This window comes from Strix uralensis, chromosome 34 (assembly GCF_047716275.1).
Source record: "Strix uralensis isolate ZFMK-TIS-50842 chromosome 34, bStrUra1, whole genome shotgun sequence".
NCBI classification, from domain to species: domain Eukaryota; kingdom Metazoa; phylum Chordata; class Aves; order Strigiformes; family Strigidae; genus Strix; species Strix uralensis.
This window is the reverse complement of record NC_134005.1, coordinates 1,500,213-1,788,570: the sequence shown is the minus strand read 5'-3', so window position 1 is coordinate 1,788,570 and position 288,358 is coordinate 1,500,213. Positions and strand designations below refer to the sequence as shown.

The following is a 288,358-nucleotide window of genomic DNA, read 5'->3' as shown; positions in this document are numbered from 1 at the left end:
GCCGCAACAACAACCATCGCAACAACGACCACTGCAACAACTACCATCGCACAACAACCACCGCACAACAACCACCGGAAAAACAACCACCGCACAACAACCACCGCAACAACCACCGCAACAACAACCACCGCAACAACAACCACCTCAACAACAACCACCGCAACAACAACCGCACAACAACCACCGCATTAACAACCACCGCACAACAACCACCGCAACAACAACCACTGCAACAACAACCACCGCACAACAACTGCCGCAACAACAACCACCGCAACAACAACCACCACACAACAACCACCGCAACAAGAACCACCACACAACAACCACCGCAACAAGAACCACCGCACAACAACCACCGCAACAACAACCACCGCAACAACAACCAAAGCACAACAACCACCGCAACAATAACCACTGCAACAACCACCGCAACAACCACCTCACAACAACCACCGCAACAACAACCACCGCAACAACAACCACCGCACAACAACCACCGCAACAACAACCACCGCAACAAAAACCACCGCAACAACAACCACCGTACAACAACCACCGCAACAACAACCACTGCAACAACAACCACTGCAACAACCGCTGCACAACAACCACCGCACAATAACCACTGCAGCAGCAACCACCACACAACCACAGCAACAACAACCACCGCAACAACAACCGAACAACAACCACCGCAACAACAACAACCACCGCAACAACCACCACAACAACCACCGCACAACCACCGCAACAACAACCACCGCACAACCACCACCACAACAACCACCGCAACAACAACCACCGCACAACAACTACCGCAACAACAACCACTGCAACAACAACCACTGCAACAACTACCACCGCACAACAACCACCGCACAACCACCGAACAATAACCACTGCAGCAACAACCACCACACAACCACCGCAACAACAACCACCGCAACAACAACCGAACAACAACCACCGCAACAACAAGAACCACCGCAACAAGAACCACCGCAACAACCACCGCACAACAACCACCGCAACAACAACCACCGCAACAACAACCACCGCACAACAACTACCGCAACAACAACCACCGCAACAACAACCACTGCAACAACTACCACCGCACAACAACCACCGCAAAAACAACCACCGCACAACAACCACCGCAGAACAACCACCGCAAGAAAACCACCGCGCAACTACCGCAACAACAACCACCGCACAACAACCACCGCACAACAACCACCGCAACAACCACCGCAAAAACAACCATCGCGCAACAACCACCGCACAACACCCACTGCAACAACAACCACTGCAACAACAGTCACCGCAAAAACAACCACCGCACAACAACTACCGCAACAACAACCACTGCAACAACAACCACCGCACAACAACCACCGGAACAACAAGCACCGCACAACACCCACCGCAACAACAACCACCACACAACAACCACCGCAACAACAACCACCTCAACAACAACCACCGCAACACAACCACCGCACAAAACCCACCGCACAACAACCACCGCAACAACAACCACCGCAACAAGAACCACCGCACAACAACCACCGCAACAACCACCGCAACAATAACCACCGCAACAACAACCACCGCAACAACAACCACCGCAACAACAACCGCCGTACAAGAACCAACGCAGAACAACCACCGCAACAACAACTACCGCAACAACAACCACCGCAACAACAACCACCTCAACAACAACCACCGCAACAACAACAACCGCACAACAACCACCGCAATAACAACCACCGCACAACAACCACCGCAATAACAACCACAACAACGACCACCGAACAACAACCACCGCAACAACAACCACCGCACAACAACTACCGCAACAACAACCACTGCAACAACAACCACTGCAACAACTACCACCGCACAACAACCACCGCACAACAACCACCGCAACAACAACCACCGGAACAACCACTGCAACAACAACCACCGCACGAAAACCACCGCACAACTACCGCAACAACAACCACCGCACAACAACCACCGGAACAACCACCGCAACAACAACCACCGCAACAACAACCACCGTACAATAACCACCGCAACAACAACCACCGCAACAACAACCACCGCACAACAACTGCCGCAACAACAACCATCGCAACAACGACCACTGCAACAACTACCATCGCACAACAACCACCGCACAACAACCACCGGAAAAACAACCACCGCACAACAACCACCGCAACAACCACCGCAACAACAACCACCGCAACAACAACCACCTCAACAACAACCACCGCAACAACAACCGCACAACAACCACCGCATTAACAACCACCGCACAACAACCACCGCAACAACAACCACTGCAACAACAACCACCGCACAACAACTGCCGCAACAACAACCACCGCAACAACAACCACCACACAACAACCACCGCAACAAGAACCACCACACAACAACCACCGCAACAAGAACCACCGCACAACAACCACCGCAACAACAACCACCGCAACAACAACCAAAGCACAACAACCACCGCAACAATAACCACTGCAACAACCACCGCAACAACCACCTCACAACAACCACCGCAACAACAACCACCGCAACAACAACCACCGCACAACAACCACCGCAACAACAACCACCGCAACAAAAACCACCGCAACAACAACCACCGTACAACAACCACCGCAACAACAACCACTGCAACAACAACCACTGCAACAACCGCTGCACAACAACCACCGCACAATAACCACTGCAGCAGCAACCACCACACAACCACAGCAACAACAACCACCGCAACAACAACCGAACAACAACCACCGCAACAACAACAACCACCGCAACAACCACCACAACAACCACCGCACAACCACCGCAACAACAACCACCGCACAACCACCACCACAACAACCACCGCAACAACAACCACCGCACAACAACTACCGCAACAACAACCACTGCAACAACAACCACTGCAACAACTACCACCGCACAACAACCACCGCACAACCACCGAACAATAACCACTGCAGCAACAACCACCACACAACCACCGCAACAACAACCACCGCAACAACAACCGAACAACAACCACCGCAACAACAAGAACCACCGCAACAAGAACCACCGCAACAACCACCGCACAACAACCACCGCAACAACAACCACCGCAACAACAACCACCGCACAACAACTACCGCAACAACAACCACCGCAACAACAACCACTGCAACAACTACCACCGCACAACAACCACCGCAAAAACAACCACCGCACAACAACCACCGCAGAACAACCACCGCAAGAAAACCACCGCGCAACTACCGCAACAACAACCACCGCACAACAACCACCGCACAACAACCACCGCAACAACCACCGCAAAAACAACCATCGCGCAACAACCACCGCACAACACCCACTGCAACAACAACCACTGCAACAACAGTCACCGCAAAAACAACCACCGCACAACAACTACCGCAACAACAACCACTGCAACAACAACCACCGCACAACAACCACCGGAACAACAAGCACCGCACAACACCCACCGCAACAACAACCACCACACAACAACCACCGCAACAACAACCACCTCAACAACAACCACCGCAACACAACCACCGCACAAAACCCACCGCACAACAACCACCGCAACAACAACCACCGCAACAAGAACCACCGCACAACAACCACCGCAACAACCACCGCAACAATAACCACCGCAACAACAACCACCGCAACAACAACCACCGCAACAACAACCGCCGTACAAGAACCAACGCAGAACAACCACCGCAACAACAACTACCGCAACAACAACCACCGCAACAACAACCACCTCAACAACAACCACCGCAACAACAACAACCGCACAACAACCACCGCAATAACAACCACCGCACAACAACCACCGCAATAACAACCACAACAACGACCACCGAACAACAACCACCGCAACAACAACCACCGCACAACAACTACCGCAACAACAACCACTGCAACAACAACCACTGCAACAACTACCACCGCACAACAACCACCGCACAACAACTACCGCAACAACAACCACCGCACAACAACCACCGCACAACAACCACCGCAACAACCACCGCAAAAACAACCATCGCGCAACAACCACCGCACAACACCCACTGCAACAACAACCACTGCAACAACAGTCACCGCAACAACAACCACCGCACAACAACTACCGCAACAACAACCACTGCAACAACAACCACCGCACAACAACCACCGGAACAACAAGCACCGCACAACAACCACCGCAACAACAACCACCACACAACAACCACCGCAACAACAACCACCGCAACAACAACCACCGCAACACAACCACCGCACAAAACCCACCGCACAACAACCACCGCAACAACAACCACCGCAACAAGAACCACCGCACAACAACCACCGCAACAACCACCGCAACAATAACCACCGCAACAACAACCACCGCAACAACAACCACCTCAACAACAACCACCGCAACAACAACCGCACAACAACCACCGCATTAACAACCACCGCACAACAACCACCGCAACAACAACCACTGCAACAACAACCACCGCACAACAACTGCCGCAACAACAACCACCGGAACAACAACCACCACACAACAACCACCGCAACAAGAACCACCACACAACAACCACCGCAACAAGAACCACCGCACAACAACCACCGCAACAACAACCACCGCAACAACAACCAAAGCACAACAACCACCGCAACAATAACCACCGCAACAACCACCGCAACAACCACCTCACAACAACCACCGCAAGAACAACCACTGCAACAACAACCACCGCAACAACAACCACCGCACAACAACCACCGCAACAACAACCACCGCACAACAACCACCGCAACAAAAACCACCGCAACAACCACCGTACAACACCCAGCGCAACAACAACCACCGCAACAACAACCACCGCAACAAGAACCACCGCACAACAACCACCGCAAGAATAACCACCGCAAAAACAACCAACGCACAACAACTACCGCAACAACAACCACCGCAACAACCACCGCAACAACAACCACCTCACAACAACCACCGCACAACAACCACCGCACAACGACCACCGTACAACAACCACCGCAACAACAACCACCGCAACAACAAGCACTGCAACAACCACCGCACAACAACCACCGCACAACAACCACCGCAACAACAACCACCGCACAACAACCAACGCAACACAACCACCTCAACAACAACCACCGCAACAAAAACCACCTCACAACAACCACCGCAACAACAACTACCGCAACAACAACCACCGTACAACAACCACCGCAACAACAACCACCGCAACAACAACCACTGCAACAACCACCGCACAACAACCACCGCACAACAACCACCGCAACAACAACCACCGCACAACAACCAACGCATCACAACCACCTCAACAACAACCACCGCAACAACAACGACCTCAACAACAACCACCCCAACAACTACCACCGCAACAACAACCACCGCAACAACCACTGCAACAACAACCACTGCAACAACCACCGCAACAACAACTACCGCAACAAAAACCACCGTAAAACAACCACCGCAACAACAACCACCACACAACAACCACCGCAACAACAACCACCACACAACAACCACCTCAACAACAACCACCGCAACACAACCACCGCACAAAACCCACCGCACAACAACCACCGCAACAACAACCACCGCAACAATAACCACCGCAACACCAACCACCGCAACAACAACCACCGCAACAACAACCGCCGTACAAGAACCAACGCAGAACAACCACCGCAACAACAACTACCGCAACAACAACCACCGCAACAACAACCACCTCAACAACAACCACCGCAACAACAACAACCGCACAACAACCACCGCAATAACAACCACCGCACAACAACCACCGCAACAACAACCACTGCAACAACAGTCACCGCAACAACAACCACCGCACAACAACTACCGCAACAACAACCACTGCAAGAACAACCACCGCACAACAACCACCAGAACAACAAGCACCGCACAACAACCACCGCAACAACAACCACTGCAACAACCACCGGAACAACCACCACAACAACAACCACCGCAACAACAACCACCACAAAACAACCACCACAACAACCACCGCAACAACAACCACCGCACAACAACTGCCGCAACAACAACCATCGCAACAACGACCACTGCAACAACTACCATCGCACAACAACCACCGCACAACAACCACCGGAAAAACAACCACCGCACAACAACCACCGCAACAACCACCGCAACAACAACCACCGCAAGAAAACCACCGCACAACTACTGCAACAACAACCACCGCACAACAACCACCGCGCAACAACCACCACAACAACAACCACCGCAACAACAACCACCGCGCAACAACCACCACAACAACAACCACCGCACAACAACCACCGCAACAACAACCACAACAACAACCACCGCAACAACAACCACCGCACAACTACCACCGTAACAACCACTGCAACAACAACCACCGCAAGAACAACCACCGCACAACTACCGCAACAACAACCACCGCACAACAACCACCGCACAACAACCACCGCAACAACCACCGCAAAGCAACCACTGCAACAACAACCACCGCAACAACAACCACTGCAACAACAACCACCGCAACAACAACCACTGCAACAACAACCACTGCAACAACCACCGCACAACAACCACCGCAACAACAAACGAACAACAACCACCGCAACAACAACAAGCACCGCAACAACCACCACAACAACCACCGCACAACAACCACCGCACAACAACCACTGCACAACAACCACAGCAACAACAACCACCGCAAAGCAACCACCGCAACAACAACCACCGCAACAACAACCACCGCACAACAACCACCGCAACAACAACCACCGCACAACAACCACCGCAACAAAAACCACCGCAACAACCACCGTACAACACCCAGCGCAACAACAACCACCGCAACAACAACCACCGCAACAAGAACCACCGCACAACAACCACCGCAAGAATAACCACCGCAAAAACAACCAACGCACAACAACTACCGCAACAACAACCACCGCAACAACCACCGCAACAACAACCACCTCACAACAACCACCGCACAACAACCACCGCACAACGACCACCGTACAACAACCACCGCAACAACAACCACCGCAACAACAAGCACTGCAACAACCACCGCACAACAACCACCGCACAACAACCACCGCAACAACAACCACCGCACAACAACCAACGCATCACAACCACCTCAACAACAACCACCGCAACAACAACGACCTCAACAACAACCACCCCAACAACTACCACCGCAACAACAACCACCGCAACAACCACTGCAACAACAACCACTGCAACAACCACCGCAACAACAACTACCGCAACAAAAACCACCGTAAAACAACCACCGCAACAACAACCACCACACAACAACCACCGCAACAACAACCACCACACAACAACCACCGCAACAACAACCACCTCAACAACAACCACCGCAACACAACCACCGCACAAAACCCACCGCACAACAACCATCGCGCAACAACCACCGCACAACAACCACCGCAACAACAACCACTGCAACAACAACCATCGCGCAACAACCACCGCACAACAACTACCGCAACAACAACCACCGCAACAACAACTACCGCAACAACAACCACCGCAACAACAACCACCTCAACAACAACCACCGCAACAACAACAACCGCACAACAACCACCGCAATAACAACCACCGCACAACAACCACCGCAACAACAACCACTGCAACAACAACCACCGCAACAACAACCACTGCAACAACAACCACCGCAACAACAACCACCGCAACAAAACCACCGCACAAAAACCACCGCACAACAACCACCGCAACAACCACCACAACAACCACCGCACCAACAACCACCGCAACAACAACCACCTCAACAATCACCGCAACACAAACACCGCACAAAACCCACCGCACAACAACCACTGCAACAACAACCACCACACAACAACCACCGCAACAACAACCACCTCAACAACAACCACCGCACAAAACCCACCGCACAACAACCACCGCAAGAACAACCACCACACAACAACCACCGCAACAAGAACCACCGCGCAACAACCACCGCAACAAGAAACACCGCACAACAACCACCGCAACAACAACCACCGCAACAACAACCAAAGCACAACAACCACCGCAACAACCACCGCACAACAACCACCGCAACAACAACCACCGCACAACAACCAACGCAACAACAACCACCGCACAACAACCACCGCACAACAACCACCGCAACAACCACCGCAACAACAACCACTGCAACCACCGCACAACAACCACCGCACAACAACCACCGCAACAACAACCACCGCACAACAACCAACGCATCACAACCACCTCAACAACAACCACCGCAACAACAACGACCTCAACAACAACCACCCCAACAACTACCACCGCAACAACCACTGCAACAACAACCACTGCAACAACCACCGCAACAACAACTACCGCAACAAAAACCACCGTAAAACAACCACCGCAACAACAACCACCACACAACAACCACCGCAACAACAACCACCACACAACAACCACCGCAACAACAACCACCTCAACAACAACCACCGCAACACAACCACCGCACAAAACCCACCGCACAACAACCACCGCAACAACAACCACCGCAACAATAACCACCGCAACACCAACCACCGCAACAACAACCACCGCAACAACAACCGCCGTACAAGAACCAACGCAGAACAACCACCGCAACAACAACTACCGCAACAACAACCACCGCAACAACAACCACCTCAACAACAACCACCGCACAACAACCACCGCAACAACAACCACTGCAACAACAACCACCGCAACAACAACCACTGCAACAACAACCACCGCAACAACAACCACCGCAACAAAACCACCGCACAAAAACCACCGCACAACAACCACCGCAACAACCACCACAACAACCACCGCACCAACAACCACGGCAACAACAACAACCGAACAACAACCACCGCAACAACAACCACCGGAACAACAACCACGGCAACAACAACCACTGCACAACAACCACCGCAACAACCACCACCGCAACAACAACCACCTCAACAATCACCGCAACACAAACACCGCACAAAACCCACCGCACAACAACCACTGCAACAACAACCACCACACAACAACCACCGCAACAACAACCACCTCAACAACAACCACCGCACAAAACCCACCGCACAACAACCACCGCAAGAACAACCACCACACAACAACCACCGCAACAAGAACCACCGCGCAACAACCACCGCAACAAGAAACACCGCACAACAACCACCGCAACAACAACCACCGCAACAACAACCAAAGCACAACAACCACCGCAACAACCACCGCACAACAACCACCGCACAACAACCACCGCAACAACAACCACCGCACAACAACCAACGCAACAACAACCACCGCAAGAACCACCGCAACAACAACCACCGCAACAACAACCACCGTAACAACAACCACCGCAAAACAACCACCGCACAAAAAACACCGCAACAACAACCACCGCAAAACAACCAACGCAACAACAACCACTGCAACAACCACCGCACAACAACCACCGCACAACAACCACCGCAACAACAACCACCGCACAACCACCGCACAATAACCACTGCAGCAACAACCACCACACAACCACCGCAACAACAACCACAGCAACAACAACCGAACAACAACCACCGCAACAACAACCACCGCAACAACAACCACCACAACAACCACCGCACAACAACCACCGCAACAACAACCACCGCACAACCACCACCACAACAACCACCGCAACAACAACCACCGCACAACTGCCGCAACAACAACCACCGCAACAACAACCACTGCAACAACTACCACCGCACAACAACCACCGGAACAACAACTACCACACAACAACCACCACACAACCACCGCAAAACAACCACTGCAACAACAACCACCGCAAAACAACCACTGCAACAACAACCACCGCAACAACAGTCACCGCACAACAACCACCGGAACAACAACCACTGCAACAACTACCACCGCACAACAACCACCGCAACAACAACCACCGCACAACAACCACCGCAACAACAACCACCGCAACAACCACTGCAACAACAACCACCGCACGAAAACCACCGCACAACTACCGCAACAACAACCACCGCACAACAACCACCGGAACAACCACCGCAACAACAACCACCGCAACAACAACCACCGTACAATAACCACCGCAACAACAACCACCGCAACAACAACCACCGCACAACAACTGCCGCAACAACAACCATCGCAACAACGACCACTGCAACAACTACCATCGCACAACAACCACCGCAACAACAACCACCTCAACAACAACCACCGCAACAACAACCGCACAACAACCACCGCATTAACAACCACCGCACAACAACCACCGCAACAACAACCACTGCAACAACAACCACCGCACAACAACCGCCGCAACAACAACCACCGCAACAACAACCACCACACAACAACCACCGCAACAAGAACCACCACACAACAACCACCGCAACAAGAACCACCGCACAACAACCACCGCAACAACAACCACCGCAACAACAACCAAAGCACAACAACCACCGCAACAATAACCACTGCAACAACCACCGCAACAACCACCTCACAACAACCACCGCAACAACAACCACCGCAACAACAAGCACCGCACAACAACCACCGCAACAACAACCACCGTAACAACAACCACCATACAACAACCACCGCAACAACAACCACCGCAACAACAACCACCGCACAACAACCACCGCAACAAAAACCACCGCAACAACAACCACCGTACAACAACCACCGCAACAACAACCACTGCAACAACAACCACTGCAACAACCGCTGCACAACAACCACCGCACAATAACCACTGCAGCAGCAACCACCACACAACCACAGCAACAACAACCACCGCAACAACAACCGAACAACAACCACCGCAACAACAACAACCACCGCAACAACCACCACAACAACCACCGCACAACAACCACCGCAACAACAACCACCGCACAACCACCACCACAACAACCACCGCAACAACAACCACCGCACAACAACTACCGCAACAACAACCACTGCAACAACAACCACTGCAACAAATACCACCGCACAACAACCACCGCACAACCACCGAACAATAACCACTGCAGCAACAACCACCACACAACCACCGCAACAACAACCAACGCAACAACAACCGAACAACAACCACCGCAACAACAAGAACCACCGCAACAAGAACCACCGCAACAACCACCGCACAACAACCACCGCAACAACAACCACCGCAACAACAACCACCGCACAACAACTACCGCAACAACAACCACCGCAACAACAACCACTGCAACAACTACCACCGCACAACAACCACCGCAAAAACAACCACCGCACAACAACCACCGCAGAACAACCACCGCAAGAAAACCACCGCGCAACTACCGCAACAACAACCACCGCACAACAACCACCGCACAACAACCACCGCAACAACCACCGCAAAAACAACCATCGCGCAACAACCACCGCACAACACCCACTGCAACAACAACCACTGCAACAACAGTCACCGCAACAACAACCACCGCACAACAACTAACGCAACAACAACCACCGCAACAACAACCACCACACAACAACCACCGCAACAACAACCACCTCAACAACAACCACCGCAACACAACCACCGCACAAAACCCACCGCACAACAACCACCGCAACAACAACCACCGCAACAACTACCGCCGCACAACAACCACCGCAACAACAACCACCGCACAACAACCACCGCAACAACAACCACCGGAACAACCACTGCAACAACAACCACCGCACGAAAACCACCGCACAACTACCGCAACAACAACCACCGCACAACAACCACCGGAACAACCACCGCAACAACAACCACCGCAACAACAACCACCGTACAATAACCACCGCAACAACAACCACCGCAACAACAACCACCGCACAACAACTGCCGCAACAACAACCATCGCAACAACGACCACTGCAACAACTACCATCGCACAACAACCACCGCACAACAACCACCGGAAAAACAACCACCGCACAACAACCACCGCAACAACCACCGCAACAACAACCACCGCAACAACAACCACCTCAACAACAACCACCGCAACAACAACCGCACAACAACCACCGCATTAACAACCACCGCACAACAACCACCGCAACAACAACCACTGCAACAACAACCACCGCACAACAACTGCCGCAACAACAACCACCGCAACAACAACCACCACACAACAACCACCGCAACAAGAACCACCACACAACAACCACCGCAACAAGAACCACCGCACAACAACCACCGCAACAACAACCACCGCAACAACAACCAAAGCACAACAACCACCGCAACAATAACCACTGCAACAACCACCGCAACAACCACCTCACAACAACCACCGCAACAACAACCACCGCAACAACAACCACCGCACAACAACCACCGCAACAACAACCACCGCAACAAAAACCACCGCAACAACAACCACCGTACAACAACCACCGCAACAACAACCACTGCAACAACAACCACTGCAACAACCGCTGCACAACAACCACCGCACAATAACCACTGCAGCAGCAACCACCACACAACCACAGCAACAACAACCACCGCAACAACAACCGAACAACAACCACCGCAACAACAACAACCACCGCAACAACCACCACAACAACCACCGCACAACCACCGCAACAACAACCACCGCACAACCACCACCACAACAACCACCGCAACAACAACCACCGCACAACAACTACCGCAACAACAACCACTGCAACAACAACCACTGCAACAACTACCACCGCACAACAACCACCGCACAACCACCGAACAATAACCACTGCAGCAACAACCACCACACAACCACCGCAACAACAACCACCGCAACAACAACCGAACAACAACCACCGCAACAACAAGAACCACCGCAACAAGAACCACCGCAACAACCACCGCACAACAACCACCGCAACAACAACCACCGCAACAACAACCACCGCACAACAACTACCGCAACAACAACCACCGCAACAACAACCACTGCAACAACTACCACCGCACAACAACCACCGCAAAAACAACCACCGCACAACAACCACCGCAGAACAACCACCGCAAGAAAACCACCGCGCAACTACCGCAACAACAACCACCGCACAACAACCACCGCACAACAACCACCGCAACAACCACCGCAAAAACAACCATCGCGCAACAACCACCGCACAACACCCACTGCAACAACAACCACTGCAACAACAGTCACCGCAAAAACAACCACCGCACAACAACTACCGCAACAACAACCACTGCAACAACAACCACCGCACAACAACCACCGGAACAACAAGCACCGCACAACACCCACCGCAACAACAACCACCACACAACAACCACCGCAACAACAACCACCTCAACAACAACCACCGCAACACAACCACCGCACAAAACCCACCGCACAACAACCACCGCAACAACAACCACCGCAACAAGAACCACCGCACAACAACCACCGCAACAACCACCGCAACAATAACCACCGCAACAACAACCACCGCAACAACAACCACCGCAACAACAACCGCCGTACAAGAACCAACGCAGAACAACCACCGCAACAACAACTACCGCAACAACAACCACCGCAACAACAACCACCTCAACAACAACCACCGCAACAACAACAACCGCACAACAACCACCGCAATAACAACCACCGCACAACAACCACCGCAATAACAACCACAACAACGACCACCGAACAACAACCACCGCAACAACAACCACCGCACAACAACTACCGCAACAACAACCACTGCAACAACAACCACTGCAACAACTACCACCGCACAACAACCACCGCACAACAACTACCGCAACAACAACCACCGCACAACAACCACCGCACAACAACCACCGCAACAACCACCGCAAAAACAACCATCGCGCAACAACCACCGCACAACACCCACTGCAACAACAACCACTGCAACAACAGTCACCGCAACAACAACCACCGCACAACAACTACCGCAACAACAACCACTGCAACAACAACCACCGCACAACAACCACCGGAACAACAAGCACCGCACAACAACCACCGCAACAACAACCACCACACAACAACCACCGCAACAACAACCACCTCAACAACAACCACCGCAACACAACCACCGCACAAAACCCACCGCACAACAACCACCGCAACAACAACCACCGCAACAAGAACCACCGCACAACAACCACCGCAACAACCACCGCAACAATAACCACCGCAACAACAACCACCGCAACAACAACCACCTCAACAACAACCACCGCAACAACAACCGCACAACAACCACCGCATTAACAACCACCGCACAACAACCACCGCAACAACAACCACTGCAACAACAACCACCGCACAACAACTGCCGCAACAACAACCACCGGAACAACAACCACCACACAACAACCACCGCAACAAGAACCACCACACAACAACCACCGCAACAAGAACCACCGCACAACAACCACCGCAACAACAACCACCGCAACAACAACCAAAGCACAACAACCACCGCAACAATAACCACCGCAACAACCACCGCAACAACCACCTCACAACAACCACCGCAAGAACAACCACTGCAACAACAACCACCGCAACAACAACCACCGCACAACAACCACCGCAACAACAACCACCGCACAACAACCACCGCAACAAAAACCACCGCAACAACCACCGTACAACACCCAGCGCAACAACAACCACCGCAACAACAACCACCGCAACAAGAACCACCGCACAACAACCACCGCAAGAATAACCACCGCAAAAACAACCAACGCACAACAACTACCGCAACAACAACCACCGCAACAACCACCGCAACAACAACCACCTCACAACAACCACCGCACAACAACCACCGCACAACGACCACCGTACAACAACCACCGCAACAACAACCACCGCAACAACAAGCACTGCAACAACCACCGCACAACAACCACCGCACAACAACCACCGCAACAACAACCACCGCACAACAACCAACGCAACACAACCACCTCAACAACAACCACCGCAACAAAAACCACCTCACAACAACCACCGCAACAACAACTACCGCAACAACAACCACCGTACAACAACCACCGCAACAACAACCACCGCAACAACAACCACTGCAACAACCACCGCACAACAACCACCGCACAACAACCACCGCAACAACAACCACCGCACAACAACCAACGCATCACAACCACCTCAACAACAACCACCGCAACAACAACGACCTCAACAACAACCACCCCAACAACTACCACCGCAACAACAACCACCGCAACAACCACTGCAACAACAACCACTGCAACAACCACCGCAACAACAACTACCGCAACAAAAACCACCGTAAAACAACCACCGCAACAACAACCACCACACAACAACCACCGCAACAACAACCACCACACAACAACCACCGCAACAACAACCACCGCAACACAACCACCGCACAAAACCCACCGCACAACAACCACCGCAACAACAACCACCGCAACAATAACCACCGCAACACCAACCACCGCAACAACAACCACCGCAACAACAACCGCCGTACAAGAACCAACGCAGAACAACCACCGCAACAACAACTACCGCAACAACAACCACCGCAACAACAACCACCTCAACAACAACCACCGCAACAACAACAACCGCACAACAACCACCGCAATAACAACCACCGCACAACAACCACCGCAACAACAACCACTGCAACAACAGTCACCGCAACAACAACCACCGCACAACAACTACCGCAACAACAACCACTGCAAGAACAACCACCGCACAACAACCACCAGAACAACAAGCACCGCACAACAACCACCGCAACAACAACCACTGCAACAACCACCGGAACAACCACCACAACAACAACCACCGCAACAACAACCACCACAAAACAACCACCACAACAACCACCGCAACAACAACCACCGCACAACAACTGCCGCAACAACAACCATCGCAACAACGACCACTGCAACAACTACCATCGCACAACAACCACCGCACAACAACCACCGGAAAAACAACCACCGCACAACAACCACCGCAACAACCACCGCAACAACAACCACCGCAAGAAAACCACCGCACAACTACTGCAACAACAACCACCGCACAACAACCACCGCGCAACAACCACCACAACAACAACCACCGCAACAACAACCACCGCGCAACAACCACCACAACAACAACCACCGCACAACAACCACCGCAACAACAACCACAACAACAACCACCGCAACAACAACCACCGCACAACTACCACCGTAACAACCACTGCAACAACAACCACCGCAAGAACAACCACCGCACAACTACCGCAACAACAACCACCGCACAACAACCACCGCACAACAACCACCGCAACAACCACCGCAAAGCAACCACTGCAACAACAACCACCGCAACAACAACCACTGCAACAACAACCACCGCAACAACAACCACTGCAACAACAACCACTGCAACAACCACCGCACAACAACCACCGCAACAACAAACGAACAACAACCACCGCAACAACAACAAGCACCGCAACAACCACCACAACAACCACCGCACAACAACCACCGCACAACAACCACTGCACAACAACCACAGCAACAACAACCACCGCAAAGCAACCACCGCAACAACAACCACCGCAACAACAACCACCGCACAACAACCACCGCAACAACAACCACCGCACAACAACCACCGCAACAAAAACCACCGCAACAACCACCGTACAACACCCAGCGCAACAACAACCACCGCAACAACAACCACCGCAACAAGAACCACCGCACAACAACCACCGCAAGAATAACCACCGCAAAAACAACCAACGCACAACAACTACCGCAACAACAACCACCGCAACAACCACCGCAACAACAACCACCTCACAACAACCACCGCACAACAACCACCGCACAACGACCACCGTACAACAACCACCGCAACAACAACCACCGCAACAACAAGCACTGCAACAACCACCGCACAACAACCACCGCACAACAACCACCGCAACAACAACCACCGCACAACAACCAACGCATCACAACCACCTCAACAACAACCACCGCAACAACAACGACCTCAACAACAACCACCCCAACAACTACCACCGCAACAACAACCACCGCAACAACCACTGCAACAACAACCACTGCAACAACCACCGCAACAACAACTACCGCAACAAAAACCACCGTAAAACAACCACCGCAACAACAACCACCACACAACAACCACCGCAACAACAACCACCACACAACAACCACCGCAACAACAACCACCTCAACAACAACCACCGCAACACAACCACCGCACAAAACCCACCGCACAACAACCATCGCGCAACAACCACCGCACAACAACCACCGCAACAACAACCACTGCAACAACAACCATCGCGCAACAACCACCGCACAACAACTACCGCAACAACAACCACCGCAACAACAACTACCGCAACAACAACCACCGCAACAACAACCACCTCAACAACAACCACCGCAACAACAACAACCGCACAACAACCACCGCAATAACAACCACCGCACAACAACCACCGCAACAACAACCACTGCAACAACAACCACCGCAACAACAACCACTGCAACAACAACCACCGCAACAACAACCACCGCAACAAAACCACCGCACAAAAACCACCGCACAACAACCACCGCAACAACCACCACAACAACCACCGCACCAACAACCACCGCAACAACAACCACCTCAACAATCACCGCAACACAAACACCGCACAAAACCCACCGCACAACAACCACTGCAACAACAACCACCACACAACAACCACCGCAACAACAACCACCTCAACAACAACCACCGCACAAAACCCACCGCACAACAACCACCGCAAGAACAACCACCACACAACAACCACCGCAACAAGAACCACCGCGCAACAACCACCGCAACAAGAAACACCGCACAACAACCACCGCAACAACAACCACCGCAACAACAACCAAAGCACAACAACCACCGCAACAACCACCGCACAACAACCACCGCAACAACAACCACCGCACAACAACCAACGCAACAACAACCACCGCAAGAACCACCGCAACAACAACCACCGCAACAACAAACACCGTAACAACAACCACCGCAAAACAACCACCGCACAAAAAACACCGCAACAACAACCACCGCAAAACAACCAACGCAACAACAACCACTGCAACAACCACCGCACAACAACCACCGCACAACAACCACCGCAACAACAACCACCGCACAACCACCGCACAATAACCACTGCAGCAACAACCACCACACAACCACCGCAACAACAACCACAGCAACAACAACCGAACAACAACCACCGCAACAACAACCACCGCAACAACAACCACCACAACAACCACCGCACAACAACCACCGCAACAACAACCACCGCACAACCACCACCACAACAACCACCGCAACAACAACCACCGCACAACTGCCGCAACAACAACCACCGCAACAACAACCACTGCAACAACTACCACCGCACAACAACCACCGGAACAACAACTACCACACAACAACCACCACACAACCACCGCAAAACAACCACTGCAACAACAACCACCGCAAAACAACCACTGCAACAACAACCACCGCAACAACAACCACCGCACAACAACCACCGCAACAACAACCACCGCACAACAACCACCGCAACAAAAACCACCGCAACAACCACCGTACAACACCCAGCGCAACAACAACCACCGCAACAACAACCACCGCAACAAGAACCACCGCACAACAACCACCGCAAGAATAACCACCGCAAAAACAACCAACGCACAACAACTACCGCAACAACAACCACCGCAACAACCACCGCAACAACAACCACCTCACAACAACCACCGCACAACAACCACCGCACAACGACCACCGTACAACAACCACCGCACCAACAACCACCGCAACAACAACCACCTCAACAATCACCGCAACACAAACACCGCACAAAACCCACCGCACAACAACCACTGCAACAACAACCACCACACAACAACCACCGCAACAACAACCACCTCAACAACAACCACCGCACAAAACCCACCGCAACAACAACCACCGCACAACAACCACCGCAACAACAACCACCGTAACAACAACCACCGCAAAACAACCACCGCACAAAAAACACCGCAACAACAACCACCGCACAACCACCACTGCAACAACCACCGCAACAACAACCACCGCACAACTGCCGCAACAACAACCACCGCAACAACAACCACTGCAACAACTACCACCGCACAACAACCACCGGAACAACAACTACCACACAACAACCACCACACAACCACCGCAAAACAACCACTGCAACAACAACCACCGCAAAACAACCACTGCAACAACAACCACCGCAACAACAGTCACCGCACAACAACCACCGGAACAACAACCACTGCAACAACTACCACCGCACAACAACCACCGCACAACAACCACCGCAACAACCACCGCACAACTCCTTCTGCAACAACAACCACGGCAACAACAACCACCGCAACAACAACCACCGCACAACAACCACCGGAACAACAACTACCACACAACAACCACCGCACAACCACCGCAAAACAACCACCGCAACAACAACCACCGCAACAACCACCGCACAACAACCAAGGCACAACAACCACCGCAACAACAACCACCGCACAACCACCGCAACAACAACCACCGCAACAACAACCACCGCACAACAACCACCGCACAACAACCACTGCAACAACCACCGCAACAACAACCATCGCGCAACAACCACCGCACAACACCCACTGCAACAACAACCACTGCAACAACAGTCACTGCAACAACAACCACCGCACAACAACTACCGCAACAACAACCACTGCAAGAACAACCACCGCACAACAACCACCAGAACAACAAGCACCGCACAACAACCACCGCAACAACAACCACTGCAACAACCACCGGAACAACCACCGCAACAACAACCACCGCAACAACAACCACCGTACAATAACCACCGCAACAACAACCACCGCAACAACAACCACCGCACAACAACTGCCGCAACAACAACCATCGCAACAACGACCACTGCAACAACTACCATCGCACAACAACCACCGCACAACAACCACCGGAAAAACAACCACCGCACAACAACCACCGCAACAACCACCGCAACAACAACCACCGCACAACAACCACCGCAACAACAACCACAACAACAACCACCGAACAACAACCACCGCACAACAACCACCGCACAACTACCGCAACAACAACCACCGCAACAACAACCACCGCAACAACAACCACCGCAACAACAACCGCACAACAACCACCGCATTAACAACCACCGCACAACAACCACCGCAACAACAACCACTGCAACAACAACCACCGCACAACAACTGCCGCAACAACAACCACCGCAACAACAACCACCACACAACAACCACCGCAACAAGAACCACCACACAACAACCACCGCAACAAGAACCACCGCACAACAACCACCGCAACAACAACCACCGCAACAACAACCAAAGCACAACAACCACCACAACAATAACCACCGCAACAACCACCGCAACAACCACCTCACAACAACCACCGCAACAACAACCACCGCAACAACAACCACCGCACAACAACCACCGCAACAACAACCACCATAACAACAACCACCATACAACAACCACCGCAACAACAACCACCGCAACAACAACCACCGCACAACAACCACCGCAACAAAAACCACCGCAACAACAACCACCGTACAACAACCACCGCAACAACAACCACTGCAACAACAACCACTGCAACAACCGCTGCACAACAACCACCGCACAATAACCACTGCAGCAGCAACCACCACACAACCACCGCAACAACAACCACCGCAACAACAACCGAACAACAACCACCGCAACAACAACAACCACCGCAACAACCACCACAACAACCACCGCACAACAACCACCGCACAACAACCACTGCACAACAACCACAGCAACAACAACCACCGGACAACAACCACCGCAACAACAACCACCGCACAACAACCACCGCAACAAAAACCACCGCAACAACCACCGAACAACACCCAGCGCAACAACAACCACCGCAACAACAACCACCGCAACAAGAACCACCGCACAACAACCACCGCAAGAATAACCACCGCAAAAACAACCAACGCACAACAACTACCGCAACAACAACCACCGCAACAACCACCGCAACAACAACCACCTCACAACAACCACCGCAACAACAACTACCGCAACAACAACCACCGTACAACAACCACCGCAACAACAACCACCGCAACAACCACTGCAACAACCACCGCACAACAACCACCGCACAACGACCACCGTACAACAACCACCGCAACAACAACCACCGCAACAACAAGCACTGCAACAACCACCGCACAACAACCACCGCACAACAACCACCGCAACAACAACCACCGCACAACAACCAACGCAACACAACCACCTCAACAACAACCACCGCAACAAAAACCACCTCACAACAACCACCGCAACAACAACTACCGCAACAACAACCACCGTACAACAACCACCGCAACAACAACCACCGCAACAACAACCACTGCAACAACCACCGCACAACAACCACCGCACAACAACCACCGCAACAACAACCACCGCACAACAACCAACGCATCACAACCACCTCAACAACAACCACCGCAACAACAACGACCTCAACAACCATCCCAACAACTACCACCGCAACAACAACCACCGCAACAACCACTGCAACAACAACCACTGCAACAACCACCGCAACAACAACTACCGCAACAAAAACCACCGTAAAACAACCACCGCAACAACAACCACCACACAACAACCACCGCAACAACAACCACCACACAACAACCACCGCAACAACAACCACCTCAACAACAACCACCGCAACACAACCACCGCACAAAACCCACCGCACAACAACCACCGCAACAACAAACACCGCAACAAGAACCACCGCACAACAACCACCGCAACAACCACCGCAACAATAACCACCGCAACAACAACCACCGCAACAACAACCACCGCAACAACAACCGCCGTACAAGAACCAACGCAGAACAACCACCGCAACAACAACTACCGCAACAACAACCACCGCAACAACAACCACCTCAACAACAACCACCGCAACAACAACAACCGCACAACAACCACCGCAATAACAACCACCGCACAACAACCACCGCAATAACAACCACAACAACAACCACCGAACAACAACCACCGCACAACAACCACCGCACAACTACCGCAACAACAACCACCGCAACAACAACCACCTCAACAACAACCACCGCAACAACAACCGCACAACAACCACCGCATTAACAACCACCGCACAACAACCACCGCAACAACAACCACTGCAACAACAACCACCGCACAACAACTGCCGCAACAACAACCACCGCAACAACAACCACCACACAACAACCACCGCAACAAGAACCACCGCACAACAACCACCGCAACAACAACCACCGCAACAACAACCAAAGCACAACAACCACCGCAACAATAACCACCGCAACAACCACCGCAACAACCACCTCACAACAACCACCGCAAGAACAACCACTGCAACAACAACCACCGCACAACAACCACCGCAACAACAACCACCGTAACAACAACCACCACACAACAACCACCGCAACAAGAACCACCGCGCAACAACCACCGCAACAAGAAACACCGCACAACAACCACCGCAACAACAACCACCGCAACAACAACCAAAGCACAACAACCACCGCAACAACCACCGCAACAACAACCACCTCACAACAACCACCGCAACAACAACAACCGCAACAACCACCGCACAACAACCACCGCACAACAACCACCGCAACAACAACCACCGCACAACAACCAACGCAACAACAACCACCGCAAGAACCACCGCAACAACAACCACCGCACAACAACCACCGCAACAACAACCACCGTAACAACAACCACCGCAAAACAACCACCGCACAAAAAACACCGCAACAACAACCACCGCAAAACAACCAACGCAACAACAACCACCGCAACAACAACCACCGCACAACAACCACTGCAACAACCACCGCACAACAACCACCGCACAACAACCACCGCAACAACAACCACCGCACAACCACCGCACAACCACCGCACAATAACCACTGCAGCAACAACCACCACACAACCACCGCAACAACAACCACAGCAACAACAACCGAACAACAACCACCGCAACAACAACCACCGCAACAACAACCACCACAACAACCACCGCACAACAACCACCGCAACAACAACCACCGCACAACCACCACCACAACAACCACCGCAACAACAACCACCGCACAACTGCCGCAACAACAACCACCGCAACAACAACCACTGCAACAACTACCACCGCACAACAACCACCGGAACAACAACTACCACACAACAACCACCACACAACCACCGCAAAACAACCACTGCAACAACAACCACCGCAAAACAACCACTGCAACAACAACCACCGCAACAACAGTCACCGCACAACAACCACCGGAACAACAACCACTGCAACAACTACCACCGCACAACAACCACCGCACAACAACCACCGCAACAACCACCGCACAACTCCTTCTGCAACAACAACCACGGCAACAACAACCACCGCAACAACAACCACCGCACAACAACCACCGGAACAACAACTACCACACAACAACCACCGCACAACCACCGCAAAACAACCACCGCAACAACAACCACCGCAACAACCACCGCACAACAACCAAGGCACAACAACCACCGCAACAACAACCACCGCACAACCACCGCAACAACAACCACCGCAACAACAACCACCGCAACAACAACCACCGCACAACAACCACTGCAACAACCACCGCAACAACAACCATCGCGCAACAACCACCGCACAACACCCACTGCAACAACAACCACTGCAACAACAACCATCGCGCAACAACCACCGCACAACAACTACCGCAACAACAACCACCGCAACAACAACTACCGCAACAACAACCACCGCAACAACAACCACCTCAACAACAACCACCGCAACAACAACAACCGCACAACAACCACCGCAATAACAACCACCGCACAACAACCACCGCAACAACAACCACTGCAACAACAACCACCGCAACAACAACCACTGCAACAACAACCACCGCAACAACAACCACCGCAACAAAACCACCGCACAAAAACCACCGCACAACAACCACCGCAACAACCACCACAACAACCACCGCACCAACAACCACCGCAACAACAACCACCTCAACAATCACCGCAACACAAACACCGCACAAAACCCACCGCACAACAACCACTGCAACAAAAACCACCACACAACAACCACCGCAACAACAACCACCTCAACAACAACCACCGCACAAAACCCACCGCACAACAACCACCGCAAGAACAACCACCACACAACAACCACCGCAACAAGAACCACCGCGCAACAACCACCGCAACAAGAAACACCGCACAACAACCACCGCAACAACAACCACCGCAACAACAACCAAAGCACAACAACCACCGCAACAACCACCGCACAACAACCACCGCAACAACAACCACCGCACAACAACCAACGCAACAACAACCACCGCAAGAACCACCGCAACAACAACCACCGCAACAACAAACACCGTAACAACAACCACCGCAAAACAACCACCGCACAAAAAACACCGCAACAACAACCACCGCAAAACAACCAACGCAACAACAACCACTGCAACAACCACCGCACAACAACCACCGCACAACAACCACCGCAACAACAACCACCGCACAACCACCGCACAATAACCACTGCAGCAACAACCACCACACAACCACCGCAACAACAACCACAGCAACAACAACCGAACAACAACCACCGCAACAACAACCACCGCAACAACAACCACCACAACAACCACCGCACAACAACCACCGCAACAACAACCACCGCACAACCACCACCACAACAACCACCGCAACAACAACCACCGCACAACTGCCGCAACAACAACCACCGCAACAACAACCACTGCAACAACTACCACCGCACAACAACCACCGGAACAACAACTACCACACAACAACCACCACACAACCACCGCAAAACAACCACTGCAACAACAACCACCGCAAAACAACCACTGCAACAACAACCACCGCAACAACAACCACCGCACAACAACCACCGCAACAACAACCACCGCACAACAACCACCGCAACAAAAACCACCGCAACAACCACCGTACAACACCCAGCGCAACAACAACCACCGCAACAACAACCACCGCAACAAGAACCACCGCACAACAACCACCGCAAGAATAACCACCGCAAAAACAACCAACGCACAACAACTACCGAAACAACAACCACCGCAACAACCACCGCAACAACAACCACCTCACAACAACCACCGCACAACAACCACCGCACAACGACCACCGTACAACAACCACCGCAACAACAACCACCGCAACAACAAGCACTGCAACAACCACCGCACAACAACCACCGCACAACAACCACCGCAACAACAACCACCGCACAACAACCAACGCAACACAACCACCTCAACAACAACCACCGCAACAAAAACCACCTCACAACAACCACCGCAACAACAACTACCGCAACAACAACCACCGTACAACAACCACCGCAACAACAATCACCGCAACAACAACCACTGCAACAACCACCGCACAACAACCACCGCACAACAACCACCGCAACAACAACCACCGCACAACAACCAACGCATCACAACCACCTCAACAACAACCACCGCAACAACAACGACCTCAACAACAACCACCCCAACAACTACCACCGCAACAACAACCACCGCAACAACCACTGCAACAACAACCACTGCAACAACCACCGCAACAACAACTACCGCAACAAAAACCACCGTAAAACAACCACCGCAACAACAACCACCACACAACAACCACCGCAACAACAACCACCACACAACAACCACCGAAACAACAACCACCGCAACACAACCACCGCACAAAACCCACCGCACAACAACCACCGCAACAACAACCACCGCAACAATAACCACCGCAACACCAACCACCGCAACAACAACCACCGCAACAACAACCGCCGTACAAGAACCAACGCAGAACAACCACCGCAACAACAACTACCGCAACAACAACCACCGCAACAACAACCACCTCAACAACAACCACCGCAACAACAACAACCGCACAACAACCACCGCAATAACAACCACCGCACAACAACCACCGCAACAACAACCACTGCAACAACAACCACCGCAACAACAACCACCGCAACAAAACCACCGCACAAAAACCACCGCACAACAACCACCGCAACAACCACCACAACAAACACCGCACCAACAACCACCGCAACAACAACAACCGAACAACAACCACCGCAACAACAACCACCGGAACAACAACCACGGCAACAACAACCACTGCACAACAACCACCGCAACAACCACCACCGCAACAACAACCACCTCAACAATCACCGCAACACAAACACCGCACAAAACCCACCGCACAACAACCACTGCAACAACAACCACCACACAACAACCACCGCAACAACAACCACCTCAACAACAACCACCGCACAAAACCCACCGCACAACAACCACCGCAAGAACAACCACCACACAACAACCACCGCAACAAGAACCACCGCGCAACAACCACCGCAACAAGAAACACCGCACAACAACCACCGCAACAACAACCACCGCAACAACAACCAAAGCACAACAACCACCGCAACAACCACCGCAACAACAACCACCTCACAACAACCACCGCAACAACCACCGCACAACAACCACCGCACAACAACCACCGCAACAACAACCACCGCACAACAACCAACGCAACAACAACCACCGCAAGAACCACCGCAACAACAACCACCGCACAACAACCACCGCAACAACAACCACCGTAACAACAACCACCGCAAAACAACCACCGCACAAAAAACACCGCAACAACAACCACCGCACAACCACCACTGCAACAACCACCGCAACAACAACCACCGCACAACTGCCGCAACAACAACCACCGCAACAACAACCACTGCAACAACTACCACCGCACAACAACCACCGGAACAACAACTACCACACAACAACCACCACACAACCACCGCAAAACAACCACTGCAACAACAACCACCGCAAAACAACCACTGCAACAACAACCACCGCAACAACAGTCACCGCACAACAACCACCGGAACAACAACCACTGCAACAACTACCACCGCACAACAACCACCGCACAACAACCACCGCAACAACCACCGCACAACTCCTTCTGCAACAACAACCACGGCAACAACAACCACGGCAACAACAACCACCGCACAACAACCACCGGAACAACAACTACCACACAACAACCACCGCACAACCACCGCAAAACAACCACCGCAACAACAACCACCGCAACAACCACCGCACAACAACCAAGGCACAACAACCACCGCAACAACAACCACCGCACAACCACCGCAACAACAACCACCGCAACAACAACCACCGCACAACAACCACCGCACAACAACCACTGCAACAACCACCGCAACAACAACCATCGCGCAACAACCACCGCACAACACCCACTGCAACAACAACCACTGCAACAACAGTCACTGCAACAACAACCACCGCACAACAACTACCGCAACAACAACCACTGCAAGAACAACCACCGCACAACAACCACCAGAACAACAAGCACCGCACAACAACCACCGCAACAACAACCACTGCAACAACCACCGGAACAACCACCGCAACAACAACCACCGCAACAACAACCACCGTACAATAACCACCGCAACAACAACCACCGCAACAACAACCACCGCACAACAACTGCCGCAACAACAACCATCGCAACAACGACCACTGCAACAACTACCATCGCACAACAACCACCGCACAACAACCACCGGAAAAACAACCACCGCACAACAACCACCGCAACAACCACCGCAACAACAACCACCGCACAACAACCACCGCAACAACAACCACAACAACAACCACCGAACAACAACCACCGCACAACAACCACCGCACAACTACCGCAACAACAACCACCGCAACAACAACCACCGCAACAACAACCACCGCAACAACAACCGCACAACAACCACCGCATTAACAACCACCGCACAACAACCACCGCAACAACAACCACTGCAACAACAACCACCGCACAACAACTGCCGCAACAACAACCACCGCAACAACAACCACCACACAACAACCACCGCAACAAGAACCACCACACAACAACCACCGCAACAAGAACCACCGCACAACAACCACCGCAACAACAACCACCGCAACAACAACCAAAGCACAACAACCACCACAACAATAACCACCGCAACAACCACCGCAACAACCACCTCACAACAACCACCGCAACAACAACCACCGCAACAACAACCACCGCACAACAACCACCGCAACAACAACCACCATAACAACAACCACCATACAACAACCACCGCAACAACAACCACCGCAACAACAACCACCGCACAACAACCACCGCAACAAAAACCACCGCAACAACAACCACCGTACAACAACCACCGCAACAACAACCACTGCAACAACAACCACTGCAACAACCGCTGCACAACAACCACCGCACAATAACCACTGCAGCAGCAACCACCACACAACCACCGCAACAACAACCACCGCAACAACAACCGAACAACAACCACCGCAACAACAACAACCACCGCAACAACCACCACAACAACCACCGCACAACAACCACCGCACAACAACCACTGCACAACAACCACAGCAACAACAACCACCGGACAACAACCACCGCAACAACAACCACCGCACAACAACCACCGCAACAAAAACCACCGCAACAACCACCGAACAACACCCAGCGCAACAACAACCACCGCAACAACAACCACCGCAACAAGAACCACCGCACAACAACCACCGCAAGAATAACCACCGCAAAAACAACCAACGCACAACAACTACCGCAACAACAACCACCGCAACAACCACCGCAACAACAACCACCTCACAACAACCACCGCAACAACAACTACCGCAACAACAACCACCGTACAACAACCACCGCAACAACAACCACCGCAACAACCACTGCAACAACCACCGCACAACAACCACCGCACAACGACCACCGTACAACAACCACCGCAACAACAACCACCGCAACAACAACCACCGCACAACAACCAACGCAACACAACCACCTCAACAACAACCACCGCAACAAAAACCACCTCACAACAACCACCGCAACAACAACTACCGCAACAACAACCACCGTACAACAACCACCGCAACAACAACCACCGCAACAACAACCACTGCAACAACCACCGCACAACAACCACCGCACAACAACCACCGCAACAACAACCACCGCACAACAACCAACGCATCACAACCACCTCAACAACAACCACCGCAACAACAACGACCTCAACAACCATCCCAACAACTACCACCGCAACAACAACCACCGCAACAACCACTGCAACAACAACCACTGCAACAACCACCGCAACAACAACTACCGCAACAAAAACCACCGTAAAACAACCACCGCAACAACAACCACCACACAACAACCACCGCAACAACAACCACCACACAACAACCACCGCAACAACAACCACCTCAACAACAACCACCGCAACACAACCACCGCACAAAACCCACCGCACAACAACCACCGCAACAACAAACACCGCAACAAGAACCACCGCACAACAACCACCGCAACAACCACCGCAACAATAACCACCGCAACAACAACCACCGCAACAACAACCACCGCAACAACAACCGCCGTACAAGAACCAACGCAGAACAACCACCGCAACAACAACTACCGCAACAACAACCACCGCAACAACAACCACCTCAACAACAACCACCGCAACAACAACAACCGCACAACAACCACCGCAATAACAACCACCGCACAACAACCACCGCAATAACAACCACAACAACAACCACCGAACAACAACCACCGCACAACAACCACCGCACAACTACCGCAACAACAACCACCGCAACAACAACCACCTCAACAACAACCACCGCAACAACAACCGCACAACCACCGCATTAACAACCACCGCACAACAACCACCGCAACAACAACCACTGCAACAACAACCACCGCACAACAACTGCCGCAACAACAACCACCGCAACAACAACCACCACACAACAACCACCGCAACAAGAACCACCGCACAACAACCACCGCAACAACAACCACCGCAACAACAACCAAAGCACAACAACCACCGCAACAATAACCACCGCAACAACCACCGCAACAACCACCTCACAACAACCACCGCAAGAACAACCACTGCAACAACAACCACCGCACAACAACCACCGCAACAACAACCACCGTAACAACAACCACCACACAACAACCACCGCAACAAGAACCACCGCGCAACAACCACCGCAACAAGAAACACCGCACAACAACCACCGCAACAACAACCACCGCAACAACAACCAAAGCACAACAACCACCGCAACAACCACCGCAACAACAACCACCTCACAACAACCACCGCAACAACAACAACCGCAACAACCACCGCACAACAACCACCGCACAACAACCACCGCAACAACAACCACCGCACAACAACCAACGCAACAACAACCACCGCAAGAACCACCGCAACAACAACCACCGCACAACAACCACCGCAACAACAACCACCGTAACAACAACCACCGCAAAACAACCACCGCACAAAAAACACCGCAACAACAACCACCGCAAAACAACCAACGCAACAACAACCACCGCAACAACAACCACCGCACAACAACCACTGCAACAACCACCGCACAACAACCACCGCACAACAACCACCGCAACAACAACCACCGCACAACCACCGCACAACCACCGCACAATAACCACTGCAGCAACAACCACCACACAACCACCGCAACAACAACCACAGCAACAACAACCGAACAACAACCACCGCAACAACAACCACCGCAACAACAACCACCACAACAACCACCGCACAACAACCACCGCAACAACAACCACCGCACAACCACCACCACAACAACCACCGCAACAACAACCACCGCACAACTGCCGCAACAACAACCACCGCAACAACAACCACTGCAACAACTACCACCGCACAACAACCACCGGAACAACAACTACCACACAACAACCACCACACAACCACCGCAAAACAACCACTGCAACAACAACCACCGCAAAACAACCACTGCAACAACAACCACCGCAACAACAGTCACCGCACAACAACCACCGGAACAACAACCACTGCAACAACTACCACCGCACAACAACCACCGCACAACAACCACCGCAACAACCACCGCACAACTCCTTCTGCAACAACAACCACGGCAACAACAACCACCGCAACAACAACCACCGCACAACAACCACCGGAACAACAACTACCACACAACAACCACCGCACAACCACCGCAAAACAACCACCGCAACAACAACCACCGCAACAACCACCGCACAACAACCAAGGCACAACAACCACCGCAACAACAACCACCGCACAACCACCGCAACAACAACCACCGCAACAACAACCACCGCAACAACAACCACCGCACAACAACCACTGCAACAACCACCGCAACAACAACCATCGCGCAACAACCACCGCACAACACCCACTGCAACAACAACCACTGCAACAACAGTCACCGCAACAACAACCACCGCACAACAACTACCGCAACAACAACCACTGCAAGAACAACCACCGCACAACAACCACCAGAACAACAAGCACCGCACAACAACCACCGCAACAACAACCACTGCAACAACCACCGGAACAACCACCGCAACAACAACCACCGCAACAACAACCACCGTACAATAACCACCGCAACAACAACCACCGCAACAACAACCACCGCACAACAACTGCCGCAACAACAACCATCGCAACAACGACCACTGCAACAACTACCATCGCACAACAACCACCGCACAACAACCACCGGAAAAACAACCACCGCACAACAACCACCGCAACAACCACCGCAACAACAACCACCGCACAACAACCACCGCAACAACAACCACAACAACAACCACCGAACAACAACCACCGCACAACAACCACCGCACAACTACCGCAACAACAACCACCGCAACAACAACCACCGCAACAACAACCGCACAACAACCACCGCATTAACAGCCACCGCACAACAACCACCGCAACAACAACCACTGCAACAACAACCACCGCACAACAACTGCCGCAACAACAACCACCGCAACAACAACCACCACACAACAACCACCGCAACAAGAACCACCACACAACAACCACCGCAACAAGAACCACCGCACAACAACCACCGCAACAACAACCACCGCAACAACAACCAAAGCACAACAACCACCGCAACAATAACCACCGCAACAACCACCGCAACAACCACCTCACAACAACCACCGCAACAACAACCACCGCAACAACAACCACCGCACAACAACCACCGCAACAACAACCACCATAACAACAACCACCATACAACAACCACCGCAACAACAACCACCGCAACAACAACCACCGCACAACAACCACCGCAACAAAAACCACCGCAACAACAACCACCGTACAACAACCACCGCAACAACAACCACTGCAACAACAACCACTGCAACAACCGCTGCACAACAACCACCGCACAATAACCACTGCAGCAGCAACCACCACACAACCACCGCAACAACAACAACCACCGCAACAACCACCACAACAACCACCGCACAACAACCACCGCACAACAACCACTGCACAACAACCACAGCAACAACAACCACCACAAAGCAACCACCGCAACAACAACCACCGCAACAACAACCACCGGACAACAACCACCGCAACAACAACCACCGCACAACAACCACCGCAACAAAAACCACCGCAACAACCACCGTACAACACCCAGCGCAACAACAACCACCGCAACAACAACCACCGCAACAAGAACCACCGCACAACAACCACCGCAAGAATAACCACCGCAAAAACAACCAACGCACAACAACTACCGCAACAACAACCACCGCAACAACCACCGCAACAACAACCACCTCACAACAACCACCGCAACAACAACTACCGCAACAACAACCACCGTACAACAACCACCGCAACAACAACCACCGCAACAACAACCACTGCAACAACCACCGCACAACAACCACCGCACAACGACCACCGTACAACAACCACCGCAACAACAACCACCGCAACAACAAGCACTGCAACAACCACCGCACAACAACCACCGCACAAAAACCAACGCAACACAACCACCTCAACAACAACCACCGCAACAAAAACCACCTCACAACAACCACCGCAACAACAACTACCGCAACAACAACCACCGTACAACAACCACCGCAACAACAACCACCGCAACAACAACCACTGCAACAACCACCGCACAACAACCACCGCACAACAACCACCGCAACAACAACCACCGCACAACAACCAACGCATCACAACCACCTCAACAACAACCACCGCAACAACAACGACCTCAACAACAACCACCCCAACAACTACCACCGCAACAACAACCACCGCAACAACCACTGCAACAACAACCACTGCAACAACCACCGCAACAACAACTACCGCAACAAAAACCACCGTAAAACAACCACCGCAACAACAACCACCACACAACAACCACCGCAACAACAACCACCACACAACAACCACCGCAACAACAACCACCTCAACAACAACCACCGCAACACAACCACCGCACAAAACCCACCGCACAACAACCACCGCAACAACAAACACCGCAACAAGAACCACCGCACAACAACCACCGCAACAACCACCGCAACAATAACCACCGCAACAACAACCACCGCAACAACAACCACCGCAACAACAACCGCCGTACAAGAACCACCGCACAACAACCACCGCACAACTACCGCAACAACAACCACCGCAACAACAACCACCTCAACAACAACCACCGCAACAACAACCGCACAACAACCACCGCATTAACAACCACCGCACAACAACCACCGCAACAACAACCACTGCAACAACAACCACCGCACAACAACTGCCGCAACAACAACCACCGCAACAACAACCACCACACAACAACCACCGCAACAAGAACCACCGCACAACAACCACCGCAACAACAACCACCGCAACAACAACCAAAGCACAACAACCACCGCAACAATAACCACCGCAACAACCACCGCAACAACCACCTCACAACAACCACCGCAAGAACAACCACTGCAACAACAACCACCGCACAACAACCACCGCAACAAAAACCACCGTAACAACAACCACCATACAACAACCACCGCAACAACAACCACCGCAACAACAACCACCGCACAACAACCACCGCAACAAAAACCACCGCAACAACAACCACCGTACAACAACCACCGCAACAACAACCACTGCAACAACAACCACTGCAACAACCGCTGCACAACAACCACCGCACAATAACCACTGCAGCAGCAACCACCACACAACCACCGCAACAACAAGCACCGCAACAACAAACGAACAACAACCACCGCAACAACAACAAGCACCGCAACAACCACCACAACAACCACCGCACAACAACCACCGCACAACAACCACTGCACAACAACCACAGCAACAACAACCACCGCAAAGCAACCACCGCAACAACAACCACCGCAACAACAACCACCGCACAACAACCACCGCAACAACAACCACCGCACAACAACCACCGCAACAAAAACCACCGCAACAACCACCGTACAACACCCAGCGCAACAACAACCACCGCAACAACAACCACCGCAACAAGAACCACCGCACAACAACCACCGCAAGAATAACCACCGCAAAAACAACCAACGCACAACAACTACCGCAACAACAACCACCGCAACAACCACCGCAACAACAACCACCTCACAACAACCACCGCACAACAACCACCGCACAACGACCACCGTACAACAACCACCGCAACAACAACCACCGCAACAACAACCACTGCAACAACCACCGCACAACAACCACCGCACAACAACCACCGCAACAACAACCACCGCACAACAACCAACGCATCACAACCACCTCAACAACAACCACCGCAACAACAACGACCTCAACAACAACCACCCCAACAACTACCACCGCAACAACCACTGCAACAACAACCACTGCAACAACCACCGCAACAACAACTACCGCAACAAAAACCACCGTAAAACAACCACCGCAACAACAACCACCACACAACAACCACCGCAACAACAACCACCACACAACAACCACCGCAACAACAACCACCTCAACAACAACCACCGCAACACAACCACCGCACAAAACCCACCGCACAACAACCACCGCAACAACAACCACCGCAACAATAACCACCGCAACACCAACCACCGCAACAACAACCACCGCAACAACAACCGCCGTACAAGAACCAACGCAGAACAACCACCGCAACAACAACTACCGCAACAACAACCACCGCAACAACAACCACCTCAACAACAACCACCGCACAACAACCACCGCAACAACAACCACTGCAACAACAACCACCGCAACAACAACCACTGCAACAACAACCACCGCAACAACAACCACCGCAACAAAACCACCGCACAAAAACCACCGCACAACAACCACCGCAACAACCACCACAACAACCACCGCACCAACAACCACGGCAACAACAACAACCGAACAACAACCACCGCAACAACAACCACCGGAACAACAACCACGGCAACAACAACCACTGCACAACAACCACCGCAACAACCACCACCGCAACAACAACCACCTCAACAATCACCGCAACACAAACACCGCACAAAACCCACCGCACAACAACCACTGCAACAACAACCACCACACAACAACCACCGCAACAACAACCACCTCAACAACAACCACCGCACAAAACCCACCGCACAACAACCACCGCAAGAACAACCACCACACAACAACCACCGCAACAAGAACCACCGCGCAACAACCACCGCAACAAGAAACACCGCACAACAACCACCGCAACAACAACCACCGCAACAACAACCAAAGCACAACAACCACCGCAACAACCACCGCACAACAACCACCGCACAACAACCACCGCAACAACAACCACCGCACAACAACCACCGCAACAACAACCACCGCAAGAACCACCGCAACAACAACCACCGCAACAACAACCACCGTAACAACAACCACCGCAAAACAACCACCGCACAAAAAACACCGCAACAACAACCACCGCAAAACAACCAACGCAACAACAACCACTGCAACAACCACCGCACAACAACCACCGCACAACAACCACCGCAACAACAACCACCGCACAACCACCGCACAATAACCACTGCAGCAACAACCACCACACAACCACCGCAACAACAACCACAGCAACAACAACCGAACAACAACCACCGCAACAACAACCACCGCAACAACAACCACCACAACAACCACCGCACAACAACCACCGCAACAACAACCACCGCACAACCACCACCACAACAACCACCGCAACAACAACCACCGCACAACTGCCGCAACAACAACCACCGCAACAACAACCACTGCAACAACTACCACCGCACAACAACCACCGGAACAACAACTACCACACAACAACCACCACACAACCACCGCAAAACAACCACTGCAACAACAACCACCGCAAAACAACCACTGCAACAACAACCACCGCAACAACAGTCACCGCACAACAACCACCGGAACAACAACCACTGCAACAACTACCACCGCACAACAACCACCGCAACAACAACCACCGCACAACAACCACCGCAACAACAACCACCGCAACAACCACTGCAACAACAACCACCGCACGAAAACCACCGCACAACTACCGCAACAACAACCACCGCACAACAACCACCGGAACAACCACCGCAACAACAACCACCGCAACAACAACCACCGTACAATAACCACCGCAACAACAACCACCGCAACAACAACCACCGCACAACAACTGCCGCAACAACAACCATCGCAACAACGACCACTGCAACAACTACCATCGCACAACAACCACCGCAACAACAACCACCTCAACAACAACCACCGCAACAACAACCGCACAACAACCACCGCATTAACAACCACCGCACAACAACCACCGCAACAACAACCACTGCAACAACAACCACCGCACAACAACCGCCGCAACAACAACCACCGCAACAACAACCACCACACAACAACCACCGCAACAAGAACCACCACACAACAACCACCGCAACAAGAACCACCGCACAACAACCACCGCAACAACAACCACCGCAACAACAACCAAAGCACAACAACCACCGCAACAATAACCACTGCAACAACCACCGCAACAACCACCTCACAACAACCACCGCAACAACAACCACCGCAACAACAACCACCGCACAACAACCACCGCAACAACAACCACCGTAACAACAACCACCATACAACAACCACCGCAACAACAACCACCGCAACAACAACCACCGCACAACAACCACCGCAACAAAAACCACCGCAACAACAACCACCGTACAACAACCACCGCAACAACAACCACTGCAACAACAACCACTGCAACAACCGCTGCACAACAACCACCGCACAATAACCACTGCAGCAGCAACCACCACACAACCACAGCAACAACAACCACCGCAACAACAACCGAACAACAACCACCGCAACAACAACAACCACCGCAACAACCACCACAACAACCACCGCACAACAACCACCGCAACAACAACCACCGCACAACCACCACCACAACAACCACCGCAACAACAACCACCGCACAACAACTACCGCAACAACAACCACTGCAACAACAACCACTGCAACAAATACCACCGCACAACAACCACCGCACAACCACCGAACAATAACCACTGCAGCAACAACCACCACACAACCACCGCAACAACAACCACCGCAACAACAACCGAACAACAACCACCGCAACAACAAGAACCACCGCAACAAGAACCACCGCAACAACCACCGCACAACAACCACCGCAACAACAACCACCGCAACAACAACCACCGCACAACAACTACCGCAACAACAACCACCGCAACAATAACCACTGCAACAACTACCACCGCACAACAACCACCGCAAAAACAACCACCGCACAACAACCACCGCAGAACAACCACCGCAAGAAAACCACCGCGCAACTACCGCAACAACAACCACCGCACAACAACCACCGCACAACAACCACCGCAACAACCACCGCAAAAACAACCATCGCGCAACAACCACCGCACAACACCCACTGCAACAACAACCACTGCAACAACAGTCACCGCAACAACAACCACCGCACAACAACTAACGCAACAACAACCACTGCAACAACAACCACCGCACAACAACCACCGGAACAACAAGCACCGCACAACAACCACCGCAACAACAACCACCACACAACAACCACCGCAACAACAACCACCTCAACAACAACCACCGCAACACAACCACCGCACAAAACCCACCGCACAACAACCACCGCAACAACAACCACCGCAACAACTACCGCCGCACAACAACCACCGCAACAACAACCACCGCACAACAACCACCAGAACAACAACCACCGCAACAACCACTGCAACAACAACCACCGCACGAAAACCACCGCACAACTACCGCAACAACAACCACCGCACAACAACCACCGGAACAACCACCGCAACAACAACCACCGCAACAACAACCACCGTACAATAACCACCGCAACAACAACCACCGCAACAACAACCACCGCACAACAACTGCCGCAACAACAACCATCGCAACAACGACCACTGCAACAACTACCATCGCACAACAACCACCGCACAACAACCACCGGAAAAACAACCACCGCACAACAACCACCGCAACAACCACCGCAACAACAACCACCGCAACAACAACCACCTCAACAACAACCACCGCAACAACAACCGCACAACAACCACCGCATTAACAACCACCGCACAACAACCACCGCAACAACAACCACTGCAACAACAACCACCGCACAACAACCGCCGCAACAACAACCACCGCAACAACAACCACCACACAACAACCACCGCAACAAGAACCACCACACAACAACCACCGCAACAAGAACCACCGCACAACAACCACCGCAACAACAACCACCGCAACAACAACCAAAGCACAACAACCACCGCAACAATAACCACTGCAACAACCACCGCAACAACCACCTCACAACAACCACCGCAACAACAACCACCGCAACAACAACCACCGCACAACAACCACCGCAACAACAACCACCGTAACAACAACCACCATACAACAACCACCGCAACAACAACCACCGCAACAACAACCACCGCACAACAACCACCGCAACAAAAACCACCGCAACAACAACCACCGTACAACAACCACCGCAACAACAACCACTGCAACAACAACCACTGCAACAACCGCTGCACAACAACCACCGCACAATAACCACTGCAGCAGCAACCACCACACAACCACAGCAACAACAACCACCGCAACAACAACCGAACAACAACCACCGCAACAACAACAACCACCGCAACAACCACCACAACAACCACCGCACAACCACCGCAACAACAACCACCGCACAACCACCACCACAACAACCACCGCAACAACAACCACCGCACAACAACTACCGCAACAACAACCACTGCAACAACAACCACTGCAACAACTACCACCGCACAACAACCACCGCACAACCACCGAACAATAACCACTGCAGCAACAACCACCACACAACCACCGCAACAACAACCACCGCAACAACAACCGAACAACAACCACCGCAACAACAAGAACCACCGCAACAAGAACCACCGCAACAACCACCGCACAACAACCACCGCAACAACAACCACCGCAACAACAACCACCGCACAACAACTACCGCAACAACAACCACCGCAACAACAACCACTGCAACAACTACCACCGCACAACAACCACCGCAAAAACAACCACCGCACAACAACCACCGCAGAACAACCACCGCAAGAAAACCACCGCGCAACTACCGCAACAACAACCACCGCACAACAACCACCGCACAACAACCACCGCAACAACCACCGCAAAAACAACCATCGCGCAACAACCACCGCACAACACCCACTGCAACAACAACCACTGCAACAACAGTCACCGCAACAACAACCACCGCACAACAACTACCGCAACAACAACCACTGCAACAACAACCACCGCACAACAACCACCGGAACAACAAGCACCGCACAACACCCACCGCAACAACAACCACCACACAACAACCACCGCAACAACAACCACCTCAACAACAACCACCGCAACACAACCACCGCACAAAACCCACCGCACAACAACCACCGCAACAACAACCACCGCAACAAGAACCACCGCACAACAACCACCGCAACAACCACCGCAACAATAACCACCGCAACAACAACCACCGCAACAACAACCACCGCAACAACAACCGCCGTACAAGAACCAACGCAGAACAACCACCGCAACAACAACTACCGCAACAACAACCACCGCAACAACAACCACCTCAACAACAACCACCGCAACAACAACAACCGCACAACAACCACCGCAATAACAACCACCGCACAACAACCACCGCAATAACAACCACAACAACGACCACCGAACAACAACCACCGCAACAACAACCACCGCACAACAACTACCGCAACAACAACCACTGCAACAACAACCACTGCAACAACTACCACCGCACAACAACCACCGCACAACAACCACCGCAACAACAACCACCGCACAACAACCACCGCACAACAACCACCGCAACAACCACCGCAAAAACAACCATCGCGCAACAACCACCGCACAACACCCACTGCAACAACAACCACTGCAACAACAGTCACCGCAACAACAACCACCGCACAACAACTACCGCAACAACAACCACTGCAACAACAACCACCGCACAACAACCACCGGAACAACAAGCACCGCACAACAACCACCGCAACAACAACCACCACACAACAACCACCGCAACAACAACCACCTCAACAACAACCACCGCAACACAACCACCGCACAAAACCCACCGCACAACAACCACCGCAACAACAACCACCGCAACAAGAACCACCGCACAACAACCACCGCAACAACCACCGCAACAATAACCACCGCAACAACAACCACCGCAACAACAACCACCTCAACAACAACCACCGCAACAACAACCGCACAACAACCACCGCATTAACAACCACCGCACAACAACCACCGCAACAACAACCACTGCAACAACAACCACCGCACAACAACTGCCGCAACAACAACCACCGGAACAACAACCACCACACAACAACCACCGCAACAAGAACCACCACACAACAACCACCGCAACAAGAACCACCGCACAACAACCACCGCAACAACAACCACCGCAACAACAACCAAAGCACAACAACCACCGCAACAATAACCACCGCAACAACCACCGCAACAACCACCTCACAACAACCACCGCAAGAACAACCACTGCAACAACAACCACCGCAACAACAACCACCGCACAACAACCACCGCAACAACAACCACCGCACAACAACCACCGCAACAAAAACCACCGCAACAACCACCGTACAACACCCAGCGCAACAACAACCACCGCAACAACAACCACCGCAACAAGAACCACCGCACAACAACCACCGCAAGAATAACCACCGCAAAAACAACCAACGCACAACAACTACCGCAACAACAACCACCGCAACAACCACCGCAACAACAACCACCTCACAACAACCACCGCACAACAACCACCGCACAACGACCACCGTACAACAACCACCGCAACAACAACCACCGCAACAACAAGCACTGCAACAACCACCGCACAACAACCACCGCACAACAACCACCGCAACAACAACCACCGCACAACAACCAACGCAACACAACCACCTCAACAACAACCACCGCAACAAAAACCACCTCACAACAACCACCGCAACAACAACTACCGCAACAACAACCACCGTACAACAACCACCGCAACAACAACCACCGCAACAACAACCACTGCAACAACCACCGCACAACAACCACCGCACAACAACCACCGCAACAACAACCACCGCACAACAACCAACGCATCACAACCACCTCAACAACAACCACCGCAACAACAACGACCTCAACAACAACCACCCCAACAACTACCACCGCAACAACAACCACCGCAACAACCACTGCAACAACAACCACTGCAACAACCACCGCAACAACAACTACCGCAACAAAAACCACCGTAAAACAACCACCGCAACAACAACCACCACACAACAACCACCGCAACAACAACCACCACACAACAACCACCTCAACAACAACCACCGCAACACAACCACCGCACAAAACCCACCGCACAACAACCACCGCAACAACAACCACCGCAACAATAACCACCGCAACACCAACCACCGCAACAACAACCACCGCAACAACAACCGCCGTACAAGAACCAACGCAGAACAACCACCGCAACAACAACTACCGCAACAACAACCACCGCAACAACAACCACCTCAACAACAACCACCGCAACAACAACAACCGCACAACAACCACCGCAATAACAACCACCGCACAACAACCACCGCAACAACAACCACTGCAACAACAGTCACCGCAACAACAACCACCGCACAACAACTACCGCAACAACAACCACTGCAAGAACAACCACCGCACAACAACCACCAGAACAACAAGCACCGCACAACAACCACCGCAACAACAACCACTGCAACAACCACCGGAACAACCACCACAACAACAACCACCGCAACAACAACCACCACAAAACAACCACCACAACAACCACCGCAACAACAACCACCGCACAACAACTGCCGCAACAACAACCATCGCAACAACGACCACTGCAACAACTACCATCGCACAACAACCACCGCACAACAACCACCGGAAAAACAACCACCGCACAACAACCACCGCAACAACCACCGCAACAACAACCACCGCAAGAAAACCACCGCACAACTACTGCAACAACAACCACCGCACAACAACCACCGCGCAACAACCACCACAACAACAACCACCGCAACAACAACCACCGCGCAACAACCACCACAACAACAACCACCGCACAACAACCACCGCAACAACAACCACAACAACAACCACCGCAACAACAACCACCGCACAACTACCACCGTAACAACCACTGCAACAACAACCACCGCAAGAACAACCACCGCACAACTACCGCAACAACAACCACCGCACAACAACCACCGCACAACAACCACCGCAACAACCACCGCAAAGCAACCACTGCAACAACAACCACCGCAACAACAACCACTGCAACAACAACCACCGCAACAACAACCACTGCAACAACAACCACTGCAACAACCACCGCACAACAACCACCGCACAACAACCACCGCAACAACAACCACCACACAACCACCGCAACAACAACCACCGCAACAACAACCACCGCACAACAACCACTGCAACAACCACCGCAACAACAACCATCGCGCAACAACCACCGCACAACACCCACTGCAAAAACAACCACTGCAACAACAGTCACCGCAACAACAACCACCGCACAACAACTACCGCAACAACAACCACTGCAAGAACAACCACCGCACAACAACCACCAGAACAACAAGCACCGCACAACAACCACCGCAACAACAACCACTGCAACAACCACCGGAACAACCACCACAACAACAACCACCGCAACAACAACCACCACAAAACAACCACCACAACAACCACCGCAACAACAACCACCGCACAACAACTGCCGCAACAACAACCATCGCAACAACGACCACTGCAACAACTACCATCGCACAACAACCACCGCACAACAACCACCGGAAAAACAACCACCGCACAACAACCACCGCAACAACCACCGCAACAACAACCACCGCAAGAAAACCACCGCACAACTACTGCAACAACAACCACCGCACAACAACCACCGCACAACAACCACCGCGCAACAACCACCACAACAACAACCACCGCAACAACAACCACCGCGCAACAACCACCACAACAACAACCACCGCACAACAACCACCGCAACAACAACCACCGCACAACTACCACCGTAACAACCACTGCAACAACAACCACCGCAAGAACAACCACCGCACAACTACCGCAACAACAACCACCTCACAACAACCACCGCACAACAACCACCGCAACAACCACCGCAAAACAACCACTGCAACAACAACCACCGCAACAACAACCACTGCAACAACAACCACCGCAACAACAACCACTGCAACAACTACCACCGCACAACAACCACCGCAACAACAAACACCGCAGGAACAACCACCGGAACAACCACCGGAAAAACCAACGCAACAACAACCACCGCACAAAACCCACCGCACAACAACCACCGAAACAACAACCACCACACAACAACCACCGCAACAACAACCACCACAACCACCGCACAACAACGACCGCAACAACAACCAACGCAACAACAACCACCGCAACAACCACCACAACCACCGCACAACAAACTCCGCAACAACAACCACCGCACAACAACCACCGCAACAACAACCACCGAAACAACAACCACTGCAACAACAACCACCGCAACAACAACCACCGCAACAACAACCACCGCACAACAGCCACCGGAACAACAACCACGGCAACAACAACCACTGCAACAACCACCGCACAACAACCACCGCACAACAACCACCGCACCAACCACCGCAAAACAACCACCGCACAAAAACCACCGCAACAACAACCACCGCAAAACAGCCAACGCAACAACAACCACCGCAACAACCACCGCAACAACAACCACCGCACAACAACCACCGCAACAACAACCATCGCGCAACAACCACCGCACAACACCCACTGCAACAACAACCACCGCAACAACAGTCACCGCACAACAACCACCGGAACAACAACCACCGCAAGAAAACCACCGCACAACAACCACCGCACAACAACCACCGCACAACAACCACCGCAACAACAACCACCGCACAACTACCGCAACAACAACCATCGCGCAACAACCATCGCGCAACAACCACCGCACAACACCCACTGCAACAACAACCACCGCAACAACAGTCACCGCAACAACAACCACCGCACAACAACCACTGCAACAACAACCACCGCACAACAACCACCGCAACAACAACTACCACACAACAACCACCGCACAACCACCGCAAAACAACCACTGCAACAACAACCACCGCTACAACAACCACCGCACAACAACCACCGCAACAACAACCACCACAACAACAACTACCGCAACAACAACCGCCGCGCAACAACCACAACAACAACCACCGCAACAACAACCCCCGCACAACAACTGCCGCAACAACAACCACCGCAACAACAACCACTGCAACAACTACCACCACACAACAACCACCGCACAACAACCACCGGAAAAACAACCACCACACAACAACCACCGGAAAAACAACCACCGCACAACAACCACCGCAACAACAACCACCTCAACAACAACCACCGGAAGAAGAACCACTGCAACAACAACCACCGCACAACAACCACCGCAACAACAACCACCGCACAACAACCACCGCAACAACAACCATCGCGCAACAACCACCGCACAACACCCACTGCAACAACAACCACCGGAACAACAACCACCGGAACAACAACCACCGCACAACAACCACCGCACAACAACCACCGCACAACAACCACCGCAACAACAACCACCGCACAACTACCGCAACAACAACCACCGCACAACAACCATCGCGCAACAACCACCGCACAACACCCACTGCAACAACAACCACCGCAACAACAGTCACCGCAACAACAACCACCGCACAACAACCACTGCAACAACAACCACCGCACAACAACCACCGGAACAACAACTACCACACAACAACCACCGCACAACCACCGCAAAACAACCACTGCAACAACAACCACCGCAACAACAACCACTGCAACAACAACCACCGCACAACAAACACCGCAACAACAACCACCGCACAACAACCACCGCAACAACAACCACCACAACAACAACTACCGCAACAACAACCGCCGCGCAACAACCACAACAACAACCACCGCAACAACAACCCCCGCACAACAACTGCCGCAACAACAACCACCGCAACAACAACCACTGCAACAACTACCACCGCACAACAACCACCGCACAACAACCACCGGAAAAACAACCACCACACAACAACCACCGGAAAAACAACCACCACACAACAACCACCGCAACAACAACCACCTCAACAACAACCACCGGAAGAAGAACCACTGCAACAACAACCACCGCACAACAACCACCGGAACAACAACCACCGCACAACAACCACCGCACAACAACCACCGCACAACAACCACCGCAACAACAACGACCTCAACAACAACCACCCCAACAACTACCACCGCAACAACAACCACCGCAACAACCACTGCAACAACAACCACTGCAACAACCACCGCAACAACAACTACCGCAACAAAAACCACCGTAAAACAACCACCGCAACAACAACCACCACACAACAACCACCGCAACAACAACCACCACACAACAACCACCGCAACAACAACCACCTCAACAACAACCACCGCAACACAACCACCGCACAAAACCCACCGCACAACAACCACCGCAACAACAACCACCACACAACAACCACCGCAACAAGAACCACCGCGCAACACCCACCGCAACAACAACCACCGCACAACAAACACTGCAACAACAACCACCGCAACAACCACCGCAACAATAACCACCGCAACAACAACCACCGCAACAACAACCACCGCAACAACAACCGCCGTACAAGAACCAACGCAGAACAACCACCACAACAACAACCACCGCAACAACAACCACCACACAACAACCACCGCAACAAGAACCACCGCACAACAACCACCGCAACAACAACAACCGCAGAACAACCACCGCGCAACACCCACCGCAACAACAACCACCGCACAACAAACACTGCAACAACAACCACCGCAACAACCACCGCAACAATAAACACCGCAACAACAACCACCGCACAACAACCACCGCAACAACAACCGCCGTACAAGAACCAACGTAGAACAACCACCGCAACAACAACCACCGCAACAACAACCACCGCAACAACAACCACCGCAACAACAACCACCGCAACAACAACCACCGCACAACCACCACCACAACAACCGCCGCAACAACAACCACCGCACAACAACTGACGCAACAAAAACAACCGCAACAACAACCACTGCAACAACTACCACCGCACAACAACCACCGGAAAAACATCCACCGCACAACAACCACCGCACAACAACCACCGCAACAACCACTGCAACAACAACCACCGCAAGAAAACCACCGCGCAACTACCGCAACAACAACCACCGCACAACAACCACCGCACAACAACCACCGCAACAACCACCACAACAACAACCATCGCGCAACAACCACCGCACAACACCCACTGCAACAACAACCACTGCAACAACAGTCACCGCAACAACAACCACCGCACAACAACTACCGCAACAACAACCACTGCAACAACTACCACCACACAACAACCATCGCGCAACAACCACCGCACAACAACTACCGCAACAACAACCACTGCAACAACTACCACCGCACAACAACCACCGGAACAACAACTACCACACAACAACCACCACACAACCACCGCAAAACAACCACTGCAACAACAACCACCGCAAAACAACCACTGCAACAACAACCACCGCAACAACAGTCACCGCACAACAACCACCGGAACAACAACCACTGCAATAACTACCACCGCACAACAACCACCGCAACAACTACCACCGCACAACAACCACCGCACAACAACCACCGCAACAACCACTGCAACAACAACCACCGCACGAAAACCACCGCACAACTACCGCAACAACAACCACCGCACAACAACCACCGCAACAACCACCGCACAACAAACATCGCGCAACAAAGACCGCACAACTACTACTGCAACAACAACCACCGCAACAACAGTCACCGCAACAACAACCACCGCACAACAACCACCGGAACAACAACTACCACACAACAACCACCGCACAACCACCGCAAAACAACCACCGCAACAACAACCACTGCAACAACCACCGCACAACAACCACCGCACAACAACCACCGCAACAACAACCACCACACAACCACCGCAACAACAACCACCGCAACAACAACCACCGCACAACAACCACTGCAACAACCACCGCAACAACAACCATCGCGCAACAACCACCGCACAACACCCACTGCAAAAACAACCACTGCAACAACAGTCACCGCAACAACAACCACCGCACAACAACTACCGCAACAACAACCACTGCAAGAACAACCACCGCACAACAACCACCAGAACAACAAGCACCGCACAACAACCACCGCAACAACAACCACTGCAACAACCACCGGAACAACCACCACAACAACAACCACCGCAACAACAACCACCACAAAACAACCACCACAACAACCACCGCAACAACAACCACCGCACAACAACTGCCGCAACAACAACCATCGCAACAACGACCACTGCAACAACTACCATCGCACAACAACCACCGCACAACAACCACCGGAAAAACAACCACCGCACAACAACCACCGCAACAACCACCGCAACAACAACCACCGCAAGAAAACCACCGCACAACTACTGCAACAACAACCACCGCACAACAACCACCGCACAACAACCACCGCGCAACAACCACCACAACAACAACCACCGCAACAACAACCACCGCGCAACAACCACCACAACAACAACCACCGCACAACAACCACCGCAACAACAACCACAACAACAACCACCGCAACAACAACCACCGCACAACTACCACCGTAACAACCACTGCAACAACAACCACCGCAAGAACAACCACCGCACAACTACCGCAACAACAACCACCGCACAACAACCACCGCACAACAACCACCGCAACAACCACCGCAAAACAACCACTGCAACAACAACCACCGCAACAACAACCACTGCAACAACAACCACCGCAACAACAACCACTGCAACAACAACCACTGCAACAACCACCGCAACAACAACCACCACACAACCACCGCAACAACAACCACCGCAACAACAACCACCGCACAACAACCACTGCAACAACCACCGCAACAACAACCATCGCGCAACAACCACCGCACAACACCCACTGCAAAAACAACCACTGCAACAACAGTCACCGCAACAACAACCACCGCACAACAACTACCGCAACAACAACCACTGCAAGAACAACCACCGCACAACAACCACCAGAACAACAAGCACCGCACAACAACCACCGCAACAACAACCACTGCAACAACCACCGGAACAACCACCACAACAACAACCACCGCAACAACAACCACCACAAAACAACCACCACAACAACCACCGCAACAACAACCACCGCACAACAACTGCCGCAACAACAACCATCGCAACAACGACCACTGCAACAACTACCATCGCACAACAACCACCGCACAACAACCACCGGAAAAACAACCACCGCACAACAACCACCGCAACAACCACCGCAACAACAACCACCGCAAGAAAACCACCGCACAACTACTGCAACAACAACCACCGCACAACAACCACCGCACAACAACCACCGCGCAACAACCACCACAACAACAACCACCGCAACAACAACCACCGCGCAACAACCACCACAACAACAACCACCGCACAACAACCACCGCAACAACAACCACAACAACAACCACCGCAACAACAACCACCGCACAACTACCACCGTAACAACCACTGCAACAACAACCACCGCAAGAACAACCACCGCACAACTACCGCAACAACAACCACCGCACAACAACCACCGCACAACAACCACCGCAACAACCACCGCAAAACAACCACTGCAACAACAACCACCGCAACAACAACCACTGCAACAACAACCACCGCAACAACAACCACTGCAACAACTACCACCGCACAACAACCACCGCAACAACAAACACCGCAGGAACAACCACCGGAACAACCACCGGAAAAACCAACGCAACAACAACCACCGCACAAAACCCACCGCACAACAACCACCGAAACAACAACCACCACACAACAACCACCGCAACAACAACCACCACAACCACCGCACAACAACGACCGCAACAACAACCAACGCAACAACAACCACCGCAACAACCACCACAACCACCGCACAACAAACTCCGCAACAACAACCACCGCACAACAACCACCGCAACAACAACCACCGAAACAACAACCACTGCAACAACAACCACCGCAACAACAACCACCGCAACAACAACCACCGCACAACAGCCACCGGAACAACAACCACGGCAACAACAACCACTGCAACAACCACCGCACAACAACCACCGCACAACAACCACCGCACCAACCACCGCAAAACAACCACCGCACAAAAACCACCGCAACAACAACCACCGCAAAACAGCCAACGCAACAACAACCACCGCAACAACCACCGCAACAACAACCACCGCACAACAACCACCGCAACAACAACCATCGCGCAACAACCACCGCACAACACCCACTGCAACAACAACCACCGCAACAACAGTCACCGCACAACAACCACCGGAACAACAACCACCGCAAGAAAACCACCGCACAACAACCACCGCACAACAACCACCGCACAACAACCACCGCACAACAACCACCGCAACAACAACCACCGCACAACAACTGCCGCAACAACAACCATCGCAACAACGACCACTGCAACAACTACCATCGCACAACAACCACCGCACAACAACCACCGGAAAAACAACCACCGCACAACAACCACCGCAACAACCACCGCAACAACAACCACCGCAAGAAAACCACCGCACAACTACTGCAACAACAACCACCGCACAACAACCACCGCACAACAACCACCGCGCAACAACCACCACAACAACAACCACCGCAACAACAACCACCGCGCAACAACCACCACAACAACAACCACCGCACAACAACCACCGCAACAACCACAACAACAACCACCGCAACAACAACCACCGCACAACTACCACCGTAACAACCACTGCAACAACAACCACCGCAAGAACAACCACCGCACAACTACCGCAACAACAACCACCGCACAACAACCACCGCACAACAACCACCGCAACAACCACCGCAAAACAACCACTGCAACAACAACCACCGCAACAACAACCACTGCAACAACAACCACCGCAACAACAACCACTGCAACAACTACCACCGCACAACAACCACCGCAACAACAAACACCGCAGGAACAACCACCGGAACAACCACCGGAAAAACCAACGCAACAACAACCACCGCACAAAACCCACCGCACAACAACCACCGAAACAACAACCACCACACAACAACCACCGCAACAACAACCACCACAACCACCGCACAACAACGACCGCAACAACAACCAACGCAACAACAACCACCGCAACAACCACCACAACCACCGCACAACAAACTCCGCAACAACAACCACCGCACAACAACCACCGCAACAACAACCACCGAAACAACAACCACTGCAACAACAACCACCGCAACAACAACCACCGCAACAACAACCACCGCACAACAGCCACCGGAACAACAACCACGGCAACAACAACCACTGCAACAACCACCGCACAACAACCACCGCACAACAACCACCGCACCAACCACCGCAAAACAACCACCGCACAAAAACCACCGCAACAACAACCACCGCAAAACAGCCAACGCAACAACAACCACCGCAACAACCACCGCAACAACAACCACCGCACAACAACCACCGCAACAACAACCATCGCGCAACAACCACCGCACAACACCCACTGCAACAACAACCACCGCAACAACAGTCACCGCACAACAACCACCGGAACAACAACCACCGCAAGAAAACCACCGCACAACAACCACCGCACAACAACCACCGCACAACAACCACCGCACAACAACCACCGCAACAACAACCACCGCACAACTACCGCAACAACAACCACCGCACAACAACCATCGCGCAACAACCACCGCACAACACCCACTGCAACAACAACCACCGCAACAACAGTCACCGCAACAACAACCACCGCACAACAACCACTGCAACAACAACCACCGCACAACAACCACTGGAACAACAACTACCACACAACAACCACCGCACAACCACCGCAAAACAACCACTGCAACAACAACCACCGCAACAACAACCACTGCAACAACAACCACCGCACAACAAACACCGCAACAACAACCACCGCACAACAACCACCGCAACAACAACCACCACAACAACTACCGCAACAACAACCGCCGCGCAACAACCACAACAACAACCACCGCAACAACAACCCCCGCACAACAACTGCCGCAACAACAACCACCGCAACAACAACCACTGCAACAACTACCACCGCACAACAACCACCGCACAACAACCACCGGAAAAACAACCACCACACAACAACCACCGGAAAAACAACCACCACACAACAACCACCGCAACAACAACCACCTCAACAACAACCACCGGAAGAAGAACCACTGCAACAACAACCACCGCACAACAACCACCGGAACAACAACCACCGCACAACAACCACCGCACAACAACCACCGCACAACAACCACCGCAACAACAACCACCGCAACAACAACCACCGCAACAACAACCACCGCAACAACCACCGCAACAACCACCACCGCAACACCACTGCAACACAACCACCGCACAACAACCACCACAACAACTACCGCAACAACAACCGCCGCGCAACAACCACAACAACAACCACCGCAACAACAACCCCCGCACAACAACTGCCGCAACAACAACCACCGCAACAACAACCACTGCAACAACTACCACCGCACAACAACCACCGCAACAACAAACACCGCAGGAACAACCACCGGAACAACCACCGGAAAAACCAACGCAACAACAACCACCGCACAAAACCCACCGCACAACAACCACCGAAACAACAACCACCACACAACAACCACCGCAACAACAACCACCACAACCACCGCACAACAACGACCGCAACAACAACCAACGCAACAACAACCACCGCAACAACCACCACAACCACCGCACAACAAACTCCGCAACAACAACCACCGCACAACAACCACCGCAACAACAACCACCGAAACAACAACCACTGCAACAACAACCACCGCAACAACAACCACCGCAACAACAACCACCGCACAACAGCCACCGGAACAACAACCACGGCAACAACAACCACTGCAACAACCACCGCACAACAACCACCGCACAACAACCACCGCACCAACCACCGCAAAACAACCACCGCACAAAAACCACCGCAACAACAACCACCGCAAAACAGCCAACGCAACAACAACCACCGCAACAACCACCGCAACAACAACCACCGCACAACAACCACCGCAACAACAACCATCGCGCAACAACCACCGCACAACACCCACTGCAACAACAACCACCGCAACAACAGTCACCGCACAACAACCACCGGAACAACAACCACCGCAAGAAAACCACCGCACAACAACCACCGCACAACAACCACCGCACAACAACCACCGCACAACAACCACCGCAACAACAACCACCGCACAACTACCGCAACAACAACCACCGCACAACAACCATCGCGCAACAACCACCGCACAACACCCACTGCAACAACAACCACCGCAACAACAGTCACCGCAACAACAACCACCGCACAACAACCACTGCAACAACAACCACCGCACAACAACCACTGGAACAACAACTACCACACAACAACCACCGCACAACCACCGCAAAACAACCACTGCAACAACAACCACCGCAACAACAACCACTGCAACAACAACCACCGCACAACAAACACCGCAACAACAACCACCGCACAACAACCACCGCAACAACAACCACCACAACAACAACTACCGCAACAACAACCGCCGCGCAACAACCACAACAACAACCACCGCAACAACAACCCCCGCACAACAACTGCCGCAACAACAACCACCGCAACAACAACCACTGCAACAACTACCACCGCACAACAACCACCGCACAACAACCACCGGAAAAACAACCACCACACAACAACCACCGGAAAAACAACCACCACACAACAACCACCGCAACAACAACCACCTCAACAACAACCACCGGAAGAAGAACCACTGCAACAACAACCACCGCACAACAACCACCGGAACAACAACCACCGCACAACAACCACCGCACAACAACCACCGCACAACAACCACCGCAACAACAACCACCGCAACAACAACCACCGCAACAACAACCACCGCAACAACCACCGCAACAACCACCACCGCAACACCACCGCAACACAACCACCGCACAACAACCACCACAACAACTACCGCAACAACAACCGCCGCGCAACAACCACAACAACAACCACCGCAACAACAACCCCCGCACAACAACTGCCGCAACAACAACCACCGCAACAACAACCACTGCAACAACTACCACCGCACAACAACCACCGCACAACAACCACCGGCAAAACAACCACCACACAACAACCACCGGAAAAACAACCACCACACAACAACCACCGCAACAACAACCACCTCAACAACAACCACCGGAAGAAGAACCACTGCAACAACAACCACCGCACAACAACCACCGGAACAACAACCACCGCACAACAACCACCGCACAACAACCACCGCAACAACAACCACCGCAACAACAACCACCGCAACAACAACCACCGCAACAACCACCGCAACAACCACCACCGCAACACCACCGCAACACAACCACCGCACAACAACCACCGCAACAACAACCACCGCAACAACAACCACCGCAACAACAACCACCGCACAACAACCACCGCAACAACAACCACCGCAACAACCACCGCACAACAACCACCGCAACGCATGTGAATCGTGGCCATTTCACTGTGGGGTCCATGTCACAGTGGCCAGTGGGTCAGTGGTGGCCATGTCACTGTGGGTGCTACTTTACAGTGGGCAGCAGGTCAGTGGTGGCCATGTCAGTGTGGAGGCCATGTCACAGTGGGCAGCAGGTCAGTGGTGGCCATGTGTCACGGTCCACTTGGTGGACTCGTGATGGTTCGTTTGCCACGATCTTGAAAGTGCAAAATTATGGTGACCAACACCAAAGGGGATAGCAGTAATCAAACAGTGAAACTCTATTGGTTTGCCTGTGAATAGGCACGTGATAGTTAGAGATGGGTGAAGGAAAGGAGAAAAGTAAAGTTAAGTTTAGAGAGAAGAGGGAGAGAGGTTATAGCTCCCACCGCTGATCTCACGACGTCCTAATTGTCCCGGGTCCAGCTGATGCTGCGTTGTCGATCGTCATGGTCCTTGCTGGGGAAGCTTCCAATTTTTGTTGTCCAGAAGTCATCTTTTATGCTTAGTAACACACCTTGCTCCTCCTCTGCCTCAGGGGTCTCCGCCCTTCTCAGAATTCAATTATCATATCTCCACCCCTCTCGAGCAAGGCCATCGCGCGTGCGCGGATGGGGAGTGTCCGAGGTGTGGTCAGTCTCGGAGGCGGGTAACCTTCAACCAGGAGGTGTGTTTTGGTATTATAATGAAGCAAAGTTCATCTGAGGTTCATGATTTCTTCATTGGTGTTATGGCAACAGTCGCGATCCATCTTTTTGACAATGGCTATGCAATTATCACTAACCGCTCTGGCTAGGCCCAGGTACCGAACAATAGCACAACACTCTTTGGTGTATGTTCAATGGTGGATGTTGGGAAGTTGGATGGTGGATGCTGGATTTTGGGATGGTGGATGGTGGATGGTGTAAAGGTGGTTGGAGGATGGTGGATGGTTGATTGTGGGAAGGTGGATAGTCTGAAGGTTGTTGGTGGGTGGTGGATGGTGGATTGTGGTATGCTGGATGGTGGATGTTGGAAGCTGGATGTTCGATTGTGGATTGTGTGATGGCAGATGGTGGATTGTGGGAAGGTGGATGGTGGGAGGTTGGGTGGTGGATGGTGGATTGTGGGATGGTTGAGGGTGGGAAGGTGGATGGTGGATGTTGGACTGTGGTATGGTTGATTGCGGGAAGATGAATGGTGGATGTTGGATTGTAGGATGGTTGATGGTGGATTGTGGATGGTGAATGGTGGAAGGTGGGATGTTGCATGGTGGATTGTGGATTTTGGGATGGTGGATGGTGTGAAAGTTGTTGGTGGATGGTGGGTTGTGCGAATGTGGATGGTGGATGTTCGATTCAGGGAAAAAGGATGGTGGATTGTGTATGGTCTATTGTGGGATGGGGGATGGTAGAAGGTGTGAAGGTGGTTGGATGATGGTGGATGGTGAATTGTGGGAAGGTGGATGATAAATTGTGGATTGTGGGATGGTGGATGGTTGGATGGTGGGTGGTGGATGGAAGAATGTGGGATGGTGGATTGTGAATAATGAGCAGGTTGATGACTGATTGTGGATGGTGGGCAGTGGGATGGTGGATGGTGTGAAGGTGTTTGGAGGATGGGGGGTGGTGGATGTTGGAAGGAGGATGGTTGATGGTGGATGGTGGGAACGTGGATGGTTGCCGATGCGGAAGTCTCGGACACAACTTAGATGACCAATTTGATCAAGTTGATGTCACTTTATTAAAGGCTACACAGCAATTTATACTCTATCACAAGCTTCACGCGCCGCTATCTTATTGCTAATAGGCTAAAGCTACTTGTTCACGTGCCCTTCTGCCCTCTATGATTGGTCCCAGTGTGGTGTCCACGCGCTGCTCTCCCCCCAGGTAGACCCCCTGTTTTCGACATTCCAACATCTTTATCTCTTGGGCAGGAATGTGGTTTCTCAGGCTGTCTCGGCCTTGTTTATGTCCTCAAACACAGCTGCAGCTTGCTGTTACAGTGAGGCCCCTTGGTCTGGATCGCTCACAACATGTCCGTTGTTCTCCAGCGATGCCACAAATCCCCCTTTTTGTTTTTGAGCAATCCAGACCCCCCTGTGGTCCTGTGCTAAAAACATTGCACCGACAGTCCTCTGCAGGGCCCTTTGCAGAAGGCCTATAAGGCAAGGGAGCATTAAGAGCACAGTCACTACAATCAAAAGGACTACTCCGACAGTTTTGACTCATGTTATCAACCAACCAGATAATCCCCAACCTTTAAACATCCTTGTCAGCCAGTCCAAGCCATCATCTTCTGTTAAGCGTTTGACTCCATCCTTCAATTGCTGAATGCTTTTAAAAATAGATTCTGAATGATCGGATAGATTCATACAGCACATTCCTTCAAATTCAGCACAACCATGTCCTTGTGCTAGAAGCAAAAGTCAATCGCAGCTCTATTTTATAACGTAGCATGTCTGACACTATCAGCATCAGTTAAAAGACCACTTAAAGCCAAAGAAGTAGCATTAGTTTGTTTGCTAAGCCAAAACTGCAGTGGATTTGGCCATGTATCCACAGGTATTTCTACCAAGCACGTAGAGAACGGATTTTCAGGGCTTGCGGTGGCGTTTGGTTGTGAGACCACCCATCCTTCACTTTGAGGCAGGTTCCAATACAGGCCGAACACCGAGCAAGAACCCAGCGAGAGCCGGCATCTGTGCAAACACAAACATAACCCTTGCTCCAAGTTAATATCTCATTCGGTTTCTGTTTCATCTTTCTTAACTTCCTTTTTCCAGGGTCTCACCCATCGACTCGGAACCCATCTAGTGCCGGTATCGGTAATAACGCAGGCATAGCCTCGACCTGTCATTTTTAGTTCCACAGGTCCTTTCCACTCTCCTATAGCAACATCTTTGTACTGAGCAAAAGCACCATCTCCACACCGGCTTATATCGGATTTCAGATCCATACTATGTATTACTACTGGTGGTTCCTCCCTATCACCTGTGAGCCGTAAGTACTTTAACACATACACCGCTTTTGCAAATGGTTCTGCAGCAGCCAAGACCTCTCCCCCTTTTTGTTTTTGCAAAAGCACTTTTAAAGTTTGATGCGCTCTCTCCACTATAGCTTGCCCCGTGGGGGAATGTGGTATACCTGTGATGTGACGTATACCCCAGAGTTGACAAAAAAGAGCAAATTTTTGAGAGGTATAGGTTGGTCCGTTATCAGTTTCACGGGTCAATTGAACTAATTTCCCATATTCCCTGGCGCATTCTGCCCTACCGCGATGGTAACTTCTCACAGCTTAGTACTTTTTCACAGCTCAGTGTTGCAGCTGTCCGCTGGTTTTGCCCGCTACCTTGGCACAACTGAGCAGTTTCTTATCTATCTTCCAAGGCCTGTTCTTCATCAACCCTAGCTATTGCTTAGAGGCTGTGTAAGGCTGACAGGCCAATGCCTCCCACAACTCCCCTTTCTTTGTTTTGCAGCAGCACCTGCAAGACTTATTTCAAGACTTTATCAATTAAGGGTTAGGCAAACTTCAAAAAACCACAGCATACTTAAAACAGTTTCACAGAATGCTAGAAAAAATACAGTAGTCACAGTTATTAGGTAAAAAAGAGTAGGCTAATTTCAGTACCCATAACTAAGGGATATGACTAAATACTACAAAAATAAACAGTAAGGAAAATACGAAATAGCACGCTTGCTTAATGGGGTGCTAACATTCAGATCCGCAATTCCTAGGGAACCCTGGATGCATCGAGAATTTAGAGTGCCCTTCCTCACAAACCAGAAATCCTACGCGATGCGTCCATCCGTAGGTGAGGCATCCAAAGTCACCGCAAGCAGGTCCAGCCTCATATATCCAAATCAACAGGCCAAAATAACTGGCACTTTTCTTTGAGCGGAAACATCTGATCTCATCCTCCTGTTGGGTTCCACCCAGAGCCTGGCCACCACTCAAGGGGGAAAACCAAGGGAGTTTCTAATAAGGTTAAACACTTAAGTTCCTAATTCTTAATATTGCTAAAGAAAGAAAGTTGAAAACGCACATTCTTACAGCATTTCATCCTTATTAATAGCTACATTCTGTCTAAGCTACATCTTTCACTGGTGACTAGTAAGCCCATATATTTCATTAAGGAGTTGCAATTACTGTCAGCATTTTCTCTTAAAAGAGTTGGCAACTGCAGTGTGATTAAGGACAGAGATAGTGTATTTTGTCCTATTGCAGCAGCAAGCATTACCCATACATTCTGCTTAAATGATCAGTTGAAGAGACCACAAACTGTCGACACAGGGGCATCCACAGCACCCACAGCTGGCTCCTGAGTGTCCACCAAAAGCTGCCTCTCACGCCTCAGGTGTAGTTGCACACAGCTTGCTGGTAACCACCAGGACTGTAACCTGTGAAAACACAAACATAACCTCTTCCCCAGGTTATTAAAGGATATGGTCCTTCCCAGTTAACACTTTCCAGGACTTGAGCCTTGCCCTGGATTTCTTGTTGATCTGGTATCTGTGATGAGAAGTGCTGCAATATTGACGGCACCTATTTTAACAATCCAAATGCAGCAAAGGGAGTGACGTCAGAGTGACGTCAGATTGCCATAATTCTGAGGAGTGAGTCCCCGAGGGTTGACACCACTGGCTGTTGAAGAGAGGGAGTCCTTCTGGCACTCAGGGCAAGTCACAATGATGTCTTCAGCCTGAGGCCTTGATAAAGAAAACTCATTTTGTATTGCCCTGGCGTTTTGGTGGAAAAATGCATGTGAAAGCCGTGCTTGCTGTGCTTCTGAGATGGCATTAGCTGCACGGTGGAGGTCTTGTTTTTGCTTTCTCTGTAAGTACTCTGGGTGATGTCAGTGAAGGATCTCCTCGCAAAATATAAAGCAAGCTATGCACATCATCATTAGTTGGGCCCAACAACAGCTGTATCCAATTTATGGCTCCCAACAGTTTCTGCAAATGATTTAAAGTCTTAACATCAGTTTTAAGTTTAACCTGTTGTGGGACAATGGTCTGTTCACAAGTTCTCTACCCCAGGTACTGCCACGGTGATGATCGCTGTACCTTTTCAGGTGCTATTTGCAACCCCACTTGAGATACTGAGTCTTTGGTTAAAGCAAGAGCCTTTCCCATGATCTCCTGTGTTTCTGCTGCTATAAGGATGTCACCCATATAATGATATATAACAGCCTGGGGGACCTGCATTGTGGCAGTATTCTTTATGCCTTATGGTAAAACAACCCAGTGGTACCGTGTTGCAGGTTCACTAACATTAATACTGGGAACAAAAAAGGGAAATTTAGATGCATCATCCGGATGCAAGGGAATGGATAAAAAAATCGATCTTTCAGATCATTTATTACAAGATGCCAGTTTAGGGGAATCAATGTGTCGGAGATCATGTAAAAGTCACCATTTACCACTTTTATTTAAAATAACAAACACCAGGGGGTTCCAAGGACTGGTGGTAGGTACGGTATGTCCTGCACTTAACTGTTCATGAATTAAATCATTCAGGTGGAACAACTTTTCCATTGGCAAGGGCCACTGACTCACCCACACAGGTGATTCTGTTTTCCAGGTTAGTTTCAGGGTGGGTTTAGGGGTGGGTTGTGCTGCAGTGGCAATTAAGACAAATTTGATCCAATTTGAGTTCCCCATCGAGCCATACAGTCACGACCCCATGATGTAATAGGGGATTCCAATATAAATGGATGAATATTTGCTACCCAGTTTTCTGGGCCCCTTACATGGATGAGATCTTTGCTTTGAAACGTTACAGCATGACCACCAACCCCGAAAAGCGCTTGAGTTACCCGAGCTAACGGCCAATCTGCTCGCAGATATTACAGTCACATCCGCACCAGAATATAAAATGCCTGTCAGTGCAACAGATTCTTCTGCTTTAGTGAGGTTACATTTTATCAGAGGTCGACTTTGTCTTCCTGCCTGAGCTGAAAATACTTGGGGAGTACTTGCTGATCCAAATCCTGAGTCACCCCAGCCTCTCGGCATACTATTAGGAGGAGCTGTAGTAAAATAACAAGCTGAGTAATTTTTGACCCTTTTGTTACTGAACATGCGTCTATGACCTCTGGTAAAACGAACAACCCCTGTAAGGTTGTTGATGATTTTTATGACAATACCCTTCTCAGATAGATGGTACAAAGGTGCACTCTCCCCACAGAGTATGCACCTGAATTCAAGACAACAATTAATACAGAATTACTGCCTCCTGCTAGAGGAGTTATTTCAGCTATGACACTTCAAACACTGAGCCCAAACAAACAGGCAGCACCGATGACCCAGCGGGTACTATGGCACTCTGTCAAAGAAGTCTGCAGTCCGCAGCTGCCGCTGGGCTGCATCTCGCACACGCAAAACAATCACACAAAGAGGCCTCTTACACTTATTACTCACACAACATAAAATGATAAACGCTGCAAACATCAAAACACTGTTAAGAATATATAAAGCCATTGCTTATTGATTATGTGGGGCGCTGCATGCCAGTGTCAGCAGCTTCTGTAAAAACTGCTGCTTTTGGCGGGGGGGGGGGGGGCGAGAGCACAGTGCCGGTCTCAGCCGCAGGCGGTTAAGACTGTGGTTAAGACTCTTTCAGCCCTCCCATCAGCACCATCATAAGTAATGCTTGTGATAAAACTAAGAAAGTCCCAAGCCCCCCAAGCGTCATCATGTAACTCAGGATTAACATCAATAGCGGCATGTAGTCAGGCAATAAATTTTGGATAGGGCTCCGTGGGCCCCTGTCTTATTCCTGTAAATGCTGGTGCTGCTTTTTCATCATTTTTAAGGCCAATTCTTGGGTTAACGGTAATGCTTCTGGTTGAAATCCGACTTCCCAGTTGGAGCTAGCAAAAGGGCCTGCACCCATCAGCGTTTGAGCTTGCACCCCATATAGAGGATCTCCTTGCTGATGGGGTGTGGCTGCGGCAGCGTCACAGGCCACTTGCCAACGTTGGAAAAATTGCAATTGTTGGGAAGCTGTTAGTAAGGTTTGTACAATCATGCGCACATCATACGGAGTTAATAAATGTGCTGTAAAGATATGCGGAATTACTGAATTTGTATATGGTGATTTTCAACCCATATTGTGTTACGGCTAATTTTGCCTCCTTAATCACTTTCCAATCTAAGGCTTCCCACTCCTTGCCTTGTGGGGTTACTGTTACCGGAAACGTCATTGGCCCAAGATCGTTAAACTGCCCCTCTATTACACAATCCCGAATAACTCCCAGCCATCAGCTTGCTGGATTATCATTACCACTCACGCATTCCAGTGCCCCTCCTCCCATTTGAGCCAGTGGCCCCCCTCCCATGTGGGCCGACAATGACAGTGACCCGATAGCCACCGTTTCCCTCTGACCACCCCCCCCGCCCGCCCCCGTGTCACGGAGGAAGGGGTTAATAGGAAGAGGGGGAGGTGGCGGTGCTGTAGGGGTGGGCTGAGCCGCTTGCTGCATTCGGATTTCAAGTTGCTGTAATTTTCTCGTTAGTTCTTGCAAGTGCTGATCTTGTAAATCATAACAAGATTGTTCCTGCACCGACTGGGGTGTCGGGGGCGAGGATGGGGGCAGGGCTGGGTTGGCGCCGTCCTCTGGCGAGGCAGCGGCGGGGGGGTCAGGCGGGGGGGCGGTGGGAGCGGGGCGGGGCCGTGCACTCCGGTGGTTGATCTTTTGGGCTTGAGGGGGGGAGTCGATCTGGAGTAAATCTGTTGATTTTTGCTCTTGATTTTTCTGCCGCACGGGTGCTGCGTGTGAAGCGTCCCCGTCCCTCCTTTTAGGAGCCGCCTTAGGGAACAGGGATCCCACGAACGTCCCAGCAGTGACGGAATCCTGAGCGTCAGCGCGTTCTGCCTCTGCTGACCAGGCAGCGAAAGCGGAGGCGGGGGTCTGCAGTTCCGCTTTCAGTTCTTTCAGAGTGTCTAGGACCAATCTCCACACAGTGGAGAGTTTCCTACTGTCTTTAGAGCCTGAGCTAATGTCATCCCACAGTGCCGCTACGATCTTTTTCCAAGTAGCAGGTTCAAAGGCTGCGGTCACTGAGGGGATTAGTCCGTGCTGCCGAGCCCACAACAGCACCCTCCTCAGGTTCCCCTGATAAGATAATCCTCTCTTAGAAAGTATATGTTGGAGGAGCTTAACCACTGCCGCTTCTTCTTTACCCAGCGTGGACCCCATCTCCTCCCCAGCCGCTCACCGGATCAGGGCGAGATTCCGGACGATTGCGCGCGCGTCTTCCCAGGCGCCGGGGCAGCGCCTGCTACGGCTGCTTCCGCCCCCTCCGGACCGTCTTCTCTTGCTCAGGCGAGCACCGATGGGAGGGTCCCGATTCCCCAGGGCTTGAGTCCCACGTATCTTCAATGAGGCTCCCTCGGGTCCCTGTTCAGGCGCCAGTTGCTGACACGGAAGTCTCGGACACAACTTAGACGACCAATTTGATCAAGTTGATGTCACTTTATTAAAGGCTACACAGCAATTTATACTCTATCACAAGCTTCACGTGCCGCTATCTTATTGCTAATAGGCTAAAGCTACTTGTTCACGCGCCCTTCTGCCCTCTATGATTGGTCCCAGTGTGGTGTCCACGCGCTGCTCTCCCCCCAGGTAGACCCCCTGTTTTCGACATTCCAACATCTTTATCTCTTGGGCAGGAATGTAGTTTCTCAGGCTGTCTCGGCCTTGTTTATGTCCTTGAACACAGCTGCAGCTTGCTGTTACAGTGAGGGCCCTTGGTCTGGATCGCTCACAACATGTCCGTTGTTCTCCAGCGATGCCACAGTCCCCCAGGCTGTTACACATCATTATATGGATGACATCCTTATAGCAGCAGAAACACAGGAGATCATGGAAAAGGCTCTTGCTTTAACCAAAGACTCAGTATCTCAAGTGGGGTTGCAAATAGCACCTGAAAAGGTACAGCGATCATCACCGTGGCTGTACCTGGGGTGGAGAATTTGTGAACAGACCATTGTCCTGCAACAGGTTAAACTTAAAACTGATGTTAAGACTTTAAATGATTTACAGAAACTGTTGGGAGCCATAAATTGGATATGGCCATTGTTGGGCCCAACTAATGATGATGTGCATAGCTTGCTTTATATTTTGCGAGGAGATCCTTCACCGACATCACCCAGAGTACTTACAGAATCACAGAATCATCTAGGTTGGAAAGGACCTTGAAGATCATCCAGTCCAACTGTTAACCTAGCACTGACAGATCCCAACTACACCATATCCTTCAGCGCTATGTCAGCCTGACTCTTGAACACCTCCAGGGATGGGGACTGCACCACCTCCCTGGGCAGCCCATTCCAATGCCCAACAACCCCTTCTGCAAAGAAAAGCTTCCTAATATCTAGTCTAAACCTTCCCTGGTGCAACTTGAGGCCATTACCTCTTGTCCTATCACTTATTACTTGGTTAAAGAGGCTCATCCCCAGCTCTCTGTAACCTCCTTGCAGGTAGTTGTAGAGGGCGATGAGGTCTCCCCTCAGCCTCCTCTTCTCCAAACTAAATTCCCCCAGTTCCCTCAGCTGCTCCCCATTAGACCTGTGCTCCAGACCCTTCACCAGCTTCGTTGCCCTTCTCTGGACATACTCGAGTAATTCAATGTCCTTTTTGTAGTGAGGGGCCCAAAACTGAACACAGTAATCGAGGTGCGGCCTCACCAGTGCCGAGTACAAGGGCAAGATCACTTCCCTGTCCCTGCTGGCCACGCTATTTCTGATACAAGCCAGGATACCATTGGCCTTCTTGGCCACCTGGGCACACTGCTGGTTCATGTTTATCTGGCTGTCAATCAACACCCCCAGGTCCCTCTCTGACTGGCAGCTCTCCAGCCACTCCTCCCCAAGCCCGTAGCGCTGCTGGGGGTTGTCGTGGCTCAAGGGCAGCACCCGGCATTTGGCCTTATTGAAACTCCCCCAGTTGGCCTCAGCCCATTGCTCCAGCCTGGCCAGATCTCTCTGCAGAGCCTCCCTACCCTTGAGCAGATCAACACTCCCACCCAACTTGGTGTCAGCTGAAATCTTATTGCGGGTGCACTCGATCCCCTCGTCTAGATCATCAATAAAGATCTTAAGCAGGAGTGGCCCCAAAACCGAGCCCTGGGGGACACCACTCGTGACCGGCCACCAACTGGATTTAACTCCATTCACCACAACTCTTTGGGCCCGGCCATCCAGCCAGTTTTTTACCCAGCAAAGCGTGCGATCATCCAAGCCTCGATCAGCAAGTTTTGCCAAGAGAATGCTTTGGGAAATGGTGTCAAAGGCCTTACTGAAGTTGAGGTAAACTACACCCACAGCCTTTCCCTCATCCAATAAGCAGGTCACCCTGTCATAGAAGGAGATCGGGTTTTTTAAGCAGGACCTGCCTTTCATAAACCCATGCTGACTGGGCCTGATCATCTGGTTGTCCCGCATGTGCTGTGTGATGGTACTCTGGATGAGCTGCTCCATCAGCTTTCCAGGCACCGACGTCAAGCTGACAGGCCTGTAATTTCCTGGATCATCCTTCCGACCCTTCTTATAGATAGGCGTCACAGTGGCCAGTTTCCAATCTGTCGGGACCTCCCCGGTCAGCCAGGACTGCTGGTAAATGATGGAAAGCGGCTTGGCGAGCACCCCAGCCATCTCCTTCAGCACCCTCGGGTGTATCCCATCAGGTCCCATAGACTTGTGTGTGCCTATGTGATGCAGTAGGTCACTGACTGTCTCCTGGATTGGGGGGGGGGTCATTCTCCCAGTCCAGCTGAGGAGGCTGGATTCCCTCAATACAACTAGTCTTGTTATTAAAGACTGAGGCAAAGAAGGCATTAAGGACCTCAGCCTTCTCCTCATCACCTGTTACCATGTTTCCTCCTGCATCCAGCAGGGGATGGATACTCTCCCTGGTCTTTCTTTTGCTACTGACGTACTTATAGAAACATTTCTTGTTATCCTTGATTGGTGAAGCCAAGGTAATTTCCAGCTGGGCTTTAGACCTCCTGATTTCTCCCCTGCATAGCTTCACCATGTCTTTGTAATCACTGTGAGTGGCTAGTCCCTTCTTCCAAAGGCTGTAAACTTTTTTTTCTCCCTGAGTTCCAGCCAAAGCTCCCTGTTCAGCCAGGGTGGTCTTCTCTGTCGCTGGCTTCTCTTACAGCACCTGGGGACAGCCTGTTCCTGAGCCATTAACACTTCCTTCTTAAAGAGTGCCCAGCCTTCCTGGACCCCTATACCTTTCAGGATCATCTCCCAAGGGATCCTTTCAAGCAGGTGCCTAAACAAGACAAAGTCAGCCCTTTTGAAGTCTGGGATGTCAGTTCTGCTTAGCCTTCTCCTGGCCTCCCTAAGAATAGAGAACTCTATTATTTCATGATCGCTGTGCCCTAGTCGTCCTCCGCCCGCCACATCATTCACCAGTCCTTCTCTGTTCACAAAGAGGAGATCCAGCAGGGCACTTTCTCTGGTTGGTTCTCTCACCAGTTGTGTCAGGAAGTTGTCCCCTACACATTCCAGGAATCTCCGGGACCGGTCCCACTCTGCTGTGTTGTATTTCCAGCAGATGTCTGGGAAGTTAAAGTCTCCCACAAGAACAAGAGCAAGCGATCATGAGATTTCTCCTAAATACTTATAGAATATTTCATCCACCTCTCTGTCCTGGGTGGGTGGCCTATAGTAGACTCCTACTACAACATCTGCCCTGTTGGCCTTCCCCCTGATTCTAACGCAAAGACACTCTACCCTGTCTTCGCTACACTTGTGCTCAAGGCAATCATAACAGTCCCTAACATACAGTGCCACCCCACCACCTCTCCTTCCTTGTCTGTCCCTTCTAAATAGCTTGTAGCCCTCAACAGGCACACTCCAGTCATGGGAGACATCCCACCATGTTTCTGTAATAGCCACAACATCATAATTTTCCTGTTTCATCATGGCTTCAAGCTCCTCCTGTTTGTTACCCATACTGTGTGCATTGGTATACATGCACTTCAGATGGGCTGATGTTTTCCCCCCTTCCCCCTTCAAATCTAGTTTAAAGCTCTGTCAATGAGCCCAGCTAACTCCTGCCCCAAGATCCTCTTCCCCCTCTGGGATAGGTGCATTCCATCTAATGCCAAAAGGTCTGGCACCCTGTATACCAACCCATGATTGAAAAATCCAAAGCCCTGACTGTAACACCAGTCTTGGAGCCACAAGTTCATCTGTTGAGTTCTCCGGTATTCTTCTTCATCCATCCCCCCAACTGAAGGGATGGAGGAGAACACAATTTGTGCCCCTGACCCCTTAATCACTTTCCCCAAGGACCTGAAATCTCTCTTCATTGCTTTAGGACCTCTGGTAATGTCGTCACTACCTACCTGAAAAACCAGGAGAGGGTAGTAGTCCTTCGGTCTCACTAGAGCGGGGAGTTTTGCCTTGAGGTCCTTGACGGAGGCCCCAGGGAGGCAGCAGACTTCCCTATGAAGCGGGTCCAGTCTGCATATGGGGCCTTCGGTACCCCTCAGAATGGAGTCACCCACTACAATGACTCTTCTGGGGTTCTTTTTAGAACTGGTTTTAATACCTGGTCTAGAATGACCCAGCCTTGGTGGACCTTGGTCTTCCTCCTTGTTTATCTCATTTTCTTCCTCCTTCTCTTCTTCACTCAAAAGTTCCAGGGCCCCGAATCTATTGTGAAGGGAAACCATGGAGGGTGAGGGAGGTCGGGAGAGGATTTTCTTGCCTCCCTGAGTGGGGACCTGTTTCCAGCCTCCCCCATGTCTTAGGTCCCCTCCTTCTGTCTGGTAGCAAGAGGATGAGGGATTATCTACCTCATTTGGAGCCTCCATTTGCTCCTGTTGCTTTAGGGGTGCTAGGGTGTTACTCCACCAATCAATTTCCCTTTCACATTCCCTAATACTTCTTAATCTCTCGACCTCTTCTTTGAGTTCTGCAACCAGGCTGAGCAGGTCATCCAGTTGATCGCAGCGCACACAGGTGTTATCACTGGTGCCTTCCGACAGGACTGACAGGCTCAGACACTCCCTGCAGCCCGGGACCTGGACCGCTGCATGTTTGCGTGGCAGCTCCGACTGGGTCGCCACATTCTTTCTGGTGGTGGTTTTGACCCGAGTGGAGACCATGGTTCAGTCTACTCATGGAGGATGATAAGATGAAACTAGCTCAGATAAGTTCTAGACCCCGGAGATAGACTGCGACCTGTCCGCTCGCCCTGCCTGCGCGAACTGCCGCACAAACTGACGTGCCTCACCCTTCTGACGCGCCATGCCCTGTTTGCCCTCCCTGGTCGCTCGCGCTCCCTGGGGGCTGCTCTTGTACGTGAGGGGTGTGGGGTGTTGTCACTCCAGTCTCCGCCCACTCTGACTCACCGTCGTCCTCGTTAGCAGCAGCTCACTCTTCCTGCTCGGGTGGGGGGGGGTGTGTGTGGTGTGACTTGAGGCTCTCCCTCTTCCCTGGGCTTCTGCCTTCGTGTTTTGCGGTTTTGCCGTGGGTCTTTGATGCTTTCAGGAGGGTCCCCCACCGCTGTCCTCCTCTTCTGACCCCCTCTCCTCAGCAACATTCTCTTACAGAGAAAACGAAACAAGATCTCCATCGTGTGGCTAACACCGTCTCAGAAAGACAAGCATCGTGATCTGTGCCCGGCCATCCATATCAACTGGTATTAGTTAACCCTCCAGGGCAGCCATGTGCTCTGCTGTTTCAGTGGGATGAAACACTTAGTGACCCTCTTGTTATTATTGAATGGATTTTTTTGTCACAGCAAATGCACAAGACGGTCACTACTCGTCCAGAAATGTTTACCAAACTGATCATGAAAGGTAGGCAGTGCCTACTATTACTTGCTGGTCAGGAACCTGTGTGTATCATTGTTCCGGTTACTATGCACATGTTACATGGCTAATACAAATGTCTTCGAGCAAGTACGACTTTCACATGCATTTTTCCACCAAAATGCCAGGGCTATACAAAACGAGTTTTCTTTATCAAGGCGTCAGGCTAAAGACATCATTGTGACTTGCCCTGAATGCCAGAAGGACTCCCTCTCTTCAACAGCCAGTGGTGTCAACCCTCGGGGACTCACCTCCTTAGAATTATGGCAATCTGACGTCACTCTCTTTGCTGCATTTGGAACGTTAAAATATGTACCTGTGTCTGTTGATACCTTTTCTGGAGCAGTGTCTGCGTCCTGCCATACAGTGGGGAGTCAAGCATCTGCCCAGCATTCCCCACTCACTGACCGGTCAGGCCATTGTGGAGCGTACGCATGGCACGCTAAGGCGTCTATTGCAACAACAAAAAGGGGAGATGGAGGGTATCAATCTACACCTCACGAAAGGCTAAATAAGGCATTATATGTCATGAACTTTTTAAACATTTCCCCTGTCTCACAGGTGCCACCAATATTGCATCACTTCTCGTCGCAGATACCAGATCAACAAGAAGTCCAGGACAAGGCTCAAGGGTTAGCAAAAAACCTGGAGAGTGGTAACTGGGAAGGACCAGATCCTTTAATAACCTGGGGAAGAGGTTATGCTTGTGTCTCCACAGGTCACGGTTCCCGATGGTTACCAGCAAGGTGTGTGTGACCACACCCGAGGCGTGAGAGGCAACTTTTGGTGGACACTCAGGAGCCAGCTGTGGGTGCTGTGGATGCCCCTGTGCTGACAGTTTGCGGTCTCTTTGACTGACCATTTGCTGAGAGTTTGGGACGTGTTGGAGGAAGAGAGAGTATACAACTTTTGAAGGAACACATTTCCAAGTTACAGGTTCAAGATAGCTGGCTTGATGAGTTTTTAGGGGCATGGGGAAAAAGTGGCTGGCTTAAGTCTAACTTAAAATCAACTTTGATAGCTGTAAGAATATTCTTATGTATTATTATATGTATACCACGTATTTTACAATGTGTGCAATGCCTGATTGATAGAGCAATATGGACTGTGTTGTTAGTAGAAAAAAAGGGGGAGACGTGGGCCTTAACAATGCTGGATCGATATCTGGCCTGTCTTTGGAACATAACAGCACTAGTGACCTTGTTGAATTAGCTGGTGGTAAGCCTTGGGAGCAGTAAACAGTGAAGAAGAATTTGGAATGAACATTGATAAAGAAACTGTGCTAACCGAAAGTGCAAAACGGGAACCGTATTGCTGAGCAGCAGCCCGCAGTGGATCCCAGCGAGATGGATGCGACCTGCCTTATCACTGCCAGCACCATCCTAACAGCTGGACTGACTAACCCCTGGATTCCAAAACAGCCAAAGCGGAATGTATGGGTAATGCTTGCTGCTGCAATAGGACAAAATACACTATCTCTGTCCTTAATCACACTGCAGTTGCCAACTCTTTTAAGAGAAAATGCTGACAGTAATTGCAACTCCTTAATGAAATATATAGGCTTACCAGTCACTAGTGAAAGATGTAGCTTAGACGAAATGTAGTTATTAATAAGGATGAAATGCTGTAAGAATGTGTGTATTGAACTTCCTTTGCTTAGCAGTATTAAGAATTAAGGACTCAAGAGTTTAACCATATTAGAAACTCCCTTGGTTCTCCCCCCTGAGTGGTGGCCAGGCTCTGGGTGGAACCCAACAGGAGGATGAGATCAGATGTTTCCGCTCAAAGAAAAGTGCCAGTTATTTTGGCCTGTTGATTTAGATATATGAGGCTGGACCCGCTTGCGGTGACTTTGGATGCCTCACCTACAGATGGACACATCGCGTAGGATTTCCAATTTGCAAGGAAAGGGACTCCAAATCCTCGCTGCAACCAGGGTTCCCCAGCAATTGCAGATCTCAATATTAATACCCTATTAAGTAAGTGTGCTATTCTGTATTTTCCTTACTGTTTATTTTGTAGTATTTAGTCATATCCTTTAATTATTGGCAGTGAAAACAGCCTACTCTTTTCAACTAGTAACTGTAACTGCTGTATTATTTTTAGCCTTCTGTGGAATTATTTTATGTATACTGTGTTTTTTGAAGTTTGTCTAAACCTCAATTGATAAAGCTTTGAAACAAGTCTTGCAGGTGCAGCTGCAAAACAAAGAAGGAGGAGATGTGGGAGAGAGGCAAGTCGACATCGGCCTGTCAGCTCTGCGCAGCCCCTGAGAAGCAGCAAGGCTTTGATGAGAAACAGGCCTTGGGAGTAAGATAAGAAACTGCCAAGTTGTGCCAAGATGGCAGGGAAAAACAACGGACAGCTGCAACACTGAACTGTGAGAAGTTACCACCATGTGAACAGCGCGTGAACAAGAAGTTGATTGGTCTGCACAGCGCGTGTTAGAGTGGTCTTATGCTGACAGGAGAAAAGGTAGATAGCTGTCTAATTGCTGATTTGCTAATTATGAAGTAAGAGCTTTGGCAAGAGCTTTAGTGTGTACTATTGTAATAATAAAGAGTCTTTCTTTTTGCACTTCATGGAGAGTCCATGCCTCAATTGCCACAGTCCCCGGCCTCCTGAGGACATCTGTAGTCTGCTCAAATCCCCTCCAGACTTCCTCCTCATGTCCTTGAGCCTTCTCTGGTGTCTTTGGCCCAGTTGGGACCCTCTAATGGTGTCGTGATGCTTATCAATATCTTTGAAGTTGCCCTTAGCAGACTTTTAGCTTTGTAGCGGCCCTCAGACCCTTCTCGTTCCCTCAGAGGAATTCCCAAGTCCATATCTGTGACCCAGCCCAGTCATTCTGTCCTCTTTTCCCTCTAGCCGTGCCTCTATTCATTCCCTGGCCCTCTAATGACACATTTACTTGGTTCGGATCAACTCAAGATTTAATTGTTATTTAATTCTGACTCCCTGGCTGCCTTGGGACAGATTTTCTCCCAGTCACGATGACTCCCAAGACCTTCCTTGTGGTCCAGTTGCATCTTGTAGCACTTTAGGTGGGGCCATCTTTGTGCCACAGAACACTCCTTTGTTCCTCTATGCTATCTGGGATTCCAGCGTTCAGTTCCTGGCCACCCAAGATCATCGGCACTGTGCTCAGATGATCACCCGAATTCCTCCTTGTCATCTCTAAGACTTCTTTTATCCATCAGCCCCCCTCAACACCCCTCCTCACAGTGACAATGTCAGCCCTGACCTTCCTCGATCTCCACAGCACCTTTTAGCACTCCATCTCCTTTTCTATCTCTCTTGTTCTGTTAAAGCCTCCCTTCTTTCTTTGCTACACAGCGCTCCTTTATCGTTCTCCCTGCCGTCAAGTGTGTCTCTGTTTGGTTGTTGTAGTTGGCTGAGATGCCCTCGCTGTGTCTCCAAGCGTTCTTTTCTTACCCTACCCCTTCCTAATTACTCTCTATAACAGTGTCTTCCTCATCCTTTCACATACTCCACCGCACTCTTGTAGCACTTTAGCTCCCTTTCAATTTTATTCTTTTGTGCTCTTCAGAGCTCTTCTCTCTTACTTTTAACCGTTGAGCATGCCTTCATTCATCCCCTGATGACATCTGTACTTTGTTGAAATCCCCTTTGCAGTTCCCCTTTGTTATCTCCAAGGTTTCTTTGGTCTCCAAGGCCCGCTCAGGACTCCTCTGCTCCCATTGCCAAGCTCTCGTGAGGGCTCTTCGAGCTCCTTTTTTCCATTTGGAACCCTTCCTGCATCCACATCTGTTACCCCAGTCGGTCTTTCTGTCCTCCCATCCATTTGGTGCACCTCCATTCAGTTCCCCAGCCCCCTGAGGACATCTCTACTTTGTTCGATTCCCTTTTGAATTCGTTGCACCCCCGAGACTTCTTTGGTCTCTCTAATCCCCGTGACAATGCCTCTCGTTTTGCCAGAACCTTTTCTGAAACCATCTTTGTGCTCCAGAGCCATCTATTTGTTTTCCATCTTATCACATGTCTTTATTTGATATCTGGTATCCCAAAGACGTGTGTCGTCAGCGTAGATCTCTTCCTGAGTTTTTCAGAGAAGAGGATCACCTTCATATGTTATCGATAAATCTCCTGTGGGGGTGTTTGTCATGTTTTGCAATTTATTTTTGTTCTAGCAACTTAGGTGTTAGTTAGGCTGGTTCATACAGTTTCTGATACATGTCATGCAATTCCGTGGTTTTTTGTCTATTCTGTCCTTTGGGACTCTTAGGGGAGTTAGTCAGAATGTCAAGGTCACTCTGAATTGTTGGCAATGTACAGTAAATAATTTATGTTGCAGCCCGTGGTATTTTTGAGAAGGAAATCTTATAGGATCTAATTCTGCTTTGTTCTTTATTCCTATCTAGAACATGGTTTTGTTAGAAGTTAGGTAGCGTGCGTGGTCTTGCTAGAAAAGAAGCGAACCCAGTAGCATTTTGTTTTTTTCACAGGAAACTAAAGCACATCATTTAGGATAATGATATCGCTATTGCATGTAGCCAACTACTTCCCTATGTAGCTTAGTACAATATCTGTCTTTTTGTATCTATACCCCAGAAAAACTAGGTTTAATTCCCTACCCGGTCACGTCGCTGATGCAATAGATGTAGCGAAAGAGCAGATAGTGTTGTTTCCAGTAAGGGTTGCTTTCTTCAATCAGCATTTTGCATGCTGTAAACTTAAGGCAGGTGAGAGAACTTGCTGCTGCTCCCCTGGCTGCCTTTATGCCTTCTGGTGGTTCCCCCTCCACTTTCCCAGGTGATTGTGGTCAGGGTGGTGGGTGGGGCCTGGGGTAGATAAGCCACAGCCTCTGCTCAGGGAGGTCATTCTGCTCTTGGACCTCTCTGAGGTCAGTGCTCTAGTGTTCCTGGAGTTGATGGCAGTTTTTGAGCTGTTGAACCTCTTTGGGCAGGTGAGTTTTGATAATCACAGAAACAGAGGTACCTGAGGTAAGAGTTTCAGGATTGGTCAAGGTTCAGCAGTGTCTGTAATGTGAAGTACACTGGTATGTAGTGGTCTATTTTCAGGTAAGTACTTTTGTATTGACTGGGTGGGGTGGGTAAAATGGTTTAATAGTGTACACTTACAGTTTTTCTTTCCATTCTAGATGCATTGCATTTTCCTGGCTTTTCTGGCTTTATTGAAGATGGGGCCATAGTTTTTTCCTAGTATTGCTGTATACATTGTAAGTTGTTGATATCATCTGTCTAAATAGGACTAATGGTCAGATGATGGAGCAAGGGTTAGAGTGAGCACCTTGTATGTATCTGTATATGGAGTGTTAGCATTTCTCAAGAAAGTAGCAGAGCTGTAAAGCACAGTGTTTTGCAGGAGACAGGATGGCTCATAGCATTTTCCCAATTGCCTGCAGAGCACTGTATTGTTTTGCAGGTGCTGTGTAGGCAGCCTTTGGAATAGGATGAGCATTTGAGGTGAGCTGGGGTAGTAGAGAGCAGGAGCACAGGCCTGGTGTTTTCACACCAGCACAACTATAATGTTCTGTCTTTTGATGTCATAGGTGCCACAAGCGATGATGGCTGCAGTGTCCAACACTGAAACTGGTACAGAGCAGGTGAGCAGAAAGTCCAATGCTTTTGAGGAGGAGCATGTTGCAGAAGAGGGCCGGGTCATCCAACACAATGCTGACTTCCTGGTCCTGTTTTTGTATGGCTGATAAAGAGGAACCTGGCATCTGTAGGAATATCCGGATTAGCTGATGTGGTTGCTGTTGAAGATAGCTTCAGACCCCCAGCCCCCAGATAAGTTGAGGGACTGGTGTTTTGGAGAGGGCTCTGGGGGGAGCTCAAGGTTGGGAATTGCAGGGAGGGGTTTTCAAGTTTGTGTAGGGGAGAGGACTGTCCAGGAATAGTGCCTTTTGGGCAGGGAAAGGGAGCAGGTTAACTTTCTGCCCAGGACTGCCATGTACTGGGCAGGGCAGTTCCAGCCTGTGGCTGTGTTGTTGTGTAGCTTGTGTTTTCTGTTTTATGTGTCCTAGAGCTTCCTCGGGTCATGACATCCTCGTTGCTCTTTGTGCCGAAGTAGCACAACGTGTGCCTCAGGCACCATCCCTTGGGTCTGGAATGCCAGTAGTCATTGGCACAGTGCCAGTTGGGTGCTTTTTTATTGTGTTACAAGCCTAAAGTGTGGATAGGTCTTGGAAGTTTCAGGTTGGTCTCCTTTTGCAGCGTTATTCCAGGCTGTGTAAACATCTATGGTCTTAGGTGGTCCACCTTTGCAAAGACCTTTTCTGGGAGTTCTTCCCTGCATCCTTACATGCTTAGGTCTTGAAGTAAGGTGTCTTGCATATGACTCATCCCAGTTGCTCCCATCTCTTTTTGTCTTGGGCCACAGCGTTTGGCTCTTCTCAGCCTGCCACAGATTCTTCCTCTTGGCTGCCTTGGTCTTCTCATCTGGCACTGTCTCTGGCCAAGGGGTCATTCTTAGGGTTAGGGGTAAGTGTTTAGGGATTAGGGTTAGGGGTTGTTAGGGATTAGGAATTAGGGTTAGAGGTAAAGGCTAGGACTGGGGGCTAGGGTTTGGGGGGTTATGGGTGGGGGTTGGGGCTGGGGCGTACGGGGCGGAAGCAGAATCATCTAGGTTGGAAGGGACGTTGAAGATCATCTAGTCCAACCATTAACCCAACACTGACAGTTTCCAACTACACCATATCCTTCAGCGCTATGTCAACCTGACTCTTGAACACCTCCAGGGATGGGGACTGCACCACCTCCCTGGGCAGCCCATTCCAATGCCCAACAACCCCTTCTGCAAAGAAAAGCTTCCTAATATCTAGTCTAAACCTTCCCTGGTGCAACTTGAGGCCATTACCTCTTGTCCTATCACTTCTTACTTAAAGAGGTTCATCCCCCCCTCTCTGCACCCTCCTTTCAGGGAGTTGGAGAGGGCAATGAGGTCTCCCCTAAGCCTCCTCCAAAATAAACAACCCCAGTTCCCTCAGCCGATCCTCGTACGACATGTGCTCCAGACCCTGCACCAGCTCCGTTGCCCTTTTCTGGACACGCTCGAGTCATTCAATGGCCTTTTTGGAGTGAGGGGCCCAAAACTGAACACAGTAATTGAGGTGTGGCCTCACCAGTGCCGAGTACAGGGGCAAGATCCCTTCCCTGTCCCTGCTGGCCATGCTATTTCTGATACAAGCCAGGATGCCATTGGCCTTCTTGGCCACCTGGGCACACTGCTGGCTCCTGTTCAGCTGGCTGTCAATCAACACCCCCAGGTCCCTCTCTGACTGGCAGCTCTCCAGCCACTCCTCTCCAAGCCTGTAGCGCTGCTGGGGGTTGTTGTGGCCCAAGGGCAGCACCCGGCATTTGGCCTTAGTGAAACTCCCCCAGTTGGCCTCAGCCCATCGCTCCAGCCTGGCCAGATCTCTCTGCAGAGCCTCCCTACCCTTGAGCAGATCAACACTCCCACCCAACTTGGTGTCAGCTGAAATCTTATTGAGGGTGCACTTGATCCCCTCGTCTAGATCATCAATAAAGATCTTAAGCAGGAGTGGCCCCAAAACCGAGCCCTGGGGGACACCACTTGTGACCGGCCACCAACTGGATTTAACTCCATTCACCACAACTCTTTGGGCCCGGCCATCCAGCCAGTTTTTTACCCAGCAAAGCGTGTGCCCATCCAAGCCATGAGCATCCAGTTTTGCCAGGAGAATGCTTTGGGAAATGGTGTCAAAGGCCTTATTGAAGTCAGGTAGACAACATCCACAGCCTTTCCCTCATCCAATAAGCAGGTTGCCCTGTCATAGAAGGAGATCAGTTTTGTCAAGCAGGACCTGCCTTTCATAAACCCGTGCTGACTGGGCCTGATCCCCTGGTTGTCCCACATGTGCTGTGTGATGGTACTCTGGATGAGGTGCTCCATCAGCTTCCCAGGCACTGAAGTCAAGCTGACAGGCCTGTAATTTCCCGGATCATCCTTCCAACCCTTCTTATATATGGGTGTCCCATGGGAATGGTGTATGGTAGGAAGTTGGATGGTGGGGAGATGGATGGTGGATTGTGTGATGGTGATTGTTGGATGGTGGATGTAAGAATGTGGGATGGTGTGTGGTGGAAGAGTGATGGTTGATGGTGGGATGGTGGATGTTGGGAATGTGGATGGTGGAAAGTGGGATCGTGGACGGTGTATGGTGGATGTTGTATTGTGGGATGGTGCATGGTGGATGGTGGGTTGTGGGAAGTTCATTGTCGATGGTGGATGGGGGATTCTGGATGGTGGGAAGGTGGTGGGAGGGTGGATGGTTGGAAAGAAGAACTTGAATGTGGGATGGTTGACGGTGGGAAAATGGATGGTTGATGCTGGATTGTGGGATGGTTGGTGGATTGTGGATAGAGGATGGTTGATGGTGAGATGTTGGATGGTAGATTGTGGGATAGTGGATGGTGTATACTTGATGATTGATGGTAGATGGTGGATGTTGTATGGAGAATTGCAGGATGGTGGATTGTGGATGTTGGTAGGTTGATGATGGATGATGGATGGTGGACTGGGCGATGGTGTATGGTGGAGGGTGGGAAAAAGATGGTGCATGGCCATGGTTGGATTGTGGTATTGTAGATGGTGGATTGTGGGATGGTGAAAGTTGGATGGTTGGAAGGTGGATGGTGCATTTTGGGATAGTGGATGGTGCACGGTGGGAAGGTGGATGATGGATGGTGGACTGTGGGATGGTGGACGATGTATGGTGGGAAGATGGATGGTGCATGGTGTATGTTGTATTGTGTTTTGGGTGGAAGGAGGACGGTGTATGGTGAATTGTGGGATGGTGGATGGTGGAATGTGAATGTTAGACTGTGGAATGGTGGGTGGTGGGTGGGTGACAGTGGATGGTGGGAAGGTGGCTGGTGGATCTTGTATTGTGTGATGGTGGATGGTGTATTGTGGGATGTTGGGTGGTGGGTTGTGGATGGTCAGAAGGTAAATGGTGGATGGTGGGATGGTGTAAGATGTATGGTGGAAGCTGTATTGTGTGATGGTGCACGGTGGATGGTGGGTGGTGGGAAGTTGCATTGTCGATAGTGGATGATGTAATGTGGGAAGGTGGGTGGTGGACAGTATTGTGGGATGGTTGATGGTGGGAAGTTGGATGGTGGATGTTGGATTCTAGTATGGTTGTTGGTGGGAAGATGGATGGTGGGTGTTGGATGGTGGGATGGTAGATTGTGGGATGGAGGATCGTGCATGGTGTATAGTGGATGGTGTATGGTTTATGGTGCATGGTGGATATTGGATGGTTGATGGTGGAGGGTGGGAAGGTGGATGGTGGGTTGTGGATGGTGGATGGCTGATGGTGTGTCGCTGTTGAGACGGACACGACAAACACAGAATTGTGCAAAATGGCTACTTTATTGTTCTAACAAGCTTTTTTATAACTTTATGAAGAGTATGTGTCCATATATGATTGGTTTAATTAGAGACTAACCGTTCATGATTGGATGAGCTCTTCTCTGCTGCAACCTCAATAACCTTCCTTTCCTTGCGGTCAGGCAGTTCCGGTCTGGTAGTTCCTTACTCTTATTTACTCAGCTCTTCTTGGGACTTTCAAGCCTCTTAAGGGTACACGGTTATCTGCTCAAGGTCAATATCAAACTTACATTCTGATCCCTCGGACCAGCCGAGGTCTCCCAAAGGTATTTTTTTTAAAAAGTGCTTCTGTGATGTAATAGCATATTATAAAATATTTGGTACAGGTGAAAGCTCTGTTAACGTCTCTTGTTCCAAGTTGTTCACTCTCACCCCTGCTGTGACTTTGCCTCTAATGTCACATGATCAGTAACTTGAAGATTCCTTGAATGGAAATATTTGCTCAAGTAATTTGCAGATTGCAGTTAATCAGAGTCAGCTTCAATGGGCTCACCGACCATTTCAAGCTATAGTGTTTCATCTTGCAATCTGACCCCGAGGCATTCTGCTGTCTACTGGAAGCATTTGCCCAGGTCTCATTAATACTAGAAGGAGATAACAGTTTTTATTTGATTGGATTCCTTTTTTCTAGGTAGTTTTGCCTCCCGTGTTAATATTTTTTTTGTCCTTTCCAATGCTATCCTAAAACCCAAACCAAAATAAGTAATACGGGATAGAAGTAATGTACACATTTCCCTGTGGAGTAAGACATTGCGTGCATCTCCTTAGAGTAAGTCAAATAATACTTTTAAAACTAGTTTCTGCTAAACTTCAAACAATGTTATCTTGTAAATGTTATGTGTGGAACAGGTTAACAAATTGTAAGAACAATCATTTCAAATGCATCTACTTCTATAACTTCCTTGTTTAGGTACTTGTGTAGTAGCTGTCTTGCCTGGGAGTCACGAATGCTGCGTTCCTCTTGAGACTGGCACTAACCTCCTCGTTGTTATCCACATGCAGATGCATCTGGCTAACACCAAGAAGTTAAACTTCCACAGCTGAAGTTTTTAATAAGGTAATTAATTATAAATACATATTTTATGTGGGTTTTTTCACCAATCATTTTCTCCAGAACACAAACCTGGATATCACAAGTCTACAAGCAAGGAAAAAGCTTATTTGTGCAGCAACAAATACTGTAATTCTGTCGTCTTCAGAAAATGTAACCGTTCATTCTATTGCCAGCTGCTTTTAAGGCAATTCACTCCTGTCAAACACTCTCAAGTACTCACTCATGTCAGCTTCCTCCCATGCCTCTATCCTTTGAGCAACTGAATCCATAGGAGATTGCATGGGGACATATTGCCAGCCAAGAACCTTTCAGCTGGCTCATCTGACTATACCCGAAGTTTGAAAGGTCACTCAGGGGAAGATTAGTCTTTGGGGTTTTGCACAGAGCCTGTGCAATCATTTTTGGTGCTGCTTTGAGGCAATAACACATGTCAGAGCAGAAGTACTATTTAAGGGTTATTGACCACAGATGACAAGGAAAGAACATCTAAATCTACCCTGGTCCGTCATGCACACAGGAGCAGAGGTGGATAGCTTTCTCCATATGCAGTCAGAATTATCCACTTGACATGGGGTCTCCAAGATGAAGTATACCTGCTCGTAAGGTATGATACATTCAGGAGATCTAAAATAGACATGCTGCTTAAGGTACTGAGTTATTTCATCTACACATGCTGCCTCTCCTTTATCCACTTCATTTATTTAGCCAGAATTTTCTATTCTTTCTAATCTGACATGAAACAGCACTGATGTATCACATTAGCAATTCGTCTATGATTCAAAGGGACTCCTTGTTAAAAGCAAATCACACTTTAAACAGCTGAAAACAAACTGAAAGAGGTGCAAGCTCATTTTACCCAAATCTAATTATTTAATGAATTGAAAAAGCTGATCTTTCAGTTAAACTCCCAAAACTGTCTTTGTCCCCAGACAAGAGTTTCAGAACTCATTTTTCAGCAGCAATCTGTGAGCACATGGAGGCTTCAAGTGCCCAGCAGGGAAGGTACAATTTGGCATTACGTTCTGAAATAAGCCAAAGCTTGCTTCTCAGAATAATCCTTATTCTCATAGATAATTCAAGAATAAAACAATGTTATAGCACCTACATGAAATGCACCCCTATAGCAGAATACTGCTTTTGTTTAGTGTCAACATCTCTAGGAGAAAAAAAAAAGAAAAGAGTCCAACTTTATCCATCAATACAAAGACCTATAAATATTGAATCCAGGAACTCTGGAAACAAACTCTCCCTTAATGAATCTGATCTCATCCTTTTTCTCAAGCCTAGGAGGACCTCTAGTTCTGCCCAATGAATTTTACAACGGAAGTACCTTTTGTCTTTGTTAAAAGAGAGTATATAAACTCCTGTGAAACGTTCATGTGCAGCAATGGATGAACAGGTTACAGTAGGCATCAGTGTATATAAACCAACACTTCGTCTCAGAATCCTGACCCAAGAAACAAAACCCTGTCCCAGGGCTAGATATTCTAATTGCTTGTGTGCACGGGTAGTGTCAAGTGAATTTAGCCCAGCAGGGTCCCGTTCTGCACTTTTTATGCAGCTTGGCTAAACAGGCTGCAAAGTGGGTTAATTTAAAACAAAGCAAAACGTTTCCACCCCCCCTGCATCTCCCAGATAAAATTCCCAGTGTGGAGACCGGCTATCTCAAGCAGTGCCTTGGCGCCATGTCCTGGGGATTTTGCTGTCGTACGTGAGACGTGGTAACCGACTGCAGAGACCCAAGTAAGCATGTTTTACTAAAAATATTTTCTTTTTCCTCTCACAGCCCTAATCAAGTTTCATTAATGTTCAAGTACTTACATTATCTATGGAAAGCTATTACTGAAAAATCACCCCAAAAATATTCCGCTCCCTTGTCTCACTCTCAACTCCAGAAACAGTTCCCCTCACTTTATGAGCTGTCTGATCAAATGGTGCCACTGTTCCTCCTTGTTTTCTCAAAGAGAAAAGTTTGACCTATATGAAGTAGTGTCCTCATATTTTCCTTCCAGAAAACTTCATTATGTCTGTAACTGGAGTGCCATGAGCATGGCAAAAGAGAAAGTGTTCACCCCAAACAAGCTGAAGTTGAGTAAGGAATAGTCTTTTCAAAATGAGGCTTAACCACTGGAAAAGTTAGAGCAGCTTGACACTAGTGTAGGCTATTTTCTAGGAATTATCCCCAGCGTGACTTGCTCAAAAGGAACTCTTCAAAGACAGCGGTGTTGCTGTACGAGGCACTTTGCAGGATTCAGGTGTTACATACTACAGAAGACTTTCCTTCCTTGTGTGGCAAAACAAAACACCAAAGAAGTGAGGCCAAGTCTTAAGACACTGTTATTAAAGTTATAAGGTTATAAGCTTATTCTGTTGGGAAACAGAAACTTTAAGTATCAAAAGTTTTCAGTGCATAGAAGAGATTGATACTGAACGAGGTTGTCCTATTGCAGATAGTTTCAGAAACTAGATTTACCCAAATGGGGCGGGGTGGGGGGGGGGTGGTGGTGGTGTCACTGTTGGTACCCCAGGAGACTTTCCTTTGTGGGATTTGAGTTTTCTCAGCATCCCAGCAGTGCATGACCCCACTCCATACGCAGGAGCTTGTATTCCCCTCGTCAGCCAACGCTGCAGCGGTACACACATCACACAACACTGCTGGAGTACAACCTTCCTGCAGCCAAGGAAGTTCTGAAGAGAACAAGAAAAGTTTCAGTATTACCATGTGAAAACATAGACCAAATTTCCATGACATGATGCTTGCCTTTGGTCTTTGCTAGGTAAAGAATTGAGCTCTCCTCCATTAATAGACTAACACTAATTCTCTGTGCTCTGCAAGCTGATTGATGAACCTTACACTAAGGTAAGACTAAAATAAAGAGTAGGCCTATTCATGCTCAGCTTTTAATCAGTTACAGCACTTATCAGAAAAAGTCAGAAGGCCAAAGGGAAATGATGTCCTAAAACACCTTTTTGCTTAGCTGTCCAGAGGAGCTGAAAGAATGACAATACCAAGCCAGTCTCAGTATTGACCAGGAAAAAAATTATTTCCCATTACTTCCAAAGAACTGAAAGTGACACCTTTATATGTGACAGTACCAAAAAAACCTGCTTGCTTGAATTCTTTTTTTTTCCTTCCTATCACACCTGTGCTCTTCCTGCTCAGGAAATAATTGATAATCCTGACATAGACAAAGGTGGTACACAAAGTCTGACCCATTTTCTAGGCTTCCAACGCACAGGCTCAAACTCCAAGAGCTGTAGGAAGCACAGAAATCACCATCCCTTGACCAAAGCAAAGGGAGCATGCTTTATTTCTGTATATATTCAAAATCAGTAACCATGGAGTTTGATAACCAGGTCTCCACTGATGAGGGAAGTTAATTCAGTGCAATTCTTGCAAAGGCTACCTTAGGGACAGAAAAACAGGGTAAGGGAAACAGACAACATTTTTGTACATGTGTATATAGCTACTCTAATGCCCAGATTATATTGAAAACACCCATTCAAATGACTTCCAGAAAAAACAGGTTGTCATACAGCCTCCAGATAGCTCAGCAACACTGATAGAATTTTAGTAAATACAAGAACTTAGAAAAACTGGCAACACAGGTGGAAATACAGGGGCATTCCCGAGCATCACAGTGGCTTGACTAATTTGAGAGATTCTTCTTCCTAGTTAGTTGCAGATAACTAAACTAAAATTTACCAGAGTCATTGAAATAAACTGTTAAATGTTTTGACACTTGTTATTTACCAACAAAATCAGAAAGAAGCACAAGTTATTTGAAACTATGAAATATTGTATTTGATACGGGGAGCTATCAATCAGTAATTTCAGAGATGTTGAATGGCTGAAGATATTTCTATTACTTCCACACATTTGAATCAATAAAGAAATCCTACACGCAACAATCAAGTAATTCAGCATTCTTCCAATCCTGCATTTACCCTGCAAATGCTTTTTGGTGAAATAAGAGCTATAAGGCCATTTGATGATTTAATAAGCAATCAAACTGCCATTCAAGGCAACACGATGACATATGAATGTCACTGCAGGCAAGTGCTAGGTTATACACAATGGAAGGAACAATCCAGCTAAACAGGCACATGCTGATGGGTTCTAAAATTAACTGAAACTGTTCAGAGAAAGCAACAAGGGCCAAGATGAACAGCTGACTGAGAACATCTGCTAAAAATGGAGAAAACCAGACAAAATGTTAAGAGAAAGACAAAGAATAACTATTCCAAGTAGTGTCCTATTGTTTAAGACTGTTATATGACTTCACCTTGTATATTTACTGTCTCCAGCTACGAGACTTCTGTGAAATGAGCAACTAGCACCTACATGAGGCAAGAATCTTCACTGCTGTGCTCTTCTATAGCCCTGAAAGATCAATCCAGGTATCTGGACACGGATAGCAGAAAATGGAAGATCTCGGGAAGGACAGAGGGGCTCAAAGTATAAAATCCTGCCTGTAAAGAGATACTGCATTTATTTTTATTTAGAATTATCTGATCATCACCTGAATTTTACATCTTTCTTTTACAGAACGAAAAGAGGGAAGAAAGAAGATGTCAATACCAAGGATGACGAGGAAATCTAAGTTCTCATTCACACAGACAGATGAAGACAAAAAGTTGAAGCAATGGAAGAACTGAATGATTGGTGGATCAGGCTCACTTTGCTACTTTCAAGTTAGAAAGAATAAAATATCAATCTTTCTTTGTATAGGTGTACAACTCCATTTTACAGCCATGAAACTAGAGAAAAGACAGTATGAGAATCTGATCTTACACGTCAGGATCTACAGAACTGAACTATGCATTATCCTTATGAAAAGACATTTCATGCTCAGACAATCTGCTGGATAACAGCAGAGAAAACCATGTCAGAGTTTGTTGCCACTGAACTGACTCACAGCACTGTTGTCACATTTAAGTTACTGTCACATAAAGATCAAAGGAAAACTACTTCTACTAAAGACATACTAATGACCATTTTTACATTGATTTGCATTTTTAAAGGTAACACATTTGTTAAAACAAAACTGCAACAGGTATCCGAAGTCCTTTTTTTCCTCTCAAGAAAAACAACTTTAATCTCATGTTCAAGTCAATCCGATTCTTTTTTTCTTCAATCAAACAAAAGACAACAGAGAGCAGCAGTCCAAGAAAACAAACAGACAGAAAACCCCACTTATAACTTAAATCATGGAATCATTTCAAAAGGACAGTAAAGTTGCAGCTGTACTATCAAAACTAAGCAGCACTTATCTGGCTGTATGAGCAAACTATCACTGCCTCTACAGACCAACTGGTTGTTGCTGATGAACCAGTATGGCTTGGAGGAAGGGAACAAAAAAAAATAAAAAAATCTCAGACTCGATGTTGACAGAGAACTGAAAAATTTCTGTGGTCAAGACAATACCAAACTGTCGGAGTCACCATTAGCCGGGGTCCTTATTTCTCCGTGCGGGAACAGAAACGATGCAACACCAATGTGATGATCAGGTCGTCCATCTTTTTTATTACATATTCTATTCCTTTTCTGGTTACATTTATACTCTACTAAGTTCCGTACACGCACTCATCTATCTTCTAATAGGCTACAGGTCATCTACACGCGCTGTTCACGCGCCTCTACAAGCATTTGCATTGGTTAATTGCAATTAGCACGTAAAGCCCCAAACTTGCCAAAAGTCCCTTATCTCATACCCTGTTTTGCTCAGACTTGTGTGCTTTTGCTGACCACAGGTGTTTCTCACTTACCTGCTATCTTGTGTGGTTTTGCCAGCCTTATTTTGCTGGCCTTGTCTTCGTCCTTGCATTCTTCTGCCTGCACTAACTTTCTCCCAGCGCGGCCCAGACTCCTACACCAAACCTCAAAATGCAATCCTGTAGAGAAGATATTCTTCCTGTGGTGCTATACACTATACATGTGCAAAACAGACTGATAAGGAGTTCTTTAAACAAAGGCATCACAGAATCATATAGATGATGGGTGACAGACCAAAATGCAGTAATAATCAAAATAATCCAATAGTCCACGTAAAAACAGTGTTGTATGGTTGGCATTAATTCAAGAAAATAAAAATAAGAAAGCTGCATGAGCACCAAGTTAGAGTACCTGATCACTTACTGGGATTGTCTTGTTCCATCCATGCCAACAGCAGGTCCTTGTCAATGTAATTTCAGCTCTTTCTGAAAGGTGATCAGGACTGTGAAGTGCTAAGGCTTGGACAATAGGCCCAAGCCAGAGTTGACCTATAGATGAATCCTGTACATTTTATAACTGATAACCATTGTGCCAATAGGTATTATACTAAGTTATAGCAAACCAACTATTCTGATGTAAAAGGTGGGAATACTGAAGCCTGAGCCACAGGCCCTGAACTGAAACTGCTAACTCAGTATTTAGTCATTAGTGAAATATGTATAGAAGATATAGCTTAAACATCATAAAACATGTCTATCTTGAATGTATCCTTATATTTCTTTATGTGTGAGCAAGATAACAAGGCCACAGAAACAGTTGTCTGGCCTTGTGACCTTGCTCATAAATTAACTAGATAAGCAGGGAAACTCCCTTAGCTTCTCCCTTAAGCCCTGGCCAGGCTCTGGGGGGAACCTAACGTGAGATGAAAACCACAGATTTCCGCTTAAAACAAAGGTGCCAGCTATTCTGGCTTACTGATTTCAGGTATATAAGGCTGGGCCCGCTCACAGCGACTTTGGAAGCCTCACCTACGGGTGGACGCACCGCGTAGGATTTCCCACTTGCCAGGAAAGGTTCTCCAAATCCTCGCTGTAACCGGGGCTCCCCAGCGACTGCGGATCTGGATGATGGGAACGGGTGCAAGTGGTGATGGATCTTTCTTAATCACTATTCTCTCTCTCAGGTAGTAATGATTTGATGCATTACCCTGTATTTACCTATCTAAGTGCACTATTCTGGCTTTTCTTACTGTATGTTTTCTGTATTATTCTGTTATATTATTTAGTTATTTCTAGTAAAATACGCCTGCTCTTTTCACTCTGGTGTCTGAGTTTAATTGATATCCCTGATCAGCAAAACAGACTGTTCTTCAAACAATGCAAAATCCTATGAAATACACTGCCTGTGACTTAGGTAAATGCTACATTGGTGAAATCAAAAGTGTTTTAAATGTTTACTCAGTCACTGATTATAAGCTGAAACCTTACTACATATAGCTGTTCTAGTTGAGCAGAAGTGGATGGTTGGAATAAAACGTCAAATGTCTGAGAGTGGGTCACTTTAATAGCAGATTATAATTATTTATGGATATTATAATCCCCAAAGAAAGAATATTGTGCTTATAAATTCCTTTAGAAGAGTAAATAAAAGACAGTTAAACCACACAAGTGATAAAAAACATCGTATTTCTCCACATAGTGCCAATTCCTTTTTTTGTCACTTCACAGAATTTATTGCATACTCATTTTTTTTTTCATTAAAAGTTATGGTAGGTATATTGGCCGGCTGAAAAAAACAACTTAAACCATTCCACACAGGCATAGTTCTTACTGCACAATGGATAAATTATGAACACTTCCAAAGACACCATTCCTAAAAAAAAAAAGATTCAGAACAAACTTCTTGAACAGTATTTCAACTTTAATGGAATCAGAACAGTAACCCATCAGAACAATTCTGTACATCTCTATAAACACTTTGGAGCATGACTAAGTACCTATTACTTCCTATATACAATCACCTGAAATAATACACTGTAAATATGCCTTAACTAGAAAATACAAACATGCTTTTGCAAGATTATTTAGCTCTTTTTGAGCGTAGCTGTCGCTTGATGATTAGCTGATCGCTTTCCTTCTCTTTTTGTTCTATAAAGACCTGAAAAAGATGATATTTCAAGAGTTACTCAGCATTTCTTCAGGGACAAATGACATGCACTTCTAGACCCACGTAACCAATAACATGTTTTTTCCCAGAAGCTGTTTTCAGAATTCATTTTGCCTATTATCTTTTAGTCAGAGGTCTCCAGAATAGAGACACCATTTTAGTGCATCATAATAAGCAAAAAATACTGGGAACATATGAAATCCCATTTTTTGCTGAAACAAATATCAAAGTCCAAAGAGAACAGTGATCTGAAAGCAGCTCTCACTTCTTATCTCTAATACTCATTTTGTGAAACAGGAAGTGTTCAGAAAACATATTTTTAGCTTAAATTTCTTTAGCTTTCTGACTTTCCCGGGATTCAGTCTTTAACTTTTCCTTCCACTTCCAAGCTCCTTAGCTTCTTTTGCCCTGCCTTCCTGTCATTTCTTTCAGCCTCCTGTGGACAGCATTTTGGTTACTGCTGCATCTATTCATACAATTTACAGAAAAGTCAACAGAATAACTCGGTATGGGCAAATGCTCACCAGAGCGAATGAAGGAGGACTGAACAGAATGAAGAGATGTACTTCTAACAGCCAGAGCACGCTCAGCACTTTAGTTACTGACAAAACCATAAAGCTGGATTTCAGAAACCGTCCATCAAGCCCTGGCCTATAAGACTCTCTATAGGCTGGCTTAGACAGGGCAACGCAATTTAAGCACACACAGAAGGCTACTGAAACTGTGCTTTGAAAAGCATGGCTGTATCCAAATCCTAAAGTAACCATAATAGCAGCTGGGCAGAAAAGGAATCGGAAATTACCTCAGGTGCTCACTTGCCCTGCAAAGTTCACTGTACACACAGACCTTTCTCTTCAGTGTTTCAGTCAGGCTATTCCAAATCTATGGATTCCTTCATGGTCTCTATTTCTATTATCCCTTCATGCTACTCTTAAATGAACACCAACTACTGGAAAAACAGATTAAGACTCAACTGCTGTACTAGAGGAAAAAGTAACACTCCACATACCACAGCTAAGGTATCTAAGACTCCAAATGTGAAGTGACTACTGTCGGGGTGATACAGCAAGTCAGCAGTCACCCGCAGAGAAGAGAGGTGAGAAAACAGAGACAATTAAAGTAATGCATCGGGAAGAAAAGACCAAAAGGAATGGTCAGGTAGAATCAAGACATAAGTCAGTACTTTCAAACCTCTTCTGCAGTTTGACTCGATCAGGTTTGTTCTGTCCCCCCAATAGCTTATTTTAAGCCCAGATTACAGAAATAGATTACAGCGGACAGAACACTAACCCGTAATCACTTACCGAAGAATCAGGGACATCTAGAGAGCAAAAACTGTCAGTTGAATACAGCTTTCTCTTAGCTCGTTCTGGCTCGAGCTCCTTTCCTTCGACACTTTCTGGTTCTGCAGACTTGGGAGAGCTTATTGTTGCCATCAGCTGCTTTGCTACAAGAAAAATTTTATCGTAAATCTTATTGGTTTATGAGCCTCAAAATTAATGAATAAAGGTTTAATGAATAAAGGTTTATTAAAACCAGTTTAAAAAATGAAACAGGTGTAGTCTGAAATTTAAACATAAAAATTCAGAAGTGGTATGTATTTGACTACCACAGTCTTCTATATCCAGAAACAGTTTTCTATAGCTTCAAACGCAAAAGCTTAAAGGACACATTTAAATAGCACCAAAAAAATCAATTGGGATTCAGATTTCACTGGATGTTAAATACAACAGGAATTGAAAACCAGGCTTAACTTCTTTGTACTGACAGAAGCACAAGGCTGAGTCAATTTTCTCTATGTACTTGTATAGTTTTATCAAACTAGCACCCGCTCTATGAAGAGATGAGTGTGTGCATCTTATGAGCTAGAAAGAAAGAAGAGATCCCAATCAATACTAAGTTATGCAAAAGAGGGAAAAAACACAGGACATGGTAATAAAGGTTACAAATTAGACCTCATTTGCTCAAATTAAGTATTTCCAGGGTGAAATTTTGAGTAGTCTGAATTTGGCTTCCATTGATAATGACATGTTGTCCTCATGGAACCACTCTGACAAATGTGAAAAATGTTAGAAATCCCACTATCTTAATTTTAACTGTGCATCTTAAATAGCGACTGACCTTGTTTTAACCCTTACAGATGGTAAGGGTTTAAAATGAAGTTGACTTTAATGAAATGGGTAACATAAGTAGTGGTGTCCTTTTAAAGTTCCAGCCTTATGATTGAAGGTCTTCAACTGTAGCTGGTTTATTCACCTCATTCTAAAAAGACTGGTAAGCTCACAGATAAAGCAAGGAAAGTAAAAAGATTGGAAGTGCAAACGTGAGAGCTGCACAAAAATATGTATCTGTGGACTTAAAATAGTTTTACTTGCATTCAAGTGAAAAGCTTTTCTCCTTTGCCAGCACTGTCACCTTGCCCAAAGCTGGTGAGTTCACAGCAGCATACAGCATGAAACACCGAGTTTCACAGTCTGTGCTGTAGGACTGAACAATCAGTAACTCACTGACACCATTGACGCTTGCGTAGGCAATTTTAAAAAACTTGAGCAGGGGATGCTACTTTCCCAGAAGTCCAGCAACAGGAAGTTTAGTACAAAAACAACTGTCAAGAAATTAAGAACTACAGCCAAGTCTGCAAGTACATTAACAGATGAGAAAAAGCAGCAGAAAGGAGAGTCTAAAAACTAACTTTTATTTTAAGCATTTAGGAGTGAGCAGTGTAGGACCTTCTGCAAAAGATGATATTTACATACCAGTTACTTTGATTTACAGTTTAACAGAGTAGATTTTCTCCTCACAACATAATGTTTACACTTCACAACTTTTCACTTCTGTTCTGGAATAGCAATCAAGTTTGGAAGGCCCCCTCTTGAGTGATGGTAGAAATTTTACCTTTCTTTGCAGGTGGCTCTTTTTCCACAATAGGCTTACTTTCAGAGCAACGTTTTCTTCCCACTTCCAATACAGTCTCCTCACAATCCTTGAACTGGCGGCTTTCAATCAATTCATTAGAGTTCTTTTCTGCCAATTTTGTTTTCATGGTACTTACAGTGTTGTCCTGTGTTAAAATAACATCAATTACTTTGAAGTTTTACAAAGTGAGCACTTAAAAGGCTTAGTAATCTTTTAGATGCAAATATTTTTACAAATCTATCTGGGTAACCTGTATATGGGTTGTCAGAAGAACAAGTCAGTTACAGATCAGTTGCTTAAACAAAAAGCAGGTACACCTTCAGACAGTAATAAGCACAATGCTTTGCACTGTACAGAAAGTAGAGCAAGAGACTAGGAAACTACGAAATGCAAAAGGAGTTTACCACCTGAAGTATCCAGTGTCAAAAGAGTTGAGGAAATTCATGATTTGCTCAAAGGGCCAATGGTCAGCTCTACAAGTTCATCACTTTCTTGTCATAGTTGGTAGAGCTGGGAGTTTTAACCACCTTCAGCAAAGCCACAGATCATTTTTATCATGACAGATCTGATGCAATTTGGAAGCCTGGTCAGTTCTGTCATACGTACTTTAGACTATGTATTTGACCAAGAATAAAGTTTCTTTACTCACCAGATGACACAAGTGGCAAGCCATGCTGGTTGCCAAGGACCAATCACTCATCTAAGTAATTCATTAAAAAAAAAAAAAAAAAAAAAAAAAAATCTGTAGAACAGACCTGAGGTTTGTGGTCACATTTTAAGTTTCATGCCACAGAGTCTCCCAGAAACACTGGACAGAGCTGGAGCCTTTCTCTTGGCAGGAGCAGTGACAGGAAGCAGTCATCACAACTGCCATCACCCTGAGCACTCCTGCTAATGAAAAGCTCAGGTGCTCGGAGGCAGAGAGGGAACAGAAGATTAAGTATGGTCAGAGCTTTAAGTTCTCAGTGAAAGAGAAAAGGGGATCAGAGTGCTGCCTAAGTTTAATTTAAAATGTTCTCAGAACTACGTTTCAGGTTACAGGGCATCAGGCTCAAAAAACCACCTAGCTGCATGTTTTGATTTTTTTCTAACCTGTGTACATGTAGCCAAGCCAGCCTTTTGGCATTCAGCAGCCAGCAGCAGACTAGCCAGCTGCAAGTTCTATTGATCCCATCAAAAGCAGAGACACCCTGGCCATCCACTCTTAGTTCAAACTCTGCTCAATACATTCATATTACTGCTCTGCCTTAGAAAGTTTGTGTGCATGGTGGTAGTAGGTGGGACACACTGATTTTTGTTGCCAATTTACACAACCACTGTCCTTCTCACACTAACTTCTAACTTCAATTAAATTTGAGCTTTTGCTGCAGCAAAACCTCCTTTCCTTCCTCTTCCATTCAGGCAAAAATAAAACAGACAGTGACATAATCCCTCTCTTCCCACTGCTAAAGTCCTCCCAGTTTGAGTGGGCTTTTTTTTTTTTCTTTAGAGTGGCTCTTCATAGTCTTATTGACAGTCCTCCAATAATAACTCCAGATCACTGCTTCCAAAAGTCCTGTTTTCCACACACACCTCCACACACATTCTGCTGTAACTTCAGTTTCAATGCCAACTTCACCTGCTGCCATTTCAAGAAAGTAGCAATTACTTACAGAAAATTTCAATTTTCCAAAATAGTCCATTATAAGCACAGATTTAGATTTTTTTGTAAACAGAAAATTAAGATGTTTAAGACTTACATAGTCTTTTATGGTTTCTTCTAAACGGGATATCAAATCTTGCAGTCTCGTGATAGCATCATCTTTTTGCTCTGCGATGTCCATTAGTTCTTGAATCCTTTTATTCTGCGTATTCATTTTCTTAGAAAAGAAAGTAGTTCAGTCAATGCTAAATTCTTGAACTATGCAATGCATTTAGAAGCAAGATCAGTTAAGCTAAGCTTGATATAAAAAAGCTAGAAACTTACTACAATAGCATTTTAAGCTACTGAAATTTTGTATTAAAGCAAGTAATTTTGCACAAGTTTTTTTTGGAGAAAGTTACCTCAGTTGCTTCTTTAAGCTGCTCAGCAGCCTCATCCAATTTAATCATCTGCGTTTCAAAGTCTGTAACAGGAAGAGAAGCCTGCATCAAATAAGCAGCCATTACATAGTTTACTCAGTAATCCATTTTTCCAGATCTTCTGGTACTTTAGTAGCTTTTGAATAGACTCATTTATTTTTGTGTTGGCTTCTACTTACAGGACACATTTCAAAAGTTCAGGTTTTTTTGAACAGAATTGGGCCCTGTAACCCGTATAAAATATAGATCATGTCAAGAGACTTCTGCTGAAATCGTATTATGAGGTATTGATACTTTTGTCTATGAATGTTCCACAGAATACCTGAAAACACTGCATCAGCAAAATGTGAAGTGCTGGGATCACAATATAACCATGAAATCAAGAATAAATAATGTTGACATGTTACCCCACAATTCAGACATCTTCAACTGACAGTTTTAAGTTTTGTCTTAAAAATGAAATAATCAAGGCCTGTGGAATTTCAACCCAAACATACACAAAACAATTGATTACCACCTATAGAGGTAACATACGATTTGGTTCCAAAATCCTGCTCAACTGGATTATTTCTATTTTACAGTGTCATTTCTTTTTTCTTTCACATCACACACACACCCAGCTCACCTTTGGTTTTCTGTGTCAGCTGCTCTTCAATTTTGATTAGTTCATTTGTTTTCTCTGTCAGCTTTTCTTTGGTCTGAGTTAGTTCAGCGCTAGTTTTTCCCAGTCGCTTTTCAAGCCAACCTATAGCTTCCTGTGGGTCCTCCAGAGACACAATGTATCTGTATGTTTCTTCCGCCTGCTTTTTGGTATCAACGACATCATTCTGCAGAGAATCAATAACATCCTCAAGATCAACGTAGGTGTCTGGCCCTATGCCATGTTCTTCATTCTGAAAGATAATTTATATCCATTTAGAAATATCAAATAGTTACACAATATCCATTATTTCTACTGAAAATTTCAAAGAACGTTATGTACTCAAACATCTAAGTACAGTTAATTCTGACCTCAAAGCCATCTTGTAGGTTCACAGGCAATTTGATTGCCAGTTTCTCTCTACCTTCACACAGAAGTCTCCAGCATCAAGTAACAGCTACTTTATTTTTAAAGCATTTAATGGCCCACCATCACATTCCCTTTTATACCACCACAAAAGCATCCCCTCCAAATTTAATATAAACGCCAGCATTTTTACCCAATGAGAATATTGAATGAACACAGCAAGCAAACAGTTTTAGAAGGAATACATCTGAAATTTTCAAATATCAGTAAAAGTTTGTGAGGTCAAATAAGTTTGTGGTAACTTATCAAATTAAGCTGTACTTAAAACATTGACTTTCTATCTTTCCTCCTTGTTTTTTTAAAAACAAAGGGTTCCAAACTCACAAGAACCAGCCTCAACTTCAGAGTTAGTTATGCTTAAGGGTATATACAATTCTCATTGCTTCAGTTGTAGCCACAATAGCCTTAAGAGGAAAGAAGTCTCTGGGACCACTCCAGTACCATCCATATATGGGGTCTTAGAAGTCAGCTTCAAATACCTTAAATAGGCACTTAATGCAACAGTTTATAGCAAAATTGCAGCTTTTCCCCCAGTTTCTTTGTACACAGTAATTCTCACTTTGTGTTGCAGAAATGCAGAAAAACCCAGATTCCTAAATGCATATCTGAGGCACAGAAACTACTCCTATTGAACATGATAAATATATCTTGCTGAGGATACAGTTAGGCAGCATGCAATTCCTTGAAACCATTCTTCTAATTCTTGAGACATACCATCATCATAACAGGTAGTTAGTGAAAGGGATGTTATCAGGGGCATAATACCAGAGGTCCAGCTTGTTCACTGCAAGGCTTATCCTTTAGTTTATTTTCTTCACCCATGTCTTCAAGACAACCAAGTTCCTTGAAGACTTCCAGGTGTGTGTCAGCATCTTCTTCAAGCCGTTCTCGTTCATAAGAAAGGAACTCACTATAGTAGGGAAAATAAGTCAGATAAAAGCTAGCTAGTATGAGCTGCTACAAAGTTATTAGTACAGCTGCCTATAAACAAACATGGTTTTTTCTTTATTTTGGCACAATAAAACAATACACAAAATGGTGTTGCTACACCAGAGTACGCACACTCCTGAAGAATGAGGGGGAGACATATATACACAGATTATGGCTGACACTTAACTACAAGCATTTTTTCTAAGCCTCTTGAGCCAGAATACCCATCTGAAGTAGCACTAAGACTGCAGTAACCAAAGAATTTGCAAGTGTCACTCTTTCTACAGACATCCTATCAAAGCTCTTCTGTTAGGGAGAGCTCTGCAGGAACACTGCTGACAGATTACACACACCCCCCTCCATCCCCCCCCAAATCAAAGCCTTTCCTACACAGTATTTTTCCTGAACTCATAGTCCAAACAGAAACTGATCTATTAACAGAGGCAGTAAGTCTAGCAGAAGAGTGTGGCCTCTTATAGCCAAGAGACAGATTTAAGAAATAAATGAATGGAATTTCATTTTTTTTAATCATTAACTTTAAAAACCACTTAAAGCTAACTTACTTGAAAGATATTTCCTGCTCAGCAAAATACTGGGCAAATTCCTGAATCACCTCTTCACGAATTTTTAGTTCCAGCAGCAACTTCTTCTTTTCAGCAATAAATTTGTTCTTCCACTCTTCTATGAGATTCAGCAGCATCTAGAATTACCATTAGTATTAAGTTTTTCATAAAGAAATGGCTTCCCAGGAGTGAGATTTTCCTCATTCCTCAAACACTACAACACCACTTTACCCTTCCACCTGACAAAAGCTCTTCCAGTTCTTTTATTAGCTGATTCATAAACAGGAAGATTTATGAGTAGATCAGAAGATCTCTTTGGTACTCACACAGCAGTTTATAAGTTTGCACAGAACAGGCATTTGTAAAGAACATTCATTTTATTACAAGAATTGTTGAAGTTGTCTTAAACAGGCTTAAGCGCCACAGGATTTGGCTCTTGTTTCCCACATGCTCATTTTTGGGACAATATTAATGAAACCTCCACAAAACAGTTTCTAGTCCTTGTTCCCCCCTCGTCTTCCCTAGAAGTGACTACATTTGCTTAAGGAACAGTTTTCAGCGTTTTCTTGTGCATAGAATACAGAGGAACAGTCTGTATTGCTAAAAGCAGGTAATACTTGCTGTGCATTGACCACAGGCTACCAAAGGGAGAGAAAGCCAAATCTGCAATTCTTACTGCTTAGTCTATATTTAGACACATTATAGAGTTTGCCCACAACAGGCACCACATTAGGAGTAATCTCACTTTCAGTTCTTAATGCTGGATTTAGATAGAATAAGGGTGATCAGAAAAAAAAAAAAAAAAAAAAAAGGTGAGAGATGGGGAAAACCAGAATAATACCTTGCTTCAAGACTCCATGCTACACTAATTCTTAACATAGCCCTGGCACATACCATGTACTCTTTTTTTCCAATAATAACTTTATTATCTTCATGTTTCTGCACTGCTTCTTCTCCTGACATATGCTGTTCCTCCATCTCATTATCATCTTCAATCACATCTTCTAAGCTCCTGTCCCATAGGACAGTAACTCTTTTCCTTGAAATTGGCATTTTAATGTGACTAAGTGGTGATGATGTTGTTGATTTCTGGTCAAATGACTGATCTTGGACAAAAACAGATGTGTCCATAGCTAAAACCTACCCAGAAAACAAAGAATAAAGTCTTCAGTATTTTTTAATCCTCTACTGGCACTTCCAAGATATACCCGCTGCACTTCCCTATAGGTCTCCTGAGCACAGTACTCCCCCAGTCTATCATCTGTTCAGAGTCACTACTTCAACTGGTTTCCAGCTAGAGTATAAAGGAGTCACTTTAGAGTCTAACCCTTCTTTTGATTGCAGGAACACCAAGTTTCACTAGCTTGACAACGTACAAGAGGGTTGCCACCTCATGCACCTTCAGATTTCTGTATTTCCTATACTTTGAGTTTCTAGTTGCATTACACAAATGCCATCCAACAAATTCTGTTTGTTTTAGTGTTGTACTTAACCCATTTAGATGAGCCCACATTCTAATGGCCTGGATCTCTTGTCCTTTGAACATATTTAACTGTCAACAAAAGTTTTCCATGGCTTCTATTAAGGCTGCAGCACTGATCCCCAATACTTTTGTCTTCCAACTCCACCAGGGTTCTATCCCTGCACTTACTCCTACTCATTCTGCTTAACCTCCACCTTCCCACTGAAGCTCCTGAGGACATAAAGACAACCTTTCAAATTCTCTTTGGTGCTCAACCTATATATCTCAGGTGAGCAATATTCCACATTAAGGTAGCACTAGTATATGGGGCAGCTAGACTTGCTACTAGGTAAGAGCACGCTATGACTACAGAAGAAAAATTCACCCAGCTCTCAGGGAATTTCTTCCAAATATAGCAAGTGTCTTGTCAGGCTGGATATTTTATGGGAATTACGGATTTTTAATAGGAGATGTTCCCACTCCCACAAAAAAAATATATGTCCCAACAAAGCCTTTTTAAAAGCTTTACAAGGAAATAAAGCCTGACTAGGAGCAATCAGAAAATACGATTGCAACATGAGACAGAAAAACCCACTCACTAAATTCATATTCTTAGGAGTGAGGGAACCTGCTCTTTAAAGGCAAATCAGAAGTACTGATCAAGATAAACTGCAACACACTTACTTTTTGTGCAATGGCCGAGAACTTTAACACATGGAGTGTTTCATCATACGTTGAAGCACATTGGCTTATGTTTACTATCATGTATACACTCCCCTTTCCACTGAAGAATCCTTGAAGAAAATGAGTTAGTTTACTTTCCCGAAAGGGTATGTGCTGCTGCGACCTTTAAAGACAAAAGAACAGATGACCAGATGTTTAATAATTTCCAGTCAGTGTAAAAGCTACCCAGCATGAAGACTTAAAAATATTTATTAAAGTAGTAGTCATTAAATAAATTAAAATTGTTTTGGACTAAATGCAGCTGTTTGTAGAGAGACCATGTGGCTGTTGTGACTGTGGCTTTAGCCATTATCTTAGATAGGCTATAGCAATATAACCAATGGGAGCACTTAAACTGAAAGTGTTCAACGTTTAGCCTTGGGCAGGTCACACAGCCTCATGCTACACCAAACTATACCCCAACCTCTCTCTTCCTTTCACCATTAACGAAGAGAACACGTCTAGTCCTAGGCATGCAGTATCCAACATCATCAGAGATCTCTCTCACTCAGTATCCGGCCTCTGAGAATGGACAAGAGCAAGTGCCTAGGCAAGAAAATGAGTATACACCAAACACATGGAGATACTTTTCAGAACTTTCTTCCTAATCTCCCAGCAGTTTGGCACTTCCTAAAAAAAAAAAAAATTTTTAAAAAAAATCACAATTTGTGCCCTTGAATTTAACAGCTGGGGATGTAGTTTTTGATGCTTATAGGAAATTTAATGAGAATTCCTAAAACATGACTGAACGCACACTTGCCACCAAATAGGTTGCCTGCATTTTGGACACATAACAGCTATTCAGTTACATGGACAGTGCTACAGAACTCAGGAAGGCAGCGACACTCCTACCAGAGTACATAGACAGCTCATAAATAGCTTTGCTGCAGGACTGGTAGTCCAAAATAATTTTAAGAAAGTTACTATTTCCTATTCAACTTGCAAAGGGCATGTATTAACACTTTAACAATATAGAAGAAATGCTCTGAAGCATGATCTCTTAAAATTCCAAGTTATTAGGATCAGAAGAAGTCATTAACAGCCCTCTAAGCAGCCGCTAGTTTTAATGCATCCTTCCTATCTGGAAAGAACAGAAAAATAAGACAGACTGTAAATTCACAGAACATAATCAGGAACACACGCTAGCAAAGCTTCTTCATCTTAAGGTGTTACAGACTTTGAACAGGCTGTCAGGAAGAGTGCTACGGGGTAAGTGAATTTGGCAAAGCACATCCATCAGCAGACTGGGTTCATTTAACTTCTGGGACAGAAATAGAGCTGCAAATGAGAACATGTGGAGAAAGCAGTTCCTGGACAGTTATATCCAGCTGTGACTATATATTGTACTGTTTTTTAGCAACTAGCTTCTTGTATTATTTCACTCTTATTTAGATCCCCAAGGTAGGGCATAAATAGCAGGAAGGCTTTCTTTTGTCTGCATATGGTTAGCTGGATCAGGAGGAGAGTGTTAAAAGTTATGTCAGTATTTATTAAAAAACAGACAAATTTTGTCAAATGGTGCACAGTTATGATAGCACAGCAATGTTCTGCTGATGAAAAAATGTTACACTAGAAGTATAGACAGTTGAGTTAGTTTGTAAGGAGTAATAAAAGGCTAAAAATTTGACACTTACTATGACACTAGTGAAAAGGGGGGTTTAAACTTATTCCAAAGTTTGATTTTTTGATAAACCAAGCTCAGAGGAGTAAAGTTAAATTGCTAAAATATGCAATAGCATGCTTAAATGAGATTAGAATTGATGATTTAAAGAGCAGAACAAGGCAAGTTTAAGATAACTTCGGTAGATCGACAAGTCTATACATCATTTCCACCAAAAACTTAGTATTAGCATTGCATATTTTAAACATTGTAGGTAATACCTAAAAGCCACAACCAGTTTGCAATTCGTACAAGGACTTACTTCGACTGTTGAGAATTCTTGAGTGCGTTAATACACTTGCCTAGAATCAGAAGAGAGGTGTTTATATTTCCACTCTCTTTCAATCTATGACCTTCATTGTGGGTCTTGGCATATCTTTCTGAACCAGCAAGATCACACATTGACAATCTGAAAACAGATAAGGAAAACTCCCTTTATTTACCTTAGAACATGCACAAATTATTCACTTTTAAAAATGATCAGTTTTTAGAGGAAGAATTTCTTGATCTTCATCTGCACAAACACTTCCATTCTTTTCAGTGTTGCTTTCCCAGTCAAATTTTACATTACTTCCTGACAAATCTTTTCCCAACACACTTCTTATTTCCCCTCCCCCCCCCACCATCCTCTTCCTTTTGAGGACTTAGACGAGTTCAGGTATATAGCAGGCTAACAGAACCTTGTGCTGAACAGAGGGGACAAGATATAGAACAGCACTGCAACCTGATGGCTGGAGATAGAGGGCCAAGTACTGCATGATTGTAGAAAGTGGGGAAAAGGAGTGGGAAGTGGGTAGAAAGTGCATGAGCTTCTACCAGGAAGCACTGGGTATATAGTCAGTACCAGTACACCAACACAGAAGATAACTGACAACTTCATCACAAAAGAAGAGAGGGTCTCTGCTCTGAACTTACTCATTGACTCGGGTCACTTGTGGGGCTCCTGAATCTTCAATTTTTAGTATCTTAACTGTGAATATGCTGTGACTAAAAGGAAAAGTTTAAATCAGCAGAGAAGATAAAGTAGACTAATACCTTCAAAATATTTTTAGCCTCCACAACATCTGTTCAAAACACTGTTGAATCTGTCAACTTGTTTAAGCATATACTCTATCAGATACAAACTTTTAAAGAGATGCTGGTGTAGCCTTTATTTTGCTTTTTCCTCAGACATTTAGATGGAATAAAGCTAAGTGCTTTTTCTTGAAGGAGAGTATTTGATAAATCTGTTAGCTTTTGTACAGGTTCATCTTACTGACGGATTGAATCCTTTTGACTAAAAACATTGGGTCACATAGTGCTAAAGGATGCCAAACCTAGATATCTAGACCCTGTTAAAGCCTCTTCCCCTCCTAAAAGCCACAATCCATATTTTAGTTCCCCCTTCCTCCCAGACACCATCCTATGCCCAGTGCTATTCAAAAAGTTTCTCACCTTCTGCTGGAGAAAGTATTTAGCTTCGTGCTTGCGATACTCTGGTGTTTCAACCCCAGTTTTAGAAGTCTAAAAGCTTCTTTAGAATCAGAAATCTGAACCCACTGCAGACCTTTAGGAAGAATAAACATGGTAATCTTGTAAATATCATTATCAAAAAGAAAGAAGGGATTAGGGGATAACGTATGCACACCAAGAATAATACGTTTATTTGAGACATAAAAACATTTTACTAAGCATGCTTCAGACAGAAATTATATGATGACAAGATCAAGATTCTTCCTTCCATGGGAAAGGAAGGGCACATATCTCTCATCATTTCATCCTATTAGCACACAGAAATATGCTCCATCCAAATTAAGTGAGCAACCTTAGCCTCCACTCTGAAAAGCCAAAGCACAGGGTCTAATATGAGCATGAACGCCCTATGTTCATACTCATCAAGGCAGAATTCTACCTGGACAGCTTCTCTGGTTTAGCCTACGATTTTGAGGGTGCGGGGGGAAAATCACCTAGACATCCTTCAGGGCCATCAAGTTAAAAAAAAAAAAAAAAAAAAAAAAAAAATCAGTGAAGAATTTTGTCTGCAATATGATGACTGTATATCACCTTGGTATGGGCTAGAGTAAATACCTACAACCCTACTAATGGAACTTAGAATATGAACATTATGGCCTCTGTTAAACTAGAGGTCACCAAAATTGTACTAGCAAAAATACCAGCTGTGACGAAGAAAAATAAGAAAATCATCAGCTTGTTTTCCTCAATAACATCAGGAACAGCCTTATACCTCCAAATGTTATAAAAAGAGATTATGCTGAAGCATAGCTCAAAGCAGACTATTTCCTACTTCACACATTTTCCAGTCTTTGAAGAAATGAAGGAGTTGGGTTTATCATCTGATTCAGCTTTTTGAATTATAATTTGGCATATAAAAGATAAAAGGAGCAGGCCAAACACCTCCAAAAAAGCCTTTAATCTAGAATTGGTGTCTTGATTTTCCAAAGAACCTATAAATCAAATTGGATTTGAAAGCTGTTTTTTCCATGGCCAGAAACAAACACTGAACTGTTAGAGTTCTGCTAACCCCCCGCCTCCCCCAACCCACAACAAATCACATCACAGGCTTCATTAGAGTACTGTAAAATGTAATTTGCAGTCAGACTGAACTTTCTCACATATTCTCTGAAAATACTAAAAAAATAGAACTGTTGAGCCAATTATAACTATAGGTAAGAATTTGGAGTCTTTTTTAAGAAAATGGAAAAAAACAAAACACTAAAAAAATTTTCAATTGTTCTCAATATTTCTCCCATTTCAGAGAAATATCAAGTCAGTGGAGTGCACGCAGGCTTTTAAGAGTTACAGTTAACAACAGAGAGAAAACACTATTAAAGGTACAGATACTTCTGTGTATGTAGATTGTTGCCTTTCATACCCAAGGCAGACATTTCTAGTGCCACAGTGAATACAGTTAGGAGTTTTCTAATCTAGAAATAAATATTATTACAGGAAGACTGACTTCTCAAATTACACGTTTGGCAATTTGCAATGTATTCTAATCACCTTTTACATAAGAACATCCCTTGATGTCTTGAGCAAGGCGTAGTGTTTTTCTTTTCTTGTCATTTGACATAGGAATCAGTAGATCATAAAAACATTCATTGTAAATCTCACAAAATGAAACCCAAAGAGAAAATTTCACGTGATTTTTCGCAGTTGTACTAGATTGTTCTGAGCCTTTTAAGAGTTCTTCCAAATCTGTCAAGTACAAAATATTACAAGTCAGTATAGACCATGTAAAATAAACCTTATTCAAAAAATTAATAAGTGAAAACTGATATTACAGCAGCCTTCTAAAAAGCACTTACCCCAGACAAAAATCCCTTGAAACTTTTCTCCCCTTTCTTAAATATCTGGAAGTCACATGCTTACCCTATATATTTGCCAGACACCTCATCTACCACTTCCTTTCCCACTTGCAAATTCTATCAAAAACATGCAGCTTTGTTAGAATTATTCAAGTCTCTTCAATGTCTTTAGAAGACAGAGAATCAAACTGACAAGTACATGTCATTCTAACATTTTAAAGCAAACCTAGTATTTAGGTAGTTTTTAAATGCTAGAATTAGGTTTATCTAATTACATACAGGGTCAGGATACCACTAGAGACCATAGCATAAGTAGTACTATTTTTCCTTGCCATAGTTTCATCTCATTTAATGTCTGTTCAGGTAAACTTCTAACCATTTTATCCTTGTGTTTTCTGGCCAGATAAATTGATCACTATCCAATTCACAGGCATATAAAAATGCCAAGCAGTCATTTTATTATTAACATAGGCCAAAGTCAGTTGTTGACCTTAAGAAAGCTTCTTTGCCTGCTTTAATTGCAATTCTTTAATATAAAACATACCCTTACAACCAACTGGTGCTTTGCTGTTAGTGCTATCTTGATAGTCTACCTACAAAAGAGAACAGAGGCTTTAAGATACATCGTTGACAGTAGATCACCAGTTCCTTTTGTAACAGCTCCTACTAGACAGTAATACAGTGTAGTTGCAATATGCCAATACAAAGATCCTGACTAGGCATCATGTCTAGTTCAATGCACCTGTTCACTCCTATTGAAAGGATTGTTCTTACCTTAATACTCATCCCTGACACTTCCCTTACATCAGGCCCTATCACAGTACAGAGCACTTCAGCTCCCTGAGCCAGAGGAAAACTAGCCACAGAAAAACAGAGGGGTGGGACCCCACAGAGAAACAGGGTGATTTAACAGGATGATTTGTGGAAGTCCAGTTGTAGTTTACACATTATTCTTAACCTGGTGAATCTAGAGAGTCTGGAAATTTTTTAGTATTGGTATTTTGCTAATTCAGGATTCCGTATCTTACAGCTTCCTAGGTCAACTCTCAGAAATAGAGGTAAATGTAGAACACTTGTTCACTTAAGAAATTAAGTGAACAACTTACTACTACATGATACAGGCTGTATCACAGTTGAAATAAAACCCAGGTTTTAGAAAGAGAAGGAAAACTTCCTCCTGCTGAAGTCTTTAAAAAAAAAAAAAAGTAAAACAAATCCCTACAGATAGAGGTTAATACACACACACTCCATTCCCACTCTTAGTTTTGGTTGTTTGGTTTTTTTAGGCACAGAACTGCAAAGAAGTGCAACTCGTCTACCAAAACCAGTATGCTTAAGAGAAGAAATATGGATTAAAAACCAGGTGTGATTTGGTTGGGTTTTTAATGTTTTGTCAAGAGCATATGTCATATAAAGCTGGGATTCCATAAAGCGATTCCTGAAATAGTTAAATACGTGTGTAATCAAAACTTTCAGGTTTAAGCTTTACGCATATAAAACACCCACCCAAACCTCTCTGTTGAAGTAGGTGCAAACTTTGAAAACTGTTGTTATGAGAACAATACTTCAGCTTAGAGATTTAGTGGCAAAACTACAGGGGACACATACATGATCGTTTTTTCTGAAGCCCTTAAAGACTGCTAGAGCTAGATAGAACATACGCCTGTGCTTTTGAAGTGAAGTCTTGAAGAATTCTGCTGCCACCTGCCTTCCACACTGGAGAATTCTAGTTAACTATCTCGGATAAAAATCAAGGTAACAGATAGATTCCATCCCACAACAGCCACACCACTGTATTATAACCCAGCATACCACTAGGCAGATAATTCTTTTCACTAAAAATAAAAAACGCACTGCAATCCATTTCTAGTTCCAATTCCTAGCATATGCTCAGTTTTCTTACATTCTTGCATTCATTTCAGAACTAAAGACACCAGGAAGAAGGTATGCTTATACAAAATTCAATCCCTGTAACTGTAATTGGACTAGACAGCTTTAGAATTCCAGGCACTGAAGTGTATTTCTGGACTGCTCAACAGTGAACTGTTTAAGAGTAAAGTCCAGCAGAAACCTGTTTGAATTCAAATCTTTAGAAATCCAACAGCTTTATAGCTCTGCTGTTCCAAAAAACCCTTTGCTTCCTTTGAGGTTATTGGCATAGACTGGAAGAGGGGAACAACCTCAAAATCATTCATTTCTTTCAAGTATCCTGGAAGAGAGTAAATTGTTTAAAGGAGCAGACCTACTAGCATCCCCGCAGATGGCGAGACTATTTGCATTCCATCCTTATTAAGCACCAGTAATCCCAGAGGATAAATTATCAGATGCTCAAACTATAGAAAAAAAACCTTAGTGTTTACATTCTATAAAGTATTCAGCCACAAGGCAGAAATTCACAGAACAGGGTTCATCAGCAATATTGCTCACTTTGCTGCTCATCTGAAGAGCTACCTGACAGCAAAGACACGTCCATACTTAAATACAGAGAGTTGCTTCCCATTGAAAAATGAACATGGTAACATTGAGCTATCTAAAGATGCATGTACTCGTCAGTACAGAAAGAAGTGCTCCTCTACCTCTTTTGTTAGGCGAAGTATTGAATTTTTAATAGCAGTTTCTTCTTTCACTTGGTCTCTAGTCAGCCTTATATAATCTCTGCACCGATGGGGTTTGAAATCCATTGCTGTGTATAGCCTCCCTTGAATACTTTTAAACAACATATCCATAGTCCTTGGCAGAATACCGATGTCATCTTCTGTCCCTGAAAGCAACATACCAAAGAAAGACCCTAATTATTACTGTGAACAAGACATACAAATAAACAAAGACAGAAAGATAAGCAACTCTAATCTCAAGGCATACATGATGGATTTGGAGGCCACTTACAGCACGAAGCAGTGGGTTTCTGTATTCTCAAGGTAATAGCAATGTCATTAGTGTTCTGAAAGGTATTTGGCTTTCAGCAACAGCTCATGCTCTACCCCTTAGACAGTAAGGGGCAGAACATAAAAACTGATGGGGTGTTCTGCATAAACTTAGCCTTAAGGAAAAAAAACAAAAAACAAACCAACCACAACCAACGCACATTCAATAGAGATTTGCAGTTTTTCAATTGCATTTCATAGGCTGCCTTCACTCTCTCTCTCAAGGAAGTAATCTGCAAATACAACTGATGACTCCTCTCTCAGCTGCAGTCCTGTACTAATTCCACAGACCCTACCAAAAAAGTTCTAGAAGCCTTGTGAAGACTCACTCCTTTCCCTGTCCCAGACCCTTTCCTACCAAAGCATCCTACTTTTGCACATGAAAGGCAAAAAGGAGTCAGATAAAAGCCTCGGTGAACACTTGATCTTTCTGAATCCAGATGCAAGTTTAAAAAGGGTTCACTTAACTTTGATTTCTAAACCAGAGAGGAGAGGAAAGAGGGGAGAATGGAAGAGAAACAACTATCCTGTCTCAGACTGACAGCATTATCTTCCAGCCTCTGATAACTCCTACCGCTCCTGAGACAGATGGGCTTTCACCAGTTACAGCACTAGCTGTGTTGCCCAAGTCAGAACCTATGTAAAATCTAGCTGGCACTCAAACACCAAGCTAGGAACCAAATAACATACTAAAGTACTGTTGGATTACATTTGTTTCTCCTCATCTACTCGTAATTTTTTGTTTCTCGTAATGCCACTTGTAATTCAACCTCACATGAACAAAGTAGCAGTCACTGGCAAACAACGAACAGTCCTAAAAAACTGTTGCATCTTTCACTTAAGTCCCTTGCCATTGACTGAATACAGACTGCCATGTACTGCCAGAAAGGAAAGGCTATATTGACAATACTGGGAATAACAGAAGAGGAAATCATGGCACCCCGTAGGCAACATTCTGCCCTGACAGTTCTTATCACAAGTTGATAGTTAAGTCCTAGAAAAATATAATAGCATGAAAAAGTCTGCAGAGTCTGAAAAGACATGAATCAAAAAGTCTTGAAAACCCACACAATATAGCCCAAACTAGCCAAGCATGCAGGACTGTACACTTTAGGAATTTTGGGGGGTTGTTATTTACCTATTATTTATTAGGACAGAGCATGCCATCATTGCCCCAGATTAATGATAACTGAAAATACTGGCAGTAGTCTTTAGTTATAATCTACCTAACAGAAGATCACTTAGAAGACAATGTCACTTCAATAAAGATCAATTTCATATGGCATAAGACATATTGTCCTTCTACTACTTCTGTGTATAAAATAAGCATTACAGTCTCTAGAATTGCCATTTCATTATAGGAGAAATTGTTTCCATCTAAATCAAGCCACCTTATTTGTTAAAATGTTTTGAAAAATAATTAAAGAATGACATCTTCCAACCAGAAAGGATATTGAGCTTTAACAGTACAGAAACAGTACATCAGGAGACAAGGTCTCCTAGGATATTATTGATAAACTCAGAAACTCGAGACAAGACAGAAATACTTGGAAAGACTCAAATATGTTTCAAACCATTTATGCTCTGCCTGTAATAATTGAAACAGACTCAAATACTATTCCTTATTTGGAGACAATGCATATAAGATGCATATGACCTTTATAATAATGATTAAAAAAATATGAGTCTGGACTTACACACTTTTCACATTCTGATATACAGAACACATATTTTCTTAACTCCCCCCTCCACCCTCTAGATACTTGGAGGAAAAAAGAAGTCACATACACCTGGTTGAAATTATTACAGCCTTACAAAGCAATACCACTGTATGTTTACGTAAACTCTGGCAGTGACTGTCAGTTGGCAGTTTAGTGATATTGGTTATGGAAGGAGACTTTCAAAGGCTATTTATTATTATTATTATTCAAGAGAAGCCAATGTACAGGGCCTACAGCTTAAATAAAGGAAAGAGTTATATTTCTGCTAGAAGTAATCCTCTCAAAAAAAAAAAAAAAAAAAAAAAAAGGAATTTCATTCAAGAACACATTTCTACTTATACCTTGGAATGTGTAGGTTTTCCCAGCATTTGTAACGCCATATGTAAAAATAAGACAATTATATCCATCTAAGAAGTCTTGCACTGGTTGCTTCATGGTGCCTTCAAAAAATTCTTCTTGAGTTGTTTCAGGGGCAAACACCTGAGCATTACCAAGAAACATCTTTATTTTGTTTCAGCAATCATTAGAGACTTTTAAAGAATCCTTTAAATTCTGTATGTTTATAATCTTAAAGACTATTGACAGTTTAAAAATCTAGTTGGATTGCTATTTAATAATATAAAGTTAAACAAATTTTTCCAGGAAAAGATTAAAAATTTTTAAAGACAATTCATTTACTTGTGAAAAAGTGAACTTCTGTCCAACAGTTTTTTCACTCAGTCGACTCAAAGAATATTGGGGTGGCTTCAGTATGACACTTGTTGAATCTTCAATCGAAACACAGCTCTATTAAAAGGAACCAGAAACAATGCAGGCATGAAAAGTGTATGAAAAGCTCAGCTTAGAGGAAAAAACAAACCAAAAACCCCAAGCATACATTTAAGGTATTTTTAAGCTATATAAATGTCACACCTGCAATTCATTTTCTCTCTCCAACGATGTAAATGGCCTAATACGCAGGCAAACTTGTATGTGTCCCTTAGGCTCCAAAACGTTCCTCTTAAATAAAAAAAAATTAAGGAAGTTAGAAATTTGACTAGCTTCTTTGTTGGATAGCTAGCATCTTAAGGCAGTTTTATTTTCACCAGGCTACTTTGAACAGACTTATTTGATGACAAGACAAGCAAAAGTAATTCACTACATCAGTTTTCACAAGTGCTTAGGCCTCTGCAGAAGTTCGCTGTGATAACTTAAGAGTTCATAATCTTGCAGCATATATATATACACACACACACGACACTAAGGCAATGAGAAATCAAGAATGAAACCCACAAAAACATTCTATGATTAAGCTGCTCCAAGACTGATGCGCCCAATAAGGTATCAATGCAGTACCACACAACTTAGTCTAATCCTATCTATCTCCTCCAAATTAAAAACATACTAAAGATGCTTTTCATCTTCTCTGTAAAATTCTGATTATTCGTATTGATGAAAAGACTAAGCTTATTAAAAAATATCCAAACAATGTAAACGTTAAAGCTTTCTTACCTGGCTTGTGTCCGAGTCTGAAGAAACCAAAGAAAAATCACCAGAGAGATCTGTTTTAAGGTCTTCCACACTTACTGGCCCTGTTCTTTGAAGTGGCTCAGCACTAGCAATATAGGATGGTCTGAAAAATTCCTCTTTATCCAAATTTGGTTCCATCCTGCGAGATAAAATAAAATCCTTCTTTTGTTTTCTGATCACATAACATAGAGCTTCTGAAGTCTCTTATATAAGACAAGTCAATTTGAAACTGATAGCTGCAGTTTCTTTAAGGAGAAAGCTTTCTTTATCCTATTCAAAATTTACACAGCAAGTTTCTGATAGCTGGGGAGAGGGTCTGCAACAGAGTTCACATCATGATGAAACAAGACCAGCCATTCTTCTTTCAATGCAAAGCAACTGTTTACGAGGGAAAAAGCCTTACACATATACCACAACCTTGCTAAAACCCATGTTTGACAAGGAAGATAGAATTAAAAAATAAAAACACCAAACAATCATATTGTTCCACATCCGTTTCTCCATCATCCCATTATTGTGTCCATTTAGAATAAAAGTTCATTGCAAGAGTAACCCAGACTTCATGGTTATCTCCGCAGGACCTGATAAATAATTGGTATTATAAATATAACACAATGTAGCTTAATGCATGACAGAGTTCAGAAAAATTCTGAAGACAAGCAGGTAGTTTTAGCTATTAAGGGGACACTAGAAAATTAGAAGACCTCATGCCAGAGGGCAAGTTACAGAACTGCTTTTTAGTAACTTTTTCAGTCATTTTATAGATCAGCAATTCATCTATTAATCCAAAATTTAATGATTTTTGTGCATCTCAGAATCTGGGCAGTGAAAATTTGCTATAGAAAATGAAAGTAAATTGATTCAGGGTTGATAGCAGACAGGTAGATTTCAAAATAATCTTTAAAAAGTGCATTTTATTTCAAAACATTAGTATATTTTGTCTGCCCTTCACTCTCCAGTTGCTTTTTCCTGTGATGTTACAGACGTGGCTTGGCAGCTTTTGTTCTGGATTAAGTTTAACTCATTGGGCTCACAGACTATGACAGCAACTCACTGGGCTCATAGACTATGGCAGCAAGCATTCCAGCAATTAGACATCTACCACATGGTCTCCTACAGTTTTGAAGCTTTGGACATGATGAGTCAATGGTCTAATACTACATTCCCATGTCTATGCTACAGCCACGTATATATATTTTGTCTCTAAATACTAATGGAGAACACACAGCATTCATTAAAACAGTGGACAGACCAGGGCTGGTTCAGAAAAGGTGTTGCCTATTAAGCAGTCGTAATATTTTTGTTCCGCCCAGCAAAAAACCTGAAATATACCAGCACTTTGGTGTCAAAACATTTAACAGTTCAGCCTTCCTATCTAGCTTGTAAAAGGCAGATACAAGGCTTCATGAAGCCAGACAAACTTCACCAAGAGGCAAAAGAGGTAAAGCTATACATAAACTAAGCAGCAATGTTTAGTTTAATCTACAGTTCTTATTTTTGTCAGACAACTATATGAAAACCAGGAAAAACTTGGCCTGAAATACTGACAAAGCTTGAACAAACACCAAGTTGGGAATAAGCTACTACTGGAAAGAAACATACCTGTGCTGTCCCGATCTAGAAGTCTTGCTCATCAGCTACACAAAGTCACAGGGCAAAACTCTTACCAGACCTTGACAGGAAACATAGTTGTTAGGTAACTGACAGTTTAGTTGTTTTAAATATAAGCTTATTTTAAAGTGTGATTTGTCGAGATTATGCTCTCACTCTGTGCTTTTTTACCTAAGGGGCAAAATACAAACATTAAGCTATGTATGTAAAGCTGGAATTCAAAGCATTCATATGAGCCCAGCATTCAGATAAGTCAGGTTGAACCACTAATAGCATGTAAAACACAAGATGCAAACTGTCCATCTGTCTGCACATTGTGTCATACAGCACTGTAATTACCTTAGATGTTCTGGGGTAAACAGGTATACTGCCCGGCTGTAGCCTCTAAAATGTACTTGTATACTGGGATACGTTATTGTAATTCTGCTTATCGTGACAACAGAGTTTAGAGCTGCAGACACCTTAAGAGAAGGGTATCCAGAATGGCACACAAAGCAAAACCTGGTCACGGTACACACACAACCTGTAGCACTGTCAGACAGCACAAGGGTTGAAAAGGCTCCAAACCTCACAGCTGGCAGCTTATAAAGAAACATAACGCATCAGTACTTACACTTTAAAAAATTTAAAAGAAAAGTTTTCCTCCGCAATTACCAATCTCTCACTGCAAGGCTTCACAGTGTTGTCCCGTTCTTACGGGACACTGCCGCATGGCCTGGTCATAGCCCTGGACGCTACCCGTGACTTGCACGCCCCTCAGCAGTACCTAAAAGTTTTCACACACACATCCCCCGCTCCACAACTTTTCACCCACCGTAGTGCCAGGGGAGAAGCGAGGGGAAGAGGCCTCAGCACCGCCCGCCACGCAGACCCCTCAGCACCGCCCGCCACGCAGACCCCCCAGCACCGCTTCCCAGCTCCGTGACCCCGAGGCCGAAACCGCCTCCTCCTTCCCTCCTCTAGCGAGCGGTCGGCAGCCCGACAGCCCCACAACCCCTTACCGGAGAGCGCACGGCAGGCTGAGCGAGCCCAGCCACCGACCTCCGCCAGGCGAGAGCCGCTCGGCTCTGCTGAGCGGCCCTAGCAACCGTTGCGACTCACCAACAAAACTAACAGGCACGGCAGCGATTCTTTTCAAATCTGACCAATGGCAGAGCGCGGCGCCGTCACGCGACCGCCGGCGAGGGAGGGCGGACGTTGCCGCGGCGAAAGGCTCGGCGGGAAATGTAGTCGGGGGGGGGGGGGGCACGCCGGGGGGCAGGCGCCGGGCCGGGCGGCCCGGCTGGCGGGGCGGGGGGGAGGTTTCCTCTCAGGCGGCGTCTGGGCTTCGCAATGGGGGCGCGCTGCGCTGCGAGGGGTGTTCTCTGAGGCTTCTGTGTTGCAGGCACCCAGAGCCGCCAGGGCCCGCCCTCTCAGCGGCAGCACGACCTCGACTGCCCCGGGAAGGCGCCCTGGCCTCGCCGGGCCTGCCCCGCAGCCTGCCCTCACCTGCCTGCCTCGCCGTCTGCAGTGCCCGGGCTTTGGTCCCTCAGGTCTGGCAGAAGGATGTATGTAAGTTCGAGCTTGTCGATACTCTGGGTGATGAAAGTGATGCTGTTTCCACAGGCGTTTTGCAGGCTGAGAGGCAAGCTGAGGCTTTGCAGTCTGTATATAATCACTGTTTGCAGGCAGTGAAAGGGAAGAGGCCAGGTGACGTGCTCAAGCTGCAGATGCCCTATATCGGAGCAGGGATCAGCACAATTGGGAAACTCCAATTTTAAATTCAGGCTGTCTTGTTCCTCATCCTGGATTACAATACTGACAGAGTGACAGCTGTAGAAAACACTTTGTAAGGTATCTTTGTTTAAAACTTTCCCCAGGTGGAAATTACTGTTTGGTACCAGGTTTGCATGATAGGGATTTAATTTCTTAAACATCAGTAAGAGAAATCCTTTGGCTTCATTTTCAAAACAGTATCATAATGCCAAACAGATCATCCTTTTCTAGAATGTCAGGGTATGGAAATGTACGGATTTAGGTAACAAAAATCACCATAAGTTTCTCTTTAGACTCAGACAGGAATTCTTTGAACTTTAATAAAGAATGTCTGCCTGTTTTAAATTGAAATAAAAGGAAAAGTAACTTGAAAGTAGTCAGTAACTACCAAAAACAAACGTTTGTCTTTCATTTGAAGAAAATGCCAGCTAGTGCAAGCAATTCTGTAAAAGAATAATTCTACACAGATCCTGTATCAGCTGCTTTGATGAGGTTGTCTTTAAGATTATATCCCATCTTTCGTTAAATAGAGGTTGTGTCATATCAGTAAGAGATGTGTGCTTGATTTCAGTTCAGATGCAGGCCATGTTGCAAGAGTCGGTGTGTTTTAACAGCAGAAAGTGATGCGATTTTGGATTTGAAATTGCTTGCCAAACAAAACCGAAAAGCTCTTGTAGACATTCTTTAAGACTTAGGCTAACTTTTTAAAAAGTATTTTAGTTTCTATCCTGAACAGAACAGTGAATTCAAACTACTGAACCAACCTAATGCCAAACCACCTTTTTCATACCAGGAAGGGACTGAGAATGCTTCTCAAATAAAGGGGAAAACTAGCTCCTGCGAGCAAACCTGCAAGTTGTTCTCTTCTACTTGTTGAAAAGGAAAACTGAAGATCTTCTCGGAATATTTTTCAAGGTATATTCCTAAAAATGTTGGGTGCTGTTTCCTGCAGAACTTGGGGCATAACAAAGCTCATAGTACAAGCAGTATTTTGGTTTTGTTTGAATATTAGATTTCTGAAACTGATTTTAAAATACTGCACATGCTGTGTAATTTAAACTAGTATCTCAAAGGACTACCATCAACATACTAAAAGAGCAAAACACAATCTAACATGTGCTCCTAGCCTCACACAAACCATGATAAAGAAAACATTACATCAGCATAACCAACCCAGCCTGTTTTGGAGTGGGAGATGATGAAACTCTATCTATGTAAATAACCTATATGGCTTTTCACCAATATATTCTCCTTAAAGTAGTTTGTGCAAGGACAGCCAGTTGCAACAAAAATATCTGCTGCCAAAAGTGTTAACTCATTAGCTCCTGAAATTTGATTATGTTTCTTTTTAAATCCTCTATAACTTGTGGAGCAAGGGTGCCACTCTGCAAGGGGAAAATATTTTTTTTATGAATTACTTGTTACAGCTCTCGTCATTACCCTTAGAAACTTATGCTCCTTATATTTGGGACAGGATTGAAAAGTTGTGGATAGTCTCCTCATCAGAGTGATGAGATGATGCCCTCTGAGACAGCGTATCTCGGGTAGCTTTTACACTGCTGTCAGAAGAAATTAGAGACACAGTCAACACTTCTGGGACTTGGCCCAGCATCCTTCAGCACATCTGAGCAGCAGCCAAACCAGAACTGGCTTCAGCGTCTTTGTACTCAACTCATCTTCCCCGGGGAATTGACAAAGCACTTCAGTTTCCCCTCAGCACTCCTGGTTCTGCTGCGCTTCCCTGTGCCCTGACAGCGCTGCCTTCCCATCCTGGTTGGAGGAGAGTCCTTCTTCTGCAGGGCTTGTTTGGAGCTGACTGGCAGGAAAGCTCCCGTTCCTTGTCACAGAGGTGCCTTGGAGGAAAATGGTGTGCTGCGTTACCTTCTTGGTAGTCTGCCATATCAGCCCCTTTTCACCTGTCTTTCAGGGCAGTGCGTGTCATTTATCTTGTGATTTGCACAGTCCTGTGGGTGCATTTCACACTGCCTTTAATTTGAACCAATATAGTGGTACCCTCGTTGGCCCCGTGCCATCAGTTGCCTTCAGGTGACATTATTTCTAAGTCATATACAGCTGATTTTGTGAACTCATGACTTTGCAGGCTGTTGATTTGTGCATTTTTCTTTACTGATATAGGTATATTTTCCTTTATCTCTTTTAAACAATAAGCTGCTTCTTCAGTCTCACATTTCCCAGTTCATCCAATATATTTTTTCCACGGCTGACTTTCAATTCTTCAACTATTTGCTTGTTTCCTGCTCAAGATTAGCTTTAAAGGCACAAACTTAAGAGAAAAATGACTTGAGTTTGTCCGTGTAATTGTTGTGCATCAGCGTGCATACGTTCAAGCCTTCCCTTGAACCGAGGGGCGCAGAGGCAGTCACTGGCAAGCAGACGATATTCACGTTGTGGTCCGGTGTCAGTCGGCCAGCACAGCGTCTCTTCCTTCAAAGGGACCTGAACTTATGTCAAATTAACGACGGGAGACAAGGTGACGGGGCCCGGAGCGCGAGGCCCGCCGTAACGTCCAGCCGTAGCACCTCGGCCCCACCGCCAAGGCCCCACCGGCCCCGCTGGCCCGGCAGCGCTGGCGGAAGCCGCCTCGGCGCGAAGCGAGGCCACAGCCCACCCGCCGCCGCCCCGACCCCGCCGGGCCCTCGCGCCCAGCCCCGGCAGAAGGCGCCCGGCCTGGCAGCGCAGCTCGGCCCGGGGGCTGCCGCGGGCGCTCCCCAGCTCGGGAGGCGTCGCCCCGGGGGCAGGTGACGGCGTCGAGGCCCGGGAGATCCGAGCGGGGCTGGGCGTCCCCGGCCGGGAGCAGGCGGGGTCCGGCCCTTCAGGGTGGGGGGCGGCTGGCTGGAGCCCCGCGGCAGTGTGGGGCCGGAGCCGCAGCCGTCCCCGGCGGTATCTGTAGTCGGGGCCCTTTCCCCAGGGGCAGGGGCTTTCTGCCAGCCGCCGGCCTCCAAATGCTGCGGCTGTTTCGTGGGTAATTTGGTTAACTGAGTAATTGCGGGAGTTCGGGCGGGGTGGGAGGAAACCGGCACTGGAAGGAGTTGGCCGATGGTCATGAGGCCGCTCCCTTGAGGTGCTCTGGAAGCATAAAATACAGTCTGGAAAATGAATCCCAGACCCACCGGCAAAGAGGGGGCTTGAGCAGCACATGGCAGTGTGAAATAGCCAGCCGGGGGCCTGGGGAGGAAGGAGAGGATCGCTGATGGGCTGCTGGAGGCAAGCCATAGCGCCTGGTGCTGGACTCGGGCCTTGACACTTGGCCTCTGGCGGCTTCCCAGCGCCAGGGCTGGCTGCTGTGGCAAGTAAGGTGTTGGGGTTGCCTGTTGCCCTGTGGTCGTTTAAAGTCATTCACTGAGAAGAGAAGAGACAGGGAGCTCACAGCTGGAGGCATGGTTGTGTTAAGGCATGTTTAGGTACTGCTGCATGTGTGCTTTTCATAGATGCATGGAGGCCACCTGGTCCCATGACAGGGTTTTGTGTTATAAAAATGTGCTACATGTGCTCAGCATATAATTTTCAAATCTTCATAGCTTCATTTGAAAGCATGTACATGGCAAACATAGTATTACTCCTTGAGCAGGAGCTGTATTGTTTTACATAGGAGAAGATTTGAACTATATTTACTAAGATGTATGTTGTTCAATTTGAATAACTCAAGACTTAGTCCTTGGAAAGAGGGCAACTGAGACAAAAAAGCTATTGCTGTTTCTCCCTCCACCCTGGTTATTCATTCTACCCTTTGATTTATTGCATAATTCTCTGATGAGCTAAAGAGATCATTTCAGCTTTAACCAACCTTTTAATCTTGTAATTAAACCAAAAAGTTTCAAAATTGATTATTCTCTGCAATACGTAATATAAATGATTACTGTTTTGAAGGTCAGATCTAGCATTTTGAAATCAGAAACTTCTATCTCTCATCAACAGGCTTAAAAATGTACCTGAAAACATAATTGTGTGTCTTGGATCATTACGCTTACCAAGTGTATGAGTGTACTTAGGTTCTCAGGTCACTTTAATTCGAACAGCTCTTAAAGAAGCGTGTGTAACCAAGTGCCTCACAGTAATAGTGTTCTATACTGGCTCTAGCAACTAAAATAAGTGAATGGCTTGGATATTTTGAGGAATTAGTAATGCAGTTTTTTTCAGTATTAGTGTGCTGTATATTTTTTACATCCATCCATCCATCCATTTAAATCTTTTGTTACTATGATTAGGAAGCTTTTCAAGGCAGGATCATTAGGGCCTTCCATTAGCACAGTTGTACTCATGTTTGCCTAATACAGTGCATTCTTAACCTCACAGGAGCTTTTTAACATCATCACAGCATAAATGATGATAAAGTATGTTTCTTAAATGTTTCTGTGACATACCCTACTCATTTAAACTGCCAATCTGGAGTAAAATTTAATAGACTCTCAAGATGAATAATAATTGAGAAATATTTTGTGTATGTATGTGCGTATATATATATTTATATGTTTTACTACCAGAGGAAACTGAAGCTTTACTAACTGGAGGGGAAAAAAACCCAACTTTTATTTTTCTTCTGCGTTTTCTAGGGTCTTTCTGTAACTCTGGCACAGATGCTGTAAGACCACCAGTGATAGCTAAGTATTTTACTTCTTTATTGCTGAAAGGGGCTGAAGCATTTAGACAGGAGTTGGCTGATCAGGCCAAACAACACAGTATCACAGAAGTCAATATAACAGCAAAAGTGGCCTCCGTTGGAGAAAATGGTAAGAACTGTTTTCACATTGTGACACAAGTATTTGTCCTGTAAATGTTTTGTCTGTTTGATTCATTTTGTTTGTCAGTGTCAATGTCTGATGCAATTTGTTGTCAAATGTCAAAACATTCAGTCTGTTTTGTCTGACTGATTCATAGTCATGTAGCAAATAGCTTAGCTATCAGGTATTTAAGATACATGTTGTGAATAGTAAAACTATTGTTTAAAAAATATACGGTCAAAGGTTTTTTTGTGAAAGTGTATTTATACAAGAAAAGATGACTGCTCTTAAATTGCGTGCTGTCTTATTTTTAAGAAAAGTCTGCATAGATGGCTTTTCCGTAGAACTGGTTGCTAAATATAGTTTCTGGGGCATTTGTGATGTGCCCCAGAAAATTAACTCCATCCCAGCCAGAGCCGGTACACTGTCTCACTTTGGGTTGTGATCATGCTGAATCATGTAAACCAGGCATTTTTGAGTTACTGGTAATCACATAACTGAAAACCTTGCCATAGAATGCACAAGCAGAAAGAGTGATGGTTGGTATCAACTAGGTGTGTAATATTCTTCTCTCCTAGTCGACATTCTACCGATGTCTCAGGACATACTGTTAGAAATGGCTATACAGCTGGAATAATAAATCGAATCCTGTACTTAGAGAAGTCAGTATGAGCTTTGCCGCTGTTTTCACACAGCCATCTTAGTTTTCCTATGGGTTTCAAGGTTACATCCTTTGGACATAAAAATAGAGTGGTATGGTTAATGCAGAAGGACAGATACAGTACAGGAACACTGGCTACTTCAGAAAATGTTTTTTATATGTGCTGCTTATATTTCATGAAGGGTGTTTGAACTGTGTATCCAAATATTGTTTGGTTCCCTAAAATGTCCCCTTTTTTCTTTTTCTTTTTTTTTTTTTTTTTAATTTCTAAACCTATGCCTATGTTCTGCAAATATTTGCATAATGTCTTTTTATCTCTAAGTCTGGGACTAGGCCTGTTTTGCACTTTTTGCCATACATGATGTTAATTATTTTTTTTTGCAGACAGTATGTTAGCTTGTAACCTCCAGGTTAAGGGCTGGGCATGAATTCCAAATCTTACTAGTAAAACTATTTCTCTCCATGTGTTGTTGATTCTTTTTCAATCATCCACAGAGCTGTGTAAATACCAACATGGGTAACCATAATTTAAAGGTAAAAATCTCAGGATTGACTTTCCTGAAATGAAACATATGTTTGAATTTTATTTCAACTGAGGTTTCAGAAGTTTTATTTCAGTTCCAGGCTGCTTATGGAAATTCTTCATGGTGTAAGAAATTCAAGCTTTAATCCTTAGGATTACTTTTTTGAGAATACTGTTTCTTCTTTTGTAGTGTTATGTAAAACAGAGGCTGTAAACAGCTGTCTAATGGTCCCAGAGCCCTCAGAACAGCCCAGAAAACTTTACCAAAGGCATTCTGTTGCTCGTTACATTCTCAACTGTTGCTGTCCTCTTACTAGAAGCTTACCAAGATAAATAAATTGGAACATGAAGTCAATACATATCTAGAGTCATGCAATTCTGAAATGGGGAAACTGGCCAAGATACCAAGATATATCTAAATAAATATCAGATATTTATCTGATAGCTGAAGAAACTGAAAGATCTCTGTGGAATGGCTGGAAAATAACGGACATATTATGAGCGATCCAAACCGAGGGGCCTCACTGTAACAACAAGCTGCAGCTGTGTTCAAGGACAAAAACAAGGCCGAGACGGCCTGAGAAACTACATTCCTGCCCAAGAGATAAAGATGTTGGAATGTCGAAAACAGGGGGTCTACCTGGGGGGAGAGCATCGCGTGGACGCCACACCGGGACCAATCATAGGGGGCAAAAGGGCGCGTGAACAAGTAGCTTTAGCCTATTAGCAATAAGATAGCGGCACGTGAAGTTTGAGATAGAGTATAAATTGCTGTGTAACCTTTAATAAAGTGGCATCAACTTGATCACATTGGTCGTCTAAGTTGTGTCCGAGACTTCCGCGTCGGCAGATCTCCACTAAAGGGGGGTGTGTGTGTACATATATATATATATATATAGTTCTGTGTAGAAGCCACAAGACTGGACACTTCTGTGTCTCAAAAATATAAGGTGCCTCAAAAAGATGTGGTTCAAGAGCAAGAAGCTTACTGCTCATGTAACATGGGCTAAATCCAAGGAGCAGGATATGTTACAGTGCAGCCATTACAGTATTTCAGTGTAGTATTACTCATCTTTCTGGCTCTGACACCCAAGACAGAGCTTCTTTTATCCTTGGCAAGTGTCAACTGTCTGTCTTGACCTCAGAAACTAGTGCCATTGTCTGATGTTATGTACCATTCCTCGGAATGTCATCATGGTTTTGGGCACTCAGGGCTTCTCCTTGAACTTAAGTGAAGATGTGACTGGAGTGGGATAGTCATGCCACTGACCTTCAGATGTTTTAACTTGGGCTTCCTGTAGAGCCAGTGGTGAGAAATGCTCAGACTAGTTTCAGGCCTAAGTTAAACTCTTGTTCTTTCCAGTTATGCTACATGGTACAGCTAAGCAATATAACCATAACCTGAATTGCCCCCTGGAGGAACCTTGCTTTCTAGCCTCTTAGTTTAGATGTTAAATTTAATGTCTAATATTGGGTAACACAGTTATCCTAAAGCATGATAAAAGGGCAAGGAATGAACATCTAGAAAACAAATTTCTTAACCAGTCACATCTTTAAAGGACTTGAAAATAATGGCTCTTTGACAATAACAAATGGCCCAGGGCATTTCCTGTTTTGGTCTGAGCTCGTCTTCGTTTTTTTTTCTTTTGTAAGCTTATATTTTAGTAGTATTTCAGGCTGGCCATTGCCCATCGTGTAGGAAAAACAGAAGGCAGGGAGCTTAATACACACTAGACATCTGCCCTGAATAGAATGAAGTCATACTCCTGAAAAGAAGAGCCTGTATTTGTGCCATGCGATGGGACTACAGTGTTCTTTGCAGTCCTTGAAGAGAAGCACAGTCTTCTTCCCTGAAAGTGCACCAGCAGATGAAAGATGATGAAAACTCATGAAGTCTCTGTTGCTTCTCAAAGGGTTGATTAATGAGCAGCTAGTTTTTTAAACATGTTTTTATACCATTATTTTCAGCCAAATCAGCAAGTAGATCCATGTGGCCAAACAGGTGCTGGGACAGCAGAAGAGCAGGCAGAAATGCTGGTGGGACAAAAGAGCAGGGCTGCTTCTCATCTATTAGGCAGTCTTAGATTGGCTAAATTGCTTCTGAAGTTGCATCTCTGGCAATTTTTCAGCAAGGAGTCAAATATGCAGGAGGCTGGCTGGATTGCAGCCTTTGGGCATATCCAGACTTGCAGAGTTAGAGAGAGTATTTCCAAATGTTGTTCAGCATAAAGTTCTCCATTTAATGCTGCCCTGATGTTGTCACAACATGCTGCAGCCAAGGATGAGAAGAGTTTTGAAGCAGGCCAGGCTTCCTTACTGAAAGTTTGCTCACAGCTGAAATCTGAAGAAATTGAAAGGTTTCCACTGAAATGATGAGTGTTACCAAGCACTGGCTGATCTGACCCTCTGTAGTCAGACTAAACCCCATTTTGCAAAAACTGAGCTGTAAACAGCAAAATTCTGTTGTTAGTAATTCAGTTTTGTGCATCTGAGTTTCCCTTTGCTGTTTCAACAGATTATAGGATCTGACTGCAGTTCCAGTCAGGTGCTTTTGTATAGTGTTGCCAAGTACTGTCATGTACTGCATCATGTATGGGGGTGCACTGAAGAATACACAGACATTTATAAAGCACCGTAAGATCTTTCTGGGTGAATGGCGTTATAAACCTAAGATAATTATTCCAACAATCCAAAAATTCTGTATAAAGCAGATTTTGGCATTGTGAAAAGAAACAAAACATGCAACAATTTAGGGATAAGGGAGGAATCCTTTTATTTTAAGGATAATATTAGTATAAAGTTAGAAATGAGTAATTTTCTAACTCATTTCTAACTGGGTGACTCATGCTCTTGGCAAATTAATTATCCAAGACAAATGATTCAGAAATAGATGCTATAGTTTTATTATTTTTTTAATCAGATGGCTATTGCTGTTACAAATAAACATGAGGCTTGATTTCAGGTATAACAAATGTAGCTATACGCTGCAAATTATGCCACAGTGCTGCTTGAGTATGTGTTACACATGCCAATTTTTCTTATCTGATGTTTTGGTTTCAGTTTTAGGTGAATGCTGTAGTAGCTACTGGGTGTCTAAAGCAGCTGTGGCCACCAAGAATCTCAGCAGTGAACTTTGACAAGGGAAGTCTAATGTGGTATGTATTTCTTTCCATACAGGAACTGTGATTTATTAAAGCCTCATCACAGGAACATTCCTATGAACAAACTTTTCACCTCAGAATTCTTAATAAATTGTTTGATGAATATTATTGAGAACATTGACATGGGGATGATGGAAGATCCATGCCATCTTTGCTTGGGATGGATATATTGTATTGTTGGCTGTAACCCCCTGTCTCTGTTCTCTTTCTTTTTTTCTCCCTGCCCTGCCCCTCCTCCTTGGCTGCAGTTTGTAAGGGAATATCACAATGCAGGTCTGATCTGTTGAAACCACAGCTAATGCCCATGCCTGCCTCTGATGGGAAGAGAACACAGACCACAAGTTTGGGATTTCTGGCCTCTTTTTAGGCAAGTCTGTTGCTTATCTTCCCCTTTGCCCCCCAGTTCCCTTTGTTCCTGCCCTTCCTCTGTATCATTAATTCATATCAAAGTTCAGTGTTATTGGTTGCTGGGAACGCAGTTTCATTTGGCTATACGTACACTCTTCCCTAAAAAAAGTCAGATACTACCTCCACATTGCATGTTCATCGTGCAGTGAAAATATGGAGCATGATTTTATTGTAGTAGTTCTGAATGATTTTCAGCTGAAGTAATGAAGAGGAAAGTCAGGCACATTTTTGTGAGGTGTTCATGTTTCTCAACTATGATTCTTAAATTGGAAGTTTTGAGTTTTTAATAACATTAGAAATTATTCATGTTCATTGCAGATACCTATACATCCATATTCTTAAAAGGTAGGATATTTGCTAGCATAGCTGAAATTATTCCTGTAGTGAGACAGGAGAATGTCTAAGGAAAACTGCATTGAGTAATAGTTTCTATTCTCTTTATTTTGTTCAGTTGTAAATATAGTAGACAACAGATGAAATAGCTATTGACGTAGAGAATAACACAAATTATGTCAAACAAGGACTTCAAACAGCGTGTTTTGAGGTCAGTAACCTGTGTGCCTAGAACTTTGGTCACACTGGTGACAGCCAGCTGACATAACTTATGTGGATGTACATGCAAAGATAAATAGGTAGCTTTTTGCTGAATTTCCCAAGCAGAACAGCAAGATGTCAGTGAAGGTGTATGTTTCTAATAGGCTCAAGGTGCTTCAACAAAGGAAGCCAGTACCTATGAGTTAACTTGCTGAAACTGCAAGAGGTTTTTTTTGCTTGTTTGTTTGGTTTTTATACCTAAATGGATCCTGTTTTCAATAAACAGCATGAAGGAGGAGTCTTTCCAGGGCTCTGCCATATCAAATAGAAGACAGCATGTTCTGTCTGATGAAATGTAGGTTTGACTGCTAATCGACCAACGCAAATTAATAGCCAATTTTGCTGAGAATACAACTTCTCAGGAACTGAAGGTGTTTCCTGAATCTGTGACTGGCTGAGAAAAATGGAAAATCCTTTTAAGAAAATCAGGATATTCTGATTTTTTCAAACAGAAGTCTTTCATATTTCCATGTCAGCACTGATCCTGCCTTGGCAAATGAGCTAAAAATCGGAGAATGACTCTGGAATACTGCAGCTGAATTTTCCAGTTGGGGGGCATGGATATTTTAATTTTCATTTTGGGTCCAAATACGTGTTTCGGTTTGGAGGTGAGACCTGTCTGCAAGTCCTTTCTCAGCTCTCTCACTACTTTTTGTTTTAGCATTGTTGCTTTTGTTTCTTTAAATGGGAGATGAGCAGTTATTCACACTTTATGAAGTGTCTGAAGACCTGTGGGTACAGAGCACTACATTAGTGCAAAGTATTTAAATGTAGAACTATGTCTTCTTCCTTTTTCCTTATGCCAGTCTGTGCTGTGACTGAAATCAGTCTGCTTACAATCAAATTTAATAGGGGCAGAGAATATTTTTTTTATGTTTTAACCACAGACTTTCTCATTCAGTGAAAGTAGGGTTCCAGCCTATTTCTCTCTGCAGGAAATTCATATTTTTTTTTTTTTTAATGTTTTAATTGATTAGGTAGTTTTTGCTACTCCTATGAAAACAGTCATGATGTGTCTATCCAGTGCTGTTTGCATTTGCTTCAAAATGTGGGAATTAATCCATGCTAAAAATTACTTGGTTTATGTGTGCGTTGTTTAGTTTATATGTTCTGGGAGGATCTAAGGACTGAAAACTGGCAATAATAAGGAGGTCATAAATCAGGCAGCTTTTCTTGGTTTAGGATTTTAGGTCAGGCGTATCAATTCCAGCTTATGCTAGATTGCAGCTGTGCTTGTGAATGGAGACTAGATCATGTCATGTAATTTGTGGGGATTTTCTCACTTGCAATCCATGACCACTGATGCCTCATAACCACTGCAGCAGGGGTAGCTGTACCTTCCTGTCTGGTTTGTGTGCTTGTTCTCTTTCTTTTTTTTCTTTCTTTTTTTTTTTTTTTTTTTTTTTCCTTCTAAGAGGAAATGAAATTAAGATAGATATCTCCTTTGGTATTTTAAGTAAATTTTATAAAGGGAGGAAACGCAAATCAGTTGGTGCTTGCCACATATAGAGCAGTCAGACAAAAAGTATGAGGGGTTGATGTCTTAGCACTATCAGTTCTGTTTTCAGTGGATATACAGAGGTTTTGTAAACAAAAAAGGTATCTCTGTCTCCTGTTGTACAGGAGTTACACAATGCTTTTGTTTTCTTTTCCTGTGTGTGAAATGTCTGGCACCAAAGTAACTCTGAGGCTTCTTTATCTGACTTCTCTGTCAAAATTAAGGATAAATACAGCAAATTTGATTAGCAGTGTTCATGAGATCAAGGAGTCTGTTTTACCATTCTGGGTTAAAAAGAATGATAAATGTGTATAATTAGGAGTTTATGTGTGTCAAAATAATGCTTTGGTCCCAAGGTGTTCAGTCATACGTTGTGAGATAATAGAACATCATCTATGCTCTGTGGTACTTGGCATATATGTTTCTTAGACCCTTTCAGGTTAATCATTGATTCAAAGAACTTGTTTCGATGACCTAGATGATCTCTTTGAGTCTTAAATTCCCATTAGACCAAGTGTGTATTAGTTATGTTTTATTGCAAGAAAACAAAGATTTTGGTGACACTAAGGTTCCTGCAGTGAAATGCAAGTTGCCTTCTGTGTGGGAGAGATCCTGGAAGTTCCTTTCTATTGTTTTGGGGTTTTTTCACAGTGTATCTAATGATAAGACAGAAGTCTGTGTAGTTCTGTTTTTCTTTTTTTGTGTGTACATAGATTGTATTGACCTTGTGAAAACCTGAAAGCACTAAATTGGCCTCTTGAACAAAATGAAATGCATTTCACAGAACAGACTATTCCCTGTAGTATTTATTCTGAAAGGTCACCAGTCACAGAAACATCAGAGGATGTAACTATGGCAAACCAACCCAATGTTAGCATAATGTTTGGTTATTTCCCTTCTTTGTTACTCGGTAATTGGAGCCTTTAGGAACACATTTGTCATTTATAGCACAGCCCCTTCCTACACAAGACTCTGATTCTTTGCAAACATGGATAAAAAAGGTATTTTTAAAAAGATTAGCATTTGAGTTTTATTGTCTGTGGTTTCAGCTTAATTTCACAAGGACATATTAAATGTTGTTCAGCATCAAAAACCTAAGCAAATGTTTGTTTTATCTATCAGAAAGCAAAGTCATGTTGTTGTAAGAGTCGGTCAGAAGATCAGCATTGTCTCAACATTGTCATCAGGGACATGGACAGTGAGGTACCCGACAACGGCCTGTTTGGAGCGCAGCTGCCGACCCCTGGAACGGAATGTGGTGCAAAGGCTCCTGAATGCAGAACTGTGTGGCACAGCCAGTGCTGTGCTGTTCTCCTGAGCACTGACCCGTGTGGTGCAGGCAGTGCAGGGCTGTTCTTTGGTGCCTGAGCCGTGCAGTACAAAGAGTGTTGTGCTATTGTTCGGTACCTGGGCCTAGCCGGAGCTGTTAGAGATAATTGCATAGCCATTGTCAAAAAGATGGATCGCGACTGTTGCCATGACACCGATGAAGAAATCATGAACCTCAGATGAACTTTGCTTCATTATAATACCAAAACACACCTCCTGGTTGAAGGTTACCCGCCTCCGAGACTGACCACACCTCGGACACCCCCCCCCCCCACGCACGCGCGATGGCCTTGCTCGAGAGGGGTGGAGATATGATAATTGAATTCTGAGAAGGGCGGAGACCCCTGAGGCAGAGGAGGAGCAAGGTGTGTTACTAAGCATAAAAGATGACTTCTGGACAACAAAAATTGGAAGCTTCCCCAGCAAGGACCATGACGATCGACGACGCAGCATCAGCTGGACCCGGGACCGTTAGGACGTCGTGAGATCAGCGGTGGGAGCTATAACCTCTCTCCCTCTTCTCTCTAAACTTTACTTTACTTTTCTCCTTTTTTTTACCCGTCTCTAACTATCGCGTGCCTCTTCACAGGCAAACCAATAAAGTTTCACTGTTTGATTGATGCTATCCCCTTTGGTGTTGGTCACCTTAATTTTGCACTTTCGAGATCGTAGCAAACGAACCATCACGAGTCCACCGAGTGGACCATGACAGTTGTTCAAGTACTAAAGTCTTAACTCTAGATTAGTTGTGGTGTTTGGACTTAACTCTGTGCTTAAATGCTCTTTCAGACATACACTTCCCTGCTACTGAAGGTGATTGAGGAGCAAAACCAAAGGTGTGGTGTGTTTCTGTTTTGCACCGATTCCCATCTGTGGACTAGTTTGGAAGAAGGAAAATAGAAGCTCTGTGACCTTTCTAGCCTCTGATGGACACTGTGTGTTCCCTCCTGGGTTAGAGGAGTAAGCCAGTTTTGTCTGTTTTGGAGGTATGTATGTCTAGCTAGAACAGTTCAGAGAGATGCTTTTTTTCCCCCTTCCACATACAGACATAGAAAGTCTGGTTCCCTGTTCTTATCTGATTCATAATCATTAATATCCATGGGAATTTCATGTCAGCATTTAAACTCTGGGAATACAGACCAATGCAAGTGAAAAACCTCCATGCAGCTGAGTACTGATAGGAGAACCAGTTTCTCCTCCTCTTCAGATGTGGTAGTGCTGAATAAGGAAGAGAGAGTCTTTTGTAATTGTCAGCCATTCTGTTACTGTCTTTCAAAGTGCTTGTTTTGAAGCTGTTACTTCCCTCCTGATGGCATTATGAAGGTCCATATAAAAATGCTGAGTTGGAAAAAAAAGTGAAGACATTCAGCCGAGCAAAACCAGTAGTTTACATACATGAGGGTAATTGTCTGTGGGGGAGCAGTCAGGAACAAAGGCTTTTCTCTACCAAGTTCTCTCTACCAAATGCTCTGTCACTTGTTACAATCATTTTTATGATGATGAACAGTAATTCTCAATCTCTGGGTTGTTAACTTGCCTGTTTTTCAATTACATTTTGTATATTTAAGTTTGATAGTTAAAGATAAGCAGCAGTACACTGAGCCAAATACTTAGGTACAAGGTAGAGTGGATGGGAGCAAAGGACAGTGTATTTGAAATGAGATTTTTAGCTTTTTTACATACCTAATAGTTTGAATCAATTACCTGGCTTTTCCTTTTTTACAAACTCTCTGCAGAATAGAACTTATGGCATGGAAAAAAGATGATTCACCTCTTAACACCTACTTTATCTTCACTGGCTTGTAATCCTAAGCAATAATCAAGGACTAGATTCTAAATGTTTACTAATTTGTGGAGTTTATTTGAAATGTCTGAACTAAGGCACTGAAGGTTTTTGTTTCCTACCAAAGATGGGCAACCAACAGCTCTGCCAGGGATCAGTTAAAGTTGTGGAGAGTAAATGCACCTGCAAATTAAGTTGTGATTGTCTAGTTGGACACAGAGAAACAGAGGTATCGGCAGGAAAAGCTTTAGAAGGAAAAGGTTCTTGCTGTTTTGTGACTGCTGCATGCTTTTTTTCAGTTGGGATGAAAGACGGCAGCCACAATCTCTAACCACATCTCAGCACTGCCAGAGAATAACTGTAGAAACCACTTGGGCCACGACAAAGTCTGGCCGCAGGGATGGGCAGGCTGGTAAGACCAGGATACACCTGTGTACTCTTCTGACTGTTATTCCCTAGTCTTGGCTATTGTTGTTATGTTCTAGTCCAGACAGCTTTTTCCAGGTAGCGTTCATACCGCCTTTCCTGGACATTCAGCTTGGCACTTGGGCCAGGAGATCTATCTATGCCCTATTTGTCATCAGTGAAGTGAAAGAACATGCCTCCTGAGGGCTGTTCAGACTGCCAAAGCTAAACTCCCGCTTAGACAGGAGTGCCTTTCTCCATCTTTCTCATCCTTGATGAAAGTGAAGGGGAGATGAGCTTCAACTGTGCAGGGGAACCGGGCTTTTTATTAAATCAACAGGTTTTGTTTAAGTGTCACAGAAGGCATAATTGAAAGGAGCCTGCACTGGGAGGTGGGTGGGGAGAAAAGGAAAGGAACTGATGGTCTCAATATAATCTTTCTTGGCCTCAATCTGTCAAAGATTTAGGCATATGACTAAATTTATGCCCTTCACTTCCTCTATCATCTGAAATCAGTTTCCCCTCTCAGATGCGTTAGTGTTGGGGGAAAGCAGAATTCTCGTGCTAGCTAGCTGTTGTCATAGTAAGGCTTAGCTTTCCTGTGATGGCACTGATAATACTAGAGCACTTTGGGTCCCTTTCTAAGTACTTTGTCATTGCATTTTCCAGATAAGAATTTGTCCTGGTTTAACCAGGATAGGGTTAAGTTTCCCCAGCAGTGGGGGGGAGCTCTAGCCGGGTTATTCAGATACCATGCGGACGTCACATCCTGGCAGGTCACATTTTCCTGGCGCGGAGCGCGGTGCACTCGTGGTTTTGTACATCGTGCTTCAAACTGCTGTATTTGGTAGCTATTTTGCTCTGTTAATTGCTATCACTATTGTAATAAAACATATATGGTATTTGTTATTCAAATCTCAAGGGGAAAAAGAAGTTGTAGTCAGGATGTTGTGGCCGAACAGTTTTGTAATTCTCTTATGTAAATAAGAAATAAGATATATGTATATAGTTTCTATGTTAAAATCAGTTGTTAGAAGGGAGCTAAAATGGCCCCCATCTTCAAGCCACTACAAAAACACTTGTGCTGAGTCATCCCCCCTTCTGTGACGGAAACCTGAGACAAGCCCGCCGAAACCTGAGAAAAGCCCGCGAAAACCTGAGAAAAGCCCGGGAAAACTTGTTTACAACTTTGCAGACCCCTCAGGGTACACCCATCATGAATATGGATGAAGCCTACACTATAAAGGGACTCGGTTCTGCCGGGTCAGGTGTGTGTCCTGGTAGAGCAGAGACTCCCGGCACACCCAGCGCTGTTTTGCTCACTCGCCGCTTGCTAATAAATTTATTATTGATCACTAAAAATTGAGAAGTGGTTATTTCCCACTAAATTACTTTTAATCTATAACAAATTTGGTGCCGTGACTCGGATCCAGATCTTTTGGTGCGAAACCCCAGATAGGGGAGGCGCCCTATCTTCGGATAGCCCCAGTCTGAGGATCTCGTGGCCAAAACGCTGGATATCCGAACCCCTTTTAATTCGGACTCGGGAGTGAGCAAAAGAATCTGCAGAACCCCTTAAATTTTGTGCACGAAGACCGATCGAAGACTCCGGGGAGGAGTAAGTATTTGCGTTTGTGCAGTTATCCGTTCGGTTGGGGTTGGTAATCCCAGAGTGCGAATGAGTGAGAGGTCTCGAAGAGATCACCTGAGTGCGGACCCTTTAGTAGTGCAGTTCTCGTAGCCTGCGAAGGAGCGAGTCACGAATAAGGGGAGCGTGTGTGTGTGTGAAAGAAGGCACTCTGGAAGATGGGACAGAGGGAAAGCAAGCCCTCTGGATCCATGGGTGGGGCCAAGGAAGAATTGCCGGATATCCCACTAGGAGGTTGATAATCCCAGAGTGCGAGTGAGTGGCACTCTGGAAGATGGGACAGAGGGAAGGCAAGCCCTCTGGATCCATGGGTGGGGGCAAGGAAGAATTGCCGGATATCCCACTAGGAGGTTGATAATCCCAGAGTGCGAGTGAGTGGCACTCTGGAAGATGGGACAGAGGGAAGGCAAGCCCTCTGGATCCATGGGTGGGGGCAAGGAAGAATTGCCGGATATCCCACTAGGAGGTTGATAATCCCAGAGTGCGAGCGAGTGGCACTCTGGAAGATGGGACAGAGGGAAAGCAAGCCCTCTGGATCCATGGGAGGGGGCAGCTGAACTCCTCCCGCTGCTGGCTCCAGCTGGGACAGGGCTTGTTCCCGGGGCGCCACCGCCCGACCCGAGCAGCGTGCCCAAGCCGAGCCCTGGAGCAGTGTCGCGGAGCCTGGCCCAGCGTGGGGGAGGGGGGGGGCAGAGCTGCCCACTCCCCAGCCGGGAGGGCCTGTCCCGAGCACCCAGCTGCCCCGGGGTGGGGGTTGGGGCTGGAGCAGGGGGCACCGAGCGGCCCCAAATTAGCGTTTAGGCTTCTGCTCAGAGACAGGCTGCAGTAAACTGTCTCGAGGGGGCTCTGTGCTGAGCACCCCCCCCCCCCCCCCCTTCTAACCCGCTCATACTTGTAACCAATGATTCTGACCCTGAATCTCCCGGACCCCCTCAGCGGGTTACCCGAAGCAAAGTTAAGGAAGGGAGATTATACCCCCTTAGAGAAATGCTTGTGCCAGGAGTGGGGGCACAAGGGGAACCGGGAACGGGGTATGTCACTGTTCCCCTCAACACTGGAGATATTTTTAAAAAAAGAAATGGGGAACTTATTAGAGGACCCGCTTGGCGTAGCCAAACAGGTGGACCAATTTCTTGGCCCAGATTTATATACCTGGACAATCTATCCTAGGAATTCTATTTACTATGGAGGAATGAGATATGATCAGGAGGGCAGGTATAAGACTTTGGGACAAGCAACATCAAGTGGGTCCCACAGCAGATCAGAAGTGGCTGTTGGTAAAACCCAACTGGAATAATCAAGGCCCAGGCCACCAAACCCACATGGCAGATTTAAGAATGATCATAATTCAAGGAATTAGAGAGTCAGTTCCCCGAGGGCAGAATATTAATAACAGTTGTACTCGGGAATAGATCCTGCCACCCCTGTGGGGCAGGCATTATTAAAGACTCGGTTTGTGTCTAAGTCTTGGGCAAATATTAGGAAGAAGCTAGAAAAGATAGAAGATTGGCAAGGGAGAGGAATTGCTGAGAGAAGCTCAGAAAGTTTAGGTGGATTCCTACTTGAAGTGGTGGTATTGTTCTCGTTATCAGTTTGGATACCCAGATAATGATCTATTTAAATGTTGTTTCACCTCTTCATAACTCGTTTATTATTCAGTATACCTTTGCCTGCTTGACTTGGTGATCAGAAGGTGACAGCTTAGAACTTTCTATCCTCTTGGTATTTTGAGGACTGTAGACAAGGATCAAAAGATACTGTGATAGATACAAGCCCTTGGCTAGCTTCAGCAGCTTTTTTTTCTTAACAGTGATGAATCAATTTAAATAAGAAAATTGGAGTAAAACATTATCAGAGTGAAAGCAATAGTCCAAGAGGGAAAAAAGTGAGCAGATCTGCAGCTTAATCTGGCTGCCTGTTCTTCAAGCAGGCAGCTCTCTTACATCATTGGCAGGAGTTGGAAAAAAAAAAAAAAAAAAAAAAAATATCAGGGTTCTAGCATACAGGCAGGTATATGGGCTGGGGAGCCAAGTTCAAGCTAATTTGCCCCCAGACCACATTCTTTTGGAGCTGCTAATCTGGTTTGTACTTCTTAGCCAAAAGATGGGGAACTGACATAATTGTAGCACACTGACTAGACAGCTCATAAATGTTGTGTCTTTTCCAAAGAAGGAGGATGCTGCTGTGCCCTTTGCAGACTTTCTCCTCACAGGCCATGGCCTAGAGCTTACCAGTTTTGTAATTTGTGATGTGCTATGTAAACACCGCGCAGCGCGTGTGTGGTATAGCTGCTCAGATGCTTTATTTGATGGCATCTGGAAGTACATGGGCAACAGTCTCGGTAGATTTAAACTGCCCTTGCTCTAAATGTCTAGACCCAGGAGTAGGAGTTTCAGGTTGAGAGGAGGCAATGCAGAGTGTGTAACAACTCAAACATGCAGCAAACTGCATTATTTTAGCCTGAAAACTGTTCTGTGCATTCCCCAGTGCCTGCATATAATAAAGCTGTGCAGAACATGGATGTTTTATGTGATGATTACCTGGAGACTATGGTTTCTTTGGGATCAGAGATTTTCATTCATTGAATGGTTCTGCCTGCTTTAATATGAAGGAAGTGGAATGTTTTTATTGCAAAAGGAAGGGGCATGTGAAGAAGGTTTGCTGGAGGAGAATCCAAGATGAGAAAATGTTTTCTGAAGATTAGTGGGGTCAGGAACTCTATGTGCTGGGAACTCAAAGAACAAAGAGCCCTTGATAAAACTTAAAGTGGGTCCTCAGCGACAAGAGGTAGAGTTCCCTGTGGACTCAGGAGCCGAAAGATCTACCATTCAGGCTCTGCCTCCAGGCTGTAAAGTATCATCAGAAAAAATCAGTGTAATAGGGGCTAAAGGTGAACCATTTGAGGCCCCGGTTCTTCATGATGTGATTGTTGAATCAAAATGCAAATATGTGATTAGAACATTTTTATTATTACCAGAAGCAGATTATAATTTACTTGGACGGGATCTGATTATAGAATTTAGAATTAATCTGAAAGTAGAAGAAAAAGAACTCAAAGTCAGATTATGCCCCCTCACAGTGGCGGATGAAGAAAAGATTAACCCAGAAGTATGGTATACCCCAGAGACAGTGGGTAGATTGGATATCACCCCCTTTGAAGTCACCATTAGGAACCCAGAGATCCCGACTAGAATCAAACAGTATCCCTTACTGCAAGAAGGCAGGAGAGGCTTAAAGCCTGAAATAGAGAGACTCCTTAATCAGGGGCTATTAGAACCTTGTATGTCACCTTTTAATACTCCAATATTGCCCGTTAAGAAGGCAGATGGGAGTTACAGATTAGTGCATGACTTACGAGAAATCAACAAAAGAACTGTAACCAGATTTCCTGTAGTGGCGAACCCCCATACTTTACTTAGTCAACTGAGTCCTGAAAATCAGTGGTATAGCGTAATAGACTTGAAAGATGCTTTTTGGGCATGTCCTCTAAAAGAGGAGTGTAGAAATTTATTTTGCTTTTGAATGGGAAGACCCAGATACCTTTAGGAAACAACAGCTGAGGTGGACAGTTTTGCCTCAGGGTTTTACTGAGTCCCCTAACCTCTTTGGACAAGCCCTCGAACACATCTTAAAAGATTATAACTTGAGGGAAGGTGTTACTTTAGTACAATATGTAGATGACCTTCTGTTAGCAGGAGGCAACCCAGAGATGGTACGAAAGGAAAGCATTAAGTTGTTAAATTTCTTAAGCCTCCAAGGATTAAAAGTATCCAAATCTAAATTGCAATTTGTAGAAGAAGAGGTGAAGTATTTAGGTCACTGGATTAGTAAAGGGAGCAAGAAATTAGACCCAGAGAGGGTAAATGGAATTCTTTCTCTCCAGGCTCCCAAAAACAAACGACAGGTTAGGCAGCTCCTTGGACTACTGGGGTACTGTAGACAATGGATTGAAAATTATAGTACAAAAGTTAAATTTTTATACCAGAAATTAACAAAAGACGGGTTGCTTAAATGGATCCCAGACGATGAGGAAAAATTAGAAAAATTAAAAACTGACTTAGTCAATGCTCCAGTATTGAGTTTACCAGATATAAGAAGGCCCTTTTATTTATTTGCCAATACTGAAGATGGCACGGCATTTGGGGTATTAACCCAAGAATGGGCTGGGAAAAGGAAGCCTGTGGGATACATATCTAAATTGTTAGACCCCGTAAGTAGGGGATGGCCAACATGCCTCCAGGCGATAGTGGCAGTGGCCTTGTTAGTAGAAGAGGCTAATAAAATTACATTTGGGGGGAGTCTGAAGGTGTTGACTCCTCATAACATTAGGGGAGTGCTTCAACAAAAAGCGGACAAATGGATAACAGACGCCAGGCTCCTCAAATATGAAGGAATATTAATACACTCACCAAAGTTAGAGATTGAAGTAACTAGTCTTCAAAACCCAGCACAATTCCTATATGGGGAGCCAAGCGAAAGTTTAAACCATAATTGCCTCCATACCATTGAAGAACAGGCAAAAATCAGGCCAGACTTAGAAGAAACAGAATTAGAAGAAGGGGAAAAGCTGTTTGTGGATGGATCCTCTAGAGTGGTAGAAGGAAAAAGAAAATCAGGTTATGCAATTATTAGTGGAACCACCCTAGAGGTAGTAGAATCAGGACCACTGAGTCCTAGCTGGTCGGCTCAAGCTTGTGAACTATATGCAGTACTAAGAGCGTTACAGATTTTAAAGGAAAAAGAGGGAACCATTTATACAGACTCTAAGTACGCCTTTGGAGTAATTCACACTTCTGGAAAAATTTGGGAAGAAAGGGGACTCATTAATTCACAAGGAAAAGGGCTAATACATGAGTCTCTAATTATCCAGACTCTCCAAGCATTAAGAGGTCCTAAGAAAATAGCAGTAGTGCATATAAGAGGACACCAACAGGGAACCTCACTACAGATCAGGGGAAATATTCTAGCTGATCAAGAGGCAAAACGGGCTGCACTACTAGCATTGATGGTAACAGAATCAAACACAAACGAAAGAACAGACCCCACCAAATTAGGATTCACGTTTACTAACCAAGAGAAAGAAAAATTGAAACAAATGGGAATTAATGAAAAACAAGGGGAATAGGAATTACCTGATGGGAGGAAGGTTCTCCCGAAGGCAATGGCTTGGAGAGTTGTGAAGGATTTCCATACTAAAACTCACTGGGGAGTACAAGCATTGGTAGACCAGTTTGCTATTAAATACATGTGCATAGGAATTTATAATGTTGCTAAGGGAATAATAAAAAGCTGTTTAACTTGCCAGAAAATTAATAAGTACCAATTAAGAGAAAAGATTCAAGGGGGACGGGATTTGGCATACAGACCATTTGGAAGAATTCAAATCGATTTTACAGAACTACCAAAAGTAGGACAGTACAAATACCTCCTAGTATTGGTAGATCATCTCACTCATTATGTGGAGGCCTTTCCCACTGCTCGAGCTACAGCAAATACTGTGATAAAAATACTCTTGGAAAACATCATCCCTAGGTATGGAAATATAGAAGTAATCGATTCGGACAGGGGTCCCCACTTTGTGTCTAAAGTAATCAAAGAGACATTGACTTCCCTGGGGACCAAGTGGGAATTCCACACTCCCTGGCATCCACAAAGCTCAGGAAAAGTAGAAAGAATGAATGGAGAAATCAAGAAACAACTTACCAAATTCATGTTAGAAACAAAGATGTCTTGGGTTAAGTGTTTACCCCTAGCACTTCTGAATATGCGGACCCAGCCCCGAACTGATACTGGAATATCCCCGTTCGAAATGCTATATGGTATGCCCTATGATATGGAATTTCCCACTGATCACCCAGTATTGGAAAAAGACAATTTGCAACCATACTTAATAAACCTCATGAATAGGAGAAAAGAACTACGCAAAAAAGGGATGGTAATACAGAGACCTCCATTAGAAATTTGTATACACTCCATAAGACCTGGAGACAGGTGTTAATAAAAACTTGGAAAGAATCCTCTCTTACCCCTCGTTGGGAGGGACCGTTTCTTGTTATACTCACAACAGAGACTGCTGTCCGGACTGCTGAAAAGGGATGGACTCATGCTACCAGAGTGAAAGGACCCTTAACGCCTGATCACTGGGAAGTAGCTGAAACATCAGGAGATCTGAAACTAGTGTTGCAAAGGAAGAAGGACTAAATGAATTTTGTAAAACCCCTAACTGTGTTTGTTATCCTTTTGTGTGTTTTAAATGCACTACTTGTGAGGAAAGTTGGTGGGCGCACTGCGTCCACGGCTATTCCCCAAAGGAATACTGTGACCAGTGCTATAAAAGAGAAAGAAAATTAACCAGTCATCAACAGGAAAAATTGTGTGCATACCAATGAACCTAAGCCCCATAACGTGAATATAGTACAAACTCTTTGCAAATTCCAAATACTCCAAGTGCCCTGTACGATCCCACAAGTGAAAGCCTGGAACTGGGAGGCGTTAAGGTGTCGATAACAAGACCCTAACCCCACAGAATACGACTGCTGCCGAGAAGATGGAAAGCCCCGCTGCTCTAAGGAATGAATGGAGTAGGCGGAGGAGGCAGAGACGTATGGAGAGGGGAAAATAAGAAAGGCCTCGAAGCAACCAGTTCAGGTGATTGTTGTGGCAAGGAGAACTGGAAAGCATGGGGAAGGAAAAGATCTGAGCATGCAAATCCTGTCGCAAGACAGAAAGGGGACACGTTTGTACAATTAGCTAGTAATTGGAAGATGAACCCACCAACTCTCCTCACTATAGTGGTCATTTGGGCTATGGGAGGAATCGCAATTTTGATGTTAAACCTCCATTTTATGAAACCCCTAGTGTTATTATTAATTGGGTTAACTTTCGGACCATGTATATTTAACAAGTCTGTGATGTGTTAAGGAGATTTGAAAAACAAAATTAGTTAAAAGAAAAGGGGGGAATTGTAATAAAACATATATGGTATTTGTTATTCAAATCTCAAGGGGAAAAAGAAGTTGTAGTCAGGATGTTGTGGCCGAACAGTTTTGTAATTCTCTTATGTAAATAAGAAATAAGATATATGTATATAGTTTCTATGTTAAAATCAGTTGTTAGAAGGGAGCTAAAATGGCCCCCATCTTCAAGCCACTACAAAAACACTTGTGCTGAGTCATCCCCCCTTCTGTGACGGAAACCTGAGACAAGCCCGCCGAAACCTGAGAAAAGCCCGCGAAAACCTGAGAAAAGCCCGGGAAAACTTGTTTACAACTTTGCAGACCCCTCAGGGTACACCCATCATGAATATGGATGAAGCCTACACTATAAAGGGACTCGGTTCTGCCGGGTCAGGTGTGTGTCCTGGTAGAGCAGAGACTCCCGGCACACCCAGCGCTGTTTTGCTCACTCGCCGCTTGCTAATAAATTTATTATTGATCACTAAAAATTGAGAAGTGGTTATTTCCCACTAAATTACTTTTAATCTATAACAACTATTACTGTTACTGTTGTTGTTTGTTGTGTTGCTATTGCACTGTTGTATTAAACCTTTCCTTATTTCAGTCTTGGGGCTTTGTATTTCACTCCCTTTGTGGGGGAGGGGCAGCGGCCGCGTGGTCTCAGACCCCGGCAGGGGCTAAACCAGCACAACTTTGGCGCTCCAACGTGAGGCTGGAGAAGACTGAAATAAGGACAAAAGGAGAAGTGTTAGAGCAATCTGTTAGGTGTAATTTTTTTCTGGTTTTACTTGTATTGTTTGATAAGCGTTTACAATGCTGGCCAATTTGCTTGCGTGGTGGGGCTGGATTAATCCTTATATCCCCTGTGTGTTCCCAGTGCTGGTGTTTGTTCTTGGTGGAAAATGTATCAAGGGACTTGTTTTGCTCTACTGGTTACTGTCTGCTTATAATGGGCTCGTTTCGCTGCTTGTGGGGGTGCACCGCTACCTGTTTGCTGCCTGGTCTTTTGTTTGGGGTCTCACCCCCTCTATGGGTGAGCCAGGGGAGGAGATTCTCTCAGTTTTTGAGAGTTTCAGCTATCCCTGGAGCCTCCTGGCCACTGTGTTCGTGGCACAATGCTTTCTAAATGTCTGCCAGATCTTGTTTTGGGCCATGCGGTACTTCTCCAACAATAGCACCACCCGGAAACCTGCCCCGGGGGCAGATAGTTATAAATGGCAAGGTGTGTGGGAGAAGATGGGCAAGTGCCTGAGTCAGTGGTCACCCCCAATGCTTTGGGATCTCACTGTCGAACAAGTGCAGAGTCCTGATAAACTGGTGGAGCATTTGGAAAAGGTGTGCTGCTGATCTGACAAATCCCGGGAGACACAAATCCTTGCGATGTGCTGGGGGCTTGCCCATGCTTACCGTGTCATCTTTAACACTGTTCACTGCCCCCAAGGGGGCGAAAGAGCTGCAGGGTCTGAAAGTGAACCTGCTGGTACAGCAGCTGGGCCAGGGGGACAGGCAGCGCCAGTACCGGTCGCCTCCACCAGCACAGCAGCTGAGCCGAAGGGACAAGCAGTGCCAGTATCAGTTGCCCCGATACGAAAAACCAAATATACCAAAAACTCCCCTCGCAGTGCACAGGGTGATAATGAACCAGGCCCATCACGAGAGCAGGAGGAAGAGCCGGAGGTAACCATCCGATCTCTATCCCTCAGTGAGTTGCGAGATATGCGGAAGGATTACAGCCGCAGTCCAGGCGAGCAAATTTGCACCTGGTTGCTCCGGTGCTGGGATACTGGAGCTGCTGGTTTGGAATTGGAGGGGAGAGAGGCCAAGCAGGTGGGACATTTAGCCAAGCAGGTTGGTATTGACAAGGCAATAGGGAAACAGGCTCAAACCCTCAGCCTTTGGAAGCGACTCCTGCTCGCTGTGAGGGAGAGGTACCCCTACAAGGATGATTCTCTATGTCGGTTAGGCAAGTGGACCGACATGGAGAAAGGCATCCAAAACCTCAGGGAAATGGCTGTGTTTGATATGATCTATGGTGATCTGAATGATGAGCAGTCACCATTGGATCCAGATCTGGTCCCTTGCACACAGCTGATGTGGCGGAAGTTCCTGCAAAGTGGACCAGAGGGACATTCCAAAGCATTAGCAGCAGCATCCTGGTGGCGAGACAATCAGACAGTGGATGAAGTGACTATGCAGCTCCGGCACTATGAGGGAAGTCTCCCTTCCTCACAGCATGCTTTGGTTTCAGCCGTAGAGGAACTGTCTCAGAGGCTCCAAAAAATGGAACAGGACATGTCCTATGTTTCACCTGCACGGGCCGATGTCTCAGCCATTAGAAGCAGGCGTTTCCCCACCCAAGAGAAGGGCAGTAGAAGGTACACACCACGGGGCACCCTGTGGTTCTTCCTCCGTGACAATGGGGAGAACATGAGAAGGTGGCATGGGCAGCCCACTTCCGCCCTAGCTGCACGAGTACAGCAACTGAAAGGGAAGACCACCATGAAAGGGGAGTCTTCCAAGAGAGATGCAGCTCCAGTGTCTAGTCAGAAATCCTCCAGACAGAATAGAATGGCCAGCAGTATGCTTGACCCTCTTGAGGGGACCAGTAAGTCATTCCTGCAGGAGTCACTCTTAGATCAAGTGAGTGATGGTGAGCAGGATTAGAGGGGCCCTGCCTCCAGCCAGGTGGAGGAAAGGGATAATTGGATTTACTGGAAGGTGTGGATCCGATGGCCTGGCACATCAGAACCACAAGAATACAAGGCCTTGGTAGACACTGGCGCACAGTGCACTCTGATGCCATCAAGCCACAGTGGGCTTGAATCCATCTGCATCTCCGGAGTGACAGGGGGGTCCCAACAGCTGACCCTATTAGAAGCTGAAGTAAGCTTAACTGGGAAGGACTGGCATAAGCACCCCATTGTGACTGGCCCAGATGCCCCGTGCATCCTAGGTATAGACTATCTCAGGAGAGGGTACTTTAAAGACCCAAAAGGGTACCGGTGGGCCTTTGGTATAGCTGCCCTGGAGGAGGTTGAGCAATTGTCCACTTTACCCGGCCTCTCAGAGGACCCCTCGGTGGTGGGGTCGCTTAAGGTCAAAGAGCAGCGAGTGCCAATTGCTACCAAGACGGTGCACCGGCGGCAGTACCGTACTAACCGAGATTCCCTGGTCCCCATCCATCAGCTGATCCGTCGACTAGAAAGCCAGGAGGTGATCAGCAAGACTCACTCACCTTTCAACAGCCCTATATGGCCAGTGAGAAAACCTAATGGCGAATGGAGACTGACCGTGGACTACCGTGGCCTGAATGAAGTTACGCCAGCGATGAGTGCTGCAGTGCCAGACATGCTAGAGCTCCAGTATGAGCTGGAGTCGAAGGCAGCCAAGTGGTACGCCACGATTGACATCGCTAACGGGTTTTTCTCCATTCCAATAGCACCAGAGTGCAGGCCACAGTTTGCGTTCACTTGGAGGGGTATCCAGTACACCTGGAATCGATTGCCCCAGGGGTGGAAACACAGCTCCACCATTTGCCATAGACTGGTCCATACTGCACTGGAGAAAGGTGGGGCTCCAGAACACCTGCAGTTCATTGATGATATCATTGTATGGGGGGACACAGCTGAGGAAGTCTTTGAGAAAGGAAAGAAGGTAATTGAAATCCTCCTGAAGGCCGGTTTTGCCATCAAGCGACAGAAAGTTAAGGGGCCTGGAAGGGAGATTCAGTTCCTAGGAATAAAATGGCAAGATGGGCGTCGCCACATCCCAATGGAGGTGATAAACAAGATAACAGCCATGGCCCCACCAACCACCAAAAAGGAGACTCAATCTTTCCTGGGCGCTGTGGGGTTCTGGAGGATGCACATCCCAAACTACAGCCTGATTGTGAGCCCTCTCTACCACGTAACCCGCAAGAAGAACGATTTTAAATGGGGCCCAGAGCAACAACAAGCCTTTGAACAAATTAAGCAGGAGATTACCCAGGCAGTGGCTCTCGGGCCAGTCCGGACAGGGCAGGAGATTAAGAACGTGCTCTACACCGCAGCCGGGGAGAATGGCCCTTCCTGGAGCCTTTGGCAGAGAGCAGATGGGGAATCCCGAGGCCGACCTCTAGGCTTTTGGAGCCGGGGATACAAAGGCTCTGAAGCTAACTATACCCTGACTGAGAAGGAGATACTGGCAGCGTATGAAGGAATTCGAGCTGCCTCAGAAGTGGTCGGCACTGAGACACAGCTCCTCCTGGCACCTCGACTGCCAGTGCTGGGATGGATGTTCAAAGGAAAGGCTCCCTCCACACATCATGCAACAGATGCCACGTGGAGTAAATGGGTTGCGTTGATAACACAACGGGCTCGAATAGGGAACCGCGACCCCCCAGGATTAGTGGAAATGATCATGAACTGGCCAGAGAGCAAGGATGCTGGGATGTCACCAGAACAAGAGGTGAAACGTGCTGAGGAGGCCCCACCATATAACGAGCTGCCAGAGGAAGAAAAACAATATGCCCTGTTCACTGATGGGTCTTGTCGCATTGTGGGAAAACATCGACGATGGAAGGCTGCAGTGTGGCATCCCACACGAGAAACCACTGAAGCTGTTGAGGGACAAGGGGAATCGAGCCAGTTCGCAGAGGTGAAAGCCATCCAATTGGCTTTGGAGATTGCTGAGCGAGAAAAGTGGCCGAGGCTCTATATCTACACTGACTCGTGGGTGATGGCAAGTGCCCTGTGGATGTGGTTGCAGCAATGGAAACAGAGCAACTGGCAACGCAAGGGCAAACCCATCTGGGCCGCTGAAGTATGGCAGGACATTGCAGCCCGGGTGGAGAACCTCGTTGTGAAGGTGCGCCATGTGGACGCCCATATACCCAAGAGTCGAGCCACTGATGAACATCAGCATAACCAGCAGGCAGACCAAGCTGCTAAGATTGAGGTGGCTCAGGTGGACTTGGACTGGCAGCGTAAAGGTGAACTGTTCATAGCCCGGTGGGCCCATGAGACCTCGGGCCACCAAGGCAGAGATGCAACATATAGGTGGGCTCGAGATCGAGGGGTGGACCTCACCATTGACACCATCGCAGAGATCATCCACGGATGTGAGATATGTGCTGCAATCAAACAAGCCAAACGGGTGAAGCCCCAGCAGAATGAAGATCGATGGATTAAATATAAATATGGAGAGGCCTGGCAGATCGACTACATCACACTGCCACAGACCCGCCGAGGCAAGCGCCACGTGCTCACAATGGTAGAAGCAACCACTGGGTGGCTCGAAACTTATCCAGTGTCCCACGCCACTGCCCGAAACACCATTCTGGGCCTTGAAGAGCGAGTCCTGTGGCGACACGGCACCCCAGAGAGGATTGAGTCGGACAACGGGACTCACTTCCGAAATAACCTCATAGATGCCTGGGCAGAAGAACACGGCATCGAGTGGGTCTACCACATCCCCTACCACGCACCAGCCTCCGGGAAGATCGAGCGCTACAATGGACTGTTAAAAACTACATTGAGAGCAATGGGGGGTGGAACCTTCAAACACTGGGACACACATCTGACAAAGGCCACTTGGTTAGTGAACACAAGAGGATCTGCCAATCGAGCTGGCCCGGCTCAGTCAAAACTTCCACGTGTTGTGGACGGGGATAGAGTCCCTGTGGTGCGCATGAGGGACCTGCTGGGAAAAATGGTCTGGGTTAGTCCTGCACCGGGAAAAGGCAAACCCCTCCACGGGATTGTTTTTGCTCAAGGACCTGGGTGCACCTGGTGGGTGATGCAGAAGGACGGAGAGGTCCGATGCGTGCCACAAGGGGACTTGATTGTGGGTGAAAACACACCGTGAGTTATACTGTGCTTTTGTTAATTTTTCTTTGTCAATGCTCATTGCTAAGTGGCAGCTGGATGTGACGCACATGGTATAGAATAAAGGGGTGGATTATGTCCTGGTTTAACCAGGATAGGGTTAAGTTTCCCCAGCAGTGGGGGGGAGCTCTAGCCGGGTTATTCAGATACCATGCGGAGGTCACATCCTGGCAGGTCACATTTTCCTGGCGCGGAGCGCGGTGCACTCGTGGTTTTGTACATCGTGCTTCAAACTGCTGTATTTGGTAGCTATTTTGCTCTGTTCATTGCTATCACTATTACTGTTACTGTTATTGTTGTTGTTTGTTGTGTTGCTATTGCACTGTTGTATTAAACCTTTCCTTATTTCAGTCTCGGGGCTTTGTATTTCACTCCCTTTGTGGGGGAGGGGCAGCGGCCGCGTGGTCTCAGACCCCGGCAGGGGCTAAACCAGCACAGAATTCTACACAGTTTTAGAACTGTTTTGTCCCGTTTGATTTACACATTTATCATATGTCATTATATAGTTATGTTTGACTGTTAGTCTTCTAGTCCTGCAATTTAAAGGGAGAAAGAGCATTAAAACATATTTCAAACAGGTGTCTACCTAAGGCTAGTTGTTTTTAGTACGTTTTTTTCCCAGTTCTGAAAAGAAATTAGGAAGAAATACTGAACTCCTAGATGTGGTTCTTTCCTTTTGATACGTGTGATATGTGAATATACCTAAGCCAACAGTATCTGATTTTTTGCAAGGAATGCTATTAATATTTTCATGTTACTTTATTAAGCTGTACTGTATTTGCTTTATTTTCAAAGGGAAAAAAATGAATAAGAACTAGTATGACTTTCCTGTAATATAGAAACAGGGTAAACATAGAATAGAAATGTAAACAGAAATGGCAGAGTGCCAGCAACCCCTTGAACATAAATCTGCCAGCAGCTGTGCCAGAAGTCTGTTTCATTACACTCTTGGCATTGGTTAATAGAGTTTGTGTAAATTGAGAAGATGTGTACATGCTCCTCATTGCTACTTCTCTCCAAAATACAACCAAAGCTTTGTATCTGCATGGCTTTGAATTAGAATAACACCACTGGTGCTCTGTAAGATTTTTTTTTTGGTTCTTGGGTAATGAATTTACCTGTGGACTGCACCTGTTTGGTGCTTATTTTAGCTTAGTCTCAGACCAGGGACATAGGAGGTCCACAGAATGAGGGAGGACGAGCCTAAAAATTTCAGGCCGGGTTGCCTGTGATAACATGCCTGAAAGGGTGTTTTGGTTTGGTTTGGGTTTTGGGGTTTTTTTTCAGTTCCATTGGTTTTGAAACTGTAAGGGCTGGAGCACAGCATATTTGATCCTGTGGCAGAGTATCTTAACCCCAGGGTAGTCATTAGTTTGCTGAAGCTGACTTGTAGAGTTAGAGAATTGCAGCCTGGCTCTCTGTGTTTATAAACAAATAAATAGAGGTGACAAAAAGCTGGGAGTCTGAAGTGCAGGCGGGGATGGAATAATCCAGGAAGTGTTTGCTGTGCAAATGTGTAATATGCAGTGAGTCAGTGTAGCAGACTTGTTCACTGTTCTGAGTCCATTTGTGTCCTGGATTTCTTCAGCGTACTACGTGTTTGTAGTCCTCTTCCCACCAGATTGCTAGTTTACAGTGAAATATATAGGAAAATATTTTAAAATATGCAAGTAGTTTCCACCTACTCCTGTTCAGAAAAGAAAACAGGAATCCTGAATAAACGTTAATATTGAAAGAACTGTAAGCATCCTCAATTTTGTTTGCCAATATTGCATCTCTACCTGGATTGTTGTCTTGCAGGTTAGACTGAAAACTGAAGTGGCTCACATGGTTTATTTATAAAGTTAGGATAAAAAGAAGAGGAAAACTTCACTTTGGTTGCACCAAAGGGTTAGAAATTCAACCTGTAATACATGCCATGACTTCATTGACGGGTATTGTAGTTCTACCTAGTTCTTGATTTGCAACAACTTATATATATATAAAATATACAGAAATTAATATAAAGGGATGTAGAGTAGACAGTAATATACTGAATGTGTATCTGTGGTATAAAGGCAAGAGAGTGCAGTACCTCTTAAAAACAATACCTGCTTTCAGCCAGTTGTGCTGTGATGCATCATCTCATAAATAGTATGGATAAAAAACCAGCAGACAGCAGGTCTGGAGCCAATGGCTCAACTGTGAGAGTAGCAGGATAGTTTATTTCTGCTTTTTGTCCTGTTTTGAAGAGGTGACATTATCACTTCCATCATATTTCTTCTGGATTGTGTTTTCTAAGACATTCCAGATTTTCAAACACTAAGTATAATGTGAGACCTTCACATCACCAATTTAGCTCCAGTGCAGAATATGAGAAGAGCACAGGCTGCCTGCATCAGGAGTGAGTTCATGAAAAGCTGTACTGTGGTTCTACCTGTGGCTCACAGCTGATGCAGAATAGGGTGAACAATTCATCTGCTCCCAGTTTCAACTTTATTAATGCAAAAGGCTCAGGTCTTTTTGCCCTGAATGCCAAATGGATTGCACTGTAGTTTGCTTGTGCCCAGAACAAGCAATGCTATATACACCTGAGAACATGAGATTACTTCATTTTAAACCCTTACAGATGATCCCGTAATACATCAAACACTCTAGTTTTATTCCCGTTGTCTTAGTTTACATTGCAGAAGAGCTGAAGAATTCTGAAATCAGAACTGAAGAGGGTATGTAAAACCTTTCATTCCAAAATTCAACAAGTGTAAACAAAAATTATATGTAAAAGGTGATACTTTGCAGTGCAGAAATCAGTTCATGTGATATTCGCCAGTACAAGAGTCTGAAACTGTTTTGATAAAGCAGCACCTTGGTCTGAAACTTGATATTTCCACAACAATACAAAATGTTAGGAAAGTGTTTTCTTCCATTCGTGCTGGAGAGCTTACAAGATCAGGGAAACTTGCTCACTTAGAGGACTCACTCTCAAGGACTCATCTGTCCTTGTACATAAAACCTGTCAACTGATTTGGACCGTCTTTAATGTTGCTCTGTTTCTTATTTTCTCCAGCATTATTTGATGTGACATTTGTTGTTGTTATGTGCCATTGGTCTACACTGCCCCTGAACTTTTCAGTGACCTGAGCATAATTGTGCAATATTTACAGCAAAATATTAGGGAAATATTTAATTAGAAATAAAAGATTGGAAAGAACCTCAGTAAGGTGTCTAGGCCATGCCTTTTCCTTGCTTTAAGTCAGGATCAGCTCGACCTAGACTGTTCCTCACAGATGTTTAATTTTTCCTAAAAATTTGCAGCAATGGACAGTTGAGTCTTCCGGTGCAGTCTAATGCTTGTCTAACTTCATTCTAGGAAATGCCTGAAGTCTAAAGTGAATTTCCCTTACTGCAGTTACTGCTTAGGAATTCCTTCTAGTTTCTCAGCAACTGTGATATATCTCCTTTGCTGTTAGCTGTTCCAGATTTGAATATCTCTTCAAATCTTTCATTTCCTAGACTAAAACTTGATGTTTTCATTTAATCCTTTGTTAGTTATTCCAGAAGTTTACTGCCTGAAATTGAGCACAGCACTTGAAACAGGTACTGTATTCCATTGCAGAGCCAGCGGGCTGCTATCCTACCACGAGGGAATGTAAGCGTGCAGTTAAAGGTGACTTCCTTTTGTTGCACTAAGGTAAAAAGTTGCCACCCTTCAGCTGAGATACAGTAACTGCCTATCTGTCTGCTCTGCAGTTGCAGAGAAAAACAGATTTGCAGGAATGATCCCCTGTTCTGCATCGGGTGGGTTGGTTGTGGAGTCAGTTTCTGTGTCAGACATAGAGAAAGGGGCAACCGTTACCAGCTGGGGACAGAGCAGCAAGGATTCCTCATGCCCTGAGAGGTCTGAATTAACAAGGAAAGTTCGCAAAGCGTAACCAGCCAGCTGCCTAGAACTGCTAACAAGTTCTGCCAGTCAAGGCAGCAGCCGCCTTGTGTTTAGTTTAAACATAATTCAGTAAGTTAGGGAGTTCTCAAAGAATTTCACAGGTTTGGAAGCACTACAGCTCCTTCTAGCAGTAAACATACATAGCATGCTTGCCTTCCTGCCCTCTTCAGGGCAATCGCGTTTGGGCTAGCAATTACAACAGTTGCTTATGCATTAGGATATGAGGAAAAGGAAAATTTGGAGTGTTTTAATCATCAGAACACTAGTTACTGGTTTTTAGGGAGAAAATTCTACTTGTTCTTTGTTCTCAAACGTGCTTTCTTCGTTTCCCCAGCTTCATGCGCCTGTTTTTCTGTGGCTTGCTCCCAGTTACCTAAATATAATGTTGTGTCCCTAGCCCAGAAGGGGAGAGAATGTCACATTACCTCTTAGGAAGCAGTTGCTTAATACAATGTCCCTTTCTGGAGGCAATTAGAATAGCTCTTCATTCTTTGTAGGTGTTTTACAGGGGAGGGCCTGTGTCCTGTACTAATTTTAGGTGTAAGGAGGAGAGACGATGTGACCTGGTTTTAGTTTAAGAACAATCATCCATGTAGGGACTGGCAGTTTGTGTGAAGAAATGACCTTCATGTGCAGGGCCAGAATTCAATTACCGCTTCTTTTCAAGTACACGCATGGCACCGCAGCACAGCTCACCCGGTTTTATGTCCACTTGATATTTAATATATTTCATTCAGAAAATGGTGTTTTTACACTTGGCTGTCTCAAGGGTCAGAGAGTAAATCAGTGTCACAGGATTACCAGTGCTGCACAGGGAAAGCCAAGATACTAAAAAAGCACGAGGTCAGACGCATTCAAGGTCACACTAGCCCCACTAAGCTGTTGAGGAAACAACGTGACTACGCAGACAAAAACTTGAACGTTGATGCTGATACCCAAGTAACTTTTTGTGCGGGGTACAAGGCACACCTGGGTCACAGAGGCCTCGGGGACGCGGACACCCGAGTCACAGGAGCGTGCGGGTGGGTGCCCTGAAGCGAAAATGACCCCGCAGCCGGTTACCGGGGCGGGCCTGCCCGGTGCGCTCCAGCCGGCAGGGCCAGGGGTGCCGGCTGCCCGGGGGACCGTGCGAGTGGGGGCCGCCCCGCGCCCCCCGCCCCAGCGCGCTCCCGGAGCCCCGCAGGTGCCGGCGGCGGCCGGGAACGCGCACGTTAGCCGGGCGTTGGGGGGGGGGGGTCGCCGCCGCGTCCCCGGCGGAGGACGGCGGCCGCCCCTCTGCAGCGCGCTGCGGGCAGGACGCCTGCGCCGTGCGCTGCCGGCGGCGGAGGGCGGGCGCCGCATCCCCAGCGCTCGGAGCTGCGGGCACGGGCGCCGGCATGAGCGGAGGCTCCACCGCGCCCAGCCGGAGGTGAGCCGGGAGACAAAGGGGAGAGGTCTGCCGCCATGGGGGAGCCGCTCCGTGCCCAGCCCGCCGCCCCGGCGGGGCCGCCATCGCCCGCCGCCTCCTGCTCGCTGCTCGGCGGGCTGCTGCAGAACGGCTTCCACCCCCCGAGCCAGCCGCTGAGCCACGGCGGCTGCGAGGAGGCGCCGCACCCGCTGCTGCTCCGCCCGGAGCTGCCGCCGCTCAGCCACGGCTCCGCGGCCAAGAAATGCCGGCTGCGCCGGAGGGTGGACTCGGGCCGGCGGCACAGGCCACGTAAGTGACGAGCGCGGCGGGCTCAGCGCGGCAGCACTGCGGGGCGGCCCCCTCCGTGCGGCGCTGCCGCGGCCCGGCCGGGCCGGCGTCGCCATCGGCCCCGCTGTCAGGCGGCCGCGGGTCCTGCCCTGCAGATCGCCGCCCGGCCGGGGCTGGCGGCCACCCGGCTCCCGCGCCGCGGGCGTTCCCCCCCGCCGGTGGCGGCCCGGGCGGGCGGAGCGAGGGCCCCCGGTGCCGGCCAATGCGGCGGCGGCGCCCGGGCACAGCCCCGCTGCCGCGTGGGCCGGGCCCGCCCTGCGCCAATGGGGCGGCGGCGGGCGGGGAGCGGCGGCCCGGCACAAACGCGGGCGGGCGGCGGGCGGCATCTTCGTGCCGTGCTGTGCCGTGTCCCGCGTCGGGCGGCGCCCAGGGTCCTGCCGGCCTCCGCCGCCTCCTGGACGCGCCCATGAAGCTCATAGAGCCCAAGCAGCGCTGTGAGTAGCGCCTGGGCGGGCGGGGGTCGGCCTGGGTGCCGCTGTGCGGCGGGAGGGCGCAGCGGTCTTGGTACATGCGCCTTCTCCTTCCCCAGAGGCTGGCAGAATTAAGAAAAAAGTAGACCTGGGAGCTGAGTGCAAATCATTCGGACTGAGGCGGGGGGGAGGGGGGGGGAGTATATTGCAAGCACGATAAATTTGTAATACACTCCTTACGGTCATTGCTTGTGGCTTTGGTTGGTTTGGGAGATGTTCATGAACTGGCTGCTCATGTTTTGTTGCAAGGCTATGAGTCTCAGACATCCATATTTGTAATGTACTTAATTGTATAAAGTTTGTTGATTAATGGTATGTTTTACTTACTTGATTACAGCTAACTTCTTACATTTAGGTATGGAGCTATTCAATAATTTCATGGTGAAACTCTACAAGTAAAGCAGTCCCATGGAATTGGAGTACTCTGTTTCTTTACAGTCTCACTTTGCTAGCCCTTCAAATAAAGCAAACGAATGTTTTCTTCTTTGTTAAAAGTTCAGCATGTTCCAAAAGGGTAATCAAGGATAGTCAGGATCGCAGCTACCTGCTGCCAAAACTTAAAGATGTTTCTTACTCAGTAGGAAGTAGTGTGCATTCAGCTAGTCTGGATTACTACTTTTTTCTTTCTTTTGAAATGAATACTTAAAAAACTTTTCTGTATAAGTCAGAAGAATAGTCAGAAGGAGCCTTGAAGAGCTGCAGCTTTCACAAGGCTACTTATTAGCCAGTGCCTTCTCTGGCGTTTTTAAATGTTTTTGCTGAGCTACACATGCTATTTTACCTTAGAATGTTCTCAGTATTGATTAATCATACATAGTATTTGTAGATATTTAATTTAGTCTTCTACCAAATTTAGCGTATTGGTGACAAAATCATTCTCTGACACAAACTGGTTTTGTAGTCTTTGTCTAGCTTCACACTTTCATTCAGGAACAAAAACTGCAGAACTTGGACTAACTTATGTTTTGATTTGGTGTAACTAAGAAGGGTCAGCACTTGCATATCAAACTCTTCATAATGTTAAAGACTATTTTGAAACAAAGAACAAGGCTTTTATGTATTCATATAATCACTTGAATAAGAAAGAATGGGGAATTTGGTATTTCCCTCATGTTACCGAAAAACTCGGAATAAAACTTATCAACGCCAATTTGATGCAGATAAGCAGACGCTTCTTTATTAACGGCCGGGTGCGCGGGTGAATCCTTTCACCAACGACGCACACCATGCACCAAAATCATACATCTTATGTAGAATGTGCTCATACATATTCATTAAGTATTCATGCATAAACATAACAATTCCTGGAAATCATTATCATACTCTCCTCCTATTTCCGATTCTGCGCCGTAGAGTCCAGAAACACCTGGAAATGGGTCTGGGGTGTAATGTGAGTCGGTGGGTAATGAGTCGGTGGTCGCGATCTCCCCCTGTCGGAGTTACCTATTGCCTGAGGACACTGTTTCTTGGCTTAAACTTATATGTTGCTTCAGCCGATTTCCCCATTTTCCCATTAATTTGGATTCTGACATCTCTCTGCATTCTTTCAGGTTATTAAATACCTTATAAGTAAAATTATCTTGAATCTTAAGCCTGTTATCTATATTTCTAAATGTTCCTACTGGGTGATTCTGACCAATTCTTTCGGCCTTGGTACAGGGCTGTACAGGGGGGTTCAAAGTAGCCTCGGTTCCTGTATAGAGTGCAAATGCAGCATAGGATTTTTACTAAATATCTCCTATAATTCTATATTCCTATTAAAATTAAACCAATTAATACTAATCTATATTAAATCGATAACATGTCAAATCAGTAACACTCACATCTTGAGGGCAAAAAAGAGCCCATCAATGTAAAGAGCATAGGTGACTGCTGTATTGCCCAAGACGTATGACAACCGAGTCTTCAGTTGTGGGGTTTTAATAACGTGAGGCTTTAAGGAAAACAGCAGGTGAGGGAAGCACTTTGTAGAACTATTTTGGGGGCAATGTCTTTGAGTGAAAGGCATGAATTCTTGCTGATCTTATACTTCTTGATTTATATGGTTAATTTTGTACAAGAATAATTTGCAATTTAATATTAGCCTTGCAGGAAAATATGATAGCATGTTGTCACCAGCTTAAAAAATTCAATAAATTGAATTCTATGCTACTCCACTATATCCATCTCTAGTGAATACTATACAGTCCCGTTTTACTGGGTTTTGTATTTAATCCTGGCCTTTGCAGATGTTTGTTCTGTGCTTAAGGACACATTGCAAAATGAAGTGCCGTTGCCACGTGGCATGTAAGACTCCAGTATTGATTGTGGGGTTTGCTTTGCGTAGTAGAAAAGATAATGAGATAATTGGCGTTTCCCAATATTTCAAGAAATGAAAGTTATCTTTCTGTAGTGATTATTCTTTTAAATCCATATAAAGCATGTTTTCTTGATTGCTTTTGCTTTCTGCCAAAGTGACATAGAGTTCTATATTCCCAAGTCTTTTTCCCCTCTGAGAAGGGAAGATTCCCTGTGAAACCAGTGTGCTTTGCTGATTAGCCTGTGGTGAGAGAGGATCTGGGGACTAACTTATCTTCCTTTTGACTCGCCTTCTGCTTAGAAGGTTGTCTATGCTTTGTGTTTTTCTTAGTTGAACTAGATGAGTTGTCAGGGATGTTAGGCTTATGTCAGTTTTCTGGTTCAGAACATTAGTGCAGACCCTTTGTGAGACTAGGGTTTATGTTACCTTTCTGTGTCACAGTACAGGGTAATGAATACAGGTAAGTATCTGTTGTGATGCCTTGGGCTGTGAAGCACTCCAGAAGAGAATAAAATACTTAAAGGGTGTGAATTCTGCAAATTTCAAAAGCTTGCTGAAGTGTCATGTTGTTCTGTTTAAATGTGATCTTTGAACAGAAGAAAGAAAAAGAGCCGTTAAGTGCCCTCATCAATCCCTGTGAAACAGCATTGTAACCAAGTAAGGACAAAGATTTCAGCATGTCAGTTAACTAGACTGGTGCTTCACAGCATTATTCTACATCAGAGGTAGGGGAGAAGCCAGCTGGATATTTTAATTCTATTGCTTTTCTTAAGATAAAGCTTTGGGCTCTCTATTCAAATCAGCATCTTACATCTCACTCCAAGTCAGCTCGTAATTGTTAGGGGTCAGGGAATGTGTATTTTGAGACATTGTGACCATTTAACCATGGCAGTTATAATGCATATTAGTTGTAATTTCTGAACACTTCGAGTTGTGACTTCACAGTAAAGAAGCCTTTAGGCCAATATTTAGGTTGTTATACCTGCGATGTTTGGCTGCAGCATGATTATGTAGTACTACGTAAAGTCAGGTGGAAACTGGCTTTTTCACTTGTGATGTTAAATATGGAATGCCATGATTATATAGTATATTTTGGTGAAGAATAGGGGAGTGAAAATGGTTTTGATCTTGATATTGTTTGACAGCGAATAAGTACATTACTGAAATTTTGTCCAAGGCATTGGAATATTTCAGTCTTTTAATCTTTAGAACTGCTTCAGGTGACATGCTGCTTAAAGTTAGTCTCGGTTGATTTTAACTTAGGTGGGTGTAAGGGTTGCCTAAGAAATAGGACTGGTCATAACAAACTATTTGGTGTGTTGTGGTCCAGCATCCTGTGAGTTAAAACTGCATGTCAACCGTACCAACAAGATAACACATTGCCAACAGGAGTGGGAAACTTAGGCAAATCACTTCCATCAGGCTGGGTGCTGTCAGATCCAAGAATGAGATTCTCAGTAGCTCACTGTTGATTTTTGTAGCTTTGTAAATTTGGCTTTTATTTGTTAGGGGTTTTCTTAGCGAATCTCTCCAGGATAGGTAATGACCAAGTCTCTCAGCGCTATCTTCAGAAATCAGTTTGTGTTAATATGACTACATATGTGTGAATAGTCACAACTGTTTAACAAACAATTCTGTGCTTTTGGGTTTGAAGTTTTTTGGTTTGGGGGGGAGGGTGTTGGGATTTTTTCATTTTCTGGTGAGGTGTTAGACGTTCAATAAACCCTTGCTGCTGAAAATGAACTGGAAGGCTTTACCTGATACATATGCATGATTTAGCTCTAGCTTTGTAAGGTTTGAAGAAACTTCCATTACTAAGCAGGGATAATTAATTTTTTAAGATATGTATTCTATTTTTGTTCAAAGGAGAACAAATGCTTCCATTTTACAGCATGTTTGGATTGCTCACAATAACTAAAATAGGAAGAAGTAATTGAAAAATACGTGTAAGCTATTATCAGCTTCTTTTGTAATATAAAGCAGCTTTCAGAAGCTGAGAGAATACTATCCCATCTTATGTGTGGCTTTTGTTTTGATTTTTTTTCTGTTCTTATTTTTGGTGCTCTCTCCCCTCTTCCAGTCCCAATTAAAACAGAAAGTTCTTAGATCATCAAAGCATCAAGCAGTGCAAATTAAATGCAGATGAAAAAATGTAAATGAAGTAATGGGATTTCATCCTATGTGTGTCCAGGAAGAAAAGCAGCTGGACCCAAGGCACTTCATTTGAGATATTTATTGTGATAGACAGTAAACTGTTTGTTCATCAAATTCCATTGAAGATACTGGGAGCTCGTGACATGTTATTCCATAAACTATGTTGGCCTAAGCTTAATCTTAACTATTACACTGTGTAACGACTAACTGACTGTAAGTGCTTATCTAAGTTGAAATGCTGAAGCAAGGACTCCTACTAGGCAAAAGACTGAAAAGAGGGAGAAAGGGAAGAAGGACAAAGGGGAGAAAGACAAAGGGGAGAAGAAGAAGAAAAAAAAAGGGGGTAGTGTCTATATTCTGTAAGATATAAACAAAGACTTTGTGAGCCACTCTCAGGAAAGTAGGAAATACGAGAAGCTGGTGACGTGAGGAAGACCCGGATGGAGCGACCCCCTAGCTGCAAAGTGCGCAGACGCAGGATACACCTCTCAGAGAGACCCGATAACGGAAGGCAGAGGATATAAAAAAGACGGACCCTCGGGAAGTGAGCGCGCGCCGTTGGTGGAGCAGGGACTCCCCGGCCGCCCAGCGCTGTTTTGCTTATTGCCGCTTGCTAAAATAAATAATTGAAATTTAATTTGTCCTAACTTGCATCATTTTGGCAAGATAGTCTATAACAAAATTGGTGCCGTGACTCGGATAGAGGCAATCTGGTGGGAAGCCCCATACGGGGAGGCGCGCCCCGCTGAGTTCAGCGGCCCCGGCTGAGTGCTATCACATCACACCCTCTACCGACGAACTCCAAAACTCGGCAACAAGCAAAAAAAATACCGGTAACCCCGTAATCTTTGTGCACGAAGCCCCGGACGAAGACGCAGGGTTGCATGAGTATAGGCCGGTTACCGTTCGGTTGGGGTTGGGTTTCCCGGAGCGTGGTGTGTGAGACACCCAGCAGGGCGAAGCGAGTGCGGACCCCTCGGTAGTGCAGTTCCCATATCCCGCGAGGGACTGGGTCATGAAAAGGGGGAAGCGAATTGTGTGAGTGTGTGAAGGCGCTCCGGAAGATGGGACAGAAGAAAAGCAAGCCTTCTGATCCCATGGGTGATTTGGGACCCGAGGTGAGGTACCCCCAAATACCACCAGATAGCCCTTTAGGCTTGATGTTAAACCATTGGGAAGATTACCCCTCTAGGCAGGGTAAGAACAAAGCAAAAATGATTTATTATTGTATGGAAGTTTGGGGAGGGAAACAAATCAGAGGCGATCATCTCTATTGGCCTGTTTTTGGGTCCTTTGAAGAATGGGTCTGCCAAGCCCTAAACATTTATGTCAACTCAAGGGAACCCTTTAATTTAGAGGAGAGTGAATATGCACAGATATGGATAGCATCAGATACCCGAATAAATCTATATCCTCTAAAAGAAAAAGTTAAGAAAAAGAAGGTACGTGATGAGGACGAACCTCCCACCTCTCCTCCTCCTTACATACCTCCACCCCCACCTCCGGCGCCTTCACCTCCTCCGACTGCGCCGGAGGACCCAGAGAATTCAGACTCCCCACCTGAATCCCCGAAAGAACCGAGACGAATAACCCGTAGTCAAACTAGAATGGGGTGGGGTGATAGTGGCTTGTACCCCCTAAGGGAGGTTGCGATGGGAGGACCCCAGCCTGGCATGGGATATGTGACTGTCCCTCTTAATTCAGGGGACGTCAGAGAATTTAAAAAAGAGATGGGGAATCTATTGGAGGATCCCTTAGGTGTGGCGGAGCGGGTGGATCAGTTTTTAGGACCAAACATCTATACCTGGGATGAAATACAAGCCATAATGGCTATACTATTCACTGTTGAAGAAAAGGATATGATCAGGAGAGCAGGAATGAGAATTTGGGATCAACAGCATCAGCAAAGTCCGGCAGCAGATGTAAAATGGCCTCTAAATCGACCTAATTGGAATAATCAAAATGAAATCGATAGAGGTCATATGCAAGACCTGAGGACGATTGTAATCCAGGGTATAAGAGAATCAGTCCCTAGAGGACAAAATATAAACAAAGCCTTTAGTGAACATCAGAAAAAGGATGAAACTCCTACTGAGTGGTTAGAGAGACTGAGGAAAAATCTTCAGCTTTACTCAGGACTAGACCCTAATACCCCAGTGGGACAAGCATTGTTAAAGACACAATTTGTGGCAAAAGCATGGATAGATATTAAAAAGAAGCTAGAAAAAATAGAAGATTGGCAGGATCGGGGGTTGGATGAATTACTGAGAGAAGCACAGAAAGTCTATGTCCGAAGGGAGGACGAGACTCAAAAGAAACATACCAGAATGATGGTAGCTGCGATAAGGGAAGGACAGAGAGTGAACAGTGCTGGGAGAAAACAAGAAGGTCAAAGAACAGGCTATAGATCAAAGGAACCGGAGAGAGAGAGAGAAAAAGGGAGTATTGTCTGCTTTTATTGCGGAAGAAAAGGTCACACAAAGAAGAGCTGCAGAAGGAGAATGATGGATGAGAGAATGTTTAAAGAAGATTAGGGGTGTCAGGGGCTCTATTTGCTGGGGACCCGAGAACGAACTGAGCCCTTGATAAAGTTAAAAGTAGGTCCTCGGCAACAGGAGGTAGAATTTTTAGTAGATTCAGGAGCGGAGAGATCTACTGTTCAATCATTGCCCCAAGGATGTAAGATTTCATCAGAAAAAGTACAAGTAGTTGGGGCGAAAGGAGAACCATTCGGAGCACCGGTAATTAAAGATGTACTCCTTGAAACAGATTCTAAAGTGGGGGTGAGATCCTTATTGTTAGTACCTGAGGCAGATTATAACCTACTGGGGAGAGATCTAATGATTGAATTAGGAATTAGTTTGGAAGTAACAGAACACAAACTTGAAATCAAACTATGCCCCCTACGGGTTGAAGATGAGACTAAAATCAACCCTGAAGTGTGGTACACTCCGGATACGGTGGGAAAATTGAATGTTGAACCTTTTATGGTAACCATCCGGGATCCTGAAGTACCGGTGAGGATTAAGCAATATCCCATACCTCTGGAGGGAAGGCAAGGATTAAAACCAGAAATTCAGAGATTAATAAAGCAGGGATTATTGGAACCCTGCATGTCCCCTTTTAATACTCCCATTTTACCTGTCAAGAAGGCGGATGGGGGATACAGATTAGTCCATGACCTAAGGGAAATTAACAAAAGGACTGTAACTAGATTCCCTGTAGTAGCTAACCCACACACTCTCTTAAGTCAATTAGGCCCGAACGACCGGTGGTACAGTGTAATAGACTTGAAGGACGCTTTCTGGGCATGTCCCTTAAAAGAGGAGTGTAGAAACTATTTTGCTTTTGAGTGGGAGGACCCAGACACCCACAGGAAAACTCAACTCCGGTGGACAGTCCTACCCCAAGGTTTCAGTGAATCCCCAAACCTGTTTGGGCAAGCTTTAGAACAAATTTTGCAGGATTACCAGATAGGAGATACCCTTACCCTAGTCCAGTATATAGATGATCTTTTAATAGCAGGGGAGGATGAGGAAAGGGTTCGGGAAGAAAGCATCAAGTTGTTAAATTTCCTGAGCTTAAAGGGACTGAAAGTGTCAAAATCCAAATTACAATTTGTTGAAAAGGAAGTTAAATACCTAGAGCATCGATTAAGTCAAGGAACTAAGAAATTGGATCCAGAAAGAGTGAAAGGGATACTTTCCCTACCAAGTCCAAAAACTAAAAAACAAGTCCGGCAACTATTAGGGCTATTTGGATATTATAAGCAGTGGATCGAAGGGTATAGTGGAAAGGTAAAGTTTTTATACACCAAAATAACTAAAAATGGATTATTAAAATGGACTCAGGAAGATAATCAACGGTTAAAAGAACTAAAAACTGAATTAGTAAATGCTCCTGTTCTAAGCTTGCCCGACCTAAAAAGACCATTTTTCTTATTTGTCAACACAGAGGAAGGAACTGCATTTGGAGTATTAGCCCAGGAATGGGCAGGAAAAAAGAAACCAGTAACATATATCTCAAAATTACTGGACCCCGTAAGTCGGGGATGGCCTACGTGCCTACAAGTTGTGGTGGCAGCTGCTTTGTTAGTTGAGGAAGCGCATAAAATAACTTTTGGTAGTGAATTAAAGGTACTATCACCCCATAATATTAGAGGTGTGTTACAGCAAAAAGCAGAAAAATGGATAACCGATGCTAGACTAGTAAAATATGAGGCAATCCTCATTACGTCCCCCCACCTGACCCTTGAAACAACATCGTTACAAAATCCAGCCCAATTTTTGTATGGAGAACCTAGTCAAGATCTTTTTCATGATTGCCTCCGTAACATCGAGGAGCAGACTAAGATAAGACCAGATTTAGAAGAGGAGGAATTAGGGAAGGGAGAAAAATTATTTGTAGATGGATCCTCTCGAGTGGTAAAAGGGAAAAGAAAATCAGGGTATGCCATAATTGATGGAAAAACTTTTAAGGTGATAGAATCAGGACCCTTGAGTCCCAGCTGATCAGCACAGGCATGTGAATTATATGCAGTATTAAAGGCTTTACAATTACTAAATAGAAAAGTGGGAACTATATACACCGATTCTAGATATACCTTCAGAATAGTACATACCTTTGGGAAAATATGGGAAGAAAGAGATTTAATCAATTCTCGGAGGAAGAGCCTAGTACATCAGGAGTTAATATCACAAATTTTGCAAGCTATACGAGGGCCCAGCGAAATTGTGGTAGTACACGTAAAAGGACACCAGAGGGGGCTAAATCCTTTAGTACGGGGGAATAACCTTGCTGATCAAGAGGCAAAGAGAGCAGCGCTATCAGCACTGGACTTGGATGATCCAATAGAGGACAGAAAGCGGTGTGTTAATTGTGGAGATAATTACCTCCCCTGTTATGGTTGCTGGAAAGAATACGGAGTAAACGGTATAGAATGTGTATGTGAAAGACCAGGGTTTAAGTGGTGCTTTTTCCATGGAAAATCCTATGAACTTTTAAGTTTTACTGTTCAAGAACAAGCAAAATTAAATCAAATGGGGATTAAACAGAAAGCTAATGGAAAATGGGAACTCCCGGACGGCCGAGAAGTTCTCCCAAAACCCATAACTACCAAAATAATGCAGCAATTCCATAAAAACACTCATTGGGGAACTCAGGCATTAGTGGATCAATTTGCAACTAAATACATGTGCATTGGGATATATGATATAGCCAAACGAGTGATAGGAGAATGTCTCGTTTGTCAAAAAGTAAATAAACATCAAATAAGAAAACGAGTATATGGGGGGCGAGAATTGGCTCATAGACCTTTTGCAAGAATACAAATAGACTTTACTGAATTACCAAAGGTGGGGAGGTATAAATACCTATTAGTAATTATAGATCATTTAACTCAATTCGTAGAAGCCTTTCCCACAACCCGAACCACAGCTCACACAGTAACAAGGATATTACTTGAAGAAATTATACCTCGGTATGGAGCAATAGAAGCAATAGACTCAGATAGAGGTCCACACTTTGTATCCAGAGTAGCCAGAGAGACTTGGGTACACAGTGACACCCGCAGAGCTCAGGGAAAGTTGAACGTATGAACGGAGAAATAAAAAAACAACTTACCAAACTAATGTTAGAAACTAAAATGTCATGGGTAAAGTGTCTCCCTTTAGCCTTGTTAAATATCAGAACTCAGCCCCGAACTGATGTAGGCATTTCTCCCTTTGAAATGCTATATGGGATGCCTTATGATTTAGAAATACCACCGGATCACCCCCAACTTAAAGAATTAAAGATAAAGTCCTACCTGATACAACTAATGGCAAGGAGAAAACAACTACAGACTCGGGGGATGGTAGTACAAAGGCCTCCATTGGATGTGGCCATGCATCAAATCCAACCAGGAGATAAAGTACTAATCAAATCATGGAAAGAATCTTCTTTGAGCCCCCGTTGGGAAGGACCCTATGTTGCTCTTATCACTACAGAAACTGCTGTTCGGACTGCTGAAAAAGGGTGGACACACGCAAGCCGGGTAAAGGGACCTATACAGGATCCGGCCTGGAAAGTGACCAGCCCTCCTGGGGATCTACGAGTCACCCTTCGGAAAACCTGAAAGAACTCTCTACACATTGTGAGATAAGAACCTACGAAGGACTCGATGAGTGAGACCCTGATATTTTTGTCCAATTGAAACTTATATTTGTTTTCCTTTTATATGCATAAAGTGTAAAGTGTAATGTATGTAAAGAAGGCTGGGGGATTCATAATACACATGGAATAAATCTCCAGTCTAGTTGTAATCAGTGTTATTAACGAGAACGGAGATTAACTAATCAGACCCTAAAACTGGAGATTCTAAAACTTGGTAGAAAATATTTACTAAAGGGATAAATCCTGAAAGAGAGTGCACTCACTCTAATTAACCTACTCAATAGCACTCTCAGATCCTAAGGGTGATCTGTAGAAAGCACATCCCCTGGGTCCCCTGTCGTGAACCCGAGGTCAAAGATAAAAACTGGGACACCTATGTGTCCCGGAGTAGAGACAAACGTACCCCTGAAGAATACGGCTGCTGCCGAGAAGATGGAACACCCTGCTACTCTAAGCAACAGAGTAAGCAAAAGAGGCAGAGACGTATCAAAGTGGGGAAAAATTTACTGCCCTACTCTGAAGAAAAAGAGACCTCTGAGGGAGAAGGACCAGACGAGAGTGTCAGACACCCCGATACAAAAGAGACTAAGAAAAAAATATGCAAATCTATAGAATCCCGTCAACCTTCTATTGAAGCTATTGGATAGTCTGGCTAGGTGTATTAGCTACAATGAATACACTACCAGGATGGGCTAAAACGACTAACCAATCCCACCAACCTTTTGAACATACCCTAACTAATCAAATTATATGGCCTTGGACAGATGCTTATTATGGACATACAGGAAGTATGGATGCAGATTTGTATGGGACAGAGTTAGCAACTGCCATACTAAGCAATAACCTAACACTCCAAACATATAAATGGGAGAATTCATCCCATACCTGGACAGCTAAAAAAGGAGATGAGATACAGATAGGCTGCAGAGTATTCAATGTAAATGTGATAATAAGTCGGCACCCTTTAATTCAAACCGTCCGTCAGCCCCCTTTTACTCAAATCGTTATCAGAGACAAAACGGAATCGAAAATAGCTCAAACCCGTTGTGAGTCGGAAGCCTGTTGGTATGCATTTACTGCAACCCAACCGGTGTCCATAGTTTGTTTGGGAGGGACCAGGTCAGGAGATCAAGCTATATCTTTCCGATTTCCATTGAATATACAGGAGGAAACTACAACAACCACAACCCACGCTCCCAAAGAGACTACTCAGACTACTCATACTGTTCCAACACAACCAACAGTCGTGCTTAGCCCAAGAATTTTTAAAATTGGACCATATACAATTAGAAATACAGGTAAACAACAAATGCTATTTAACCCGGCGTGGTCTCTCAAACAAGTTGAATTGTTAATGCAAAATAATGTTTCAAATATTCAACCAGCATGTTCACCTTTCCTAAAGACTTCTTACGAGGGATGGACAACCTGGCTGCAAAAACAAACTCCTCACACAAAAAGAACGCAGAGAGACTTAACCGGTGCTTTGGGAACAGGATTGGGAGTTTTCAATAGTATTGATTCGGAGGTGATAATGAACAAGTTGGCTACCTCAATTAGTGATTTAACTAATATACAAAGACCTTTGCGATCTTCCTTATTGGCTTTGGGAACTAACCAGTGGCTGTTGTCGAATATATTACCAAAAGGGGAAAAGGTAAATATAAAGGATCATGAATTGATTACAGATGCACTCAATGTACTCCAAAATAACCTCTCTTTAACTCTCAGCTGCATCCAGGCTCAAATATGGATGCAGTCGATAACTACCTCAATTATAAGAGAAGGTGAAGAAGGTATTCTTCCTACTGAAATTCGGAGAATAATTTGGGACAATGCTACTAATTTTGAAAAGAAACTCCAATCCTGGTGGAACCTGATAAACTTTACCTATGACCCCATCACAAACACAGCTACTACCTTTATACTCACTATTTACAATGCCACCGTATACCAAATTTATCCTATCATTTCATTAGGGCTAAATCACAACGGGACCATACTCTATCCTTCTGAACATAGAGTATGGGCCCGAAAGGTAAACGAAAAATGACAAACTGTCAATCTAGAGTCCTGCATTGTACGGGAACAACAAGAATTCATTTGTGAAGACAATGCAATTAAGGCACAAAATATTTGTTTAGATACCGAACAAAATATTTGTCACTTTGAGGTCCATCCCAATGAAAATCCTAAAACAGTACTTATATATATTGACGAAGGTTGTGTATGTTTGAGGACGGTTTGTGAATTCTTAACCGTAGACAAAATCATAATAGAAACAAAAAATTATTCAAATCTCTGTGTTTGCAACTTCACAAAGGTAATCGGATGTGACTTTTCCTATTTAGCCCCAGTCACGTCTTACCAACTCCTGCAATCCAATTATAGGTTAATACATAATCTACAACCTGCACCCATTGGAATGAATCTCACTTTGGTTAAACAGTTACTTCAACACAAAGACTTAGTTAGAATTTTAGAGAAAGTTAGAGAAAACGGACAGAAAACTCTAATAACTGTTCATCACAATGTGGAAGAAATACACCGAGTCTTGGAAAGAGCAAAAAAGAATGCAGAACATAACTGGTGGGACACCCTTTTTGGATGGTCACCTACTGCTACAGGCATCTTGAACAAGTTGTGTCACCCCATTGTGGTTCTCTTAATATTAATCTTAATCAGTTTGACTTTGTCAATAATATTATATGTCATAACTTGGAGAATGATGCAGCGGGTAACATATCTGATGTCTGTCACCCGTCCAATACTCATTAAAACCAAAAACAATCAATTAGATAATGACTTTAAATTGAAAAAAACTCTCCTGTTAAGTCAACAAGAATTGCAACGATTTGATGAACAAAATGATAAAAAGAAAAAGGGGGGATTGTGATAGACAGTAAACTGTTTGTTCATCAAATTCCATTGAAGATACTGGGAGCTCGTGACATGTTATTCCATAAACTATGTTGGCCTAAGCTTAATCTTAACTATTACACTGTGTAACGACTAACTGACTGTAAGTGCTTATCTAAGTTGAAATGCTGAAGCAAGGACTCCTACTAGGCAAAAAACTGAAAAGAGGGAGAAAGGGAAGAAGGACAAAGGGGAGAAAAACAAAGGGGAGAAGAAGAAGAAAAAAAAAGGGGATAGTGTCTATATTCTATAAGATATAAACAAAGACTTTGTGAGCCACTCTCAGGAAAGTAGGAAATACGAGAAGCTGGTGACGTGAGGAAGACCCGGATGGAGCGACCCCCTAGCTGCAAAGTGTGCAGACACAGGATACACCTCTCAGAGAGACCCGATAACGGAAGGCGGAGGATATAAAAAAGACGGACCCTCGGGAAGTGAACGCGCGCCGTTGGTGGAACAGGGACTCCCCGGCCGCCCAGCGCTGTTTTACTTATTACCGCTTGCTAAAATAAATAATTGAAATTTAATTTGTCCTAACTTGCATCATTTTGGCAAGATAGTCTATAACATTTATTACTAAGATATCAGAGTACTGATACCACTATGGGAGATAAAGACATGCGTATGATCACACAGTGAGTAAGCAATGCCAACTTTAATATGGTGGACAAGTCTTTTATACTGAAGGTGAAAATCACAAGGTACAATCACATGGTACAATTCTTTCTGATTCGACAGTTAGCTTTGCACATGCCCCTTAAGCTCTCTTCTGATTGGCTGAGAACTGCCACATCGATATTGTACAAACTTCTTCTCTGCCCAGGCCAACACCTTGAAGTTGTTTAACTTCCTGGGTTCTTCCTCATTCTTCCAGGGTCATTCCCTCATCACATCCTTGCCAAAGCTGAGGCTTTGCCAGTCTTACCCATATGCAGGATTGCTCACACGTCCATTTTCTTGCAGGGACTCCTTCCAAATCCCCACATACCACCATTCAAATTATTGATAAAAAGCTGAGATACTGTACCTGTGTTCAAGGAAATACAGGTCTGTAAGAGAGATGTATAAGCTGAAACTGTTTGGGCAAAAGAAGAAACTGCTGTAAATTGGTCATGGATAAATGTAGGGTCCAGGTAGAGAGAAGAAAGTTCTAACCAGCAGGATTCAGGCACAATCTATTTCTAAGAGTTGAGGAGTAAAAGGATTCAGCTAACCTTATGTGGTGGTTGTTTAAACATATGAAAAGGATTGCCCTTGGTTATCTTCTTTAGTGGGGGGAAATATTACTTAGTGACCTAGGAGTTCCCATTCATTCTTGCTTCCCCTGATCTTGTCCGTGTTGTGATTTCATATTTACCCTCCACACCCCCCTCTTATATTGTATGTTAAGCACGGGATTTTTAAAAATCAAATGTGTTCAATTCTGAATGTAATATGCCTTGTAGCAATAGCCTTATAGGTTCATATTCTTCAAAGACTGTGCTGAAACTAGGTAAAGTGTATCATGGAATTTCTCATGAGTGAACCTTTCCCCCAGATAGCACAGCTGTCAGTGTGCATCAGATTACCTCATTATGCAATGCTGTAGATACCTTCTGTTTGCATTGTCACATGCTTCTGCAGATAAATTTTGGAGTAATGAAGATTTTTATCTCAGGAAAACAAACAAGTAAGTAGTTGGTGTAGTTTAACATAAAGATAATTAATATTCTTAAGAAGATAAGCAGAGTCTTTTGGTTTATGCTAGGCTTTTAAGAATGCGAGATTCATCTTGATGCTTTCTGTGCCAGTTCTATAGGACCTAGAATTAGGTTTTATACTGTTGTTATTTTTTATGACTTACTGCAGTGTTGCAATACAGTAGAATAGTTTTCTCCACAATAATCGATTACATTGATCCAATGGATATACTGACTTTGCTGAGAACAGAGAAATTGGCTCATAACAGTCTTATGAGACAATTTTAGTTAAGAAGTGCATTTTTTACACTGTGAAAGCCTTTCTGCAACATATCCAGTGTCTTCATTTTTCATAGTAAATCACACAGTTTTGAATAATTGTTATCAGCCTAAGATGTGGATGTGATGGATTTCACTTTCTTCTCCTTGCTTTCTTGGCTTTTAATAACTCAAGAAACTGGATGTGTATTCAGGTTATCAATGAAATGCTGGACTTCCAGTTTAAAACAAACAAACAAAAAACTAAACAACCCAAACCAAAAAAAAAAAAAAAAAAACCACCACCACAATTCCCCCCCCCTCCATTTTCCCTCACGTCTGTGGATCCTGTATCTGCACAAATACCTTTCTTTCTTCATACCTGCCCTGGTTGTAGCAGTGAGGGCCCTAATAATTTTGGTGGCCTCTGAATGATCTTACTGTCTGTATTCGGGGAGACAGCAAAACCTGGGCGCACCTTGCAGTCTGCATGCATGCTCCCGTTAGGACCGCATTCAGTGGTGTCAGGAAAGTTGAAGTGTGTAGGTACCAGGTAAGGTGCGTTATGTAAAGATACTGAAAAGAGCTTGATGGTGCTTCGGCGGAGTGTTTTGTTTTGGAACATATCAGTAGTAACAAAAGATAGAATTAATACATTTTAAAAATAATCACTGGAATACAAAAGTGCTTCTACTGTCACTGCAGTTGTACGGAAGTTATATGAATTTCAGTGGGACTTATAAGGAACTTTGAGACTTGGCTTTTGTTCTAATTGGTCAACCAGTCAGAATAGTTGTCATCTTTATTGCAAGTGATTCCAACAGATAGCTGGTGTTAGCAGCTGCGAAGAAAATTAAGCTGCTGTTCTGTGTAACAAATACCAGTGGTTGTGAACTGATGTTGTGCTCTTTATTTGTGCTGAAGAAAACTGCTGCTGTTCTAGGAGCAAAGTTCTTTTCTTTCTGCAGCTCTCCATTTGGCTCACAACAAAATGAAAGGAACTTAGATTCACAGAGAGAATAAACTAAAAAAAAAAAGTGGTCTCTTGGCATTTCTGCTTGCTTTTTAAATGTGAGCATTATGTGTACCTACCCCAAGAGCTACACAGACTAGAAATAACTTCATGGTTGTTTTTTACAGTACTTACTATTCTTTGTTAATCATTTAGTTATGACTCCTCAAAATGTTAAGATACAAAAGTGAATGTCTTGGCAGCCATTTATGAATAACTTTCAGCTGTTAGTACTTAACACTTCTATTGCCTGGCCTGTGTTTGATAGGAGGATAGAATGCTTCTTGCCTCTCTTAAAGATTAAATCTACACTATAGCTTTAAAGCAACTGTCAGTGCAGGTAGAATGTAGCAGATTTTCTGCCCTTAATGTAGAATATTGGAAGTTGGCTTACGCTTAGGTAAAGGCTGGTTCTGTATGGCACAGTCCATCCTGCTTTTACAATTAAACTTCCTGCTTGTGCAGTTAATAAACATCCAAGGAGGAGACTTACTGTTCCAGTGAGAGAGGTAATTAAAGTTTTCAGTAGCTTAAATAAAGATTTGTGTAAATCACTAATGAGATTGGCGTCACGAGTTCCACTGCATTGTAGTGTTGTACGGTGTGGACCAGACCACTTTTGCTTAAATGTTTTCCATGTACTTCTAAAAGTGTTTGAGATACAGGTTAGTGTATGGTAACTTATTTTTCCTCTCTAAAATACAGCCTATTTTAAAAAACTTTGTTTCAAATTCTTCTCATTTCAGGGAGCTTTTATGCATCTGCATAGGATGTATCTTCCCAAACCTCAAATTAGACTCATTTCAGTGTCTTTGTGTCTTGCAGCTTGTAGGGCATGGAAAAAGAAATTAGGCTTTGCAACAGGTAACAGTAGCTGCTCTTAGAAAAACTAAACTGTAGGCAAGGTACTTTGTGGGAGTTTATGCATTATGCCTTCCTTGTCCTTAGGGAAAGGGGGGGAGAAACTGACAATGCAATTATTTGGCATACATCAGTGGAGCCAAATAACTGTTTTAAACATCTGTCATTTAAGGATTGGGGTGGGGGGTGGTGTGTGTATTAACAAGTGTGAAATTTAGGCTTTAGAATTATTCAGCCAGACAAGAATGACACTGAGACCCTTGTGGTTAGAGGTAAATGACGAAGCTCCTTTCAGCCTGAAGTTGAATCACTTAATACTGAACTTTGATTACCTGAGGAAGAACAGTGTGAACAGTACCTCCTATGCTTATTAAAATCTTTGCCCCAAGTTGTTTACATTTAGGTTCACTGGCAGAAATACCAGTAATACATATGGTGTCCACGGTTTGGAGTTTGTATCAATGCTAAGTTGGGATGCCCTAGTTGGTAGAATCACGTTTCTAGCAAGTCTGCCTAATTCCCCTAAAAGCAGAGAGGTGAGTATGTGACTGCAATGTTAGATATGGATCTTAGATGTTAGCCACATACTCAGTACTTTTAATTTCTCGAATAAAAATTACTAGTGGCCTCCTTCTTCAGTACCTGTGTATAGATTTTTGTATTCTCACTTCTTACTGCTTCATAAAGTTACCTGGTTTGAAATGTATGCATGTATATAAGCAGAGCAGGCAGACCAACCTGGTTCAGTTAGTATCTTCTGTCTGCGTGTTCTCCATAGTGATTTTCTCTTGCTATTAACAGAACAAAGGCTTTGGTAAACCTAGGCTGGCTGTTTCAAATATATATATATGCTGAGAAGCAAATAGTGGCATTTCTTGTATAGTTGTGTGATAGGCTAACACATATACCAGCAAAGGGAGTCTATGCTTAAAGAGGACTGTCAGTAGTAAATATTGAACTTAAAACAGCTCATCCTCTTTCTGCTAATATATGCAGGTGATGTAGTTCCAGCAGAGCTGCTAGTTCTGGTGGGTTGAAGTCTGGAGACTCCCAGCGTAATGGGAGAGTTATGTATTGCTGCTCCTCAGACAGAGCCTTGTGACTGTGGAAATTCCGACTGGTCTTGGAAAGGCAATTGTAGATGTTACGCAGTGGGAATGTGACTTGAGAAATCTTGTTCTCCTGTTTGGTTGTTTCTTCCTCCTCCCCTCCTTAGTCTATTTTAAGAATTGGTGCCAGGAGTCAAACTGGGTGAAATGCAGTAAAAAATATTTTCACTTTATTAAAAGCTGCTTCTCCAGAGAAGAGTATTTCGAGATTTTCTTTAGTCTTTTTCTTAACAGAGGCTTTATGAAGTCTTAACTTAGAGAGGTGTTTAATACATGTGAATTGGACACATAAGTGCCCACCAGTTTTCAGGAGCGGATGCGATTACTGTGACTGCACTGAATTGTCATTCAGCAAATGTTTTAACGGCTATGTCTAACTTGTATATTTATAGTGACTTTCTCTTTCTTCCTCCCCAACCCCCTTGTCCTTAGCATTTCCATGGTTTGGAATGGATATCCGTGGAACGTTGGTTAAACTGGTCTACTTTGAACCTAAGGACATTACTGCAGAAGAGGAACAGGAGGAGGTAGAAAACGTGAAAAGCATTAGGAAATACTTGACCTCCAATACAGCCTATGGCAAAACTGGCATTCGTGATGTCCGTCTTGAACTGAAAAATTTGACTATGTGTGGACGCAAAGGAAACCTGCACTTCATCCGCTTTCCCAGCTGTGCATACAGATGGGTAGTGAAAAGAACTTCTCCAGTTTGCACACTACGCTCTGTGCCACGGGAGGTGGAGCTTACAAGTTTGAGGAGGACTTTAGAATGGTACATGAATGGTTCAGTGGGAAGTACTATGGGAAGACATTGTGGGAGTCCTTCTGTTAAAACTTGGAGAGAAAACGTTTTTTTGTCTATCCTAACTGGTTAAGACGAACTGAATCAATTCACATTTGTTAACTGGTGGAATTGCTGAGAACGTGGAGGGACGGGGAGGGCATTCTTCTTGCTGGATATTCTACTGAAGTATTATTGTGCAGGATGTCTTCAGTGAATGGGTTTTTTTAGAGTGCAGCTGTGATGATCAGATGCATAATGATCAGCTGAGGGTGTGTTATGACAACCTAGAAGTCTGAGACTAGGTACTCATCTTGCAAACTGGATATCTATTAGAAAACCAGAAATTAAACCATACAGGCTGGAGATCAGATTCATGTTCCTTTCCCCTTGTGTTAGTCTTCAAGCAGACTTAAGTCAAGAGTCTGGAAGACCAAATGTGGAGCAGGGGGAGGAATAGTGTATGGAAGCATGACAGTAGCAAGCTAGCTTTTGCTGTCAATTCTGGGAGTACGTCATGTGAAGAAAGGCAGTTCATAAGGTGACTAGGTCCCAGATCCCCTAGAGCTTAAAAATAACCTCTGCAGGGAGCTCCAGAAGCTGATGTAAATCTGAAGAATTGGGATGCTGCTGTTTGTATTAACTTTGGCAATAGTCCTAGCTCCCAGATGAGTGCACTAGAGCGCACTGCAAAAATTGATTGTGGCGACAGAGGCATAGAGAGCTGTTGTACAACCTGCATTAGAGAGAAATAGTCATTCAGGAGGCAGTTGTCTGTTGCGTGACAGGCAGCTGAATGTCTCTACTGGAATATATCTTCATTTATTTTCTGTAAAAGAATGACTAGTCTGCCTGTACCAGAGCAGTCTCACTAAGATTAATGTGAATGATTTACTAGGCAGGCAGGTCTGACACTTCTGCATTTATTTTTATTTAGAATTATCTGATCATCACCTGGATTTTACATCTTTCTTTTACAGAACGAAAAGAGGGAAGAAAGAAGATGTCAATACCAAGGATGACAAGGAAATCTAAGTCCTCATTCACACAGACAGATGAAGACAAAAAGTTGAAGCAATGGAAGAACTGAATGATTGGTGGATCAGGCTCACTTTGCTACTTTCAAGTTAGAAAAAATAAAGTATCAATCTTTGTTGACGAGTACAGGGGTACAACTCCATTTTACAGCCATGAAACTAGAGAAAAGACAGTATGAGAATCTGATCTTACAAGTCAGGATCTACAGAACTGAACTATGCATTATCCTTATGAAAAGACATTTCATGCTCAGACAATCTGCTGGATAACAGCAGAGAAAACCATGTCAGAGTTTGTTGCCACTGAACTGACTCACAGCACTGTTGTCACATTTAAGTTACTGTCACATAAAGATCAAAGGAAAACTACTTCTACTAAAGACATACTAATGACCATTTTTACGTTGATTTGCATTTTTAAAGGTAACACATTTGTTAAAACAAAACTGCAACAGCTATCCGAAGTCCTTTTTTTCCTCTCAAGAAAAACTTTAATCTCATGTTCAAGTCAATCCGATTCTTTTTTTCTTCAATCAAACAAAAGACAACAGAGAGCAGCAGTCCAAGAAAACAAACAGACAGAAAACCCCACTTATAACTTAAATCATGGAATCATTTCAAAAGGACAGTAAAGTTGCAGCTGTACTATCAAAACTAAGCAGCACTTATCTGGCTGTATGAGCAAACTATCACTGCCTCTACAGACCAACTGGTTGTTGCTGATGAACCAGTATGGCTTGGAGGAAGGGAACAAAAAAAAAATAAAATCTCAGACTCGATGTTGACAGAGAACTGAAAAATTTCTGTGGTCAAGACAATACCAAACCTCAAAATGCAATCCTGTAGAGAAGATATTCTTCCTGTGGTGCTATACACTATACATGTGCAAAACAGACTGATAAGGAGTTCTTTAAACAAAGGCATCATAGATTCATATAGATGATGGGTGACAGACCAAAATGCAGTAATAATCAAAATAATCCAATAGTCCATGTAAAAACAGTGTTGTATGGTTGGCATTAATTCAAGAAAATAAGAATAAGAAAGCTGCATGAGCACCAAGTTAGAGTACCTGATCACTTACTGGGATTGTCTTGTTCCGTCCATGCCAACAGCAGGTCCTTGTCAATGTAATTTCAGCTCTTTCTGAAAAGTGATCAGGACTGTTCCTCAAACAGTGCAAAATCCTATGAAATACAGTCACTGCCCGTGACTTAGGTAAATGCTACATTGGTGAAACCAAAAGTGTTTTAAATGTTTACTCAGTCACTGATTATAAGCTGAAACCTTACTACATATAGCTGTTCTAGTTGAGCAGAAGTGGATGGTTGGAATAAAACGTCAAATGTCTGAGAGTGGGTCACTTTAATAGCAGATTATAATTATTTATGGATATTATAATCCCCAAAGAAAGAATATTGTGCTTATAAATTCCTTTAGAAGAGTAAATAAAAGACAGTTAAACCACACAAGTGATAAAAAACATCGTATTTCTCCACATAGTGCCAATTCCTTTTTTTGTCACTTCACAGAATTTATTGCATACTCATTTTTTTTTTCATTAAAAGTTATGGTAGGTATATTGGCCGGCTGAAAAAACCAACTTAAACCATTCCACACAGGCATAGTTCTTACTGCACAATGGATAAATTATGAACACTTCCAAAGACACCATTCCTAAAAAAAAAAAGATTCAGAACAAACTTCTTGAACAGTATTTCAACTTTAATGGAATCAGAACAGTAACCCATCAGAACAATTCTGTACATCTCTATAAACACTTTGGAGCATGACTAAGTACCTATTACTTCCTATATACAATCACCTGAAATAATACACTGTAAATATGCCTTAACTAGAAAATACAAACATGCTTTTGCAAGATTATTTAGCTCTTTTTGAGCGTAGCTGTCGCTTGATGATTAGCTGATCACTTTCCTTCTCTTTTTGTTCTATAAAGACCTGAAAAAGATGATATTTCAAGAGTTACTCAGCATTTCTCCAGGGACAAATGACATGCACTTCTAGACCCACGTAACCAATAACATGGTTTTTCCCAGAAGCTGTTTTCAGAATTCATTTTGCCTATTATCTTTTAGTCAGAGGTCTCCAGAATAGAGACACCATTTTAGTGCATCATAATAAGCAAAAAATACTGGGAACATATGAAATCCCATTTTTTGCTGAAACAAATATCAAAGTCCAAAGAGAACAGTGATCTGAAAGCAGCTCTCACTTCTTATCTCTAATACTCATTTTGTGAAACAGGAAGTGTTCAGAAAACATATTTTTAGCTTAAATTTCTTTAGCTTTCTGACTTTCCCGGGATTCAGTCTTTAACTTTTCCTTCCACTTCCAAGCTCCTTAGCTTCTTTTGCCCTGCCTTCCTGTCATTTCTTTCAGCCTCCTGTGGACAGCATTTTGGTTACTGCTGCATCTATTCATACAATTTACAGAAAAGTCAACAGAATAACTCGGTATGGGCAAATGCTCACCAGAGCGAATGAAGGAGGACTGAACAGAATGAAGAGATGTACTTCTAACAGCCAGAGCACGCTCAGCACTTTAGTTACTGACAAAACCATAAAGCTGGATTTCAGAAACCGTCCATCAAGCCCTGGCCTATAAGACTCTCTATAGGCTGGCTTAGACAGGGCAACGCAATTTAAGCACACACAGAAGGCTACTGAAACTGTGCTTTGAAAAGCATGGCTGTATCCAAATCCTAAAGTAACCATAATAGCAGCTGGGCAGAAAAGGAATCGGAAATTACCTCAGGTGCTCACTTGCCCTGCAAAGTTCACTGTACACACAGACCTTTCTCTTCAGTGTTTCAGTCAGGCTATTCCAAATCTATGGATTCCTTCATGGTCTCTATTTCTATTATCCCTTCATGCTACTCTTAAATGAACACCAACTACTGGAAAAACAGATTAAGACTCAACTGCTGTACTAGAGGAAAAAGTAACACTCCACATACCACAGCTAAGGTATCTAAGACTCCAAATGTGAAGTGACTACTGTCGGGGTGATACAGCAAGTCAGCAGTCACCCGCAGAGAAGAGAGGTGAGAAAACAGAGACAATTAAAGTAATGCATCGGGAAGAAAAGACCAAAAGGAATGGTCAGGTAGAATCAAGACATAAGTCAGTACTTTCAAACCTCTTCTGCAGTTTGACTCGATCAGGTTTGTTCTGTCCCCCCAATAGCTTATTTTAAGCCCAGATTACAGAAATAGATTACAGCGGACAGAACACTAACCCGTAATCACTTACCGAAGAATCAGGGACATCTAGAGAGCAAAAACTGTCAGTTGAATACAGCTTTCTCTTAGCTCGTTCTGGCTCGAGCTCCTTTCCTTCGACACTTTCTGGTTCTGCAGACTTGGGAGAGCTTATTGTTGCCATCAGCTGCTTTGCTACAAGAAAAATTTTATCGTAAATCTTATTGGTTTATGAGCCTCAAAATTAATGAATAAAGGTTTAATGAATAAAGGTTTATTAAAACCAGTTTAAAAAATGAAACAGGTGTAGTCTGAAATTTAAACATAAAAATTCAGAAGTGGTATGTATTTGACTACCACAGTCTTCTATATCCAGAAACAGTTTTCTATAGCTTCAAACGCAAAAGCTTAAAGGACACATTTAAATAGCACCAAAAAAATCAATTGGGATTCAGATTTCACTGGATGTTAAATACAACAGGAATTGAAAACCAGGCTTAACTTCTTTGTACTGACAGAAGCACAAGGCTGAGTCAATTTTCTCTATGTACTTGTATAGTTTTATCAAACTAGCACCCGCTCTATGAAGAGATGAGTGTGTGCATCTTATGAGCTAGAAGGAAAGAAGAGATCCCAATCAATACTAAGTTATGCAAAAGAGGGAAAAAACACAGGACATGGTAATAAAGGTTACAAATTAGACCTCATTTGCTCAAATTAAGTATTTCCAGGGTGAAATTTTGATTAGTCTGAATCTGGCTTCCACTGATAATGACATGTTGTCCTCATGGAACCACTCTGACATGCAGAAAATTTTAAAAATCCCACTATCTTAATTTTAACTGTCCATGTTGGATAGTGACTGACCTTGTTTTAACCAGCCAAATAGTAGTGTCTTTTAGAATTTAACACTGATGATTCTTTGTGCCCTCTGCTAATTTTAATCTTTTTTTTAAAAAAACCCAGTAACTCAGAAATCATGTCTTGTGGAGCAGTTTGCTAACAACTGGCTACGTGAGAAAGGGCACAGCACCGAGGAACTGCTGACAACGGCGACGTGATGGGTAAATACCGAAAAGTATCAAAGAAGAACAAAGAACAGAAGCAAGACTATGTAGAAGGCCTTGCAGAAATCATAAGGGGTGGGATTGGTATTTAACCTTAGCAACCAAGGTATCTAACCTTAGCAACCTATAAGGAGCTTGCTTTTTGCAATATGTATGAACTAATTATTGTAGATATAAAAGAAGTGTGAGTACTAATAAAGTTGAGCCTTTGTGCATTAAATGATGGCTGGGCTCCCTCTGCGTTCTTTCAACAAATGGTGACCGCGACGTGATACGTGCCAAAGGACGTATCAGGCGCCACGAAGGATAAAGACCAGAGAAAGTGGTTCAGGTCCTTAAGCAGCGAGGACGGCGAAAGGCTACTGAAATAAGAGAAAAGGCCCGCGCCCTGGGTGTCATAAGAGGTGAACCCTGCTGATACGTGCTGCCGAGACCTGGAAAGGCTGCAACGGAAAAAATTCAGGTATGGACAGGCAAGCAGCATATGATTTAGTTGCATCCTGGCTGACACAACGCCGGGTTGAGGGAATAGATGTAAAAAAGGATCTTCAGGGGCTTTTAGCTTATGGGGTAGAGCAAGGTTGTTTTATTAATCCACATACAGTTCATGAATTATCGGAATGGCGAAAATTTGGAGATAAATTATGGGAATTAACATTGAATGATGATAAGACAGCAAAAAAGTTGGGAAAGTTATGGAGGGTGGTTCATAATGAATTGCTAAGGTATCAGGCTGAAAAAAGAGCTGCACAGGGCGCAGTTGCGGCAAAAGAGAAAAACACCAGATATGGGGAGGAGGAAACTAGGTGGCCATTACCGCCTACGTTTCGTGAGCTTGTTTTACCACCTTTGCGTTCCGAAGAGACGGGACAGGAAAGCTCAGAACGAGTTCTCCCTACCGCTCCCCCCGCCCCCGTCCTGAGTAGCCCTGACGCGTCCAGCCACACTGTGACGCCGGAAAGCGAGAATTCTACTCCTGGCTCAGAAGATGGGCTGGGGATAGAGATCGCTAAAGAAAGGTGTCGGGCTTGGAATGCATTGGCACGAGAGGGGTTAGAAAAAGGGGATGAGGCGATGACTCAGATGGCGACAGCAATGGCTTTTCCAGTTCAGTTTCAGCCGAACCCAGCTGGTGGACTAAATGCTACTGTTACGGCATTAGATTGGAAGCTTTTGTCACAATTGCGCTCTACAGTGAGTTCTTATGGTGTTACTGGTGAACCGGTTCGTCAAATGTTAGATTATCTCTGGAGCACTCAACTTCTTTTGCCTGTAGATTGTCGGGGTATAGCAAAGTTAATTTTCTCTCCTAGTCAGTTGTTGTTGTTTAATGCGCATTGGCAAGCGAAAGTATTAGAATCGGTAGCGGTACAGCGGCAAGCAGGAGATCCATTACAAGGGATCACAATGGATGAATTAATGGGGTTAGGACCTTATGCTAGAGTAGAAGCTCAAGCATTGCTCGGTCCGGATAAGGTGAGAGAGGCAATGAGGTTAGTGAGAGAAGCCATAGAGCAAGTGAAAGAACCAGGCGGAGTTCCAATGTATATGGGGATTAAGCAAGGGAGAGAAGAGACCTTGGGCAGTTTTGTAGATAAGTTGGTAAATGCAATTGAGAGAGCAAGAGTACCTATCCACATGCAGGGTGCTCTCTTAAAACAATGTATTTCACAAAATGGCAATCCTGCTACAAAGAGTTTACTGAATACATTAAGGGCAAATTGGACTGTAGAGGAGGCACTTGAAAAGGCATCATCGATACCCACTGGACCTCAGGCTTTTCTTGTAGAGGCAATAAAGAAATTAGGGGAAGGAATGAAAGAACAGGCTCAAGCTACTCAAAGTCAGGTTATGGCAGCCCTTGCGCCTCTCCAGACCTCGCCAGCAGGTAGAGTGCAAACACCTCAAAAGGGGCAGCTGCGGTGTTACCGATGCGGAGCTCCAGGGCATGTACGAAAGAGTTGTACAGCCAGAAATGTATGGTGTCAAACTTGCCGATCCAACTCCCATAATGAGGGGGCTTGCCACAGACGGTCGGGAAACTCCACACGGAGCGCGTTCGCCGGCCGCCGCGCGACGACGAAAATTGCAGCCGCAGCGCAGTCCTTCAACCCGCCACCCGGGGAAGTCTCGGGTTGGACCTGGCAGCAGCAGTAGATGTTATTCTGTTAACAAATAATCCTCAAACAATATCTACGAACGTACGAGGACCTATCATCATTAATGGGAGAGCCATGGGAGCTTTATTATTAGGAAGATCATCGGCATCACAATGTGGACTATTTGTTTTACCGGGAGTTATCGATGCAGATTATGAAGGTGAAATCTATATTATGGCATATACACTGAATCCACCAGTAAAGATTGCACAGGGACAACGGATTGCACAGCTGGTGCCCCTGCCACAAGTGACTCAAACAATACGACCAGTAACTGAGGAGAGTCGCGGAAATAAAGGCTTCGGATCCACAGGAAGCCTGACCCTGCTAACACTGAATCTGAGTACGAGACCCAGAAAGACTGTTCACCTGTCATTTCAAGGGGATATCTTTGTGTTTCTACACCAACAGGCACCGCATGGGTTCCAGCGAGATGGGCGAAACCTGCCGCACCTCCCAATGACGCCGGAAGAGAGACAAGTTCATCGACAGCGACTGAAGATTCAGCCGGTTCTAGCGGGGATTGAGAGTCTACTCGGACATTCACTTTACTGGACAACGCTGTCAGATGTTTGGGGAATTATTGGATGGTTAAATGTTAGTGTGACAAGGGTTAGTCACGCTTGCTTAGGCTGCCAGAGTCAAGACCATAAGGCCTGGGTAAAACTATTCTGTGGGGGGTGTGAGAAAAGATATTGGATACATCAATCACAGCTATATTTTGGGTCAAGGTGCATTAATTGTCGTAATGCATGGATTCATGAGAATCCACTGAGTGCACTTGCAAGGTTCACAGGACAGCCAGCTCAAGAGTGTCTATATCTGTGGGAAAATCAGGAGTCATTATTCTTGTCAGCGGCTGTTTGGTGGTTACAGCATCACGGACAGCGGCTAGTGCAAGAATCAAAATCTGTGCACTTACAGACTGAGTGTTTCATACATAGTGCTATCCCTACATGGATGCAGGTTACTCCCCGTAGGTGGGGACAGATGCAGAGACGATATCTAACAATAGGGAAAAAGGTAAAACAATGAAACAAAGAGGTATAATTTGTCTTTACATTCTCACACTAAGTGGAGCAATAGATGCATTGATGAGGTTTAGTCAGCCAAGGGAAAATGTGTGGGTAACGTTGGCCAACTTGACAGGACAGTCATCACTCTGTTTGGCTTTAGGAAGTATCAACCATCCATTCCGTACTTGTTTGGTTGGACTTCCAGTGTGGAAACCTGGAGAGTTTTGTAGTTATGTTGTGAATCAGACACTATGCAGTGCGGCTTATACAGAGGATGATGGGAAACATCAGTGTGAGCTTATATTATCACTAAATACAACATTAGAATCCCCACCTGAGGAATTGGAGCTTTTTGGAAGTGCAAATGCTAGCATAACAACTGAAAGAACTGGAAAATGGGTCAGCTTTCTGCCAAGGCAGGAACACCTTAATACACACAGGAAGATGTGGGCTTCATTAGATTCAGCATTAGACCCTGGTAATGTGTATGAGCAACTATATTCAAGCTGTAATGGTAGCAACATAACAACAGCAAGAGAGCTACCAACAGGAATCTTTTTAATATGTGGTGACAGAGCCTGGAATGGTATACCGATACATCCACAGGGAGGTCCCTGTTACCTGGGACGACTAAGTTTATTTCACCCGAATATGTCTGCCTTGATGAAACTTACTAACAGAACCAGGACGCAGCGGTCCATACATGAACTAGATTGTAGTGGGATAGGAGAGCCACGATTCTGGACAGAATTTACACAGGTGTTAGTTGCAACTATTTTGCCAGGAGGAGCGGCTAATAAAGCCATGAACTTAGCAAAACAGATAGGATGTTGGGCAAAAGATGAGCTTAATCGCACTTCTGAAATTTTAGATCGGCTTACAGCAGATGTAGAAAGTGTTAACCATGCAGTATTACAAAATAGAGCAGCTATTGATTTTTTGCTTTTAGCACAAGGCCATGGATGTGAGGAATTTGAAGGAATGTGTTGCATGAACCTGACAGACAATTATTCTTCAGTCCATGCAAAGATTAGGAAATTGCAAGAAGGCCTGCACAGCTTGAAACAAGTAGATGGATTAGGGATTGAAAGCTGGTTAAAAGAATGGGGACTTTCAGGATGGTTAATATCTCTGATCAAGTCTATAGGGGTAGTGATCTTGGTAATTGTGGTTGTACTTTTGATGTTGCCATGTATTGTCAGTCTTCTGCAAAGGGCCCTGCAGAAGACTGCCTCTGCAATATTTTTAGTACAAGTGCAAAAAGAAAACGGGGGAGATGTGGAGCAGTTTGCTAACAACTGGCTACGTGAGAAAGGGCACAGCACCGAGGAACTGCTGACAACGGCGACGTGATGGGTAAATACCGAAAAGTATCAAAGAAGAACAAAGAACAGAAGCAAGACTATGTAGAAGGCCTTGCAGAAATCATAAGGGGTGGGATTGGTATTTAACCTTAGCAACCAAGGTATCTAACCTTAGCAACCTATAAGGAGCTTGCTTTTTGCAATATGTATGAACTAATTATTGTAGATATAAAAGAAGTGTGAGTACTAATAAAGTTGAGCCTTTGTGCATTAAATGATGGCTGGGCTCCCTCTGCGTTCTTTCAACAATGTCTTACTGTAGGAAAGGATAAAAATATATTCTTCAATGGAAAGTCCTAGCAGTTAATTTTCCCAAGGCTATGCTTAAACTTAATGAAATCCATTAATTGCTTCATAGCCAGTTTATTGAAGTCTTCCACATATTTTCAGGAGATACCAGCTTTCAGACTCTGGAGAACTAATCTTCCTCTCCCACATACATACTTCAAAAAACATTAACACAATTTCCACAGAAACAAAGCAGGAGGCGGGGGAGGGATTGCTTATGGAACAAGGTCAGATCTGGGTTTGAATTCAACTCTTGATTTTTTTAGATCAGCAGGTCAGGTTTCTGAAATTGCCTTTAACTGTTTTACTGTAAGCAAGAACAAAGTAACTCAGACATTTTGAGCTTACCATTGCTTTTAGGATCGATTTATCCGCACATACTCCACACTGCATCCTTCTGCTCTACCTGGCTTACCTTTCACACTTAACCTAAACTTTAGAACCATGTGGTCCTTGTAATCCAGTCGGCCTCTTCTACTCTGCAAGATTCAGCAGAGCAGGCCCCAGCTCAGACTCCATTGTTTCATAAATGAAAGAACAACTGGATGCAGCAGACGTGGCCTTTAACAGCACATACATTAACAGATTACAGTAGAAAAAAGCTCTTCTACAATACCCAGATAACATGGAATAAGCCTTATTTATTCTGTACAAACCTTTAGAGTGAATAGTAATAGGAGAACTTTGGAAAAAATCTCCAATTTTTTGTAGTGTTCCATCTTTCTTTTTAGCTGACTTTTTACTTGAAGTAGATTCTTGCTTTCTTAAGGGGTATTCTTTTCTTTTCTTCTGTGTAGAAGACATCTGTACAGAAATACAAGATCATTGTTTAAGTCGAAAAGTTGACTTATCTTCAAGTTTAATTCCATTTTGTTTGACTTCAATGTTATTTTCAAGCTGACATTTTGAGCTTTGCAACTGATACCTCTGTTCATTACACTAATGATACTGCCGCAGCAAGCAATGTAGACAACCTTATTTTATACCCAAAAGAAAAAAAATCGTCAGAGTTTCACAGAATACATTTAAGGGCATGAGTAATATGGGAAACAAATAGTTTCTTTAAAAAAAAAAAAAAAAAGATTCAAAGTTTTAGAGTGTTTCATTAGACCAGCTGCTCTAGTTATAAAACAGAAGAAAACTGATGGTGAAAATAAATCTACTGTCCACCCTTTGAGCCTGCCCAGGTTACTACTAAGGCCTAAAATCGTATTTTTATAGTTGTCATGCATATAGATGACACAAACCTTAGTTTTACTTCAAAAGGAATTGCCTATAACATGACATATGCTAAGAGTATGTTCAAACTAGTCTTCATAACTACTCAGCATGCAACATCCTTCCCTGTGAATCCCTGTAGGCTGCAGCCAGTACACGTTCTGGCAAATACAGACTGACTGTCCTTGGTTAGCTTAGAAAGTTTAGTAGGAAAACAACGTACGTGTTTAAGAATCCTATTAAAATACATAGATAAGATACTGCTGCATAAGAATGTTTGCTCCTTTCACAAGTCCAGAGATTTGAGAAGAGATTTGACAAGCCAACACACAAATTGAAATTAATAAATCTAAGTGTAAATTCAGATTTATGGTGACAGGTTGGTAGCACAGTGCCGTTGTTAAGCTGTCTTGTAATGACATCTTCTATCTTGTGGAGTGGTGCCAAGCGTTCCGATAACCAACAGCCATACCAACTGATAACATCAGAACATGGAAAGAGGATTTTGTTCTCTAATTAGAAGGGAGTCTCTGCAAAAGATTTGGGTTTGTTTGTTTCTAAAAAACCAAGAGGGTTTTGTTTTATTTTTTTAAAAATTTGACATGAGCAGTATGTGGTTATTTTAGCACTACAGATTTCCCCTCAGTCCTTAGTTTTAGTTTTTACAATGCTTTTCAGTTTTAGGAAATTTAAACCAAATTGTGTCTTCAGCAGACTTTAACAGTTAAAGTTACTGAATCATTTTATAATCTATCTCTGTTTGACATATGTAACATGAAGATAAATATTTAAGGGTAACATTCAGGTGAATAAAACAGCAATAAAATACTTTTAAAATTAGTTCCACGTTATTGAAAAATTACTTAGCTAACTGTCATCCCATCGGGGTATGAACATCTATACTATGAGAGGATTTACAAATGGATTGGTAAAACGGTCTTCTCAAAACATGGGTGACTGCGTTAGAGGAAATATATCCACCTGTAGAGAAGGTTCAGTGCTTTTTCAGTGCCTTCAGAAGGATGATTATTTTTACACTGACTTTTCCAGCAGCCTACGAGAATACTCCTCTCAAAGAAAATTGGTTCAAGACATTGGAAGTTTAAATCAAATCTGGACATTATTCCAGAATGAAGTGTTCAATTCCAGATGAATTAACTTACACAGCTTTTAACAGTTACTTTTGCAATCCAAGTTTAACAAAATGAGTTTATTGAAGTACTGTTGAACACTAATCACTGAAGTGACCATTTCCCTTAACTATTTTACTAAGAGATTAAAAAAACATCACTTGAGAACACTTGAAGGAGAATGCTAGAAAAGCATCAGACACTTCACTCCCCAGCTGAGACTCAAAGCATCACTTACCACTTATGCAGATGATCCACAGGTCATCTCCCTTATACTCACCTGTCAGCTGCAGAAGTCCTTAGAAGTAAAGAGATTCATAAGCCCCACAAGTAGGATTACAAGTATGTAAGTACCACCACAATGAGGTGTCGGGGTTTCAGAGCCTTTGTAAGTGTCTTGGAGATGTGTTCGTGCTAGTGCTGATAAAAGGCAGAGGAAAGAAATGTGCAGTTCAAGTAGGAGCAGAAAAGATTTTTACCACCCTGAACTGCTGTGAAGCCTTAGTCTCGCACGTAAACACCCCAGCACACTAGGAAGGCTGGTGCATATATCCTAGCACAGCTGAAGGAATTAAAGAGGAATTAAGGTCTACAGAAAACAGGGAGATTCAGGTGCTCGTGCAATTAGTTCTGTATATTCCCTCTAAGTACAAAAAGATCAAAGAAAACACAGACTGCAGAAAAAGTCAAAGGAAGTGGTCTTGAAACTCTGAAATGCATTGATTAAGCCCAGGGGGTTAACTTGTAACTGACTATTAGAAGAGATTATAATTGATACCAACGGTTGCTTAAACCAAAAGAAGCAGTTCTATTGAACTGGTCTGTAATCCTGCAGATCACAGCCAGAGACAGAAGCAAATAGTAAGAGCAAGGAGAGAGAAATGTAAAAGGTAAAGAGGAAGTACCAATCAGGGACAAGCATCCAGAGTCTGGATAAACTGAAATCTATGACTTTATTCAACATAGGCCAGAGATCCACCACTGGGCAGGGAGCAGGGCATGGGGGGGAAGAGGTTTAAATATTCTCTGTATATATCCTTAGGATCTCAGTGAGAATCAAAAGGATAGGATTTTAACAAATGATCAGAGTAATAAATTGAAGAACTGCACAACACATTTTGTCAGTTGGTCTAGGTCATACCTCATCCATCTCTTTACTCGTCCTTTTCTTTCTTGGCTTGAGCACTTTAACTGTAACTGGTAAGGTGCTGCCCTGGTGTTTCACCTCCATCTTATCGGGTTCCAGAGGTGTGAACTGAATTTCCATCTCTGGTTTTGGGAACCAACTAGTATTTCCACTTTCTGTGGACACTTCTGAAGAGTCAAGGGCAATTTCTGAATGCTCCTGCAAATACATGGAAATTTTAAGAACACAAGTTTTAAAATAACTGAGTTAAAAAACCCATAATACATATCTTCCCCCAATGGATTGCAAAGTAAGCATTCCATTTCCCAGCTGTTCACTTTCAGAACACTTCTAATTGAAGGAATCTACTTCAACCATAGCAGAGTTTAACCCTTACTTTCTAAATCTTTGTTACATTTTTTAAAATGTAACGAAGTTAACGTTTCTATCCACAATCACAGAACTTGAACTCAGCCTGATACTTTGTTTCCAAGTCATTTTGCTCAAGGGCAGAGACAGTCACAGTTTTCACAAGTAGCAGTAGTAGAATGGACATGACTTTCACCTTAACTCTGCTGCTCCTTAGGAGCTAGGCAGTAGTGGGAGCTTTTGAGAGAAAAGTATAACCTTTCTCTAGCCTATCTTTAAGGAACTCTCCCTTCCCCTTCTACACCAGAGAAGCTGTGTAAGTAACAAGGTCCAACTAGCAAGCTACAAGCCAAATTCAACCTGTGAGAGGCTTCTACATCACTACCTGTTCTCTGGAGGAAGAGCAGGCATTAAGGCAGCCCGCAGCCCACAAGCTGAAAACCTTGTCTCGTACCTGCTCACAGCCAAACCGCACGGACTGCACAGGGAGGGGGGGATGGAAAAGTCAGTTTGCACAATTCTTCTTCCTCAGCAGCACTTACCTTCCACCATCCACCCAACCCGTTTTTCTTAGCAAAACCAGCAAGTTAGAGCTGTGGTCCTCCCAGCTCCTGCATCTCTGTGGCAGCAGTTCAGCTGCTGGCTAGCATACAGGAATGGATTCAGCAGCTGTTTGAATGAAACCTGAAATATAGGCTTTTGGGGTTCTTGGTGGTTAGAAACTGCAGGTGGCTGCTACTACTGCTGCTGGTGGGGTCCCAAACAGAGCAGCTGCTCTGGCTTCTTTAAGGGCACTCTCCTCTCAAAAAGGAAAGTGATCAAAGCTCATGGAAAGCCCAGAGATAGTCACATTCTGCAACAGGCTCTGCTGGGATTCTGAGTGGGGATACGAGCACCACTGCATTCCCAAGAATGGAGTTGGCTAACAAAAACATTTTTCTTTATAACTGCTACTTCATGAGAGTTAGCCATCAAAAAGTTACGTAGCAATGGCTAGTGTCATTAGCTAACACAGCTACACACAAGAATCCTGTAGTGGAAGAAAGCAAATCCAATCTGACCTGCTACTGCTCATCCATTTAAAATTTTTTCAATAATAATCAGCCACTTCATAAGCATTGGTGAGAGGTAGGATTTCAAGAGCATGCAGCTGAAGTCAGATATAGCTATTCACATGATTATGTTATACATCTTTTATTTCTACCAAAAGCCACTAAAATCAGGTGATCTGATCACCAAGAAAGGTATTTGCAGAATAAAACTTTAGAATTATTCAGACAACAGGATACATTTTCTTCCCTATTCTGCATTTAGCAAAACCCATACAACTGCATAAAATTTTTAAATTTCAGTTTTGTACCTACCTCACTTAATGAAGAGGCACTGCTAGGACATCGAGATAATGGATAATTCCCTTTAACTGCATCATATCTAACTGGAATACTTTGTCCAAGTATAGGATTAGTCCTGCTTTGTTTTTCCATAAACTGTAAATATTTAGAATGAGAAAAGATTATGCTAAACTGTAAACCTCAAAATATTTTGATTTTTCTAAAGCTACAATGTAAAAGCTCAAGTGCAGACAGCTAATGAACACCTGGGCTGAGAGACAACACAAGTTTAAGGCAGTAACCTCTACTCACGATGCCATCATGAGATGTGCCCTGCTGGGTCTCACCAACAGTCTGTCTAGTTCAATATTCTGCCCCAAGAGTGGCAAAGGGAGATGCTATTTAAGGATAACATGGTGATCCTGGTCACCTTGTCATCTGTCCTCTCCATACTCTCCCAGCATTCTTAGCTGTGCATTACAATTGTCAGAGTCTACACCACTGCCTAACCCTCAGAGTATCCATTTAAAAATATATTGATCGATTTTTACTACAAAATTTTTCTAATCCCTGCTGACAGTAACTGTTTCCACCACCTCCAGAAGATTACTAACTGCTTCATATAGGAATATGTTATTTTAGCTGTCTTAAAATTACCTCCTATTGGTTTCATGAAGTGCTGCCCAGTTCTTGCAGGATTTTAGCAAGGACAGTTCTACCCATCGCAGCCATGATTTTGTAAACCTCAGTCCCACAACCCTCTGGTGGCCTTAACCTCTCCTAATCACAGTGCCAGCTTCTTAGCCTCTCCTCACAAGGCAGGAGACACACATCGTCTTGATCACCTTAGATTTTCTTCTTCACTCTCTTTCCTGAGTATTATTTGACTTCCCCCCAAAACTCTACCCCATTCACTTCACACCATAACAGTTTCTCACATGAAAATCCTGGTAGTAGCCTCTCCTTATTCATAACATCAAGTACTGTGGCTACTGGCTTGAGGTAAATACTTCAGCACCAACTGTTCACAACAATTCTTCTCTGTAACTAATTTTATAGCAAAAATAACTAATTTTATGGTGCTCTCTTAGCTGCCATTACAAAGCTGTATAAAGCAATAACCATTCTGAGAGCTCCTCTCTACTCCCTCATACATCACAAGCTTTATCTATACGGCACCAGCTGAACTGACGAAGGAGCAAGAAACTGGCCAGTCTTATTTGGCAGTAGACAGGAGAGAGATGAAGAGATGCATTTCATCATTCAGCCCAGTTCTGCCACAAGAGGAGAATCGCATCTTCTAGCAGCCAGGGGAGGGTCTGCTAGAAATCCATGTTCAGCTCTCTTCATTACTAGTTAGCAATGGAATCACGGAGCATTAATTCAGTTTAACAGGAAAACTACCTCACTGAATACTGCTCACGTAGCACACAGGGATTTGGTCAGAATCAGAAGGCTCAGTACAGGTGCAAGCCTTTTAATTTTTGTTCAGGAAATATGCAAAGTCGATCTTTTCTTTGTGTAAACTTCAAATATTGTTTTGTTTTTAAGTAAGATGCAAGATACCGTTCTGTTCTTGTGAACCCCATACGGGCTGGCAGCTCTAATTACAGAACCATCTCTACTACCACACTATAGGTGGTATCAGGAAAGTTGTCTGAGCTGAAATCCCCTTAGCACTGACATAACCAAACAGAGGTGACATCACAAATATTATGTCTTCAAATCTCTAGAATCTGGATTAGTTAACTAGTTTTTCCCTCAGGTACAGAAGTTTTATAGTGTATAGAGAGGTGGTATTCTCTTAACTAAAGTACTTCTTTTTCTGAGAGGGAACTTGAAAGAGGGAGAGAAGAATGAACAAGAACTCAGAACTAATGATATAGTTAAAGTACGAAGAACTACAGAAAGTAACTTTTGGGAGATTCCCCATGTTGATGAAATATATACTGAGAAAACAACAAAACAAAGATGTTACTAACAACATATCATTAGTACATACTTTCTATAAATATAACAAACATACCTCTTTGTTTACAGACTGATCTATTTTATCTTGTCCTTCAGGTAAAGGTACTTCTGCCAAAGACTGAAGACTTTTATGATTAACGCCTTGTTTCAATTCCTTTATAAAGTCATCTTTCTCAGCCAGCTGTTTTCTTAGTTCTTCTGTATCAGTTCCCTCATCCTAATAAACATAGCAAAAATTGCCACAAATTGCAGGATTGGCAAAAGAAATTAACATGTGCATGAGCATCGTTACAATTACTCAGTAGCACCAGTTTTAGAATTGCAGGTCAAACAGCCAGCTGTCCAACAAAAAGCCAACAACTTCATGTATGAGTGGCCTCTACTTAAAGCCAAGAAAGGTCATACAACAGCCTGGGAAGATGTCATGCAAAATTTTTTATTTTACTTTACTGATGTAGTTCACCTCCCATTTGAACTTTATAAAAGTTCACCTGCCATTTGTTCATGAACTTCTTGGTTCTGTGCAAAAGGCAGCAGATGTGATAGTTGTTTCAGATTTCCAGTCCAATCAAATCGCAATGATCAAACAGACTTGAGTGTTTATTTGAACTACTGAGTGTTTTGAAACTTCAGTTACTGTTACAAATTCAGTTTCAGAAAAGCATAAAGCTTTATATTAGCTGCAAACAATTTCAATATGTTTGAAATAGAGCCAAAATGTAGTGTTTTGCAGAATTAGTGAATAACAAAAGAAAAACCACAAAAACCAACTACAAAAAAAATCCCTCAGAAACAAGAGAGAGAGAGAATGAGAGAGGACCTTTCCTGAATCCTTCACCGCCGCTTGTTTCAGTTCCGCTATTTCTTTATCTTTTTGTATGGCGATAGAAGCCAAAGTCTCGAGCTGTACTTCCAAAGCTTCTACTAACTGATCTCTTTCTTCATGCCACTTTTGAAGATTGCTGGCCTTTTCTACCAGCTGTGCAGCAAGTCTTTCCTGAATGGGGGAAAAAAAAGGTTAGATTTGAACACCACTTCTACAAACCATCTGAACTGTTCTGACAGCTTAGTTTGGCATAGTCAGTACTATCTTATGGCCTTAGTAGACTTGAGAGCCTATGTAGATCTTAAAAAGCTCACACAGAACTAGTTTCACTACAAATATACAAAAGCAAACCATGCTTCAAATGAGAAAAAACGGTATCTAAATTGATACTCTTTGTGAAGAGAATTTTTGTCAAGAACCACCACTCCTGCTTGCCCACTTTCTGATTTTATTACTGGAAAGTCTCAGGCAAGCAAAGTCACAGACAAAGTGAAAGTAGTCCCAAGCTCCTAACACCCCCCTGTACTGATTGCAGGTCCAGAAGGTCATTGCTAACTACTTCTAGATGCAAGTACAGTTTTAGATTGCACAGATTCATACAATAATTTCATATGCTTAAGAAATTACAACCTTGATACAGCCCAGTGACCAGGCAAGGTATCCACCTTGTTATTAACTATCAGTCACTCTACTTTGAAAGTGATATGGAAGCAAAACCACTAGCATTTTGACCAAGTATTTTTACTGGAAAGAAGCTTTTTTTGTCAACTACTGCTTGCTTCTTCTCTTCCTTCTAAAGCCTCATAGGCTTCCCCCCCCCCCTTTTTTTTTTCCCAGAAAAGCCAAGCAACAAATATTGTTTTTCAAGGTATGTTTTCTCAGCTTCATTAAGTAGCAATTCATTTAAGCATAGGTTACTTATTGGTGTTTTACACACAAGATGAAGTTTGAAGAATTCATAGCAAGGCAGTGCTGGTGACAGGATAGAAAGGAACAGGCACTTTCACTTCCATTAGGTGTTATGCTTTTTCATTTTGTGCCACTCCTGTTCTTCCCTTTTCACATGGAGATGATCTCATGTAGGCTTTGCCATGTGATAAATGAGGGGACTTTGACAAAGGCCAGCTCCCCTCAAGCGCCCACACTGTTAACACTTGACACGAGATCTGCTCTGTACTGAAGACTTACGCTAGAGGACTCTGCCGAGACCTCCAGTCACTTACAATTTCTGCTTGTTGCTCTACACAACGTTTTCTGTCCTCCGCAAATCTTCTCATTTCTCTGTTGCGATGGCTCTCAGCTTCTTTCACTTCACTTATGAGTCTCATTTTTTCCTCCAGCCAATTCCTTCTTTCAGTTTGATACTTTGCCTCATTCTCCTATTTTAGTGGAACCAGAAATAAAGCCATAGGCAGAGATTAAGCAACACAAAAAGAAGTCTTAAAATCCAGATTACCATTAAACACATTAGTTTCAAAAAGATAACAGAAATACTAGCACAGTTTTACTCCAGCATATTCCCAAGTGCAAGCATTACATTCTCATTTGTTCTTTTCCATTTAAAAAGATTGTGTAGCAGTTTTCAGAACTTATTATTCAGACTGGCATGTCTTCAGGGAACAGACTTTTCTTCCTCTAAAAATGCTGTGGGTAAGTCACAAACACTATTAAAGTTACACCAAAGGTAATGGCAAAAAGACCCTTTTTACTTACAAATTCCCAAACTTTTATATTGCCTTGCAGGACACGTTAGGAAACCTACTTCAAGACTGAAAGGCAAAAAAAGCAGCACAATTTGAATGGTAAACAGAGATAGTGTGTAACCAGGAATGTTACTTCAATCCACAGCAACTTTGCCTCCTTCTCTACCACAATCAAACCTTTTGTCAGACATTCTCCCACACAAGACAGGAGGCACCTGAAAAGCTGCCTGGGAAAAAAGTCTACTTTCTAATCCAAGGAGAATTAAGAGGTAAACCCTCAGCCTAACAGGAAGGGCTTACAGGTCACACAGCAAGCACAAGATCTTTAAAGAGTCTGATTTATTTGCCCAAGCAACTGATGGGAAAAAGGTCTGAAACAATCCAGCTCCTGACATCTGTTCAGGACAGCTGTAAGAGGAGCCCGGCTAGAGAAGCACCGTCCATGGCAGCACACCACAGCGAAGGGTGCACTGCACTGTGGGGCATCAGTGATGCTGTGTATTACACAGACACCGCATCCAGACTTTGCTGCACTGGCACACTGCAGTTTTTAGAGGAGGTTTCCTTCACCAGTGTAAGAACTTGCCACATCATGCCCCAGCTCTTGAAGATAATGACACAAAAAAATTTAGACTTCTAAATGAAAGTTATGGTTTTAAACCTAAGTATGAATTACATCACCATATTTTACCTTCAGTTCTTTTTGCAGTTTTATTAATTTCTCATTTTCATCTCTGTTTTTTTCCGTGGTGTTGCTCATCTCTTGCTGCCAGTCAGTATTGCTCTGGTTATTCTGCTTCCATTGTTCTAGTCAGTACACAAAATGAGGTTATATAACACACAGTTTAAATGCATATTTGACCACATTCACATCCTTCTACTGAAGTTACTTGGATTTATCAGCTATGACCACAAAGGGACAACAGAAGCCGTTAACTGTTAGAAGTTTGTTATGTCCTATATAAAATTAATGCCTAAATAACACTCAACAAATCAAACCAGAGATTTAAAGCAGCTATCACAATACATCCAAAACAACTTTGCCTCCTTGCTCCCTTTCCATTGAGAGATTACCCTGAACTAATCTGTTGGTCTCTTCTAATTTGGCTTCAAGCACTTGATCTTGTTTAATCTGAGTCTGTTCTTGCTCTTCTAATGCCATCTGCATATCTTCAATTAGTTTTTCCTTTGCACACTGTCCTGGTTGGGGCCAGGACAGAGTCAGCTTTCCCTGGGCGGAGAGGGAGCACAGCTGGCGGGTGGTCCCGATGCTCACTGGAGTATTTCCCACCGGCGATGCCGTGCCCAGGGGGTACAGCCGGGCCGGGCTCTCTCTGCCGCCGCTGGTTTCGGGTGCGGTCGGGTGCTGCTGGGGGGGGGGGGCGGTGGCCGCCCTCGGTAAGACACTGCTGCATTTTACCCCTTTCTTTTTTTTTTGACTCACTATTGTTACTGTTGTTCTCTTGTTATATTTAGTAAATTCCTTTCTTTTTATTCAACCTATGAATTCTCTTCTTTCTGTCCCTCCCCTATTTCAACGGGGAGGGGGGAGGTGAACGGCTGCCACGTGGCGACTGGCTGCCGGCTGAGCTCAAACCTCAACACACACAGATCTGAAAATAAATTTACAGATGAGCCCCCATCCTAGCTCCCACCATTCTCTCCCAAAGTGCCTTCATCACAAGTAATTTCCCGCATTGCCTGAGATCCAAAGCTCTGTTAGACAGAAATAGAGTATCTCTATGGAACTTTCCAAATCCAGAATTCTGAAGTGATTCCCATCAACTTGATTTAGGTGAGCATGTCAGTGTTAACGTCAGACTAAGGCTTGATTATATGAAAAACTAACTTATTCAACTGCTGAGTGTTTATCAAACCTGCAGAAACTGTTACTGTGCTAGTTCATGTTTCAGGGTTTGACTTTGTTAACATGGCCAACTAAAGTGGCAAATAAACACCAATATGGAGTAAGTTAACACTGATAGAGCAAATCCAGCCTTTCTTTGGGGCTTATGTTTCTTATTCTGAGACTGTTTCTTTGCTTTCAAATATTCCTGATAATAATGATTCAATAAAAATTAGTTCCTGACTGTAACGTTTTAATGCCCAGGTTGGAGTTTCTCAGTATTTTAAAATATAAATATGCAAGACTCTCCAAATTAGTTAACATCACAACTCATTATGTTGCCATTGCACACCCAAAAAATGGCACAATAAGGGCTTTTTCTGACCTTTCAACGCTTTCTGATACTGTTCCAGCTTCTCTTTATTCAACTGCTCCTAAATATCACATTGAAAGCGAGTGAAAGAAAACATGTCAAAAACATGTTGAAAGAAACAAATATACATGCGAGATATTAGTAGCTTGTCATTCTGAGCTTTAATAAGTAATAAAGTATTTAAAGACAAACAGTAGAAACTAAGTTTTTCATATAGTGAAAGGAGCATTCAAGCTGACTAAAAAAGTGTTTAGAAGACATTACTACTAACATATCTAAGTGTCACTCATCAGAATCAGGGTACCTACAGGTATTAAGTATGTATTTACTAGGCAGATTACTCTATTTAAAACAATTTGCCGAGGTCCTGCAGTGAGAAGTTCTTTAAACATCTTTCATTCATCCATTAAGACTAATTTCAGCTGGCTACTCTTGTTTTTACCCTAATTTCTGTAGGCTTTCTCCTGTTGGTTGGAAAATTTGCCTCATACTGGATTAGTTAAAAAAATTAAAAGCAAGTAAAATTTAAGAAAATAGAATACCTTTTTAAATTGCAGGATTGTGTGATGTTTGATCTTTAATGCTTTACACAACTTGTTTTTAATTTTCTGAAGTTCATCAACTTTGTTCCTCAGGGATTTCTCCTCAGCTTGCATTGCACACACCTGTAACAATGCACAAAGACAGCAAGCAAAGCTAACATTTAGCTATCAGCCTTTTACAATCTCTGCAAGTTATCCAAGTAAAAAAATACTTTAATCAAGAATCAAATTTTTGCAAGCATCTTTGCTAAATTTCAGGGGCTAGAAGTGCACTATGCTGTACATCCTTCCTAGGGAACGATTTTCACCATAGAATCAAGTATTAAATTTGGCAGGAAAAAAACAACAAACCACATCACCAAAACCAAACCACCAGGAAACAGCCTGATCAAACTACACATTCAGTTGGCCTTTAAAAAAAAAAAAAAAGTGTTTCCTGACATGTGATCCCATCCACTCCTTGCTACTTCCCAAAGGATTATACACTGCATGTTGAGTAGGGAAAAGGTCCTGAAGTGTCAGGCTGCTGGGGAAGACATTAATACTTTTTCAAGGCTTAACTTTCAAGCCCAAACTCTTGCAATAGTCTTCTGGATTTTAAGTTCTTGCGATATCCCATGAGGTTCTGAGAAATCCTACTGCTTAATAACTAAATACTAACAATAAACATCACTACAAGTTATTCCATTTTTTCATTTATTTTCCCCAAACTTAATAGAAAACATCTCAGATTTTAAAAAGTCTCTAGAAGTTTATGCTTTCCTCTTCCAATTAATCCATCTTTTCCTCCCAGAGATGAGCATTTTCCAAAAGTCTGAATTCTGAGGCTTTGCAGTCAGCACAAATAACAACATTAGGCTACTGTTGTTATGAAGATTACAAAGTCCTCCTCCATAACCAGGTTAGCCGACTTCTGACAAGCCCTTTTCAAGTGTATTAATACAATTTACTCCCCCCGTTCAATGTCAGCACTAATCCGTGTTTTGACATCCGGGCTTTAGCTCACAGCTCAATGGCAATGGAACTTTAGATTCACTCTCACTCTAAATGGGTCACTGAACTCAGCCTTGTTATGAACCACTTCTAACAGCTGTAGCTTGAGACTTGTGAAAACAGGTTTTACCAACAGAACCCCACACAAACTTGCAGAAGAAACATTTGGCCTGGGGTTACAAACCTGGTTTTGTACTTGCTGAATTTGTTTCTTGGCGTCAGAAAGTTTCTCTTTCAAATCTGCATATGCTCCCTCTTTCCTCTGCAAACCTTTTTTCAAACGCTGTACAAGGGCAGAGCTCGCAGAAAGATCTTTACGTAGCCTTTGTTAGAAATTAAGAGACATAAATAACATTAGTGTTACACGTCTCAAAGAAACAGCTTTTACACATTAACTCAGGCTCTTTGATGGCTGGTTTTATTCACGAATAGAATCCCAGATCTATCAGCTAAATGACAAGCGTTATAATTTTACTTTTGGATTTCAGCTACTTATTATATGATCCTGAAGTAACAAACCACTCAGATTCACTCTTGGACAGCGCAATTTTTTAAAATTCTTTTTTTAAAGCACAGTAGAGTAACCATTTCTATCATTAGGTGTCCTTACACAGTAACAAAAGGGACAAGGTTAATATCAATTAAGTATAAACTTGATATTTACATCCCAGACCTTGTAAGGATCAAAATAAGTAAAAATCAAAAGAAAGTAGAAAAAACAACAACATTGTAACAAGTCCTGTTGTTATTAAGTGCTACAAAATAATTAAGAAGTTTAATGGGTTTATTTTTAAATGGTCATATTTATTTTAAAAAGCTTACAGTAAGTTATCTTGGATTTTTACTTTACAATTAACTAATAGAAGATTTCTTAAATTCTATAATTAACAGTACAAAATAAGGTCTCACAAAAGGAAAACGTTTCCAAGTTCCCCAGACCTTCATGCCAAATTGTATTTTAGAGCACGTGCACGTGCCCACAGATATTGGAACTAAAGAAACCCCAGTCAGAAGGGCCACACAGCATCTTAAAGCTGTTTTTACATGATTGCAATTTCCTTGCCACATAGCAAATATAATCTCTCAGATACATTTAATCTCTTATTTCTTAAAGACTTAAAAAGTAGAGGGGGCTGGGGAAGTTCTACTCTCCTACACCCATTATTCCTTCAAGTTCTTACAGTATACTGTGTTCACCTAGAATAGCTATTACCAAAACCAGCTGCTTACTGTTTAATTACTAGGCGCTTTTTTTTTTTCACTTTCTTCTTTTCCTTTTTATCATTCTGTCCTTTCTAAAGAAAACATTGCCTGCTTTTATACGAGTTACAGGATATAACATTAAACTGTGTCATTTCCTCCAAAAAGGGTATGTAACATAATACTATTAGAAATCCCCAAATAATTCATCATTTCCTGTTTCCCCCTACAATAGTTCTGCAGGATTTAGAACCATATTTCTGAAATAATACACAAACAGGTGAGGAAAACAGAGCTAGCAAAATATGCAAATACAGAAACCCAGTAGTGTATTAAAAGTTCTTAAGCAGTTTGGTTAATAAAGTTGACAAACATGCAAGTGTGTTATGTCAAAATAAACGGATGTTCACAGAAGGTAGTTTTAACTTGAGTCTGTTCTCAAAGGGTAGGAATTCTCTCATTATTTACTTACAATTCTATAGATTGTATTTGCTCATCCTCGTTTTTCTCTTTTTCTTGAAGAGTGTGTTTCATGTTCTCCAAGCTGTTCATCAACTGCACAACTTCCTCCTTTAGATTTGCTTCCTGATCGTTTAATTCTTTCAGTTTTTTGTCTGAATTGGCACATTCCTCTTGCAGAGCTACTGTATTCCTTTCCATATTTAAAATAATAGATTCTTTTTCTTTAAGTAATTCTTCTAACTTTGCTATGCTGTCATCTTTAGCTCTAAAAGCCTCCAAGAGGCATTCAAGCTCCCTTATTTTTCCCTTGTAGCCGGTAACTTCCTCTTCAAACTGTGCAGTTACTCTGTGATCCTCTGCAGCCTGCTTTTCAAAATCCTGGGTTTTCTTCTGGATGTGCTCTTGTAACCAATTCATAAGATCTTCTTCCTTTGTGGACTGATGATCTTGATTTGCAGTCTCATTTAACTTTATTTTTAGTTGTTTATTGCAATTCTCAGCATCATCAAGTCCCTTCTTTACGTCTTCAACTTGCTGAAGTAGTTCTTGAATCTGCTGACTTTTTTGTGAAGAAGCCTTAACAATGTTTTGGCATCCTTCCCAAATGCTTCCAACACTGCAGTGAAAGGAGCTCTCCTGTCCCAGAGCTGCTGTGGAAGCAGTCTGGGACTCCATGCACACAGGACTCAGTTGATCTCTCTCCAGTTCATCTTTCTGAGAGTCTAAGGAATCCTTTAGATCAATTGAATCAATATCCGTAGTGTAAGACTCTAAGTGACATTTATACAACTCACCTACTTTGGACTGCATTGTTTTAATTAGTGACACTTTATAAATTATATTTTGTTTAGCACCTTTTACTTCATTATTTAGCTGAATGATCTTTTCTTCTTGTTCCCTATTGATAGTTTTCTGTTTGTCCAATTCAGAAACAATCTCCTGATGGTCAGCTCGACACTGCTGAAGTTCTGCACCTAAGCCAGAAGCCCTTTCTTCAGAAGCACAGAGCTGGAGATTCAAGGTTTTTATTTGCCCACTGAACTCTTCTTTTTTGTTTTTTTCTCTTCTGCACTGTTCTTCAAGTGCAGCCAGCTGACCTTCCAAGGTTTCAGTTCTTTCCCTCAGTGCTAGTATTTCTGCATAGTTCTCAGTCTTATTTGCTTTCACGTATTCAGTTGTCTTTTGGTCCAGAGAGTCATCTTCCCAGCTCTCCTTCATACGTCCTGAAAAAAAAAAACAAACCCCACAACAACAGTTCAGGATGATTAAATCAATAGTACAAGTCACTAGCACTGCCAAACAGCAATTACTATGTGGAAAATGGTCACCAGCTGAAAGCCACACCCTTATATCACATGGCTTTTTGAAGTCTTGAAGTAAAGCCCCTCTGAGCAGTTTAAAATGCAGTAGGTGCCTCTTCGGCTTATAGACATAGTTTGCAGCAAGGGGTGCTCAGGAGCCTTAAAGAACATTTTGCCATGGCTCTATTCCAGCCTTCTGCTCTGCACCACTATGGAAAGATCTAGCTAGTTTTACGAATATGCAGTAATACCTGTGAGCTAGGTAACGGTCACAGTTATGTCTAGTTTCCACTTTCACTGGTTCAACAACCCTTTTAATACAGCCAATCCCCCATTTTACATTTAAAAAAGCAATGGCATTGTACACTTTCCTGAGAATTTTCATTCATACTCAATATGCCCTTACTTTAAAAGTTAAGCTAGAAATCCAACACAAGTTTTTTGCTTAGTGTTTGGGGCTTTCTTCTCTTTTTTCAGTTGGTTTCTAAACTAGATACAAGGAGAACTACTTATGCCCACACCTAATGTGTTGCATGTAAGATTCTCCAGAAAGATCTACAACATTCCATCACGATCCCAAATTTCCATAAACATTTTATTAGCTTAAGACTGTTTTTTCCCTGAAGTAAAATCATATGCATTTCACCACCTTCAAAATTGACTCCAGCTGTATTTTACACAAGTGTTTTAGAATCCAGCTGGGTCCATTTAGTAACATGCAGGTATGTTTAGTATTAAAATCAAGCCTGACTATCACTACAGGATTAGGTCATCACAGCTATGTACTCCAAAGTGATACTACAGATTTCTGTGAGTGCTGCAGCTACAGTAAGGTGGAGCTTGGCAGTCATCTCGCGTTGGGAGCATTAAGCACACGGGTACATGTGTACTGCATGGAGACATCCTCTGAACAGATCCAACAGGTTTTATAGAGTCACTAACAAAAAGTCATACTGAAGCATTAGCAATGGTGGTTTCCATCTCAATTCAGGTTTTGGTTTTTGATTATTTTTAGAGGGATCAAATTCTACAGGACACTTTTTTCCTCCTGCTTTTCTGTACCTTTTCTTTTCTGTTCTAATTAGAGGTATCAAGTGTTCCTGCTAGGTCAGAGGAAACAGCAGCTTTACTTTGGCTTGTAAAGCCATGCTTCTAAATACTACAAGATTAAAAATTCAGGACTGGGAGATGGTTTGCTCTGAAAGCCTAGTTGTGTAGTCTCAAGAAAACGTATCAGACAAAATACTACAAACTCCTCACACTGGACATGAATTTTACATACTTCACTAAAAGGCAGAGGTGCCGAGAAGTCTTAAGACATATTTTGTGATCTAAGGTGCCAAGATACAAAAAGTAGCAGAGTTTTGCCCAACAGCTCTAGTGAGAAGGGTATGATCATTCGTAAGAGGATTTAGAGGTGATCGAGATACTTTGTACTGACAACCACAGTCATGTAGCAAAGCAGGATAAATACTAGTGCAAGAAGATACGTGATATTCAGTGCAGAAGCTTCTTATGTAGGAAGTACTAAGAAAGGAAAAAATCCCATCCCAAAACATGGGAGGCAAGTCCTAGAGAAGAGTACAAAAACCTGAACCTCAAGACAAGATAACCTATCTTCTCCCGAAATAAGCTTTGGTCATAGGCCACCAGCATGTCTGAATTCTACAACAAAGCCATCACAATGTACCTGTGTTCATTTTTCTGTTGTACCAAGTATGTTTAACGAGAATGGTTAAATGTAAGTATATATGTTTCATCATTACGGAGCATCTAACAACTCAGTTTTTAAATTAGATGTCTTATATTCTCAACAGCCACAAATCAAACATATTTAACATGACTGAAGAGCCTGCTCTTCCCAATAAAAAGACAATCTCAGTGCTGTCATTGATTGGCACTGTTAACTAATTTCTTGTTTGAGAAGAGCTATCACTTCTCTATTTTTTGCTTGTTTAAACAAGTTTCAGTCATGAGATAAGAAACCTACTACTATACAGTATATCAAAGAGTCTACACCAGCTTCAGTTCTCACCCCCTTCCTGTAACATTTATAGAGGTGGCACTACCAAATGGTCATGCTAGGATCCAGTGTTCACCCCAACCAAAAAAGGTAGAGACAAATCAGAAATGCATCTGGTACAGACAGAAGCTTTTCTTAAGACAGACTTCAAATGACACGTATTTGAACAAGCTGCACAGACATCAGCAGTGCCCTACTGGATGACAGACCATCAGTTGACCTAGCCTAATATTTTGCCTCCTTTTGCTGCTGTTGGCAGGGCCAGCCACTTCCCAAACACCTTTTCTGACAAAGGACACCTGGGAATGTTGGAGGATCATGAGACAGTAAATCCCTGCCTGACCCTTCCAGTATCTGTGTATGACCCTGTTGGCTGTTAGCTTGTCTAACCACTCCTGGAATCTGAGAATTATCTGTCTCTCTCACCTTCTAGGGCAACAAATACTAGAAGTTCACTGCCCATGGCATGAAGTGCTGTGTTCCATAAACTTAAACTGATCTTCTAGACTGAGCATTCCCTTGGTCTTTCACTGCAGTGATGAATGACAGTCCAGCATTCAGTTTATTCACCACCTGTATCCTCAAGTTTTCTGTGATCATGTGAACTTGACAAGTCTCCTTTTAACATGTTTTATCCCTCTTTATGGAGATAGATATTTTCTGATCCCCATTTTTAACCTTATTCTCTTTGTCTATCCTATCCTCACCCAAACAATTGCCTGGAAGATCTTCTTACTTGCACCTATTCTGCAGGAAGAAGGCAAGAAAGTAAGGGATACGAAGGGAAGATCTTTCATTCTCCTTTGGCATACGCTTTCCATAGTCCTATGAGAAACTGGAGCCCAGCTCTGTCCTGAAGTCAAGGAAGAGACAGGCAGATCTTACAAATACCATTTTGTACAAGTCACTCCCATATAGCTCAATCTCACCAATTAACAGACTTTAATGGAATGGATAACATAAGTAGTGGTGTCCTTTTAAGTTTCACCCTCATGCTTGAAGGTCTTCAACTGTAGCTGGTTTATTCACCTCATTCTAAAAAGACTGGTAAGCTCACAGATAAAGCAAGAAAGCAAAAAAGATTGGAAGTGCAAACGTGAGAGCTGCACAAAAATATGTATCTGTGGACTTAAAATAATTTTACTTGCATTCAAGTGAAAAGCTTTTCTCCTTTGCCAGCACTGTCACCTTGCCCAAAGCTGGTGAGTTCACAGCAGCATACAGCATGAAACACCGAGTTTCACAGTCTGTGCTGTAGGACTGAACAATCAGTAACTCACTGACACCCTTGACGCTTGCGTAGGCAATTTTAAAAAGCTTGAGCAGGGGATGCTACTTTCCCAGAAGTCCAGCAACAGCAAGCTTAGTCCAAAAACAACTGTTAAGAAATTGATTAAGAACTACAGCCGAGTCTGCAAGTACATTAACAGATGAGAAAAAGCAGCAGAAAGGAGAGTCTAAAAACTAACTTTTATTTTAAGCATTTAGGAGTGAGCAGTGTAGGACCTTCTGCAAAAGATGATATTTACATACCAGTTACTTTGATTTACAGTTTAACAGAGTAGATTTTCTACTCACAACATAATGTTTACACTTCACAACTTTTCACTTCTGTTCTGGAATAGTAATCAAGTTTTTTTGGAAGGCCCCCTCTTGAGTGATGGTAGAAATTTTACCTTTCTTTGCAGGTGGCTCTTTTTCCACAATAGGCTTACTTTCAGAGCAACGTTTTCTTCCCACTTCCAATACAGTCTCCTCACAATCCTTGAACTGGCGGCTTTCAATCAATTCATTAGAGTTCTTTTCTGCCAATTTTGTTTTCATGGTAGTTACAGTGTTGTCCTGTGTTAAAATAACATCAATTACTTTGAAGTTTTACAAAGTGAGCACTTAAAAGGCTTAGTAATCTTTTAGATGCAAATATTTTTACAAATCTATCTGGGCAACCTGTATATGGGTTGTCAGAAGAACAAGTCAGTTACAGATCAGTTGCTTAAACAAAAAGCAGGTACACCTTCAGACAGTAATAAGCACAATGCTTTGCACTGTACAGAAAGTAGAGCAAGAGACTAGGAAACTACGAAATGCAAAAGGAGTTTACCACCTGAAGTATCCAGTGTCAAAAGAGTTGAGGAAATTCATGATTTGCTCAAAGGGCCAATGGTCAGCTCTACAAGTTCATCACTTTCTTGTCATAGTTGGTAGAGCTGGGAGTTTTAACCACCTTCAGCAAAGCCACAGATCATTTTTATCATGACAGATCTGATGCAATTTGGAAGCCTGGTCAGTTCTGTCATACGTACTTTAGACTATGTATTTGACCAAGAATAAAGTTTCTTTACTCACCAGATGACACAAGTGGCAAGCCATGCTGGTTGCCAAGGACCAATCACTCATCTAAGTAATTCATTAAAAAAAAATTAATCTGTAGAACAGACCTGAGGTTTGTGGTCACGTTTTAAGTTTCATGCCACAGAGTCTCCCAGAAACACTGGACAGAGCTGGAGCCTTTCTCTTGGCAGGAGCAGTGACAGGAAGCAGTCATCACAACTGCCATCACCCTGAGCATTCCTGCTAATGAAAAGCTCAGGTGCTCGGAGGCAGAGAGGGAACAGAAGATTAAGTATGGTCAGAGCTTTAAGTTCTCAGTGAAAGAGAAAAGGGGATCAGAGTGCTGCCTAAGTTTAATTTAAAATGTTCTCAGAACTACGTTTCAGGTTACAGGGCATCAGGCTCAAAAAACCACCTAGCTGCATGTTTTGATTTTTTTCTAACCTGTGTACATGTAGCCAAGCCAGCCTTTTGGCATTCAGCAGCCAGCAGCAGACTAGCCAGCTGCAAGTTCTATTGATCCCATCAAAAGCAGAGACACCCTGGCCATCCACTCTTAGTTCAAACTCTGCTCAATACATTCATATTACTGCTCTGCCTTAGAAAGTTTGTGTGCATGGTGGTAGTAGGTGGGACACACTGATTTTTGTTGCCAATTTACACAACCACTGTCCTTCTCACACTAACTTCTAACTTCAATTAAATTTGAGCTTTTGCTGCAGCAAAACCTCCTTTCCTTCCTCTTCCATTCAGGCAAAAATAAAACAGACAGTGACATAATCCCTCTCTTCCCACTGCTAAAGTCCTCCCAGTTTGAGTGGGTTTTTTTTTTTTCTTTAGAGTGGCTCTTCATAGTCTTGTTGACAGTCCTCCAATAATAACTCCAGATCACTGCTTCCAAAAGTCCTGTTTTCCACACACACCTCCACACACATTCTGCTGTAACTTCAGTTTCAATGCCAACTTCACCTGCTGCCATTTCAAGAAAGTAGCAATTACTTACAGAAAATTTCAATTTTCCAAAATAGTCCATTATAAGCACAGATTTAGATTTTTTTGTAAACAGAAAATTAAGATGTTTAAGACTTACATAGTCTTTTATGGTTTCTTCTAAACGGGATATCAAATCTTGCAGTCTCATGATAACATCATCTTTTTGCTCCACGATGTCCATTAGTTTTTGAATCCTTTTATTCTGCGTATTCATTTTCTTAGAAAAGAAAGTAGTTCAGTCAATGCTAAATTCTTGAACTATGCAATGCATTTAGAAGCAAGATCAGTTAAGCTAAGCTTGATATAAAAAAGCTAGAAATGTACTACAATAGCATTTTAAGCTACTGAAATTTTGTATTAAAGCAAGTAATTTTGCAAGTAATTTTTTGAGACAGTTACCTCAGTTGGTTCTTTAAGCTGCTCAGCAGACTCATCCAATTTAATCATCTGCATTTCAAAGTCTGTAACAGGAAGAGAAGCCTGCATCAAATAAGCAGCCATTACATAGTTTACTCAGTAATCCATTTTTCCAGATCTTCTGGTACTTTAGTAGCTTTTGAATAGACTCATTTATTTTTGTGTTGGCTTCTACTTACAGAACACATTTCAAAAGTTCAGGTTTTTTTGAATAGAATTGGGGCCTGCAACCCGTATAAAATATAGATCACATCAAGAGACTTCTGCTGAAATCGTGCTATGAGGTATTGATACTTTTGTCTATGAATGTTCCACAGAATACCTGAAAACACTGCATCAGCAAAATGTGAAGTGCTGGGATCACAATATAACCATGAAATCAAGAATAAATAATGTTGACATGTTGCCCCACAATTCAGACATCTTCAACTGACAGTTTTAAGTTTTGTCTTAAAAATGAAATAATCAAGGCCTGTGGGATTGTTCAACCTGAACATACACAAAACAATTGATTATCACCTCTATCCATATGATTTGGTTCCAAAATCCTGCTCAACTGGATTTTACAATGCTCAACTACTATTTTACAGTGTCATTTCTTTTTTCTTTCACATCACACACACACCCAGCTCACCTTTGGTTTTCTGTGTCAGCTGCTCTTCAATTTTGATTAGTTCATTGGTTTTCTCTGTCAGCTTTTCTTTGGTCTGAGTTAGTGCAGTGGTAGTTCTGCCCAGCTGTTTTTCAAGCCAACCTGTAGCTTCCTGTGGGTCCTCTAGAGACACCACCTGTCTGTGTGTTTCTTCTGCCTGCTTTTTGATATCAACAACATCATTCTGCAGAGAATCAGTAACGCCCTCAAGATCAATGTAGGTGCCTGGCCCTATGCCATGTTCTTCATTCTGAAAGATAATTTATATCCATTTAGAAATATCAAATAGTTACACAATATCCATTATTTCTACTGAAAATTTCAAAGAACGTTATGTACTCAAACATCTAAGTACAGTTAATTCTGACCTCAAAGCCATCTTGTGGGTTCATAGGCAATTTGATTGCCAGTTTCTGTCTACCTTCACACAGAATTCTCCAGCATCAAGTAACAGCTACTTTATTTTTAAAGCATTTAATGGCCCACCATCACATTCCCTTTTATACCACCACAAAAGCATCCCCTCCAAATTTAATATAAATGCCAGCATTTTTACCCGATGAGAACACTGGATGAACACAGCAAGCAAACAGTTTTAGAAGGAATACATCTGAAATTTTCAAATATCAGTAAAAGTTTGTGAGGTCAAATAAGTTTGTGGTAACTTATCAAATTAAGTTGTACTTAAAACATTGACTTTCTATCTTTCCTCCTTGTTTTTTAGAAACAAAGGGTTCCAAACTCAAAGAACCAGCCTCAACCTAACAGTTCAGTTATGCTTAAGTGTATATACAATTGTCATTGCTTCAGTTGTAGCCACAACAGCCTTAAGAGGAAAAAAGTCTCTGGGACCACTCCAGTACCATCCATATATGGGGCCTAAGAATTCAGCTTCAGATACCTTAAATAGGCACTTAATGCAACAGTTTATAGCATAACTGCAGCTTTTCCCCCAGCTTCTTTGTACACAGTAATTTTGTGTTGCAGAAACGCAGAAAACCCCAAAGATTCCTAAATGCATCTCCGAGGCACAGCAGCTACTCCTATTGAACATGATAAATGTATCTTGCTGAGGATACAGTCACACAGCATGCCATTCCTTGGAACCGTTCTTCTCATTCTGGAGACGTCCCATCACCACAACAGGTAGTTAGTGAAAGGGATGTTATCAGGGGGATAAAAATACCAGAGGTCCATCTTGTTCACTGCAAGGCTGATCCTTTAGTTTATTTTCTTCACCCATGTCTTCAAGACAACCATTTACAAGTTCCTTGAAGACTTCCAGGTGTGTGTCAGCATCTTCTTCAAGCCGTTCTCGTTCATAAGAAAGGAACTCACTACAGTAGGGAAAATAAGTCAGATAAAAGCTAGCTAGCAGGAGCTGCTAAGAAGTTATTAGTACAGCTGCCTATAAACAAAGATGGGTTTTTCTTTATTCTGGCACAATAGAACAACACATAAAATGGTGTTGCTACACCAAAGCAGAAGTGTATTTCCTGCACGCACGCCCCTGAAGAATGAGGGGGAGACATATATACACAGATTATGGCTGACACTTAACTACAAGCATTTTTTCTAAGCCTCTTGAGCCAGAATACCCATCTGAAGTAGCACTAAGACTGCAGTAACCAAAGAATTTGCAAGTGTCACTCTTTCTACAGACATCCTATCAAAGCTCTTCTGTTAGGGAGAGCTCTGCAGGAACACTGCTGACAGATTACACACATCCCCCTCCATCCCCCCCCAAATCAAAGCCTTTCCTACACAGTATTTTTCCTGAACTCATAGTCCAAACAGAAACTGATCTATTAACAGAGGCAGTAAGTCTAGCAGAAGAGTGTGGCCTCTTATAGCCAAGAGACAGGTTTAAGAAATAAGTGAATTTAATTTCATTTTTTTTAATCATTAACTTTAAAAACCACTTAAAGCTAACTTACTTGAAAGATATTTCCTGCTCAGCAAAATTTTGGGCAAATTCCTGCATCACCTCTTCACGAATTTTTAGTTCCAGCAGCAACTTCCTCTTTTCAGCAACCAGTTTGTCCTTCAACTCTTTTATGAGACTCAGCAGCATCTAGAATTACCATTAGTATTAAGTTTTTCATAAAGAAATGGCTTCCCAGGAGTGAGATTTTCCTCATTCCTCAAACACTACAACACCACTTTACCCTTCCACCTGACAAAAGCTCTTCCAGTTCTTTTATTAGCTGATTCATAAACAGGAAGATTTATGAGTAGATCAGAAGATCTCTTTGGTACTCACACAGCAGTTTATAAGTTTGCACAGAACAGGCATTTGTAAAGAACATTCATTTTATTACAAGAATTGTTGAAGTTGTCTTAAACAGGCTTAAGCGCCACAGGATTTGGCTCTTGTTTCCCACGTGCTCATTTTTGGGACAATATTAATGAAACCTCCACAAAACAGTTTCTAGTCCTTGTTCCCCCCTCGTCTTCCCTAGAAGTGACTACATTTGCTTAAGGAACAGTTTTCAGCGTTTTCTTGTGCATAGAATACAGAGGAACAGTCTGTATTGCTAAAAGCAGGTAATACTTGCTGTGCATTGACCACAGGCTACCAAAGGGAGAGAAAGCCAAATCTGCAATTCTTACTGCTTAGTCTATATTTAGACACATTATAGAGTTTGCCCACAACAGGCACCACATTAGGAGTAATCTCACTTTCAGTTCTTAATGCTGGATTTAGATAGAATAAGGGTGATCAGAAAAAAAAAAAAAAAAAAAAACAGGTGAGAGATGGGGAAAACCAGAATAATACCTTGCTTCAAGACTCCATGCTACACTAATTCTTAACATAGCCCTGGCACATACCATGTACTCTTTTTTTCCAATAAGAGCTGTATTTTCTACATATTTCTGCACTACTTCTTCTCCTGACATATGCTGTTCCTCCATCTCATTGTCATCTTCGATCACATCTTCTAAGGTCCTGTCCCATGGGGCAGTAACTCTTTTCCTTGAGATGGGCATTTTAGCGTGACTAAGTGGTGATGATGTTGTTGCTGATTTCTGGCCAAAAGACTGATCCTGGACAAGAACAGATGTGTCCATAGCTAAAACCTACCCAGAAAACAAAGAATAAAGTCTTCAGTATTTTTTAATCCTCTACTGGCACTTCCAAGACAGACCTGTTGCACTTCCCTATAGGTCTCTGAGCACAGCACTCCTCCAGTCTATCCTCTGCTCAGAGTCACTGCTCAGACCAGTTCCCAGCTAGAGCACAGAGGAGGCACTTTAGAGTCTAACCCTTCTCTGGACTGCAGGAACACCAAGTTTCACTGGCTTGACAACCTACAAGAGGGTTGCCACCTCACGCACCAACAGATTTCTGTATTTCCTATACTTTGAGTTTCTAGTTACACGAATGCCATCCAACAAATTCTGTTTCTTAAGCAGTTCTATCACCTTACAGTCTGCTCCTGAAAACCAGGAAAAACTTGGCCTGAAATACTGACAAAGCTTGAACAAACACCAAGTTGGGAATAAGCTACTACTGGAAAGCAACATACCTGTGCTGTCCCGATCTAGAAGTCTTATTCATCAGCTACACAAGTCACAGGGCAAAACTCTTACCAGACCTTGACAGGAAACATAGTTGTTAGGTAACTGACAGTTTAGTTGTTTTAAATATAAGCTTATTTTAAAGTGTGATTTGTCAAGATTATGCTCTCACTCTGTGCTTTTTTACCCAAGGCGCCAAAGGCAAACATGACGCTCTGCGAGCCAAGCTGGAATTCAAAGCATTCCTGCGAGCCCCGCACTCCGAGAAGTCAGGTCCCACCACTAACACAGGTCCCAGACAAGGTGCGACTGTCCGTCTGTCTGCACACTGTGTCGGTCACACAGCACCGTCATTCCCTGGGATGTGCTGGGGGAAACGGGCACACTGCCTGCCTGGGGCCACTCCAATGGACTTGTGTGCGGGGAGATGTCCCTGTAATTCTGCTCACGGTGCCAGCAGAGTTTGGAGCTGCAGACACCTTCCAAGGGGGATCCCGACTGGCACACCAAGCCAAGCGTGTCACCGCACACACACAGCCTGCAGCGCTGCCAGGCAGCACAGGGGCTGGAAAGGCTCCAAACCTCACAGCCGGCAGCTTATAAAACCATAACGCATCAGTGCTTACACTTAAAGAGATTTAAACGAAAAATTTTCCCTCAGCGCAAGGCTCCGCAGGTTTCCCGCTCTCACGGACACCGCCGCACGGCCTTGCCATGGCCCCGGCCGCTCCCCGCCACTCACAGCCCCACAGCAGCACCGAAAAGTTGTCCCCCCCCTGCCCCTCCACAGTCTTTCCCCCCCGTAACGCCGGGAGTAACCGCGGCCGCAGCGGGGAGAGGCGGAGGAAGAGGCCTCAGCCCTGCCCGCCACGCAGAGCCCCCAGCCCCGCTTCCAGCGCCGCCACCCCCAGGCCGCAACCGCCGCCTCCTTCCCTCCTCCAGCGAGGGGCCGGCAGCCCCGCAACGCCTTCCCGGAGAGCCCCCGCCGGGCCAGGCCAGCCCCGGCACCCACCTCCGCCAGGCGAGGGCCGAGCTGCCGCCGAGCTGCCGCCGAGTTGCCCCAGCAACCGCCGCCGCTCCCCAACGGAACCAACGGGCACGGCCGCGGTTTCTCCCCATCGGAGCAACGGCGGAGCACGGCGAGAGGCGGGGCGGGGACACGCGGCGGGGTGGGGGCGGGGCCGGGGGCGGGGCCGGGGCGGGCCGGGAGTAGGTTCCTGTCAGGCGGCGGCTGCGCTTCACCCCGGGGCAGCGCTGGCGGCGCGGGGCTGTCTCTGAGGCTTCTGTGCCGCAGCCCCCGGAGCCGCCAGCGCCCGCCCCCGCAGCGGCAGCACCACCTCGAGTGCCCCGGGAAGGCGCCCTGGCCCCGCCGGGCCCGCCCCGCGGCCTGCCCTCCCCGGCCCGCCTCGCCGCCGGCAGTGCCCGGGCGCTGGTCCCGCCGCTCCGGCAGAGGGGGGCTGTCAGTCCGGGCCGGGCGATACTCCGGGGTCACAGCGTCCAGGCGCGTCCCCAGCCCCCGCCGGCGGACAACGAGCGGAGCCGGGCGCTGGAGGAGCCCGGGCAGGTAACGCGGCCCCGGCCCGGGCGGTGCCGCCGCGCTGAGGAGCCGGGCCGGGCCGGGCCGGGCCGCGGCGGCTGGCGGGGGAGGACGGGGTGCGGGCGGCGGGGGGGCCGCCTCGGCTCCCGGGCGCTGAGGGGAGGCGGGCGGGGGTCGCGCCGGGGCGCTCCCGGGGCCGCAGCTCCGCGCCGATCCCCGGGGGCCGCGCTCCGGGAGCGGCGGGGACGAGCGAGGGCGGCGGGCGCGGGGGGGGCGCCGGCGGTAGCGCCTTGGCGGCGGGGCGGGCAGGGGCTCGGTGCCCGAAGGGGTCCCCCGGGGGCCGCGCTCCGGGAGCGGCGGGGACGAGCGAGGGCGGCGGGCGCGGGGGGGGCGCCGGCGGTAGCGCCTTGGCGGCGGGGCGGGCAGGGGCTCGGTGCCCGAAGGGGTCCCCCGGGGGCCGCCCCGGCCCGGGGCAGAGGCGGCGCTGGGGGGGGGCGGGGCGCTGGGGGGACGCCGGGGCACAGCGGGGGAGCCGGTCCCGCGGCGGCCGCCCCGCTCCCGGGGAGTCAGCTCCGGCCTCGCTGCTGCCGTGGGAGGGGCGGGAGAGCAGGGGCTGTTCGGGACGTTTCTCCGCTCTGTCTGTGCGGGGCTTTTCCTCTCCGGTGGTCACGGAGCGATCGGTACCGACCCTGCGGGCGGGCGGGGAGCGGGGGGCTCAGAATGGGGCGGGGGGGGCCGAGGCACCGGCTGTCCTGGGCGGCCTCTGCCCGGGGGGGTTGGGGGCAGGAGCTGCAGGACGGCCCGTGGTTTCCAACAGCAGTGAGTCTCTCGCCGTGGAGAGAAGCTGCGGTACGCTTTATTTTCTTCCTGCACAGCTTTAGAGCTGCTGGAACTAGAAGGGAGACTCAGAATCTCCTCTGAGCCTCTGCTCCGCCCGCGGGGGTTTTCTCTCTGGGATAGATTGCACTGGAGGTGTTAAACTCTCAGGGGCACGGGGGTGGGGAGCGAGGCAAGGTCTGCTGGGTGCTTCAAACAATTCATCTTGCTCATACTTTAGAAGGAGAGAGAGTAACCTGTTGTAAAAGCAGCCGAGGAATTTATAAAAGTGAAATATTAATGAACTGGAAAAGCTCAGAGAGCAAAGATGTTGCACCTGATCATCCAGGAGGGTTCTTGTTCCTACAGCTCCTCACTGTGTGTGTGTCTGGAGTATAAATGCAGTTGGTATAAAGGACAGCAATATTTGTATTTATCTAGCTAGAAGTAGTAATGGCACATAAAATATTTTTGCATTGTTCATTTTCTCTGCAGTGGCTGCTTTAGCCATGATTTTTGAGGCTGCTGTCGGACAGAGAACTACTGCAGAAACAGGAACAAATATTTCAAGAATGTTTTCTTAGCAATGGAAATGGGAAGGGCTGACTCAGACCTGGAATAGCCCAGAGGAATGACGAGCCTTAGAAAAGTCCCCTTAGAGGCGTGATGATGGCTCTTCTCACCCGAAGCTGGTATTCATCTCGGGGATCCCAACCGGAGAGCAACATCCCCTAAACAGGCAGCACTGTCTGGGGAGAGGGTAACACACGGCTGTGCAAGGTCTGCTGAGAGCATCTTGTACACCCAAGGGATATTTTCTGCACATTGGGGGTCCTTCACCCTTGGAGTGCGGACTGCAGCGATCCCTGGGGTTTGAAGAACTCCGTGAGTTTGGCCTGGAGGATGCTAAAGGCAGCAGCAGCTCTCTGCAGCAGTGAGGTGAGGGAATGGAGTGAGTTCCGTGGGAAAGGTGTCTGTCAGCCCACAGGGTGAAGTCCTGTGCCCTGGCTGAGGCCCTGCAGGACTGTTGGAATAGCTGGGGCATGTTGGCTTGAGCCAGGCCTACGTGGGGAGAGCTTGGGGCAGCCTGAGAGGGGATGGACGTGGGGAGCTGGACCAGGAGGAGGACCTGGTACAGAGGACAGGGCATGCACCAGGGCTGGGTTACAGGAGAGAGTGTTGGGGATTTCAGTCTGTTAGTCACAGAAGATGCTGGAAAAGCATCTTGTGTCTCCAGATCTCAGTGTGTGTTTGTGTGTGAGCATGGTCTGTCATGCTGCGTCAGCGTCTGGAGATGTCCTGATAGAAGGAGCTGTGTGTTCACCAGGTGTCACAGAGCTTTGAGGCGAGGTGGAGAAGTGAAAGCTGCACAGTTGTTTTTCTGGGGTTGATTAATACAAGTAAAGCACGAGATGAAACAGCGTTTGTGTGTCAGTGAAAGTATTAATGGAAAAAACCCCGATAGACTCTTCAGGTCAAACCAAGGAGCAGTGCATGCTTTGTTTTTGGAGTAACTACCAGCTTGCTAGGGGGAAGAACTGAACTCTATCCTCTGTCTTGCAGAAGTTGCTGCTTGTTACAAGGTTCAGTGCTCCAGGTCTTTCCCTTACGAAGCAGTTTTGTGGCACTTGAGGGGCTCGTCACAGGGGGGAAACAAAAGGAGACGTGCACATAAATAATGGCAAGTAGGGGCTGGGTGTGCAGCTCCATCAAGTGTTTCTCTTGTTATTGCATTGATTTGGCAGTTTTATGCAGTGACAGTAAACTTGGGTTGCCTTGATAAAGTAAATATGCTTTTGTATTAGACTTCAGCTGTGGGACGTGCTGGCTGTGTGCCACGGCAGAACTTGTGAGCACTCAGAATGTGCAGTGTGATTTGTGCTTGTGACAGTTGATGTGTCCCCCTGTGTTTCAGCAAGGGCCTTTAACGCTGAGGTTGTGGAAGGTGCAGCCATAGATGTTACATGCAATTGTATTAAACCCCTGTCGCTGGTCACTAGTTAAACACGTGGTTACTTGTACTTACTGCTTTTGCCTTGTTCTCCCTGCACTGCATGGCAGAGTGTACTGCTGGGATAATATAAACCCACGCACCCTCTGACTGAAGACTATAGTATCAGTTTTTCATTGTATGGCAACGAAATGTTAATGTTTCCTACAAAGTCTACTGCTTTTACCTGAAACATGATCTGTCCTGTACAGGATAGCTGTTTTATAATAAAATACAGTGATAGTGTAAGGGAAGAGAAACCACAGGCAAGCCGTAAGTAAAAGCAGAGAAGTCCTGGATGTGGAAAAAGTAAGAAGTTTTTACAATGAGCACTGTAATCTGTGGCATGCATTTTATAATTCTGCAGAAAAACTAAAAAAAAGGAGAAAAAAAGACCCCAATGATGATGTTCTAAGTTGCTTTTATTCCGTGCACTTCTGAGATCTGCTAAAGCACTGAAAGTTGAGATTTAACATAATGTTGGAATAGGATGTTGACATTAAATATTGTGGTCATCAGCACTGTCTTATCCATAAAACTGAACACAGTTTTTGGTTCATTCCAAATTCTAGCCTTTGCAGTTGGTAATGGGCCAGGTATCTGCAATCCAACCATGAGAGCTGGGAACAGAAATCACTGTGTTGTAAAGCATCTAGGAATGTCCTAAAATCCCACGGAATTACAGATTTTGTTCATTGTGTGAAGCGTATTGACTACCCTTAATGGCAGAGGGATTTTTTTTTTTTTATTAAAAAAAGACAAGCAAACTCTGACTGCATAATCAGCATAGAGTATCTTCTGTGTTGGTCTGTTTGTGCTTTTATTCAAGAGGCAGCTGAGAATAGATGAATGTCTGTTAGAGGCACCTTGTTGTAGTAAAAATCATAACCACCCGGAAAGCTAATGTATAGGAACAGGTTAGTTGTAAGTAAAAGCTCACTTTGTCTTTTAATTTTAGTACACACCTTTGCTTAATTATGCTCTCCACTTCTTTTAAAGTCTTCTCCATTTTTGTGTGTGGAGCTTTCTCTATGATAGTTTATACTAATGTTTAAGAATTTTTCGGGGAAATAGGGCTGAAGCAGCTAATACAATTTTTTTTTTTGAAGACCAATCTGAATAGGTATAATTAAACATCTAGTTCATCACCTCAGTAGGCAGCAGTTCCACTCGTGTTCTTGTCTCATTGCACTGTCTGGTGACACCTGGTTAACATGTCAGCTGGACGTTTGATCTGATCTGGTCAGTGGTGAAGTTCCCAAGATTGCCAAGTTCCTGCACTGTTTGTACGAATACCAGCAATCCAGTATCACACACAGGCCTATGCTTTTAGTCTTTGCTTGATGCAGAGAAACAACTCTGCTTTGTTTTCTATCTACTCAGACTGAGAAACTTAGCTTGGAAACGGATTTTTTTTTTTTTTTTTTTTTTCTTGGCAGTTTTGGTAAATACTGTGATCAGAGCAGGAAGTCTGAATTCATCCAGGAAGAATAGTGAAGCTACTTTAACAAGAGTCTTGCATAGCTTTGGAAAGAACAAAACCCAGGTGTGTTTATGTGTAGTGCTAGGTGTACCAGAATTCTAAGTGTGTATTTCCTACATCAGAAACATCTTTGACTATTGCAGCTCTGGTATTAATGTTGGAAAAATACCAAGTAGAACTTCTGTGAATTGTTGGAATAGGGGATGGTGTGCTCTTTGTTTATGCCAGATCTTTTCCAGTAAAGAAGAGTAAGTCCAGTGTCTTAGCTGAGGTTGTGCAGGAGACTCCTGTCAGCAGGTTGTTTGGAATGTGGTGAGGATGGTTACTAAGCTTTCTGTGCAAACGTGCTCATCCCTTGGAAGTGATGTTGATGGCACAGGGGCTAGAGGATTCTCTTCTAACCGGGTCAGAGGTTAAAATTACTGCGTGGTTGCCCCACTGGGACACAACCCAGCATTTGAACAGTAACAACTGTAATGCTGTAGGAGTTCATCTGCAGGAAGAAAGCCTGCCTGCCTTGGAGTGGCTCCTGTGACACCTGAATTCAGCATGAAGGAATTGCCACTTGGGGAAAATGAACTGGCTTCCAGAAAATGGGTACAGCTAGTAAAAACTCTGCCTAGCATTGGTCAGATCTGAATCTGTTACGGTAAAACTGCAATTTACAGTGAGGGAGGCAAGAACAAGGGTTTGAAAGATCTTGCTTAGCTTGTGCTTCAGGTGAAATCAAAATCAGATGATAACCCTTTCCTTTTCTTTTCCTCCTAAAGTATCTGCTATTGTGCTTTTCTTTAAAAGATACTAAAAAAAAAAAAAATCAAGTGAAATTGTTGCTTGAAAGTTGGCGTGAAGTTCTTTGTGTGTTATTTACACAGAAATAGGCTCCAAAAGGAAGCCTTGTGGCTTTCTACCTTGTATTTCCTTGTATTGGTAATTGTAATGTTGTTAATTGAAATGTTTTATTTTAATAACCTTACCTAAAATACTTTGCTCTGTGTGTGTTTAACTATTAGAAATTTTATGCGATGGGCTATATTATATTTTGTTACATTTTGGCAAAATGGTGAGTATGGATTTATTTTTTTCACATTTTAGTGTATTTTTAAAATTTTTCCTACTGGTGAAGGTCAGGTGGTTATCTTAACGCTAACTAAGCTTAATGTGGCCAAATGGAGGAATCTTCTGGGTTTAATCCCCTGACATGCTTCAGGAAACTTCCAGAATATTTCCTGCTACCCTCAAGATATGGTGGGCCACATTCCTCAGATTTCTAAAATAATCTCTGTGTGGCATTGCAGATGGAGAATAATTTGGGAATGGTTGAACAATCTCCTGGAAATGATGTCTTCTCCATAACCCTTCCTAATCTCCTGGGTGGTTAAATGCCGGCTATGGGGTTCCACCTCTCTGGGGCTATAACGCTTTATGACGACTGCAGTGTTGGAATAATTTTGATACTTTTCAGCCCAGAGAGCAATGGCAGTGAGTTTGCTGTAGGTGTTTCAGCTTTATTGAACTGAAGTGTGACTTAAGACAGGAATCTAGTGGGAAAGAGGGGGCTTCTTGTCATCTCTGCTGCACGTTTGAGGTGGTGTGGAGTGAGCAGTGGGTGAGAATGGCATTTCTGCTGGTGTTACTGGTGAAAGGGGAGTGTGTGTAGTAGAAAACTTGTTCTGGGTTACGTGCTTGGAGGAGAGAGCGGGGTTTTATGTGACAGCTGCCATCCTGGCTTACACGTGAGTGAGTGAACTGTCCTGTGAGTTATTCAGTGTCAGAGGCAGAGCTGTGTACCTGCAGTTGTGGCGGATCCCGTTGGTACTGATTATCAGTGGGGGATGGGACATGCTGACACCGGTTGGCTGCTGCTTCAGGGAAGGTGAGGTGTGATGTAGAGGCGCAGCTTTCCAACGTGTGTCTTCAGTTTCACGAGTAAAGGGATAAGTAGTCGTATTTCAGAATGTGTTTTGATTTTAAAGATGTGCATTTTTGAGGGGAAGAAGCATCCACATCATCTAACTTCAGTCACAGAACTTGGATTCTTGTGTTAGAAGTCTGTTTTTCCTCTATGGACGGTGCAGACAGAGAGGCTTCTCTGTAAAGCAATTAAGAACATCTAAATTGGATTACTTCCCTGCTTTGCGCCCTGATGGAGCCCACTGTTCTTCATGGAAGGAGCTTAGGGAAGCTGGATTCATAATGTACTCTTAAGTCAGATATGGTGGAACTCCTCTAACCAACTTAATTATATATATTTGCATTATATGGTGGAAACCACCCAAAATTCAGTATTATGACACTAAGTCTTTCCTTTTCATTTTAGAAAAACTTTTCCATAAAACACTGGTGATCAGCAGCAAGTATTGCAATGATCATGTAATGGTGCTTTCAGAATTTCTCAGTGTAACGTTATTGACAGTAACAAGCTCCAGATGCCTTTGAACATCTCATTCAAGATGGGATCATGAAATACACTATTGTGGTACGTGCTTGAAAATATTTATTATGACAAGGAGGCAAAAGGAACCTGGTCAGTTGTAACGAATGTGTGATTTTTGTCTCTGCAAAAATAGTCTTAATGTCGTCCCTGACGCAGGTATTTCAGTTTTGGATGTTTTGCAGTTGAGAGGGAGTGGTGGTCAGAGACACTTTTTGAAAAGATGATATGCATGCTTTTGTTTTTATATAAAATAACTAGTTGCCTGATTTCAATAAAACTTTCCTAGTGTGTGGGCTTTAAGGATGTGTGTGCAAGTGTTTGGGTCCGTCTGACTTACTAATACATTAAAATGGCCCCATTTGCAGTGGATGGGAGAAGTGCTGCTGTTGGATCTCCATCCCTGACCAGCAGAGTTGGCACACAGTGTCAAGGATGATTGCAAGCCGCCAGGCTTTCTCCCTGGCTGACAGTTAAGCAGATTTTTTAATAGTTCTGTTGAGCTGTGTAGGATCACCAAAAGAGTTGTTCATTAAGCTGCAACAAAATGTACTGAAATGTAAAAATACATTATTGGAACTTCTTGCTTCAGTGATTTTCATATGAAATAAGAAATGTTAAAAATCAGTCCCAAGTTGACAGTGTTTATACCATCTGCTGCTCTTGTTCCTCGCAGTAGCATATTCTTAGTGATCTTGATCCAACAGCGGGTGTTTTCATGCCAAAGAAGTGTGCCATGGAGAGCAGCAGAATGGGCAGAGACACTTGGGCTGGCGTTGGACAACAGGATTAAATGAGAAAATGTCTGTGTAGTCTGTTTGGATTTATATCTCTTTATAATCCTATAATGAAAATAGAATCAAATATATGAATCAGAGTGGTACATTCAGCTGACAACTGTGGCTTGTCAGAAAGGACAGAAAGTAAAAAATATTTTAATGAACTGTAACTCTTTCCTGGGAATATTTGGGTTTACAGTAGAGGCAAACATAAATATTCTTAGAGTAATAACCAGCCATTAGTAGGAGACTGTTAAACAAGTTGGAAGCTGTTTGATCTGTCAGTACCCATTTTTGATACTGCTAACCCCGGGTTCGTTTTGGGGAGCATGTTACCCAGTTCTGTTAAATTACTGGGGACCATGATCTGCTGGATCGGGTGATGGAACAGGGTGTAGGGTTGGGTTGCAGTGATGTTTTTGCAGAACACTTTGATGGAATCTGTTTATTTATTTTGACAAACAGTTTTAAGGATATTTTCATCTGTTATTTGGAAACCAATTATTTTAGGATGAAATAAAAAATATTTTTTTTTTACTATAAGTGAAGGCAGATTAGCAGTCCTTTCTGTCTTCAGATTTAAACCACTAGTATTTTCTTGGGAACAGGTATTTTCTGCAAATAATCACATTTTGACTTTGAAATGCATTACTTTGAGTATGTTTAAATGGAAATGTTCATCCCACATCTGTGGAGTATCCTTTTTTGTTCATTATTCGCAAAACCAGTCAGTCCAATCAGATTCAGTTGTACAGACTGCTCCTGATTTTATGCCGGTCTGTGAAGACAGACCAGGGGGTGACAGGGCTAATGACAGTCTCTTGTGCTTCCTCATCCACAGACACTTGCATTTGAAGTGTAACATTCAAGCTGTTGTATGTGCAGCTCGTTATAGATATATTTGCTCAGAAATATAGAGCAATATATAGATATATTTGCTCAGAAATATTAAAAACGTGCTAGAGATACTTGGGAAATTTAGAACAGGCGAAAGAACGCATTGCAAATTACTTGGGTCTCACTGATTCTGCCTGGCAACGCTAAAAGCAAAAAGCGTGGGCTGGCAGGGAGGATGAAAAGTGTGCAAGCTTTTTTTTTCCTGCTTTTTGTTTGGAAATAGTAGAGTTTTGAAAAGCTGGCATCTTTTTTTCAGTGAGGCTTTTTTTTTTAATGAGTCCTGCAATTTATAAGACAGCGTAGTGTTTTTATTTCATTGTAGATTATCTGTCAATAAGAATTTGGAATGCTCCGTTTACTATTAATATGTACTAGTACAGATATTGCTTACAAAAACAGTTGATGAATCGCATATTTAATTAAATCTAATTGGGTGATCATATCCTAGTCGTGTGTCTTCAGTGTAGCCCACTGTTAGGAGCTGTTTCACAAGTGTTTGCTCTCTGATGGAAGCTTTGCGATCTCTCTTACGCCTGTGTGAGAATGGTGTGTGAGGCCTCTGAACTGCTCTGCAGAGACAAGCAGGGAGATGAGTCCACTTTCCACAAACACATTCTCTGTGCAGCACAGGACCAGCCTGCACAGAGCAGTAACTAGATTCTGATAAAGCCTGAATTATACTGGGTGTGAATGTTTGTACCCTGAGGGCATCTGCCCATCCTGGAAGTGCAGTATCACATCACAGCTGTGAGCACACGTAGCCGGTGTTGAGATTGAGAGAACTCTCAAAATACAATTGAGAGTGGTTTGTAATGTCCTTACTGGGATCTGAGTTACTTTTCTCATATTCATTTAGTGTAAAGCTGTGTCTATTAAATTAAGTTGCCTTTTCCTCAAACGCATTTTCACAGCTTCTTGGCTTCTTAAGATAAGAATGAGTGAAAGCCAGATGTCACATTGTGACCTTCTAGCTTTGTGTGTAGTGCTCCAAATCAGTCATAAAGATGTGTCTGTTGTATCAAATAGATATTTAAAATGCAGTCTAAGCATAGGGATGCGATGGTGAAATGGTGCAGAATCGATAAAGCCAGCGACAGCTCTGGCTGTGGAGCTGCACTGTGCTGCAGCTCTGAGGTAGGAGAGAGCTGGGGTCCGAGTTTCCAGAGGAGAGATACTAGTGGGGTCGCTGTTAAAACATCCGCCTGCAGAGCCCAGCTTGTGTTGAAGATTCAGTTCGTTGCCCTGTAACCCCACAGCCACTCCTCTGCAGGATTCTCCCCCCTCAGCCGATGTCAGCTCTGCTTGGTACAACAGCCCGAGCTGTGGGTGGGTCAGGGTGGCCAATGACACCAATTCGATAGCCCGCTGGGGGAAGCACCAGGCTTCTCAAGCACCACTACAATATTTTTATTTGTCTTGATCCAGTTGAAAGGCAGATGTTTGAAAGCAAGATCCTCCAGTCCCTGCAATGCTTTGGTGGGGTTAAACCAACTCTGTTTTCAACTGGACAAGAAATGTCTTGGCGACAGGCACTTCAGTCATGGGCTAGAACCCTCCTTCAGAAAGAAGGGGAGTGTTAAAATTAAAGGCCCTGTCACAGTAGGTACCGCTTTTCTGTACGAAGAGGGAGTCTGGGAGGCGGAGTGTTGTTCCTCTGCTATTTCAAACACTCCCTGTCATTGAGGCATATTTTCAAAGGCGTCCATGGGCCTTATTTCAGTATTGACAGCTGGTGCTGTTATAGACTATCTTGCCAAAATGATGCAAGTTAGGACAAATTAGATTTCAATTATTTATTTTAGCAAGCGGCAATAAGCAAAACAGCGCTGGGCGGCCGGGGAGTCCCTGCTCCACCAACGGCGCGCACTCACTTCCCGAGGGTCCGTCTTTTTTATATCCTCCGCCTTCCGTTATCGGGTCTCTCTGAGAGGTGTATCCTGCGTCTGCGCACTTTGCAGCTAGGGGGTCGCTCCATCCGGGTCTTCCTCACGTCACCAGCTTCTCGTATTTCCTACTTTCCTGAGAGTGGCTCACAAAGTCTTTGTTTATATCTTACAGAATATAGACACTACCCCCTTTTTTTTTTCTTCTTCTCCCCTTTGTCTTTCTCCCCTTTGTCCTTCTTCCCTTTCTCCCTCTTTTCAGTCTTTTGCCTAGTAGAAGTCCTTGCTTCAGCATTTCAACTTAGATAAGCACTTACAGTCAGTTAGTCGTTACACAGTGTAATAGTTAAGATTAAGCTTAGGCCAACATAGTTTATGGAATAACATGTCACGAGCTCCCAGTATCTTCAGTGGAATTTGATGAACAAACCGTTTACTGTCTATCACAATCCCCCCTTTTTCTTTTTATCATTTTGTTCATCAAATCGTTGCAATTCTTGTTGACTTAACAGGAGAGTTTTTTTCAATTTAAAGTCATCATCTAATTGATTGTTTTTGGTTTTAATGAGTATTGGACGGGTGACAGATATTAGATATGTTACCCGTTGCATCATTCTTCAAGTTATGACATATAATATTATTGACAAAGTTAAACTGATTAAGATTAATATCAAGAGAACCACAATGGGGTGACACAACTTGTTCAAGATGCCTGTAGCAGTAGGTGACCATCCAAAAAGGGTGTCCCACCAGTTATGTTCTGCATTCTTTTTTGCTCTTTCCAAGACTCGGTGTATTTCTTCCACATTGTGATGAACAGTTATTAGAGTTTTCTGTCCGTTTTCTCTAACTTTCTCTAAAATTCTAACTAAGTCTTTGTGTTGAAGTAACTGCTTAACCAAAGTGAGATTCATTCCAATGGGTGTAGGTTGTAGATTATGTATTAATGTATAATTGGATTGCAGGAGTTGGTAAGACGTGACCGGGGCTAAATAGGAAAAGTCACATCCGATTACCTTTGTGAAGTTGCAAACACAGAGATTTGAATAATTTTTTGTCTCTATTATGATCTTGTCTACGGTTAAGAATTCACAAACCGTCCTCAAACATACACAACCTTCGTCAATATATATAAGTACTGTTTTAGGATTTTCATTGGGATGGACCTCAAAGTGACAAATATTTTGTTCGGTATCTAAACAAATATCTTGTGTCTCAATTGCATTGCCTTCACAAATGAATCCTTGTTGTTCCCGTACAATGTAGGACTCTAGATTGACAGTTTGCCATTTTTCGTTTACCTTTCGGGCCCATACTCTATGCTCAGAAGGATAGAGTATGGTTCCGTTGTGATTCAGCCCTAATGCAATGATAGGATAAATTTGGTATATGGTGGCATTGTAAATAGTGAGTATAAAGGTAGTAGCTGTGTTTGTGATGGGGTCATAGGTAAAGTTTACCAGGTTCCACCAGGATTGGAGTTTCTTTTCAAAATTAGTAGCACTGTCCCAAATTATTCTCCGAATTTCAGTAGGAAGAATACCTTCTTCACCTTCTCTTATAATTGAGGCAGCTATCGACTGCATCCATATTTGAGCCTGGATGCAGCTGAGAGCTAAAGAGAGGTTATTTTGGAGCACACTGAGTGCATCTGTAATCAATTCATGATCCTTTATATTTACCTTTTCCCCTTTTGGTAATATATTCGACAACAGCCACTGGTTAGCCCCCAAAGCCAATAAGGAAGATCGCAAAGGCCTTTGTATATTAGTTAAATCACTAATTGAGGTAGCCAATTTGTTCATTATCATCTCCGAATCAATACTATTTAAAACTCCCAATCCTGTTCCCAAAGCACCGGTTAAGTCTCTCTGCGTTCTTTTTGTGTGAGGAGTTTGTTTTTGCAGCCAGGTTGTCCATCCCTCGTAAGAAGTCTTTAGGAAAGGTGAACATGCTGGCTGAATATTTGAAACATTATTTTGCATTAACAATTCAACTTGTTTGAGAGACCACGCCGGGTTAAACAGCATTTGTTGTTTACCTGTATTTCTAATTGTATATGGTCCAATTTTAAAAATTCTTGGGCTAAGCACGACTGTTGGTTGTGTTGGAGCAGTATGAGTAGTCTGAGTAGTCTCTTTGGGAGCGTGGGTTGTGGTTGTTGTAGTTTCCTCCTGTATATTCAATGGAAATCGGAAAGATATAGCTTGATCTCCTGACCTGGTCCCTCCCAAACAAACTATGGACACCGGTTGGGTTGCAGTAAATGCATACCAACAGGCTTCCGACTCACAACGGGTTTGAGCTATTTTAGATTCCGTTTTGTCTCTGATAACGATTTGAGTAAAAGGGGGCTGACGGACGGTTTGAATTAAAGGGTGCCGACTTATTATCACATTTACATTGAATACTCTGCAGTCTATCTGTATCTCATCTCCTTTTTTAGCTGTCCAGGTATGGGATGAATTCTCCCATTTATATGTTTGGAGTGTTAGGTTATTGCTTAGTATGGCAGTTGCTAACTCTGTCCCATACAAATCTGCATCCATACTTCCTGTATGTCCATAATAAGCATCTGTCCAAGGCCATATAATTTGATTAGTTAGGGTATGTTCAAAAGGTTGGTGGGATTGGTTAGTCATTCTAGCCCATCCTGGTAGTGTATTCATTGTAGCTAATACACCTAGCCAGACTATCCAATAGCTCCAATAGAAGGCTGACGGGATTCTATAGATTTGTACATTTTTTCTTAATCTCTTTTGTATCGGGGTGTCTGACACTCTTGTCTGGCCCTTCTCCCTCAGAGGTCCTTTTTTCTTCAGAGTAGGGCAGTAAGGTTTTCCCCATTTTGATACGTCTCTGCCTCCTCTGCCTACTCTGTTGCTTAGAGCAGCAGGGTGTTCCATCTTCTCGGCAGCAGCCGTATTCTTCAGGGGTACGTTTGCCTCTACTCCAGGACACATAGGTCTCCCAGTTTTTATCTTTGACCTCGGGTTCACGACAGGGGACCCAGGGGATGTGCTTTCTACAGATCACCCTTAGGATCTGAGAGTGCTATTGAGTAGGCTAATTAGAGTGAGTGCACTCTCTTTCAGGATTTATCCCTTTAGTAAATATTTTCTACCAAGTTTTAGAATCTCCAGTTTTAGGGCCTGATTAGTTAATATCCGTTTTTGTTAATAACACTGATTACAACTAGACCGAAGATTTATTTCATGTGTATTATGAATCCCCCAGCCTTCTTTACATACATTACACTTTACACTTTATGTATATAAAAGGAAAACAAATATAAGTTTCAATTGGACAAAAATATCAGGGTCTCACTCATCGAGTCCTTCGTAGGTTCTTATCTCACAATGTGTAGAGAGTTCTTTCAGGTTCTCCGAAGGGTGACTCGTAGATCCCCAGGAGGGCTGGTCACTTTCCAGGCCGGATCCTGTATAGGTCCCTTTACTCGGCTTGCGTGTGTCCACCCCTTCTCAGCAGTCCGAACAGCAGTTTCTGTAGTGATAAGAGCAACATAGGGTCCTTCCCAACGGGGGGTCAAAGAAGATTCTTTCCATGATTTGATTAGTACTTTATCTCCTGGTTGGATTTGATGCATGGCCACATCCAATGGAGGCCTTTGTACTACCATCCCCCGAGCCTGTAGTTGTTTTCTCCTTGCCATTAGCTGTATCAGGTAGGACTTTATCTTTAATTCTTCAAGTTGGGGGTGATCCGGTGGCATTTCTAAATCATAAGGCATCCCATATAGCATTTCAAAGGGAGAAATGCCTACATCAGTTCGGGGCTGAGTTCTGATATTTAACAAGGCTAAAGGGAGACACTTTACCCATGACATTTTAGTTTCTAACATTAGTTTGGTAAGTTGTTTTTTTATTTCTCCGTTCATACGTTCAACTTTCCCTGAGCTCTGCGGGTGCCACGGAGTATGGTATTGCCACTGTGTACCCAGGGCAGCCAAAGTCTCTTTGGCTACTCTGGACACAAAGTGTGGCCCTCTATCTGAGTCTATTGCTTCTATTGCTCCATACCGAGGTATAATTTCTTCAAGTAATATCCTTGTTACTGTGTGAGCTGTGGCTCGGGCTGTGGGAAAGGCTTCTACGAATTGAGTTAAATGATCTATAATTACTAATAGGTATTTATACCTCCCCACCTTTGGTAATTCAGTAAAGTCTATTTGTATTCTTGCAAAAGGTCTATGAGCCAATTCTCGCCCCCCATATACTCGTTTTCTTATTTGATGTTTATTTACTTTTTGACAAACGAGACATTCTCCTATCACTCGTTTGGCTATATCATATATCCCAATGCACATGTATTTAGTTGCAAATTGATCCACTAATGCCTGAGTTCCCCAATGAGTGTTTTTATGGAATTGCTGCATTATCTTGGTAGCTATGGGTTTTGGGAGAACTTCTCGGCCGTCCGGGAGTTCCCATTTTCCATTAGCTTTCTGTTTAATCCCCATTTGATTTAATTTTGCTTGTTCTTGAACAGTAAAACTTAAAAGTTCATAGGATTTTCCATGGAAAAAGCACCACTTAAACCCTGGTCTTTCACATACACATTCTATACCGTCTATTCCGTATTCTTTCCAGCAACCATAACAGGGGAGGTAATTATCTCCACAATTAACACACTGCTTTCTGTCCTCTATCGGATCATCCAAGTCCAGTGCTGATAGCGCTGCTCTCTTTGCCTCTTGATCAGCAAGGTTATTCCCCCGTACTAAAGGATTTAGCCCCCTCTGGTGTCCTTTTACGTGTACTACCGCAATTTCGCTGGGCCCTCGTATAGCTTGCAAAATTTGTGATATTAACTCCTGATGTACTAGGTCCTTCCCCCGAGAATTGATTAAACCTCTTTCTTCCCATATTTTCCCAAAGGTATGTACTACTCCGAAGGCATATCTAGAATCGGTGTATATAGTTCCCACTTTTCCATTTAGTAATTGTAAAGCCTTTAATACTGCATATAATTCACATGCCTGTGCTGACCAGCTGGGACTCAAGGGTCCTGATTCTATCACCTTAAAAGTTTTTCCATCAATTATGGCATACCCTGATTTTCTTTTCCCTTCTACCACTCGAGAGGATCCATCTACAAATAATTTTTCTCCTTTCCCTAATTCCTCCTCTTCCAAATCTGGTCTTATCTTAGTCTGCTCCTCGATGTTACGGAGGCAATCATGAAAAAGATCTTGACTAGGTTCTCCATACAAAAATTGGGCTGGATTTTGTAACGATGTTGTTTCAAGGGTCAGGTGGGGGGACGTAATGAGGATTGCCTCATATTTTACTAGTCTAGCATCGGTTATCCATTTTTCTGCTTTTTGCTGTAACACACCTCTAATATTATGGGGTGATAGTACCCTTAATTCACTACCAAAAGTTATTTTATGCGCTTCCTCAACTAACAAAGCAGCTGCCACCACAACTTGTAGGCACGTAGGTCATCCCCGACTTACGGGGTCCAGTAATTTTGAGATATATGCTACTGGTTTCTTTTTTCCTGCCCATTCCTGGGCTAATACTCCAAATGCAGTTCCTTCCTCTGTGTTGACAAATAAGAAAAATGGTCTTTTTAGGTCGGGCAAGCTCAGAACAGGAGCATTTACTAATTCAGTTTTTAGTTCTTTTAACCGTTGATCATCTTCCTGAGTCCATTTTAATAATCCATTTTTAGTTATTTTGGTGTATAAAAACTTTACCTTTCCACTATACCCTTCGATCCACTGCTTACAATATCCAAATAGCCCTAATAGCTGCCGGACTTGTTTTTTAGTTTTTGGACTTGGTAGGGAAAGTATCCCTTTCACCCTTTCTGGATCCAATTTCTTAGTTCCCTGACTTAATCGATGCCCTAGGTATTTAACTTCCTTTTCAACAAATTGCAATTTGGATTTTGACACTTTCAGTCCCTTTAAGCTCAGGAAATTTAACAACTTGATGCTTTCTTCCCGAACCCTTTCCTCATCCTCCCCTGCTATTAAAAGATCATCTACATACTGGACTAGGGTAAGGGTATCTCCTATCTGGTAATCCTGCAAAATTTGTTCTAAAGCTTGCCCAAACAGGTTTGGGGATTCAGTGAAACCTTGGGGTAGGACTGTCCACCGGAGTTGAGTTTTCCTGTGGGTGTCTGGGTCCTCCCACTCAAAAGCAAAATAGTTTCTACACTCCTCTTTTAAGGGACATGCCCAGAAAGCGTCCTTCAAGTCTATTACACTGTACCACCGGTCGTTCGGGCCTAATTGACTTAAGAGAGTGTGTGGGTTAGCTACTACAGGGAATCTAGTTACAGTCCTTTTGTTAATTTCCCTTAGGTCATGGACTAATCTATACCCACCATCTGCCTTCTTGACAGGTAAAATGGGAGTATTAAAAGGGGACATGCAGGGTTCCAATAATCCCTGCTTTATTAATCTCTGAATTTCTGGTTTTAATCCTTGCCTTCCCTCCAGAGGTATGGGATATTGCTTAATCCTCACTGGTACTTCAGGATCCCGGATGGTTACCATAAAAGGTTCAACATTCAATTTTCCCACCGTATCCGGAGTGTACCACACTTCAGGGTTGATTTTAGTCTCATCTTCAACCCGTAGGGGGCATAGTTTGATTTCAAGTTTGTGTTCTGTTACTTCCAAACTAATTCCTAATTCAATCATTAGATCTCTCCCCAGTAGGTTATAATCTGCCTCAGGTACTAACAATAAGGATCCCACCCCCACTTTAGAATCTGTTTCAAGGAGTACATCTTTAATTACCGGTACTCCGAATGGTTCTCCTTTTGCCCCAACTACTTGTACTTTTTCTGATGAAATCTTACATCCTTGGGGCAATGATTGAACAGTAGATCTCTCCGCTCCTGAATCTACTAAAAATTCTACCTCCTGTTGCTGAGGACCTACTTTTAACTTTATCAAGGGCTCAGTTCGTTCTCGGGTCCCCAGCAAATAGAGCCCCTGACACCCCTAATCTTCTTTAAACATTCTCTCATCCATCATTCTCCTTCTGCAGCTCTTCTTTGTGTGACCTTTTCTTCCGCAATAAAAGCAGACAATACTCCCTTTTTCTCTCTCTCTCTCCGGTTCCTTTGATCTATAGCCTGTTCTTTGACCTTCTTGTTTTCTCCCAGCACTGTTCACTCTCTGTCCTTCCCTTATCGCAGCTACCATCATTCTGGTATGTTTCTTTTGAGTCTCGTCCTCCCTTCGGACATAGACTTTCTGTGCTTCTCTCAGTAATTCATCCAACCCCCGATCCTGCCAATCTTCTATTTTTTCTAGCTTCTTTCTAATATCTATCCATGCTTTTGCCACAAATTGTGTCTTTAACAATGCCTGTCCCACTGGGGTATTAGGGTCTAGTCCTGAGTAAAGCTGAAGATTTTTCCTCAGTCTCTCTAACCACTCAGTAGGAGTTTCATCCTTTTTCTGATGTTCACTAAAGGCTTTATTTATATTTTGTCCTCTAGGGACTGATTCTCTTATACCCTGGATTACAATCGTCCTCAGGTCTTGCATATGACCTCTATCGATTTCATTTTGATTATTCCAATTAGGTCGATTTAGAGGCCATTTTACATCTGCTGCCGGACCTTGCTGATGCTGTTGATCCCAAATTCTCATTCCTGCTCTCCTGATCATATCCCTTTCTTCAACAGTGAATAGTATAGCCATTATGGCTTGTATTTCATCCCAGGTATAGATGTTTGGTCCTAAAAACTGATCCACCCGCTCCGCCACACCTAAGGGATCCTCCAATAGATTCCCCATCTCTTTTTTAAATTCTCGGACGTCCCCTGAATTAAGAGGGACAGTCACATATCCCATGCCAGGCTGGGGTCCTCCCATCGCAACCTCCCTTAGGGGGTACAAGCCACTATCACCCCACCCCATTCTAGTTTGACTACGGGTTATTCGTCTCGGTTCTTTCGGGGATTCAGGTGGGGAGTCTGAATTCTCTGGGTCCTCCGGCGCAGTCGGAGGAGGTGAAGGCGCCGGAGGTGGGGGTGGAGGTATGTAAGGAGGAGGAGAGGTGGGAGGTTCGTCCTCATCACGTACCTTCTTTTTCTTAACTTTTTCTTTTAGAGGATATAGATTTATTCGGGTATCTGATGCTATCCATACCTGTGCATATTCACTCTCCTCTAAATTAAAGGGTTCCCTTGAGTTGACATAAATGTTTAGGGCTTGGCAGACCCATTCTTCAAAGGACCCAAAAACAGGCCAATAGAGATGATCGCCTCTGATTTGTTTCCCTCCCCAAACTTCCATACAATAATAAATCATTTTTGCTTTGTCCTTACCCCGCCTAGAGGGGTAATCTTCCCAATGGTTTAACATCAAGCCTAAAGGGCTATCTGGTGGTATTTGGGGGTACCTCACCTCGGGTCCCAAATCACCCATGGGATCAGAAGGCTTGCTTTTCTTCTGTCCCATCTTCCGGAGTGCCTTCACACACTCACACAATTCGCTTCCCCCTTTTCGTGACCCAGTCCCTCGCGGGATATGGGAACTGCACTACCGAGGGGTCCGCACTCGCTTCGCCCTGCTGGGCGTCTCACACACCACGCTCCGGGAAACCCAACCCCAACCGAACGGTAACCGGCCTATACTCACGCAACCCTGCGTCTTCGTCCGGGGCTTCGTGCACAAAGATTACGGGGTTACCGGTATTTTTTTTGCTTGTTGCCGAGTTTTGGAGTTCGTCGGTAGAGGGCGTGATGTGATAGCACTCAGCCGGGGCCGCTGAACTCAGCGGGGCGCGCCTCCCCGTATGGGGCTTCCCACCAGATTGCCTCTATCCGAGTCACGGCACCAATTTTGTTATAGACTATCTTGCCAAAATGATGCAAGTTAGGACAAATTAGATTTCAATTATTTATTTTAGCAAGCGGCAATAAGCAAAACAGCGCTGGGCGGCCGGGGAGTCCCTGCTCCACCAACGGCGCGCACTCACTTCCCGAGGGTCCGTCTTTTTTATATCCTCCGCCTTCCGTTATCGGGTCTCTCTGAGAGGTGTATCCTGCGTCTGCGCACTTTGCAGCTAGGGGGTCGCTCCATCCGGGTCTTCCTCACGTCACCAGCTTCTCGTATTTCCTACTTTCCTGAGAGTGGCTCACAAAGTCTTTGTTTATATCTTACAGAATATAGACACTACCCCCTTTTTTTTTTCTTCTTCTCCCCTTTGTCTTTCTCCCCTTTGTCCTTCTTCCCTTTCTCCCTCTTTTCAGTCTTTTGCCTAGTAGAAGTCCTTGCTTCAGCATTTCAACTTAGATAAGCACTTACAGTCAGTTAGTCGTTACACAGTGTAATAGTTAAGATTAAGCTTAGGCCAACATAGTTTATGGAATAACATGTCACGAGCTCCCAGTATCTTCAGTGGAATTTGATGAACAAACCGTTTACTGTCTATCACAGTGCCTCCTGCATCGTGTTCAAAGGAAAATGGCTTCAGATGGGATAAACTTCTGTCTTCTTAATGAGAGGGGTGAAAAGTAGCTTGTAAACAGGATTGAACATGCCAAAAGAAATGCTTATAAGAATCTTCCCTTTTACTGCAGCCCCACATGGGTGCCTCTGTGTGTGTGTGAGGAGAGGCTGGGGGGGTGTAGGATCCAGCCTGCTGATAACAAGCTGTAGTGCTGCCAGAACCAAGGCAGCTGTTGGTGTACTGCTGTGGGATTGGGGTGTGTTTATTTATTTAAAGTCTCATGAACAGCAGCTTGTAGTTGGCACCACCTGTCAGCTTTTCAGTGACCAGTATAAAATGACCTGATGCTCCTGGTTTGTTTCTTTGGGTGGAGGTCAGTGTGTGGTGTTTATCACCTCTGTTGGCATCTGCTCTTAATACCTGTTTAACAGAGCATCTTGTCTCAGGGACTTCTTTTCTAATGCATATTAGGTGATGATTGCTGGGAGTTCTGTGTTGTTACTTCATATCAGACTAGTTGTCAACAAAATCCCTTTGAATATTGGAGCATTTTTAAGAAAGAAAAGAATGTGGTAGAATTTTTTTCAAGCAATTGCAGTAGAAGCCCTAAAAGCATAGATCTAGAACAAAAAAAAATAATTTTGAAAAACATAGCAAAAAATGGAAGGCAAAGCATTGAAGAAGTGGTCATAGGACTCGGAACTGGCCTTGGTTTGGTTCTGTTGTTCTGACTTGCCAAAATTATTCTGAAAATAAGAATTCAAAACAGTAAGTGGAAACATGCATATACTGATTATCCTTAAAGATTCTGTAAAAGTGTAGGGAAATATTATTACAGCTGTGCTCATAGAACAGGAAGAGGAAAACGTATCCTCAGGATATTTTCCTGCAATTTTGGAGTGTTTTTGCCAGACTTCCACCAGTGATGTGATAAAAGCTTCCAGACCTCTCTGTTTGGAAGAGCTCTGTCTTGGGTAATTTTCCTGCCATCCTCAGCATGGGCCAAGGGGAGCTGAAGCTTTGGCAAGAGCATGTTTGTTTTTTTTTTTTTTTCCCCTGCAACTTTCTCTGTCAAATGGCCCTCAAGAAAAATAGCCTTCACTTGTGCTTTAGACCCAGAGCCAGCACATGATTCACCAAATGCATGTTATCTACGTGCAGTGAAAGGTGGGGAAGGAGGGAAGAAAACAGGTGAAAAAAACCAGAGTTTGTTTTTTGTGGGGTTTTTGTTTGTTTGTGGTGATGTGGGTGTGTTCGGGGTTTTTTTTAATAACTAATTAAGTTCTCTGATTTGATTTCTTCTATGCCCAGGTAGCACCCGTGCCAGCAGGAAAGGGTGAGGGGACGGTGAGCCCCTGGGTGGGAGAGGAGGCCAGAGCCCACCTGGGGAGGCAGGAGGGGTTGAAGTGTCTCACAACTGTTGGCTGGGGGATTTGGCAGGCCTGACAGCAAACAAAAAGGAAAATCAATATTGTGTTTTGTTTCTACCCTTAAGAAAGGAAATATTTTAAAAGGAAAAAAAATCAAGAAAAACGATGAATGTATTTCTTTCAGTACTGAAAACAAGGAGCAGATTCATACTGCCAGATTTGGTCTGCAATCACCCTTCCTTTACTTTTTGAATATTATTGAGGTACACACGTTTATGACTGATGAGCTTTCTTAATGGAAAGCAGCATGTCTGGCAGCAGTGTGACAGCCGCAGGGATTTCCAGCTGGTGCCCCGGCTGAGTAGGTAAATGGCTTAGGACGCAGGTTGCACCCCCCTGCAGATGTTGTTCTGAGCCCTCTGCAGTTCCAGACTGCACTGCACTCTTCGTGCTGGTCTTAGAGCCCTTCCCTCAGCTGGCCTCATGTGAAGGATTGCAGCAGAGGAGTGGGGGGCTCCATGGGAATGTCCTTTGCTGAGCCATCAGGGCTGGTCTGACCTGTGCTGTTGTGTTTTAGGGCACTGCCAAGCACAGGAGTGTTCTGCCTGGCTGGGGCATTCCTGCCACGTAGCATTCCCATTTCTTAGTCTGAAGGACTCTGTTTCAACAACCCAGTGAAGTTGTGTAAGATGTATTTAACACTTAGTAAACAAGCCCTTGAGCTGGCTCATGTGTTTTTGCAGTTAATTTAGTACTTTACTAAGCGCAGCTACACTGTTGGTTTCTAAATCTGGTGCATTCGGTGTCTTTTTTTGTCCATACAGCACATTTGAGAAGGGTTTTACTAATTGCAGTTCAGTAGTTCAGACCTGTTGTATGTTGAGATCACTCTAATTGCATTCTCAGAGCATGCATAGAGCTTGATGGTGACGCTTATGACTTTATTTCGTTGAAATTGCTACTCCCATCTCATCCATGGAAATGCTTTGTCTGAAACACAGCTGCATTATGATTTGCTGTGATAAATGTTAATTGATAAATGAGAGTCAGCGTCTCTTGTTTGAACCTTATTACAGATTCCAAATTAAAACCCATAAAGCATTTTTCTGGATGCATGAATGGTACAAGGTATGGGGAAGAACAGGTTTTGGAAAATATGTAGAAGATCCCACAACTGGACAGGCATCATGTTTTTAGCACGGACTGATTCTTGCATTAATCATTAAAACGAACACTAAAGTGACTCCCATGCCAATGGATTAAATCAATGCACTTAACAATGTGTATTTCCTGCTCATTGATGAGTGAAAAATCTTTGTTTCTAGCTTTTGTGGATATATCTAGGAAGGAGGTGATTGATGCTCCTGCTACATGCAGTTTTATTGCAACTCAGAGCTGCAGCTGCCACAAGTTCAGAATCTCCAAGTAAAGATTAAAAGCAGTTTCCGTCTGTGGGAATACAGTAATTCCTGAACTGGGAGAGGTCTGGGGCCCAGTGCTGGTGACCAGATCTCAAAATCATTACACTTCAGCCAGCAGTGGGAGCTCTCTGGAGCAGATTTCTATTTGTGTTCATTTATTAGCTAATATGTGCAGCTTCATTTTGCATGGATGATGTAGCTGATGCATGTGAGGTCCACAGTGCCTCACAGTCAGGTCTTCACATGTTTATCCGCATTAGGAACCTTGTGGTGGGAGTACAAATGCACCATGATCACTTGGAAGACTTACAAAATGCTACAGCAGCTCTGATCTGTCAGTCCAGTTCATGAGTTCAGTCATTGTCAGTGCAAGATCTGCTGGATTCATACAAAGGTGTATTTCAACACCAGGTTTGTTTAGAAAGGGTAGGAGAGTGAATTTGTACTGATGTATATTCAAACTGTCCTGGCACCAGACTCTTCTGTTGATTTAACTCACCTTAATGCCATAATTCATTAGAACCAACTCCATGGATACGTGTACAGTAAGTGATGCTTTGTACTGAGCAGTGGCAAAGAGCAAGGGTTGTTTTCTGTTCCTTTAACACGTGTACAGCACACACAGGTTTGCTAGTCTAATTCTACGTACGTATGGATCTATCTTAAGGTTAATTTTTTTTTAGATGAACACCTGTAGTTCTGCATAGTGGAGCCTGTTGACTTCAGAAAGTATAATTGCATGTGAAATTGTCACACAACCCTTTCCACTTAGTTCTGTTTAAGAATTTTGCAGTAAGCAGGGTGCTTTATCCCAGCCTGTGAGATAGCGATGTTGGTTTGAGTTTAATGGGAGTGTGTTTAGAATGTAATATGTGTGTTGTTGTGGATGTTGACAGTGCTTACGTATTGTATAATGAGCGTTGTCTGTTTTAAAGATTGGATAGAGGATTGCTAGGTTTTAAGAATGAGGGGGAATTGTTTCTGTTACTATTTGGTGCATCAACGTCCCTTCCTTATGCCTCTGCATTGTCTATGTTTCTCTGTTCTTACTCTCTTTTTTATTGTAGAATGTGCTTCTTCCAAAAATTGTGTTCAGAAGACCACTTGGAGTATGGAATTTAAGGGCATAGGAATGAAAGACTAATTAAAATGAATGGATTGTGAGGATGTGGCTTGGGCTGGAGGAGAAGGAATGGGCGTACGTGGCAGGTGAACAAGGAGGCGGTGGGTGATACGGAGCTGTGGATGAGGTTGTGCTGTTCTAATAATGCCTTCAGTGTCCTTAAAGTTGATCAAACTGCTGTGGATTTTAGAAGGTGAATCAGGCTTTGTTTCTGTGGTCTAGTCTGTACAGCTGTACAAGTGCAGTGCTTGGTTAAATTTGTGCCAGCTCCATGTAGGTGCTGGGATCTGTCCATGGGCAGCTGACAGGAGGTGGATTGGAGATAGCTGAGCTTCAAACATAGAGTGAGGAAAACAGAATTCTGCCTCTGCACTGCTCTGCCAGCAGGAAGGCTTTTTCTCTCTCTCCAATGCTGTAGTCTTTGTCTCTTCTAATATTCCTCACTCTCCTCTCTGTAAGATCACTTTTGTCTATAAAACTTACTTTGCCTTATCATCATCTTTTTTCCTCTTTTTTTGTTTCTTTTCCCCTCAATCCTCTTTTCCTCAGGGTTCTTGTAGGATTCTTATCTATAACCTTTCCTGCTACCTCTGCTGGTTTGGCTTGCTGTCTCGTGATTGATGACTGTGCTTCTGACCTTACTCTTTAATTTCTACAAACCTGTGTGGCACCCCCCAGAAGTGCCTTTGAGTGGCTGGAGCTGAAACCTGGATGAACAGTTCTTACTGAACCTGTTTGCCTTCGGGTGGCCATCATGAGACCGTAGTTGGTGGAACTTGGTCAAGAAACTCTGGTTTTCATTGTAATAACCCTAAATAATTAAGTGTGCACACCAATTTCTGTGGACCAGAAATGCAGCACCATAATTTTCCATACCCTGCTGCTTCATTTATTTATACATTTTTAATTATATTTAAATTTAAAGCTCTGCTTTCTAGGAATACTTTTTCCATGACTTTTTTTTTATATTCCAACTACACTAATTTATTTCTTCATATGCTGTCCTGTTCTGCTTAATTCTGTAGTAAAACCTATGACAGACAGCTTAAGAGCAGTACAGGTAAGGCCGTGTAGTTCAAAAGTAGTTACTTGTTTGAAAAGAATTTGTAACTTGAATGAGTATCATCTGACAGTATGTACAGTAAAACTTTAAGGTGGTTTGCTCTTTCTCTTGTTTGAAGTAGAATAAGATTTTGCTTTAGGAAATTGGCTTCTTTAGAGCAGTTGAGTACTTTCAGAAGTATTCAGTGTGCACATCTATATATTACTGAGAGTGAAGCAGCAATAGGAGATTTATCAGCTGACTGATGCTGATTACAGACATCTCGTTCTGCAAATAATTTGTTTATTTTCTTTCAGGTAAAAAATGAGGATACAGTAATTTTTCACCCAGTTAAATCCACAGTGTATTAACTTTCTTTGCCAGTATGGATTTTCTGTATCAATACTGATTTTGAGAAGATAGACCTTTTATTTGCTCGTGGAAGAGGCCAAGCAGCACACACTGGCCCATTCCCTCGTTCAGACTGCAGCTGGAATTGGGTAGTGAGGCTTGTAATGGACTAAATGAGCTGTCAGAACTTTGCACTCCCTGAATAAGATTCAGCAAGCTTTTTCCTAGTTTTTAGAAGAAAGAAAATACTGAAAATTGAGTTCTTCATGTACTTTGTTGTACAAGAAGTAAATTTAACTTAGGAGATCCACACATAGAGACGTACACACAGTTGTTGAAGTTTTACTCTTATTTTTAACAATGAATGAATCTGATTGTGTAAATTCCCAAGTTTGTGGGAAATCCCAAATTCCAAAGTTGGAAACGGCTTTAAACTCTGATGCTGTTTTTGGTGTTTGACCATCAGCAAGAACCTTGTATAACTTTGTCTGAAGTTACCCTTCTGTAATGTCATTGTCTGTAGGGTGGGTGTGTGGCTCCAGTAACACCTACAAACCACTCAGGGCATTTGGATGAAAAAATTCTGAGAAGTCTTTGAATGATGATGATTTTACAAGGTAGCTTGTAAAATAGCACTTTGAGGTTTGAGTGGTGTGGGTGTTTTTGTTTGTTTGCTTTTTCTTTGTCTCCTCTTGAAACATTGTTTAAAATGGTGATAAAATGTGTTCCTCTGGCCTTGTGCAGTTTTTCTAAGTGTATGGGGTTTGGGGGGTTTTTTTGGTAATGGTCTTTATTGGAGGTTCTTTGTTGCTTGCAAAGTTCATTCTGTATGTCAGTTGAATCTGAATTTAGTTGTAAAACACGAGGCCTTGGTTTGTTCCTGTAAATTGCTGGGTCATCTTGGTTGACTATACTATGAAATCTAGTATTTGGTGAACTCAGTAAGATAACTCTGCGTTAGAACAATTAGAGACAGTGTGGTGCCACTGGCTCCTTGTGGACAAGCCCTTTGGAAGCTGCACTTCTGCTTTAGTTCAGGGGGTGGTTAAAGTGCTGCAGAGGCTCAGACAAGGCAAAGGCCTCCCAGGTTCTGCCACACAGGTCACACGAACTGCTACATGCGGGGTTCTCCATCGTGCAGTGATGCAGTAGGATATTCACATCAACAAGGCTTTATTAAAATACTTGTCATTTGAATCCAAAGATAACAGAAAGACAAGCTTCAGTTTTTTCAGGAAAAGTATGTGTGGTCATTTTATTATCAATTTAACATTGTCTTCTAAAACCAGACTCTGTTGTGGATTTAGTTTTAAGTTGATCTCTACTCAGTAAAATACTTAAACCTATGGTAGATTTTTGCTGCAAACAATGGCTTAGGTGAGACTTTTCTTTTTTGTAGTTGTTCTCCATTATGAGAAAGTAGAGATGTAAAGGAAACCAGGGGTGTTCTATGTATTAAAGCATCCCTAACTGTCACACCACCCGGTGGTTCCCTTGTCTGCCTCCTGCGGTTCCAGGTTCTGAGCAGTACCAGGAATTTGGATGTTCAGATCATCTGACGTGGTAGGAAGGAGTACTTGAGTGTGTGTTTTATCTTTACCACTTACCTGGAGTAAAACAATAAATTTTTTTTTTTTTGCTTGTTTGGGTTTATTTGAAGGAATAATGTAATTCTAGTAGTGAATCAAAGGCAATTTTTTTACCCATTTCCTGAAGCCATAGTTATAGGCAAATAATACTGTTTTTATCTGAAGTGAGAACGTGTGTACATTGTGAGTGGTCCTGGTACAATGAAGTGTTGATTTCAACTATTTCACTTGTTCTGATTTCTGCTGGCATTTAGCTTGTGCCTTAAGTACTTAGGGCGCAGCCTTTTATTTATTTATTTTCTAAAAAAGGTACTATTATACTCTGAGACAAAGCATGGCAAGTATTAAGTGATTGTGAATGTAGTGTCAGAGGATTAAAGCCCGGAGCTCACTTTCCCTGTGCAGATACAGTGGTTCCTTGTTCTGGTCAGTGTGATGCCGTGGAAGAGACTGATCACTGCAATATCTCCCTGCACAAACTGCCCTGAGATCCTGCTGATGGCCAGGCTGCAGCATCAGGCTTCAAGTCTCTTGATGTGAGTCCTTCTGTTTGAAAACCCTCAGGGAAGAAGTGTACCTGTGATAGTGCCTGGAAGAGTTAACTTGTTCAGTTTTGAAATTAGGGCAATTTTTCTAATTGTGCTACTTCCAAGAGCTGTGCTGTTGTTGGTTTACCTTTCATATATGGGAGGTTCTGCTCTTGAGAGGCAAAAAAGTTCTGTAGGATTTAAAAAGATCAGTTTTTATAACACCGATTTCTGATCAGGTGTACATAGGGAGGTGGCCAAAGGTAATACCAGCAGTGGTGACTCTGAAAATCTTGGAGTAAAAAGCCTTGTTCACATTTTTTTATATTTGATTAAACAGCTTAGAAGGATTTCCTGGTACAGTTATTTTGGCACTAACAAATGGTCAGGCTATTGTAATATGTATGTTAAGCTCTCTCTGACGTTCAGGTGTAATCAGGATCCTGAACCTGGTATTAGCCCTCTCACTGATCATATGGGCCGGGTATATCGATGGAGTGACACTGAATGTCTGCAGGTGCCTGACTTGTCACACGCACGGCATCTCTGGGCATGTGAAGCAGGTGGAGTCTGCAGGTGTGCAAGGGTCAGCAGGTGTGTGTTGTATGAAAAAGGACCTGTCAGTCACACAGTGTGTTCCCTGGGTTTCGGTGAGAGCATTTCATGGGTAGAGCATTACACCAATGATCCTTCTCCCAGAGGCAGGGAAGGCGAATCACCGGGACACTGGTACCTGCCTAAAGTCACCAGAGAGTCCGCTGGCAGGAGCTGCCTCTGCATCTCATAAATCTCTTGTCCATTTTATGTCCACACAACCACAAGAAGACATTCGTATTGAATTATTTTCTTAAAAACTCTGGAAGTGCTGCTCTATTGTTACAGGCATTGTATTTCAGAATGCTTTCAGGTGTTTTCAAGCATTATAATTCTCCATATTCAGAGAAAAGAGGAAAAACGCAGACCCCTTTTTTTTCTTGCACTGAAAAAGGGTTTCACACCCAGATGCAAAATCCCATCCCAAAGCAGATTTTACAGCTCAGTTATTAACCCCTGGAAAAGAATTCACACTGGGAGTGCTGACAGTTCCCTAATTACAGTGATTCTAATAGAACCCGTAATAATAAGGTAGCACCCAAGTTTGCTGAGCTGCTGTGTCAGCTGTCGAACCCAAGCTCACAGAAATCTCTTTCTGAGTGGAAATGTGGGGTGATGCCATTCAGGGCTGGTTTGCATCTGCTGTTCTCGGTGAGCACGCTGGCTGATGTATGAAACGGTGTTTTCCTGCCGTTAGGGCTGCCTGGCCTGCTGCTGGAGGTGTGTCTGAACACAGCTGAGGTTATCTCTGCGCCTTTGAAACGAAACCCAGTGCATTCTTAGACTAGATAAACACCAGTGTTATTCTGGGCAATTGAGGAAGCATTAGCAGTGTTAAAAATGTTAATTTTTCTTTTTCGTTAAAAAGATCCTTAAGGCTAACTTCACTTTGAAGCAGCGGTATTTCAGTTACAGTGCAATAGTCTCCACAGCAACACTTGCCCACACAGGGTGGGAAACTGATACACCAGTGACCCAATTTTTCAAGGTCTGTCCACTTTCCATTCTGCTGTGTCATAAGCTAAAGATTTTTCCAACTTACTTGCTTTAGACTATAGAAACTAGTTACTGAAGTTGGACTTGGTGAGAGCAAGGGCCTTGAAGGGGCATTGCATGTGCAGTGCTGGAAGTTCCCCTGCGGAACAAATCCTGTCCCAGGTGAGCTGCCGTCCAGAAGTGAGCACTGGGTCACGCTGGGTGCTGTAGGCAGACCACAGTCTCTAGGAGCAGCTGATACTTGGACTTTTTTTCTGGGCTGTGAACACACTGCCAACACAACACCTGGTAGTGCCAAACCAAACATCTGAGCCTGGGTCCTTCTAAGAATTGACCTGATTGAGCTGTAACTGGTAGTCGGTGTGCTGCGAGACTTTTGGAGTAGGAGAAAGATAGAAAGGGTTGCTGCTAAAAACAAACATCTTCTGTGCTTGATTTTTAAAACATACTTTCAATATGGGATGAAAAAGTACATTTTTAGAGTAATTTTGTGTAGTAAACAGGGCATTTGAGATAACGGTGATGATAGTGTTGATGTGTCTTCAGGAGCTAATCTTTAACATAACGGCTTCTCTGATGGCTGCTCAGACAATCACATTGATCACTGAGTGCTGCTGAGACACAGACTGTGCTTCCAGCATTGATCCATGACAGCGTGAGAATACTTTGGGTAAGTAGTCATGTATAAAATTAACTGCAGTTTTATTTTTCAAGTGATGTAATGTCAGGAAAATTAAAGAAGTCTTCACCCATATCAAAAAAATCAGTTTTATTTCATATTTATTGATTATAGTGTTTTAATTAGCATGACTTCATTTCTAAAAAATTAGCAAAATTGTATTGTTTTCCTGAAAGTAAGCAGTTAAGTACTAACTGAAACATAGTTAAATTTCTTTGGCTCTCTTAGAGATGGAAGGACCAAGGTTTTTTTGCAGGTGGATTCATAAACATGGCTGTAATATCTAATAATGCAAAGTCTCTTTTCTTTTACGTTATAAATTAAGACAAATGCCAGTATCTGGTTTTGATGCTACTGGATGTCCTTTCCTGCTAACATTCATTTGGGGGAAAAACGACTGGAAAATGCTTAATAAAGCTTGAAGGCCTGAAGCCATAGGCTGGGGCTCTCCCAGACAGCTTCTGCTTCAGCTGCAGCCATTGAGAACCCTCCGCAGAGCCACCTCGGAAGGGCCAGGCGCTGCCTTGGGCTGGCAGCCGTTTTTAGGCTGTTCTAAAAGCCAGTGGGAGAGCAGTGCTTACCCTGGAGTCCAGGCTGGGAGCGCTGTGTGCAGGTCATTGCTGCTGACCTAAATCCCAGCCCTGGGGTTCAGTGCTGTGCAGTGTGTGTGCTGCACAGCTCAGGGGGCAGCAGGCAGTCACTGCTAGTGCTTTGGGACTGGGACCACCAAAACTGCAGGTCAGGGGGAGACACGAAGGGAAAAGCTCTGCTGTGCCCTGCAGCCACTTACAGCTGCTGTACAGTTTTCTTACTGTTTCTGTTTGCCATGTCCTGATGGCTGTGGTAGTATGGTGTGTGCTATTTAAAGCTGAATGATAAACCAGAACCAACCCAAGGTGTCGCAGGATCCCAATTCTCTTGTCCCTTAATCAGCAGACAAGCCATTGCCGTAATGTGGTGGGACAAAATTTCTTGTCCTTTCATGTTGCATCACAGCAAGAAAAATGCAAGAATAGATCTCTGTCAATTTTTTCAGTACTTCAAGCTAAAATATCTCAGTTATTTTAAAATGTTCATTTTGAGCTGTCAGTGATGATCCATGAGGCTGGGAAGATTCTTAATTTATGAAACCAGTTTGGCTGTCACATCTCACTTTTCAAACTTAATGGATTCAAATTCCAGATTATTTTTCCCTTGCGTTCTGAGTCGCTCATTTTATTTTGCTGATCTATGATGGAGAAGGTGACTGAAATAAAACTAGAAGAAAAATAGCAAAAATTATTAATGTCCAGGTGATAAGGATATGTTCTTGCCCTTATCTCTTCTTCTCGACACCCCTCACCACCTTTAGCCTCACTTTTTTCTGCTTTCCATGCTTCCAGTTTGAAACTGGGTTTTTTATCTTTTTGGTCTGCATTTTCTTCCTGTTGCTCTTTGCTGTGCTCAGATCCTGGTTCTAAAGAGATGGTGAGTCTTATTTTCAGCACTCGATGACTGACAGTGGAATTTCTTTGATGAGGCAGACTGTGCCTGTAGAGTCTGTTCTTTGGCTCTGGCACCAGTACAAGCTTTCCAGAGGGCTCGCTGCTGAATGTGATGCTCATCTCTAGTCTAGACAAAACCTTGGCACCTTTGATTCATTTACTGTCTCTTTCACATTTCCTTCCCTATATATCCAAACACTGATATTGCTTGGAGTCATGTTTAGAATATTTAGTACAAGCAATTGGAGAGCTTTTTGGCTAGTGTCTTTTTATTTTTAGAATCTCTGTGAGGCAGAGTGAGGGAGATATGCTGACGGCTGCACTCGCCAGAGGTGTGTTTTAGATTCCATCTGTGGCAGAACTGAATTTCTGCATGGCTCACCAGACCAAACTGCAGCCAGAGGATTGGCTCTAAAGAAATCCATGCTTTTGATTCCTGAGGTCTTTGACTCAGTCCTGAATATTCTGGCAGCCTGTTTTGCTGATCAGGGATATCAATTAAACTCAGACACCAGAGTGAAAAGAGCAGGCGTATTTTACTAGAAATAGCTAAATAATATAACAGAATAATACAGAAAACATACAGGAAGAAAAGACAGAATAGTGCACTTAATAGGAAAATACAGGGTAGTGCATCAAATCATTACTACAAGAGAGAGAGAATAGTGATTAAGAAAGATCCATCACCACTTGCATACTTTACCATCATCCAGATCCGCAGTCGCTGGGGAGCCCCGGTTACAGCGAGGATTTGGAGAGCCTTTCCCTGCAAGTGGGAAATCCTACGCGGTGCGTCCACCCGTAGGTGAGGCTTCCAAAGTCGCTGTGAGCGGGCCCAGCCTTATATACCTGAAATCAGTAAGCCAGAATAGCTGGCACCTTTTGTTTTAAGCGGAAATATCTGGAATCAGTCTCACGTTAGATTTTCCCAGAGCCTGGCCGGGGCTCAGGGAAAATACTAAGGGAGTTTTCCCAGCTTATCTAGGTGATTTATGAGCAAGGTCACACACAAGGTCAAAGGGCTAGACAATTGTCTTTGTGGCCTTGTTATTGTGGCCTTGTTACCTTGTTTACACACACAAAGAAGGATACATGTTTTATGATTTTTAAGTTACATTTTCTATACATATTTCACTAATGACTACATACGGAGTTAGCAATTTCGGTTCAAGACTTATTGTTCAGGTTTCAATATTCCCACCTTTTACATCAGGACAGGTGGTTTGTTATAATTTTAGTACAATACCTATTGATACAATGTTTGTCAGTTATAAAACATACAGGATTCATCTATAGGTCAACTCTGGCTTCGGCTTATTGTCCAAACCTTAGCACTTCACAGCCACAGCCACTGTTACACTAGCAAGTGCTGGTTTGGGGTCAAAAGATGTTGATGTATTTGATTGTCTTCTGTGTAACGGAAAAATCCAAACTATTGGGTAATTAATCTGTGTTTCAGATGGAGTTCAGTGTGCCTGAACTTGTAAAGCAAGGGCACGAAACAAAGCTTCTCCCTGTTGTGAAGTGCAGGTGATGTGATAACACATTAACCTGAAATGATGGGTAGCTGGGCAAGCAGGGTACAACTGGGTGTAACTCAGCCTCCCTTGTGTAAAGGGGTGAGTTGGGCACTCTGTTATTGTGTGTCCTGTCCTGCCTGGGGCAGTTCTGATTGTGCATTGTGGGCTGTGTTTACAGATGAAGTTCCGTACAACCCTTGGTGCTGAATCCTGTCAGGCCGACATCGTTTCAGCTGGTGTCTGATATTACCTCCTTGTGGCACGGCTGGGGCCATCCTCTCTTGGGGGCGTTGGAGCTGTGGGCACCGTGGTGCCATCACTGCACCTGGCCTGTTACACTCAGACGTTTCTCTGTAGCGGCCGAAATAACGAGTCAGAGTGTTCTCTTTTTTTTTTTTTTTTTTCTGCAGGGCAGGGGCCATTTATTCTTACAATAGTACATACTTATGCTCTCCTTAAAGCTCTTACTTCATAATTAGCAAATCAGCAATTAGACAGCTATCTACCTTTTCTCCTATCAGCATCAGACCACTCTAACACGCGCTGTGCAGACCAATCACCTTCTCGTTCACGCGCTGTTCACCCGGCGGTAACTTCTCACAGCTCAGTGTTGCAGCTGTCCGTGGTTTTTTCCTGCCACCTTGGCACAACTCAGCAGTTTCTCACCTTTCTCCCAAGGCCTGTTTCTCATCAAAGCCTTGCTGCTTCTCAGGGGCTGCGCTGACAGGCCGATGTCTCTCCTACGTTTCTCGGCACAATAAATGTTTCCTCCTTTCCTCATAGGGAGGTTGCATATATTCTCAGAAGGAGGGGTTGTTTTGACCATTTACTCACCAAATTAATAGTCATAGCTTAATGAGTTACACTTTCCATTTGGCTTTTCCCATGCAATTTAAAGTGAGGTTATCAGAACAGGAGCTTGTCTGTAGGTTTTTATTTCTCTCAAGTATTTCTACCTCCCTTAAATAAAGAGAAAATGGTTCATGTAAGCCAAAACAGAGCATCAGGGAATCATTGCCAGCTTCTCTTACAGTCCTCTGGAAATACCTGGCATGGAAGGGAGGGAGCATTGCAGGGAAACAAGGACAGGCAGGCTGAGTCCTTCCACCAGCATCCTGCTACCTCTTAGCACTGTTCTTCGCATAACTTTGTTGGAGAGGCGAGGCTAGGGGATAGCTTTGAGCCAGCAGATGTTGTCACGTCCCGCTCAGACGAGGGGGACAAGTGACTCAGATTCGCAAATCCCCAATGGAGCGGACAACAAGTCTCCAAGTCTAAACATTTATTAACTACTCACAATGTACTAATTGAACACACGATAGTTGGCTAAGTATATAGCAAGTTGTGGCAAGCAATATAATATGCCTTGCATTTCTTAATAGGAAAGGGAAAAGAGGGAGATAGAGGGAATGGGGAAATACAGATCACCGGTCTGGGTTTCTGCGCTGATCCTGCCGACGAGGGTTCCGAGAGGCACAGGAGACATCCGTCTTTTTCACTGGCATCCGTCTTCTTCGCTTCACTGCACTCTCTCTCCTCCCGGGGCCCCCCCCTCTTCCCTTCTTGATTTATACCCACTTTCCTTGGGTCCATCCCCTAGGTCGACCCCCATACCTACGTATCCCATGTACGGGGAGGGGTGAGGTGTTTCATGGGATGATGTAATTAGCATGATCATGTTAGCCCTCGTTAGCATATTGAGGGGTGTTAACTTTAATATGCATTTCGTGGATAATGAAGCAAAGGTCATTCACCGGACAGATGGCCCTTGAAGTTTTGGCCAGGTGCACCAGAGCAGAGCCGTCCTGTCTTCACAGGGCTCCCTCCTCCAGTCCCATCTTGTGTTATTCGGGCAGCCTTATCAGCTTCGACCTCCACAGAATGCACCCTGTGACTCATAGTTTTGTCTTGCGAGTGTTTGAGGCATTTCTTTGATCAGCCTCAACTTTTGCTTTCTCAGACTGTTTTTCTTAGTTTCTCACAGGCCTGGTTTCTCGTCTCTCACATCCCACCCCGTGACTCAAACACTCCAAGTTCTTCTTTGACCATTGTGATCCCAAAAGGTATAGGGAAAAGGAAGACAGAAGGTGAGAGAGCATATAGCTAATTGCTGCAAGGCATACCATTAAAAGCAAAAATTTGCATAATATCACAATACTAATATTTACAAGCCATCTTCCCCACCCCGTGAGTCCTGAGGATCCCAGTGATGTGACCCATGACCCAGGGTTCCATCCATCAAACTAGTCCATCAGTCAATAAAAAGGTTCTCACTTCCCGTTGTTGATCATCTTCATCATGGCACGGTCTCCTCTGTAGAGGTGGTGGCATTGTGGATGGTGATGCAGCATTCTCCCTCAGTTAGATTCAGCACACTGCACAGTCCATGTTCCTTCAGCAATGCTAGCCAGATTCTGCAACGTCATCTTAGATGCTTGTTGGGTCTGCACCTTTAATTCCTTAAAGGCATATCTTGTTAGTACATATAATTGCTAAGTTAAATTTTCTAAAACTATTTGAGGTTACACAATGACATTATCAGGTCTATAAGGATTTAAATGGGAATACAATTTAATATTCAGGTACAATTCATTAATGCTTAATTTGTGGGATCAGACCCCTTCAACTAGTCTTTGATGACTGCATCTTGCTGTTGATGGATGTGGTGTTGTAAGGACCACATACAGTTATATGAGCTAGCACTGTGATCTGTTTGGTATTTGCAAGCACCAGTTTGCAGTCACAGGTGGCTCACAGGCTTCCTTTATTTTGGAGGTGATTCCCAATAAGGTAACTTAAGGCACAACTCCAGGTTAACCTTCTAATAAGTGAACTCATTAAATGTACCTGTAAAATTTCCTGGATCGTTGATTGTAATTGATTGGCAATGATTTATTCCACACTCAGCAGGTATGATTCCACAAATTATATAATAATGTAAGCAGATTACAAATAATAACTAGCCAATAATGCCTACAACCATTGAAAGTGCTAAAAGTAACATAGGTCTCCTGTTGTCCAGGATCAATGCTCTGTAAAACACATATATACATGACAAAACAATGATGGTTAGAAAGAAGGGACAATCCACCTGGTATTGATGCGGTATTCTTTCCCATGGGCATCAGTAGCCACCCATGAACAAATATTGATGGGAGTTTTTAGGGTTAGGGGTACTTGCCCCACAGTGGGCAAGTCTACTAGAACAGGTTGTCCAGGATAATGGAGCGGGTTTGCAGGGTCTTTAGTCTCTTTTTTCCTGGCGAGTATGGACAGAGGCTTAGGACAGAACGCGGTAAGTCGTGGGCACCCATTAATTCCCCACCGGCTGTTTATCTTCATTACTGCGTCTGACACCCGTTGTGGCCATCCTGGTTCGAGGGGTTTTAGGGCCTGCTTTAACAGTCCATTGGTGCGTTCCACAATTCCATTTGCTTGGGGATAGTATGGAGTATGGAAAATCCACTGAATTCCTTCATCTTGAGCCCACTCCTGAACCACCCCGGCAGTAAAGTGACTACCGTTGTCTGATTGGATCGATTTGGGCTTAGGCAAGTAGCTAAACCAACGTTTTAACCCCTTCACCGTATTTTCTGCAGTTGCTCGAGATACAGCTTCTGCTTGAGTTAGGCCTGATACTATTTCCACCCCCACCAATACATAACGTTTTCCCTCAGAGAGCCGGAAAGGGCCAATATAATCCACCTGCCAGGTGTCCCATAGTCCCTTGTTGTCCCTTAGGTGTAGGGGTTGGTCCTTAAGAGGGTTGTGCTCTCCCAGCCGAGTACGACATAGACTACACGCTGAAATAATGGTATTGCACAATTCCCTGGTTACGGACCATCCCCTGCTTATCGCTTCTTTAAACAAATCTTTGCTTCCTGAATGACCCCGCTTTACATGCAGCCATTCCAGTAAGTGTTCCCATTTCTCCTCCTCACCTTCTGTAGCAGTTCTCATCAAACGAGTCATTGAATCCACCTGGTTGTTTAGCAGGTGGGCAGGGTGATTTCCTGACTGGTGTGCAGCAACCCATCCTACTAAAAAGGACTTCCGTTTTGCAATGTTTAAGATTTCCTCCCACTTTTCACGCTGCCACACTGGTACCCGATTTACTTCCCAGTGGTTTTGTTCCCAAAATGTAAGCCATTCGGTACATCCCTTGAATACGGCATAGGAGTCTGTGTAAATAAATACTGGTTCTGTAGTCTCAGCTTCTTTAACAATCACGCTCCATACCGCTGTTAACTCTCCCACCTGAGCACTTCCCTCACCCTCTGTTATGATTCGGTCCCCCGAGTCAACATGCAGTGCTACTGCTCGGTATTTCCATACCTTTCCCTCTCTTCTAGAAGATGCATCGGTGAACCATACATTCTTTAGATGGGTTTCAAATGGGGGAGCAGGTTTTATGTATGAGGGAGGAGGTTCAGGGTGGTCAGAAGGTGGATCTTGTATTTTGAGCACTTTGGGTGCCCCCTCCTCTATCTGATATGTGTGGCAGTAATGATCTAATTGTGCATACCACTTCCTCACTGTGTCTCGCTGCGCAACCCCCACAGGAGGGGGGGTTCCAGCCAGTACTGGTTTCAGGACCTTAAAGGGTCCTCGTAGAATGATTAGTTGCTGCCTTATGATTTTTTCAACTTCCTGCAAAGCTAGGGTAACCACAAAAAGACCCTTCTCCCAGATCGAGTAACGCTTTTCTGCATCTTTGAAACTGCGCGAATGAAACCCTATAGGGCGAGTGGTACCCTCCGGCCCACGTTGCCACATGTGTATGGATAGTCCATGAATTGCAAAACCCCACTCAATTTGGAATGGATCTGTTGGATGTATCGGCCCTAAAGCCTGATATACTCCAGCCTCAAAGATTAACAGCTTTAAGGCTTCTTCATGGACAGGAGTCCAGTCCCAAGTAGCCCTTTTGCGTGTCAAATCATATAAAGGACGAGCTATGATGGAAAAATCGGGAATATGTTTCCTCCAAAATACCAGCAAGCCTAAGGCATGTTGCAGCTCCTTCTTATTTTCAGGGCTCTTTACTTCTTCCAGGGTAGTTAAAGTTTCTGGGGGAATACACACTGTTCCTCCCCGCCACCAAATACCCAGAAACTTTACCTCAGAGGATGGGAGTTGTACCTTTTCAGCTGGAATTTGGAGCCCTAAATTTTCTAGGTGGGTGATTATCTCTGTCTGGGTCTGTCCCACTGCAGCAGCATCAGAGCCACCAATCAGAACATCGTCAATATATTGATATATCCTGACCCCTTCCCTTGGAGGGATTTGAGCAAGCTCCTGTGCTAGTGCATAATGAGCGATGGTCGGCGAATGGCAGTATCCCTGGGGGAGACGTGTAAAAGTAAATTGCACGCCTTCCCATGTAAAGGCAAAGCGATCTCTGTCTGCCTCCTGTATGGGGACCATAAAGAACATATCTTTCACATCAATAGTTGCTAAGATCTGGTGGGCTTGTTCCTGTATGGTTGCAATCAGTTCAGCTATGTTAGGCACTGCAGCTGTTAGAGGACCTGTATTGGCATTTAATCGCCGATAGTCAATTGTCAGACGCCACTTTCCGTTAGGTTTACGGACTGGCCACACTGGGGAATTATAGGGTGAGTGAGTTGGAACGATTATCCCTTGCTCCCGCAGCTCTGCTATTACCGGAGTGATCCCCTCCCTTGCACCTAACGGTAAGGCGTAAGGTTTCACATTAACAGTTTTAGAAGGAGGAAGCGCAGGCGCTTGCTGTAGAAGTCTTATAGAGGCAGTTGGGGACCCAAATTTCCATTCCCTTCCTTTTGAATCCACCCAAGCTTGTCCCTTCAATAGGTCAAGTCCCAGGATATTTGTGGGGAAATTTCCCAGGATCATCATAGCCTCTGTTGCAGTTTCATTCCCAGGTAACCAGCATTTCACCCGAGCAGTCGGCTGTGGCTTAGAGTCCCCGAAAACATCTGTAACCCAGATCTGCTTTTTGTCAGCAATTATGCCATTCCGCTTGGCAACCTCAGTTTGGAGTGCTGAAATCTGAGCACCCGTATCTACTAGAAATGTAACTGGAGTTTTAAAGGGACCGAGCGGAAAGGTAATCAACAAGTCTCCTTTAGTATTCTCTGTGAGCCTCCTTAAGTGGACCCACCCGCCATCCCCCGGCTCACTTACTGGGGATGGCGCATCCAGTTTCCCGACCCTAAATCAATCAAGTCTTCTTCAGGGGCAGTTGGTGTTTGAGAAGCAATTACCACCATCTCGTTAGTTTCCAGCTCTGTCCCTCCCTTTTCTCGAAAGGTCCGCTCGGTTGGGGGGGGCAGCTTTCTTTTGTCTTTCCAGGCTCGAATGAGCTTTTCTAAAACTGTAGTACGCATACCATCCATTAACTCTCGGGGAATTCCCTGTCTAATTCCCTCAGTCCACAAGAGGTTTCTCTTTGTTCTTACAACTTGCGGAGGGGAAGGAGGCGGATTTTCCTGCTGTTCCACTCTGCGTACCGAGGGCTTAGGTTTACCCGTTCCCCTGGTAAGGCCCATTCTCCGGCCATAATTTATTAAGTCCTGAGCTATCTCTCCCCAGGTCATGGCTTCTCCCCCCGCCCGTCTCCCCCCTCGCGGGGCTAATGCATTCCGCAAACGATCTTGTAATTGTACTGCATGTGATTTCAAAGAGTCCGGCAAACCCCGAATCAGGGGAGTCATTTGATCAGGGTTAGCAATTAATAGCATTGGGGAAGGCTGCTGCGGAACCAAACGCCTGTCATGCATTAATTGGAGACAAGCAGCCTTCTGCAGACTTTCAGTCAAATGATTTACGGTTGGGGTCTCAATACATACTGGATCCCCCCTTTCCAAGGGGTCCAGACCCCCAGCCCAATAAGCAGCTCGTTGAGTTAACGACCACGGCTCTCTCTGGTCATCAGTAACTAAGAAAACCCCTGGCCCCCAGTATCCCTGGGCCTCATCTTCTGATAACAAAATTCGGTCGCCACCAGTCAAAGATACCCTCCACACATATTCAGTCTCAGTTTCCTGAGCTCGTCTGGTATATTTCTCCTGAATTTTTGCAAGCTCAGTCGCTGGATATGGTGTACTTCGAATGGTGACCTGTGGAGCTCTTCCACCCTGACCCTCGGTGGTCTCCGTTTTAATTAATGGTCTTAAATTTGCCCCCTCATTTTCGGGGTAAAAAATTTCTCGGCTTATCTCTAAATCCTTTGTTGGATACAAGGGTCTGGCTGCTGCTTTTGCCAGACTCGTAACTCCCTGTTCACTATCCGGAACAGAGCCGAAATCTGTCCGGTTGCAGGTTTCTTGTTCATTCCTCTCTTTTTCGGACCGTGAGATTTTTTCTCGGTCCAAGGCATCTAACAGAGCCATGTGAAATCGCTGAGAGGTGTTACGCTCATCAGCTAATTGGCTTTTCAGAACTTCAGTTTGCTCTTGCCAGAGTTTAGCTTTTTGTTCAGTAACTTTACGTTCCTCAACCAATTGATCCTGGAGAGCTTTTACCAGATCTTGTAAGGATTTGATCATTTCCCCTTCTAATTGTTTCTTAACATGTTTATCTTTTTGGGCTGCAGTCAGTGCTGCCCCTAATACAGCGCACACTACAGCTTTTCCTTTGCCTGGTCGCGACCCTTGCACCCCCGCAAGTGCACTGATATAGCTTGCCACTGCTTCTGGATTATGCCAATTATCGTGGGCCCAAACCTCTACTAAATGAGGAGGACAAGCCTTATACTCCTTCAGTTTCTCAAAAATAGGGGAGCAGTCAACCACCGACATTTCCTGGCCAGTCATAGCTTGCCACTGCTCGAACCTCTCCTGGCTTAGAGCTGAGAGGTCACTTCCCGATTCTCCCTGTCCTTATCGGATAGAGAATCGGTATCCCTCCGACCCTTTCCCAGCGTATAGCTGAGGGGCCAATTCCCAGTTCTCCCTGTCCGAGTTGGTCGGATAGAGAACCAGTATCTCATAAGACTTTCCGACACCGAAGGGGATCCTGCCGACTACGCCAATTTTAATGTCACGTCCCGCTCAGACGAGGGGGACAAGTGACTCAGATTCGCAAATCCCCAATGGAGCGGACAACAAGTCTCCAAGTCTAAACATTTATTAACTACTCACAATGTACTAATTGAACACACGATAGTTGGCTAAGTATATAGCAAGTTGTGGCAAGCAATATAATATGCCTTGCATTTCTTAATAGGAAAGGGAAAAGAGGGAGATAGAGGGAATGGGGAAATACAGATCACCGGTCTGGGTTTCTGCGCTGATCCTGCCGACGAGGGTTCCGAGAGGCACAGGAGACATCCGTCTTTTTCACTGGCATCCGTCGTCTTCGCTTCACTGCACTCTCTCTCCTCCCGGGGCCCCCCCCCCTCTTCCCTTCTTGATTTATACCCACTTTCCTTGGGTCCATCCCCTAGGTCGACCCCCATACCTACGTATCCCATGTACGGGGAGGGGTGAGGTGTTTCATGGGATGATGTAATTAGCATGATCATGTTAGCCCTCGTTAGCATATTGAGGGGTGTTAACTTTAATATGCATTTCGTGGATAATGAAGCAAAGGTCATTCACCGGACAGATGGCCCTTGAAGTTTTGGCCAGGTGCACCAGAGCAGAGCCGTCCTGTCTTCACAGGGCTCCCTCCTCCAGTCCCATCTTGTGTTATTCGGGCAGCCTTATCAGCTTCGACCTCCACAGAATGCACCCTGTGACTCATAGTTTTGTCTTGCGAGTGTTTGAGGCATTTCTTTGATCAGCCTCAACTTTTGCTTTCTCAGACTGTTTTTCTTAGTTTCTCACAGGCCTGGTTTCTCGTCTCTCACAGATGTTTCTGCACCTGGCCGGAGGTGCAAGATCTCTTTGGGCGTACCTGCTTTTTCATCTTTCACTTGCTGCTTAGATATAGTTTAACACTTTGTCCTATCCTCAAACAGCATGGATATAGAAAACTAAAGAGGAAATGCCCTGTGGTCCCTAGCTCCCCATGCTTGTGAAATAATCTGTTCCTTTGGAGGGACTGAGAAATTATTTAGCATCATTAATATTTAGGGTTAAAATTATGTTGTCCTAGGGCAGTTCTCCAAACTACCCAAGTGACCCAAGAGCTTAATCTCATTGAAGCAAGTTTTGAAAAGTACACCAGTGCCTTCAAAATGTGATTTATTCCTATTAATTAGTGTTCTTTTTGGGGGTGGCAGAGGTAAATTGGTGCCCATGAAGGGCAAAGTGATGCTCTTCAAGTTTAGAGAGGCAGCAGAGCAACACGTGAACATCACCACAAATACAGGTAGGGTGAGAGAACCCTCAAGAACACGATGTCCAATACTTTGTCCCTTGTCTTGCCCTTGAACTGGCGAGTGTATGGAGCAGGGAGCTCTGCCAGCGAGAGGTCCTCTGCACAGCTTCAGTGACACTCCGGTGGTTTCTGCTGCACTGGGGGTTGTGCAGGGCATGGGCAGAGGGATGCGTGCTGCTCAGCGAGGAGCACGTGGGGATTTATACAGCAGAGTCAGAATTTTGTACAAATCAAAGATTTTGTCTCGTACTTGATGGAGTGTGGGCCAGCGAAGCACCAGAGTGCTGTAGCTCAGCTGGAAATGTGTCAATAGCGCAGTCAGGAGGTGCACGGCACCTTGAAAACCCCTTAGCAAAGAGGCTTTGGGAAACGGTTCTGTAGAGCCACCTGCGTTGGGCTTGCAGTGCCCTGCATGCAGAGTACCTGTGTGTTAGTTGTGGAAGGCTTACGAGTGCTGCCTTTGAACAGCCTCTGCCCCTCTGCTGCTCCATCATCTGCAGGGATGGTGGATCACCCAGTGAGCTGGGACGCAGGTACAAGCCCCTCTGCCAGGGCTGAGCAGTCCTCCTGCTGTGGAGTTGGTTTGAATCTGTTCTTGCCCGGGGTCAGTCTGACTTCAGGGAAGTCACCCCTGATTCAAGGGAGTAACATTGCGGCTAAGCCCTAAATCAAAGGACCGTGTGAGTTGTTAGCGGCTGAAATGCCATGTGCCATGGAGCGCTTGCTTGAAAAATGAGCAGTTTCCTATTGTCTTGCAGTCATTTGGGAATGTGCCACAGGATTGGACTGTCAGAAAGTAAATAAATAGCTGACATGTCTCTGTTTATTGGCACTTGCCTTAGAAATAAGAAATGCCAATTTTTCTGTTGGGCAACGTTTCCAGCTAGTTGCTCTTGCTGCTTCTGATGTACACATTTCTGTGTTAGGGCTTCAGCTGCACGGTGTGGGTGTTCTCGTGCCACCCTGTGTTCGGGTGTCCTTGCGTTATGGTCTGACAGTCTCTGCCTAATTGGAAACCATTGTGGAACTGACTGGCAATGGACAGGAATACATACCTTTGTGTGTGTCCTTTGGCTTATTAATAGATTATCTTAAAGGAAGAAGGAAGCAAGGAGCATATAAATACATAGCACAGCTTATTCTGTTTTGTCCTCTCGCTCTTTTCGCTGTAGCAATACGATATATTCAAGCAATACAAGTTCAGTCTGTAAGGTTTGCCAAATCCATTACTGATGCTCAGTGGAGACTGAATTAATGCTCATTAACATGAAATATGACAGGCCGATGAGTTATTGCATTACTGAAATTAAATTTCAGTCGGGCGCTGTTAGATGTTTGGTAGCACACAGAAGCTATTCCAAGTACACTTTTAAGATGACTTTTGCGGGGAGGAAAGGGGCAGAAAATCAAGGCAGATGGCCCTGTGCAAAATGAACCTGGAGCAAAGTGACCGATTTCAAAGCCTCCTGTGAGTTGGTGGCTGAGGAAGGCAGGAGAAGGGCCACCCCTTCTCATGGAAGCTGTCTTCACCCTCCAGTCTCTCCTCTCTTTTCATGGCCCTTATTTGCCAGCCTTTATGATACCCTGGTTCCAGCAGGGAGCTTTCCCTGCTTGACTTGCTACGTTACCTCATGCTACAAGGATCTCTTCTTCGCAGTTGTCTGCTGCAAGGAGTTCAGTGAAGTACTTAGGATTGGTTACGCAGCAAACCGACACCTCGTTTGCTGGTGTACTGGGCAGTTAGGGTTGCTGTCACTGTGACAGTAATTAATGTTAGCCTGAGCTTGCAGAGCCTGAAATGACACCTCTGAGACACAAGCAGTTCTTTAATTTCATTGGGTGCGAATTCAAATGCCAGTGGTGATACTTTGCAGGCCAGAGCTTGTAACTTATTGCTTCTGGAAGGTGAATAAGAGAAGAGGAACCATTGTACAGTGAGAGGTGTTTCCTTGAAACTGGGAGAGGAGTTGTAGGAAGGATGAAGTTGTATTTTCATGAAAATCTGTAGGCTGAACCTGGTGGGTCTAAAAAGAATCTTTAAAGCATGGAAGTGATGCAACCCCTCTCTCACCCAGGCATGCTTATTTAGAAACCTGGTTTGAAACCGTCTAAGGGTTTGCAGTTGCAAAGTAAAGCAAGGCTGTAAACTGGTTCCGGCTGTAAACTGGTTCCAGCTGTACCCGCAGACTGTAAGCAAGTGCCTAGCAGAGCTGGTAACGCAAGGCAGTGCTGCAGTGGAGAACTGCAGCCTGTATCTCCTCCCGAGGGAGGTGATTCAGCTTGCAAAAGCTCACGGGACTGTGGGTTCACAGCAGCCTGAGCAGCCAGCTTCTGCCTGGCACCCCTCTTCCCTTGGCTTTCCCCCGTTTGGCCTGAGGCTGCGTTCAGCTTGGTGCAAGGTCCCGTTCTGTTTGGAGATGGGTGACTTAAGCAATTATAAACCAATTTTTAATTATTATATACAAGCTTAAGGCAGAATACAGTTTAACTTTATTGGTATAAGACAATGTTTGTGAAAAGTCAAAATCCCAGAGTACGTATAAATATGGAGTGCAGTAATGATCCCTTTTGTCTGTGAAGAATTCAGTTTAAATCAGGATTTGACAAACAGACTGCGTGTGTCTTTAACAGGATTTGACATCATTAGAGGAGTAGATGGTTCAGCTGTGATGATAATTGTCATCCATAATCTTGTCAAGAAAAGAGTTACTTCAGTGATCAGTTTGCAGAGATTTGTGTGAGAGTCCAATTACCTTGTTTTCCATGTGGACAAATGTCTAATTGTCCATAGAATAAAGGTGACCATAAATCTTTAGCATCGACTCATGTATGTGTGCTAGCAAGTTGACTGGTTGAAAGTCATGGACCTTGAGTGTTGGTGCTTTCTATTTAAACCTTAAAGACTGTTCTCAAAAGAGTAGGATAGTTTCTCTATGAAGAAAATCAGTAATTCAGCACTGTGTGTGGTTTGGAGCTTTAAGGTCTGCCTTCAGAATACAATGTGTTACAGTAACTTTGAGCAGGTATTTTTCTGTTACTCTAAGCTGAATGGAAGTTCTATGGGCTGCTTGTTTTTTATTACCAGATCATATAGATGATGCTGTGTTAGCAAGGGCTGACGTTACAGGGAATACTGGTTGTCTTGACATTCTTCCAAATTTGTTAGAAGTTTTTAGCCGGTGCAGCGGGGGCACAACTGCTGTGATGTGCATAGATGGCCTTAACTGGCTAACAGATGTACTCCAGTATCATTCTCAGGAACTGAACATGTCTTGTACTCTGGTGGTATTCTTAGCTTGAGAAACAGGTAACGTGCAGCGTTCAGTGAGTCGCTGTGCCCAGCACTGCCTTTCCTTTGCAGTGGTTTCAAGGAGGATGAATGCTTTGCTTTCCCATCTCTGTGCCTACTGTTAGCAGGCCAGCGGGCAGGAGGACTTCCAAGCCACTTTCTCAGGTGATGGCACCCAAACCATTAAAACTTCAAAATGACCTGCCAGTTTCAGTTCAGTTTGGGGGGATTTTCCTAGTGAATTCTGGTTCAGTAAGGTGTGTTGCAGTAGGTGTGGCTGGGTGTTACTGCTGTGCTGCCCAACATTGTCTCTGTGTAGAAAACCGCTCCTGTTCTTACTTTCTGGATAAATACACAGGGGCACATTTTGGTGTTAATTTGTTAACCAAGTACAATAATTCCGAGTCTTTTTAAGCATTAACACTGTTCTGAATTGGTTTGGTTTTTTTCTGTGCTTTAAACGCCAACATGGGATAATTTATAAAATTCTATCATCTCTTCTATTTCTCCCATTCTCTTCCTGCAGTAGCCTTCTGCCCTCGCTTACCTTGGCACAGGCAGTGGGCTAGAGGGCTTCTGTACCTGCACAGCAGGACTGGCAGACTTCCTCTGTGCTTCCCCATATATACTGGCAGTGTATGGTATGCATTTCAACGGTAAAATTACAATTTTTTATTCAGAATAAATTCTCTTTTCCATTCTAATATATACATAAGTACAACAAATTCAGCACCTCTTGCTGACCTCAAGGAAACCGAACACAAATTGTTATGTGTATAATGAGTCCTTCCGCAGGAGAGTTCACTCACTGGAGGTACTGCAATATGAAACAGAATATAAGGTACACATTGCACTGAAGTGAACTGATTTCTGTTTTGTCTCCTTAACTTCTTTCAGGGTCACTTTTCCAGGTGGACCACCTACCAATCAAGTTACCTTGGGGAATGGAATATTCAACACTGAAAAAAAGGTGTTATTCATGAAGCAAATATGAATTTGCAACTGCAGATTTGTAACAAAAAAAGGTAAATACAGTGTCACTGAGACATTCACTGCAGATAGGCTCTGGACAGAGACTTTAGAAGTCTCTTGTTTTTTAAAAATATTTTCAGAATCTTGGCAAATCAAGGTCTAGTCCCAGCAAGACAGACACAGCTTGCAGGAGTAAAATTGTGCCCAGACTGGCAAAGTATGGCACAGCACTAAACGCCCTGGCCTTTGAAACTGAGGTCTGAATTTTGCTGCTCGTGGCCATCTCTACATGCATACATCTTTTTCCTTTTTTGATTTTTGTTTCTGTGTTGACTCTGACTCATCCTGGTTACATGCAGACCTGGTCTGCACTTCTGTCCTTTCTGTCCTGCATCTCACACTGCCACTTCACCACTGGCACAGTGTGCTTCACAGGTATTTAGTGTGTTTTCACAGCTGGCCATTGTCCACATTTTGCAGATATGCAACTAAAACCCATGAAAGAATCCGAGCTTATGCTAGAAATTCCATTCTTAACATTCGCTATCCCTGTCTAACATACCAGTCACCTTCCGAGTCTACCATATGTTTGGGTTTCTCAGGTGGCCTGTATCATGTCTGGAAATGTGATTTGGGTGAAATGTGGAGGCTGACTAGGACTTTGTTCAGACAGGAGAGTAGCATTAGCTCTTGCTGGGCACCTGAAAATCTTGCCCGTGGCCGCTGCGCATGCAAAACCCCTCTGTACAGATGTGAGTGCAGTAAATCTGACTGTCCCGCCTGGCCCAGTGTTCCGCTGAATGACACACATCTAAATGGCCATGGTGGGTACATGGAGAAGAATGAGGACACACGAGTGCTGCCCTACTCGGGCATGACCACTGAAAATACAGTCTAGTCCAGTTACAGTGACCTTCACTCAGGTTTAGGCCCCTCATCTATCTTTGAGACTGGGTTTTAGTTTCTGAAGTTGGCGATCCAGATGGCTACGTGTGAGTGTGTACCTAATGATGCAGACAGCATCCAATAGGGCTTCAAAGGCAGAGTGCTCCATTTTTTTTTTTTTTAAATTTCGGTATAATTTTCTCAGCATCACACATTGGGAACTTGTGTTCCAATCTGCCTTCAGGCATTTTGTAAAATCTTCTTGTAACATAAGTAAAAGAATCTGCTTTGACTACAACCTATACTGAAAAATTTAGTAAGACAAGGCACATTTCCCAAAGAACTTTATGGCTTCCTGTGAAAAGGCCTATCAGCTCAGTAATACAGGTTATTAAAATGTTGAGAATTTAGATGCAATATTACAACCGTATACTTTTTGTGAACATTTGTGCTAATTAAATTTGATCTCTCAAAATGTTAATGAATGAAAGAGGTTCGTTTCAAGAGCATGTGAATATTCATTAGTATTTTTGCACCATTCTTCTAGCTCTTCTTTGGTACACAGTTCAAACAACAGGATCTGTACTTGGAAGACACTAATTAGCGTATTTTGAAGCCGCTGGATAAATTACACACTTCTTTACATGCTGAAGTAAAATAGTTTCAGAATAACTCTAGACATTCTGGCGATGTTTATAACAGATCTCAGTTTTAATATATTAGTTTTTATAACAGTGGCAGAACACTAAGAAACTGCCCTTTTTTTGTGGCTTGGTGAATTTGTTCCAAATATATTTTTGCCTACAGAAATGTCTGCTATGGATAGTGTCAAAGTGTCAGAGAAATGTGAGAAGTTTTCTGATATCTAGAAAAAACTAAATGACTTTGACAGGGAAGCATGTCCTGCCAACATGATTATAGCTACAGTAGTCATCAGTTCAGTTCACTTTGTCCATCTTTTACTTTAGGCTTGATGAGCTATAGATTCTATACCTTGTCCTCTCTGGAACAAATACCTAGACAAGGATGTTCTAGCCAAGGCACTTTTAGCAATTCCATAGGGGAAGAAATGCTTAAGGTACTGTTTGATAGCTCAATGATTCTGTAAACAGCAAGTGAAACAGGCGTACAGGTGATATTTCCTCTTTTTTAAATTGGTTTTGTTTTTCCCTTAAGTAACCTGTTTTTTCATAAGTCCCATAGAAGTCAGTGGAAACTGCAGGTGCATGTACTTGCAGAATTTTGGGTGCTTGGTTTTTGTTCTTTTTTCTTCAGATTAGGGATAAATCACAAATGATCCTGATTTTCACTGTCTACACTGTTGTTTTTATGTAGAGAATTTCATTCATTAGGCTGTCAGGTTTCAGTTCAGTAGGAGGTTAATGTTAGTATGTCCCAAGGATCTGTACTGTAGTTAGTATTTAATACATTCATTAATTATCCAGAAAGGCAGAAATGAGGGGTAGAACAAAAAAAATGAGGTCAGCAGGATTTGCAGATGACAAAATTATTTAGTGTAAGCCTTTGTAAGAGAAGGCTGGGATGAACTTCATGGAAACAGAACTAGACAAATTGGCAGTTCTGCTTGATGAAATTCAGACATTGACAAATGCAGAGCAGAGCACGTTAGAATGAAAAATCTGAACTGCTTGGACACATGGCCCTGTTCTAACTTACTGCTGAAGTGCTAAGGGAAGAAGAGCACCCAGCACAATTAAAAACTCTTCTCAATGCCCAGAAGCAGTCAAAATCTAAATAAGCTGTTGTAATACAAAAAAAACTCATAGAAAAGACCCGTAATACAGTGGAAAAATATTAGTTCGAGTTTTACTTTAAACTTCACAATAAGCTAGGGTCATTCCATCTACATGAGATATGATAGGAGAGGGCTGTGTCTCTAATAATTCCTAAATCCACCTTCAAGTCTATTTTGTTTCTGATGCAAGAAGCCAGAAGCCCATTGGTGTAACACATGCTGGCTTGGGTAGGAATCTGTGAAGATAGTTTGCCACCTTTGCTTTTCATTATCAAGCTCAGTGTCATTTGGTGATACTCTCTTGAATGTACTTCTGTCGATTTGTCAAGAGAAGATCTGCTCTCTACAAGATGTCATCAGTCTACTTCTATTCGTTTATGATCACCCTGCACACATCGACATCAATCTTCCATTTTATTTCTCCTAACTAGCTGGCATCTTGATGACACCGTTTTTTATGTTCTTTAGAAGTGTTTCGTCTTGGGATCCTGGAGACACATTTGTATTCTCCTTTTTACCCATTTGCTTTTCTTATTGGTTTTGGTTCCTTCTGAGTAAGTTCTCACTATCTCAGATTCTCTGCATAACAATCACACTAATCGGGGGATAAAGAGACAGAAAGGTCAACTTACAAGTTCCTTGGCATTACACATGCTGAGGTGAGAGTCAAGGTTAGTTACACTGTGAGCAACAGTAATCCTACAAGACTAAACATTTTTGTTAGATGAACTCTGCTCCAGCATGAAATTGCAATTTTTAACTTTTTCTCCAGTGGAATTGCCAAACGGTCCTTTGTAGTTGTGGTGGTAACCCAGAACCGAAACCACAGAAGGGTGTTTGTCAACAGGTTTTCATGCAGTTTTTGCTCATTTTAGTAACAGTGGACCAACATTTTTTCTTTCTTTTCTCATGTAAGAGATTTGCAATAAGTTGTGTGAAACACATTAATATAATTAGAAGAATCTCCATATATCCCAATATTGTCTTATTTCACAATCATGGAGTTTTAATTAAAATTTGTAAAATTCTTTAAGCATTTCAGCTGAAGAGCCCTCCAAAGTGCCACGCTCTGTTATATAACTAAGTATCTGACATAATTCATAGCAAGAGGAAAAAAGATTTAAAGCAACTCTGCAGCATGTAGTTTCTCCTTGTGAATTATTTTCCCCGTATTTTTACACAATAGTGTAAATTAATTACAGATGTGCCAGTTTTAGCTCTGTGTTTATCAAATGAAATTACACCGAGATTCCCAATAGCAAGTTTTATGAAGGCCTACAGTTTTGGAAATATTTAAGTTGATGAAAAATCAATTTTTCACTTATTAGTTCTCATTTCACAAACAGAATCTTCTTTGTTCATAACTGACTGCTGCAACAGCTTTGAGCCTTTGATTATTACCAATTATTTGACAATTTGTGCCTTCTGGCTCTAATTCATAGGGCAGGATGAAGGAAAAGGATAGTGAATTATTCGCTAACATTTGGCTTAATTACAATCAGATGACCCTTTCAAATTGAAAAGCACTTGGTGAAAAGCAGAAGACAAATAAGATTTTTTCTGTATAAATAATGAATAGCCTTAATTTTTAAATTTAAAACAACCCCCCAAAATACCCTACACTATCTATTCCATAGCTTTGTAATCAGATGTACTTTGGTTTTGTGAGTTCAGAACACATTCTGTTTGACCTCCGTGGAGTTTTCTTTCACATCTGATCTTGCAGCTGCTTAGCTTTAGGGACTGTAATTCTATTCCACTAAAAAAATTATGCTGAAAGCTCCATAAGGATTTTTCCTTCCAATTTACACCTGAGCTAAACAGATGAGTTATATTGCAGGACTATGTGTGTGTGCAAGTGCTAGATTTGCAAAAACCAACATTTGCTTCACAATTCAAATACTAAGCAGTACCGCAGTCACTTAACTGTGCTCTTCTTAATCCTGGATCTTCTTGTAAAGGACAAGAAGACGTCGTTGTTTATAATGTGGGACTGATATTCTGGATGGCGATCCGTGGGGAGGACTTGCTATTTCGCCTCGGGTTTGTATCATACCAAAATACCTGCAGACTTTCACTCCTCACTAGATACCGGAGGCAGTCCTGAGAGTGACCTGTGGCCCTTTGTTAGACGAAGGTAAGGTGAGTACTTCATGCTAAACCAGAGCATTTTCCTGTTGCAGTGCATCTCCATTGCTCTTTCACCATATGTTTCTTGTTGTCTAAAAACAACTGACTAAATATTTTTGTTCTTCAGGTGCCTGTTCCAGTATCACTTTTCTTTCTAAAATATACTGATTTTGATCCAGACGGTAACCAGAGATGCATATAGTTTCACACCTCACCCGACTCCTGTTTTTCCTGTTTGGTTCTATCTTTCTTTGTTTCTTTTACCCTCACATAACCCATTTTGCGATGTATTTCTTTTGTCACCTGCCCCAGTATGTATCTTACACTTGATTTCCTCTGTAGCACTCCCAGCTCTTTTAGACTGCTCTTCTGGCATTTTCCAGTTGTAGCAATTTTGTGCAGCCCATCCATCTACTCTTACTAAATGAACAGATTTTTTTCCCTTTCCTCATTCTTTCCTATACAAATATCATTACCCTTTTTCAATTCAGTTTACCTTCTCTCTCTCCAGTTTGGTAGCAGATTTAAACTTTGATTTATTCTGTATAGCTTCATAGATGTCTTCACCTTGCAGATATAACAAGTCTGTTTTTCTCAAAATAAAGAAAAATTTACAGATCTCATATTGCTTTCACTTTTTCCTTCTCTGACAGCTCCTTGGTTCTGCCTCTCTCCTGTTTTCACATTTGGTCCTCCTTTAGTGTCCACCAGTTCAATACAGAAAAGTGCTTTCTGCATTTGTGAGCTCTCGGATCCCCTTCTGAGCCATCACTTGATCTGTTCAGTTTTCGTTCTGTTCTGTAGTGCTTTAGCTCTCAAATCTTCCTTTTGCACATAGCTCTAGTTCCTTGCTGGGTTTTACTGGTTTCCTTATGTATTTCCTCATTCTTACCGTCTGTCACCGAGCAGCCGCTTTGTTGCTTTCTGATGCCTGCAAAGTCCTCGCTGGACCGCGGGTGGAACGGCTTCTGAGCCACTCTGAGTCTCCAGGTTTTGTTTCCATGGCTGTGTAAACGTCTCCAGGGAGAAAGGAGGAGCTGAGGGGTTTGGACTTGTTTGGGTTTTGACCTTGGGGAGGGTATGACCTGAGATGTCAGGTCTCATTTGGTGGAGCAGAGCTTTTTGGAAAGCAGAGGCCCCTAAGAGAAATGGAAGCTGGCGATAGACGAGAATACTTCTAAGACGTGCCTTCTCAAAATTTTTTCTGCCATTTGAGAAGGAGCAGTGTTAATTGCTGAGAAAAATGAGTTGCTGTAGCTTGTTGGGTGCTATGTAGGGAGAGAAACAAAATGTAGGGATGGGGAAAAAAGGGTGTAATGATTCTCCTGGTCACAAGTAGAGGCGAAAGGCAAAGTGCCGTTTGTCTGTGCAACCAGTGGCTCAGGTGCCTGATGGAGAAAAGGTTTCTGTAGCTCAAGCCTTTGTTTTCTGAACTGAGGGCAGGGTTTCTTGTCTCTGTGATCTTGTTGGCTTAGGTGTGAATGGCATGCTTGACCAAGCTTGAAATCCCAAGCTACTGGAAATGCCAAAAGTGAAGGCATTGAGCCTGGATAATTCCTCTCTTCAAGGTTCATGAGTCCAGTCTTCAGTCTGACAGTTGTAGGTGTCATTCATATTTTAAAATCTTGCCACAGGGTTAATTCTACTCAAAATTATGCCTCCTCAGAGTGCTATGAGTGATAGTTTCTTGGTGCTTGAGGCTATAGCCAGAAAACTTGAGGTGTAGCAGGTAAGTCTCCCTTTGTTTGTAAGTGGGAACAGTGTCAGGCTGTCATTGTCACTTGATGTATTTTCTTTCTTGGTAACAGGCAGATGCTGGAATAAGCCCGCGTGTTTTCCCCTCAGCTCGTCCAGGCTCAGCCACTAAAGATGCTGGAGCAGGGATGAGGCGGTCAGGCTCCTGTGAACGGTGACTGCTTCCAGTCCTTGTGTGGTACCATGTCTGCTGCCTCCCGCCATGGTTCCCAAGGGACACACGGCTCATTCTGTAGTGCTGTTACTTCCTTTAAGGATCTGTTCCTAAGATAATTCTTCAGTTCCCTTTCTCTTATTTTTCAGTTATTATTCCTTATTCCCATTGTTCTTTTACAGGGCTGTGTCAAACTATACAAAACCCATTACTGTTGTATGGTTTTACAAAATATTTTTTCAGCTACATTTGAATTTTATTCTTTCCTTCTACCATTTGTTTGTGGTCTAATTTTTTTTAATGGCAGGGTAATATTTCTTGATGTATTTACAGTCCTCCTCTAACCAGTCAGAGTAGCGCATATTCATTTTGTTGTAACGCTTTTGCTCTGCTTCCTTAACTTTTTTGTTTTCAATTGCATTTTAATCCCTTTCCCTTTGTCCCGCTTTTGATGTTATTTAAATTTTGAGCTGTCCGTTGTAAACAGTTGTCTATTATGTTGTTAGTCTTTTGTTTTTGAGGAGCTGTAATGGATTATTTATGCCTCCTATGTATCTCTGGGACTCTCTGCTTCTACTTTTTCCACAGAAGTAGATTTTAATTCTGTTTTCACTTATTTCTGAATTATTTTCCCCACATTTACTTGAAATCCAAGAGGCTCAAAGTCTTCTGTTGTATGGGTTCAATGACAGTACAGTATCTCTTGGTCAGCAAGCTTTGTTACTTTTTAATTCCATACCTTTCTCTATTAGTAAGAGGTTATTTAGAATTTATTTTCCTTTTTATGGATTTACCATACTTATATTCTGCAACTCCCCCTTCAGCCATAGATTCTTTCAGTATTAGCCTTTTTATTAAAGAAACTGAAAGCTTAGAATTCAGCTAGTGGTTGTGAACATGTAAACTCTGATTTGAATTATTGGTTCTTCTGTAGGTTTGTGAAATCTTGGATCAAATTGCTAAACTTGTCAGAGGGTGCTATGCAAGTTGAGCACAAACTAAAGCACTTTAAATTCAGACGATCTTTCTTAGTCTCAATTCCTCACCTGTAAAATAGGGTGAGTATTTCTAAACTTTGTAGTCAGTTTAGACTTTATGGCTTTTAAGCAGGAATTCTTCTAGGAATGTACACTAAATTTATACATCTGTTGTGTCCTCTAAACCAATTCAAGGATTTTTGATTTGCTGTTTTTCCCTTTCTTTTTTTAATGATTGTGCATGTAAATCTGCTAACAGGACTTTTAAGTGGTTTTTTTCTTTGCCTTGTAAAATGTAGGGCTTAATCCGTTATCAAGCATTCAGTACATATTTGTAAACCACAGGCTAGAACTAAAATACTGTATTTGTATCACTACTCTTTTTTTAACTGTTGTAAATTCACAGGGAATTGTGAAGAGAGGTGAAGTTGTGTTCGAGGCTGCCAGAAGCCGCAGAATCCCAATCCTGATGGGAACACCTGGAGGTGACCAGAAGAGGACAGTGCGGATTGTTGCCGATTCCATCCCCGACTTGCCTGACCTGGGGCTTATTGACAAGGAGCTGGCAACCAGTGGAGCTGGAAATCCCAAGGTAGAACAGATGATTAGAGACTCTACTAAAGCCTTAAGCAACTTGTCACTGCAATGACAACTTACTGCATTTTAGGAAGCAGCTTCCTGGTTTAGGAGCAGGAAGTCTCCACATCATTATCAGGGTTAATATAACATATTTAAAAAGGACTCAACGTGCCAGTAAAATAACAGAGTAGAGATAATATGCAGTTACAGAATAATTGTGTCTAATTTCTGAAGCTATCTTGAGCAAAGGCAACAAGTCCTTCTAAGGTATTTGAGACATACACTCAGGGGTACTGTCTTTCAGTTTATAATATTACTGTAGAAAACTCTGATTGCTTCTCTTATTGTTATGGGTTGTCTGTTATGTTGAAAGAACTACGTAGCTGGTATCCAAAGACTGTCCCAGACCTATTTCAGATGATGCAGTTCAGACTGTGGTGGGAGAAAGGACTAAACTACTGGCATTTTTTTTAGATACTGCATTTTATTTATTGCTTTTTTTATTGCAATATTGTTATAAAATGGGTTCTCTGCGGGCTTCAACTGTCAATTCAATACTAAAGTTCAGTGCAATACTATAAAAAACAGTTCAGTTGGTAGGCTTTTTAAGCCATAGCCTATTAGAATGAAAGTTCATTAATTTATACTTTATTCCTGTTGTTGATAGTGACTTAAATCCTGCTTATAAACACCTTGAGAAATAAAATATGAACTGCCTTTGGCTCCATATGCAAATGAGCCATAAGGGCTCAGCATTAACAGTCTAGTTTTTGCCTCCTGCATATAAAAGGCAATAGTTACTATGCATTGTAAATCACAGAGTAAAGAAACTACAATAAAACAAAAACTAATTTTACAGTTCTGCGAATTGCCTGCAGAAAACCTGTAGAACTATAGGGTATCTTTTATTATTGCCAGCTTGTCATGTATAAAACAGGGAAGAGTAAATTTTGATTTTTTTTTTTTTTTATCCCCAACTAGTGCTGTGTTTTTCACTTGCTTGAAGAGTAACGGTACTCATAGTTGCAGTCATAGTTTGTAACCAAATTGTTCATATTTAGAGATAAAAATACAGTGGAATTTCTACATTAAGTTAATGTGCTAACTTTATATAGGAGCTTCTAGGAGGACTTCGGAACAAAATAGTGTATTCAAAAGCAAATTCAGTACACTAACTGTAAAGTTTGGGTTTATTTAAGCTGGTATATTTTGCATTAGGTACTGTTTGTAGCATTGGGTTGTAAACGTACTAAACTGTATATTTTTCAAGAGCTTTTTTAAATTCCAAGTATTCACTGGTTTGTAGTGTAAGTTTCACGTCATATTTAGGTTTGGGCCTTTCTATGAAGGAGCACCAGTATTTTCCTTGCAGTAGAATTGGTGTGTAAGCTGTTTAAGGAATGTTTAATTCTAATTAGAATACTTACCTCACTTAGTGTTCATTTTTAGATTGGGCTTTGTTAATTGTAAGAACTTGCATAATTGCTATAAATATCTGCTTTAAAACAGATTTGACATATTGCACGAATCTTGAGTTGTAACACTGTTATTGAAAAGCACTTTTAAATTTCTTACTAGAAGGACCATCAGAGTACAACTAATGTTGAGATTTATTTTTTCTATACTGTCTGATGTTACTGAAAGATGTTGTTATTCTTTCATATATTTTTTATAAAATTATAAATTACATTTCTATAAACTAAAACCCTGTCATAGTACCATATGGTCTTTTCCAAAACATTTTCTGTTTGTGTTAACATGTTTATATTATTTTCCCTTGGTGGAGATTAAAATGATGTTGAACAATGCTGACTGACTTTCACTTTCTTTTCACTTCCCGTGTATCTTGGCTGTCAAAAACTTCAAATGGAACAGTTCATTGGAAAGACAAGGAGATGTGTTTTTCATAGTTAATGTAACTGATACTGCAGTGAGTCTTAAGGGTGAGTAGTACAAGGTTTGTCAACGGCGAATGACTTCTCTAAGAGTTAATGTGTTGACCTCTTAAGGTGAGCTTGGAAGTTCTGTATCCAAATACTTTTTAAGATGTCATTGTAAGGGGTTAAAGTCACTTTATAATTCCAAGTTATGTGCCATTACCTATGTTGTTGAAAGTCCTGTTTTAAGTATTTTATTGTTACAGGTGTTAAACTGTAAACTAAGTGTCTGTTAAGGCTGCTGTAGTTTGTTAGAGGTCTTTTATAAATCAGCATCTCAGAGAACCAAACGTTTGCAGCAGAGCCTGCTAGTTTTCAGACTCACCTGTAAAATTTGTGATTGTTAAGCAACAGCCACACTGACTGCATTTTCAGTGTTCATTGTAAAGTTAGAATTGGTAAACAGGTAACTCCTCCTTCGTACTTTTCAAAAATTTTGATTTAGTGTCATATTTGACTTGGTTGTTAAAACCAAAATATTAATTTCTATACATTAACAAACTGGTCCAAGATAAATGTGTACTATGTTTCAAAAAGAAGTGGTGAAACCATTTCTAAGTTGAATTTAGACCACAGATATTGTACGATTCACAGTTCAGCTTTATTGAGATTGCATGGCTGTAAAAGGAAGGAAATTGATGTAACATGTCCTTGGATCCATTTATGTTTAAGGGGAAAAAACCCCAGTTATTCTTTCTTAAGATGGAATAAATCAGTGATCATTAGGCAAAGTTCACTGAAAATTTCATCATGGAAACCTTGCCTTGACCTACCACCATCAAAATTTTTAGCTTTGACAAAAACTTTTGTGGAACACGAAGACCTATGAAAGTCTCCTAGGAGAATGCCATATAGCCACAAACTTTATGGGGGAAAAGGGTTTTGGTTTTTTTTTTAATTGCAGTGGTAACTATAAAATCCTCCCATAATAGGAAGGAGTGTTTCAGAACTGATGCCCTAACTTACAACCAAAAAATTATCTCGAGGAAAGATCTAGTAGGTCTTGTCTTTCATAATAAGGCATTAGTTTGACTCAAATTACTTAGAAAACAGAGAGGATTGTTCAATAGCTTATAGTTAATGTATGAACATGCATTTCTTGCTAGTCATCCATGAGTGAAATTTATTTTAAAAATAAACTGAAAAGTTGGTGTTTTCGTCTATTTGATTTGACAGTTGGCGCATCGAGCTCCAGCCCCCCTTGCCTCTCTGACAGCTGACACGCAGTGTAGAGCTTGGCACTGGAAACACTGGGTGTTGTGCTTACACTGGCTAAATCCTAGCTTTAGATGGTAATATCGATCTCTTTCATGCTGAAGGTATGATTTTTTGTTTGTTTGTTTGTTTGACGTTGGTGTTTTCATTGTGAAGTCCCAGACTTGTATCATGAATACAAGGAAGAATTTGAGTCACAGATATGATTTAAAAAAAAAAAAATATGAAAACTAATTGGTAGACAGCTTATTGGGGGGGGACAGGTAGTTTTTATGTTTGGTGATTAATAAATGTCCATGCTGCCAGGTTCCTTCCTCCTTGCTGTTCCTTGCAGCTTGAGGAAGCTAATGATGCTGAAACTGTTCCCTGATACCTTCTGGTCCTGCCGCTGGAGTACGTTGTTCAGCAGTGTTCTGCCGCCTCTTACGCATACACCAAGGACACAATTATTTTCAGTGCTGGCTGCGTATGGCTTTTGTGGACTGTGAAGTGACACTTAGGAATTTCTTGTACTTTTACAAATTGTACTGTATAATTGTGTCCTGCATGCAGCGTAGCCACTTTGGGGAGAACACTCTCTGACAAATCCAGAAGCTATGAAGTTAGTAATCTTGGATCTAGACTTTGCTCACACGGTGCTGCCAGGAGCTGAAGGAGCTTGCCGAGTTCAGGAAGCTTCAGGGTCTAGGATCTTGGTGCTGCGTGCTATGCCAGTTCTTGAATAATTGAAAACATTATTTCAAGGAAACTGCAATCCGTTGATGAAGAAGAAAGTTCACTTGCTGTCTTTGCCCAGTGGAAGATGATCTTCCTTATACCCCCTGGTTGATTCTGAAATGCAGAGCGTATCAGAAGCAATAATAAAGGGCATCATCCCAAGTGATGCTGTGTCCTGAACTTGTCTTGGATTTAGCACGGGTTGTGTATTCCACAGCCATTCTAGAGGCAAGCTTGCAAATTGTTCAGTATGTGTCAGCTGTTAGCTTAGAGTTTAAATAGGTGTGATTTTCAGGTTTTTAGTCTTTCCTTGATCCCGACACTTTTGGTGATCCCTTGGATTTCCCATCCACTGCTCATCTAATTTTTCCTTCTTTATCTTATCCTTTTCCAGGCCACTTTGCACAGCCAGTCACTTTTTACCAAAGATCAGTAGAATTAATTCCTTCTTAAAAGAGACGATGTTTTGGTAAGCTGTATGAAGCATATTTCCTATTGCTAGGCCTGATTCTCTCCTAGGCTTACCATGGCAGTGGGAACAGGAGGTTTGTTTTGCTCAGTACCTCAGTACAAGTATGGTACCGACCTGTAGATGATCCTTAGAACAAAGCACATAACTCCTGCCCTACTTTATACAGCCTTCTGAATGTGCAAAAATGCTGTGTTCTGCACATAGTACTGACTTCCTGAAACTAAATTCAGAATATTGTGGCAAGACAGAAATGCTGTTTTGATAGAAAAGATTGAATAAGGCATAGGAAATTATTGGGGTGGGGCTGTGGTTCTGATTTACCAGCCTGGTGCAGTTCTGACCTCCTTCCCAACAGCATACCTGAGATTAAACTTCTGGTTGTAGATGAATTAAGTACAAAAATTGTGAAAAGGCTGCCAGTAATGTTAGGCACATCTTGTGTTACCAGTCCTGTGGTATTATGTTTTTCCAGTGCAGTGGTCTGTGGAGCCATGACACACTTCCGTAAATCATTTCTTCCTTCCTAAGTAACAGCATGGGTAATCAGTTAAACAGTTTGTTGTCAGATATAAGGCTAGTTATGTATTTTACTAACAAGATCCAAACTCTTTTTTGCAGTTGAGAGTAGACATCCTTTGAGCTTGACTGGAACTGATTATCTTTATTCTGGAAATGCATGTTTGATTTGTGCTTTTTAAAAAAAGGAAAAAAATTCAAGGCCAACCTAAAATACTGCATCTTGTCTTTATAGTGTCCTAAATCTAGTCCTTAGTAGAGTTATAACAGATTGCAGTGCTTTGCAAGAGCAAAGAGATGTCTCCTTCCTTTCGCTTTTGACACCTAAGAAGGATTGTAATTAATCCTGTTAGCCAAAAGCTTGTCATTTGTTCGGGGTCATTTTTGCCTTTGTATTTGCTACAGGAGCAGAAGAGGGCAAAACAGACTTAGGGTCTATTTAGGTCTATAGCAGAGGTGAAACAAGGAAACTGAAAATTTCCTAAACAAAAAGCTGCAGCCCTCTCTCTACTTTCCTTGCATTGGAGCCACAGCCAGCAAGAGCCTCTTTGGGTTTTTTGTACGAATCAAGTAGAATCTTTCCTGGTATATGTAAGTATCAGCATATTTATTTGCTTCTTCCATATATTGTATGCTGGCTTCTGTCTCCTCATTCTTTACTAATCTGTCCTGTGACAACCATCCACCAAAAGTGTCATCAAGAGCATTCTGCTTCTTTGTGGTGGTGACCAGCAGTTTTTCTGTGTGGACAGTGTTCTCCAGCTGTGGCACAGCTTCCTGCTGACTGATTTTTACTTTATAGAAGCCTCCAGCTACTTAAAAATTATCAGCGTAGGGGCTTAGTGGAATTTGGGCTTACTTGTTTTGGTCTGTGGCTGCGTTAGAGTTTGGATCTTGTTTAGAATATGAGATTTTCAGAAGTGGATGTGCCAAGACAGGCTCTGCATGTGCACCTGAGGATCTGAGTAAGTGGCAGGTGTACACAGCAACTTCTGTTGACAATTGTTTGTGTTTTATGACAAGCAGCTCAGTAGGGTCCCAGATCAGAAAGAGATGTTTGATTTCAGCCTGAGTAATTCATAAGATCTTGTTCAAGAATGGAAACAGAATCAGATTTTAATTTGATTCCTTTAAAAGTCAAAGCAAGCTGACAAGTATCAGAAGTAGGTGGGGGTGTTTTGTGAGACATCCGCTAGCATGGACCACCAAAACTTGTGTGTCTGATGGTTCTTAAGCTCAAGATACTGATTTTCTTGTCACACTATTGTAAATTAGATGAGTCAGTCCTTGCCAAGACTCCATCCATGATAATCACAGAAGTGCGGATTAGTGGAAAGCAGAGGGGGTAGGCGTTAGCTGCCGGTGACGTGGTGCAGCTGCTGTAACCGTTCTCTGTTTTGTGATAGCCCTGTTCTGGCTTAGCAGAGGAAGTGATGGAAGATGCAGCCCTGCTTGTTGCTTTGTGGTCATAAGCAAGAGGGTGAAGTTCTGAAGCAGGTAAGTGGTTCTAAGGATTCTAATTCCTATTTATTTTCTTCTTTCATAACAGTTAAAGTGTAGTTATTTAACATTCAGGTGCTCTTAAAAAAAAAAAAAAAAAGTTGATTCATACAGATACTGTCAGAAGAGTTTTAAATGGCGTCAGAAACAATAGCCACAGCTCAGCTTCCATCTAGCAGAGATCTTGAGCCCAGGCTGTGGCTTGGGTGTGCTAAAGAGTGTTGTAAACTGCCCGGCTGCCAGAGGCAGCTCCAGCTGCAGCCCATGAGAAAGGCTGGTTGGTAACACCTCTGAACACCAGGCACCCAGTTCTGATCTCCGGGACACCTTGTGTCAGTTTTCAGGTCGCCCTGTGAGATCACACAATGCACTGCTTATTGCCATCCATATCTCCTGATTGACTTTAGTAGAATTTCCTAAAATACTGTTAGAAGTGCTTAGACTACTGCAAGTTGCAAACAGAAATATTGATGAAATTAACCTTTTCTGGATGAATTGTTTCAGCTTCATGGTATGCTGTCTCTGAAATTAATTCTGAGCTTAATTTGCTTTATCTTGGCCGCTGTTTCTCAAAGTTGCCTTTTGTTAACTAAAAAAAACCAAACAAAAAACAACCACCATAACAAAAAAAACAACACAAAAAAACAAAACCCAAAACTTTTGGGAAACTTTCTATGAGCGGTGTTAAACGAATCACAGGAACTACGAGAAAATGCTTTAAGGATTTTTACTTGGGCATGCAATTAAACAATACACTTAAAGCTATTGATACCATGTTAGGATCGGACAACAAAATTCTACAAACACAAATTAGCTCAAAGAAATATCCTGTGATGAGATCATGAAGCTGGACTAGAGCTTGATATCATACTACTGAACAGAATTGGCAACCAATAAGTATTGAAAATCAAAGAATTATTTTAGATGGTAAAAATGAGACTGTATAAAAGCAAAGAAGTCTTGGCTTTTTTTTTTTTTTTGAGGAGAAAAGCCAAACTTGGGCTTTCCTTCTTTCTAGTATGCAGTATCATCAGCTCTGTAAATGATGCTACTCTTCTGTCTCTCTCTTCTGTTACTGTTCCTAGATGTAAGCATGGTGTCACAAAGATGCAGTCTTAAAATGGAAGCCATAGTAAAACACAGCTGTATTTTCATCTCTGGAGGGAAAAATCACACAGGGTTTGCTTCCTAGGTGATTCCCTCCTATTTCTCCTTTTATGTTTACTGACTTTTAAACACATCAAGTAGTAAGACAGCAAAGTAACTCTTCACTGTAACTCAAATAAATAATAGACACAGATAAACAGACCAGTGTATCTCTCAGGCCAACTTTCCTTGTGATTTCTATTTACTGCTGGTAGTGTTAGAAAGCTTTAAGAGTTCCCAGTTAAGAGTTACGTTTTCAATGCTATTAGCAAGTTGGAAACACCTGGAGTGTTAGCTCTTTCACTGATCTATAGAATAGATGCACGTCTTACCCAATCCAGAATTAAGCACAGTTTTTACAAACAAAGCAGTAAAAACTCTTATTGTGACAGAAGAATAAGTACAGTGTGCTGTGGCTAGATGACAAGGCAAGAGAAGTCTTTTGTGTTTTTTCTAGCCTGCGTTCAGTTACTCTTTAGGGAGTTGGATATTGAAGCAAAATGGGAGGGATAGAGCTGTAGAGGTTCTGTGGTCCATCAAAGTTTCCCACTGTTCATTGTGATTAGATACAAGACTATATGCTGATAAAGTAATTTGAAAACTGCCAAGTCCTGTATCTGTGACTGTGAATACAACCCTGTGTAGCTCCTGATGCTTCATCAGCTGTGTCTGCTGCTAGGCGCAATTTTCCCTAAACTGTCATAAAAATCCAGAAAGTTACTAAATGTTCTATAGTCTAGTTTCATTCAGTTAATAAAAATTTGAAGTGTATTTCTTTGCTGGTTGACTAGAAAAACTAGTTCAAAGAAAGATATGCTGTGGAAAAAACTGTCTAAAGAAAGATGACATTTTTCTGAATGTGCAGTTTGCTAGGCCGTAAGACAAGGACGAAGAGTGAAGCTTGATTTAATGCTATTTAAAAACTCTCCAGAATTGTTGCTTTCTCACAGAAGCTGTGTGTCAGTAGCAGTTCCAGCATGCTGTCTGTAGGTCCTGAGGCTCCCTGCATGGCTGTACAGACAGACTTGATCAGTAATGAAGTTACAGTACATTTCCTGCAGTGCTGCACCAGGAGATAACTTCTGCTAAATTTTACATGACAGACAGTGTCAGTCTCACTGCCCCACTCCATATGCAAAGGATCCTTGTGACTTAGTCACAACAGCAGCCTATTTCATATAGATCAGTTTTTCCTGTATCCATTTGTGCATGTTATGCCACTCATGGAATTTGAGTTCTGTGATATCTTAAATAATGGTCAGAATGGAACAGCCGTAAGATGAGTCTCCTACTGGACTGATACATCAGGCCACCTCACTGGGTGTTTTGTGAATTAATCTGTTTGTATACAGCATTTCTAGACAGCTGTTCTCTTACAGGCCAGCAAGCAGTGTAGCAATCACTCTGCTGCTAAATCTCGTTGAATAATGTTGAGTGTAGCAAACATACATCAAGGTTGTAATCTCATATGTTAGTGTAAATTGAAAATTGAGTACACTGCAGTATGAAAATAATGATGGTTATTAACAACTGTTCAAACACTGACAGTAATTTAAGAAATAGTGAACTGTCTGAACTAGCAATTAAGATGTTTTCTTGGATTTGCAAAGAGAAAGGCTAGGTAGCCTCATTTTATAGAAATTCTTGGTTATAGAGGAAGAGGTAGCACAAATAATCATTGTTAGCCTTTTCATTTCAGTGCTGCTTGTTTCACGTGTGCAAATTCATGTTCATTCTGTCTGCTCATGGAAATGTTGTTTGTACAGACCAAGTGCATATACAAAGCAGGAATGTGAAAGGTGAGAGTTGCACTATGGATGTGTGGCCTTCCACGCCAGCACACTGACTGAATTAAAGGGTTCCATGTCGGGAAGTTGGGAAGTCGTCCCTCGTGAATCAGATAACTGCATCTCCTCCAAGAGCTGCTTTTTCTCCGGTACCTTGTGCATCACATACCTGCAGATTGGGAGGAGGCAGTTTGCTGGGTTAAGTTTCGGAACTGGCTCTGTTAAGTCGCTGTGAATCACTGAGGTGTCTAAGAGTGAATTCAGCCTTGATCAGGTGGTGTTCTAGCCACGAGGATACAGGATAGTCTGGAAGTGTTCATCAGTCAGTTCCTGTGCAGTGTCAATGCTGGTGTGTGTTGTATAAAAACTGTTTTTATCTGCCACATGTCTCACTGGTTTTCAGCAGCCCGCTCCGTGATGAATAGTCATACTAGTTTCTGCTCCCCTTAAATACAAGCTATCCCAAATACCCCTTTTCTGTGGAATATCTGGTATTGTTATATTAATAATAGAGATGCAAAGAACTTCATGGAACTTAAAAAAAGAGTAAAAATAGTAGAGTTGTCTAAAGGTGAATGAATGTTGTAGTCCAGAGGTATGAACCCCAGTAAACACCACTGGTGGGGTCTGTATCTGGAAGGTAAACTGGCACATTTTTCACTTCCTAGGAAGCATTTCTGTGCTTTAGTCAGAAAGCATCTATGCATTTTCCCTGCTGAATGCTGCCAGCAAGCACTATTTCACTTACAAATATATGATAGCTTTATTAATTTCTGTTTTGGTAATTGCAGTGAATTCTTTCCTTGTATGCTGAACAGCTTTTCTGTTGTTTTGAGAATCATTTTAGTGCAAAGGTCTTTTGAGGCCTGAGTTTGGCTGAAAGCAGCCAGATGGGAAACATATTTTGACTGACAGCTGCCTGAGATTTGTAGCCTTAAAGCTTCTGGTAAAAACAGGGGGAGCTTAGAACACATTGGCAATTGGAAAAAGGGAATGTCAAGGATGTGTAGCTAATAATTGTCTGTGTATGGAAATATATGGAGCTTGATCACTTTTATACAGCTGGAAGCCCTGATTATATAAGTAATGATAAATGTAAATTGGTTTGTGTTCATTTTATTAGGAGAGCAATTAGGTTTGTCTTTAAAACTTGCTATAGGACTGCATCAAACTCTTCTGTGTCAGACCAGGCAGGAGGTGATTTTTGCTGATTTCATTGCAGGTTTACCTCTAGTTACACCTCTCAGGCCTGTCTGCACATGCAGACAGTTATTTGTGTTTTGGGACTGGAGCTGGCTCCTCTCTCTGGGGATGTTGCTCACAGCCTGGGCTAGCGCAGCTCCCCAGCTGCTAATGCAGCCTGTGCAGTTTAAATAATATTTAGTGCCGTATCTGCTCCCGTGTAAGTGCAGCTAATGCAAGGGAAGTTAACTTGAGTGCAGCAAACACAAGTTAAATCTGTGATGAAAAGAACCTTAAATGGGTGTTTTCAGTAGGTTCTGCATGTGTTCACAAAATTTAAAAAAAACAACCAACCAATAAAATCTCCCCCCCAACACCAACGGGCAGGTCGCCCAGGTCAGCCCCGTGTAACGGTTGAGCTGTACAAGGCCAAGGTGCCGCCCCCGAAGCCCAGGGCTGGCCCTCTCGGTTAAAAGGCTCTTGCCCTTCATGCTCTCATCAAAGCGGCTTCGTTTCCTTTTGGTGATCTATTTTCTGTGTAACAAAACGTGGTTTTGGTCCCTCTTTGAGTCAAGGCAATGTGTAATTCTCTTGGCCACGGTCCTGGCCTACATCTCCTGCATTTCCCGGGGGATGCCCTGCTGCTGGCGAACAGACTGGGTGGGTGCAGCACAGGAATGAAACCCCCTGTGCCACGTGTGACAAAAACTGACACAGCAAGTGAATAATCTTGTTGTTTACAAGCAGTGTTTTTTATAAATGTATTCACTCCTGAAGTTGTAGAATGTTGTTTTCAAGCATAGTGCTGTTGTAAAGCACTTTAATGATTAGATAGAGGAGTGCTGTGGTTCACCTCAGTCTTACCATATGTTTCTGTCCTTGAAGCAGACACCATCGCGGAGCCACTGGCTAATGGCCTCAGCACTGTAATTTTTGCTGTCTTCTAATCAAGATCTGTTCTTATCACTGTTAACAAAAATGGTTATAGGTATGTCAATGTGGAGCAGTTTGCTAACAACTGGCTACGTGAGAAAGGGCACAGCACCGAGGAACTGCTGACAACGGCGACGTGATGGGAGAATACCGAAAAGTATCAAAGAAGAACAAAGAACAGAAGCAGGACTATGTAGAAGGCCTTGCAGAAATCATAAGGGGAGAGATTGGTATTTAACCTTAGCAACCAATGTATCTAACCTTAGCAACCTATAAGGAGCTTGCTTTTTGCAATATGTATGAACTAATTATTGTGGATATAAAAGAAGTGTGAGTACTAATAAAGTTGAGCCTTTGTGCATTAAATGATGGCTGGGCTCCCTCTGCGTTCTTTCAACATGTCAAAGTTCAGTTGTGGGTTTTTAGCACAGAAATACCCACTAGCTGGGCCATTCTGCTTAGGACGCCGATGAGAGTCGTTTCAGTTATCCCTCAGTACCTCCGGGGACCCCTGTGTACAAGAGCCAAATTGAGGAGGGTCTCCGGGGCTCTGGGCTATCTGGTTTTTCCACTGGGTGTTTCGCTTCCCTTGCTGTGGTGAGGGACGGCTGATCAGCGTTGGGATCGAGGTGTCTGGCAGAAAACCCCACGGCAGCAGCTCTGTGCCTTGGAAAGCAGCAGATACACCGCACATGCTCATTCACCCCCTGCACGGTCAGGTTTTGTCTTGGGTTCAAAAAGCCCAAAGTTTTCTCTCATTAGTGGCTGTAAACAGGGTTCATCACCGCTTCATTTGCCCTGCTGTGGAGTAGATGCCATTGATGGCAGAAGGTCACCCAAGTTCCTAAAAGTTCAGCAGTTCAGCTGTCGTCGGTGTTTTCAGACGTCGTCTGGTGGAGCTGAGCTTTCCCCCTGCTCTCAGGTCCCGTTCCTTTGGAGACCAGCAGTGGTAGGACTGCCTGTTGGAAACGCTCAGACTTGAACCACAACCCACAGGCAGCGGGTGTAGGGATCCCACCACCTGAAGGTATTTAGGAAACAAAGGGGGACAGACCAGGAAGAGGACTTGTGAACTGCCTCTCTTGGCAAGAGCTGTCAGAAAGGTTGTTCTGGACAACTTCATACCTAGAGCCAAATTTTAACAGTGGCATAACCTTTGATGCCAAGAATTTTTGTCCTGTCTGGTTGGGAGTATCGGAGTAGTTCAAAGTAGGTGGGGATAGAGAGAGAAAAGAGACTAGATGAGTTTTAAAAAGTTTTTCAGTGATATTCTGCAGTGTTTGCTGTGGTTTGCATGTCTGCTTTGAATTTCACCCTTTTGCAGAGTCAGATTGTCTAGAGGAATTAAATTCTGATGATTAAATTCCATGTTAAAATGAGTAAACACATTGGGATCCTTTAGCCCTAAATCACAGTGATGTTATATTAGACACTGAAAAGATAATCCAAAAAGTACTCATTTAGTAATATTCTAGAAATTATTTTAGATGCCTGCCTTTTAATGTCCTCTGACATGTACTTTTAAAGTGATTTATCCATGCATTTATAAATTCCTCTTTTGCTTGGAATACAGCAGAACTAGGTCTTTGATATTTAGATCCTCATAATTGTTCTTGGAATTTTTCTGTGGATGAAGATTCTGGCATGGATGATACTTTGTGAAACAGTCCTGTGTCTGGATCTCATTCATCACAGATCTTGAAAATAAGTGTCTCTTGCCTTTCAGATAAAGCTGTGGAATTTTTCAGACGATGAATTTGAACTATAGAGTGTATGTGCATTTAAATATAGGTTCCTTTAAATATGTAGAGCTTATGTAAGTGTCAGATTTTTATACATTTTGTTAATGGTAAGTGCAAATTTTAAATGTATTGCAAGCAGTGGAATATGCACCCTTATATTAAGCTGGGTTTAAATATGACAACACTTGCCAAATAAATTTATTTTGCTGAATTAATTATGTTCTGATCAGGCATCATGAGTGGAAACTGAAGTTATTCCTGTATATTCTTTTTTTTTGGTCAGCTTGCATGTGCTGTTGCTCCTTACAGTGTTTTGCAGGGGTTTATTCAGCAGCTGCCCTGCAGAGAGCACTGAGCAGACCCCATCTGGCGCTGGGGTCCTGGCACTGGGGCGAGGTGTTGGGCAAAGGTAAAGGACAAAGACAGTCTGTGCCAGCTCACAAATCACCAAAGTGCAGCAAAAAAAAAAAAAAGCGGGGGTGGGGAAGAGCAGAGAGGGGTCCTGGACTACACGATGTAATAGATGTTCTGTCTCTGACCTCGATGCCTCTGGTTCTGAAAAGGTCTCATGAGCTGTTTTGAGTCCTGCTGCACTTCAGCAGAACTACTTGCAGTGTGTAAAGTTAAGCACATACATCTATCATGTCAGGTTCTGGGCTTGTCACTTTAACTGGAGAGCGGTTATTGAGGGCAATATTTGCTGTAGATGGGTTGCTGGAATTATAAAGTAGGGGATTGGGTTGTATTAAAGCAACTGAGTTCATGTTAGCAAAGTCTGGCAGTTCTGATGTGGAACCTTTACATTTACATAGTCTTTTGTCTTGGGCCTGACCTAAATCACAAGCATTTAGGGACAAGAAATGAGTTAAGTCTTGTCTCTGTACAGACTAAATCCCTGGCCTCAGCTGAACGTTCCATTAACAGAGCTAGCAGTGGTCATGTCTTTCCTTGAGACTGTCATAAATTGCATTTGTTAATGGCAGATTATATAAATTTCAGCCAAGTCTTTATCAGCACTTGGGCCAGACACCCGGTAAACAGTTGGCCGCAGTTCTGCCCTCTAATAAAATTGTACATGAAACGTGAACTCAGTTTTGTGGTTTAAACACCCATTTTTTTAAATGAGCTGGTTATTCGGCAGTGTAAACCGGTGATGCTGCCCGAAGCCAAAGCAAGCCCTCTGAGATCCATTCGATGAGGATCCGGCCCGTTCCTCCTGGCGGACGAGTCCTGGCTCCTGCCCTGGCCCCCGCAGTGCTTGCGGAGGAGGGAGGATGAGGCCAAGCGCTGCCGCGGAGGCTGCCCCAAGCTGGCGTGCGGGGCCGGCGGCGTGGCTGGGAGGGCGCCCGTCCCGGGGCACCGTGTGCCGCCCTGCTGCCCCTCCTGCGCTGGGGCTGCCTCACGCTCCCGTCTCGGAGAGGAGTTCCCCTTCATATCTGGCTCGCAGTTTCCCCTCAGAAGGACGGGCTGTTTGCTGCCAATTCACCAAGGGAAGTTTCCTGCTGCTGGGGAGAGATTCCCTGCTGGTGCCGTGCCTGTGCAGCAGGAGGGGTGGAGGAGCGCAGCCGGCAGGTGCCCGAGCTCCCAGGGACCTGCTCCCAAAGGAAAGCAAAGTGACCGCACGTGGAGCGTCCCTGTTTGTGAGGGAGACTGGAGCTGCTCGGGCACAGCCAGCGAGAGTAGCCTTTGTGCTATTTTTCTAAGTCTTTTTTTCAAGTGTTTGAAATACTTTTTGACATCTGTTCTTCATTACGCAACAATATAGCTGTCTTTTTAGGAAAAGAGACATTTTTCATTAGTCCTTTCAAAGTTAACAAACACATTTTAAAGTACCCACAATAACTGCAAGGGATTTGCTTTCAGGTGATTTGGCCGTACAGCCGAGTCCAACTACAGTACTCTTCTACGTCTACATTTATCTTCGTCACAACTAAAACCAGGTTTTTATCAGAGTTCCTGGGCTTGACTTTTATTAAAGAAATAATTTGACTTCATCTGGATAGGTGATATGAAACTCTGTCAGGAAATCTAAACCTTGTGGTACTTCACGTACTGAGTTCATCGGCAAAAGAGTTTTGTTTTGTTCTTTGTAGGGACAACATGGTCACCTTGGGGCTTTTCCCTTTCCCATCAAAGGAATCACATGTTTTCTTCTTTCACACCCAAGTGGAAAAATAGGTAAACTTTGAAGGGTTTTTAAGCAAAAATAATACCTAAGAATTTTAAGACAGAGGTGTGCCATACCAAAAACCTGACCTCCGTTTCCCTGTTCACACCACCTGGCATTCGCTGTATTTCTTTCTCTGAAACACCTGAGCTGAGTGCAGGACTTGGGCTGCTTTCAGAAAGCGAGGATGCCGTGAAGGAGAAGCCGAGGGCGCAGTGGCTGTAAGGCTGAGAGCACACAGACACCTAGACTAGCGTCTTCAGTAATTATCGCTACGCCACCAGCATTTTCATGCCAGGGAGTGTTGCACTTTTTCTTGGGCTTTGTGACTTGCACGGGAACCCCAAGTCTGTCAGGGGTTGGAGTCCCTGCAAAGCAGGGAGAGATCGTAGGCTGGGGGATGCTCTGAAGGGTCTCTGAACTCAACAGGCCACACTTCTGTAAGAGAAGGTTCGGGGGGGGTGGGCTGTGTTTTGGTTTGGTGTGTGTTAGGAAATCATTAAGCTTTAAGTAAACAAGGAAGGGGAAGTATTTTCTGTAGATTGCCATTTTGGCATTTCAGTTTTTTCTCGATACTTGCAGTTCTCCACTTTTGTTTTTGTACATGTGGGGGAGATTTTCCAGTCTCTGGGACAATCAGGGAAGGCTTTAACTTTTAAAATATTAATTCCCCTTTTAGCAGTGCTAAAAGCCCATTAAGAAACAAAGAAAAAGCTCTATTTATTGGCAATAATGTAGTTTCCTAAAGCACCCAACCTCTTTTGATCAGGTAAGCTAACCTGGAGCTGTGCGTGCGAGTTGGTGGTGAGAAGGTAACACAGATTTGTCTGTACCTCAGACAACTTCTGCAAGTGTGATCCCAGGGCTTCAACCTGTATTGCTCTGTCTTTTTGGAAGAGAAGAATAAATCAAAGGAACTAGTAAGAATGAAAAGACCCAAGGTCATCTGTAAAAATATGTGGAGGGCAATCTGTAACTAAACAACACCCTGCAAGCTTCAAAAACCTGAGTGGCAGTGTGTCTCTTATCTTTGCGCTACACATCTTCATTTTCAATCCCACGCAGAGTCCAAGCCTTGTTCTGTGTTCTTGACCCGAGAGCAGAAATTGCATGTTTGTATCCGTAACGTGTTTGTTCTGTTTCTCGTTCTGGATAGCGGCCGGGTGAAGTGTTGGAGCTGGGGCTGGGGACATGCTGCCAACAGTTGATACTCTGCGATGCAGGAAAACTACCAAGGTGAGTTTTCTAAAAACTGCTGTTAATTAGAGGTGTAGTAGCTGCGTCACACACAGCTCAGTTACTGAAGATATCTGATGAATTTGATCCTTCTTGTCTTTTCCAGTGTAAGGCAAAAGTCAGAAGAGCAAAGAGAAAGCTCCTGTCCTCGCAGGGCAGAGAAGCTTTAGCTATAAAGAATGTGGCTTCCTCATCCCCATCTGAAGTATTTTGATAAAATGAGAGACAGTGTGTCCGTGGACTTTTATTTCCCCCCTCAGGGCTGCAGGTCTGTACTCTCAAAATATCTGAAGGCTGTCTTCCAGGCACAGGGCTCGGTGTTTGCTCCGTGGAGCAACACAGAGCTACCGCTGTCTGCTCACACTAATTAACTTTCTGAGGGTTTCAGTGTTGTGACCCTAACACATATGGCAGAAAATAAGAGCAGTTTACTCTAAATTTAGAGCACAGCAGGGTGCAGCTGGGATTAAGCAGGACAGTGACCAGAGCAGCAAGACTACAAGCTAGCTCGGTTTGATGTGTTCCCAGCAGTTGGAACAGTATTTGCTTTATTTTATTGTGTTGGCCGCTGCAGTTTCAGAAGAAAGCTTGAGCTCCGGACTCGCTCAAGCCCACAGCGGCTCTGAGCGTGGGGGGCTCGGGGGAGCTCCAGTCTGGGCAGCCCCTCCAGGTGGACTCTGTTCTGGCTGGTCCCGACCCGTCTGCGCGCAGGGAGGCACCTCCTCGCTCAGCCTGCGGGGGACTCCGGGGAGCTCTGTTGCCTTGTTTTCATGTTGCTAGATGCCATTTGGGGTCTCCATCCAAGCACAGTGCTCGTGCAGGATGATTGCCTCAGGGCTGAGCACGAGGGGCTGCCTGCAGTGAGAGCCCCGCCTCAGCCTGCGCTTCTCCACACGCTGCTTTTCCGCTCGGGTATGAAACAGTTTGGTGCAGCCTACGCCGGGTGCGAGACAGACACGGGTATTGGCTTAGGCCTCGTCACTAAGGCTTTCACACTGCTGTGGTTGCCTCCAGAGTTACGTCTGCAGGCTGTAGTGTGGCATCAAACTGCGGTTAAAGATGACAGCACTTGCACTCTTTCAAGGGATGATGTAGCCTCTTTTATAACTGTTTACAGAAATACTTTAGATAGTGTTGCAGTGCGAAGAAATAACTCCACAGTCAGTGTTGTTATTTTTATTAAGCAGCTCATTCTGATGATGATGAGAACATGCAACACATTTGCTTTTTTTTTCACAATGAAAAGAACTATTGTTGCAGTTAGCTCTGCCTCATTAAACCTGCCTCTCCACGTGTCAGTGGCGCTCAGGTCGCAGAGACTAATGCTGCATCGCCGCAGTTAGCCTGCCTCTTTAAACCTGCCTCTCCACGTGTTAGTGGCGCTCAGATCGCAGACTAATGCTGCGGGAGGTTAAGACCTTCACCGGGACATCAGTACAAACACCAATATGATGGATACAAACTGTCCGTTTATTAAACTGTGTATCTTACCTATATACATTCACTAAGTACCTCCTTCGTGGGTGTGCCCTTAACATTACAAGCCTATCCATCACCTTACCTCGTAACAAGGGAGGGCTACAGCTATTCCTTCCGTACATCGCGAGATCTTCCGAGCGCCACTCCGCTATGTCAAACATGCTACTGGCGAGTCACGGACAGGAGGGAGGGAGGGAGGAAGATTTGCCGTTGACTAATTTGATGCTCTAATCAGCTCCACCATTTAAACAATCTTTTCATACATGTATCGGGCCATTTTCAGTACTAAATGGCTCCATTAAATGGTTTTCCAGGTCTTATGCTGGCCAGACAGCGATGAAAGTCAATGGGACTTCAGCCTCCCGAAGAAACGGAGCATCAGTTCTTCTGCCAGGTGCAATATTTCGTTCACCAAAAGCTAAAACCCTTGTTCAGACAACCCAACAAGGTAATGCGAACAAGAGCATAAAGCTTCTCGAATCCTGCTGCTGCAGCCCAAGCCCTGCCCTGGCGGGGCTGCCTTCAGTTCCTGTCAGAAGGCCAGACCAGTGGGGGCGGCGGGCGTGGGGGCCGGGAGCTGCTGCGGGGGAGGTGCACTGTTATGGCAGGGGGGCGTGGGCTGGGGGGCGGGGGGGGGGGGTGGGAGGGGTGGGGAGGGGGGGGTGGGCGGGCACGCTGGGTATCCAAATGTCTCCAGCAGCTGCGGGCATTGGGCCCCGCTCTTGAGACTGCCAGGGCAGCTGTGCAGGTGCGAGGGGCAGCTGCCGGTTTCGAGCCAGTGTCCAGAGGCTGCCGAGGCGTGACTGTGGAGAGAGGAGGCCGCTGAGGCCCTCGGCTGCAGGTGGCACACGGGGACTCTCCTCCCCAGCGCGGCCCACGAACAGCCATCCAAGGACCAGTGGGGCGGGGGGAATCAACTCACTCTTTCCTCCTGCACCGCCGCTGCACCCAGGTACAGCACAGCAGCAGCGCAACTGCTACAGAAGCTGCCGCTGCCACTGCGCTGAGCGCGCAGTACATCTGCAGATCTTGGGGACAGAAGAACCTTGTGGTGCTCTGGGGAAGGGAAACTGTTGGTCTTCTCTCCCCAACAACATCTGTGGAGCAATTCGGGATGTTAGTCCCTCCGGCGCACCACCAGTAAGCTTGCAGCACCCTCCCACCCTTTGGGACATGTCCATCCAAACAAAACTCCAGCAGCCAGGAGGAGAGCACGGTGGGGGAGCGCAGCTGCCTGGCCAGTTGCTGCTTCGAGGGACACGGACAAAAACCATCCCTGCAGCAGGCAGAGCCACCCATCCCTGCCCCTGGGTCAGCTCCCACCCCTGAGGGGACGGAGTCAGGCCTTCTCAAGAGACACTTGAGCCTTGCTCTCCCCTTCGGCCTTTTCCCCAGCATGGGCACTGCCCGCGGCCACTCCCAGGTTTCAGGACGCATCTCCCACTTAGGGACCCCAGCAGGAATGCTCAGTACCTGAGTCTGCTCTGCCACGGTGGTGGTCTTCTCCAGGCTTTGAGATCACTGCCAAAAAGCAGAGACGACAGGTAAAGCCTCCTTGTGGCTGAGGCACAGAGGATGCAGGGGGACAGGGACGTTCCCTCGAAGCCCCTGCCCAGTCTGGCAGTCAGGGCAGTCCCGATGGGTGACGCCGGCTGACCGCAGGGCAGCAATTACCTGGCGTGCTGGGGGCTCGCGTCGTCTCCGTTTCTGTGGCAGAAGCTGGCAGGGAGCCACTGCTTCCTTCTGGAAACACTGCCTCCTGCACAGCCTCTTGGTCCGTCCCTTGAGGAAGCAAGCGGGACAGTTGGGTCAGATGGAGACACTCCCCGTCGGGGAGATGATGCCTTCAGGAGGCCACACTGCTCAAAGGCATCGATCAGGTTTAGAAAAATCTGCCTGCTGACATCTGCACAAACCAGCGCTGAGCCGTCACGGTACAACGGGGGCAGCAGCTGCCCTTGGGACTTGGCTTGAGCCACAATTGGCAGCAGAGGCTCTGCACCAGCTTTGGGGCTCGCCAGCTGCGAGGCTCTGCTTGACCCCTTCCCACTGTCCCAGGCCACAGTGTCTCCAGACGTGGATCTAAAAGCTCCAGCTGTCTCATGGCTAAGGCTGAGTGAAAGAAATACACCCACCGTGTCCTCTCTCCAGTTGCTCCAGGGTTTGCTTCAGGATGTCCGAGGGCTCCGGGGACTTTTTCCCTCCTTCAGCAGGGTTCTTTGCTGTTGGAGGACCTTAACAGAAAGTATTGGGCTCAATTTCCCGTGAATAAATTACAGAACAGCAGCACACAGCCCGTGAGGGCAGCAGAGACAGACTGCTCACCCCTGCGACGCCAGCCGGACTCTGGCGCCGGATGCAGCGGAGGAGCTGGGAAAGCCCTCCCTGCGGGCACATCTGTAACCAAACACCCAGAGAAGCTCCCGTCATCTCCTCTGATCTACATCGGCAGAACCCAACCACCAAAGCGGCAAGGGGACCACGCAAGGAGAGGGCACCCATGGGCAGGTCTCCCACCTCACACCCGCAGAGGCGCCCGGCTGGCTGACCTTTGGGCTTTGAGCTGGCAGCTGTCACAGGGAGGAAAAAAAAGCCAGGACATACCCACGCCATCTCCTGCAGGCTCGGTCCTGGGACCCGGCCGGGAAGCTGCGTCACCTTCGCCTATGGGCACGGCTGCAAAGAAGCGCACGACAGATCAGCTCCCGTGACACCGGCTCAAGGTACTTCCTCGGAGCGGAGTGGCAGCGAGTGCAAGCCAAGGACGGGCTTCCTCCGCGGCACTCCCCTCTCCCATCCCCTCAGGAGCACGGTGCAGAGAGTTACCACGCGCCTGAGGTGGCAGCGTGCTGGGACGAACGAACTGTGCGTGGAGCTGCCGGGAGAAAGGGCTCCCTGGAGCTCACACCAGCTCTGAACTCAGCCCCAACAAGCCCGCTGGTGTGGCAGCCAACACCAGGAACAGCTCAGGCTCCCAGGGGCCGGCAAAAACAGCTTCGCAAGGGAAAGCGCCCCGGGGCACATCACTGAGCCCAACCCCTTCCCTCTCCACTCTTCTGCCCGGCTGCGCATCGGCCACAGAAGGAGCAACTTGCATTTCACAGGAAAGAAGACAAAAAGGTAGATGCTCCCTCCTCCCACTGACTTACCTCTGGGACTGCTCTCAGGGTCCAGGACAGGAACAGATGAAGACATTGGGAAGCCATCAACTGTGAGAGGATCTGAAGGGAAATTGCACCTGAATAAGCTCTTGCTACCTTGTCAGCGTTTACTCTTTCAAGGAAAGGGACATTGAGAACTTACCTCCAGGATGCCCCAAGGACTCCAAACCAAGATCCAGCAGAGAAGCTGGATAACCACTGCCCCCAGCCTCATCTAGAAGCAAGCAGAGATGAGAATCATTGCCACTGCATGCTGGGACCCACTTCTGCCTTAGGGAACTGCAGGCACGGGAGGGGGCTCAGGTAACCACGTGGGGGCCAGACAAAGGTGGAGGCTGTCAAAGCCACAGAGGGGCCTGGTGAGCTCTTGGCTGGCACTCGGCAGCTCTCCACACACTCCTTCCGGGCCATGTCCAATGCCCCTTGAGGAGCAGATGGACCAACATACGGTTCCTGGGGGCTTTCTTACTGGGAGAGCTCTCGCAGCCAGAGACAAAGCCCTCGCTGAAGGGGGGAGGGAAGAAGCCACCATCCACGCTTCTCAGGGAGAAGAGCCTGCTGGCCCATGAAAAGCTGCACCAGTGGCCACTCGCTTACCTGCTCCCCGCGTTCGCCACGGAGCAGCCTGGGCAGCCCTGGTGTGCAGGGCCACCAGGAGGAGGAGGAGGAGGAGGAGGTGGCGGGCGAGGGCCATGGCTTCCTGCGCTCGCACCATGCTGCTGCTGCTGCTGCAGTGAGGACTGGTGGCTGAGCAGTCAGTAATTATACCCAGCGTGTCACCACGGGGGTCTGTGACCTCACAGTCCTGCTCTGATGTCACGGCCCCACTGTGACCTCACGGCCGGGGCGAGGCTGTGTGGGGACGGCTCTCGGAGTGCTCGAGGAGAGCCGCTGGAGCAATGCCGGGGGAGCTGCCCCCAGGGAGGGGAGCTCGTCCCCTCGGGCAGCTCTGTCCTGTTTTCCAGGCACTGTCACAGGAGCAGCGAGGAGCTCACAGCCCCCAGAGCAGCAGGAAAGCACAGCCAAGGGATGTCTGACCTCCTCGGGTGCTGCTGCCAACAGCTCATGAAGCTGATGGAGTGATTTTAGCCTTGAGACAAGTGCAAGATCCCCTCCTGTAGGCAGCTTCCAGGCTGGAGCCCAGTTTGGCACCTTGGGAGACCCCAGGAATGGGCTGCCCAGGGCAGTGGTGGAGTCCCCATCCCTGGAGGTGTTTAAGAGTAGGGTCGACATAGTGCTGAGGGGTGTGGTGGAGTTGAGAACTGTTAATGTTGGGTTAATGGTTGGACTGGATGATCTTCAAGGTCTTTTCCAAACTAAACGATTCTGTGATAAGTCATTGAGATTCAGCCTCAAAGGAGATATTTGAATTAGGAACCTGTCTCTTCTGAAGTCAGGGAAGTTGACTTTGTTCATCTGTCTTCTTACATAATCATTGCACAGTGCTTGAGTGCTAATAAAACAGCCAAATTACATTTTAATCGCTTAAATGTAGTTGTAAAAGTGTATTTGTACCCTTTATTCTTTGGTTTGGGTGTGAAACGTAAACTTTCCTATGCCTCTGAAACAAATACAGATATAAGTGAACCCTGCATGATAGAAATTTGTGTCGCTGCTTTCATTTTTTCTCCTCACAACTGTTTTTCTCTGTGTGCTGTATGTCAGCAACTGTTGTCACCTTGAACTCTATTTTCAGTCCCTTTTTTTTGAAGTTTATCCTTTCCCAGTGTCTCAGTGACTCCTTAAGAATAAGTAGACCTGTGTGCCTTCATGTTTCCCAACTAAAGTCTCCATCTTTGAAGTTGATCCTTTGCTAACTTTATCTGTCTCTTGGATGTTAATCATAAGCAGATAATTTTATGGCCTTCTCTTTATATGCCTTAGTTACCTGAGTGCTTGTCTTTCCTTGGGTTTATTTTCTTCTGTAACTCTGTCCCATAAGCCTTCAGCCTTTTGGCCAGGAGTTAAGACCCTTTTTTGTGCCTGATTTCAACCTCTTCTACCTTTGCAACATGTGATTCCTTTTCCTCCTTATAAAAGTTGGGATAACAAAAGATGTGCCACCATATATAGTTTAAAGACATTCACTGGGAGGTTTATGGACCTTTTTCAAATCCTTAGCTTTCCCAGACTAGTTTCTGCTTCATACTTTTTGCTGTACCTCTGTCTGTCTAGTTACTACTGACTGCTCTGTTCTTGTCCTGTGTCCCTCCCATCTCCCTTGAGTGGATTGCCCTTGTATTTTTTAATCCGTATGGACTACTTCTCATACCATGCTTGTTCTGTTGATCTTACTTTAAGTGAGAGCTTACTGCTTTATCTAGATTTGAGAAGGCCGTGAAACTCCTTAAATCAAGCCCTATATTGTTATTAAAAACCCTGTAAGCAGGTGACTCTCTAGCTTTTAAGTAGTCTTAGGTTATGGATAGAATTTTCAAAGGAATATATGGAAGAGTTAGAGGTTAATCCCTGTACTTTCCAAAAAAGTAGAAAAATACATTAAATAGAAAAGTAGAAAACAAAGCAGTGGAGTTACTGTTGGTCAGATGAATTTGGGTTGTTTTGTCAAGGGAAAAAGAAACCTAAAGAATAAATCCCTCTTTATTGGTTATACTTGTGTATTAATGATTTGCCTGCTTAGCAGAAGTAACTGTTAAAGCATGGGGCTAAATTACTAGAGTTATATTTATTATGAGCTTAGTGTATCCTGTTTACTGTGCAGGCAGCCTTTGGAGTCGGATGAGCATTTGAGGTGAGCTGGGGCGGTAGCGAGGAGGAGCAGTGGCAGGTGACTTGTCAGAAGCACAATGGTGATTTTGTATGTCTTGGTATGTTAGGTACCACAAGCGATGATGGCCACAGCGTCTGACTCGAACGAGGAGGCGAGCGGTGCGTCTGAAGGGGGTGTCGTGGAAGAGGTTGGCATTGGCCAACATGATGGTGGCCGCTCGCACTCTTTGTGGGTGTTCTGCAGATGTTGCAGAGGAACCCAGTGACTTGGGAACATCCCAGTTAGCCCACGTGGTTGTTGTGCAAGATGACTCTGGCCCCTGGCCCTCTGAAAGTGAAGTTGAGGGTCCAGGGCTGGGAAGGATCTGGGAGGAAGGGACAGGATTGGGAATTGCAGGGAGGCCTTTTCATGTTGGCATAGGGGAGAGGACTGTCTGGGAACAGTGCCCTTTGTGTTCATAAAGGGAGAGAGTTACTTTAGCACCAGAGTACCGTGTGCTGGGCAGGGCAGTTCCAGCCTGTGTCTGTGTCATTGTGTAGTTTGTGTCTTCTGCATTCTGCATCTTATACCATGCCATCCTCAGGTCTTGATCTCTCTGTAGCTCTTTGTGATCAGCAGGCATCTCAGTAGCCCAAGAGTCTCGAGTACATCGCCTCATCAGCATAGCACCTGCTGAGCCCTTCTTGTCTTGCAATTATAACCTGAAGCATGGATCCATCTGGTGCATGTTGCATTGAGGATGTTCTTGAGCAGTTGTCTCCCACAGTGGCAAGGTAGATGGCACCTGCAGCTGTGCTTTTGAGAGTTGTTTTGGCATGTGGTAGTCTTCTGGGGTTTCATCCCCACATCTGAAGTCTTAAAGCCCAGCTTCTCACATATCCATCAGTCTGGTTTCAATGGTAACTTTGTCTCACAGGCTGTAGCGGTCACCTCTCATTTCAGGGCTGCTTCAATGCATCTGTGCCATCATGGTGCCGTAGGGCTTCTCTGCTGGCAGCATCTTCCCTACGGTTGTCGTTTTTCTCGCTTGTGGTCCTCTTGTGTCTGACAGTCACTTCACTTGTGGTGTCTGCATTCGGTGTGTGTCTGTGTCAGGGTTGGACCTGTCCTGCCCAGGAGTTTAGCCATAGTAAAGACAAGGGTGAAGGGAAGCTGCTACAAGTATACTTGAAACTGCTAATGTACAGGGACCTGTAATATAAGACATTTAGTTTTAACGATAGACATCACTGGTATTTTACTATTTTTCCTGTATTTTTTCTGTAATTTACTGTAATGTATATATTTTCATTTATACTTCTTCCTAACTACCCTGTCTACTCATTACCCACTTGTAAGATGTTTTGAAACCCTTAACTCCTTGCCTAGTAAAGACAGACCTTGGACAGTCTGAAAAACTCCCTGAGTACATCCCTAATAGCAAGAAACTAAAGAAAACAAGGGCCTAAGAAGATGCCAGTATTGAGATAAGTGCTGAAAGCTGGAACAAACAGGAGCTGAAGGATGGATGAAGTAACTCTATGACCATCCATGGACACTAGAAACCTGAAGTTCACTAACGGACAGTGTGAGAGAGGCTATGTCGACCCCTAAGGAGGGGAGAAGACCCTCACTCTATTTTTACTATGCATGCTCAGACTATGTAAATGAATTCGAAGAATCCATTAGCATAAGACTGCCTTTTCTAAGAAATCTAATGCATATGTATGCTTTTTGTGTATATTAGTCAGAGTTTTATGAGTGCAGCACTTATGGTGGAGCGATCCCCAGTGCTGCTCAGCACTGTGAAAAAGAATACCTGCTTAACAGTTCTACTCAATTCTGACTGTTGAGTGAAGCTCTTTGTTTCAAGGGGAGAACAGACTTGTAGTTGTGTAGTAACACATTGATCTGCCCAGATGCCTTACGGTCCATCTCTGGACAAGTAGCTGTAGACAGCCGCCACAGTTATTTCCCTTGTGTTTGGCAGGTGCTGGAGGGTGGACTCTGGCTTGCTGGGAGTGGCAGTTTGTGCAGTAGTTGAGTGGGTTGAATGAGCCTTAGCTTGTATGTGGGGCTGTGTGTTTAGGGTTTAGGGTTTGGGCTTAGGGTTAGGTCTTAGAATTAAGGGTTAGGGGTTATGGTAATGGGTTATGTTTTAGGGGTTAGAGGATAGGTGTTTGCGTTAGGGATTAGGGGTTAGGATGAGGGTTAGTGGTTGGTGTTAGGGATTGAGGTTAGGGTTTAGGGTTAGGAATTAGGGGTTAGGTTTAGGGTTAGTGTTTAGGCTTAGGGGTTAGGCTTAGGGGTTATGGTTAGCGTTTAGGCTTGGGGCTATATCTGCGAGCAGATGGCCACAGCACTGGCCATTAGCTCAGGTAACTCAAGCGCTTTTCAGGGTTGGTGGTCATGCTGTAATGTTTCAAAGCAAAGATCTCATTCATGTAAGGGGCCCAGAAAACTGGGTAGCAAATATTCATCCATTTATATTGGAAACCCCTATTACATCATGGGGTCGTGACTGTATGGCTCGATGGGGAACTCAAATTGGATCAAATTTGTTTTAAGGGCCACTGCAGCGCAACCCACCCCTAAACCCACCCTGAAACTAACCTGGAAAACAGAATCACCTGTGTGGGTGGATCAGTGGCCCTTGCCAATGGAAAATTTATGCTACCTTAATGATTTAGTTCATGAACAGTTAAGTACAGGACATATCGTACCTACCACCAGTCTTTGGAATTCCCCGGTGTTTGTTATTTTAAAGAAAAGTGGTAAATGGCAATGTTTACATGATCTCTGATGCATTAATGATGCCATGGAGGATATGGGTACATTACAGCCAGGAATGCCCTCCCCAGAAATGATTCTCCAAAACTGGCATCTTGTAATAATTGATCTAAAGGATTGGTATTTTACCATTCCCTTGCTTCCGGATGATGCACCTAAATTTGCCTTCTCTGTTCCCAGTATTAATGTTAGTGAACCTGCAAGATGGTACCACTGGGTTGTTTTGCCCCAAGGCATGAAAAACAGTCCCACGATGTGTCAGTGGTTTGTTGCAATGGCTTTGAGCCCTGTTAGAACGCAGGTCCCCCAGGCTGTTATATATCATTATATGGATGACATTCTTATAGCAGCAGAAACACAGGAGATCATGGGAAAGGCTCTTGCTTTAACCAAAGACTCAGTATCTCAAGTGGGGTTGCAAATAGCGCCTGAAAAGGTACAGAGATCATCACCGTGGCTGTACCTGGGGTGGAGAATTTGTGAACAGACCATTGTCCTGCAACATGTTAAAATTAAAACTGATGTTAAGACTTTAAATGATTTACAGAAACTGTTGGGAGCCATAAATTGGATATGGCCATTGTTGGGCCTAACTAATGATGATCTGCATAGCTTGTTTGATATTTTGCGAGGAGATCCTTCACTGACATCACCCAGAGTACTTACAGAGAAAACGAAACAAGATCTCCATCGTGTGGCTAACACCGTCTCAGAAAGACAAGCATTGTGATCTGTGCCCGGCCATCCATATCAACTGGTATTAGTTAACCCTCCAGGGCAGCCATGTGCTCTGCTGTTTCAGTGGGATGAAACACTTAGTGACCCTCCTGTTATTATTGAATGGATTTTTTTGTCACACCAAATGCACAAGACGGTCACTACTCATCCAGAAATGTTTGCCAAACTGACCATGAAAGGTAGGCAGCGCCTACTGTTCCTTGCTGGTCAGGAACCTGTGTGTATCCTTGTTCCGGTTACTATGCACATGTTACAGTGGCTAATACAAATGTCTTCGAGCAAGTACGGCTTTCACATGCATTTTTCCACCAAAACGCCAGGGCAATACAAAACGAGTTTTCTTTATCAAGGCGTCAGGCTAAAGACATCATTGCGACTTGCCCTGAATGCCAGAAGGACTCCCTCTCTTCAACAGCCAGTGGTGTCAACCCTCGGGGACTCACCTCTAGAATTATGGCAATCTGACGTCACTCACTTTGCTGCATTTGGAACGTTAAAATATGTACCTGCGTCTGTTGATACCTTTTCTGGAGCAGTGTCTGCGTCCTGCCATACAGGACGCTAAGGCGTCTATTGCAACAACAAAAAGGGGAGATGGAGGGTATCAATCTACACCTCACGAAAGGCTAAATAAGGCATTATATGTCATGAACTTTTTAAACATTTCCCCTGTCTCACAGGTGCCACCAATATTGCGTCACTTCTCGTCGCAGATACCAGATCAACAAGAAGTCCAGGACAAGGCTCAAGGGTTAGCAAAAAACCTGGAGAGTGGTAACTGGAGAGGACCAGATCCTTTAATAACCTGGGGAAGAGGTTATGCTTGTGTCTCCACAGGTCACGGTCCCTGGTGGTTACCGGCAGGGTGTGTGCAACCACACCTGAGGCGTGAGAGGCAGCTTTTGGTGGACACTCAGGAGCCAGCTGTGGGTGCTGTGGATGCCCCTGTGCCGACAGTTTGCGGTCTCTTTGACTGACCATTTGCTGAGAGTTTGGGACGTGTTGGAGGAAGAGAGAGTATACAACTTTTGAAGGAACACATTTCCAAGTTACAGGTTCAAGATAGCTGGCTTGATGAGTTTTTAGGGGCATGGGGAATAAGTGGCTGGCTTAAGTCTATCTTAATATCAACTTTGATAGTTGTAGGAATATTCTTATGTATTATTATATGTATACCACGTATTTTACAATGTGTGCAATGCCTGATTGATAGAGCAATATGGACTGTGTTGTTAGTAGAAAAAAAGGGGGAGACGTGGGCCTTAACAATGCTGGATCGATGTCTGGCCTGTCTTTGGAACATAACAGCACTAGTGACCTTGTTGAATTAGCTGGTGGTAAGCCTTGGGAGCAGTAAACAGTGAAGAAGAATTTGGAATGAACATTGATAAAGAAACTGTGCTAACCGAAAGTGCAAAACAGGAACCGTATTGCTGAGCAGCAGCCCGCAGTGGATCCCAGCGAGATGGATGCGACCTGCCTTATCACTGCCAGCACCATCCTAACAGCTGGACTGACTAACCCCTGGATTCCAAAACAGCCAAAGCGGAATGTATGGGTAATGCTTGCTGCTGCAATAGGACAAAATACACTATCTCTGTC

General features: G+C 44.8%; 5 protein-coding genes, 4 long non-coding RNA genes and 1 pseudogene across 9 annotated transcripts; 5 read left to right on the top strand and 5 right to left on the bottom strand.

Moving 5' to 3' along the window:
- Positions 1-57,493: 57,493 nt before the first annotated feature.
- On the bottom strand, positions 57,494-58,458 carry LOC141936813 (uncharacterized). The gene is made up of 2 exons (XR_012626821.1): positions 58,026-58,458; positions 57,494-57,926 (listed from the first exon to the last, which is right to left on the bottom strand). It is a non-coding gene; the product is annotated as an uncharacterized LOC141936813 (long non-coding RNA).
- A 21,852-nt stretch (positions 58,459-80,310) lies between these two features.
- On the bottom strand, positions 80,311-110,410 carry LOC141936825 (kinesin-like protein KIF20B; annotated as a pseudogene).
- Positions 110,411-111,836: 1,426 nt separating this feature from the next.
- On the top strand, positions 111,837-126,030 carry LOC141936811 (uncharacterized). Its single transcript, XR_012626819.1, has 6 exons — positions 111,837-111,950; positions 112,948-113,069; positions 116,726-116,902; positions 121,138-121,232; positions 121,487-121,605; positions 125,857-126,030. It is a non-coding gene; the product is annotated as an uncharacterized LOC141936811 (long non-coding RNA).
- On the top strand, positions 122,053-125,692 carry LOC141936835 (uncharacterized). Its single transcript, XR_012626824.1, has 2 exons — positions 122,053-122,848; positions 124,861-125,692. It is a non-coding gene; the product is annotated as an uncharacterized LOC141936835 (long non-coding RNA).
- A 20,657-nt stretch (positions 126,031-146,687) lies between the features above and the next one.
- On the top strand, positions 146,688-169,600 carry LOC141936824 (pantothenate kinase 1-like). Its single transcript, XM_074854146.1, has 5 exons — positions 146,688-146,777; positions 146,829-147,053; positions 147,113-147,341; positions 166,727-167,066; positions 168,056-169,600. Coding segments are annotated over exons 1-5 (885 nt in total). The 3' UTR covers positions 168,057-169,600.
- Positions 169,601-169,797: 197 nt separating this feature from the next.
- On the bottom strand, positions 169,798-178,472 carry LOC141936808 (kinesin-like protein KIF20B). The gene is made up of 3 exons (XM_074854135.1): positions 177,886-178,472; positions 171,388-171,530; positions 169,798-170,074 (listed from the first exon to the last, which is right to left on the bottom strand). The coding sequence occupies exons 1-3, from the start codon at positions 178,031-178,033 to the stop codon at positions 169,997-169,999; spliced, it is 369 nt and encodes a 122-aa protein (XP_074710236.1). The 5' UTR covers positions 178,034-178,472; the 3' UTR covers positions 169,798-169,996.
- A 5,079-nt stretch (positions 178,473-183,551) lies between these two features.
- LOC141936822 (kinesin-like protein KIF20B) lies at positions 183,552-187,663 on the bottom strand. Its single transcript, XM_074854145.1, has 4 exons — positions 187,595-187,663; positions 186,424-186,579; positions 185,195-185,371; positions 183,552-183,590 (listed from the first exon to the last, which is right to left on the bottom strand). Exons 1-4 carry the CDS (start codon positions 187,661-187,663, stop codon positions 183,552-183,554), a joined length of 441 nt encoding a protein of 146 aa, XP_074710246.1.
- Positions 187,664-187,921: 258 nt separating this feature from the next.
- Positions 187,922-203,767, bottom strand: LOC141936821 (kinesin-like protein KIF20B). The gene is made up of 9 exons (XM_074854144.1): positions 203,746-203,767; positions 203,418-203,476; positions 202,024-202,110; positions 192,330-193,327; positions 190,842-190,980; positions 189,665-189,787; positions 189,135-189,183; positions 188,195-188,272; positions 187,922-188,103 (listed from the first exon to the last, which is right to left on the bottom strand). The coding sequence occupies exons 1-9, from the start codon at positions 203,765-203,767 to the stop codon at positions 187,922-187,924; spliced, it is 1,737 nt and encodes a 578-aa protein (XP_074710245.1).
- LOC141936820 (uncharacterized) lies at positions 203,766-259,490 on the top strand. Its single transcript, XM_074854143.1, has 4 exons — positions 203,766-203,826; positions 204,501-204,697; positions 204,811-205,122; positions 259,156-259,490. The coding sequence occupies exons 1-4, from the start codon at positions 203,766-203,768 to the stop codon at positions 259,396-259,398; spliced, it is 813 nt and encodes a 270-aa protein (XP_074710244.1). The 3' UTR covers positions 259,399-259,490.
- A 5,339-nt stretch (positions 259,491-264,829) lies between these two features.
- On the top strand, positions 264,830-271,102 carry LOC141936812 (uncharacterized). The gene is made up of 2 exons (XR_012626820.1): positions 264,830-265,682; positions 270,789-271,102. It is a non-coding gene; the product is annotated as an uncharacterized LOC141936812 (long non-coding RNA).
- The last annotated feature ends 17,256 nt before the right edge of the window (positions 271,103-288,358 follow it).

Excerpts from the sequence above, each read along its gene's own strand:
- LOC141936824 (XM_074854146.1), top strand. The coding sequence starts at position 146,688 with ATGACCCCGCAGCCGGTTACCGGGGCGGGCCTGCCCGGTGCGCTCCAG. Across the intron at positions 146,778-146,828 it reads CTGCCCGGGGGACCGTGCGA|GTGCCGGCGGCGGCCGGGAA; the intron begins GTGGGGGCCGCC and ends GGAGCCCCGCAG. Across the intron at positions 147,054-147,112 it reads TCCACCGCGCCCAGCCGGAG|CCCGCCGCCCCGGCGGGGCC; the intron begins GTGAGCCGGGAG and ends CTCCGTGCCCAG.
- LOC141936808 (XM_074854135.1), bottom strand. The coding sequence starts at position 178,033 with ATGTCTTCTACACAGAAGAAAAGAAAAGAATACCCCTTAAGAAAGCAA. Across the intron at positions 171,531-177,885 it reads TATTACTATTCACTCTAAAG|CAAAGCAGCTGATGGCAACA; the intron begins GTTTGTACAGAA and ends TTTTTCTTGTAG. Across the intron at positions 170,075-171,387 it reads TAGATGTCCCTGATTCTTCG|GTCTTTATAGAACAAAAAGA; the intron begins GTAAGTGATTAC and ends CATCTTTTTCAG.
- LOC141936822 (XM_074854145.1), bottom strand. The coding sequence starts at position 187,663 with ATGAGCAACACCACGGAAAAAAACAGAGATGAAAATGAGAAATTAATA. Across the intron at positions 185,372-186,423 it reads TAGAGCAACAAGCAGAAATT|GAAAGACTTGCTGCACAGCT; the intron begins GTAAGTGACTGG and ends TCCCCCATTCAG. Across the intron at positions 183,591-185,194 it reads CGGTGAAGGATTCAGGAAAG|TTCAGCTGGTGCCGTATAGA; the intron begins GTCCTCTCTCAT and ends CTCCTTCGTCAG.
- LOC141936820 (XM_074854143.1), top strand. The coding sequence starts at position 203,766 with ATGACGCTCTGCGAGCCAAGCTGGAATTCAAAGCATTCCTGCGAGCCC. Across the intron at positions 204,698-204,810 it reads CGGAGCAACGGCGGAGCACG|CGCTGGCGGCGCGGGGCTGT; the intron begins GCGAGAGGCGGG and ends ACCCCGGGGCAG. Across the intron at positions 205,123-259,155 it reads CGCTGGAGGAGCCCGGGCAG|GGAATTGTGAAGAGAGGTGA; the intron begins GTAACGCGGCCC and ends GTAAATTCACAG.
- LOC141936821 (XM_074854144.1), bottom strand. The coding sequence starts at position 203,767 with ATGTTTGCCTTTGGCGCCTTGG. Across the intron at positions 189,788-190,841 it reads TTCAGCAAGTACAAAACCAG|GTGTGTGCAATGCAAGCTGA; the intron begins GTTTGTAACCCC and ends GCATTGTTACAG. Across the intron at positions 188,104-188,194 it reads CCCTGGGCACGGCATCGCCG|GACAGTGTGCAAAGGAAAAA; the intron begins GTGGGAAATACT and ends GGCCCCAACCAG.